Here is a 234,623-nt window from a genome sequence, read left to right on the forward strand (position 1 = left end):
AATGATATTAAAGGCAAAACTGAAATACTTTGGCCACATAATGAGAAGGCAGGACACCCTGGAGAAGATGCTGATGCTAGGGAGAGTGGAGGGCAAAAGGAGGAGGGGCCGACCAAGGGCAAGGTGGATGGATGATATTCTAGAGGTAACGGACTCGTCCCTGGGGGAGCTGGGGGTGTTGATGACCGACAGGAAGCTCTGGCGTGGGCTGGTCCATGAAGTCACGCAGTCGGAAGCAACTGAATGAATAAACAACAAAATGTGTTTACTCTACGAGATACATCTATAGTAGGTGAGATATATATGTGGGTGTATAGGCATGTGAGAGATATGAGCATGGATCAATAAATGTGCATATATATTTATATATATTCTGCACGTGTGTGTCTGAGAGGGAGGTGTGACGGGTGTGTGAATAAATACGGTGTGCTATCTCTATGGGCTTGCTGTACATGGGTGTGCGTGCCTATGCGCGTGTGACCTCTGTGCACCTGACTTGTAGTTGCGGATCCATCCTCTGTCTGCCTGACACAGTGTGGGCGGAGGATGGGGGAAAACGGGAGGGTGAGAACGAGACATCCCGGAGTGTGCGTGTGAGATGAAGGAGGTGGGTGTGTGGGTGGGAGTGAAGAAACGCGTGCGTAAGCTGCACCGACGCGGGGAGGTGGTCTGCGTGCGCGTGTCTGGGGGCAGACACGTGTGCGTCCCTGACACACCCGCCTGTTGGTTGACCCTCCGTGTGTATAACGCAACGCACTCCCCCTCCACCACACACAGACGTACAGACACACCTCGGCCGCTCAGTCCGGGCCTGGGGCTCCGCGGGCGAGGGGCAGATTGAAGCGAGGGCGCCGGGGCTTCTCTCCGGGCCGGCGGGAGGGGAGAGAGGGCGGGAGGGCGGACGAACGGGCGCGGGGCGGGCGGGCGAGCGCGAGCAGGGCGGCGCGAGCTGACGCGCCAGGCCGCTGCGCTGCTGCCGGCCCAGTCGCACAATTATGAGAAGGAGCCACCAGGCCGCTCCTGCCCTCGCCGCCGCCGCCGCCGCTCTGGAGCCCCAGCCGGAGCCTGCCGCGAGCCGTGCCCGCTGCCTCGGCGGCCGCCCCCTCCGCAGCTTTCCGCCGCGGCGGCGGCCTTCTGGCGAGGAGACGCCGCCCGCGCCCCCGGCCGTCTCGCCCGGCCGCCTCGGCCTCGCGCAGCTGCCCGGCTCAGCGCCGATAGATGGAGACAGGCCCCGCCACCGCCGAAGCCGAACCACGAGCGGGAGCCGCCCGGCGTGAGCAGAGCCAGAGCCGCCGGCGCCCAGAGACCCCCGCCGCCGCCGCCCGCCGCCCCTGAGGAGGATGGTGAGGCCCGGCCTGAGGCCCGGCCCTGAGCCGCAGCAGCAACCGGGGTGGGGTGGGGTGGCCGCCGCCTCGGGTTGGGCCGAATTGAGGAGACGCGGGTTCAGGGGAGCGTGGGAACAGGGCGTCGCGCGCACGCAGCTTTGGGCTGGCGCTGCCACCGCGGTTGCCCAACTTGCCCTCCCCCTTGGACTGCCCCTCCCGCAGATTGGGCCAGAGGGAACTATAGTCCGGCAGCTTCAGAAGGGGAGAGGTTGGCGATGGCTGACCAGCTATGTCGAATAGCTGGGGGAATGGGATGCCCCGGGGTCTATTAACGCTCCCATAATGAAAAAAATTATGTTCATACATAATACATTAATAAATTTATTAATGTTCCTCCTTACCTTAAAGATGTAGCTAAGGAGGAGCATGGGAAAAGAGGTCAGCAGCCCCCTTTCCCAGGCCATAAGGCTGCCCCTTCCGTTCTTACTGCCCACGTGCTTAAGTTGTGCTTCTGCATGCTGTGCCAACCCTGAAAATCGGGTTACCTGCATAAAATATGGTTTAGTTCGCTGTGTGCCAGCGCGTCCTGGGAACCCAGTGGATAGTTGTGGATGCCACCTACTACTCCGGTGGGGGGCAACATGGGGAACTCTTCAGAGGCAACTTCTTGTCTGTCATGTTAGATTAGGCAGCCATTTGGTCTAATCTATCCAGGTTTTTCTTATGTCAACAATTCAGAAGCCCCTTATTTTTTTAAACAGAACATTCCCCATATAACACACATCTTTCTTGATCTCTCCTGGTCCTTGTGTCACCTGAGCCCTGGGCTACACTAAGTTTTATTTTATGATAAGGACCACAAGGAATGCCTTTTAAGATAAACAAACCTGGGAAAGTCCTTCTGTTTCTGTAGGGTAGGATTGGCAGAAGTTTGACCCGTTGAAAGAGATTTCTGTATGGTTTTCTGACTCTCAGTGGAAACAAAGGAAGCTTTGGATGCCCAGCAGAAACCTTTTATGTTGCAAGACAGAGCTGAGTCTCAGCATGTGTTAGAGCATTGGTTGGGTTCACATATTATGCTCACCAAGGTTTGCTTATCCCATCATTTGTGGAGTACGTCACAGTAGGCTGGGTTCACACAATATTCTAAGATCAAATGGAACAAATCACATTGCTGTTTGGTGTGAAATGTTAATCCAGCTTCTATTTTTAATTTCCCCCCCCCATCTGACTGGGTCATGGGTTGGTTTAAAGAAATTATGACAAGCCTGAAGTCTTCTTACTTTTTGCCAGATGGGTACAATTCTCTCACTTATTTTTTTGCATACAGGTGATAATTTACAGTGCTTAAGAAATTAGAAAAAGTGCGGATAGTCATTCTTGTAATCCCCATAAATGAAAGCTTAATGATTTTCCCTCAAGGACTGTTCTCCCTTGGGGCAGGGGGCAGGGAAGAATCACAGGCTACATCCAAGAAAAGGTGCTAAATGGATTTTCTCCTTCCAAATTTTCCTTGACCACCTGTGGAGTAGCGTATTCAAAAACATGGGTCTTGTCAGGTGACAGGTAGCCTGATCCATGCCCTTAGGTTCTCACCTGAGGTGAGCATTGAAGAAGCAGATTAGGCTGGTTGATTATAGGCCCAATTAACTGACTTGCACTTTCTAATGTGTTCAACCTAAGGTCATTTTCTAGCTGACAGTGCTTTCAAAAGTGTCCCCTTTTCAACTTCCTATTTAAGGGAGCTCAGAGGTATGGTTTACCTGGCTGTTAGTGGGATGTGGCTGATAGAATCTGTTTGCCATAAGTATTCTTCCACTATTGTTATGACTGCCAACCCCTAAATCTACCCATTTTGATACCTCCAACTTCTCATAAGCAAACCTTCCCACGTGAAGTAAATAATTTACCATAGGAGTGGGAAAGATTATTTGAAGTAACTGTTAACACTGCCTTTAAGTATTCTGTTGACTTTATAGCAGGGAGATTCATAAAAAAGACTACTATAGAGTGTATCTCTTACAGTGTATTTCTTATCCCTGCAGAGTACCCTGAATGCTTTGTCCAGAAGAATTGAAAGATCATCAGACTTAATTAGTGTATCCCTTATACAGATTTCAAAGTAGCTACTTGTTCAGATCATAGGAATCCTTGGAGTCTCTCAGTTCTAACAGAAAATACCCAATGCTAGAATTCGCCTCAAAATGAGATCTCTGGCAGATCTGTAGCATCACAAAATTGTGCATTCCAAACACCATTTTAGGATCCTGTAGGAAAGGACTGTTGTAAAACTTCCAGAGCTGGTAGCATCCCAATAAAGTAAAATCTTCAAACACCCCCCACAAACCCATACCCTCAAAAGAGGTGCTGTAGAGAAAAAATTCACCAACTTCATTACTGTAGTTCTCTACTTCATGCAGCTTAATACATCCAATACAATAGTGGAGATATATTTATTTCAATTCCAGTAGCCATGCAGTTCTTTAAAAGGGATATTTAATTTTGAGAACTGTTTAGGAATTGTAGTTTTCTTAAAATATGTGAAGATTCCACATGCTAGCTAGACTCCCATGTCATGCTAAGTCATAATGAGGTTTAATTGTGTTTATCTTAGTGTTTCTGAGGAGTTAGCTGTTGTAATTTATAAACTGTGGTTTAAGGCTGATGGTGCAAAACCAACTAGTAATGGTTTATTCAATAAATCCTTGTTAAGCAACCCCTGGTTTGCAAAACAGGCAAGTGGAAAGTTTTTTCTCTAATAACTTAATCTGAACCAATTTTACTGGCAAATCATTAATTTTTTTCACTGGAGGTTTTTAAAATATACATGCTTGTAACTGACTCTATGATGATTGCAGATATGAGACTTTATATTTTAAGGGAAAGCAAAAATGTTTGAGCTGAACTTAAAATTAATTTTAGAAATATCACTTTTTGTTAATTTTAGATCTGTTTATATCTATCAGTGGCTTGTTTTCCACAGTTCAAAAGAGGTGGTTGTATTTTCTTAGGGTGTCAATGTAAAGAGTAATTCAGATAATGTCAATGTAAAGAATAATTCAGATACATTTCTGCCAAGTTATTCCAAGTTTCCTGTGTTTTTTCTGAAGCTTTAGTTCGCTTCTCAAATGAAATTGTACTGTAGTTTTCATGGGCACAAATCCTGGGATGAAACAGAAAAAAGAACCCACAATTTGGCCAGCTTCATCAAATCCCTTCATTCTCTTATTTAGATCTTCATTTGCTCTGTTATTTTTCTGCATGTGTGTAAAGATTTGCTGACAAGTAACATGATTCAGATTCCAGTTCTGAACAATACAGTTAATTTAGGGTTCCAGGATCAGTAAGTATATGTGCATAGGTCTCCTTCCAGTTGAGTTACATTCCTGATGATTTAACAGATTGATCCATGTATGTAGGGTTGTTGTTTTTTTTTACTTCCCAGTTTAGTCTACAGTCCTGGTACTCCATAGAGGTTTCCCATGCAAGTCTTAACCAGACTTAGCTTCTGAGTCCAAGCATGGTCAGCCAGGTGCTGTCACTTGAAATACAGTATGTGAACAAGTCCTCCAGCTATTACCTTTCTTAATTCAAATTGCTGCTTAAGTCCATTTGTTTCTCTGGTGTTGAGTCTATGAATACGTTCAACATAATTCTGTGTTATAAAACCTACCTTTGAGCTATATAAATATTATTTAGTGTCTTCATACTGCTGTTTAAGACATCAGCAATATTTTCAAATAGATATATCAACTTATATGCTATTTTTTATGTAGTCATTTTTTTTCCTGGTACTTCATCAATAAAATGTTTTGCCAATTGAAAGATTATGCCTAGAATGTAACTTGGGGGTTGGCTTAGAAAGATTCAGATATTAGGGTTATGTTAAGCTAAACACTATAGCTCTTATTACTGTGAACGATGAAATATTTAAAAGAAAAAAATACAGGAATTTTGTTTCTTGAATCGCATTAGAGAAAAATTAGGGTTTGCTAGTCAAGTATGATTAGATCTTGTTAGTAACTTCCATTCAGGGAACTGTTATTTTGTAACATCACTGCAGCTATTTCGTAAATGAAACTGTATTTATAGAACTATGTTTAAGGCATCAGCTGCACAGACGATCAAAACAACGTCAAAGTCACAGTACAAATACCAAGTAGTAGATCTTTTTCATTGTTTTTATAGCTATCCTTGTATATAGAATAGTTGCTTTTGGGCTTCAAACAGCCAACTGCTTTAGCTTCAGTTGACTGTACATCAGGGTTAGTGCTTTAAAGTTTCTATTTATTTATATTTCAAATTTTGGCTTAAATTTGGCAGTGGGTCAACACACGATCATGTGTAGAAAAAAGTAATTAAAAAGTATGCCGATTAAAAAAACAACAAGCAAAGAATTAACCAGATACAATCTGACATGTTACACTTTCCAGTTAATGATCATTAGTAGTTTCTTAATATTTGTACTAAAAGATGTCAGGAGACTTGGCAACTGCACTATAACTCAAAAGTGCTTTCTTTTTCTTTTGGGAATATAAGGCATTATTTTGTATAGCTGCAGTGCAGGCATTGCAGGATCTATATTTAACATTCCCAAACAACGTAACGCATGCATATTAGTTTCTTTGGGTGGTTATAAGTGTTTAATTGGATTCACTATGAGTGAGAATTGAAGCCACATTTTGCAACTAGTTTACAAGTAGTTATTTTTGGCAAGCCAAACAGAAGTGACTTGTTTCACTATTTCCTTAATGTCATTCTGTCAGCTGTCATGACTATTTGGATTCAGCAGTATATATATTCGATAGATAGATAGATAGACAGACAGACAGACAGACAGATAGATACATACATACATACATACATACATACAATTATAAGGGACAAGGTAAAAGGTAAAGGTAAAAAGTGTGTGTGTGGGGGAGAAACCTAATCAAATTGATCCAAGCAGAGGAAAACCTCTTTGCAGTAGGGAACTTTACATACAGCACTTTGAATCTTGGATGGTTCTAATAAACTTATTTTTATGTCATTCTGAATATTGTCCTGAAAGATCCGTATGGTTACCTGCTTTTCATTAGGAAGAGTTTAAATATTCACAGAGGTCTATTTCAAGAATATTTATAGGCAGTGACAGGAGGAGAAAACTATTTGGTTAGTTTTATGTTGAATTTATAGTTGGATTTCATCATATTGAGAATAAGTGAAAACTAAAATAATTCTTATCATTAAGTTCAAAATGATTTACAAAATTGTCCTTCAAAGCCAAATGTTTGTTGGTAGCGTAAAATTCATGTCTGTCTCTCTCTTCTCTGGTCCTGTGCTCTCCCCAGTAGGGGCAGAGATTATGAAGTATATGTCCATTCACACTTGGGTGGCTCTGATTGGACAGATAATTAGAACTGATCTCCTAATCTATATTTCTGTCCATTTTGTTTGCTGTCTAACTATCTTCCAAACCTAACAAATCTGTATATTTTGGATTTTTTTTATTTGTAATTACTTTGGCTGTTGTGTGACAACTTCATTTTTTCTTCATAATAACCTTTTATCTATTAGTCAGATACAAAGATTTAATAATGAAAGCTGGCAATGAAATTGAGTTGTTGCATATTTCCTAGGATTAGTTATTGTCTTTCAGATTAAATATCCATGTTGAGCAACTCCTTTTGCAAGAGGTTTGAGCAAAGGAGCGACATTTGATTAAAAGTATAAGAAACTCACTCTAGGCAGTACAATTTAAGAAGTTTCAGTTTGTAGAATAAGAAAAGGTCATAACTGCAGTGAACCATCCACCTTAGACTAGCAGTTTCTAATATGCAATATTAAGAAAACAAGCTCTGTGTGTGTTGCATATCTATACTCCAGGGAAAAAGTTTGCCCCAGTACAATTTTTTATGGGTGCAGTAACTAACATGAAACCATCCTTCTCTTGTAATTGCTGATTTCTTTTATTTTCTCCTTCCTTTCCAATTACTTAGGAAGGACTTGAGTAAAGTACGCTTGTTGAGGCAAGGACAGCTATCTTTGCTCATTTGCTTTGATCACCTAAGGCTGTTAATGCTTCCTGAATCAACTCTCAGAACTAAATGTTCTATTGATTTTTTTCTTCTATCCTCAGCTTAGGTTACCAAGTTTATTCTGATGTTTCTCCAAGCTTATTCAGAAGTTTTCAGTAATCTGATCAGCACCACACCCTTCGTAGGTAAAGCTATACCCCGAAGATCTCCCTTAGGTTCCTCCTACAGTGTTTTTCACACCTAGTAGAAATACTATAGTCCACGTTAAATTTTCTCCTAAAGTTTTTCTGCCAATCAAGACTTTTATGAGATAATTATGCATCAGCTCTTGATAATCAGCTTGCATCTGCCTTAACTCGTGGAAATCCTGTTGGTTGTAAGCACCTTCTCTTTCTTGTTGTTTAATTGTATTTGCCTTCTTGTAAGTTTAACTTGTCCATTAGAACAACTTCGGTCTTTCCCCATTATTTTTGACTATAGGTTATGTGTTGCATCTGTTTTAATTTTTGTTGGATCACATTTGTTGCTCTCTTAAGTCACAATACATTTTGTTAGGATGTATAAAAATTCTGGAAGGATTTATGAGGAGAACCTGTTAGGAGGAATTATTCTGGATATATCAGTTTCAATTAATCTTCATTCGGTCTTTTCTACACCATGAATTACACATATTTTGGAATAACACTGGAGAGAGACTAGAATTAAGAGTGAAGCTTGGTTATTTTAATGGGGGTATGTAAAGATTTTTTCTATTTTATGTATTGATTTTTTTTTTTGAGTAATACACAATGCCTCCTGCTGTATTTAAATATTTCTGGCTTTAGAAATATTTAAAGGACAAATCCAGAATGTGCTTTTTTCTGAGTTCATCTATGTTTTTTCATACCACTGTAGGATTGTCTTTTGCAGGCATAACGTGATCCGGCTCACTGTAGTTAAATATTTCCACTCTTTCCTTTTGTGCTTAGCTTTAACTATAGTCAACTTTTATTTTGTAGTGCTTGTCATCTTTACAAGGGTTTGCAATCAAGCCTTTAATTCTGTTTGAAAATCCTGTTGTGAAAGTAACACTGCACAGTACTTAATTCTAGTGGAAGAAATTTGCATGTTGAAGGGAGGAGACCTACAGCCTTCCTGGGCCAGACAGTTCACATCTACAGCAGGTCTGTTGCCTGAGCTTGTGCTGATATCGTGCCTATTGCGGCTTAGACAGACGCCCAAGTGGAGTCAGTGCAAACTGCGTTATTCAGATAATCCAAAATTCAAATTAGCAATCCAGTTCTACAGTGTAGCTTTATGGTTTTTTGAGTCTCTACATTTCTCATTTCTCGCTAGGCAGTGAAGAAACAGGAAGAGTTTCAGGCATGCACCCCCTCAGGCAAGTGAAAGATATGTATGAAGTAATTTGAGATGCATGCCTTCAGAGCTCTTAAAATATGCTCACTTGCTCTGCTCTGATAGTTCAGGCAAGGTAATAAAGGAAAAAACAACTTGGCAGTTAGACGGCCGTAAATTTGGTATCCACCGTATAACCTCTCTTTAACAGGTTCACCTTTTGCCTTCTATATAAAAGCTTCAGAATTCAAAACTCCCCCAGCTAAATTACTTGATCATAAATTTGTAATTCTGTTGCCTGTGAGCAGTTCCTTGAAGGAAATACGTCTTGGGACTTGCATAGTTTTTGAATATGAGTATGTAATTTACACACTCTTCATTCAAATAAGGTACTGGATTCTTTGGAAACATACAGTATTTTGTTAGTCATAGAAATATTTCCTTCCTTCCTTCCTTCCTTCCTTCCTTCCTTCCTTCCTTCCTTCCTTCCTTCCTTCCTTCCTTCCTTCCTTCCTTCCAATTTTGCTTCCGCCCATCTCCCCCAAAAGGGGGACTCTGGGCGGTTTACAATAAAATCAATAAAATCAAGACTATAATAATAACAATTAACATCTATAAAAAAAAATATAGAGCACCACCTGCATTTCTTAAGAAATAGTGGGAGGTGGTGGTTGAAAAACAGAAAGCTCAGCCAATCTGGCTGCTACTGACCAACGGCAAACAAACATACAGGCCAGCTGGCTTCTGCTGGGAATGTTAAGCCTTTGAAGAGATTGGAGTGTGCTTCCAGCTCTGCCTCAACCATGTAGGTGGCTGAGCTGTTATATTTGTCTTTGTGAGGGATGCTGAACCAGTTTAGATTGCTCTGAATTTGTTTCTTACTGTGTTCTGTATCCTGTTCTGGGCTATATTTCTTAATAAAGAAATAAATGTTGTTGTTTTTTCCCTTACGGGTTTTAAATACTGTATGTACAAACTGAGTCACTTCTAAGGTGTTTGTGGCTCATTTCCCTGATTTAAAATTGGGAAATATTTCAGAATATGGATTGATTTACCTAATAAGTAACTCAGTGACTCAACATTGGAGCCCCTATAAATGCCTTGGCTGAAAATTGTTTCTTTCGATAGGTCTTGATTCCAACACAACATTAATATATCTATTCAGCATACTGGACTTACTTTGTGTATCTTCGTAGTTTGGGATTACAGTTAAGCAAAATTTTATAACGTGATTATACCATCCATTTATACCATCCATTAACTGGTATTCTAAAAACCTGAATACTCTTCTCCCAAATAAACCTTTAGGTTGGATTATATATTTAATAGCTCATTACTTTTTGTGTTCACCTGGAGTTTTGTGCTGTCAATCCTTTGTACTATTCTTTGTAATATTGCCAAAATACCTCAAAGTTCAGATGTCTCATATCTGACTTTTACAGGAGAAGAAGCATGTCCGTCTATAGTAGCCAAACATCAGAAGGAGCCTGGCAGCACCTTTTCTGACAAACATTTTTTTTATTATTGTAAAAGGCTTTAGCTTTCATGAGCTACAACTCACAGGTCTCAGTGCATCTGAAGAAGGGAGATGTAGCTAATGAAAGCTAAGACCTTTCGATACCATTTATTAGTCAGAAAAGATGCTACTAGGTTCCTTCTGATATCTGATTATTGTAATTTTTTCTTTAGTTTATTATTTGTGGCCATGTATTCGCCCCCACCCTACTTTTGAGAATGTTTTTTTTAATTTGTTCAACATCAACAGTTTTTAAAATAAAAATCAAAGAGTGTTTATAGTGATTTGCCCCCTCAGTGCACAGAAAATGCTACGTTTTTGAGTCTTTTCCTTCAGGGTTTGGAAGTCATTTAGCTTTGCCAAGGACATGGTTCACACTTTCTATTTAGATCAGTAAGATAAAGATAAGCACAGCGGTGAAATGACTGAAAATTTATCTTGTTTGGCAACCTGTTTCATACAGTGACTAGTCAAATATTTCTCAGAGTGAAGCAAAGAAACAATATGAAGGGAAAAGTGGTCTCCACCTGTGCTTTGAAATTGCTGTTTTCTTGTGCTGGGAAATCAGTGATACAAAAGGAGGGAAGCCTTATTTTTCCCCTTCCCTTAAAATTGTTGATTTTTAGTGGTAAACCTCAGCCTTCAAGCAGGATTATTTGCCCTCTCTTGCAGTAACTTTGCTCCATATTACTTGGAGGATGGAGAAAAATTGTGGTGCCTATGTCTCTGTGTATGAGAACTCCAGGTCAGAAAGGTAGTTCACTTTTGTTCAGTAACTTTCAAATCAAACAATCCAGTATATTTATTTTGAAGGAATTTGACCTGCTCTGTGCCTAAACAATCTTGTATCACAATCCTAGGTCAACCCATTCAGTATTAAAGTCTGCTGAATTCTGTATGAGTAAATATATTTCAAATGGATGATTAGGTTTGGCATGTGTTCCAAGATGCTCTTTCCTGGAAGTAAATCCTGCTGAATTCAGATTAGAGATTATATAATAAGTACCTGGATGAACACTTTTCTTGGATTCTTGCAAATTTTTGATTTTTAAAAAAAACACTTCAATTGTTTACAATTGTTACGATTTTTACTCTCTATTCTGTCCATTTCTTTGGATTGTATATTCTGCTGGAAGCTAGTTTCTGACCATAAAGAAAGCTAAATGAAACTAAAGGCAGTTCCTTCAAATGGAAGTCTGGTTATTAGGTGTGAGCAAAGTATGGTAGCATAAAAACTCAGACTGTTCTCTTCCAACTTGTACTGTACAGTATGTTGTTGTTGTGTAGGGCTATTAAATTAACCAGAAGTAATTATTCTTGTTTCTCTAGTAAATTACAGGAGACAATAACATTAGATGTAGTTGTATGCTGTTTTCTTTACATTCATTATAGCTGAAGGAGAGTTTCATATTTGATTACCATCAGTTCCTATCTTTATTATATTTATAATAGTAATAAATAAGTATTAATTTTTATATTTTTATATAAAATATATAATTTATATAAATACATAATATTTATTTATTTATAAACTCAGAGTCTACAAAGCTGGCCATTGTGATGTCTTTTCATAAGGTAATCATACAAACCATACCACTTGCGCTGTGTTAATCTGGCATTGTTGTCAGTCTGGTTTTTGTCAAAGATGGAACGGTGAGCTGAGTCTTTTCATGACTGTTATGGGGGGTTGTAAAAACAGGAAGTATTTTTTAACATAAAAATGGATCAACCCTAATTAGCACTTTTATGCTGAAAATCATCACTCTGATTGTATTTGGTGACTTTGTGGCAATAAAAACTGAGTTAAACAATTATGTTAATACTTGTTCAATATATACTAATTTACTTGCTGTTTGCCTCCAGTAACACAGTCAGCAATTGTACGACTTTTATTGTAGCAATTTATGCATCTGGAAAGGTACACTTTAGTTTCTTATATTTAGTTTTTGTGTTTAATTAAAAATGCTGACTTCAGGGCAGTATATATAATCCTTGTATTTATTCTATCCTGATAAAAAGCTTATAAAAGGAGTTGGGTTAAGAGATAAGAGGTATCTCAGTGTCATCTGATGAGATGAGGATTTGAACTCACTGAACTTAGTTTGATTGTGTACTCCTTATTAAATGTTAGAATGTTTGACTAATAAAATGTAATGCTACCATTCAGGTAGTAATCGTGTCTAATTTGTTATAGGTGAGCGTTTAGCATGCAACAGTTCAGGCTAGCCAGGGAGACAGAAAAGCAATACATTTTATCTTTGCTGCCTTTGTTTCTTCCAAGCCGAGATCAGGTGTAGTGCTCTGTGGTAATTCGGAAGTATGTGGAACTATTTGAAGATTCCATTGCTGCTTGTTTTATCTTGGCACATATAACAGGTGCTTTTTACAGTTTTGATCAGAATCAAAATTCAGAGGAATTTACATATGGAGAATTCCTTGTTTTGTGCAAAGCTGCTAGACAAAAATGATTGAAAGGAGAGAAACGAAAAGAATGACCCAACTTTGAGGGTCATTTTATGAGTCAGGAGATTTCTAAATGTTGCTTCTGACTTGGAAAAACAATTTGTATTATTGGAGGTCATAAATCTTCCTATTAAGATTTTTACAGTTCTCATAGTAGTTGCAGGGGAAAAAAATCAAGCTTAAAAGTGGGCCCAATGGTGGTTATTCTATTTGAGAAGAAATTTCAGTTGGCGAAGTCTAGATTTAAACAAATGCTCAAAGGTCAAAACTGATTATCTTCTTTTAATTGTGCTTCCATATCTATCCCAAATGATGATCACCATTCTAACATAAACCAAAATTATTATTTATTAAATTTATACACCACCCATCTCACTATAAAAGTGACTCTGGCGGCAAAATATTTGTTAGGCAATGGATATGGTGAGATTTCTGGAAATTAGCAAAGTTGATATAGATACTGTATCTGTTTTTTAAAGTGTTAGAGTTCTTAATTGTTTTTTGTCTCCAAATGTTGCCTTCTAAAGGTGTGGAAAAGAGACAGAGCAAGACAGTTTATACTTTTTCAGTAATGTGCATCTTTGGCTGTTTGGCTGGAGGAGTGCTGATTCACGCAATTTGACAAACTTGTGCAGATAACAAGCTAGAACATGTACTAATATTTTAGAACATTTTCTAACATTTTAAAGTAATGCTGTTGGAGGAGATCAAATGTAATTACAATATCAAAGCAGCCTCCATATTAAAGTTCATATTTCTTGGCATACCGTTTACAGTACCAGGATCAGAATTTCTTGTTCTGGTGCCAGAAAAATGAGGAAAAGTGATACTATTTCCTCTCTTTTTATAGAGATTCATAGCAGAATGCAAAGACTCACTCTTCAATAGTTATAATCAAGATTGAATTCTAAAAAACGTGTTTTAAGTGTTTATGCTTGTACTTTTTAATGCATCATCATAATAAAAGATAAGGGGCTTCTGAGCAATAATAACATAGCTTTATGTCTAAGTGGCAAGCATGTTAAGGAGTGGCTGGATTTAAACACTTCCTTATTTAGGTTTTGAATTATAGAGATTTGCACACAGGGACACCTTTGGTACTTTAAAGTAAGCCTTTTCATTTTCTGTGTTTTGAAAATGTGGGTATTTTGGTTACTTACATACCTTAAAGGCTCATAGCAAATACAAGAATAGAGAAATTATATTCTAGACTAGAAGCAATCTGATTTTGCTTAATACAGGTAGTCCTCACTTAACGACCACAATTGGGACCGGAATTTTGGTTGCTAAGCAAAGTGGTCATTAAGCAAATCTGACCTGATTTTATGACCTTTTTGCAGTGGCCGTTAAGTGAATCACCACGGGAGTTAAGTGAACCATGTGGTTGCTAAGCGAATCACATGGGTCCCCATTGATTTTGCTTGCCAGAAGCCATCCAGGAAGGTCAAAAATGATGATCACGTGACTATGGGATACTGTGACAGTCGTAAATGCAAACCGGTTGCTAAGCGCCCATATCACAATCATGTGACTGTGTGGACGGTCGTAAGTGTGAAGACCAGTTGCAAGTTGGTTTTTTTCAGCACCGTTGTAAGTCTGAACTGTCACTAAACAAATAGTTGTTAAGTGAGGACTACCTGTAGTGCAAATACAAATTTGTAATATTGGTTCACAAAGAAATTGATGTTTAGCAAGTCTCCAGAATGAGAAAGTGTCCTAACAATGATGCAGCAGCCTCTAGAAATGGATTAGGCTATATTCATCATTTTGCACATGGGGAGCAAAGTATGGTTCTTCTTAGGCACCTCCATAAGCCCCGTACCAGAATTCTTTAGAATGAGCAAGTGTTTTGACATATTTAAGCAGTTGTTCTTGCTTGGCTTCTGTAGCCAGTTGGCTAATTAAGCAGACTAGGAAGACATTGTCCATAGTGTTTCATCCAAATTAGATTCCTGGCTGGTTCCTCTCCTGCTAATCCTGCCTTGTGAAGGCCTGTATATTTTTTAGAATTGGTAACAGAGGAACAAACCAAGGACCCTGATTTGGATGGAGTGCTCAGCAAACTGTGGATGAAAGTTCCTGATTTATTTCACTGCCCTTACCTCCAAAAGAAGCCAGGTTGGAGCAGTTGCTTCAGATTATGCTGGATCTAAATACATTTTTGTTTCCTAACTTCTGTGCCCCTCAGATTTCATTATGACTGAGAATTCTTGAAACCATGTACCTGGACAGTGCAAATCAGATTTTAGCAACTTCTTGGATCTTGCTGTTTGGAAGATAGCTTTAAATATAGCTTGCTACATGAGCTGGCTAGCTAGTGCTTCTTTGTCCTGCTTAAGACTTGGTAATTACAGGAACAGGTAACCTTGCATTTGCAATGACAGCAAGGGAGTGAGGCGTCTGTTGGGGTTTGTTGGAGCCGAGATGTTTAAACAACTCTAGGAAATACATAACTTAATGTTTATCCTTTCGCTATTTTCTATGTCCCCAAATGAAGTGAAATAGTTTTGGAAATACAAGTGATTCGGAATATGTGTATTTTTAAAAAGTTTGAGATGTTAGAGCATTTAAAAAATAATAAAATTGAGCCTTCTTAGATTATTTCTCAGTGCGCAAGCAACACAGGGTAGCTTCTAAATGCAGCTTTCCTTGAGATAGCATCTTAAACAAGTTTTCCTCGTTAAGGGGGATCTCAAAAGAGTAAGATTTTGCAATTGACTTTGTATCACAAAATAGTCAAACTTTCTGTTTCATTTGAACCATTGCACAGTAAATTCTCATGATAGAATTAGTAATTGCAAGGCAGCATTAAGTTTTATTACTCAAGCATTCTAATATCTTAATAAAAGTATAGTTTATATGGATGGAAGGTAAAGGTGCACTAAATAATTTGACTCTAAGATGTCCTGTTCTAGTATGGGAAGGGCTGTTCCAGCCTCCTCAGAAGCATTCCCACCTTACCCAAATTAGTCTGATCTTGAAATTGGCTGTTTTGATCTCCATTTTGCAAATATTATGGCCTGCTTCTAGGCCAGATGGCTTCTGACATGGCTGTTCCAACATGTGAACATTCTGATAAGATTGGAACAAGATGTTTTGGGGTCAGGACATTTCAACCTTGAAACTTTTTGTAAAGCACTTTGACTGCATGAAGGATAATATCTGACTTTGGGCAACTTCCTCCTCTTCCTACATTTCCTTGTAGGAAAAAAAAACCCCATGCTATTCTGGATAAGTACATAAATCTCTGTGTCTTTTTAGATAAGATGTGCAACAAAGTTAAATGATTCCATTCTGTTTATTAATAGGTATTTCAAGCCAATGAGATATGGTTACTTTAGCATAACACAAAAAATGTATAAAGATGACAACAGCCTTTTCAATTAAATACCATTGATGGTTGAGGGCACAATGTCTGGTAGGTACCACATTGCAAAAGGCTAGACCAATGATTGTTTAGAGTTTTTGTAAGCTGAATTAAGCTTGTGTGCATTGTGTCTGTGTGTAAACCCAGCATGAGACTATTTGAAGAACAGAAAAATAGATTTTGCTTTGCTTATTGATATAGTTTGAGTGTTCCTGAGAAAGGGTTTTTTTGAATTAGAGTAATTTATTATACGGAAAATATCTGATAGGAACAAAATGCATAATACTCTTCTGGGACATAAATTTCTGGATAAAGAGATTATAAAGTGTGACTCCCTAGATATTATACAGATATACTTGGGAAGAAATCTCTTGCAAAATATCTGGTATACGTTCTTTTAAAATGATGTGTAATGTCTGCTAAATTGTTCTGCTTGGACTGTTGAACAAGGAAGAAATGCTGCTAACAAACTACTTTATATGTGTGAACTCGCTGTGTTCAGTGAGGTCCAGGTGCTCAGTTTCTAAATGAGGTTCACGATGATGGGAAAATGAAGTCTGGAATGTTTGCCTTCCAGCTATTGCTCTGGAAGCATGTTGTTCAATGAGGTGTTGCAGTCAACTAGCTATGGGTCACAGCTCTGTCCCATGATCACCATGTGTTTGGTTAATCAAGTATTTCTGTTCAGTTGGGCTTTTTGCAAATTGGGGAAATTCATGATTTTGTAAATGTGTGCTTGTTTACTGCCTTAGTTGTGGCGATCTTTTTCAAGATAACTTCTGTAGTGTGCTTTTAAACCATTGCAACAAAATGCACGGTTTGCCATATAAATTTTCTTAATTGAAAAATTAATGTCAGGTTATGTCACATGGAAGAGTTTTGCAATAAAAATATATCCTTTTTTTTTTTTTTTTGCTAAAAGTTCCCTTAAAAGTAGTTCGAACAAAAATTTATGTGGATGTCAGAGGTGCGTACACATGTGTTTTTAACATAGACTGGGATAAATATTTTATATTGGAAAGTGTTTTTTGGTTTATCTAGTTAACAGTATTTGTAGACTGTCCCAGTCATAAGGTATAACCTTGGTGTACAACAAAGTAGAAAAGGAAAAAACGGTGATTGAAACAAGCAGTAATTAGCAATATGCATATCAAGATTAATGCCTGCAATGTAAATTAGGTCCCAAAGCTCCACAGAATGAAAAATTTTAAGGACCTTGCAGAATGCAAGGAAGGAGAGTATTACACAAATCTCCAAGGGAAGCTTACACATATAGGAGGCTGCCACCTTCAAATTGTGAAGGAAAGTTGGTGTGGAGACAGAACAATATTGTATGTGTCATAAGGTAAAGGTCCTTACCTTATATAAAGGTCCTGTTAGAGTTTTAAAGCAGTTGCTCATTCTGTATAGTTATGAAACTGTGCAGTTGTGTGAAAAAGAAAGTACACCCTCTCTGGGTTCTATGGTTTTACGTATCAGGACATAATAAACATCATCTGGTCCTTTGCAGGTCTTAAAATTAGGTAAATGCAACCTCAGATGAACAACAACACATGACATATTACACTGTATACAATACTCTCTGAAACCATACATCGAACAATTAATTTCATGAGATTGCAACAGGAGAAAGAGAATGTGAAAAAAATTGGTGCTGTGCCATAATAGCTAGACTCAAGGAGTAGTTACGTTCAGAGATTTTAATGTCATTGAATCTTACTGTGTTAGGGGTGTCGGTATTACAGAGCCGAGGAAGCTTATATTTACATACATGCGATATCTCTCTCAGCCCAACCCACCTCACAGGGTTGTTGTTGTGGGGAAAACAGGAGGAGGAAGGAGTATTAGGTATGTTCACCACCTTGAGTTATTTATAAAAATAATAAAGGCAGGATAGAAAATAAAATAAAATAAAAATAAATCTCCCAGTGAACTCATCTCTTTTTCTTCGGAGAAAGGTCAAGCAATGCAGAATATGGGAGTGTGATTTCGGCAGATACTAGTGAAGGTAGAGAACAGCATCTCACTTGACCCAGCTTTACATCAGTGGTGAGAACAGGGATCTTAGATCACATTGTGATTTCTTCGCAGTCTGTGGCTTTTTTCTCTCTGAAACGCACCAGTTCCATTAATATGTTAGAGACGCAGTCATTCCTACTTGGTTTGTATGTTCCTGTTGACACTGCAATTTCGTGCATGCTTTCTTAAGGACAGCCTCCAAGAAATGGTGACATTTTTGAGTGAACGTGCATACAATTCCATTCAATTCAGAGGGAGGGGATATTTTATCCAGTGCTGCCTTTTTGTTCTTTCTCCTGAACATTGTCTTTTTCTTTTACTTGGTTTGTGTTACTGCACTGACCTCTTCTTTTCTTGATAGATAAAATGATACAGTGATGCATGACAGAAATTTGTCATAGACATCTGACTTGACAATAGGTAGTACTTGCCATTACATACTCCATTGCACTTAAATGTAGGTTTGAATAACTGCCCAATACAAGGAAATCCTGTTTACTTCTTCATAAGGCAATTTACACCGTGTCAAATGCTACAGTAATTAATAAATAGCCATGTGAAGGATTTGTCTTTTGAATAGGCTCGGTCCTTGATAGAATAGTAACACATATCTGGATTTGCTGAGAACCATAAGCCAGAAGTCTAACTTACAGGTGAATGACTAGCATGCTGTCAAACCCTTTCCAATTGTTAATCTATGTTCTGCAATTGGGTGTGGCTGAACTTCAGACAACTCCATTTATGTCTTGTTTCTTGTGCCATATGAACCAGGAACCTAGATCTGTTACAGTTTCTGGATCTTGCGAACAGTGCACAGCCATCTTCCTAAACTTAGAGATGCTGCTTATTCCCGTATCAGTGGGAATTCCCACTTACTGTTCCATGTAAACAGTATTAATTGTTACAGAATATGGTTGGGTTATAAACACACACACACACAGAGTCATACATATTGTAGTCTCATCTCAGATGTCTGGATACATCTGTTATATTTCAGAGTTTATTTGCTTGGTACCCTACAGTATTGGTGGGCTCAAATTGGTTAGCTAGTGGTGGTGAATTTTTAGTTGTAGTTCTTGGGAGCCAACCATTGCTCAGTTATATTAATTAACCAAAGATTAAATGTTTGTGAATTTTAAAATGTTATTGTATAACAAAGGTTAAAGCATCAATCATCAAAACACAACCATAATGTAGTGTGGCAGAATTTGCGTGTTAATTTTAACACATCCTGATAAATCCCTTATCTTATACAACAGACTTTAATTTCTAGAGTTGCAGTTAAATAATAGAGGACTTATTAAAGAGAAAACCCGTCAAAATATTCACGCCATTCAAATGCAATAATAGAATGGTCCCGATAATGTAATGTTAAATTATTTTAAGGTCTGATCTCATCCTGCATTTTAGGCAGCGGTGTGTTGTTATAACCTGTCATCTCTAAAACCTTAAATTAGAGTAAACTTCGTGGTATAAGATTGATCCTCAAAGGAGACTTAGGAGTTGTTGACCATGGATTTCTGCAAAGAAAAAATAAGGTGGACCTTGTATCTTGATCAGGTATTTTTTAAAAATGCTTTTGTCAGTTTTATGGTTTTAACTATTTACTTTTAATATTATACAAATAACTAAGATGCCTAGAGCATCTGAAACCAAATATATGATACAGAGTTTTATAGGTTTTTAAACCTTCTTATGACGAATGTAACAAAAATCTTTTGTGTTGTTTGGTTTAAAAAAGTCTGAATTAAATTGCTAATTAAATTACCATCTCAAACTTAAGTGCTTTAAAGGGCTGTAATGAACATATCACCAGATTCTAAATTGCTAGCTTGCTAACTTATCTTTTATATTGGTTGTGTTGAAGAAACTGAATTAAATACCTAATATTTTTGTCTTCCATGTCAACATGCTTGTACGCAGCAGGATTCTATTGTTGCCTTATTGTTTTTACAATTATATGGATAGGTTGGAAAAGTCTTAAACTTTATAAATATACATTTACAAAAATATTTTTTTCTGGCCTTGTATGACACTGTTCACATTTTCTGTCATCTAACTCATGCTTTGGGAAAGATTGGGAGAATATAAATTCATATTTTGATTTGTATTATGGAGAAGTAGAGATTGAAGTCCATAAAATAAATCAGTGAGGTTTATCAACAGCTAAGAGCGTGGTGCAATTACCAATTGATATTTGCCATTTATAAAGAGCTCTGTAGTCTAGCTAGCATTACATTGTATTGCTTTGCTAGCTGATGGTATTATTGTGGGACTTTTATAAAACTACATGGAGTAGTTTTATAAAAGTTATGTTAACTTGGAAATAGCATAATAACTTTTGTTAATATTGAATATTGCTACAATGATATATTATTATATATTTGTTTTTCGTGCACTCTTTTTTTCAAATCTTATTTATCCCAGATCAGCAAATCCTTAATTTATAAGGATAAAATAAATTACAATTGTAGATAGCATTCACTTTTGACTTGCTGTTCCTCTCACAAGCCTAGATCTTGAAGCTAACTTCATTGTGACAACAATTCAGCTTGGCATTCCTTTCAGACATATTCCTGTGCTTTTCCACCAGAGAAAATTTCTGGTTAGTTTAGTTCCCTGTATTTTTGAACGAGCTGGGAATCTATTGGGCTTATGTGGGGGCCAAGGCATGTTTGTAAACAAAAAGCTTTCCCTTTGCTTTGCAACATGAAAGCTTCCCTTTTATATACACATACAAACATACACCTGCTGGTGAATAAGTTAGTGCTAAGAGAGGAATTTGTGGGCACTGATTTGCCTAGTGCCAGCTTTTGTCTTTTTTCCCCTAAGGAAATTTTTATTTATTTATGTTTGTTTGTTTGTTTTCTATCCCACCGTTATTATTTTTATAATAACTCAAGGTGGCAAACATACATAATACTCCTTCCTCCTCTTTTCCCCACAACAACAACCCTGTGAGGTGAGTTGGGCTGAGAGAGTAACTGGCCCAAAGCTAAGTAAATATAAACTTTTCATATGTTTCCACTTGAATGTTTGTAGTAAAATTTTTAATTTTGGGTTGATCAGTTTCTAGGGATTCATGTCAACACCTGGTGTCTTGCTTACAATCCTGCCTTAAACACTCACCCTATTTCTGTTTGTTATAATGGATTGTTCGTGTGATTTCAGCATATTTGCCCTTGTTCACAAATGAGCTATTGAAAAGAGGTGGTTAAATGCCCGAGTTAAAGAGATAATGTAACATGCATTTCGTAGAGCATTTGAAAGCAGACAAATATTTTCTTATCTGTTTAGTATAGTTGTATTAATGGCAAAATAAAAGTTTTTCATGGTAATGTTTCAGCTGAATTGTGAGCTGTTTACTGAATGGCTGTCTTGTTTACCTAATAAGCATGCTGTGAAAAGTTTATTTGAAAAGTCAGATGAAATTCAGATGGAATAATCTCAAGTATGTTTACAAAGTATATTTATTGGAAAATTACAGTTGGGTTTTCCACAATATCTAGGTGTGGAACATTTTGAAATTAATCTCCATCATGAATAAAACATTGTTCTTATTGAACCAAGTTTTCAAAATATCTGTAGCAAATTTAACATTGTAGGACAGCAGGAAATTAAAACCTCCTTAAACCTGCTTTCCAAAAACTCCAGTTTGTGTTGTTCCATAATAAATTAATGAATTAATCAGTTAATCATTAGTCAATTTTTACTTTAAGTAGCAGTTATTTTACACAAAAACTGATTTGGTGAGATTAATCTTAATCTACTTCAAGGTAATGAGGCATAAACAGTATACCTATGTGATGACCTGAGCTATATATTCTTGAACACTGATGGGTGATGAGTGAGGCACATAGTTAAACATTAAGTTACTGATAAATATGGATGATAGATCCCATGAGAAACAACTCTCTGCAAATCTGATATTGCCTTGGTATGATTTTTAAAATACTTTTTTTTACAGTCCCAGAAATCTTGGATAGAAAATACTTTCACCAAACGGGAATGTGTGTACATAATACCAAGTTCAAAGGATCCTCACAGGTAAATGAAAAGCAATGCACAAGTATTGCAGCCTTTGGTACCCTCCCCAAGCCTTGCCTGAAGGTTCAAGGATTCTCATGAGAGATCTGAGTGGTCTATTAATTTCTGTAGTAGTGCTTTGTGTTTAAGAAGTTTAAGGGGAAAGTTCTGTGATACGATACGGGGCGCTTTAAGAATTAAAAATGAATAGGAGTGTAAGAAGAGGCTTTTGGGGTTGGCCCAGGGATCTAAATGAGAAGAAGGAATTAGGATTTCTCCTCTTAATTTGTGCTGCATTGGATACATCCCATAGCTGGAGAAAATACCAGTTCTTTGTTTTGCTCATGCATATCATGAAATAGATTTGCTGTGTTTTACTCTTTTTCCTTTGTTCTGTAGTGAAGCTGTACACAAAAAATAAGCTTAATTTTTTTTAAAAAGTCATACAATGCCTGCCTATTAACGTAGCTTTTGCAAATAACAGTGACAGTTTTTACACTATCTTCTTATATTTTTAATCATAGATGCCTTCCAGGATGTCAAATTTGTCAGCAACTTGTCAGGTAAGTAGTTTTGCATTGAATAAAACCACCCCCCCCCGCTTTTTAAAAAAAATAAAAAATAAAAACGAGGTTAAATAATATGAGTAAAATATTAGTAAGCTCTATAATCTGTTTGAAAAGTCCCTGGAAGCAGAAACAAGTGAAAATACAGAGGAGGTTAAATGAAAAAGATGCTTACATGAAGAGCATAGAGAATGTGATCTGTTACACTGAACAGTAAACAAAACTGCCCCTCCCATCGTGGCATTCTAGCCCTTAGATATTATCTCTCTTATAAAGTATTATTATGAATCTTCATTATACTGCAGTTTGATTTCTTTAATGTGACCTTTGAAATGGGAACTTCCCAAAGCTTCTGAAAATATGGAATTGCAGTTTTTAAAGACAGTAACTGGTTTACATTTTGTGGAACTTAACAGATATTTTCCCTATAAAAACAGAGACTACGAAGTACAATGAAAGTGTACTGCAGCTCATGATCTTGCAATGTGTCTGTCCAATTTCCTGAATTGAGGTTATTGTCCTTAGGTGCTGCTGTGGTCGTTTGGTACGGCAACATGCTTGCTTTACTGCAAGCCTTGCCATGAAATATTCCGATGTGAAACTAGGTGAAAATTTTAATCAGGAACTAGAAGAATGGTCTGTAGAAAAACATACAGAACAGAGTTCAACAGATGCTTATGGTATCATTAATTTTCAAGGAGGCTCGCATTCCTACCGAGCTAAGGTTTGTACCAAATGTTCTATCTGTCATCTAATGGTGGAGTTGATGTGGAGTGCTTCTGGAATAATCTTCAAATGCAATATCCTAAGTGAAGATTAAAATAGCAGTATCAGTCTTTAAACATAGAGGTAATAGGATGGAAATAGATGGGAGTTAAGCCAAGCTCCGGGTCCCGTCAGCCAAGGAATGTCAGCTGGTGGGGACCAGGAGACATGCCTTTTCTGCTGTGGCACCTGCCCTCTGGAACGTCCTTCCTCCTGAGATTAGGATGGCCCCGACCCTTTTGGCTTTTTGGAAGGCCTTGAAGACCTGCCTTTGTGCCCAGGCCTGGGACCCCGAGTGTGCAAAGGGCCCTGTTTCTTGGTTGTGCTAACACCAATGGTTTTTAAGATCTCTTGGCTATATTTATATTTAATTTTTTGTTTCATTTTTATTGTTCGATTGTTTTTATTATTGTAAACCACCCAGAATCACTGGTCTGAGATGGTTGGCTATATAAATTGAATGAATGAATGAATGAATGAATGAATGAATGAATGATAAAGAAGTTCCCATATGACTGAATTGCCCTTTAGTTTATAATGTAACGGAGTTGTATGTTTTATTACCTAAACTCCTTTTGTGTTCTGATAAGCTTCCATGGATGGGGCTAACAACTATTTATACTTCACCTTTTGAACTGGATTTTATATCCATATCAATGGCTATTAATTTATCCATTAATATGGATATTAAATTTATTCATTTATTTAATTCAGCATTTCAGATTTTCTTTGTATTTTGTTGATACTGATAATTCATTGAAATGGAGGTGTAATTGAAGCAGTTTTATTTCACCTTATTCCATGTTGTTTATTCCTCAAACTCTCTTTTAGGCAGTATGTGTACATATACGTGCACACAAACTCTTAAATTAGTCATTGGGATGTGGACATTTGTTTCTTAGTCACCATGTTGAATTTCTTGAATTTTAACACATTTAAAACAATTCATGCAGAAACAATCTCACTGCTAATCCTGTTTTGCAGTATATTATTACTTTTCCGTAATAGACTTTCTGCTGAATTAGTTCGTTGTTTTCTGTTATGGAAGGAAAGGATTGGCTTATAATAGCCCATTACAATGTAATTATACTTTCATTAGTGCCATGTACATTTTTTCCCACTTCTAATAACCATAATTTTCCATAATACCTGAACTGATTAAACTCTGGCTACTATTAAAGTGGTTTATCTCCAATTTTGAACAAGAAACCAGCTTGTAATTCCTTTCTGATTATGTTTAGATAAATGATGTGTATTAATGAAAGATGGTGGAAGAGGGAGCAAGTCAGCCTATGGCCTCTGACTGGGCCTGTGTGGTGTTCTTTTTTGTGTGCTATAAATATGTGTCAATTGATTTACTAAAATATTTGTAACTCACACTGTATCTGTTGAGATTAAGATGGGGTATAAATAATAAAAACAAAACAAAAAACCCCCACAGAAAACAAATATAAAAATACAGCAACATAGAAAACATCAAACATTATACTCCAAAATCCAATATAAAGAAGTTGTGAGTTACTGGCTCAAACATTTGCATGAATGGGGCAGTTTTCATTTTGTGATAAAGGAAAACCTTGGTGTTAGTCTGGTGTCTAAACTGAAGGTTTTCGGTTAGTGCCACAACCAAGAAAATCCTTCCTTCCTTCTCCGTTTTCTATATTGCACCTGTTGATGGAACACAAAGACAAATCAGCTTAGCATATCAGTACAACATACAGAAAGTGGTGCTTCCTCAAATACAAGAATTTTGGCTGTTGAAAAGTCATGACTTATACTTTGAACTCACACCAAAAGTATTGTGGAAGCCAGAGCAATTCTGTTAAAACTGGTATCCTTAAATGATATTTAAGAGCCAGTTTGGTCTAGTAGTTAAAGCAATGGGCTAGAAACCAGAGTTCTAGTCCCACCTGAGGCATGAAAGCCAGCTGGGCTACCATGGGCCAGTCCCTCTCTTGCAGCCCAACTCACCGCACAGGGTTGTTGTTGTGGGGAAAATAGGAGGAGGAAGGAGTATTAGGTATGTTCACCGCCTTGAGTTATTTATAAAAAAATAATAAAGGTGGGATAGAAAGAAAATAAATAAATATTTCCAAGAGCAATTTAGCTTATCCTGATGCCTTAAGTCTTAAAGTAATTTGTGTGTCGTGCTGAGCTATACTTTATTTTAACCATGGTTTGCTAACTAAGCCTTTATGGCTAGATTTGCATTATTAAACTGTTAACCATGGGTTACAAATTAGAATGGCTGTATTTGCAGAGTATGCTAAACCAAACAAATCATTTTATGAATCCAAACACTGAGGCAGATATTTAATCTCTTAAAACACTCCTTAGAAACTATCCTGAATCTGGATGACCCTGTCAACTATATATTTGTGTCTATGCATGGATTGTATAGCTGGGTTTTATATTTTGCTAGTTTCATAATTAAAGATTGTTAACATTTTCCGTTGTTGTTGTTAGTATGTACGATTGTCATATGACACCAGACCCGAAGCCATCCTACAGCTTATGCTTAAAGAATGGCAGCTGGAACTGCCAAAGCTTGTTGTTTCTGTACATGGAGGGATGCAAAAATTTGAGCTTCATCCACGGATCAAACAGTTGCTTGGTAAAGGCCTTATTAAAGCTGCGGTGACAACAGGAGCCTGGATTATAACTGGAGGAGTGAACACAGGTGATGTGAAACATACTTTTGATTTACACGCACAAGGCAATTGGTTCTGTCTGTGTCTTATTACTGTTTTGATGTTAGAATGACATCTGTGGGGCTGGTTTCTGAAGGTCCATGGAGATAGCATATTTGGCATCCTGGGATGTCACTGGGCTTGGGAGGTAGTATATACGTTCTCAGAATCAGAAGGGGATGAAACCAATGAAGGGACTGTGGAAGAGGACGAAAGGGGCTAATGAAGGCACTATGGTGAAATGTGTCTGGCAGCGGTAACCTCTTGTGTTTTAATAGACAAGCATTGGTTGGGTGCGATGTTTGAACTGTGCCACTGAATTTTGTTGGTATTTATTATCAATGCATGTAATTTTGTTCTTGCACAGGAGTTGCAAAACATGTTGGTGATGCTCTGAAGGAGCATGCCTCTAGATCATCTCGAAAGATTTGCACTATTGGAATAGCTCCTTGGGGAGTGATTGAAAATAGAAATGATCTTGTTGGGAGAGATGTAAGTTCATAAAATTATCATATGTGCTCTTAACTGGGGGTGAAAATCCTTCATGATCATGTTAAGGCTTTGATCTGAATTCTTAAGGTCATCAAATGTTATTATGAAGTGTGGGAAATGAAAGGTGGATTCTTCTTGCAGAGTTTACACTTTGTGTCAGTTGTCAAACTAGCACAGTATATCAGAATAAAACAAGATATTTAAAAACTCTTGTTCTGGGCACATTGAAAGCCTTGATTTTGCAAGAGAATATTTTAAAATGTTAAACTGATTAAAATGTGTTAATTGACTGCATTGCAATTTAATTGTAATAATATTCCACTTTTGAATAAAGTCATGTGCAGTTTCTTCTTGTATTACCACTTTCTTTTCTATAGGAATAAAGCATTGATCCTTAACTAATGGATACAATGATCACTGGCAATTGTGGACTGCTTAATGTTTGAAAGAGTAACTTTGATTTATTACACAGGAACAGATTGATTTTGTTTTATGTTTAGGTTGTTGCTCCATATCAAACTCTGCTAAACCCATTAAGTAAATTAAATGTCCTGAATAATCTTCATTCCCATTTCATACTGGTGGATGACGGCACAGTTGGAAAATATGGAGCAGAAGTAAAATTGCGGCGAGAACTGGAAAAAACAATCAGTCTGCAACGAATTCATGCAAGTACGTCTGGTGCATGATAAAAATGATAATAGTGTTGAGTATTTTTTTAGTCTACACAAAATGAGATGAGTTTGCAGATAGACAATGGATGATAAAGTGGCACAGATTTTCTTGGATTTGTATAATTGGCAGGAGGCTAATTTTTATTTTTATTTTTGAAATACCCTTGTTTCAGTTATGGAAGGTCAATTCACCATGTAAATTTATTGGTAAAACGTGTTATACATCTGTTTCAGAATGTTTTACAAACATTCTACATGTTTTTCAAATAGCTTTTGGCAAATCTTTGATAATGCTATGTTTGTAACTATAAACCAGCTTTTCTCAACCTTTTCACCCTGGAGGAACCCTTGAAATATTTTTCAGGCCTTGGGGAACCCCTGCGCATTCAGGCTCAAATATAGGCCAGAGGTTACAAAATTACTATAGTCGTTTCATGGGTAGGCCTGTCTATATGCACTAACAGTGCTGTTAAACTAAAAATAAAGAATGAAGCTTACCTCTCTAATGCGAAGTTGCCTGAATTTGAAATAATTTTTAAAATAAATTGTGATCTCCCAGGGAACCCCTCATGACCTCTTGCAGAAACCCTGCTATAAACTAATTTTTGCTGTGAAAAATTATTATATGTTTACAGTTTACAGTGTTTAACTTGTGTTTGTGCTGACTTAGCTGACTGTAGTAAAACCACACTTTAGACCTTGTGTATGATTACCTGTACTTAAATCCTGTGCCGATCAGCTTTTTGACATGTTTGTGCAATAAAAAACCAATGTTGAGTCTAGCATATGTTATGGAAGTTAGTGTTCTGACTAGTACTTACAAGGATCCTGGGGATACTTAAAATATTCTGTGGATATTTGGATATATATTTTGAATTAAAGTTATTGAACTTGAATCTTGGAAAAGAATGGTATATTTAAGTGCATAGTACATATTAGTATTTCTATAATCATCTTAAAGTCCATTCTAAATCTACTTCTTTGGTGGCTGGCCAGATTTTAAGCAATTTTCTTGTCTGTCTGGTAAAAGCCTGTGTATTTTCTTGTGGTTCCTTGCTGTTTTCTGCAGGATTGATCTGATGAAGCTGATTTGAAATCATGAAAATTCACACTGTAATAAGAAATAGTTGTTGGCAGATGCTGGGAAAGCCTTTAGCCCAGGAGAGGTCAAAAAAGTCACACACCAAGCGTTTCTATAAAAATAATTTATTTACAGAAAGCAAAAACAAAAACAAAACATATTTAAAGGACTTAGCTCCCTTGGAGCAAGCCTTGCTTGCTACATATCGGCAGAGAGAAAAAAAAGGAAGTAAGAACAAGTCTGGGCAGGTTTTCTCCCCCCCCAGGTGATTTGCATGAAGCACGTGAGAGGAGACAATCACTTGCAACCTTTTCACCCGGCCAAAATGATTAGGCACATATAGCAGTCTTAATCTGTTAGTAGGAAAACCTCAACAATAGTGTGGTATAATGGTTAAAGAGTTGGACTGGGGCCGGGGTGGTCGAGGGTCAAGTTCTCAGTCAACTACAAAACTCACCGGGTGCATTTGGACCAGCCATTCTCTCTCATTCCAACCTGTATTAATGGCTGCTTGTTGTAGTGATGGTATTAGGGGAGATGCCCCATCTATATCAACTCAAAACCCCCAGAAAGGGTGGGATATAAAAGTTAATCAGTAACAAAAATATGTTAGTCTTTAAATTGCCCGAAGACCTTGTTTTGCTTTAAGTGCTTGTATGCTGCTGTTTAACACAAAATGTTCCCAATATAATATTTGCTTTAAAAAATAAAATCAAATGTACAACTTACAACTAACATTCAGGGCAAGCCACAGCAGTAAGATATGGTTTCAGTTAATTCTAGAGATCTGATGCAATAACAAAAGTGTATACCCATTCCTGACTGCAGAGTTCAAGGGAAGTATAGTCTGGCCTCTGCCATCACCCAGCCTCATTGTTTCAAGAGCTAATCAACCCAAAATAGGGCCTTTTTGATAATGGTACAGAGCTTTGGAAAATCCTCTATAATTATTTAAAATACTTATATACCACCATTTGATTGAATGATCTTCATTATGGGTTGTAACAGGTTTCCGTGTGTTTGGAGCAGAGAGAGAACTTGAGAACTGCTGATGCTAAAATCCATATAACCTGCATAGGTTGGTTTGTTCAGGGACTCTTCTTTCATCTTTGCAAGAAACCCAACTTTAATTTAACCAAAAGGCAGTGGTTTGTTGTGGTTATTTATTGCAAGTGTATTTCACCTTTCTGCCAGGTTGTTCAAGGCAGTCAATGCAAGCTTCCCACATGGTCTTTCATGTAGGCGTGAGCAGCAACTGGGCCTATTTAATTTCTGCAAGGTTTAGTGATTTTCAGGCTTTTAAAATGATATAATGTATTCAGTTATTCACAGCCAACTAATGATATTCTGGAAAATTATAACCTCTATGACTTTCGTAAATCTCTTGATTATTCATTTGTATTCTACCTTTTTATCCCTTTTCACTGTTCCTTTCTTTGCCTACTTATACACATTCTTTGAAATGTCTCATAAAATATGCATATATAAAAATAACTTCTGCGAGGTTGTTGCATCCTCCATATTTCAGTCTTTATCCTGGGTGTACATTGATCATTCAGGAGGAGTTGCTAAATACAGCTGTGAAATGTTCAGAGGAAAAGGCTCCGGTGCTCTGTATAAATAAATCACTGCCCATTGATTAATAGTAGTAAGATTAATTTTACCGACCAATAAAAATGGCAAAGTCAATTTAGCAAAGTAACAAAACTTGCTTAATGTATAGAGGGTGCACATCCAGCTTTTTATATTGTAAAGTTTGAGCTTTAAAACTTAATTTTTCAAAAATAAATCTGTTCCAAGTATATACATAAATAAAGCATTATGATATTTTCTTTAAAACCTCTTTGCTTAGGAATTGGTCAAGGTGTTCCTGTGGTGGCACTTATCTTTGAAGGTGGTCCCAATGTTGTCCTTACTGTTTTGGAATATCTTCAGGAAAGCCCTCCTGTGCCAGTGGTGGTCTGCGAGGGGACTGGCAGAGCTGCGGATATCTTGGCTTACGTTTATAAGCAAACAGAAGAGGGCGGGTAAGCTTTCTTAAGCATCAGCCACCTTCAGTGAAGCTGATTTCCACCAAATTGGGTCGTTTGTCCCTCTTGTTCAGTCTTTTTTAGATGTTGTCCAGAGCTGTGGACTGGAATCCATTCCAGCCTTGCTATCTGAGATCTGTTCAACTACAGGCTGACTTTCTCTGTGTAGAACTGTGTATGTTTGACCACTGAGCTATAGTATCTCCATGGGATGAGAGCAATTCTTGTACAGTTGGGTCTTTAACCTGAGTGCAGATGCCTTTTATTAGAAGCTGGCTCTCTAAAGGTCATGGCTTTCTCCTCCTGGGGCTTTGAACTTAAAAAACATCTCTCAAACTGTAATTATGATAATTATGCAGATTTTCTGATTCTTTATTTAACCTCAGAAGCATCCCTGATGGAGCTGAACCAGAAATCATTTCAACAATCAAAAAGACATTTAATTTTGGTCAGAGTGAAGCAGTTCATTTATTCCAGACACTGCTGGAATGCATGAAAAAAAGGGAACTGGTGAGTAAATCCCTACACTGTGCAAAGGGTCACAAGGATTTGTTTAATAAATATTTCAATCTGTGAATAATTAAAATATGAACTAATAAATCCAGATAAATTTGTCTACATGTAAATATTACTGAAGCTAGAATTCACATTTGAATTTATCATGATGGAGCCTGAGTACATGAGAGGGAGTATGCACAGCGGGAAAAGGAAAAGAGATATATTGGGCTTAATTTAAAGAAAGCTTAGCAAATGTTGTTATGTTTTCTACTGGGGGTAACATTCCATTTCCTGTATACTCCTTAGTTTGAATTTGCTTGTCTTTCAGTGGTAGTATTTGAATTATTTTTATAATATTGCATTATAAATTAATACTGGTTCACTTAATTTGTTCTGCAGTTGTGTGAATTTAGAATTCCATACACTGCAGTTGGTTGATGAGCAATTAATCTGTAAAGATAACTTGTTTTTTTCTTAATCTAATTTTCAAAATAGATCACAGTGTTCCACATTGGGTCTGATGAGCATCAGGATATTGATGTAGCAATCCTTACAGCTCTACTAAAAGGTACACTTTTATTTAAAGCGATATTGTATATTTTGGAACTTAAGATGGTTCCACACTACTTCTTGGTGGGACCAGGGAGGGGCATCCACCTCTTTTCTTGGCTGTCTTGTTTTCTGATTAGCAACTGTTTTGGGAATCCCCTTGAGGAAAAAAACCTGCATCTTTTTGCTATTTATTCGATTGACACATTGGGATCCTGATTACATCATCTCTTATAATGGTGTGACAATTATACAAAACTGTCTGAATGCTTGATAATTCTTGTCTTGATTTTAAATAAGCTTGCCCTTTCTTTTATGGTACCCTCCAGCATATTGATGGGGGTAGTCGTATGAAAAAAAATTCACTGATCTGTTAGTTTCAGGAGCACTTTGTTCTGTAGCTCTTTAAAATAAGAGCATATGCATTTAATACATCTCTCTCAGCTTCAACGACTTTCCTCCAATCCAGTGTTATTTCTCTTAAGCAAAATCTTAAAATCAGTTTGTTTTTAATATGCATTTGTATTGGATCTGGATACTTTTGGAATTGGGCTTTTGTGGCAAGCAGATTAAATTTCAAAACTGTTTTTTGTTTTCATTTGTTTTTAGGCACAAATGCTTCTGCATTTGACCAGCTTATCCTTACACTTGCTTGGGATCGAGTTGACATTGCCAAAAATCATGTTTTTGTTTATGGACAACAGTGGCTGGTGAGTAAAGTTTGCAGTTGGGATAGAGACAACATAAATAAGGTTGCTGACAATCAGGATAAGCAAACACAGTGCTGGGCTCCCTTGTCTCCAGAGTGCCCAGGGGGAATTAAACCTCATTAATTTTCACTTCAGCAGATTCTTGGTTTATCAGTATTTTGCAAAGTAGGAACTGTCACTTAAAATAAACTCATGTTTGCACAGTACTGTAATATTTGGGCAATATTGTATCAAGTTTTGTATTTCTAGAAATTACTTAATTTTAATTTAAGCATTGCCATCTTAAAATTTCTTCAGGTTGGCTCTTTAGAGCAGGCTATGTTGGATGCCCTTGTGATGGACAGAGTTGCCTTTGTGAAACTTCTTATTGAAAATGGAGTAAGCATGCACAAATTTCTGACAATTCCCAGACTGGAAGAACTTTACAACACTGTAAGTTGATGCCCATCCTTTGCAAAATGTCCATACTTTGTTTTTAAAATCTCTGCCATGGAACTGGATTTGTACACTTTTCATCTGGAAAACCAAACAAAACTTGCATTCAAGAGGAAATACTAATCTGGCCAATAATTATTTGTTAAGACAGTTTTAATAGAGGATTGTTTTCCTTTTGCTGTATTCCTTCTTCGATGGAATGGAATCCAACAGCAGAACAGAGGTTTTGCTCCTCTGTATCTATTTGTACATTTTTTGCCTTCTGCTGAGTAAAAACTGCTTGGGCAGAACTATTTTATAATGGCTTAAAGTGCTTCAGTTTTAGTTATGAATATGGCAACAATATAGTCATTTTGCTAGTTAAACAAAAATAAAAGAACCATCAGCATTTAGTCATTCTCCTGTTTTGTTGCTTGCCTGAAATCATCTAAAATTCTTCATTCTTCCTTTCTTCATCAAGAAACAAGGCCCAACAAATCCAGCATTGTTTCACCTTGTTCGAGATGTCAAACAGGTAAAGATTTCAAGTGATAAAATGACTTCAAGTTCTTTAGAATCTCATAAACCATATTAATCCCCCCTCTCCCAGTTTAGCGTAATTTTATTTCTAACAAGATTCTGGGAGTTGCAATTCCAAAATATCTGGGGGAAGGGGGTTAATCAAGGATAGGGAGGCTATTTTATTTAGCAGATCCTTTTTTTCAGATGGCTTGTTGTACAGGGATGGCAGAACGCTTTGAATCTTGGTTCCAAATTCCTGTTGCTTCGTCTATAGGGAAATCTTCCTCCAGGATACAAGCTCACCTTGATTGACGTTGGACTTGTTGTTGAATACTTAATGGGAGGAACCTATCGGTGCACGTACACAAGAAAACGCTTCCGAGTGATATACAATAGTCTCAGTGGCAGCAATCGGGTATATGACTTTTTGTTTTCAGTGTGAAAAATGAAAATGTGTTTTTGAATGTGTAAGTAGAGTTGGCTTCTTACAAATCAGCCTTCTCCCTTGTGCATCTGCCTGTCGGTTAAGATCTTGTGCAGATGCTCCAATTGTAGTCTTTAATCCTAGGCAAACGTGGCACCCTCAATTGGCCATCCCCATCAGATTTTAGTTGATGTGCAGGTACATCAGGGAGAAGGCACTCTTTCAGATATTCAAGGCTAAGCTGTATAAAGCTCTGCAGGACAATACCAGCCTCTGAGTAGAAAACTAGCAGCCAATGAAATGCTTTCAGAACAGAAGTGATATGTTCATGGTAAGTTGCCTCCCCCCGGATGCTTAGATTATGTCCTGAGCATTTGTGAAGGGAATCTTCAAATAGCCTTTTAAGGTAGACCAGTTTTATCCTGGCTTTGTAGACAGAGGCTGGATGAGAAGTTTCCTTCCAGTAAGTTCATAACTGACGTGCAATTAATATGTGTTTTCCACATTCTCTCACCTCTGTGGTATATCAGGCTGTGTCACCTGAGTCATTTAAAACCCATCTGGGTTTTATAATTTGGGTAATGGTTTCTATTATTTCATGCAAGTGTGGCAACGTATTTGAAGTAACCATCTTTTAAATTTGCTTTTAACTTTTTAAAAATATATATATGCAGCGCTCCGGGCGAAATACTTCAGGTAGCACCCCTCAGTTGCGTAAAAGCCACGAACCTTTTGGGAACAGGGTGGATAAGAAAGAAAAAATGCGGCACAATCACTTCATCAAAACTGCACAGCCTTACAAACCAAAGGTATGCAATAGCAGCTGATCCCTTGGCATGAATGTTAATGCTATGTAAATAATGTATTGTGCTTCTTGTAAACAATTTTATTTTTTTGTTTCAGTGTACGAAAAACTAAAAAAAAAGAGTATCGGAAAACACACAAAAACATCTTAAATATAATTCAGCCTGATTTATAAATAAATTATTAAACCTCGATAACACAAATTAATATTCATCAGTTTTTCCATTACTGTATGTTGGGAAAGAGCTCATAAACAGAAAGCAAACACATATCTCTAATCAAAGATTATAAATCTGGGATAGTTCTATCTTTTCGACGTTGAAGAGTGTCGTACTTTGGTACTTGAGAAATCTGTAAGATTTCACAATGATAAATTCCCAATTTGGGATATAAACATCCACATCCATAAATTGTAATTATCTTTGAATCACCATATCCGATATCTTGTGGATATCAAATTAAAACAGGACAAGTCTATATAATAGAAGTTAATGTCCCCTTATGTGGCTGACATAATGAGGTTAATAAATAGCTCATACTTTTAGGTGAGCTTCTCTAGGCTTCAGGAAAGCAGTGCTGAAGTAGGGATCACATTTTTTTGATGTTCTGTGCTGTGTTCCAACTACCATTATCCCAATAACCCTTTTAAAACATTATTTGAATGTCCAATAAGCATCATCATCGTCATCATTGAAATTGTGCAGTGAGTAACACAAGAGATAAAAGACAATTCAGAAAATAGCTATTCCTTTCGTGATATGGGCAAAGGATGAGAAATTTGATCTCAAAAACATAGCAGAAAACTCCGTATCTATCAGTTGAACTTCAGTTGTTTTTTTGTAGTTGTACTCTAGCCTCCAAGACAGTTTATCCCTTAAGGCACTTAGTAGTAGTAAGTTGTCAAATTGTGTTAGAAAATAAAATGATCTTGCTGCTTTTTTTCTCATTCTGGTATGTCTGCCTTGATTATTTATAGTTCCTTCCAGTGCTGTTTGTTTAAAGCAGCGGTCCCCAACCTTTTTGGCACCAGAGACCGGTTTTGTGGAAGACATATTTTCCACGGACCGGGGTGGTGGTGGTTTTGGGATGATTCAAGCCCTTCCTCTCTTTCCCGACCTTTTATTCCTTGACTTGGAATGTTACCAAGTGTTCCATTCTACCTCCCCATGCCCCCCACCACCACCTGCTGGTCCTCCCATGATCTGGAGATGAGATGTTATTAAGGGATTGGAAAGAATTCCAGAATCCATGCTATAATTGTCTTGTTACTTTTTCTCATTTTAAATTGTGTTGGATGCTGTCTTGGAAAGTTTGCCCTAGAATGCGACTAATAAATTTAAATAAATAAATAAATAAATAGTTCTTAAATTAGAGTTCTCGTTTTTTTCTTTTGAAAGGCCGATACTGCCACCGATGAAGGAAAAAAGAAAAAAACCAAAGATGACATTGTTGATATTGATGATCCAGAAACCAGGCGCTTTCCATATCCTCTTAATGAGTTGCTACTTTGGGCGGTGCTAATGAAGAGACAAAAAATGGCTCTCTTTTTCTGGCAGCATGGTGAAGAGTCCATGGCAAAAGCCTTAGTGGCCTGCAAGCTTTATCGTTCCATGGCCTATGAATCTAAACAAAATGACCTGGTTGATGATACCTCAGAAGAACTAAAACAATACTCCAAGTGAGCATTTCAACTTCTTTCATATATCATAATCTATTATTCAACAAAATTATACTTTGTAACACAACAGTCCCACAGTTAGAATCAATTGTACATTTCATTATGATGCTGTATATTTCCTTTATTTTCTTCACAATAGCCGGTACCATTTGTGTTAGCTTCTCTAATTTGGTTTGGTGAGATACTGTTTTCCGAAATTCAGCGACAGATCCAGAAGCGTTGTGAATAAATGAAGCATTTTTCTGAGTCAGATACTCATTTCTCCTTAGGAAGAAAAGTAGTTGGAATTAAGTTAAAAGATCCCAATGGGTTCCACCTTTTATTGTATTTTAGAAAAAACTTTCAGTTTCTTATCTTTCTCTCTCTTAAATGTATAGAATTTTAAAATAGGTACATCCTGTCAGTCTAGGCAAGTCACATTCATACCATATTACTGGTGAAGATGTTTGTGTACCTGTTGTTCGTATGCATCTTCAACTAGGTGTGTCTTGGTCTTTTTTCCCCTTCTTCAGTGAGTTTGGGGAGCTGGCAGTTGAATTATTAGAGCAGTCTTTTCGACAAGACGAAACAATGGCAATGAAGTTACTAACTTACGAGCTAAAAAACTGGAGTAATGCCACCTGCCTTAAACTAGCAGTGTCTTCACGCCTTCGTCCTTTTGTAGCACACACTTGTACCCAGATGTTATTATCTGATATGTGGATGGGAAGGCTGAACATGAGGAAGAATTCATGGTACAAGGTATACACATTTTTGTATTCATTTTCAGTGCGTTCCTTTAGTATTATTGTAATAGTGCTTAAATGAAAATGAAACAAGTTCAATCACGTCATCGTTCTATAGTCTTTGTCAGTGTTATCTTTATTTAGGGATGTGTAAAATCAAAGCTAGAGGTGGTGTTGGAATGCACAATAACTTTTTTTTGATGCTTTATCTTTTTTGAAAAAGGTACAGAAATGTAGAAGGCAGAATCCAGGCAAGTAGCCTTTAAACAGAGATGGATCTCTAGTTCATCATGAGAACTAATATACTACTAAAAATTTAGTGGTGACCCATTAACAGACTCAACCCCCGTGTAAAACTGAAATGTAATTAAGCTTCCTACAGGTAGTAAAGTAAAATGTGATGTAGAAAGTCTTCATGTTTATGTTTCATTTTAGTAGCATGAGCTGAGCAAGTGAGAGCTTCCTCAGAGTTCAGACAAATCATCAGGGTGCAAATGGAGTAAGTTTTCAGAATGGTACAAGACAAGTAAGCCATATAGACTAGATTAACAGCAGGTGCTCCATTTCTCTGAAAATACCATGCTGAAAATTTACCCCACCGTGTTAGAATGAAATAAGAAACTTCTGTAAAACTTGCAGTGCTTTTATAGAACATCCTGAAGTATCATTTTAAAACAGGATGTGCTATTGTCTGTCTTGGCTTTGGTTTGTGACCTCTCACTTGCTTTGCTCATCAGCAAAGAATCATTTTGCTAATTAGAGGTGTGGCTGTGCTTCATTTTTTAAATGGCCTTGGGAAGACCGAGTCAGTTAAACTTACATATTGGCTGTAGAATGCAATACTGTGGGAAAAAAAATATGAAGGATGGAAATTTGTACAAACCCATCTGGTTGGAAAATGATTTAGAAATTGTTAGTATTTCCCCCCTAGGAGTATTATGAAATTGTCTGTGTATATTGTAGCTGCTCAATATAAGCATTCTTCTACATCTTTTACTTGCTACCTGACCTATTTTGCCAGAATGAGGGTGGGGAGAGGAAGGAAGCATCTGTGTGCTGGGTGTTCTTTTTTTTCTGTTTTGCTTTTAAGTACTACTGTGTGGAAATAATGCTTTAAATTGTTCATTGTTACATCTTCCAGGTGATATTGAGCATCCTTCTTCCCCCTACTATATTAATGCTGGAATATAAAACCAAGGCAGAAATGTCTCATATTCCTCAGTCCCAAGATGCACATCAGATGACAATGGAAGATAGTGAAAACAATTTTCAGAACATAGCAGAAGACATACCAATGGTAACTCTTCACATCCATTAAATGGATCCAGACCTAGTTATACTTGAAGTCAATGAAACAAGTTAGGAGCTTGCTATAGACCAGGATGGACCATTGGTCTGTTTAGCTTAGTATTGCTGATACTGACTGATGGCAGCTTTCAGGAGCTTCAGTAGAAGTTTCTTCAGTCCTGCATAGAAATCCTGGGAACTGAATTGGGACCTTTACTCTGTGAGCGAACTGTGTTGCCACTATATCAGTGACTATGACTATGTCTGGATCCAGTCTGGTACTTCTAATAACAAAAAAAAAAGCGCATTTTCAAATGTAGGTCATTTAAATATATTGCTTTAATCTTAGGAAGTGTTTAAAGAAGTAAGAGTCTTGGATAATTCTGATGGAAAGCATGATATGGAGAGTATGATAAAACCTAAGAGGCTTCCCATTACACGAAAGTTTTACGCTTTTTATCATGCACCAATAGTGAAATTCTGGTTTAACACGGTGAGTTGGTTTTAGTTGTGGTAAAGGCACTACTTTTTTTCATGGAATCTTTTTACTTACCCAGATAGTTGTTTAACATTTGACTTGTTTTTGTAGTTGGCCTATATAGGATTCCTGATGCTTTATACCTTTGTGGTTCTTGTAAAAATGGAAGAGTTGCCTTCAGTTCAGGAATGGATTGTGATTGCTTACATTTTCACACTGGCAGTTGAGAAAATCCGTGAGGTATGTCTGCCTTAACATTAATTGTGCTCTTTGCTCTACTGAAGAGGGTTTCAAATATTTCATCAAAAAATCAGTGGATATAATTTGTTGTATGAAGAGGGTATGCGCAAGCTGTACTTTGCCAGCCCAGAATAAATTACTCAAAGCTGGACAGGCGTCTGGGCCTGTGCATAATGGTTGCATAGGGTCTGTGTAGCTAAAAAGCCTAAGTGTCTTTAAGCTGTACTTTCAGGGCTCGGTCATACAATTCAGCCATCATCTATGTGGTTTATCTACGCATATTGTTTATACATAGAAAGCCTAATGTAGAAGTTAGAAACATCTTATAGGTCCAGAAATGACCAAGCTACATTGCTGGACTGGGCAAGAAAGCATGCACTTGTTCCATTGTAATCTTTTGCCCCTTTATACTGCAAGTTTGTCTGAAGTGGCCTATTCATAAGATGCAAATAATGTATCTTATTTGTAATCCTGTAGTCAGTTCAGTGCTAATATTGGGGCAGTGGATTTTATTATTGTTTAGTTAGTTTTATTTATTACGGGATTTATATGCTGCCCACTTAGACAATTCAATGTTTTATATCTATCTTGTGCTGTTTATTAATGGCCTCCAACATGGCCAGGATTTAGGAAAACCGAAGCTCACAGCCCATCATATTTGGAAAACAGTTTGGTGAAAGCTGTCATTGCTGTTTCTCTTAAAAACCGTGATTGATCAATCCAGAGCCTACTGCAGATGCTCATACTTCCTGTGCCTCCTTCATTTTCTTTAAATGCTAGCCTCTCTTTTTCCCTTGTTAGCCATAACTATGGCTTCGTATTTATTTATTTATTTTTCAAATTTCTATCACCGCCCATCTCTCCCGAAAAGGGGACTCTATTACATGTGTGCCAACTGGAAGTAGGGCAAATACAAAGCTGTGTGCTTATAACAGTGTTTCTCAACCTTTTTTCATTCGTGGCCCCTTCTGACCTTGTTTTTCTCCTTTGGGGCCCCCCATCCATGTCCCATTACCAGATATGGACATGGGACAGTAACTGGTGTGTTTTCTGGTGTCAACAAGACAATAATTGCAGCATAATATAGTTTGCTACAAACAAACATCTGGAATAATAATAAAATTCTGGAGCACCACTTGAACACCATTGGCATTGACAAAATCACCATCAGTCAATACAAAAGGCAGCTTTACTTGGAACAGCTTCCATCCTGCAATGATACCTTTAACACCATCAAACAACAACATCTGCCTATCCCAGGTTCTTGGGAAGGACTCAAAGGTGCTTAAAAGTGCCAAATCCAGTCTAAACATCTGGCTGATTGTGTGACCAACCATAATAAGGCCCCCAGTTGGAAACCACTGCCTTATATCCTTGTTTGTAAAACCACTACAAGCCATGATTTTTGGTCTCTGCTTTTTGGCATTCAACAGGGATTGCTTTGGTGCCTATGTAAAGGCCATCTAATCAGGCCCTTAATGACCTTGATATAAACAAAGTTGACCATGCCCAATTTCTTGTTGTTTTTAATACAGATCTTTATGTCAGAGGCTGGGAAGATTAGTCAGAAGGTGAAAGTGTGGTTTAATGATTACTTCAACATCAGTGATACAATAGCCATTATCACTTTCTTCATTGGTTTTGTACTAAGATTTGGAGCAAAAGGGAACTTCAATGAAAATACTTACAAAGTAAATTATGTTTTTGTTGCTGGAAGACTAACTTACTGCCTGAATATAATCTTTTGGTATGTGAGATTACTGGATTTTCTGGCTGTAAATCAACATGCTGGACCTTACGTCATGATGATTGGGAAAATGGTAAGATTTTTTTTTTTTTAAATAACATTGTGGTATGTATTTTGTTCATTGAATTTTTAATGCAAATAAATACATAAAGATTGATAGCTAAATAAACTTTGGCAGCTAATTTTCTGTATTGGAGGGGTATTATGAATACATCTGTAGGTATGAGCAAATATACATACCATTTGTTTTATCTTATTATATGCAACATGATGTGGAATGAAAAAAGTCTGTGAACTTGATTCATCAAATTTTAATGTTTGCCCATTCCCCATATTGTATTTGCTGCATATGTGCAATTTACACAGGCTTTACATACATAAATTTAGTCCATACATGTGGCACATTCTGGTTTTCTGCATTTAAATCACATGGATTTGTACATAGAAGGGTAAGCATGTATCAGAACTGATATGCAGAAAAAACAGCTGCTACCAATTTTAGTCCAAGTATTCCCCATTAGTTGTAATAATTTTCAACCTGAAAAAGTAACATTAGCTTTATATAGCAAATGTGCATATGTGGCTTGAATAAACTCAATAAAACAAGTGTGGAGTTAGGGAATATATTTCCCTAAGATAGGGAAACACAAGAATGGCCATCAGACTGGAAAAAATCAACTTATATCCCCATACCAAAAACGGGAAACACTAAAGAATGTTCAAACTACAGAACAGTGGCACTCATTTCACATGCCAGTAAGGTAATGCTCAAGATCCTGCAAGGTAGACTTCAGCAATTCATGGAGCGAGAATTGCCAGATGTACAAGCTGGGTTTAGAAAAGGCAGAGGAACTAGGGACCAAATTGCCAATATCCGCTGGATAATGGAAAAAGCCAGGGAGTTTCAGAAAAAATCTATTTCTGTTTTATTGACTATTCTAAAGCCTTTGACTGTGTGGACCATAACAACTTGTGGCAAGTTCTTAGTGGTATAGGGATACCAAGTCATCTTGTCTGCCTCCTGAAGACTCTGTATAACGACCAAGTAGCAACAGTAAGAACAGACCACGGAACAACGGACTGATTTAAGATTGGGAAAGGAGTACGGCAGGGCTGTATACTCTCACCCTACCTATTCAACTTGTACGCAGAACACATCATGCGACATGCTGGGCTTGAGGAATCCAAGGCTGGAGTTAAAATAGCTGGAGGAAACATTAACAATCTCAGATATGCAGATGATACCACTTTGATGGCTGAAAGCGAAGAGGAACTGAGGAGCCTTCTGATGAAGGTGAAAGAAGAAAGTGCAAAAGCTGACTTGCAGCTAAACCTCAAAAAAACCAAGATTATGGCAACCAGCTTGATTGATAACTGGCAAATAGAGGGAGAAAACGTAGAAGCAGTGAAAGACTTTGTATTTCTAGGTGCGAAGATTACTGCAGATGCTGACTGCAGTCAGGAAATCAGAAGACGCTTAATCCTTGGGAGAAGAGCAATGACCAATCTCAATAAAATAGTTAAGAGCAGAGACATCACACTGACAACAGAGGTCCGCATAGTTAAAGCAATGGTGTTCCCCGTAGTAACATATGGCTGCGAGAGCTGGACCATAAGGAAGGCTGAGAGAAGGAAGATCGATGCTTTTGAACTGTGGTGTTGGAGGAAAATTCTGAGAGTGCCTTGGACTGCAAGAAGATCCAACCAGTCCATCCTCCAGGAAATTAAGCCAGACTGCTCACTTGAGGGAATGATATTAAAGGCCAAACTGAAATACTTTGGCCACATAATGAGAAGACAGGACACCCTGGAGAAGATGCTGATGCTAGGGAGAGTGGAAGGCAAAAGGCAGAGGGGCCGACCAAGGGCAAGGTGGATGGATGATATTCTAGAGGTGACAGACTCGTCCCTGGGGGAGCTGGGGGTGTTGACGACCAACAGGAAGCTCTGGCGTGGGCTAGTCCATGAAGTCACGAAGAGTCGGAAGCGACTAAATGAATAAACAACAAGATAGTCTTCCCCCAATCTTTGTATCCTCCAGATCTGTAGACTTCATGCTTAGAATTCCTGGCAATGTCTATACTAGCTGGGAATTGAAGTCCATATGTGAACATTCCCAGGTTGGGAATGGCTGTTGTAGCCTTCTTCTAATTCTTTCAATTTCCTTGACTCTTGCTCTGTTTTAACAGGTGGCGAACATGTTTTATATTGTAGTGATAATGGCACTGGTCCTGCTCAGTTTTGGAGTACCTAGGAAGGCAATACTTTATCCTGATGAAGAACCATCATGGGTTTTAGCAAAAGATATTGTATTTCAGCCTTACTGGATGATATTTGGTGAAGTATATGCCTATGAAATTGATGGTAGGTCATTATTTATTATTCAAACCCATCCAGAACTGAAAATGACAACTTCCCGGATACCGAGGAGCCATCAATCCACAGCCACTCCGTCTTACCAGGGTTCAACTGAAGCCTGTTGCTCCCCATCCAGGCCCCCACAGCCCCCAGGCACTGAGAAAGGGCACTGACCGCATCACTTACTTCACCCTTGATGGAGATATATATCTGAGTATCATCGGCATACTGATGGTACCTCATCCCGTGGTGATGGATGATCTCACCCAGCGGTTTCATGTAGATGTTAAATAGGAGAGGGGAGAGAACCGAACCCTGTGGCACCCCACAAAGCAGGGGTCAAGGGTCGTATCTCTCATCTCCTATCACCACCGACTGGGACCAGCCCTGGAGGAAGGAGGTGAACCAGCGCAGAACCATGCCACCCACCCCCAACTTTCTGAGTCGTCCCAGAAGAATACCATGGTCGATGGTATCGAAAGCCGCTGAGAGATCAAGGAGAGCGAGGATGGATGCACTGCCTCCATCCCACTCCCGCCAGAGATCATCCATAAGCGCGACCAACGTAGTCTCTGTCCCATATCCCAGCCTGAAACCTGACTGAAAGGGGTCTAGATAATCTGTTTCATCCAGAATCCTCTGAAGTTGTAATGCCACCACTTTCTCAACCACTTTCCCCAAAAAGGGGAGGTGGAAGACTGGACGAAAATTGTCCAGGACAGTAGGGTCCAGCGATGGCTTTTTGAGGAGGGGGTGTACCAGTGCCTCTTTAAAGGCAACCGGAACCACTCCCTCCCTCAAAGATGCATTAACCATTGCCTGGACCCAACCGCATGTCACCTCCCGGGGAAGGGCGTGGGTCTAGATGACACGTGGCGTTTACAATCTGGAGGATCCTGTCCACTTCCTCAGGCCCAACAGGATCAAACTGTTCCTAGATAACAGGGTAAGTACGTTCCCTCAGCATCTCCCCAGACTCTGCCCCACACTTAGAGTCCAACTTGGACCGAATCTAAGCGATTTTACCCTGCAGATGCTCAACACATTCCTCCGCACGGCCCTGTAGGTGGGAGACAGAGCCCCCCCTACCTAATAACGATCACGTAATTTTAAACAGGGCCGTTGGGCAGCATTCTGCGGATGCAATAAGAGCGGAGAAATATTGACGTTTCGCCGCTCTTACCGCCACAAGGTAGGCCTTAATAGCGGCTCTAGCTTGTGTTCGGTCAGATTCAGTCTTTGTCTTCCTCTAGCGGCGCTCTAGGCGTCTCTTCACCCTCTTCAAAACCCACAGTTCCTCTGTAAACCATGGGGAGTGCTGGGTTTGAGTGGGCAAGAGAGGCTGCACAGGCGTGATCCTGTCCAAGGCCCCGGCCGCTTCTCTATTCCAGGTCGCGGCCAGGACCTCCGCTGGACCGTGCAGCAGATCCCCGGGTATAACCCCCGGCTCCTTCTGAAACCTCACTGGGTCCATCAGTCGCCAGGGGCGGACCAATTGAATGGGTCCTGCCTCCCTGCGGAGGGGGGCAGCACAAGAGAATCTCAGGGCCACCAGGGTGTGGTCTGACCATGACAATGGGGACATATCTACCTCTCCGTTCAGATCACATTGCCACTGCTCCAACAAGAAAACCAAGTCCGGATTTCATTTGTTTATTTATAAGAAAAACAAGCTTTGATCTGACATTTGATTGTCATATTTTAAGAGACTGTATAAACCTTGAAATGTTTAACAGAGAATATTTTTAAATGAAATATTCCAAAATTTCTGATTATAAAGAACAGATTTATGTTGTAACAGGCTTTGTGTCACATTTGTATCTGCAATATCTTAACTTTTTTATTGCTTTTAATCTGCATAGTATGTGCAAATGCTTCTGAATTTACACAGCTCTGTGTGACAGGATCATGGCTAACACCATTTCTTCAGTCAGTATACCTTTTTGTGCAGTACATCATTATGGTCAACCTTCTCATCGCCTTTTTCAAGTATGTATGAACTTCACATGACAATTTATTATTAAGCTGATGTTTAGAAATTAACTTGGAGATTGTAGAAGCATAGTAGAAGTCTTGTAGATACAGGTTTTGAAGGACTCTTTCCAGTATCATATAGATTGGGAGCCAAGATAATAGTTAACTAGTTTGTAGGATATTTTTTGTACTAAAACACTTATCTCTTTTTGTTCTTGTTTTTTTTTTAGCAATGTGTATTTACAAGTGAAAGCTATTTCTAACATTGTGTGGAAATATCAGCGTTATCATTTTGTTATGGCATATCATGAGAAACCAATCCTGCCTCCTCCCCTTATTATTCTTAGTCATATGGCTTCTTTGTGCTACTGCATATGCAAACAAAGAAAGAAAGATAAAACTTCAGATGGGCCAAGTAAGTACCTACAGATCATACAGTGTTATTTTTTCTTTACATTAAAAATGTATCTGGATATCTTTAGAAGTTGCTTGAAAGCCTCACTCCAGTGAATGGGAATTGGAAGAGCAAGTGTTTCAGCTAGTTTGGGGAATTACTGTATATAAAATACTCAAGCCACTGCTTCCTTTGACTCAGATTAAGTGCTTTTGAGGTCTATCTTCAAACAGCATCCTAAATATTTTTTAAAAAAAAATATATCACTGCAAGTGACATTTGTAAAGAACTGAAAGGGGGTGGGTGGGTTTCCTCCTAATCCACTCAAAAAGTCAAAGCAGTTTACTTAAGTTCCTTAAAAATCATACCTTGTGTTTCAGTCTAGTCTCACTGACATATACAGATCTGACTTCTAATTAGTTTTAAGATAATTTGTCTTGCCTTGAATTATTTTTCAAATTTCAAGTAGCTAATCCCCAGAAGTGTATTTACCTATTCTATACTGTATATAGCTCATGAAACTTCTGTATGTTGGGAATTAGTTACTTGTCACTGATATGGTTGATGTGATATTTTTCTACGAAGAATAATCCATTAATGTAGAACACTAAAATGGCAAGGAGAAGATCCCTCAGCTAGCTCTTTTAGTGGCAGTTTTTATTAGAGGATGTTTATTAATTAAATCAGCATGAGCTTTATTTACAATCTAAAATAGTTTGTCCCCTTGGTGAGAATTGGGCCATTGAGAGCCACAGGCTGTTGATCTCAAAGAGGTATTGGGCCAGACACGTTTGTGCTGTCTGGCAGATAACAGATGTGACTTTTGATCTCTGGCCTAAAGGTTATTGTGGGGTACAATTCCCCAGTTGCTTACGCACTGGTGTTCCTGTATTACACAAGAACTCTGTGTCTTGTATTCCTCCCCCAGCCTCCTAATTCACACTTGGATATTGCCTTCAGCAGATCCCTTCAGTCTATACATGGGCAAGCTGGTAATCAATAAAGTTTAAACATGGGATTACCCCAAAGCTGCTTATTCTCACCATCTATTGTTTTTTTTTCCTTTGGGGATGGAGACTTTGTTAAAAATCACATACATACACACACACACAGAGTACTGTGCAAAAGTCTTAGGCCACCATTAGTTTTGTTGTTTTAGCAATGGGATAATGACCATCTATAATTATTTCCCAGAGCCCAATCCTATGCATGTCTACTCAGAAGTAAGTCCCATTATACTCAATGGGTAGAGGTGTTTGTTTCTGGTGAGTAGGATAGGATTACACCTACTTCCTGCTGAATACAATGGGCTTGCTTCTGAGTAAGGTAAATAACACCATTTTCAAATACTTCTAGCAATGGGGCTTACTCCCAGGTAAGTGTGGATAAGATGGAGATATATATGGATACTGATACAGATGAAAAAAGTGTTCTTGCTGACTGTAGAAAGTGGGAAGCAATATATTTGTGATGATCTTAAAGGAGAATCAAGAAACAAATTTGGTTTTGTAAGTAGCAGGGACGCGTGTAATGATTGCCTAATCCCAAATACTCAGTCTCACAAGCTCGGGCTTAAAGATAACTGATTTATTAAAAGGAATAGTATGCAAATACAGAGAAAGCTGAGAATGAGCAAAAGCGCGCCAAATACAAACTTAAAAGCCTTGCTTGCGATCAAGTCCCGCCCTATCGCCCGTCAGGACGCTCCCCCTCCCAGGTGCGAGAATCTGTTAGACGCGCCTGGGAAAGTAACCTTGAACAGGAGCGCAAACCCAAACATGCATTCCAAGCCCTGAAAACAATGGAGGGCAAAGGAATGGAAAAACCCCGGGTGAAGGGACACGGAACAGAAAAAGACATGTGAAACGTTACAATGTTAACCAAACATTGAAATGAGAACATGACATATTGCCCCCCCAAAAGAAACTAGGGAGCTGGTTTGTCAGGATAGGCAGAGTGGAATTGGGTTAGGAGACGAGGGGAATGGACGTCTGGAGCAGCAACCCATTCAGGATGAGGGAAATGTTTCCAGCGGACGAGGTACTGTAAAGCGGAGCGCTGGCGTCGGGAGTCGAGGATGGATGCCACCTCGAAATGTTGCTGGTTGTCAATCATGAGGGGAGGTGGAGGAATGGGTTGCGGATGCCAACGGTCCGACGACAGGCAGGGTTTGAGTAAACTACAATGGAAAACAGGATGTAAACGTTTAAGGTTGTGAGGCAAATCAAGTTTAAACGTAACAGGGTTGATTTGAGCAACAATTGAAAAAGGTCCGACAAATTTAGGGCCAAGTTTCTTAGAGGGTTGTGGGGACTTGATAAACTTAGTTGATAAGTAGACTTTATCCCCGACCGTAAAGGATGGTTCTGGGGAACGCTTTGCATCGGCATGGCGTTTATAGGTAGCCTGGGCATGGTGGAGAGCCAGTAGAATATTAGACCATGAGTCTTTGAGAGATTCTGCCCAGTCAGCAAGGGTGGCTGGTAGCGGTTGAGGATGAGGAAGTTCAGGAATAGGAACAAAGTCACGTCCAAAAACTGTTTTAAAGGGAACTTGACCAGTGGTTTGATGAACGGAATTGTTGTAAGCAACTTCAGCAAATGGGAGTAAATCGACCCAGTTGTCTTGTTGGTAGTTAACAAAAGCCCGGAGGTATTGTTCCAATGTAGAATTAACCGCCTCTGTAGATCCGTCCGTTTCCGGATGCCAGGCAGTGGAAAGCGACTGTTTTGTACCCAAAAGTTTTAAAAACGCCCGCCAAAATTGTGACGTAAATTGTGTGCCTCTGTCACTCACCAAACGGGCGGGGATACCGTGGAGGCGGTACACGTGGATGAGGAAGAGGCGTGCCAGCTGTTGGGCGGTGGGGATAGAAGCGCATGGGATAAAGTGGGCTTGTTTGGAAAAAAAATCTTTGACGACCCAAATGACAGTTTTGCGTTGACTAGGGGGTAGATCAACGATAAAGTCCATGGATATGTCCTGCCAAGGGACAGATGGAGTGGCAACAGGTTGAAGGAGCCCTTGGGGTTTGCCTGGTTTGCGCTTTATCGCCGCACATACCGGGCACGCAGTGACATACTCCTTCAAGTCTTTAAGCAAAGTCGGCCACCAGAATTGCCGGCGAACGAGGTGCAGAGTTTTAACGTAGCCAAAGTGTCCAGCTAGCTTGTCATCGTGGCAGCGCTGGAGTATGGTTTTTCGCATTGCCTCGGGGACATAGAGACGATCGTTGCGCCAGGCAAAATCATCGGTGAAAGTTAAAATGTGTCTATTGGCTTGTAACCAAGTATCTGTTTTAAGGTGGGAAAGCAACTGTTGTTGCAAATCGGAAGGAATTGACAAGTGCGGCGAGCGGCTGGAAGGTAGAGCGGCTGGAGGCTGAGTTGATTGCGCTCGGGTTTGGCTGCGAGTCACTGCTGCCAAACTTAATTGTTTGTCGGTCCAGACGGTACCTTGGACCGTTGGCCCTGGGCCAGCGTCTTGGGGTCTGCGCGAGAGCGCATCAGCTAAAAAGTTTTTCTTGCCTGGTATAAATTTAAGGGTGAAGTCGAAGCGGCTGAAGAACTCAGCCCAGCGGAGCTGTTTGGGACTGAGTTTTCGACTGGTGCTTAGAGCTTCCAGGTTTTTATGGTCAGTCCAGACTTCAAAAGGTTTTGAAGTGCCTTCCAATAGGTGTCGCCATGCTTCTAACGCGGTTTTTACAGCAAAAGCCTCTTTTTCCCAAACGTGCCATCTTCTCTCTGTTTCAGTGAATTTGCGAGAGAGGTAGGCACAGGGTTTTAAAGCGCCTGATTGGTCGGCTTGTAACAGAATTGCTCCTATGGAAAAATCAGAAGCATCCACTTGTACAACGAAGGGTTTAGAGGGGTTTGGATGCTGTAAAATTGGTTCTGTGGTAAAGATTTGTTTGAGCGCTTCGAACGCTTGCTGACAAGCAGGAGTCCATTTAAGGAGCGCGCCTGGGTTCTTTGAACGTCGCGTATCCCCCTGTCCTTTAGTTTTTAACAGTTCAGTAAGGGGGAGGGCGATTTCTGCAAAATTTTGGGCGAATGCCCGATAGAAATTAGAGAATCCCAGGAAACTTTGTAATTGTCGCCTGGTACGGGGAGGCTCCCATGCCACAATAGCTTCTACTTTTGCAGGGTCCATTTCAATGCCCTGAGCTGAAATTCGGTAGCCTAGGTAATCAATTTGCGACTGATGAAATGCACATTTTGACAATTTTGCGTACAACTCTGCTTTTTTCAACTTAGCCAGTACCTGACGCACCAAGTGGATATGTTCTGACATGGTTTCAGTATAAATCAATACATCATCCAAATATACTAGTACCCCCTTAAATAGGTGGTCATGCAAAACCTCATTGATTAGTTGCATAAAGACCCCAGGTGCCCCAGACAAACCGAATGGTAAGACTTTATATTGGAAAGCCCCAAGAGGACAGTTAAACGCTGTCTTCCACTCATCCCCTTTCCTTATTCGAATGCGAAAGTAAGCTTCTCTCAAATCCAGTTTGGAGAAAATTTTGCCTCTGGCCAGATGTGATAACATATCTTTGATCAGGGGCAAAGGATATTTATTTAATATTGAGACCGCATTGAGCCCGCGGAAATCGGTACAAAGCCTTAATGACCCATCCTTTTTTGGCCGGAATAGGACAGGAGCGCCTACCGGGGAATTTGCCGGCTCAATGAAACCCCTAGCCAGGTTTTTGTCAATGAACTCCCTAAGCGTGGTAAGCTCTTTGGGAGACATGGGGTATATTTTTGGGTGAGGCAATTTTACATTTGGTAAAAACTCAATGGCACAGTCCGTTTTTCGGTGGGGTGGCAAGCGATCCGCTTCCTTTTCCCCAAATACTTCAGCAAAATCCTGATACTGATTGGGTAGTCCCTCAAGAGGTTGAAGCGTTTGCACAGTAGTATACGCTACCCCTCCACCCTCCATGTCCTCCAGTAGGTCCTTTTCTGGTACTTTGTAAAATCCATCTGCAAACGTCACAGTTCTATGCAGCCAGTTGATAAAAGGGTTTTGTTGCACAAACCAAGGCATCCCCAAGATTACCAGAGGACCCCCCACTGGAGCTACCACAAATGGCAGCTTTTCCTGATGGGAGCCCATCTGCAAGGCGACCAGTTCCGTGGAAAGATTGACTGCTTTCCCTCCCGCCATAGTTCCATCCAATTGGGTGAAAATCATGGGTCTTGGCAACGGGAACGTGGGCAGTTCCAGAGCCGCTACGACATCAGGGTGCATTAGGGAACGGGAGCAACCCGAGTCTAGCATGGCCCACACTTCCACCGTTTTGGTTTTTGAACTCAGTTTAACTTTAACAGTCAGTGTGGGGAAGTTTCCACTCACCGAATCATGGTTACGCCCGGTTTCTTCCACCTGCCCTAGGGCGCCCTTCAGGGCAGGTGGTAGGCTTTTCCCGCCGGCTGCTCGAATTGCAACTCTTCCTCCTCATCTCCGAAGGGTAGGTCTGGGGGGTCCAGTTCCGCGAGGGCTGCCTTCAGTTTTCGCGGTGGAGCAGGAGCAGGCGACTTTACCGTGGGTTTCGTCTGTCGTTCCTCTGGACGGCGTCTCGGGCATGACGTGGCTCGATGCCCCTCTTTCCCACATCTGAGGCACTGACCCTTGGAGAACCGTCGCTCCCTCTCCTCTTCCCAGGTTTTCGGTTTGGGGCGGCTGGCAAGTCCAGATGTGCGCGCTCCTCTAGCAAGACGTGTTTGTCTAAGCTCTTTGGTATGGGCATAGGTTTGTAGGGCATTTTCTGCGCTTCCCGCCAACTGAATCCACCCATATAGCGTTTTGGGATCATCTCTGCCTAGTGCCCATCGAAGGATTTCGGGTTCTAGCCCCTGCTTGAACAATTCGATGATTGTTGGCTCAGACCAGTCTTCCACTTTGCCTGCCAAAGCTTTAAACTCCAACGCATATTTGGCCACTGAGAGGGACCCTTGGTAGAGTTTCCGCAGGTCATTTTTGGCCGTTTCTTGAGCTAGGGGGTCTTCAAAATGCTCCTTAAGTGCCCACAAAAAGTCATCGAAGTCCTCTAACTCATTTGCCTCCGCTTGGCATAGTTGCACATACCAATCCGCTGCCCTTCCTCTCAGCTTGTTGGCAATGAAATTGATCTTGCCATGTTCAGACCGAAAGTTTCGACCCCAATCTTCTATGTAATGTTTGGCATTAGTAATAAAGAAGGAGAGCGTTGTGGGATCCCCATCGAACTTCACTCCAAATGGTGGGAAGGTTCTTGCCGGCTCAGCTGGCTGTGGCGGTGCCGCGAATGTCAGCGTACGCCGAGCCCCCATGGGTGGTCGATCCCTAGGGGGTCTTGCCTCTCGCTCCCCCCCTTGACGTGCTGATCGAGTCTTGCTTCTCCCCCGGGTCGACATGGTACTGTGCCTGGGGTACTGTGACGGCTCTTCTTCCCAATCCTCCGGGGTGGGCTCTGCTTCTCTGGGTAGATCCTCTCTGGGTAGATCCTTGAGGATCGTCACTATTAAATCCATTTTATCTTCCAATGCCCTCATACGGGCCGGAGTGACCGGCTCCTCCTGGGGTTGGTTGGTTACCACCACCCTCGGTGACAAGGGGACTTCGTGCTCCCAGGACAATTGTGGAGACCCCCTCCCCGGTGCTCTTTCCATGACAGTTCTATGCTCACTCCTGAGACTCTCCTGCATGGATATCAGCAGCTCGTCCAATTGGATATCTCGCAACTCCCGACGTGCTGCTCTTTGCGCTCTCGATGTTAGCGCTGGCCGGCTCCCGCTCCTCTTCGCTTCCCTCACTTGCGCGAAGTTGGGGTTCTGTCATCGCTAGCGTTCCCTCTTATCCAAGGATTGGATGGGGCTAGCGGCAAATGGATAAAATGATTCTCAGCTTTATGTAATGATTGCCTAATCCCAAATACTCAGTCTCACAAGCTCGGGCTTAAAGATAACTGATTTATTAAAAGGAATAGTATGCAAATACAGAGAAAGCTGAGAATGAGCAAAAGCGCGCCAAATACAAACTTAAAAGCCTTGCTTGCGATCAAGTCCCGCCCTATCGCCCGTCAGGACGCTCCCCCTCCCAGGTGCGAGAATCTGTTAGACGCGCCTGGGAAAGTAACCTTGAACAGGAGCGCAAACCCAAACATGCATTCCAAGCCCTGAAAACAATGGAGGGCAAAGGAATGGAAAAACCCCGGGTGAAGGGACACGGAACAGAAAAAGACATGTGAAACATTACAATGTTAACCAAACATTGAAATGAGAACATGACAACGCGGCGCTGCAGGTTAAACCGCTGAGCTGCTGAGCTTGCTGATCGGAAGGTCGGCGGTTCGAATCTGCGTAACAGGGTGAGCTCCCGTTGCTAGTCCCAGCTCCTGCCAACCTAGCAGTTCGAAAACATGCAAATGTGAGTAGATTAATAGGTACCGCTTCGGCAGGCAGGTAATGGCGTTCCGTGTAGTCATGCTGGCCACATGACCACGGAAGTGTCTACGGACAAATGCCAGCTCTTTGGCTTTGAAACGGAGATGAGCACCGCCCCCTAGAGTCGGACACGACTGGACTTAATGTCAAGGGAAACCTTTACCATTAAGTAGCAGGGTGCCACTTGAATATCCAGTCTCCTGTTACATCTATTGAGAGAGGTTTCTCCTTTTCTTATTTTAATGCGCCTATATAAAGCTGGATTCATCTCATCTCATTTTGGAATCTGTAGACTTGGAGAGTCCTATAGAAGTTGAAAAATCCCCTTTTGCACTGATACTACATTTTTCCTTGTCATCTTTAGTATGATAGACTGTTGGTAGAACTTCTAAAACTGACAGTCTTTTTTGTTCTGTAGAACTGTTTCTAACAGAAGAAGATCAAAAGAAGCTTCATGATTTTGAAGAGTTGTGTGTTGAGATGTATTTCAATGAAAAAGATGACAAATTCCATTCTCGGAGTGAAGAGAGAATTAGAGTCACATCTGAACGGTAGGGACTAACAGGCAGATAATTCAACCTTTGTCTTGTGTTCCATTCAGGCATCTTTTAAAAGGAGACCATTGGTGGAGGAACTATTTAATTAAAAGTGTCTAAATTAACTCTTGCCCCATTTTCAGTTATTTGAATAGCAATGCATTTATTATTAAATACATTATTAGAGCCAGTTTGGTGTAGTGGTTAAGGTGCTGGGCTAGAAATCAGGAGTCTTTGAGTTCTAGTCCTGCCTTAGGCATGAAAGCCAGCTGGGCAACCTTGGGCCAGTCACTCTTTCTCAGCCCAAGAGCCAATCAGGCGTGGTAGGAGAGTTCTAGTCCAGCCTTAGGTATGAAAGCCAACTGGGTGACCTTGGGCCAGTCCCTCTCTCTCAGCCCAACCCATCTCACAGGGTTGTTGTGGGGAAAATATGAGGAAGAAGGAGTATTAGGTATGTTCGCTGCCTTGAGTTATTTATAAAAATAATAAAGATGGGATAAAAAAATTAGGTAAATAAAAATAAATAAAAATTATTATAGACAGTATTGGCCAGTAGTGCAGTTGCCTCAAATATTAAAGCTTTTAGTTTTCTAAATTCTCTAAATTTTTCAGATTTTCAGGTTCACAGCATTCATTTGTGGCTGTGAGGGGGTGAAAACTGAAATTGTTACAGAGGTGGAGGGCCTAAGTGTATTTTGGTGTATGGTGTGGACAAGAATCTGAGATCATAATTCAGATGGTGGAGATTTTGCTGAATTGAATGAGTCTTGGGCAAGCAGAGACTTGTGGGCAAGTGTTACCAGCATTTGGTAGCAATATTTTCTAATGAGTTGGTAATGCTTTTTAATTAATGCAGAAGGTACATTTTTCATCCACAAAATTCTTTTTTTTTAAAGTGCAAGAGTAAGCACTGCTCTTCCTAAGAGGAGCTTCCACCATTTTTTAAAAATTCTGAGCTTGCCTTTGATTATGAAAAACACCATGGCATGGGAAACTGATTTACTGGGCCATTTGTACACAACACAGCAGCAAAGTCCTCTTCAGAAGGAGTTAATTTAGAAGGAGACAAGTCCAGAGTAATGTTTCAAGTAGAAATGTATCGGGCGATTTCTCTGTGGAAAGCAGCTTTATGCTCATAGGTCTCTTACTTCTTTTATGGCAGAACTAAAGTCCTTTAGTTTACAGCTTGTGAATTTCTAGTGTATTACGAAAACATGCCTTAAGTCTTCTCTCTGTTAATTATCTTTCTCTAGTGTTGAGCAGATGTGCATCCAAATCAAGGAGGTTGGTGACAGAGTCAACTACATCAAACGATCATTGCAGTCTCTAGATACGCAAATTGGCCACTTGCAGGACCTTTCTGCCCTCACAGTGGATACTTTGAAAACGCTGACTGCGCAGAAAGCATCAGAAGCCAGCAAGGTCCACAATGAAATCACACGGGAACTGAGTATTTCGAAACACTTGGCCCAGAACCTTATTGATGATGTTCCCTTACGATCTTCCATGTGGAGGAAGCACAGTGTTGGCAATGTGTTTGGTTCTTCTTTCCCCCAAGGAGGCCTTGAAAGTAATAATGCTGTACTGTGCAACATATCTATGCAAGAAGAAAAAGATCCAGGACATAAGATGACTGGTTTCCCCAAGGGGGACGAATTCAACTTTCCCGAGGCAGGTTCCTCAGGTGGTGCCTTACTTCCAAAAGCCCTTTCTCCCACAGAACTTCGTCAAAGAGTACAGGGTATACAAGTATCCAAATGCAGTAATAAAGGTAAAAAGGGTGGCAGTTCTTTAAACAGTCTCCCATATCTAACATCTTTGTCAGCTAAATTTTTTGTGAGCACTCCCTCTCAACCCATTTGTAAAAACCAGTCAGAAAGCACCACAAAGGATGATGACATTCTAGTCCCGAAGGCTGCTGAAGGAGAAAATACTATTGAATTTGGTGCATTTGTGGGTAAGTATAACAAACCAAAAAGTGGGCTTCCAGAAGTTGCTGGGGGTTGCTGTGATGTTCCAGCTCCTGGCTTTGTTTGTCTTGCTTCCATCTCCCAAAATTGTGGAGGTTATGTTAATTCTGGATTCACTGATGACAAAAATTGTACCGCTGTTAAGAACGATTCAAACCAATGGAATTGCCAGACCTCTTCTAACTTTGTGAAGACTGTTGCCCAAAGTCAATTACAGTTGCCTTTTGCTAACAAGATCAGAAGTGTTCCTTGTAGTGGATTGAAAAAGACGCCAGAAGTTGAAAGGCCGAATAGAAGCTTTCCAGAAACTTCACCAAAGAGATCCAGTTTAAGTTCCAATATCACTGCACATCATCAGAAACTGTGGATCAAATCTAAGCTGCAAGGTTTGATTTATCAAGAATTGTATGGTACCTATATGGATTTTGTGGTACTTTGGGTGCACTCTGTTTTTAATATCTTGATTTCTTCAAGTTCTCCAAATGGCTCTTTCTTTGTGAACTCTTTAAAAATAACCAAATCTGAGACGTGGACAATATTTTTCAGACATAATGGTTATTCACAAGTAAGAGAGTGTAATTGTGTTTATCAGAGCTTGTAATTAGAAGAGTACTGCTCTGGCAAATGTTATATTTCTATTTTGATATAATAGTCTATATAAAAATATTGTCTGTTCCTTGAAGAGATGTAAAATTCCTTGTATAAAATTCTGCTTATGTAATTGGGCATCTGTTAACTTCCACTGCTATGACTATAACCTACCACTGTTTTGTTCACCTTTGAGGAACTGGCTACTACTACAAAGTTCTCTTACAAATCAAAATTTAGTATCCCACCTTTTCTCCTTAACAGCAAATTGTGTTACTTAACTTGCATCATGTTTTAACTAAAAACAAAAACAAAGACAAAACAGTGGCAGGGCGGTGTTTGTTCATATATTGGGAAAGAGGTGTACTAACAAACTGCTTAGAGTTTGGATAATATAGAGTTTCTGTAGTGAGTCATTTTGTTTCAGTGGCTCCTTGTAGCTATAGTAGGATGGTTTATTTTGTGTTGCAAAAAGAACTGTTAATGTAATATAACCTGGTCACATTTAATTTAAATGTCTCATTAACCAAGGATTTTCTGGAACCCTCTACAGACATAGCGATAGATGTGTTGGATGTCAGTTCCCATATACTGCTTTATGAAACATTATGAAAGCTCCAGATGGGGAAGGTTAACTTAAATGTCCTGATGGTGCATTTAAAATGTACCCATCGTAAAAGCTCTGCAGGGCAGCTCCCCTTCTTCCATCACTTCCATGTTTGCAGAGAGGCCAGGCCATGTGCCTGATCCTGAATTGCTCAATCTGTGCCTTTCAAAGGTGGCCTCCGTATTTGTGGGTGGGGAATACAGTGTACAGGTGGAAAATGGGAACAGAGCACGCCATCACTGTTCCCTATGTAGGAATTAGTATTTTTAAAGTCTGTGTGTCTCTGTGGCATGAGAGAAGGAAGAGGACACCTGCATGCCAAATAATTTTTATTGGGGATAATTTATATTTTGAAATTCTGATTATATCAAACTCTGCATTTTCTGCTAAATAGCATTTAGTAAAAATGTTAGTATCCTAGAAAAAAAGAAGATAAGTTGGTTCTGAATACAGTGAAGCATATGATCTTTTCCTGCTTAAGTGTTTTTCCTCGGTTGTCATAATGATGACAGTAGCATGATGATGACGATGACCTTATCCTGCCTTTTTGATATATGTAACTCAGGGCGGCAAGCATACCTAATTCTTCTGCCTCCTGTTTTCCCCACAGCAACCCTGTGAGGTGGGTTGGGCTGACAGAGAGTGACTGGCCCAAAGTCAGCCAGCCGGCTTTCATGCCTATGGGAGGCCTAGAACTTACATCTAGGCCAGCATCGTCACCGCTACATTAAACTGGCTACATAAAAGATACCGTTTCGTGGAGGAAGTTCAGCGAAGCTGAAATTTAGTGTTTCAAAAATATTCATGTATTTTCAGATCCCAGCAACATGTGAATAATAATAGCTGTACCTAAATCTGCATTTCTTATTTTTTTGCATGGTGGTGCTGCCAAAGGTCACAGGGACAGCATGGAATTGCAGCGGTTTAAGGAAACGGTGATAATGAGTAAAGAAAAAAGTGATAGCATTGAGGTAAGTGGGAGTCGTGGGAACAGTTCAGCAGTAGACCGTGTAGATCTTGGCTTATATTCGAGGAGGGATATATCCAGTAGGGATAGAATGTGCAAATGCTATTTTTGAAGCACCAACTGAATTAGTTTCAGAAAACAGATGTGTGTGTGTGTGTGTGTGTGTTTGCTTTCAAGTCATTCTTGATTCCTGGCAACTTCCTAGACAAATCCCTGCAGCTTTCTTGGCAAGATTTTCGGAAGTGTTTGCCATTGCCTCCTTCCTAGGGCTGAGAGAGAGTGACTGGCCCAAGGTCACCCAGCCGGCTTTCAGGCCTACGTTTGAGGGGAGAACTCACAGTCTCCTCGTTTCTATTATGGTGACTGAAACTACTGTATCAAATGGGCTGTTGTTGGTTTTTTAATCCCTGGATTTTAAATGCACAGGCAACTTTAAAAAAAAAAGGTTAAAGCCACATCAAAACTAATTTTAGAGGCCTTCATCATTCACTTTTACAGGAGCAACAGGAAGACTTCAAGAAAGCCATTCTGGAAGGCATGGAGAAAACAAAAGATAAGGTAAAATATTCCAACTATTCATTTCTGTATCAAATATAATGGGTGGCATTGTTCCTATTTCATTTCTCAGAGTAGGGGTGGAGGGTAATAGGAATTGTTGCAAAGTTTGAGGAAGCTGACATTGCTGTTAAAGAATAGAACCTTCCCAGAAGTGACACAACAGATTCTGGTAGAATAGTGATGATCAGTAGCATTGTTTTCTTTTTAATGTATAGGTCAGCAGTAATACAGAAGGCCATCTAAGACACGTTAGTTCATGTGGAGGCTTTAGTGACTATTCTAGAAACTCGTTAGCTGCACAATCAGAGCAAAGTAAGTATTCATTAACATTTTCATTTTTGACTGGCGAATTTTATAAATTACCGCAAATACAGAATTCTTCAAATACAATTCTTAAAATAAAAAACCTGAAGGATTGTTTTCTCAGATACTATACTACCCCTATGAATAGTTTGCTAAGAAAACCACAGACAACATTGTCTAGGGGTTGGATCAACTGAATATTTATTTAAATGTAATCAGTCAACAATAGATGATAAACCCATTAAAATTACTCAGTTGACTGGAAATCCTAATTGTAAGGTCCATTTTTTTAGCTCACAATAAGAGCAGAAGAGCATCTGTTGAAGAGATTCATCAGGTAGATTCCAAAGCAGCCTTACTCACAGTGAGTAAAACATAATGCAAATTGTTATGCTGTGTTTTTCTTGAGTGTTAAAGGGCAGATGCCAAGACTCCAACAGTGAAACTTTCCCTGATTCCTTCTAGTAACAAGAGAGCTAGAGAGTCAAAAATTCCCTGCACATTTTTAGAGGCATTCTGAGAGATGATATATCCACCATTTTGAAAACCACCAACACAGTGGGCGACAGCATGTACTATTACCAATGGTAATTGACAGAAAGTAGCATGTGACTTTGTGGAAGGCAAAAGGAAGAGGGGCTGACCAAGGACAAGATGGATGGATGACATTCTAGAGGTGACGGATTCAACCTTGGGGGAGCTGGGGCTGGCGACAACCGACAGGAAGCTCTGGCGTGGGCTGGCCCATGAAGTCACGAAGAGTCGGAAGCGACTGAACGAATAAACAACAACAACAGCATGTGACAGATTTCAGTATCCACTGCAAAATAGTACATGCTGTCACCCACTGTGTTGGTGATTTTCAAAATGGTGGATATTTCATCTCTCAAAATGCCTCTAAAAATGTGCAGGGGAAGAGCAAACTGAAACAGCTCATTGAGTAGAAAATCCACAGTCCACATTTGTATGGTGGTTGTTTACACTTTTACTTAAGTATCAGAGTGCTAATGGAAAGTTGCTGCCAGCATCCCATGGAGAAGCCATCTGTGCTGCCCTTGTATTAAGCTCATGCTTTAAGACTAGTATGAACTGCAGTCACAAGACAGTTCAGGAAGGAAATCTAACATCTGTTGTATTATGGAGATAACCTTGAAGAAGGAATACAGTTACTTAACAGTTTTTCTTATCTCTTTATTCCTTATCTCTTTATTCTTCTACACCTATGAAGGAACTTGGGAAAAAATAGACCATTGGGCTGTAGCCCAAATTGTTAAAATTGGTTTGCTCATTAAGTCACTTTGAGTAATTTAGGTAACTTTTCTTGGACCAGCAAAACAGCACTAGAGAAACATATTGAGGCTAAGAACGTGTTAACTCTATCTCTGGTGTGATCGTATGTATCACGCTTTGACATTAAACCCAGCAACTGACCTATGTTTCACGGACACATCTCTGGTTTTCCATTCCAGGATTGGTTGCAAGGCCGAACTTCCTATAGGAATGAAATGTAAGTAAAACCGTTGTCAGCATTAAAACTTCCTGTATTGAGGCTTATCTTTTATGCTTTTGGTTGCCTCCAGATCAGTAACTCTGTAATTGCTAATGCTATCTTGAGTATCAGAATTCATATAGAAAAGAGTACAAATAAGGAAGCTTGATAAAATATAGTTTTGACTGTAATATTCTACCAGGTTAGGTTGGTAGCAGACATGAAGGTAGCTATAATCATAAATTACATTTTTTATTTGAAACCCTATATTTATAATTGGTTGGTTGGGTTTATAGCCTGTATTGCATGGTGGAATACAGACATTCCCGCTTCTAAGGTATTCCTTCTGGGCAATTTTCTGTTCCTCCCACTTCAAAAAATGAGTGAGCATTTTGTACCTTTGAATCTGATCACTCCTCATGTGGGGGGAGGGGGAATCATTAAAGTGTTTAACTTTTTTTCTTAAGAGATCTGCCCTGAGAATTTTTCTAAAGAATTTTTTATTTTTTGGAAATTATGAGGTTCCCAGACCCTCTGTCAGCTCCCTCTTAGGCATATATGAATCTTCCCATAACATAGTGAAGAATAGGAATTGTAGTCCTACATATCTGAAGGCTACGCAGCTGATGAAGCTAGTACACAACATTATCTTTTCATAGCTCATTGAATATGCTTGTCAACGCAACACTTCCTACAGTATTCTAAAGCCAAGGCTTACTAAATTTCTCCATTAATATTTACAATGCTAGGTTGTAGATTTGAATTATTGTCTTTCTTGAGATACTTCCCATGCTTTGTAGCATCATGCCAGAAATTTGGCAAGCATGTTTCAGGGCTGATAAAACATCTCGGCTGCTGTCAACCCTAGTCTTCTGATCTTTTTTTTCTTGAACTGATCACTTCTGAAAGAAACACAACTGAAGTTTGTAGAGGGTTGGAGGTGATCTCCTAGAATTAGGTAATCTGAAGCTGCCTTTTAACCATACCAGTATTGCACAATACAAAAACAGTATAAAAGTATGGTTTAGGAAATGAAATAAAGGGGCAACAATTATTTTTATAATATTTGAATAACAGTATTATTTGAAATTTGTTTTACAATAACAGTACAGTATGTTGCCAAATAATGAGAGAATTAAACTCCAAGAAATGCAAACAGCAGTAAGTTTTAATGAAATCTCTGTTTCTTGCAGGTCTTCTGAGGAAGATGCACTTAATGGTAAGTTATTGGTAACATAGTACCATAGTTACAATCTCGATAATACCTTTCTTAAATTTAATATATAATATATTATTAAGGTTTACCTGGAGACAAAAATATCTCAATAGAAATGTTGGTGCACTTTTTAGTACCTCAGATCTTCAGAAAGAAATTTGCTTGTTGCAATTGTCCTCATCCAGGAGAGGCCAAGCCAAAGTTGTCTTTGTTACGTTGGGGCTTGAATTCTCTTCAGTGTTTTGAATATCACATTTTCTTATACTGTATACCATAAATTTGGGTGTTACTCACTTTTGTAACTTGTTCAGGTTTGATCAAGCTTTACTTGAGATGCTGAGATAGATAGATAGATAGATAGATAGATAGATAGATAGATAGATAGATAGATAGATAGATAGATAGATACATACATACATACATACATACATACATACATACATACCAATCGAAGATAATACTTGTAGCTCAGGGTTGAACTGTGGAGTCCTTCAGTCTTTTCACACTGAAGATGTTGCCTAGTCTGGCAATGAAATGTCTACAAGAAAACAACAAGGCTCAGAGAGCACCAAGGACTCCATAGATAGATAGATAGATTTGCATTTGCATTTGCATTACTGTGTTTCTAAAAATGTAATGCATTTTATTGATTTAATCATGAAGCAAATACATAAAAAACAATAGGACCTTGATTTATTTACTTATTTGCTTATTTTAGGTATAGCTTCCCCTTTCAAGCCCATTATGGATACCACCTACTACTATTCAGGTCAGTATCCTAACCGCCTGAAAATGGAATAAAAAGTTAAAACGCTGTAATCTTAGTCTACAGCAGATTGCTTTGTCTTTCTCTGCAGCTGTGGAAAGAAATAATTTGATGAGGTTATCGCAGAGCATACCATTCACCCCGGTGCCTCCAAGAGGTATGAGTTTTCATTTATTCATTTCAAGTATTCTAGATGACCTTTCATCAGGTCAAAAGAGACCTGGTGGGCATACAACAATTTAGATAATATATAATTTAAAACTTAAAAAAATAAATAAGACAATAAAATCAGGCAACCATGATATAGAAAAGCAAATAGAATGTCAGCAGATGAAAGGATTATGCAAACTAAAATGCTCAAGTAAGTAAAATTTGTCTTCACCAGGTACCAAAAAGATTCTAACATAGATGATCTTTTTTAGGGAGTGCATCCTAATACCAGGATGTTTCCTCTTTTATGATTATATAGTTCATTTCTAATGAAGAGAGCACTTTGAATAAGAAAATTTATTGTAGTTTACTGTGAAATTTGAACAAGATGGATGAGCACTGTGTCTTCTTCCCTTCCTTCCTTCCTCCTTTTTTTTTTTTTGGTTCTCTGTCTAATTTGTAACTAGGGTTTTGAGTGATAGGAAATGAAGATCTAAAAGCAAACTTTATAATGTAATGTTGAATTCATTATTTATATTGGTGATTACTGATCTGGTAAAGATTAATCAGATTTCCTTTCTCTGAGCCAGACTATCTTTGATAAGATAACCAGTGATATAAAAGATCATTGCATTAATATTCTCTTGTAGTTAGCTGCATTTTCAATTTTGTTCTTGTGACATTGTAGGAGAACCGGTCACTGTGTATCGTCTTGAAGAAAGCTCTCCCAACATTTTGAACAACAGCATGTCTTCCTGGTCTCAGTTGGGTCTTTGTGCCAAAATTGAATTCTTAAGCAAGGAGGAGATGGGAGGAGGTTTGCGACGAGCCCTCAAGGTGGCCTGCACTTGGTCTGAGTATGATATTCTGAAATCAGGTCACCTTTATATCATCAAATCTTTTCTCCCTGAAGTTGTCAATACTTGGTCAAGCATTTACAAAGAAGACACCGTATTACATCTTTGCTTGAGAGTAAGTTGTACTTTTGCTTGGGAAGGGCAAATGCTTACAATAGTAGAATACCATTGAGGCAAAACAAAATACTTACAATTTTCTTTTTGTTGTTTCTTTCTCCTACTTTGTTCTTTTGCCTTCCATTTTCTTTCCCACCAAAAGTGTCTACTTCCCCTCTGCTAAATATTGTATACATTTCAGTGGGGTCAGCATATATTCAAGATAGTGCTTTCAGTGTAATCTTACATGATAGTTCCAGAAATATTTTTTTTTTTCAAATTAACAAAGCCACTTGCAGTTGCTGTCTAGTAATAACAGGTTCCCAGTGACAAACATAGCTAAATTGTGTCATATTGCATACACGTTACATGAATATGTGATGTAGAAAATGTGCGTTAAGGATTTTAATATAGATGGGAGGGGGGTTTTTTTGTGCTTACAAAAGTGGATTTCTTATCCTGCCTAGGAAATTCAGCAGCAAAGGGCTGCGCAGAAGCTCACATTTGCCTTCAATCAGATGAAGCCCAAATCTATTCCATATTCTCCAAGGTAAATATTATGATGTCTTCTCAATGTTAAAATAGCCCTTCTACTTTCACTTCTAGACTAAATTATGCAAAGGAGTATATGGGTTTACTCAATCTGCATGACATAGGTCGTAAAATGAATGCTTGCTTTCTGGGTGTAGAAGACTGTTTACTTGGATAGAGAATATAGTTTTTATTTAATGGAAGACCCCCCCAGATTACACTGATCTACAATTACTGCTGCTGCCAGCTGTTGCTTGTGGGTTTGTTTTTGTGCACAAACAGAAGAACAGATTTCCATGGAGATATACCCAAAAACTATGTGAATTTTCCTGGATATTAAATAAATAATGTATTAAGAGGGATTTGGATATGTGACCCCCCACTTTTCGGGGGAAGAATGAGCTTCTCCCTCAAATACTTCTAATGTTTTCTCACAAGGTTCTTGGAAGTATTCCTCTTATATTGCCACTCAGCTGGTCAGTGGTTTGCTGTTGAAGAGTGCATGACCGGAGAATTCAGGAAGTACAACAACAACAATGGAGATGAGATCATTCCAACTAACATGCTAGAGGAGGTCATGCTAGCTTTCAGCCATTGGACATATGAATACACACGAGGAGAGCTGTTGGTCCTCGATTTGCAAGGTATATGGTGTGGCTAGCACCACAGATCTTTCCCACCGAATAAGAATGTTGCCCCTTGGGTTTGGTATTTATCTTATTATTTATTGGCTTATTTATTGTAATTTATATTTTATGATTTTAATTCTGGTTTTATTGTAAACTGCCCAGAGTCCCCTTTTTTGGGAGGAGATGGGTGGTAATAGAAGTTTGAAAAGTAAATAAATAAATATTGAGATTTGTTGCTTGTAGCTTTCAGTGCAGAAGGACCATAACATCCCAACAGTCATCAGCTCAGTTTAATTCATTCCCATTACATTAAATGTTCCAGAAGAACTTTTTTCCTTTATTTCCTCCTCTTTATTTTTATGGGGGGGGGGTTGTTGTTAAATCCCAAGCTTGTATCTAGAGCAGACAGATATAGGAGATGACTAATAGGATGGAACAATGGTTATGAGAACTTTATAATCATTAGACAAAAACCTGCTATTCAGCAGCTGAGAGAGACGGAGGCTTGAGTGGTGTATCTACTACCCTTCTTAATGTTAAATTTGGTACTTGGTTTCAAATGGGAAGGATATGTCCCTTACCTCTTTTGCTGGCCCTGAGGAATTGTCACATTGGTAACTTTTGCTGTTTCTTGTGAAGGTGTTGGAGAAAACCTGACTGATCCTTCTGTGATAAAAGCTGAAGAAAAAAGGTAAGTAATGTGAATCTTCTTCATACAGTGGAGGAAGGAGGGGTCCACATGTACCTATATGGAAGTTATCTGTTAGTTTTAGACCTAGGGCAGATGTGTGAATTAAACCTTTAGGTGACCTGCTCTCCTACCTTGAAAACAGTCAGAAGCTGGGATCAGCAGATTGTGTGCTGAGAACTATCCAAATAAAGTTTTGTGATGGTATTTCTTTGTGACTCTGTGTAAAGCTGAACTTCTTTTCTATCAGTGATTTAAAGGGAGGCAGAATCTCCTCCATATTATGCAAGACCAGGTAAGGTATTTTGAAAGAAAACATTTTGATGTGTGTTTCATTTCCAAGGTCAAGTGATATGGTATTTGGTCCCGCCAATCTGGGAGAAGATGCCATAAAGAATTTCAGAGCTAAGCATCACTGCAACTCCTGCTGCAGGAAACTTAAGCTTCCAGGTAAACAGTAGACTCTGTTTAAGAGTGAGAACTTCTCTCTTGTAGGGTTGGAAAAGAAACTTCACCCTGATACATTTTTAGATCAGGGTTTGGCCTCTGGTTGCATGCAGTCTCCAAGCAAGGGCAGGGCCAGTGGAACTCCTTTTGATCGCTGCGTCATGGTTTCCTATAGTATAATACGTAAAACTGAGGTTAAAAAAGAAAGCTCTCCAAACTCCCTCCAAAATCTCAAGGACCCCTCCCCCTTGGCATCTTTGTCTTCCCCATTATGGCCCTCAAGTCCCATGTCTTAGGTGTGGCTCCTGGCCACAGATAGGTTGACCACTCCTGCTTTAGACCAATAGGCTGAATTTTCTGGCTGGCAGATTCTGCCATGTCACAACAGGCACAAAATAGCCAAGTTTTATTAAACCAAAACTAGCAGCTGTGCCTGTAGTCTTATTTTGATGTCTTGCATCTCTTTTAAGATTGAGTGCCTGATAGGCAATCTAGCATGATAGACAATCAGGAAAGTGTAGCATTGCTGCTCTGGAAAAACGTCCAGAAAGCATTACTGGTGGCACACAGGTCCCTCCCCTCCCCTCCTTCCTGGTTTTGCAGGACTTGGGTCTTTGTTGTTATTGTTACTGTTTTGTAGATTTGAAAAGAAATGACTACACACCTGATAAAATCCTGCTGCCTCAAGAAGATTCTCCAGAACTGACCATTCAGCCTGGGAGCTGCACCAAAGAATCCAACTCAACAGGTTCCAGCCACTTGATGCTGTGACAATATGCCCTGGCTTTTCACCAAGCGCTCGCAGCAGTCACCCAGGTCCTGGTGCACAGCTTCTCCCTGCGCGGACTCTGGCCCTGGAAACTGACCCGTAGTTTGGGGGGGTGTTGTGAAATGGCATTGCCTACGGAGGAGGAGCTGGCAAGCTGGCAATTCATTCTTCAGTTTCTTTTCCCGAGGTGGAATTGAATTAAGTATTTATGAAGTAGCTTTTTAAAGAAGCATTTTAGCAGAAGGATAAACTTTACATTTTATCTTGGTCTGTGGAGGGGACCTGTCCCCTCTCAGCCCCTTCATGCTGTAGTGCAATATGTGTCCATGACCAAATGATGTTTTGGCTTTCAATGGTTCTAAGGCAGTGGGTGTTCCAGGTTTTTTGGCAGCTGGTTTCTGTCAATCTGACTAGAGAAATGGGAGAGAGCTGCCTCCCCCCCTCCATTGCCAAAGGGTTCTTTGACGCTTCTCAGGGGGTCCTGAACATGCTCTCTCGACACAGTGCCATGTATGTTTTATGTGGCTGAATGGAACAAGCTGCTCCTAGGAATATCTGTCTGTATTTTGTGCCAGTAAGCTTTGAGCTGCAAGGGGCGTGAACTTCTGGTTCCAACCCAGGCGTGCAATGGCCTTGTCTCCTGCATCAGGATTCGCCCACCGAAGTGTGGAGCCAGTTCACATGGGATGGATGGTGTGTAATGAATTCCCCTTTTTTAAAAATCAAACCAATATACATTTCAGTTTTATTAAGGCACTGTCTATGAGTAGTAAAGCTGTAAGGGATATTTGGAAGGAGGGCGGGGGTTAATCACAGTGGTAGAACAGAAATAGCATAGAATCTGGTTTGGGTAAGAAGTTGTCTTTTTTAAGTGAACAGGTATCCTTGAAACCTAGCGGCTGCTCCATTACTATTGCCTTCCAAAGATCTTCTAAACCTGTACATGGAACCTGAATGTACACAAGGATCTTAGGACTTTTTCCAATGTTACCCCTGCAGCGTGCCTTCCTGTGCTGCTTGGGAACTATCCAAAATCTCAGCTGATGCAGACAGAGTCTTCTTTGGGATCCTTGCTATATCAGTGGTGTCCCAGCTTGCACTGAGACCCAAACAAGCCTGGAGGTCTTGCAAGTGACCAGCAGCATCTGGCAGCCTTTGAGGTATTGGAAGAGAGGGAGAGTTCTGGTTCCCACGCAACCTAAGTTACATCCAAAAAAAGCCCCTCAGTTGTATTTAATATTGTGTGAGAACACCTTTTATGTTATCTATGGGACTTATTTAAGAGAGAAAAAAATAGGGTTGAATTTACATTATGTAATGTACGGGAGATTGCAATGCAACTTTATGCCAATAAAATGTAATTTACCTGTCGAAATTCGTTGAAAATTCAACAAGAACCTCTTTGTCCAACTAAAGTTTCATGCTGCAAGTTTTTTTTTTTTTTGTTAAATAGGTACTAATTGTAATTTTTAATTAAAAGGCATCATAACGCTTAGTAATTCTTTTTTTAAAAATTCTTGTAGTGTATCTTATAGATACAGACATCAAGGCACGAACACAATAGCTGTTTAAATGGTGGTTTATGTTGCTGGGGGAGGAAATATATAGTGTATTAAAGCTATAAAACTGTATACATTTTATATATCAATAAATCTTTAAACAATCCCAAATAAATTTATTCTTGTTTAGACTGCTGACCTCATTCCTTATTTGAATGATCTTAAGGGGGAATTGCATTGATTTGGGAATTGTTTGGGCTGTGTAATCAGTAGTGGCATACTAATAAGGGCATTCATGGAAGCGTAGATGAAAACTGCGGAACGTTTCAAGATACAAGGCATTGGTCACAGAAGCCACTGCTGCAACCAAGGACTCTTGACTATTTTTTGTTCTGTTTTATTGATAACTGTATTTCTACTGATCAAGGAACAAGAGTGGCTTAAAGCTGTCCATGTCTTTTGCTAAAGCTCTGCTCCCCTGTAAAGCACAAAACCAAGGAAGGAAATAACTGGCTAGGAGGAGACACTATGTTTAGAGGAAGTTGCAGGAAGGAGAAAACGGTATCAACGAAGCTGTTTGGGTCCATGGAATCCACCTCTCTCTAGTCCAGGTATGCTGTGTAAGAGAAAAGTCAGCTCTCGGAAAGCAATTGACTGGAATCTTGGATTAGGGTTCCGGAATTGCTTGGTGTAGTATTTTGTTAGAAATATCCTAATGGCATTGCCTAGCAACAAGGTAGAGTATATTTATGATGCCAGAAGAATCCATATTGAAACACCAGCAAGAAGTGCAAATAGTCATAGGGACAAACCCTTATATTTTGGGGGGGCCTCCTGAATTGCGAGTAAGATGAAAGCATGTGATTGCACCAGAAGGCCAAAAAAACAAGCATCAAAATGAAGAGGAGGTGGTAAACTAGCTCCCCTGAAACTTGAGTTGAAGCATTGCTTTGTCTCCTTGCAAGCTAGCTGATGGCTTCCAGGTCAACAAATATGCCAGATGAGTTCAATATATATTATCTTCTGTGAGTTTTTGTTTTTAATTAATTCCTACCTAATGACTGGGAGATGAAGAGAAGGGTGTGGAGAAATCTTACCTTCGGTTAATTTTTGGGAGATCTGGATGTGGTGAGGGTCAACATACCTGACTTAGGAGGATTTTTGGTTGTAAATCTTACTGATGGAGCCTGAAAAACACCAATAAATGATCTTTGGGGTCATGAGCAACCAAATCTCCCTGATACATTGTACCACTTCTTTGTTAAATGAGAAGCAGGTACCTTGAGCTTAGCTAGAAAAATGATAAGAGTAGTAGCATTCCTTACATAATTAAATCAGAGTCCAGTGGTTCAGCTGGTGCAATAAACAATGGTTTAATGGCACTTTGCTTTTGATTTCTTCCTTGAAAAATCCTTTGAATGACTTGCTAGATAATATCTAGCTGACTCAACTGACTCTGTCCAATTCTGGCAAGCCTTGATTTTCTAGGGTAAATTCTCATTGTGTGGCTGTGTAAGAAGCAATGGAAGAATTAAGATGTTTGAAGTTTGAACTATGGGGTTGCTTCTATTGCATTTCACTCATTTCACTATTAATTGCTTATGAATATTGTTTTTTTGTGAAAAGATGAGTTACAAATTACATTTTGAGTATTCTTAGTCTCTCCCATTTTACCAGGTTGATAATTTTGGACAAGGATTTTCCTAAGTGCTTGATGATGTGCTGTCAAGTCAGTGTTGACTCTTAGCGACCACATAGATAGATCACTCAGATTTTGTACTAGCTTCCCGTAAATTATGAAGCTGGACTGCAAATGTTTTAACTAGTCAGTGTGGTCGGAAAATGAAAATCCAGGCAGGCAAGCTAGCATTATTAGGCAATGTCTACTGTATGGTTTGTGGATTAATACGATCCAGGAAAAGCCTGTGTTAAAGCTGTTATCAAAATGTTTGGTTGTTTTTCTGTGTGGGTGAGAACTGGAAGGTTTCTTTCCCCCCCGTAAAGGATGAAAGTCCTAGATTGTCTTGAGCAGCTTTCAACACCAACACCAACATCAACACCAACTGGTTCATTTAATTCTAATGCACTTATTCTATCAACCGAACACCTTCCTCATCCTATTACTTCAGTTCCCCATTAATCTAGGAGCCTGATTAATTTATAGGAATTGGAAGCGAAGCTCTTGTAAAGATTTTGTTCATGTTGGGACTCAAGTCAAAAACAAAACTTGTTTGACAATTGTTTGGCTTTGGAAATACAGCAAGGGTGCCTTTCCCTGGCAGACTTCGGAGGAGTCTATGGATGAAACCAGAGATGACACAAACCCACAGTACCAAGGACTTACTGGCCTGCGTAATTTAGGCAACACATGTTATATGAACGCTGTAATACAGTGCCTTTGCAGTGTATCCCCACTGGTGGAATATTTTCTCTCTGGAAAATATATAGCATCACTAGACAGGTAAGTGGATCGCTTTGCTCTGCAAAAATGTTCTTTAGGAAATTTATTATTTTGCCTCTCTATTATTATTAAGCCAAGGATGCATTTTTTCCCCCATGAAGCCATGAAGTTCCAGAGGAACGTAAGGACTGATTCATAAGTCTTGGGGCTTCTGTTTTGGTTGTTGTTGTTTTTTTAGATGACTCCGGGTGACCTACAGTATGTCCCTTTTTTGAGATTGCTGTCTTTATTAAGATGTTTTAATCATGCTCTTCGATATGAATGTGTGGACCATAAATTTTTTGTTAAGCTAGATTTGGATTGTGGTTTCTAATCTTTCTCTGAAGGGATAGAGGAAAGTAGTCCACAGGAGAGGGGGGGACTTCAGTGAGAATTTAATTATAAATCAAATAAGATACTTCTTTTGACACATGAATTTAATACAAAGAAGCGGTTTTCCTAATTGTCACATTGGTTCACAACGTATAAAAATATTTAACATAGATGTTTTGAATAGAGACAGAGGGACCCTTCTCTGTTCCAGGAATTCTGAGGTAACGCTGATTAGATGTAGTATCATGACTGAGTTAATTGTTATTTTCTGCCATTTTGAAGTTTATACAGTGTAGGAAAGAAGTCTTCTGTCAACTTACAGGATATGTGGAAATTATAATATGATCTGTAAAGAGTTTTGAAAATAGACTAAACTGGTAATGCCAGTCAATCAAGATGTATTATTATTATTATTATTTAAAAAATGCGGGAAAGAAAATATAGAAGTTGAACAAAGCTGCTTGAGCAGCTGAGATGTGGCTTGATTTCCAGGGCCTGTGAATGCATATGTGTTCCAGTGCTCTTTCATTGGATTATTTGCTTCTTCAACATGGCTATTAGCCTTTATGACAGTGTAACTGCCTCTGAAGGCCACCTGCTGGGAGACACGTGCACTTCCTTGGGCAGTTGGTCGGCCACTGTGAGAACAGACGGCTGTATTAGATGGGCCAGGCGTCCAATCCAGCGGGGCACTGGTAGTGTTCTTATGTTCTTCTGTACGTTACCTCTTCTCTAAGGGAGAATGGAGAGATTGCAACTGCCTTTGCCTATCTGATGAATGATATGTGGCTTGGGGACTTCGACTGCGTCTCTCCAGAAGTCTTTAGATTGGTCATTGGTGAGCGATACCCTACTTTCATCAAGAAAACCCAGCAGGATGCTCAGGAGTTTCTGATATATGTCTTGAATGAACTACATGAAGCTCTCAAAAAGGTGAACACTGTTCATCATTTATGAAGTTTGGTGGCACCAAATGAAGGATTATGTAACATACCAGGCTTAGAACAAGCTGTAAATCTAGCTAAAGTTTATAAATCTAGCTGTAGAATGCTGATCAGTCAAATAAGGTATAATTAACATGGGATATCTTTTGGTTCTAGTACTATAACACCAAACCATGGGTTCTTGCTACTCTGCTATTTTAACTTGTTTCTCAGCAAGTCATGTTTTGCTGTTTCATGATTCATGAGTTGAGCAGATTACAGTATGGCTACAATACAAGCCATAGTTTGCTTATAATGCAGGATTGCAAAATCCCATTCAATTTTGGCTTCCAGCCATTGTTTGAGGATATAATAAACTATAGCCTGCCCAATTTTGTACATACATGCTGAAACTTCAGGGCTTATCCATGTAATATTGTGGTTTGGAATTATATCTGAAGAACCAAACAAAGGAAAGAAAAAAAAATGATACCAATGATACAGAAAAGATATACTTAACAGCTATTTGTTGTTAGTCTAAACTTTCTACTGAAGAATATGCCATACCATATTTTGAACCTGTTCCCACCATATTTCCAAATGGAGATTTTAATCCATCTGTGTAGGAAATGAAGGAATCCCTTTTTTCTTAATCTGTAGGGTATTTAACATATTTCAAGTTGTGGGTGTCAATATATAACTATTTAGGGCATTGGGTGGTTTTTATTTTGTTCTGAAGTCAGTTTTTGACTCCTGGTGGTTTTCTAGGAAGCATTTTTTGAAGGGTTTTTCCATTGCCTTCTTCCTAGGGCTGAGACTGAGTGACTGGCCCAGAGTCACCCAGTTGGCTTGCATGCCTAATGCAGGAGTAGAACTCAGGTTTCCCCATTCCTAGTCCACTGCTTTTAACTGTGAAGTCATTGTGAAATTATAATTGTGAATCTGAAATGTATTCTTACAATTTAAAAAACAAACTTTGGGGATGAAAGCATAAAATATTTAGCTTTGAATCGGTATAGTAACAAGTAAGAAATAGTCTGAGCTTCCTGTATATGGCCCTTTTTCTCTCCTGTAGACAAGTAAGAAGAAAAATCAAGGTAGCTCCTCGACTGCTTGGGAATCCAGGAGTTGCCTTGGCGAATCCTCCATTATCACCCGACTTTTTGAAGGACATCTTAGCTATGACATTATGTGTTTGGAATGTCAAACCACTACTTACAAAAATGAGATCTTCACTGTGCTCTCTCTACCAATACCTTATGAAACGGAATGCTCACTCGAGGTACGGGCTTTTCTCTCTGGATGAAAACTGTCCCTATTCAGTTTTTAAAAAATCCCTTATGGGGTAAATTGAGTGGATTAGTGTAGTGCAGGTGTTTTTATGTTACCTTATTGTTCTTACCTTATTAATTTCTAAAATTACTCTTTTAACCTAATCCATGGAGATCACATATGTATCCTGTTCAGAGTCAATAACGATTGGAGCAGCCAGGAAGGAAGGGAGGGAGGGAGGGAGGGATAATATATCTATCCTTCTGTCTGCAATCTGATCCTAAGGAGTGATGATGTTGAGAAGAAGTAAGAGGCCTAGCCAGCCTTCCTACTTTACATATCTGCTTATGTGCGATACTTTTTTTTTTATTCCTATGGGGAAAAAATGCACCCATCAACACCTGTGTGCTACTCATGATCACTATTTAAAAACAAACATTAAATGGAGAAAGTAGCATGCTGCACTGCAAACCCCAGACTCTAGCATTGTATTTATTTGCAAGACTGGTTCTAGGCTTTGTGGGGCATTTTTAGAAAATAAAAATGGTGGGCAAGGAGAACCAGAGCTTTGTTTTAAAACGTGCTTGCTTGCCTAGAACAGCAGGTGAATCTGGGGCATTTTGTGGGGGCAACGTCAGTAGTGAAGTTACCAACGGGGGTGTTTTCTGACAGGACAAGCTCATCATGGCAGCCATGGCAGTGGACCAGAGGGGCCGCGTTATCTGGAACCATGACATGCTTGCCAAACTTCAGCTATTGTCCACTGTCTAAAACAAGAAACAAGTTGCCTATCCTTGGTGTTAAATTTTGAATGTAGTGTAACGTTTCAAAAATAATCAGTGTAGGATTTAATTGCAAGCACGTAATCACTATAATTACTTATGCCTCTTTCCCAAACTCTCTTCCTCTCCAGGAATGTCTTGATTGCTTCTTTCAGCAGGACGTGCTGACTTGGAACAACCAGATTAACTGCTCCTGCTGTGGAACAAAGACAGATGCTGCAGTGAAAGCCAGCATAGCCAAATCACCCAAGATGATCATCTTTCACTTAAAGAGGTAGGCGTATTTTCCTTCATGGCCAGACTTACATGACAGATAAGAGTAAAGCAAATGGAATAATGTAACAGGTACCATCAAGAGACAGAGGAAGGAGAGACCCTCTCAAAAAAATCAACAACGAACCATTTGATTATGTGCCATCAAATTGGTGTCGACTCTTAGCAACCACATACTTTCTGTGGGAAGATCTGTCCTCAGCCTGGTCCTCCAGGTCTTCTAATGGTGCACCTGTTGCTGCTGTAATGGAGTCTGTCCACCTTGCTGCTAGTCGTCCTCCTCTTTCCTTCCGGAACCATTTGAGAGTCATAACAGATAAAGTCTGCTTTGAGTTCAATGCTTTGTGACTGCAGGGATATGTCTGTGTATTTTTCATTGCAACAGCCATTACCACCTTCTTGATTTTTAATTTTTTTCTAGCCCAGTCTGCAGCTGTGGTTATTTCCTGATGGTCTACCATCGAAGTACTAACCAGGTCTCTGCTCAGCTTTACAAGGATAGCTGAGGTCAGCTATGTGCTGCCCCACGCTGGACACCTAACTTACAGGGCCATACTCTAAACCAGTGTTTCTCAACCTCAGCAACTTTAAGATGTGTGGATTTCCCGGAACTGAAGTCCATACATCTTAAAAAGGTTGCTGAGGTTGAGAAACACTGCTCTAAACAAATACTAAAAACAGCCAGCCAGGAAATCAATTGGCTAATTATTGCAGGCAAATTGCATTGCAGAAAAAATTACTTGAAGGGTTCTAGTTAATGATAATGGACATGGAATTAATCTGGCAGCTCAGGAAAATATGTTGTAAGAGGGGGTATCTTAAATATCCTTTCTAAGGTGACTGAGGGCAAGATGTCAGTCCACAGGAACAACCAGTATCTGCAGTATTTAGGTACAATAAACTGCTGAAGGTACTTAGATGGTTTCCTTGATTTAACTTTCATGTAGATTCTACTATATTCATTTTGAGTCTGTCTATTCAGAATCCTTTGCCTAAGTGCCACATTGGCCTGTTTGTAGTCAAAATCAGCAGTGACAGACCAAATTCATACTGCTATAGTAAATTGCTTACAAATGCTTTGAGGGGGAAGGTATATTTCTGCCATAGTATTTGACCAGAGTTAGGGAGGTCTCCACTTACCTCTTGTTATTTCTCCCACTTCCATTTCTGACAAAGGAAATGCTTCAAACTCATGTTCATAAACTCAAATGGTTTTTTCCCCAGATTTTTTTTTTGCATTCAGAAATGAAATAAATTAAAACAAAACTAGATGCTATTATGCAAATGCATGCTGCTGTCTGGTCTGTTTATTTCTGCTCTCTTCTGTTATGATTCTAAACAGTATACCAAGATGACTCAAAAACTATACTGTGCTGTTTATAAAGATCGTACTTTATTTTCAGATTTGATTGTCAAGGCAGTTACAAAAAGAAACTTAAAACTGACATCTACTATCCATTAAATAACCTGGACTTGTCTCCTTATATATATCCACTTTTTCGGAAAAATCCAAAATACAACTTATTTGCTGTAGTGGTAAGTGACAATAGATGATTCTAGTATTCTTCCAGGATAACATTTCAGGTATCTGCATGCAAGAATGTTCACTTTATTTCTGAATCACTTCATAGATGTAGATATTAAGAAAACCAAGAAGGAATCGAGTAAAATAATTTTATTCTGTTCCGTAGCTGGAAAGGATGAATGTATTATGCTGCTATGGCTTGAGGAGACAAATCGTCATGCAGGCTTTGTTAGTTGACGCAACCAAGAGGAAACCTTTCTTTCTAAGTGGTGGATGTTATAAAACAAGAGGATCTATTAACAAAGTTATTGCGCTTCCCAAACTACAGCAGTAGGGTGCAAACAGGTGAACTAGACTCTCCAAGATGTTCAGAGTTTTTTGCTCAGGACATCCCTCTATCACTGGAGAAAGATGGGTGGATGGGAGTGTAGTGAGACTGCCTAAAGCAGACTCATTATTAGAGGGGACAGCGATGTTCAAATCCATACATCATACTGGATGGCTTTACCATACCCTTTTCAACGAAGAAAAAAAGACACTCCTAAAAAGTCACTTTGAGGTTTTCTGTACTGGTCACACAGTATTTACAATTCAGTGAACAGAAGTAAAATAAGGAATAAAATCCATCTCCACCAATTTGCATTTATGATAGACAGAGTTCATATGCAATGTGACTATGAATTAAAATGAAGGATAAAACCAGTGCAAAGTTCTTGACTCATACAAAGAGCTGAATGAAGTTTGTCCTCCATGATGGTGCAAGGTATAGTTAATCTCATTAAATTGGACTCTGAATTGTGCATCGCCGCACAACTAATAACAAATGTATGTTGGAGAGTGGTTAGTCTAGGACTGGGGAGTCAGAAACAAATCTCTACTTAGTTACTGATTCCTCAAAGAACCTCCCTACAGGAATTATAGTGATTATTCAGCTAAGATATGGGACCCGTGTGCTGCCTAACTTAGTTGCTTGAATGAAGTACTCTTTCTAGGTAAACTTGTAATTTGTTGCTATTCTTGCAGAACCATTTTGGAGATCTGGACGGTGGCCATTACACTGCATTCTGCAGACACACACTCACCCAAAACTGGTACAACTTTGATGATTCCCAGATCAACGAGATCCCAGAATCTTCTGTACAAACATCTGCTGCCTATCTTCTGTTTTACAGCAGTCAAGCATTTTCTGTGCCTGTAAAAAAACAAAATGTCTAGGAGAGCCATGTAGTAGGTTCCCATGGCCCAGTCAAAATTGGTCCACGCTTTCGTTGTCATTCAAAAACAGCTGCACTTTTCTCGTGTCTCTTTGGATTGTACTGATGGAGTGACTTAGAAGCTGGTCCTTCCATGCCACCTTCTTTCAGTGAAAAGAATGCTAATCGGTGAGCCTTACACAGAATGTGGCACAACACCTGCAGTTAAATAAATTCTTCTTGGGCAGCCAGAGTTGAGTGTTCATTATTGTTGCAGAATCCACTGAGAACTAGATGCTTCCTTCTGCTGATTACATTTTTGAATGGATTATATGCTGCTGACTGAAGGTTATAACAGTTTAGGAGTCTTTCAAATACAAAATTATGTATATTATTTAATAAATTGTAACCACAGCCTCTCAAACTGTTCCTGAAGTAAAGGTTAGTTATGAAATTTATCCCTGTGTTCCAAAATCCATGCTTCTTTAAACAAAATATTCAAACAATCCTGTATTAGCTCTCATCTTATTCTACCCTTCCTGAAATAATCTTAAGAGCCAAATTTATCTAATTGCAAAGCAAGAAATATCAATCGGGCCACTGCATTTTCAAACAATCATGTAAGATTTTTTTTTTTTTAAAAAGACACCAATACAGGACACTCTTACATTAAAAATTGTGTAATGTTTCAGTCTTCCAGAGTACATTGTAAAGTGCAGAGACAGACATAGAGAAACCTAGTTCAACAAAGCAACCATCTCTCCTTTAGGAGTTCTTGTCAAAGGATTGCATTTCTTTATTATATACATGTTGGATGTGCAATTCTGCAATCAGTATGTACACATACATTCCTATCTTACCTCATTCTAAGATATTCACAGTAGAATCAAGCTTAAGGTTAGTGTGAAAAGGCCATAAATGTGGGAAAGATATGCTTTGAGTTTTAGGACATCCTGAATACTTTTCAAATGACTAAGCAAGATTTATAATTTTCAAGCGTAGCTACAAATAAGTCGGTTTGAAACATATTCAATATGAAGCAGCAGAGTTAATAATTTAATTTTCAGCAATAGCACTAAAATACATTTTGGACAAGAAACTGCTGCAGCTCTCTTTACTCAGCTTTATATTTGTCACAGCTCAGTAACAGTTGGTGCATTTATAAAACAGCTAATGTATCTTCGGTCATTCCTTTAAGTGGCTATATCTGCAGCCCGCTGTTCATAAGATGTATAAAAGAGAATATAAGCCGCTGAAGATTTCACAGAGGATGAAGAGATGTCGGAGACTTCATGATCATCAAATTTGTACCATCGCTGTTTTGCCGCATTTTTGCAATAAGCTGTGTAGTGCCCACCATCCAGCCCTCCATAATGGTTCTGTGGAGGAAAAAAATTAAATGAGGATCAAGATCTTCAGGTTCTACATGTCTAGGAATAGAAAATATTAATATATATGTACACAAGGGAGTCTGTTTATTAGCTAAGTAGCCAATAGCGTTCAAAAGGCTGTTACTTACGGATACTGCAAACAGGTTATATTTCTTCAAAGTACTCCTTGGGCCAATGACATATTGTGACAGGTCAAGGTTCTCCAAAGGGAAATCAACAGATGTTTGAAGCTTTTGCTTCCACCGTCCATCATATGAAAATCTACGCATGAGCAACAGGAAATAAGAGTTATTGGTAAATCTTTAGAAAGGAAATGGAATTATTCTAGCACCACAGTCTGATCCCACTGCATTATTATTTCCCCAGGCCCCACTAGGGCAGAAACTAGCTGCTTACACAAATAGGTAGCAGCATGGTCTGGAAAGAATATATTTACAAACGCTTTCATCTTTAAGGGGCTTCCTGGGTGGAACTGAAATCTGTGTTAGAAGCTGGGGATTCCTATTAGCAAGAATTTGGGCTTGGAATACAAGGTCATAATCTCAGATGGAGACAGGAACTTGAGAAACATGGACTGTATTTCAAGACCTAAACCTAGAGAAGGGCTCCGTGCTATGAGGCCCGTGCTTGCATGAAAAAGAAAATTCCAGGGACAAAACTGAGCTAGAGCTGCTCTTGTGTCAAGTGAGATAGTTGGCCTGCACTCCTTTTAAAATAAAATAGAGCAGCCAGCACTTTGGCATCGTTCCGGTGTCTTGGACTGTGGCCATCCAGGCTGACAGTGTTCAAAAGAGATGGGCTGCACAGGCTGCCTTAGTGTTTTAGAAAAAAACTTATCCTGCTAGGAGCCGTGGCATTCCTCAATCTTACCTTTTCAAGTGTACTAAAAGGACAGGTGGCAACTTCCATATTTCTATTTTTTTCAAGGAATCTCTTCGAGTTTTGCAATGGCTGCAATAAAATCGATTGTTATCTGTCAATTTTTCTTCTTTGGAAAATAATCTAAGGCATTCCTGGAGGAAAAACAAAAGGGTACCAGGTGAATTCAAAGTGCAGAACAGAGAATTTGGACTCCTTCATTGGTATCTTTAAAGTTTGTGTGGTGGTGGTGGTCCCAGTAACTGATAGAAGACTTAACCTTCCATGAGCAGAGAGAATGCCATTTTTAAAGTAGCTTCTAACTTTCCTGACTTTAAGATAAATGTAAAAATTCAACAGCAAACCTAGTTTTTCAGGACTAGAAATAGCAAACTCACTCATTTTTCAATCAGTTCCATCTGATGCCACTCACTGATGGCCAGTGTAACTTTTTTACTATTCAATCTGTGGATCAACTTTTCAAGGTGCTACACAGACTTTAGCCACAAAAAAAAGCACCCTGTGACTCATTTTTCTCTATTGTTAAAAAGATTCTAGCCCTTAATGCTGTGATGATATATTTGATTAGTGTATGCACACTGAAATCTCAGGAACCAGAGAACCTTAACTTTAAATGGATAACTGTATAGAGTAAAACGAAGACTATAAAACAAAGATAAGCTCAGCCACTAAAAGCTTGTTTGGCAATTGACTTCCTGGTGGTGGGAAGAGAGATGGAAGATCAGAGATGGACTTCCTACCTTTACTATTTTTGCCATGACAGACAGAACTAAATGGGCATTGGTAGGTGAGAGGAGAAATTACATTAATAAAAAAGGCAGTCTCCTGACTGGTCATTTACTTTCCCCATCCTTGGGAGAACGCAAAGAATAGTGTTCCCTGTTTTTATCTTTAAAGAGAAAAAGAACAATTTGGAATGTTAAGAATTTTCAAACTGTGCACCCACCTGCAAGGTGCATTTACTAGTGGAGGCAAGTGGCAAAGATAAATACATGAAAGCCTCAAAGGTCCGTGACTTTTTGTGACACGTAAGACACTGCACTGTAGATTTGAACTGGCCTTGGAAGAGTGCTACAATAATAGATTCATTGAGCTGTTTGTGCTTGTGCCAGGCAAGATCAGCTGCTTTTAAGTCATCCAGGTGATCATTATTTTCTTCTTTATAGCGCTTTCGGTTGTCCGCCTAGAAAATTGGAAAACGAAAACATCAATGCCCACATGAAGCACCGAAAGACATGCGTTTATGTAGAAAGCAATGACAATCATCACATGCAGCTACAGAAAGACAGAAGGAGACTGAGAATGCCACACAGATACTGGGCTCTAAAGACACATTCCACAGACTTGAATGACAAAGAACTTTTCTAATATTTTCACTTTTCTTCTTCTTGACCATAATGTGACATTTCTTGACAAATCCCAAAAAGAGTGTCAGGCATGATGCAAGGCTTAGAAGGAAGGATGATTCAGAAGTCTACTGCAAAGACTTCTCCAGCAGAACATAAATTTGCCTCTGAATCTAGAAGTATGTTCTCAAACTAGATAACAACGGGATATCCAATTGGAATCTAGGAAAGATGATGCAAGGCTGAGTAAGCAGCATTCTCTGAGTCTCCTTTAGTCTATCTGCTCTGGGAAGTCCAACTCAAAGTCTGGGAAATGAGGTTCAAATGCCTGGCCTGCATTTCATAGAATTCATAGAATGGGAACTGCAGACTGGAGATTGCATTTTACAATGCTCCCCTATGAGTAACACCTTTCAGATAGTTAAAAAATACCAGTAACAAAGAGTAAGATGTATACTAGTAACAAAGAGTAAGATGTATTATCTCTTGATGTGCTAGCTTTTAATTTTATGGGGATTAAAGAAAATTTGAAGCATTCAAAAGTGACATTCCCCACCTGCAGTCTGAAAAAAACATCAATTCTACAATCTAATCCTGATGCTAATGGACTGCCTACCTAAAATATATGGCAGCTGGATCTGACACACAAAACAACACACATCAAAGTGCATGGCCCTTTATGCAAATGTTTGCTTTTAAGGTACATCACACTGAATTGTTACATTGCCATTTAGAAAAGAAGAACAGTTTTTTTCCACCACAGTCATGATATGATCAAATGCTTATACACATCAGAGACAGCATGAATAATTTTTACTTACTCTCTAAGAGAAGCCATAGTATTTGTAAAAACAAGAATGGAAAAAAAGATTCTGAAAAAGCAGATCTAAGGGATACACAAGTTATTTTTCACAGACCAATAAAGCAATTCAAGTTCAAAAGTAAGTATAGATATTCCTGCTAGACTGTGCCCAATGCCATGATTATTATGAAACTAGATACTGAATTCACAATGACTCAAAGTACCTCTAAGTGATTATCTGAAGGCACAATACATTTCTACCCCTACAGTCCCAGGGAGGGTGTCACAAGGACTTCACAAGGAGAAGGATGCTGTCTTCAACATTCCTCACAGCTTAGCTGGCTGAAAGTAATGGGAGTTGTAGCTCAATTCTTAGGGAAGCCCTACGTAAAGCAACCTATCAACTCGCCCCATAAGTACTATTCAGCCACCAGATAATATAAAGGGTTGGTTGGAAGAATGGCATGGAGAAAACTAGGGGACAAAGTGACTGGCTGGCAGGCCTAGAGTTGGAAGATTCCACGTTTCCCGCAACCCCTAAGAACTGGGAGGAAGACTCTTATAGTCCCTTTAAAAGTTGACTTTGAAATACTGACTTTTCAAATCAGAAATGAAAATAATTAAAGGGATGAGAGAAGATTGGATATGGTGGGTAAAACAGTACCCTCTCCTTTTCTTTTTCTTAATGCTATACTTCAATTAGAAATATTAAAAATGGAAACCTACTTTATTTAAGTCTTCATGAAGGCCATCCATTAAAAACAAGAGCAGCTCTTGAGAATCTTGTTGACTGTACCCGGCAAACTGCTCGTTAATCTTCCCAATGGTGATTTTGAAGTCTTTGGGGCTGATGTACCTGTACTGCCCAGTCCAGAGAGCTTTCATTATGATGCCAAACTCCTCAGCCACTTCACCTTTGTACCCCAAGAAGTTGGATCTGCAAATTGAATGATTGACATTTCTGAAAATGAGAATTGGGGGCCAGAGGGGTCTGCAAAGAGTCACCTACACACTTATTTTTAAGATGCTTACATATCATGGAGCCTGGGAGTGGTTGTGATTCAACGACAGGTCTGCTTTGCACAGATTTAGCTTCTGGCAACATAGGTGATTTGGAGCTAGGTGACCAATGTGAGTCTACAGAAGGTAGCTTCTGATTTATATAGTTCAAATGGATAGGAATCTATTTGGTCTATACTAGACAGGGAAAAGCAGCCAAACTTCTTTACCCCAATGCCCTTTGTACAACTGGTACCAGTAGTGATCCGGTTCCAGAGGGTTAGCTGTATTAGTCTCCTGAAGCAAAAACAAAGAATCTTGTAGGATCTTAAAGACTTTACACATTTAAAATCACATCAGCTTTTCATGAATCGTAGCCCGAGACAGCCGTATCAGCCATGAGAATCCCAGGAGGATCAGGGAATGTGGAGCTCTCTCATCGGTTGCCTTCTGATAACTGGCAACCCCAACTGGAGAGCATCAACACTGCAAGATTGTCTTTTCAATGCCACTTTCCTCTAACTTCCATATGGTGATTCTGCAGCCTTAAGTTCTTTAGATATATGACATTCAGCGAAGAAAGATATAAAAAATAAGCCGGGCTGAGGGGAGTGTTCCTTTATACCTTTCTTAAGCTCTGTGACTAAAGAGCCAAAGGTGCTATGTAAAAACATTATCATGCCCCTGAGAATACACTGCAACCAGGTTAGCACTCAAATGGGGGCTCAGGAAAGCCATCTGGTAAGTGGAAAAGCCAATTACCGGTTGATATCTTCTTGATAGTAGTTCCTGTTGAAATAATCAGCCAGGTGTGGGGCATTGCACAAGCACTGGAGCACAGAATTCATATAGCAAGTGTTTCCCAAATTGCGAAGGCCGGTCAGAGCCGGTCCCATCCCGCCAAACACCGGATTCAGATGGCGTATCTGTGATGCTGAAAGCCTGGAGATTTCCGTTTTTTGATAGCATAGAGGCCTGTGGAGGGGGGGAAAAAGGTACACTCAAATGTGTTTTCCTGTTACAGAACTCCAAAAGCAGCCTTTTGATTGTTGTCAGGTGGTGCCAAGTGGGGGCGTGATCAGTTGCAAAAAAGGTAAGGAAAGATCTTTAGGGGCAAAGGTTTTTAAATGACTGATTATTCTCTGGCAAGCGCTTCTGTTTAGAAGACACCCCCACCCCACCCCAGGACTCGTTCCTACATATCCCAGGCAGGTTTGGGCAGGAATATCCTTTATTCCTTCCCATATCCCACTAATGGCAGAATAATTTTCTGTCCTGCAAAAAACCCTTCGGGAGGTTGGTACGCAACGCACTTGTTCTCGCGATTCACAGTAGGAGTGGGGATTTTCCTCTTCTCTTCCTCTTGAACAGCCTGAGTTATGTCTGGTGAAGAGTAAGAGCGCTTCAGTTTGGAGTGTTCTCTGTCCCGCAGATCAGCAGAGGAGGGCTTTGGCTTATGCATTGGTGGGGTAGTGGGTGGCGTGGCGGATGGAGTCATTTCCGGCGGATACATGTGGACTGAATTGGTGGGCGAGTGGTAGTACCGAAATGTCCCGGTGACTGGGTCTAGAAACTTCAAATGACATACACAGAAGACAGCAGCACAAAAATGAAAGGGGGAAAATTAAGCCAGATTTCTAAGACTGCTTATTTGGATTAGCAAAACGCGTACTACATTTGGCTGCCTTGAACAAAGATCTAGAAACTGCAGCTTATCCGCTAACCACAAAATTTGTCCCTGTTAGAAACAGTAGCAAAAACAACTTGGTATGACAAAGCATTGGGTATCACCCCAATGCATTGTCATCTGAACTAGCTTTCGTTTTGGGTCCCAATTCTAGCATAAACAAATAAAGGATTAAATGGGTGTCATTAGGCACCAGAAGGAAACTGTCTAGGCTTCCATTTCATCTTTAAATGCTCTTTACCGCGAGGGTTATGGTGACAAAGGCCTTATGAGCAATGATTCTTCAGTTGTGGAATATGCCACCTCAAAGAAAACAACCTAAATAGGCTGGTAATAGAATTTGGCTTACAAAGTGATGATATGAGCATGCATTTTTCTTATCAACTTCAATCATTTAAATTCTTGGGTCAAATTATAGTCGCTATCTTACTTCCCATCCTTAACCCTAATGATTCAATCACTAATAAAGGAAAATATCCAGAAGATTAGAAGTTGCACTGACCTTGGCCCAACCATGGGGCAATCCTGGGATGATCCTTCCCATCTCTTCACTCCGAGCTCTTGTTAAGGGCTCCCGTTGGGACTAAAAATAAAATCCCCCCCTAACAGATTAAACCCTGACAAAATAATACACGATGTAGTTGCTCTGATTTTTGCTGGGATGTGGAAAGTTTTCCACATACTAAAAGTTCCACCTAACAGCAGACAAAATACGTTTGAGCTATCGTCTGCTTGAGCGCTGCTTGTTTTGGAGAAAGATGGATCTCTACGTGGGAACCTTTCCTCAGCTTTTTTGACCTGGGAGTGGGCTGTGATAGGAAACAATCCCTGGAAGGTAAGGTGAGAGCATGAAATCTGCTTTACTTATGGGAATACAGAGAACTAGGAAGTTGGATTTGCCGACTAACTTGATCTGGCTTGACCTGGAGACATAGATCTTATCTCCATTGATTTCAACAATTCATTTGGAGACTTATATAAGAAATGCAAGTGACCCTTTCATGGCAGTAACCAAGGGAGCAGCAGCTCTGATCGTACCACCTAGTCTTTAGTATGCTGAACTGAATGTTAGGCCTGGATATTCAGAATTCTAAAAAGCACTGATTCGTGAGAATCAGGATCTATGGCACTTTACAGCAAATAATCTGGATGATGTTAGTGTTTCTCCACTGAGATCCAAGGGACACAGTACTTGATTTTATAGAAGTTAAACAGATCTCTACAAAGTCACCCATGTTTTAATGTTAAAATGGAAATGTAACTAAGGGTTTCATTCTTGTGTTGCGATGGCTTAGTGGAACGATCTGGAACCAGTTTCCCTCTTTTATATGACAAATTATTTCTAATTATTTCTTCATTTCACAGGTAAAATAAACATTTCATCACATGGAAGGATGGGAGTACCATGGAATGAAACAGACACTTCCACTGAACTTGCTGGCAAATGCTGGTTTTTGAAATGTAACACAATGGTTTACGTGTATTTCCTAGATGGCAACAAAGATTGAATGAGGAAGTGTTATGACATCTGCTCTACATTTCAGCAGTGATGACAAACACCTCATCGTGCATTTACTTTATGATTTTCAGATTCCTGTTCGGGATCCTCTCTAACAGCTCCTGGGATATGAGATTCTCTCTCTGGTACTCCTTTAACCCCAGCCTGCTGTAAAACATTTTGAAAGAAACACTTTAAACTGTTGTATCTTAACATATCATGGCCTAGCAGCTCATTAAAAATTTAAAAAAGCGCATAGCTGGATCAGAGAAAAGAACATTTTAGCTTGAAAATTTCAATTACCACTGTGGATAAACATACCCAAAACAATGACCTGCAGTCAAAAGTGCCAACTGGCAAATAAAAAGAGTCTCAGAGCTTCTGGCAAGTTCTAGCCTGTAACTCTTTTCAAAACTGAACATGCACAGCGTAATTCCATGTATTTTACATGAGGGGAATGCTGTTAACTCTTTCTAGCCATTGAGGGAATGGCTACTTTCCCTAAGGTCCCTTCCTTTCCAGATGGGACGTGTACACAGGGGTGGTGGGTGGGAGGGAGAGGGGTAGTTTTTCTCCTGCCCCCCATGAGCCGCCCCTGGAGCTGGCCTCATCCTGAATCGTACCCCAGCTGAGATCAGCCTCCCTCCACTGTTCCCAGCCCAGGTGGGAAAAAAGGCTGTCAGGGCCTGCTGCCACCCTCGGGTGCCAGCTGGGCTGCTCACCTTGCTCAGGCCAGAATCCCCCCTCAAAGGCCTCTGGGATTCCTCTGCAAATCTGCGCCTCTGCATTTCCGGGGTCCAGATAACTTTTTCCTTTTCGCTGGCAGTACTTTTGTCAACATCAGTTTTCCTCACTTCAAGGGTTTCATTCACAGCTGTACTTTTCTTTTTCACGTCGGCTAACTCTCTGGGAACTTCCTCCACATCTTGTTTTCTATCAACCCCTTTACTGGGCTGCTCTTCTTTCTCCTTCCTCTCTTGATCTTCTTTGTACCTCTGGAGATTTTCTCTGCCTTCCCAGTCTCCACGATCCTCCCTGGCTTTCTGTTCCACCCTTTCCTGTCTCTGGACCTCTCTCTGCTCTTCTTGCACTTCTTTTTCTTGTTCGTTTTTTTCTAACAGGGCAGCCTTTCTCAAGGGCCCCGGGCTTCTCTCTTCATCTGTCAGGTTGGGCTTTGCATCCAGCAATGGCTTAGTGGAACGATCTGGAACCAGTTTCCCATTGGAATTTGGCTGCGTATCAACCCCTGGGCTTTCAGCCTTTGCCTTGTGGTCATCCGGGACTTTTGTGGGAGGTTTTTTTGTACGGTCAACCTGGACCCAAAGAAAAAGAATTAAAGGACTGGTTTGCTTGCTACGTTTTCTCACTTCTACTTCTTAGCTTTTTAAAAAACAGTTTGGCCTGAGTTAAAAAAAAAAAAAAAGCTAAACCCAAGATATAAGCTCATTAGGATATAGAATTAAGAACTTCATACATTCAGGACCTGTTTGGCCACCATCCCCACCATCTTTTCTACCTTCCCCATGACAAATGCTACCGCTGCATGATCATTTTACCATGCCTCTAACTGACCTATGATACAGGATCATTTCCTCCCTTATTATTTTTTTAAAAACACAACAAATTCACACCCATTCAGCCTATGAGAATGATACACAAAAATTCTGTGAGAATGATACACATCAGTGCTATTATGATACAGTCTAAACAGAGGATTATTGCTTGCAAAAAAAGAGATCACTCACCTGAGGAATAATCTTCATGGCAGACACTGGCTGGCTGAGAATACCTGTAGGAGCAGCAGCAATTGTTCCACTAGGAATTAGTGATCTAAGTACCTCTGTTTTTTTCTCATGCTCATTTGCAGTATCTGGTTTTTCAATCACTTCTACAAAAGATGGTTTGACATAGACAACAGGTGGGGGAGCTGGAACTGGCTCTTCTAATGATGGATAAGTAAAGTCCACTGAAAGAAACATACAAATGGAAGATGCTAAACGTTACGAGGCATATGCTATATAATACTTATATGCAATATATAGAGCCAGTTTGGTGTACTGGTTAAGGCACCAGGCTAGAAATGTGTCCCGCCTTAGGCACAAAGCCAGCTGGGTGACCTTGGACCAGTCACTTTCTCTCAGCCCTTGGAAGGAGGCAATGGCAAACCACTTCCAAAATCTTGCTGAGAAAACTTCAGGGACTAGTCCAGGCAGTCGCCAAGAGTCAACATTGACTCAAAGGCACACACACAGAGACAAAAAAGTAAAAGAGCAATATTTATTTTCTATCCTGCCTTTATTATTTTTATAAATAACTCAAGGTGGCGAACGTACCTTATACTTCTTCCGCCTCCTATTTTCCCCACAACAACCACCCTGTGAGGTGGTTGGGCTGAGAGAGTGACTGGCCCAAGGTCACCCAGCCGGCTTTCATGCCTAAGGCGGGACTAGAACTCTGACTCCTGGTTTCTAGTCCGTTGCCTTAACCACTAGACCAAACTATACATGCTATAGATCTGTCTGCATGAACCTGTCCATCATTTAAAAGACAAGATCTACATATAGTGCTAAACCGTATTTTGGTTTAATCATCATTTGTTGCATAAGCCAAATAGGTTCACACAACGGAGAACCCTAAATTGCACCTTACAAACTTCAATAGCTAAGTTCCCACAACATACGAAACCCGATGCTGAACTACATCCCCAGCATCCCTCACTACTGGTCATGCTGTCTGGGGCTGCTAAGAACCGGATTGGCAAGGTCTGGAGGGCTACAACTTGTTCACCCAATCCAAAAACTCCAGAATTCTGGGAAATGGCTTTAACTGTTGATTAGTGATTTTGGTTGCTGGGAATCTTCTTGGATTTGTTCTTCCCAAAAAAGGAGCGCCATTTAATTCAACCAAACCACAGATGCTTAGGAATGCAACCATGTGTAGTTTAGATTGACCCCAACATAATTGTCCTTGGGATTGCAGAACTGAAAAAAAACCAACCCAAAAACCCCTAGATTAGAAAAGAGCCTCTTCTACTTACAAGAGACAGAAATGGTTTCCTTCTGGCTACGTTGGGGCAAAGTCACTTTGGCATTGGTTGTATACTGAGGATAGTAAAGCAGCCAGTTTTCGTAACCTCCATCTAAGACCAAAGGCTCATTCTGTAGCACAGCTCTACTTTCCCACTGGAAGCAAAAGCCAAAAAAGATTTGATGAGAAGCAAGACGATGTCCAAACAAAGGGCTTAACAGCAGAGCATGTGAATGTGGAAAACCTTTCCCCAGTTAAATTTCTCATGTCAAATATTTGTTGAACAAGTTCATATGAAAGTGGTGGACAATGCAAAATTACAATTATTCTGAAGTCCTTAGGGAGCAGTTTGATTAAATACTTATTCTTTAGAACAAATACATTAAAATATCAGTTCAGCCTTGCAACAATCTTGCCATAGGTTTATAAAGTGAAAGCAGCATAATAAGGCATTTTTTGCTGGATTTTTACTCATCTATTTTTTTCCCCCTGTATTAAGATAACAAAATAGGGTTTCTTCTCTAATTCATTCATACAATCTACTCAAAGGCTTGCTTACACATATGAGGATGCTAAGTGCCACGATCTTTTCATGCAATGGCCCAAGGAGATGCCACACCCAGGTTCATAAACCCTAGAAATCGATCAATCAATCTCTTAGCCTCTCCACTACATGATCATGACTGGCTTCCCACTATATCAAGGTAAGTAACCAACCATAAATTTGAACTTGCCCACCTTGAAAAGTGCATCTTTGAGGCTCCGTAAAGTTGTTCCTAACTGTAAGTCCTTTGCTGAACTGAACCAGTCAAGCAAAACAACATAATCAACTTGGCCCCTCTCTTTCCATGGCTCTTTGGAAGCATCTGGCAGTTTAGCTTCAATCCAGTTAGCGGTGACTCTGATGTTTGATGCAGTCCCGAAAGAAGAAAAGGAGAAAGCAGGCTCATTGTCCAAGGTGCAGTTTGCCAGTCATCAGAGGAAGGCAAGGAGCAATCAACTGCCCTCCAAAATGAAAAGTGGACTAAAATGGCAACCATGTTACTCATGCAGAGCAGGGTCTTATCTTCAGGTCTCACTGCACCCCTCTTCAAAACCTAGAGACAATATCAAGCTGCCCCCAGGTCCAGCTTCTTGGTGAACATGCCCAGAGCATAAAATGCATCCAGAAACATCCACCAGGCTGTGAAAACCAGTTGCCTGGTTCTTGCTCACTCCCATAGATCAGATCAGCTGACACAGCTCAAGACACTCTGCAAATGTGTGCAGAAGGAAGAGCGAAGGGGGGAAACCAAGAAGCACACAGTGCATTCTTCTTTCACTCCTTTTGATGGACGTATTGCTTAGCTGGCACCATCAACTTTCTGCTTCTAATTGTGCCCAGAACCCTATATTGAAGAGAGAGCATATCATTCCCCCTCTTTACTCCTAAGGGCCAAGGTGGCAAGACTAAACCAGAGCTCTGCATGCCATCATCTATATGAATGCAGTTCAGGCATGTCCTTGGCATTCTGAATATATGCACTGACCACTAGTTGACCATCACCACAATCGCATGGCCATTAGTTCTACAGGCTAATTAAGCATTCTTTAAAAAAGAAAACATTTAAAACTACTATTGTACTTTAAACCTTTTATTGTGGTCAAGCAAACAAATGATCCGTATTTACATTTCCTTCACTTAATGCTTGATCACTGGTAAACCATTTAGCGCTCTGCAGTCTTAGGTTTATATCAGAAAAGTTTATTCCATACCCAGCACTGATAGCTTCTTCTGGAACACAAACAGAATTTATAATGCAGGATTCCTGGTAATCCTTTAAGCACCGGGCATCCATGATCATAACCTTGATGCTTTTATCCATCATCATTGTAAACAGCTTCTCAGCTGTGACTGCTCCTTTGAGAGACAGAAGGTTATTTACCAAAACTAATCAAACAAAGCAGACATTTTCAATAGAGGTGTTTTGAAAACTGCTAGATCTAAGTTTTTGCAATGAACTGCCTCCATGAAATAAACATATACTTTTATTTATAATATGACTCAGCATTAATTTTGGTAACAGTCACTAGTTTTCCATTGGAGAAAATAACTATTAAAACTGTCTACACATTTACATAGTGATTGCCAAGGACAAATAATTAATTAAGCACTGTGAATCGAACATGAAGTTGGAACTGAAGAAGAGTTCTGACAAATTATTATACAATATTTGTTTTGCATCTCAAAGTTTCCCAGCCTGAAGTTTCAAACATCAGCAGCATGGCGTCAAACAAGGGATTGATAAGGAAATGATGCTTACCATTTTGAGAAGAATCCTTTTTGTCTGCCAAATTTTTCTTGTCTCCATTGATCTGTATTATTTCAGCATTAAAAGTAGGTTTAGTATTTAAGAAAAAAGGTTTAGCATTTAAGAATTTTTTTCCCCACACTTATTATTATGAATCCTGATAGAGTCTCCACCAACTGGGTCTTTACACTCCGTGGAAGCTGAGATTTGCACGAGGAGCCAAAGGAGACTGATACAAGGCAACTACTAAGAAAATAAGGAGGTGGAACTGGAGCAGGTTCTTCCTCCTGGCTAACCCCAGAATTGCTGTTTGCAGAGGACTACATTTTGCTTCTGTCTTTTTCCCTACCTGCCTAGTAAACACCCTGTTCCTTCAACAAACTGAGAAGACATCATGAATTAACTCCACGTTCATCAAGGTAATCCTAGTGTAGTGCAACTAATGTAACTAATGCCACATTTGAACTCTGCTGGAAAAAGTTCCTGTCCAGACTGGATATTTAGGCTTTCCCTTCCCTGAATTTGTTCTTCTAAAGTGTCTACCAGACTGGTGTCAAACTCTTTGCAAACATCTGTATGTACAGTAACAGAATTCATGGTCTGACTTCCAATAGTAAATAGAGTTGACATGAAGGCTTTAATTAGGGCAGGATTTAATCATCATGTGGCATTTTCCAACTTAATGATTTTCTGGCTACATAACATGGAGAATGTATTCAATAAAAGGAATTCAACAGTAATCTCAATAGCATTTTCACACGTTCAAGGGGAATCAACCGAATGTGTATGTCTGTGTGTATTCATGATGAACTAAGAGCACCAGAGCAGATTGCTAAACTTAGCAGTTATAAGCTAGGTCACTGATGACATTTTGGGGAGTAGATGAGGGATTTGAAAAGGCCTTCAGAGCTTTTCCAGACCATTAACCACCTGGCTCTAGCGTTGATCATGCAGGTTTAGATAGTCAAAACAGGATTTTCTTAAATTCAGAATTTCTGAATATGACACTCTCCAGCTGGATTGGTGTTCAACTTCCATAATATGGGAAGGCCAAATTTAAGCCAATTATCAGTTAAATTCTGTTTTCAACCTTGCAAGACATATTTGTAATTGCAATCAATCTGACAAACCATATTTTTTAAATAGCTTCCTTTTCTACAAAAAGTGTTCTTAATTGTACAGAGCAGAAATACCCAAAGGATAAATAGTGGCTGAATTACCAGCTGATTTTTTCCTTTGGGATCTGATGAAATTTCTGAAGAGGTTTTAGCATCGTCTTTCAATTCTTGCTTTTTCAGCAGCTGTTCCTCCTGCCTGTCTTTCTCCTCCAGTTTTTTACGCACTTCTGCTTCTTCATATCTAATTGAAGAAGACATTTTTGGTTTTTTCCAAGCAATATACAGTGTGGCAAGTATAGCTTTTTAAACACAGACTCTGTTTAAATTGACTCACTTTCTTAAATTACTGGTTATAATAAATTCACATTAAGACTAATACATTTCATAATAATAAAACAATGTTAACAAGACTAGGCAAAATAAATATCATTAGCAGCAGCAGCAGCTCAAATGAAAATTGAATTAAAGAGGGCTGGCAGTTGGTCAAATAAAGCCTTTCATATTACCTTTTTTGTCATAATGCACAAATAAAGGAAAATGTATCAACATTGTTTAAAAGATATGGCTCATAACTATGAACTTGTATCTGTAGAAAGAGATAGTTCCAGCAATGGAAAATATAGTTAGTTCACGGATGAGTTGTTAGGTTCTTGGTATCCTGCAGGGAAACCATCGATCTCAGAGAACACCAAGAACCCAAAAAAGAGAGCTATTTCTGGAGGGAAAAAAAAAGATTTGACACATTTGTTATACTCTTCTGCAGTCTGCCACATGCGACTGAAGCCCATTGCTCTGTGCAGTCAAGAGGCCTTGCTCTGCACCCTCCCCCTTCCTGCGTGTGACACAGAGATGATACCCATCAGGTAAGTTCACTAGTATTCTGAAAAGTCTGCAAATTCTTGTTTAATGGAAAATGAGTTGCTATAGGAAGAATACCCTCGCTGTGACTAACAAATAGAAATACAGCAGATGGTCTAAACTTGTAGAGCACACGTATTAACATTTAACACTTTTTAAAGCTTACCTGAGCTTAAGACTGTCTGAAAGTCGTTCAGCTTCTTCAACAGCCTTTTTGATATTGGTTGGTCCAAGTAATGAAAGAAAGTAATCCTGAAATTAGAAGAGGCATCAACTATGTCATCTCTGGTACCACAGCCTCTATCTATCTATCTATCTATCTATCTATCTATCTATCTATCTATCTATCTATCTATCTATCTATCAAATGTTAATTAGCTGGGAGTGCTTAACACTGTGCCCTCATAGATGAAACAACTTGCAACTTCAGTCTGAAACAAGCACTCGCTGTCATGAGTTGTTTTTGAGGTTATAAGCAGTGAATATCTATCTCATTTCTGATAGGAGTTCTTGATTTTGTTTTAGTCTTCTTTGTAAGGAGTAGAAATTGGATCTTCATTGTCATCACTGCCATGAGAAAGGTTGTTTAGTGTCAGTGATGGCTCTAGATAAACTTGCATCTGGTTTACCAAGGAAGAGAACTAGTTCCCATCAGAAAATCCTCTACTTTGTGACCCTCAGCCACGGCAACTGGTTTAAACTGGAGTTGCTTCCACTGTTGATTGGCTCGTAAGAAGCCTAATTGCTGTTACCAAAACTATCAAGAGATACATACTGCCTTCATAAGACAGACAGGTGCCCTCACCTTTGCAATGAAAATAACCAGGGTTTTGCTATCTTACATGGCCTATATATCGGCTTCTCATTTGAAAGTCGAGCACTTGCTCGAATTCTAGGGTTGTAGCTTTAACCTATGAAGAGCTCTGAAACAGTTGTTCTGTGACTCAAGATAAACACTACAATTATGAACAAATGGGACCAAAATATAGGGACTATGATGCTCATCTGTGCATTTGCACATGTATATTTACAGAGACAATAGGGTACAAGAGGAGTAAAAGATGAAAAAATTATTAGTATATGCACCTTTTTATCTACCAAAATACATATGCCAATCAGATAATCAAAGTGGGACTTTCAAGGAATCACCATTGAAGGAAAGACATTGTCAGTGATGGTGATTTCTTAAGCAATGGTATTAAGTGCTTTTGCATCCTTCATTTAATTCTTTTAAAACTTCAGCACAATACTTAAGATCTCAAAATACATAAAGGCATTTGTAATTGAATACATACTTGCTGCTGTTTGAAGTCAGGCCTCTTTTTAATAAGATTGTATACAGTTACATATTTCATGTAAAGTACATAGGCCTTCTCTTCATCTCTGTCCAACCGGCATTCCTCAGCTGCCTTGAAGATCTTAACAGCGCTCTGCACATAACTTGAAATTGAAGCAAAGAATGGAAGTCACAAAAGCTCATATTACCTTCTGCAAATATTGTATAGACGGTAAAAACAACAACAGAACCCTTGTCTACAGAAACAAGTAAGAAAACTGTTTTCAAGCATGAACAAGATTAAAAATTATTCTCCACAAAAGCCATCCATTTGGCTTTTCTGATCTTCTTGTTCCATTATCTTTGGACACTGCTGCCAAACATGCTGGGACACTATGCTGATACTTTAAATATATACCATTAATCATTTATAACACAATCCACTGCAAGTTTAGTCAGAAGTAAATCCCAGTGAATTCCATTGCATTTACTCCCTGGTAAAATGTTTGGCTTTCTCCTAAGGAGTAGCACATACAAATAAGAGTAAAATGATTACATTATATGTGATATGGCATGTGCTGCAAACAGCTCTTCCTTTCAAGGAAGGATGAAGCAGCTTCTAGAAAATGAATCAGCATTGTGGTTCAATTAGGATGGAGAGTTTATTTCATATGGGAAGGGATGCACATGCTTAAGTTAGTCTAGCAGTTCCTAGCAATGCTGTAAAAAGACTCAAATGGTATTTGTGGAAAAGTCCATTATGATCCACAGAACACTGTTGCTGGAACTCATTCACTAGAAAGTTCAGTGACAAAGGCCTTCTAAACAGTGAAAATAATTTAAATGATCTGTGAAGAGGAATATCCCCTTCCATCCCTATCATCAAAGTAATATTAGGAAAAAATATAGAGTGGCTGGGTTAAACTTTCATACTTCTTAGTACTTGTTTTCTCCGGCTTTATTTCTGTCTTTTTGTTCAGATCTTTCAACGAAGTGCAGAGATAGAGATCTTTAGGTACAGAAGCCACGGTAGGCATGTTAATATACTACGATGTCTCCTCAAAAGGATGCTACAAGTTCAGTCGTCGTTTTCTGAAAAAGAAAGATTCCGAATAAATCTTAATGATAAAGTCCAATCTCTGATCAGATATAATAGTAATACTTTATTGATTAGTTATTAGGCCATATCAGAATACAAAATATAAAACAGTATAGAGAACAGTAATAAGACCATCTGTTAAAAAGAGTAAAAGAAGTAAGTAAAAGAAAATGCAAATCATATTTCTGTGTCACCCCTACAATTTACCCCAATCAGATCCACATACGCAGTTCTCAACTGTACTGTTTTGTTCAAATAAAGGGTTGATCAGTTATGTTAAGACCATAATAGAAGCACAATACTAGAAACGTCTTAGAAGGATGTCCTTTTCAGCCAGATGTATTGTTTAGTTTATAAGTATGGATATTCTGTAGGTTGCAATAATTAGTATTTTTGTTGAATTAAGAAAAGACTATATTTCTAAAAGTATCAGTGAAAGCTTTTTTCTACAACCCTCTATTTGAGAAATATTGTACCTTCTACTAACACACATAGACACACACGTTTCTTGTTTAATTTGTTTAGAGGCAAGACGTTTCACTGGAGTTTTCCGGCTCATAACGTGGATTATGAACGAAAAGGCTCTGTATCCTAGAAACCTTAAGCCTTCGCTAAATGTATCTTCAAGGTTCACTGTGTTATGTAATGCTTTTTTTTTTTTTTTTTACTAAGTAGCATATTGTAATCAGATTTTACTGACATTAATGCAGTATTCTATAAAAGGGGTTATTATGTATACTAGATACATAAAATGAAAATGTTTAAGAGCTATCTACAACTACCTGTATGTATTAGTAAATGCATATGGCCAACTCACAGTGATCAAAGAACTGAGGTTAAGAACATTTGACTCATGACTACGATGCAATCTGTAGCTATGGGAAGAGGCATTACAAATGTGATTAAAAAAAAAACACTGAAAGAAGAAAGAAATAGTAAATGTGCCCTCCCTCACATTTCATACCCAGAAGAATATGCATATATTTGTACAAGATAATGCAAGCTGATCATCTGTTTTGAGAAAGTATAAAAATTACTGTGAAACAATTCATGGAATGTTTGTTTGGCATCCCCTGCAGCTTCTCCCAGAAGCCAAGATGGCCTCCAATTATGGTCTTCTGAAAGCTTGTAAACACTGGCTTATTGTTCCAGAAGGCCTTCAGAGACTGGCTGTCACTGGCACCAATTAGGTTGTGCTGATGTTAACGTTTTATTTTAAGAGGTTTTTTTATTGGTTACACTGGTCTGATGCTCCTATGTAGATTAGTTTTACACACATTTATACACATTTGATAAAGAAACAGACATTGGCAAACAGTTATAAGCCTATGGAAATAATCACATAATTCACCAGCTCATGTAATAAGCACAATTTAAAATGAAGTTATCAGAATGCAAAATGGAAATCAATGAATATTTACTTAAAGAACAGAGATTTCCACCATCTGCTGTCCTCTCATGTGAAAGCCAACAGTTTAAAAGGAAAAAAAGTTACAGGAACCGTTGCCATTTCCCCAAATCACATATAAGATTGCAAAGTAATACAGTAGCTCCCTGGAAAGTTGGCCACTGTTTTTTTTTTTTAAATCTTCATCTTACAACATGAATTATATCTTCCTTTAATTTACAAGAAATAAATAACAATAAATACATTTTTATTTATCCCTGAACTGACAAGCAGAACACATTTTTAAAAGAATAATCGAACTGCTGTACATCTCTCACAAAAATCGAGCTTTCAGTTGTTCACCATCTCTTCCAAAAAACATCCACTATTGAGGATCTATTCTTATGGATCAATATAAGACTAAGAAAAGTCTTTCTTTTCTTGACACAATTATAATTTTTTTGGCATGTTGTGTTAGGGTTATTACAAAATGTAACATTATTATAAACTGGCTGACACTGCACCAGTTGAAACTAATGATTTCTTCTACTTCGTAATGATAGGTTTCTGTCTTTACTAAGGATATGAGTAATGTTTGGACTGATTCTATTGCTGTATTTCTGACAGCTATATTGTGAAATGCTAAATACGGTGTGCTGACAGTTTAGTCAGCAGAGAAATAGTGAACATGTATTCCAGGTATTCTGCTGCTTCTGCTAAGTCTTTTGTTGGTACTACTTAGGTTTTTTTCTAGTTACAAGATTGTTTGCACAAACATTCCTGCTGCAGACATCAGAGATGCAACTATCTTAAGTGGCTATTTGACCTTCTCTACTCCTCCCTGATCCACCAGAGAAAAAAGTTATACAAAAGCATCAGAGCCTCTCTAAATAGGCATCTGACAATTTCAAAGAAAAGAAACAACTTACTATTATATATTTTTTCTCCAGACTGATTTCAGTTACAGAAGCTTTTCTCCCAATTTATTAACAGCAGTCACAGCTTCATGATTAGAATAATAACTATTTTCCTTTCCAAAAGAATATTTTTCAAAGATGCTATGAATAAGCTACTGTTATTACAGGGTTGAATAGTTTTTTAAAAAAAAATACAGCCGTACACACTATTCAGGACAGGACAAATTTACCCAGGCTATGTAACAATTTTTTGAAAAGACAAATATAAAGCCAGATCCCAAATCAATAAAGATTTTGTGATGGCTGTTGATGTAACATTGACTTCCTCACCTTAGATACACATGTGGCTGGATTAATGTAAAGCTCTTATTTACCGTACTTGCTGACAGCTTTTAAAATCTTTGTAATGGATGGCAGCACTGCATATAGCCATAAAATACTGGCCTGAAAACTCCCAACAAGCTCATGTGATATTTTAAACACACAGTTCTCTTGATCCACATATTTATTTCTATGGCATATACTTTATATGCCTTCACAAGCATAGCACATGCATCTTGATATATTTTTCATTTAGCTACAGTAGATAGCAGACATTTACAAGGGATGCCTTATGGTTGACTACATTATTATTGGAAGGAGAGCTATTAAATCTTTTCCAACACAGGTACAGAAATGGGCCTTAAAATACTAAGCAGGAGCATAACACTATTGCTATTTTCTATAGCTTTCTCCATTAGGCCCCTTCCAGCTGCCCTAAAACTATAATTCCCCCATAGCATCGCCAATAAAGGGATAAGTTGGGGAAGGGCAGCTGGCTAGGGAATTCTGGGAGTTGAAGTCCACACATCTTAAAGTTGCCAAGGTTGAGAAACACTGACCTATACCCATTGCAATGAAAACAGGCTGACTGCATTCACACATGCCTAACCCAAGCAGCTAAAATTAACCCAGCTGCATGTGTACAATGTGCTAAGCTTGGTTAATTTTAACCTTGGTTAGCTTTGGGGCCTTTGCTTGTACAACCCCAGCCTGGTTGGTTAGAATATGATTTGGTGTCCAGTGAGAACCCAGAAAATGGGTTTATTCAGTAACTACTACAACACACCTAATTTTCCTCTAGCTATTTTAATCCAGCATTTTACCATAATTTCACCCACCACAGATCTCCTAAGTAAAAACAGCACTGCATATTCCTACTTTTATAGAAAACAGATGAAGAGTCCCAAGTGACTGGGGTCTGGTTACACGCATTTAAAGTTCATTCATACCATGCTTACAAAATAGGGAGGCAAAATTATTATAAATGCATAATTTAAATGTGTGAGTAAGCATCCTCTCTGCTTGTTTCCCTGAACCACTTCCACACAACCCTCCACTACTCTCCCACACAGAGTAAATCACAAATTAAAAATGTGTACATAGCACAGCAAATACACCTGACAGGAAGTTGTAATTGCCCCTTGCACCTGTCAGGGACAGGAAACCTGTGAGCCCAAGCAGGTGTTCCTGAACTACAATTTCCAGGAAGCTCAGCCACCTACAAGCCATGATGAGGGCTGCTGTAGTTCAGCAAGAACTGGAGAGCCACAGGTTTCCCCCCTCCATGGAAAGAGGTCTTGCCACATTACAGTAATGTTTTAACAGCTGGACTTTGGTACAGTTCTAGGACACAGTTTGCTCAGTTTACAGACCAGGTTCAATTTAAAAAAAAAAAAGGATAAACCAACCACCTTTGGGCTCAGTGGGTTATGTGAAATTAGTGTCCAGATCAACCCAGTGAGCTGTAAAACAACCGCATGGGCCGGATTGCCAGCATATACACGCGCAGCGCTACAGAGACACAAGCACAGACATGAAAGGGACGCCTAGCGGAGGCTTCAAACTTAGGGCTCTCGATGGCCCGGAGAGTGACTCCCCCGCCGCGTGAAAACTCCTAGTTCCGTAACGTGTGAAAAAGCTCTCCGTGACTCATCAAGGTCATCCTCCGTGGCTGCCGAAGAGGAGAAGGAAAGACCCCGCCGCCGCCTCTTCGGCCTCTGCCGCCTCCCCAGCCCCGGAGACCCCTCGGCGTCCCCCCGCCAAGGCGGGCCCGGCGCGGAGCCCCCTAGCCACCAAGCTCCCCGAGCCCCGCCGCTCCGCCCGGGCCCCGCCGCCGCTTCTCCTGCTCCTGCTCCTCCCTCTCCTCCGGATCGCCCCGCCGCCTCTGGGCGCTCACCGCCTGGGGTCCTCGCAGCCGCCGTCGCCTCTTTCCCAGCTGGGCCAGGCCCATGTCCCAGCGACGGGGAAGGCGTCGCGCTAGGCAGCCATCGCCGGGCAGGCGGAACTGAGCCGGGGCGGAGAGGCGGCCCGGGGCGGGGATAATCCCCTCCCCTCCGCGGCTCGGGCCGGCCTTCCGCGGAAAGGGGCTGGGCGAGCGGCCGGGACCAGGGCGAGAATGCCTGACGGGCGCTTCTCCCGAGCTGCCCCCCCGCCCCCAGTGCAACCTCCCCTTCGTATTTGCGTTTCAAGGAAAACGCACCCTGCCTTGGTCTTGCGCTATTACGCATCCGGGAAGGGTGGGATGGGGGAGCCGGCCTTTCCACTGCCCGTCGGCGCAGAAGAAAAGCCGGCATCTTTCGGGGACGGGTCGCTAGCCGTCCCCGGGACACCCCCACGCGCCGAACCCGACTTCTGGGGACTTCGATGCCTCTTGCTCGGCCTCGGCGCCGAAGCGCTTTGGCATCGCCTTCTTCCGGGTTGGTTTTTCCAGCCGCTTCCCGGGGATGTCCCAGGGTTCTCGCAGCCAACTATAGAGGTTGCCCTGAGCTGCACCTGCTAAGGTTTAGTGCCAGGCGTTTTTGGATGGCAACTGGCAATCCTTGCGTGTTTTCATTTCTACGGCTTTCTTTTAGAAGCTCGAGGCACCACGGAGGGTCTCCCCTGCAGCCTCCGGAACTACCCTTGGCGGTAGGCGAGCAGGAATGACCAGCTCCAAATCATCCAGCAAGTGACATGACAAGCGGAGACTTAACGGTAGTGTCTTCTCGTTTTATGCCAACTGTGGCGGGAGTTTACAAGCTCACTCTTGCTGATGGTATCATGACGTATAATTGGGCAATGAAAGAACTCTAGACCCTGACCTTCCTCTGTCGGGCAAATATGCATAACCCAATTAAGCGTAGATCAGCTTTTGAAGGATTTATTCCAAAGGAATACTTCAGTGCTTTGCATTTCATTGCATTTCACTGCATTTTCTAATTGTCTTTTTTTGCAGCTCATTTTTATATTTGGTGTTTTATTTTACCAAAACTTAAGCAACCCCCCCCACCCCTTTGGCTACAGAATGTAATGGAGGTGGCTCTCCCAGATCTTTCTACAAGCTTGAATGGGGAAGGGAGAGGTAAGTAACATTCTGTGTCTTAAACCCCAGTTCACCTCTTGGGAACAATAGGTGGGAAGTCTTCCCACTGGATCAGGACATCTACATATACCTGAAAGAGCTCAGGACTCACCCTTCTAGCCCACAGAAGCCAATATGACTTGGAAGGCACCAGTGTTAATCTGGCGCTTCACAACAACTGTGGCGATTTAATTACAGTACATATATGAAGATACTTTGTGCTTTAATACATGATGAATTAACTTGGAAGTGCACCCTGAAAACGATGTATAAATACTGAAAAGAATGATCTCAAAGTGTCAATTATGAAGACGTTGGCAGTCATACAAATCAAAAGTGAGAATTTTTTGGAATGCCATATTGAGTGTACCCCGTACACAATAGCCTTGAATTGCAAAATCAATGACTTAGAGGACTAGATCACTTAGTGAGCTCTAACAGAATTTAAACTGGATGCAGGGGTCTATTTTGCTTATCTTATGGACAGCAGTGCAATGGAAGGCTGGGTGTCCTCATTAACCAGTTTTCTATTTCTTCAGTACAAGGCCATGCAAGTAAAAACTATAATCTAACTCCCAACAAACATAACAGGGCAATGTTAGAAACGGGATTCTGGAATGGAGAAGCCCTTCATTATTACTCTAAATTTTAGCAAATCAGTGGTCAAGACTCTGTTCTTAATAGTTTTTTTAATTTAAGAAATTAATATCCCATAACCTTGACAGAGAAGCCTATCTCTTCTAGAGTTTGTCAGGTATAGTACTCCTTATAAGAATTCTTTATTACAGAACGTGACTAATCTTGCTTGCTATAAACAGTGATAAATAACATCTAAAAGCCCCAATATAATATACACAGGCTGTGTTTGTACATGTTATCAATAATTTATTGAATCCATTTTCTGAACCTAAGTGTCTGGATTTACACAATACATTGAATCACAAACTAGCCAACCGTATTTTAACTTAGTGTGCTATGTGAATCCACCTCAGTGCGATTAAAATAACTGACACTCCGCTGTACAATGCTAAGAACTAGGGGGCAAAACTAGATTTCACAAATCACATCACAAATTAGGAAAAAAATTAAATGTCTTGAATTTATAAATATTCTACAGAAATAAGCAAGTGGAATGTAATGATTACAGAAATCAAGTGACTTAAAAATCAGTTTCATCCAAATCTGCAAGCATCTGAGAATATGGTTTTATTAAAGACAGAAAACAGTGAACAATGGATGGTAAAGTAGATTCTAAGGGGGAGAAGACTTATTATTCAAGAATATTCTCACATTCTGCAGTGGCATAGACTATTTATAGCCTACATATTATCATTACTGATAGCACTTATGTTCTGTCTTTTCTGCAGGAGCTCAAAGTGGTATAAACTACAGTAGTTGCAAATCCATCTCTGGATTCTGACTTCCAGCCTGCTAATAGAACTTAGTGTTTTTGAGTCCAAATGACTTTTTGATATCACAACATGGTAGTTTGCCATTGTGTGTTCCATACAAATGCATCAGCCTAACAATCAACTTTTCGGAAATAAAATTTGTTTCAAAAATATCTTTTTGGAAGTTTTCATCATTTATCTCACCCCCTTTTTCCTGTTAACATCTGCAAATTTATTGTAGAAAGATAGCCAGCAATGGACCTCTGCCATAGCAATGTCCCAACTGGAAAATGGATTCTCTCTCTCTTTTTTAAATACATGAGTCTATAGTCTTAGTAACTCATTTGTACAGCCAAATTGCTTGTCAGATTTTCTCTGATCACAGAAAATGTAAATGCATTCATAAACTTGATTTCTCCCTTCTACATAGCCTTTTAAAATAGTAATGCTGCTTCCAGACTCATGACTGTATTTTCTTTTAGTCTGCCTAACAAACTTCTCCTACCAAATATTGCTCTACAAATGATAGTGGTTAAAGAAGGTTTGAAAATTCTTTAGAACTATAATTCTGCAGTACTGTGATCTGCAATGTGATCTGAATTTCATCTAAGTTCTGTTACCAAATAAAAATATTTTAGTTAAACAATAACACACAAAATAATATACTGTGTTATCTCTGCAATGGATTCTGGAGCATATCAGGAATTTGTACAGAATGTCAGGATATCTGCCTGGAAACTGAAGGTTAAATGAGCATGGACCATGTAGCATAACATTCCTAAACACACAATAAATTTACAACAGATGGCTTAAACGAGAAGAAATTTCCATTTTTGAATGAGGCACTACCTGACTTTAACCCAACTGAAATATGGCATGACTTGAAGCAAGCAGTTCATGCAATACAGCGCAAAAATATCAATGAGCTGTTGTGTGAAGAGGAATGGCCTAAAATATCTCCAAGTCCCTATCTAGAATTTATTAACAGGTACTGAAAAGAGCCAGTTTGTGTAGTGGTTAAGGCGTCAGGCTAGAAACTGGGAGACCATGAATTCTAGTTCTGCCTTAGGCACAGAGCCAGCTGGGTGACCTTGGGCCTGTCACTCTCTCTCAGCCCTAGGAAGGAGGCAATGGCAAACCACTTCTGAAAAACCTTGCCAAGAAGATTGCAGGGACTTGTCCAGGCAGTTCCGAGAATTAGACACAACTGAACAGATTAAAAAAAAACCACTGAAAATATTTGTTTGAATCACTGCTACTATATGCTTGAGCAAGGATGGATAAAGGCCAGTGTCTTTGGCAATGATTTTTCAGCCCTTTCCAGCCTCATAAACATCAACAATCCTTTTTCTTCTGATTGGGACATATTTACTTCCACAAATCTATAGCACAAAAAGCAGGCTCTGATAGCAACTAGTAACTGTGGGGTTTATTAATAAGACGGCCCCTCACCCACATCTGATTGTAATTTTATTGACTGGAACATATAACTTAACTTACTCATGCTTCACATACTTCTGCCAACGAAGACTGAATACTAGTTCAATGTGTTCAATACTGTAAAGACACCACAGTATACTGTTTCATGTGTTGTTTAACCAGAATCTCTTTATCTATTGATAGGACTTAGATGAAGCTCAGATCACACCGTAGGTCACAGAACTTCTGTATATAATTCAATATGGCAACTCTAAGTTATTTTCTTATATCAAGTAATGGGATATGTTTTCTTACTTGAGTATCTTCATGGTAAGTTAGCCATTGCTCTACTAATTGGATGGCCTTTGGAGTTTATCCATAATGATCCATCAGTAAACACAGGATCCTCCTATAGAGAGAGATGAACGTCCTTTCATCTTCAATTTGTTTCACGGTTTTGTCACAAATAATAAGTTGCCTGAAACAAAAAAAATAAAAACTAGTTAGCATCACAGTATCTGATAAATACGGAGCAATTTTCTAGGTTATATATAATAGTACAGTATACATTAGAATACAGTTATAATAATTTTGTGCTTTCAAGTCAGTATTGACTCCTGGTGACTACCTGGACAAATCCCTAGAGTTTTTTAGGGAACCTTTTTTAGGAGGGACCAGCCATTTCCTTCTTTCTAGGGCTCAGAAATATAGTAAGTGCCCCAAAGTGACCCAGTGGGCTTTGAGCCTAAGCCAGGGCTAGAACTCACAGTCTCCCAGTTCATGGGGGATATCCTTTTCTCCTCAGAATGTCACCTTCACATATATGGACATTCTGAAAAGGCTTCCAGTCTGAAACCTTGTATTGACACAACAGCATGCTAAACCTGCCTGTAATATTTTGTTTATTTATAATGTATTGATATATAATATAAACATATTCTATTGCTGTACAACCGAAACCTAACAATAAATCTAGCATTATTTCTACTAAGACAAGTCTCTACAACAGAAGACACTTTAACACAAACAACATATTTAACCACAACAACTTGTGCTGATAGAAGTACTGCAAGTTTTCAGACCTCACAGCATCTATTGCCAAGTAGGAATGACGGATTGCAAATAGAAATGTAGGTAGGAGAGGAATAAAGGATTGGAACAGGGATATGATAAAAACAACTTACACGGGAATGAGATGCAAAAGTAAATACAAGGCTCACTTCTACCACTTAAATACAGCAAAACAAAGTGGATAAACAATGAAATAAGTTTTGCCTTAAAAATGCAAGACATTTACATATGCAGACATCTCTTAGCCTGGAATGACGATAATAGCTGAGATAGCCTATCCCATTTGTCCGAAATTGGCTTACAGCCTGCAACGATTTCCATACAGATTAAAGATTGTGAGAATTATAGCCCATTGCAAATAAAGGTTCCAGCTTGGTGTTGTGGTGAAGGTGCTGGCCTGGAAACCAGGAGGCTTTGGGGTCTAGGCCACCCTTAGGCCTTAAAGCCAGCGGGGTGACTTTGGGACAGGACCTCTCTCAGCCCAACCCACCTCACAGGGTTGTCCCACCTCACAGGGTTGTTGTGGTGGGGAAAACAGGCAGGAACATTAGGCATGTTCGCTGCCTTGAGTTGCATATAAAAAAAGGCAGGATAAAAATCTAATAGTAATGATAATACCAGGCTGATTGTTAGGTTTAAGTGACACGGCTACCCACCACAGGCCTCCAGGAGACTGGAGACCTTTCTACATGCACTCTCTTAGCTCCCACCTCTCCCTTTTGGCACAATCAAGATACATTAAGCTCATGGGCTGGCTTCCTAGGTCCACAAGCCCCAGACTGCAGCCCAAAGTGGTTGACAGACACAAGGGAGGACGAAGAGCTCCCGCAACCAGGACTTCATCAGGTTTTCTGCAGTCTGTGGAAATTTCAAATGTCAAGAGTAGGCAAGGCTAATTTGGACGGGAGTGTGTGTGCGTGTGCGTGCAGGGACTTTAAGGGGTGTTGCAAGATTTAAACCCTGCACTTCACCCCGTCACCCCCCACTGGGCCCTAAAAGGGACGGCGGGGGTCGCACCAAGTCCACACTTTCGGGCACTCCCGCTGCAACAGAGGCGCGAACCCTGCCAGCAATTTCGGACTTCAGGAGCCTCGCGCGCGCCCCGCAACGCGCAGGCGCACCGACCCCGCTTCACTGCTCCCCTCCCCCTTTCGAGCGGGAAAAAAAAAGCGTCGGCAGAACATGGCGGCTCCCTCTTTCGCCTCGGCTCTCCCCCTCTTCCCCGGATCTGCGCCTGCGCAGTGCGACTCTCAGGTAGCCGTATCCCTCCGCCGAATCTTCCTTTCCCCCCCACCCCCGTTTTTCTTTTGTCAGCGCCCGTTTGGGCGACCCAATAATCCCCGCGACCCAATGAGGGGAGCAGCGCCCCTCAGGTCGGGGTGCTCCGAGACGACTGCGGCGCACAAGTCGCGCCGCCCCAGCGCCGTCTCAGTCCCCCCGCGCTCCTCCTCCCCCGCGGGCCTCTCCTTCCTTCCTTGCCTCACCGCCCGCGAGCGCGGCCGCCCGTGTCCCTCCGCCGAGCGCGAGCCGGGGACTCTTTCGCGGGGCTTTTGGGCGCCTATGAGAAGCGGCGGCGGGCTGCGGCGGCCCTGCTCGTCGTTCGGTCGGGCGGCGGCCGGGCGCTGGCGACACGGTAAGGGGAGGCCTCCTTCCTTTCTTCCTTTTCCTCCCCCTCACCTCCGATGGCCGGGCCGGCCAAGCTTTTCCAGGTCAGTCTGCGCCTTTTTTGTAGAGGGGCCCTTGTTACCGGATGTGGAAGTTGATCTCTTCTTCGCTGGTAAAAAATAATTCCACTTCCCCCGGAACCCGGCGCTTACCGCGGCTCCCTCCGCTCCTTCCAGCGCCCAACCCAGCCAGGATTTCCTGTCGGGGAAAAGCGGGGACGGGAGAGGCCTTCCGGGGATCCGGCGCTCGGGGGCCTCCGCTTGGGGAAGGAGCGGCGGGGCCGCCGCGGGAGGGGGAAAGGCCGCCCGCCCGACGGGGAGGAGGCGGGGGGGTTGGGAGGGGGCGCGCGCGGGGGGCTGGCGACCCCCTTCCTGGTCTCCAGGCGTTCACACGTGCCCTCCGACGCGGGTCGTGTCTGTCCCCTCCCCCTCCCGGAGCATGCGCTGCCTGCCTCAAGCTCGCCAACCCTGCGCTCCCGGGCAGCCTGGCTTGGGACGCCCTTTTTCCCTCCTCCGGTTACGGGGTTGATCGCCTCCCGAAAGAGCCACTCGGCCGTGCGCTCGCATGTGGGAGCTTTTTTCTTGCATAACAAAAAAACAGAAGTTGCGTGGGGGGGGTTAAGTCAGGGGTTTTAGGCCGTGGGGAGGTGTACAAGGAAGCGGGTGGGGAAGAGCGCAGGGAAAACGGGGGATCCACCTCCGTGGCTGGGATGGGGCTGCTCCCTTTGCCAGGAATAACCCAGCCTCTGCAGGAAGCGGGTCCCCCGCTGTGGGATTGGCAGCATCTTGAAGACACCTTGATTGTACCTGCTCCCTGTTCATCCTTTGGGGGAGAGCAGGGGGGCAAAATGGGAAGTGCTGCTCCCAAGCATGGTTGGTGTGAGCTGCAGTGAGGGGTAACCTCTGGCCTCTTTGGAGTTCTCTTCACACTCCTCCCATTCCAGGAAGCCCATGGAAGTGATTCCCACCAGACGTGCTCTGGGTGCCATGACTCCATACACAGAATCCTTCCTTTCTTTCCCCTCTGTCACCCATCTCTGTAGCTCATGGATTTCTATCCATGATCTCTTCACTGTAATTAAGAGATCATTCTCTCTTCTTTCCGAAGGGGATTCACCTAACTGAATTAAGCCCTGGTTTGTTGAGCTGTGGTTTAGGGATCACAGAGGCTAGGTTCACATATGGTGCTGAGCTAAGCACACTGCCTTTTTGTTTAGCATGGTGAGCGATCACAGCTGCTGAAGGTAATTTAAGTGGGCAGAAAGTCTGACCTATCTTATTTGGAACCGTAATAACACTTAATGGTAAATGCGCCCTTGTGGCGTGCTTATGAAATAGAACGTCAGTCCCCTTTCTATCATGTATTCAGAACAGAAGTCCTCTTTCATAATGTTCACTTTTTGAGTAATTTCTGGAGTCCCTAAATTTATATATGATACTCAGGGTTTAGAATAGTGCAAATCCCATTTTAGTGTATTATTATTACTGCATGCAATTGGTTTATTTTGGTTTGGATATATAGCTCAGGTCTTTGATAAGTTTCTTGAACAGTAATGTTGAGACATTCTCTGTAGCCTCACTGTTTTTAACAAAGCTATTCCTCTGATAAAAATTTGAGGCTAGTTTTTCAACCATCAGCTAATTGAATTTAAGAGACATTTTTATTTTTGTGTATAGAAGTTGGCTTTTTGAATTGTGTCTACGCGTACGTATAATTACCTTTCTTCAGACTTTTTTTCCTAATTCATACAATTCGCTCAAAGATGATCTCATCTATTCACTTTAAAGAGGCTGTTAAAATACTGAAATTCAGCACATGTTTATTCAAAGTAAACCCAATTGAAATCAGTGGAGTTGGCTCCTCAATATGAATGCAGTTAAATTCTGTTAAAACCAGTAGCATTAACAAGAAAACAAGCAAACAGCTCTTCATTGATTACATTACTGTGTAAATACGTTAATATTACTAAGAGTAAAATTTGAAAAAAAATGATGAAATTTTTTTTCCATAAGGTTACCAATTTCAAGGTGACATATTCATGTCCATCCCTATAGAGCAGCCTTTCTCAACTTTTGGCCCTGGAGGAATCCTTGAAATATTTTTTCAGGCCTCGGGAACCCCTGCACATTCAGGCTCAAATATAGGCCAGAAGTTACAAAAGTATTATACTAGTTTCATGTGTAGGCCTGTCTATATGCATTAACAGTGTTCTTAAACTAAAAATAAAGAATGACACTTACCTCTTTAATGTGAAGGTGCCCAAATTTGAAATAATTTTTTTAATAAATCATGATCTCCCTGGGAACCTCTAGTGACTTCTTGCAGAGCCCTAGGGTTCCATAGAACCCTGGTTGAGAAACCCTGATGTAGAGTGTGTATTTATGTCATATTAAAGTGTCATTCTCCCTGCTCCCTCCACCCCCATTAAGTATGCCACTGTGCTGTGTTTGGCAAGTGCCCTTGGTTTCCCTTCCCTGATCTGGCCAGTACTCCTCCAGCTGGTTAACAGGAAGATGCTTTTAAGATGGTAGTTAGCTGGCATCCTGCTCCTTCCTCATTCTTCCTTTTCTGCATTTGCTACTGTGCTGCTATGCAAAACCATCCCTTACAGTAGGCAGAAAATAGGAAGAGCAGCAGTAAGGCACCACTTCATTTCAAGAGGTGCAGGGTAACCATGGGAGACAGGAGAAGGGGTGAGTACCAACCAAAGGAAAACTTCCTGCCCTGCAGCTCCAGAGGAAATGCTGCAGAATTGCAGCTTTTTTTTCCTTTTCTTTCCTGAAACAGGAGCTGAGCCAATTGATTTCAGAAATGAATTGGCCCAGCATGTGAAGTCTGCCAGAACGCCCAAGGTGTCAAGGAGTAATGCAGACATCAGTGGAGGGTATACTTACAGAATCTACAGTACTTTGCATTTTATTGAACTCCCTGATCCAACAAGAGGACTTAGGGCAAATGATAGACATTTACAATACAGTGAAGTATGTAGCCCTTTCACATAAAAATCAATCTTTTTTAGCACTATAATTTGAATGCCTCCAGACAAAAAGCAGAGGGTGTTACATAATGTTATATTAATAACGTAACATAGTGATGGGGGTGGGAGTGGGAATATTTGTTGCATTTCTGAAATTGTTTAAGGGGAAGAAATCCATCCGTGTCTATTCAAATATTCAAGATATATTTATTTATATTTTAAATTTTGTCACAGTGAGCAGCTCTATATATAGCAATAAACCCAGTTCTCCCTTTTATATATTCCTGCACTAGGTGAGCCCTGGAGTTGCATTGCTCCCCACTTTCTCTGGCACATCAGAAGAAGAATATAATGTCAGTTGATGTTTCAAAGCAACTAATAAATAGCTTAATAATTAGGGCTAAAAATTATCTTGACAAATCCATAGTCAATATTGACTTTATTCCCACATAACACTTCATTTTAAAATGATGGATTTTTGAGCAAGTCATAATTCATGCACGTTAGTGAATTAGTGTGAAGTCTACAGCCAATAATTAAGTTAATTTCAAATAATAGTTGATTATGAATCTTGATTTGGAAGAAACAGCCAATTTGGTTAAATAAAAGACCAAAGATCTTTCTTATGGCCCCCAAGGAGGAAAGTAGAGCTTGTGAACTTAAGATAGTAAGTAGTTCATTGTCGGCTCAGTACCTACAGTTCTTAAAGTTATTAACTTAAATTTAAGATGCACTATTTAGTTTTCTGTTGTGACATAAAGAAACTAAATTGTGCACCTACTCTATACTGATTTCTGACATGTGCCAAGCACAATATCAGGAATGAATGGTTCCCGTGATTTCCAGCAGTAAGTGCCATCTTACAAGATATTGAAATACAGGTAGTCCTCATTTAGCGACTGCCTTGTACAGTGACCACAGTTCGACGGTGATAGGAAAGTAACTTTGCAATCAGTCCTCACATTTACAAACTTCGCAGGTCTGTAAAGCAAAGGAAAGCTGAAGTAAGATCATAAGCACACTCGTGTTTCACTTAGCGACCCTTTCGCTTAACAACTTGAATTGCTGGTCCGAATTGTGGTTGCTAAATGAGGACTACCTGTATGTAGCCATTATGCAAAAGCTTAAAAATATGTGACTGAGATGGCATTTAAACAACTCTATAAATTGATTAAAGGAGAAGTATAATTTTTAAAAAGTGCTGGGATCCAGAGTTTTAATCAAATTCATATTGAATACATCTACTTTTCTATTAGGTTTATTTTGACAGAATTCCCAATCTACTCTGGAGATTATTTCCTTGTATGTGTGTTTAGGATCCAGTGTAATTCTATGTCAGGAAAATAAGTTATTTAAGAACATGTTCATATTCTGCCACATACAGAACAGAAAATACAAAATTCATCAATTTCTACATACTTTATAGTGCTTTCCTGTCCCCTAGTGGATAAGGCTATGATGGGGGCCAGCTAGCGTGGTATTTTTGCCAGCTAAATAGTATTTTTGCCATTTGATGGGGAATACTAGTTAAAGGTTCCATTTCCATTCATGTTCTTGCCAGATTCTCTAGACACCTGAAAAGGCTACAAAATAAAACAAGTTAATAAACAAGTTATATAAATACATTCTAAATCAGGCAATTATCATGGGAAAAAAAATATTTACAGTTGGTTGCTATGGTGTTAATACTGCATTGCTGTAACATAATTTGGCAAAGTAATTCTCCACTAGATGGCCCCCCAAAATGTTACTTTTGATAGCCTTCAAGAAAGCCTAATTTTAATAAATAAGAAATTAGCTATTAGTCACTTTAGGAAGAGGAACTAGGGCCAAAGTGGATTTTGAAGCATGCAAAATATTTTAGTTTTTGCTTGTTCTCTGGAGTTTGGCACTCTTGGAGTAGGGGGAAGAATATTTAAGTAGCTCTAAAGTGTCGGACACGACTAAACGGGAACCTTTACCTAATAAACATTTCGGAATTTCAATATGTAAATGAGTACGCCAGTACCCACAAGTTTTTACAATTGGTACTTGAGTTACCAGAAACCAGTCCAAACAAAAACACCTTAGATTCTTGAAAGCTGTTAAGGGGGATATGCAAAGGAATGACATTCCATAATCTTTCACCAGTTTTTAGGAATATTGTAGTATGTTTCAAGATATCAGAACAGATTTTTTTTGCAGCAAGCGATTGCAGTAGGATCAGGGAGGGTGGTAGAGATTCTGAAACTTCACATGTGTATGGCCTATGCCGTTCAAACATTTTTACAATATTCCCCATTGTTAAGTTTTGCTCCATTCTAAATTTCCAGACTCATTATAATCTAGCCATGAATTTACAGGATGAAGCACAGTGGTCACAGGATTTGAACTAGAGCAGAAGGCCTTTGAAGGCAAAGGAATATGTGGAAAGTGCTCCTACTAACAGCAACAATCACAGTATTCAGGAGCATTCTAGAGATGTGAATCTGACACTTGGAGTTTCTAAATCTTTATGCCACTGAAAGTATCATTCAAAGCTTTACTGTAACTCAGTACACCGTAAGCTTTGAGAGTTTGGAGCTGTCTGAAAAGAAAAAATGAGATCTGAGTATTGCCGGTGAGCTAAGGTGGTTGTAGGTGTTTAGTGGAATCTACTAGCATGTTATGAATGATGTAGGGCAGTTTTCTGTGTTAAGTGTACAGTCTAAGTAATTTAGACTTGGGAATGCAAAAGTTTTGAATACATACTATTGTGTGCTTGCACAGCACTTATGCAGCTGAAGCCTATGCTGAACTATGTGAGTTCAGCGGGGCTTAATCCTAAACCCTTAGTCCTAAATTTGCTTTACCTTGGCATCCTAATGAGTAAGCTAGTTTTTCATTTTCTCCATTGATTTTTGTAAATGGTATTTGTTGCTCATAATTTTACACATGGAAAGCTCAAGTTACGTGATTTTACTCACAGGACGTCAGTCATTGGCTGGGTAGATGGCAACTGAACTTTCCATTAGTCATGCAGAAATTTTGCCCTGTCTTCATATCTAAGCTGATCTGGGGGTGACAAGAACAGAAAGAAAGCCATGCAAATACAGACTGTTAACTCAAACTGATCAAATCTATTTTATAATAACCACATATAAGGAAGAGTTATTTGTAGTACATAACTTTGTATAACATTTAAGATACATTTCTGAAAATAAAGATATTTAATTAATTAAATAGCCAGTTTGGTGTTGTGGTTAAGGCACCAGGCTAGAAATTGGGAGACCATGAGTTCTAGTCCCGCCTTAGGCACAAAGCCGGCTGGGTGAGCTTGGGCCAGTCCCCCTCTCTCAGCCTTAGGAAGGAGGCAATGGCAAACCACTTCTGAAAAACCTTGCCAAGAAAACTGCAGGGACTTGTCCAAACAGGACTCAGCACTGAGTCAAAGGCGCGCGCGCGCACACACACACACACACACACACACTACTATACGCATAGACATTCTAAAACAGTGAACAAAAATAGCAACCATTCTCCCTTACTGCAAAGCATTCCAGTAATGAAGGGACTGTAGTGATTAAGGTGCTGGTCTTCAATAGTGTTGTGTTGATGGACCACAAAACTCCTGTCTACTTGCCTGTCTCCTACCAAGAGGTGTTCTAGGATTGTTCAGACATTTGATCACTGTTTTGCCCTGTTAGGACATAGTCTATTGGGGAAGAAGTTGTTATATAATCACCTCTCTGAGTTGTTTGTAGTGGTGAAGGTGTTGAACTAGGAGTGGGCCAAGGTTCAGCCTCACCCTCAACCATGGAACCTTGTTGGGTGGATAGAGAAATTGGAGGAAGGAGTGCATGTGTTTCCTTGAGCTTTTAGAAGAAAATTGGGTTATAAATCTGAGAAATAAACATAATTTTAATTGAATAGAAGTAATTCAGCATTGTACTGGTCATCATAATAAATTGTTAGGTCAATATAAATCAGGGAGTCTGCATGAAAAAGTTTAAAGCAAGCAAAACTAGTACCTGTTCTGGTCTCAGATTGCTGGCACACTTTGGCTACAGTATGTTTTGTTTCATGTAGAAAATGTATTTATTAAATTCTAGTGTACCTCTTTTTTTTTTTAGCTGCTGCAGAAAACTAAATTTTGCTGTGGGAAGAATGTAGTATTCACTTCTTTCACAACTTACCTACATTCAACAGACCTAATTATTAATTACTAACCTAAAATATTTTTCTAGATGTCCCTGGTAGATTTGGGAAAGAAGCTTTTAGAAGCTGCTCGAGCGGGACAAGATGATGAAGTTCGCATTTTGATGGCCAATGGAGCACCTTTTACTACAGATTGGGTAAAAACACCTTTAAAAAAATGAAATTGCATGTTTGGTGGTTTGTGTTTGCACTGTTTATTTTGTGGAGCTTTCCATATTGCTATCAAGAAAGCTACATGCGTGTTTGCATATTGTCCTTAGGAGGCAGGTGTGATTCAAGGGAATTTTCATCTTTTTTTCTTGAGAAAATTGTATAAATTTGGATGTTTAATAATAGTTGTGAGGTACAGTGTATGATTTGTGAGGTGAACAGGTCCCGATCAATCTGGACTTCTTAGATTTTGTGGAATTGACCACTTGTTTTAAGTTTATCATTGTAGGCTATAATTTAAAATATGAAATTCTGATTCTGATTTGTGCCCTTCATTACTATTTGTCTGTATAGTTTGTGTGTGTATATAGTTTGAATCTTTAATGACTTGATAACATTTTTGGAATTGGTTTGCCATTTCCTTCTTGCTAGGGCTGAGGGAGAGTGTCGGATTAAAGCCACCTGGCTGGTTTCGTGCCTAAAGTAGGACTAGAGCTCACGGTTTCCTGGTTTCTAACCTCCTTTCTTTAAACCACTGCATCAAACTGGCTCTCCTTTATAGTATATTAATGTAAAATTTTCTGATACAGAATTTTTTTGAAAGCTCTAGATGTGTATTATCCTGTTACTGTTTTTACAACATAACTTTAAAGTAAATTAGTTTGTTATTTGTTGTATTGCAGATGAGAATGGGTACAGGCTTGCCAAAGTGCATGGCTCTTTCATTCAGAGATCAGGCTCTTAGCCAGCAGGCTGCACCATCTCCCTGCAACTCATTTCATATCTGCATAACATGACCATGGAGATATAAAATACAGCCTGAGTCTTATGTCAAATGTTAGTTTAAGTGCCTCTTGCTTTCATTAATTGTTCATCCAGACTAACCTGATGCCCAATAAGTTTATTCACTGTTGAAATATTGACGACATTCCACTTCTCAGTTGATCGTTTTTTTAAAGATAGGCATGCACTGTATGGGTGGAAATCACTGGTCATTGGCTGTGATCACAAGAAGCCAGATTTACTGCTCATGAACAAAGTTGCTGAAATGCATTACCCAACTGCTCTCATTCAGTTTTTGCTAAGAAAAAGCTTAGTATTACATAGGAACTCCTGGCATATTGCTTCCAAACTTCAAACCTTGGCTTCAGACTGGGACGTCAGAACCTTTTTCGGGATAACTGGACATAACTACTCAACTTTTTCTGCCTATATTTCCTGTTTTGTGGAATCAAACTGAGTAGAAGGAAAACCAAAAAGGATAACGTAGGACGCAGCAGCTCACAATTATTTTTCAAAATGTTGGCTTTTGGCTTTGGTGAGCAAGGAAAAATTCCTGGGCTGGAATGTAAGATCACTACCACGGCTGTAAGATTTTGGCCATCAGATCGTGATGATTGTACTGCTTGCCTGATGACTGCAACACTATGTTTAATTAAAAGAAAATGCAACTTTCCTTTAAATCAGGTTATTCATGAACGTTGAGATTGGGCTAAAACTTTATTATGAGGAAGAGTTAGCGATTCCTTTCTAACTTATGATGAAAGGAAAGATTATAGGAAAGGATTGGAGGATTATGTAGAGGAAAGATTAGTGACTTCAAAGCCAAAAGTTAGGAAAATAATAAAGTTAAAAGCAGCCCAATACAGCAGAATTTCCATAAGATTGTTTTTTTAAAAAAAGAATGGTATTCAAAAATAAATGTGGCATTTTTAGTGTTGTTAAATAAGAGAATAATTATGTGCAAATATTCTATCCTATTTCACATCTCATGTTGAAGCTGGGAACATCTCCACTTCATCTAGCGGCACAATATGGGCACTATTCAACCACGGAAGTGTTATTACGAGCAGGTGTAAGTCGGGATGCTAGGACCAAAGTGGATAGAACACCACTTCATATGGCAGCTTCAGAAGGCCATGCAACCATAGTGGAAGTTTTGCTTAAGGTAAAAAAAGGTCTCCATTTATCATTAACTGTACCAGAGTTGAAATAGGACATAGTTGCTAATGGACTGAAGACTTTTTCCTCCATTATCAATGGCATCTAAAGGAATTTCTCAGAACATTGCCTGGCACCAAAGAGCCACATGAGAGGGGTTTTTTTTTAATGCCCACTGAGTCTTTTTTGGCCCTCCTTCAGACCTTCTCTAGAAATGAAGGATGTGACGCTGTGCAGTAGGAGAATCAGTGGCACCGTCTTATGCATGCACAAAGTGGTTTCTGTTTGTGAGTAGGCCAGTTGAAATCAGACCATAGGAACAACATGCTCATTTAAGTCATATATGGCATGTTAAAACATCTTTACATATTTAAATCGTTACATTTAAAAGCAATGATCAACAATTTGTTCATTGAAATTTGGCAGTATGCTCAAATAATTTGTCCATAATGGGAAAAAAGCAAGCATAAAGAATATTATCTGTCAAAGCAGTCTAAGAAAGGACAGCTTAATTTCCCTAAGTTATGGTTTTACAGCTGTGCTTTTTAACCAAAACAATTTTTCATGAAACTGCCAACTGATATTCTTGTTTCAAGACCTTCCTTCTATTTCTCTGTCTAAAAATACTATAGCAACAATCCTTTAAACAAATTACTTGGAATGAAAATTATAGACTTTCCTTTATCAGACTAATAGCACATGACTTCTTATCGACAATATTTTTGTATGAAGATGATTAGTTTTGAAGGGAAAAAAAATAACTGTAGCCGTGCTGAGAGGCACAAGAGCCATTGGACACTAGATTTTATCTTCTGCTGTTTATTTTATAAGATTAGCTATTTTGAAAATGTGTCTGCCCAACAGTAAAGGATATAGCATTAATCATGTACAGTATATTAACTGGGGGGTGGGGAGAAACGACAGCATGAACAGTTTAAAAGGCAGGACACAAATTTAAGAATAAATATTCAAAATAATGCTGACTCTAAAATTAACTTTGACTGCATCTTTCCATTTTGAAAGAAATTTAATTGAGTGTGGGGGATTTGTTTTGTAGCATGGTGCTGATGTAAATGCAAAGGACATGCTGAAAATGACTGCTCTGCATTGGGCCACAGAACACAATCATCAAGAAGTAGTGGAACTCTTAATAAAGTATGGAGCAGATGTCCATACACAAAGCAAATTTTGCAAGACAGCATTAGACATTGCCATAGACAATGGATATGAAGACTTGGCAGAAATTCTACAGGTAACTCAAAACTCACTCCTGTAAGGCTTTTCTAGGACCTTGTAGCTCTAGGCAGTTGCCTCATATATCAGTGACTCCCTGGCCCTCTGTCATTCTTCCTTTATCGTACTCTGTTCCCTCTTTCCCTACGCCTTGAAACTGATGCATTTATTCTGAACAGTATCTGCCAGATTTTTTTCCATGTTGAATATATCTTGATGAATAACAAAATACTGCATGAGCTGTAGGTTATCTGAAGCTGTTGATGATTATTCTGTCTGAGATTAGCTATCTGTCTAATTTCTGCTATGAACTATATCTGTTGTAATATAATTCATTTCCCTCAAAAAAATGTTTTTAAAAACACTTATTTTTTGGTCATAGATTGCAATGCAGAACCAAATCAACACAAATCCAGAAAGCCCTGATACCGTGACGATTCATGCAGCAACGCCACAGTTCATCATTGGACCTGGTGGTGTTGTGAATCTAACAGGTGGAGTATTCTCTGCAATTCACATTAAATGCAGCAGATATTCACCCGCACGGGGGATTGTAAATTGCTTGTTTACTCTATTTGTGAATAAGATTGTGCCAAAATTGCATCAAGATCTCACTTCTTTTGCTGCTGCTGTCATCTCCTGAATCTCTCATTCTTCATATAGACTCAAACTGCACTGGATGATTTTGCCACTGTCTAAAGTTTGGTTGTGGGCCCACAGTTTGATATCAAAACCTTTTCCCTATTTTTTTTTATTTTTGCAGAATTCTTCTGATGCCACTCCATTTATTTTGGTTCAGACTACTTTTGCCTCATGAAGAGAAATAAATCTGTGCTTGCTACTGAACTGAATGGGGTCTGTTTGATCAAGAGTTTTAAGGATTATATCAGTCTGATTTTGGAGGAAAAATGATTTCTTTTCAAATGTAATATGCAAGTAGATTTATGCGACTTTCTTACGTGATTTTATGGATTGTGTATTTGCAGATGACAGCGGAGTGTCTGCTGTCCAGTTTGGTAATTCCTCAACATCCGTTCTGGCAACTTTGGCTGCCTTAGCAGAAGCTTCAGCTCCACTGTCCAACTCATCAGAAACGCCAGGTGAAGAAAAATAACATTGTTCCAAAAATACAAATATGGATTCACATAAAAAAAAATCACATTTGGTTTACAGTTCAGTTTTCAGCATTGATGTAATGCCATATTTCATTGCAAATTAGATTTTTACGCTTGGCATTTTTTTCTCCCCTGGCATGCTTATACTGAAAAACAGACTTAAAAGGGTCACATCTCTTTATCCCAGGAAGAAAGAGAACAAAATTAAATGAAAAAAAAATTTTTTTTCCTTTCCATGAAGAATATTAGTGGGTTATCAGTCAACTTCCTTTTAAGACAAATAAGCGCTGATGCTGCTGTGACTTCGGAATTCCTCAAGCAGGGTTGCCTTCTTCTGCAGTCTAATCTGTAGAGGGGGATCAGACTTCTACGCAGAGCAAGAATGCCAATTGCCTTGGCTTGGGTCCATAGTTGCTACTAAGAAATATATCAACAATTGACCATATTCTCTTTCACTGGAAGCTTTGGGAGGAGGCCAAAGCACTGGCAGTAAATATTTAGTACCTAATTACTTTTTTTAAAAAGAGGAGGCTTAGAAAGATGAGAAAAACAAGTGCATATATCGAATGATTGGCTAGAATGGAAACAGTCCGTAGGAGTCAAAGGAACCGATACTTCAGCAGAGCCTGCTATGTTTCCTGTATGTCCCTTTGTTGCATCCTGATGCAGAAGCTGCTGCCAGGTGACAATTGAAGGAGAAGGCAGACAGAGCTAATGAAACGATCCTGCAAACACATAATTCTCTCTAGTAATTATGGTGCTACTGGGAATACTTCTCTGTGGATCATTTACTATTCAGATTTTGATAGAAATCTGAAGGGACTAGTTGATTCTGTTGGTCATGTTAATTCAAAGAAGTAATAGTGATCTCAAAGGTACTGGGAACAAGCCATGGCAAGCACATTTATATATATAAAAAAATTCCCTTCTCACCCCTATGGGTGGTGTGTGTCTTCCTCAACCTCAGGTCCTCTACCAGAGGCCTGGGAGTTTGAGAGTTCTGCGCAGGATCTCAGCTGTTCTTAGCACTGCACTCTTCTGGACAGAGAGCTCTGATGTTGCTCCTGGGATCTGTTGGAACCCCTCTCCCAGCTTGGTAGTCACAGCCCCAAGTGCCCCTACCACCACTGGGACCACTTTGGCCTTCACTTTCCACATCCCCTCTAGTTCCTCCTTCAGGCCCTTGTACTCCAGGTTCTCTTGTATTCCATGACATAACCTTGTTTTTCATACAATCCTGAGGGATTTCACCATTATTCTTTCAATAATGGCAGAAATACACAGAAAGCAAGAATTGCAGACCTTGATTGAGTAATAACATCACTGTAAAAAAGGAAGCAATCATAGCAAAGATGAAAGCTTCCAAGTTTTATCTGATGACTGACATTTCTGGCCTAAATAGTACACCATAGCTTTTGAGAGAAAGCTTTTTTATTGTCCATCTGATTGTTAATAAATTTCAAAGGCTTGCTTTTAAGATAATACTGCATACACATAGATGTAGCTCTTGAACTGATGTTGGTAATGAAAAGAAGAAACAAAGATGAACTCAACGAATTAGAATATAAATTCCCAGGGACCAGGAAAAAAATTAATAATGAGCGTTAACATGGTATCTGAAGGTCAAATAACATCAGTTGCTCTTCTGTTAACTCTTACGAATTTGTGCAACTTGTATTTTGTTTGTGAGGAAGTTGCTGGATTTGAAGGAACTTAATTTCTGGAAATTCTAGGTACACCATTTTCTCTATTACTGTTTGGGCTACTTAGGCAAAGTAGTAAACTCCAGTATCCACAGAAGTACAAAATAATTTAGCAGAGGAAACGGGGGGAGGAGATTCCCCCCAAAACCCAGTGGGAATGGGCATGCTTAGTTGCAGAGAAGATGGACTGACTTTGTGTGTGATATTGCTGGTGGGGGAGGAAAATGGAATGGAATGGAGTCTCTTAGAAGAGAGATTTCAGCTGGCTCCAATGGAATAACAAACAGGAGCAGTCCATACTGCCACATTTTCATGAGGTCCCACCTCTAATTTTTAAAAGCAAGCTTTTGATCAACCTTGATTGCTTTTATATATATCAGGGGACTCTGGGTGGTTTACAATATAATAATATAATTTATTTGTGTGTGTGTGTGTTTGTTTGAAAGTTGTGGCAACAGAAGAAGTTGTGACTGCCGAATCTGTGGATGGTGCAATTCAGCAAGTAGTTAGTTCCGGAGGTCAGCAGGTTATTACCATAGTAACTGATGGGATTCAGCTTGGAAATCTTCATTCCATTCCCACCAGTGGAATGGGTCAACCCATTATAGTGACCATGCCAGATGGGCAGCAAGGTAAGTAGAAAACCAGAAATAGAACTTTAAGGCCTTTTTCTGAAAACTATATTAGTTAGTTAGTTAGTCCCTGTCCATCTCCTCCCATCGGGAGACTCTGGGTGGTGTACAATATAATAATCGATTAAAACAGCAAACATACAATAAGAATACAATATATAAATATAACATTACTCTTAATAAATATAAAAATAATAAGAATAAGAATAAAGTTGTTATATTGAAGTTGTTGGTTAATATTCATGAAAGCTCTTTACAGAAAACAGATAGTAAAGAACAGGATTGGGATGGAACGTAAAGCACTGTGGAGGACAATCAGCAAACATCTTAGACTCAGTTTCCAGAATAGGGGAAAAGAGCTCCACAATCACATTTTTGCCCATGGAATCGTGACATAACAAAACTAGTTATAAGGACTATGCACACCTTAAAAATTATTCTAAAGAATTGCTTCAGGACTTCCTGAAGCATAACCCTCTCTGCTATTCATTGAAGTAGCCACATCTTTTAATGGCTTCTACATGAGCCTGAAAAAAGATGTGGTTGTTTAAATGAACTGACTTATTAAAACTTGTTGTTGTTAATGCAACTCTTAAAAATGGTGAAGGATGCTGGGAGTTGTCTTTAGCAAGAGAGTTAGGTTAGATGACAAATCTCTTCCAACTCTCATATTCAATAAACATCTGTAATTACCTATCACAATCTATCCCAGCATCCAGATGCAACCACTGTAACTTGTATAGTTTTTGATACAAACTTATTTCAATTCAAGTACTTACAGTACCAGCCACAGACATTGCAGAGGAAACAGTAATCAGCGAAGAGCCTCCAATCAAGAGACCATGTATTGAGATAGTTGAAAATCGGGTGGAATCGGCAGAAATAGAAGTAAGGAATCTGTTAGCTGACATGTTTTATTCTGATTTTCTAGACTGAATGTTTCTTGTTGTCTTGCTTTATAATTGTGTTTTTTGTACTTGAAGAAAATAAGGAATTTATTACTGTATCTTACTTTTTTTAAGATACTGTACTTGGTTTAAGTGTGTCCAGTGAAATATGGCTCATCATACGCCATTTAATTGATAGAAGTATAATCTCAAAGTTCTGCAGTAAGAATTATCTGTTTTATTTTGGATAAAATTATCATGTGCTTTGTTAGATCTGAAGTAAAATATTTTTAATTCACTTTATTTAATTATGACACTTATTTTCCTTTTCGTCTTGGTCAAATCTATCCCACAGCTGTGATGGAAACATTACATGAATGTATTTTCAGACTTTTGTATCACACTTACTGATTTGTACCTTATACTCAGTCTGTAAAGACTACATTATCCTCATTCAGTAATTAAGTTCAGGTAGTGTCGTTATTCCATTATTTCTCCTCTTAAAAGTGTTTTCAGATAAAACACCTAAATTCTTCTGAGAGAAAAGCTGTGGCTCTTTTTTTTTAATGTATAGGGCATGTGTTAATGAACAAACTGAAAATTTTCTTTTTATTATGACAGTATCAGTCTGCGTTTTTCACATTTTTCACAGCAACGTTAGAATTAGGTGGATATTTTATAAATAGTTATCCGTTTACATTTCTTCCAAAATATCTGTGAAGTACTGTTAGATTCCAAGGCGGGAGGAGGGCAGGGGGCAGGGCTACTTCTCTGGACTATGGCAGTGTCATTGGGATGACATCTACCTTAGAAGTCCTGTTCCTTCTTGTTTCCTGACCTTGATCACATAGATACATGGGTGATGTCAGCTCTTTGAGGTAATCCAGACAAGAAGCACCAATTATGAATATAAACACTACCTTTATTGTAAGGTTGCAGTATCAGAATCTTGCAAGTCTGAAAGCACTTGCAAGTACTGAAAATTTGAGAGTGTCCTTTCTGAGACGCTTTCTCCACTCCCACCCCTCCTTTGGGCTCAGATTTGATTTATCAGGCCATTGTCTAGGCTGCGGCTCTTCCTCTTGTCTCCCTGTCGGGCCCAACCCAAGAACTTCAGAGAATCAATCCAGCCAAACTTAGTTCTTTATTTGCTCACATCATACAGACAGAATCTTGCCAGACTGAAGCTACTCTACCTAACCTAAGGGGAAATAACCTGGGAGGCTCTAGGGTGGGGCTATCCTGAACCTCTTTTTTTTGCCACCATCACTCTCCGGACTGTGTGTCCGCTTATCTCCTTGGAATCTGCTCCCTCCTTCCTGAGAACCAGTGGCAGCACTGAAATCCACAACACTCCCAAGGTCATTCCCACAGACCATTACAAGTGCTTTAGGTATATTTTAATGTTCCTGTATGAGAGTTATGATCTACCACATTGTACATAGTACTTTCCAGAGAAAGGTCAGCAAGGGAGTAAATCCCTGCACTGAAGGTTTGCAGTCTTTAAGTTTAGGAGGGGAGAAGCAAGGAATGGTTGTGAACTATGATTGATTGATTGATTGATAGATAGATAGATAGATAGATAGATAGATAGATAGGCAGGCTTTGCTTCAGTGAGGAATAAGGATTTAAGCCAAAACCTGTCAGAGATTGTGGGCTTGGATGGATTTAAACAGTGAGAAGAGGTGGCGCACTCTGTTGGACCATGGTAAGTTGTTGGAAAATTGGATGATTTTGAAGGAATCAAAGTGTAGTATGAGCAGGACTTACTAAGTTCCGAAAAGTTTTATCATTGTGTTAGTGCACAGTTCAACTGGGATGATTTGAAAATCAATAGGTACAGAAGAATTGGAATAAGGGGGCTAAAAAAGAGAGCCTTGTCAAGGGCTGTAACAAGATATTTAGGTAGATGGAAATCCTGTTAAACTCAGGCTTGGAACAGTAAGGCTTGGTATTGTGCATTAAGAGAAAGTAAAGAGAAGAGGAAGGGAGAGGTTGAATTTTTTCCTCCCCATTTCATTGCAGTGAAGCAGTAGACAATGGCTTTTATTTTAGTACTGTGTGGTGATTACAATGGAAGAACTGACATTCATTGACTAGTGAAAGCGTGGAGGTTAAAAGAAAGCTTTTGCTGTGTAAAGGTCAGAACAAAGTGATTTCTGAGGTAATTATTTTCACAAAATAGGTATGCTGCTTTTTGCATCGGTTGTGTTTACTCTAAAATGTTTTGGAAGAGGGAAAAAAACCACTCTTGCTTTGAACTCAAGCCGTTTTTCTTTTTTTTAACCACAAAGTTGTTGTTTCATCAAATAAAAATAAGGACACTAGTTGATGATTTTGCATTTTTAAAAAAATCAACAAAGTTCCAGCAGCATCCTTTGAAAATATAGTGTGTAGTCAGCAGTGATAAATTCTATCAGTAGGTCTCTCTTCTCTCAGAAGTTTTACTGATAATATATCATGTTTCAAGAAGCAGAATGTGTATACATTATTCAAGTTTCCTTATTAGGCTTGAAATTTAACGTTTACCTTTCTCTCCATTTCTCAATGGTTTTCGCCAATTTAGTGGTAGGTGCCACATTTTTTCAGATTGTGCAAAAAGACTACCAGCGCTAATATGAATCTTATAATATGTATGACACCTACAAGTACCACTGATTACATAAAATCAGTTGGTAGACTGATGAATTCTCATTGGTAGACGGTTTTCAATTCTGTAGGTTTGGCTAACACTAAGCTACTCACCGCCCACCTCAAACAGGGAGGAGTCTACAATGAACCGCACAAGATGTGAGAGTTAGAAGAGAATCTACCCTTTCAACTCATGCATTTGGCTTGATTGGGAGCTGCTAACCTTATTTTCCTAGTTTGGATGTAGTGAGACTGTACCTGCCGGAAGATTTCTTGCTGTGTATATTTGTTTATCGGAAGAAAGATACAGTAAAGAAGTTGAATACTTGGACATAAAATCTATTCAACTAGTGTGTGTATGTATACACCCACATCTTTATTTAACTGAAACACAGGGAAAAAAAGCAAAACAAGGGTTTCTCATATACATATATAGGCACAGAAAACCTTACAACAGAGCTTCAATAAAGTATAACCATATTTCTTTGTAGTTGTCCAAATATTATCTACATTTCAAAGTCAAAATAATATATGTAATTATTTCTTCCAAGAATATAACAACCTAAGGACATCTTAAAATGTTTTAATGAGGCATTAGACAAACAGTATATGATTTTTGAATGCAGAAACTATGTTTTTATATGGAACATTAAGTTTCAAACTTCGTTTCTAAGTAACGGCTCCAAGAGCCTCTGGTTTGCTCTGTTCCAAGTTCTTTCACTTTATTTCTCCAACTATTGAGGGGGGAAAAGTTTTTTTTTAAAAATTATAATCCGATAATCCACTTTTAGATGGTACACATTAACAAGATGGTTGTTTTGTTTGTTTTTAATTTTAATAGGAAAGAGAGACGTTACAAAAACAGCTGGATGAGGCCAATCGAGAAGCACAGAAGTATCGCCAGCAGCTTCTGAAGAAAGAGCAAGAGGCAGAAGCGTATAGGCAGAAATTGGAGGCAATGACCCGCCTCCAGACTAACAAAGAAGCTGTTTGAATGGATGAAGCGAGCATTCTATTATACAGGTTAAGAAAACTGCAGTACAATCTGGGTCTGCCTAACAAATAGGTGCAGAACTGAGATTCTTTGTCAAAGAAGATGCTACTGGACTTAAGCCATGAGCTCTGGTGATTTTCTTGTATCATAAAAAAAAAAAAAAAACTCAGAATTTAGACATTTTGTGCAAAAATATTTAAAAAAGAAATACTGTAAATAGTTTTTTTTTTTTACAGTTCCAAAATTAGTTGTTTAATCTTTTTGGAAGGGATCCACAAACCTGCAATGCCAATGTTTTTGTGACTTTTTGATTTTACTACAAATCTGCTAAGATACAGAACAGTTTTAAGGGTGATAACTTGATTTAAACTGCGCTGTGTAAATGAATTATGTGACAGAACCAATCTTGAAAGCTACAAATTAGATCTCTGACTAAATTCATTTCCTGGTTATTATCCTTTGTACAGCTTTAAGGAGTTGGCCAGGGCCTCTGAACAATGCCCCCTTTTTTAGGAAAAAAAAGTGTAATTTTTTATATTTAATTCCTGATATATTCAAGTAGATTGACATGTATATGAAGCTGATATTTTTAAAAATTTTCAGTTTGTACATATGCTGCATGTTTTTTTATAATTTCTATATACATCTTACATAAATATTTTTCAGGAAAGAGGATGGAAAATTATGAGAAAAAAAATATTTAACCTTTAGGTCATAGGGGGTAGGGGATGGGGGAAGAAGCCGGTGAGTAACTGTGGGTCGATTGTTTTCTTTTATATTGGGAGTTACATTTCTTAGAGGAATGTAACTTGGGAGAAGAAAAAGAAAACAAAAACCAATATTTATGTAATATATTAATTATATGAAAATATTCCCGTTAGTGCAGCCAATCATATTTCCAGGGTGACTAACCAAGCTGGGCTGGGATAATTCTGCAGCTGAAGATTAAGTTTCGAGAGTGTCTCCCCAAAGCTCTTGAGCTTAACCTCTCCCCTGCTATGCTACCACCTGCTGGACAGGATGTTAACATTCACATTACAGCACCCAAAAAAAAAACAAAACCCACGCAAATGCAAGAAGCTGTAAGGGTAATAGCCTGATATTTGAAATTAGGGTGGAGGCTGTCCTTCAAGAAATCTATAGGTAAACAGCACACAAGTGTCCATCACTCACAATACCTTTAATCTGATGACCAACAGCAGGCGCAGATGAGCGGAGCTCCTAAAACAGTTCACAGCGCATGCCCAGCAAAGGTTTTATCATGTGCTACAGATTGTTAAAGGGGGTAGAAGGAAGTGACTTGAAGACATAGGTCTGAAAATGGCGTCTCACGGCACCTCTCCAAGGGAACATCCCTCAAGAGTGAAGGTGGCAGCATCTTGCTGACATTGGAGAGATGAATTTAGGCAGCAAGCTTTTTAAGTGACTCCTCACACGGTCCTCCTTTTCAGGATCGTGGCTGTTGTATGCCAATAATATAAAATGTAAGAAGGTTCGGCACAATTGCTGGGATCCTCTCTTTTACAATGTTCCCCACTCCGGCCACAAAGTAAACAGGAGTAACCAAAACGTCTGAACTTGCATGCGGTTTATATAGGAGCCACATAAGTGACATTCGCGTGCTCTTGCATTCCTGTTCTTCTACCACACCTGTGATCTTAGATCTTTCTTCCAGTGAAGCTTACAGAGGAAAAGTTCCTTGTTCATATTTGTGCCCATCATCTCAATCTAACAGTACAACTAATAGACATATGCATACATTTTCATTGTTTTATCTGCACAACAAACCAAAATTAAGATTGCCCTAATCATGACTGACCTCTAGGGGCAGATTTGTGCACAGTTCGGCTGTCACCTTCTGTTATTTCTGGCAGCTCTGATTACGTTTTGATGGTGTGGTTTTCAGGGATATAGTTCTTAGCATTTCCAGCATATTGTGGTTTAAATCAGTCTTCCTCAATTTAGTGTCTCTCTCCTCCCACCCCACCCAGGTTTATTGGTATTTAGTGTCTGCATTTGCTAACAAGTACAATCAGTGGTCATACCTACTGGGGACTATGTGGGGTTGAAATATATTAATTTGTGAAAGACTGATTTAGGTCTGTAAAGTATTGTGATATTATACCAATAAATAGGGCAACCCTAAATGCTCTTACAGATGAAAAGGTCACAGTTAAAAGAAATAAGGGTGTTTTAGGATCAGGGCCCTAAACTTTAGCATGTCTTCAAAAAATAGGTAAGTAAGCACTTAGTCTCCTGCTGGACTTAAGGCAAGAACAAATGTGATGCGACCTGTTAAAAGCCTCACAGCTCAGGCATGCTCTGCAGATGCAGAAGAATGAAAGGTAGGTAGAACTGTAGATGGGATTTGAATACAAGGAGAAAAGAAATGGGTTTTCCCTTACCTTGTCCCTGTGCTAGCTTTCTACTTGCACTCAGGCATATACAAGGGAATACTTATAAAAATGTTATTTCCTCACTGGTCAGTCACAGTTGATACAGCTGGGTCTATCTTGCCTTGCTGCAAACGTTGACCTGCACAGAGCCCAGAGCGTTCAGACATTTGTGGCTTTCAGACATTCACAGACCATGCTGCCTTAAAGATTACCAAGTGCTACAACGCTTTACACTTTGTTCAAACTACTGTGCAGCTCCTTTATTTCCAAGTATACCTTGTATTTGATTTGTGCTTTGCTGTGTTTTATCTTTCAGTGCTTTTATGAAACGTATAACTTTATAAACCATCTAGATTACCTATACAAAAGAATTGCCCTTAAAACTGTCTTTGGCCTACCTTTTCTATTTACAATTAAATATCTTTTCCACAGATGCAGGGTTGATTCACTTATTTTGTAAAAAAAATGTTATCACCTTGGTGATTTCTTTTATAGCATGGATTTTTATAAAAGGAATTTGTGAGATTGCTAGATGGCCTCTTGAATGTTTAAGAACTGCAATAGAAAGATGTAGAGAAATACATGGGCTGGGAGATAGCTGCGTTTGCATCATCATTAGAAGTTTCGAAAGTCATTGCATCTAGAGAGTCCCTTGGCTTGGCCAGAAGGTACATGAGCTCAGCTGAAATACGCACTGCCACAAACTTCAATATTTGCCTAGTCTACAGTTGGAGATTTCCACTCTAATTGTCAAAGCACAAAATGATTCTTCCACTAAGTCATTACAATTTGCTATTTTATAATAGCATTATTTTAAACTAAAAAATCAGTTGCTGAATTTGGCATGGAGTTGAGAAAATGTGAAAAGCTTGGGAATGGATTGAAAAGGCCCATGTTCCAGTCCCCCACAACCTAGTCAATCCAAATCTTTGGATTTCAACAGAAGGTTTTGTTGATTCTAACAATAGTTTAGTGGTTGCACATTTTGCCATTCCAAGTCCATCACTTAAATGTGTGAACAATAGCCATTATAAGAATGCACAAAATGAAAGATGTGCATATGAAATCATTAGAACTTAAAGTAATTTGGTGTTGCCATCAACAGTATCGCTCACAGGAAAGATCTTGAAACCGTTGATCATCTTGATGCTGTGTCACGTACAACTGTTGAAGCGGCCAAAATTTGAGGAGATAAGGCCCCAGAAAAAGGAAGTGTTACCATATTTAGCAACAGGGTACCAGTACAATTGATTTATTACTTATATATTACTCCATTTCTGAAGACACTTGACCAGGTTATGAGTAACAACAAAAGACAATGCACAGCTGAAATACTGCTTTCCAGTCCTCACAAAGGAACCTTTTGAAGGAAAAATAGTACTTTAAGTGTTCAGTAGGAAATTCTCATAATCTCCAGCTGAAAATTGGAACATGAGTGATCCTCCAGATGTTGCTAAACTATAATTTTCAATCTCCCTCACTGGCCATGGCTGCTGGAAGCTGTAGTTCAGCAAAACTTTGCTACATTTCAGGAAGAGCTCAAGATGGCAGATGTCCTACAGTGCTGGATAACAAGGTTCATTGCTTGAGGCTGTTGATTTAAGACAGTTAAACCTGATATGGGAAGCTGAACATCTCTCGTGATGAATCACCTTTCTCAACAGAAAAATAATCACAGATCTCTTCCAGAGATGTAAGAAACAAAAGATATTCCCCCCCTCCTGAGCTGTGAATGTATGTCTATAATAGTCCGGCTATGGTAAAATACAATTTTCCAAATACAAGCCTGAAGTTTCATAAGTTATTTATAGTGCTTGATGGATTTCACATTTGACTAACATATTTCAAGAAAGCAGAAACATCGGCTAAGTTAAGTAGCGTGATGAAAGTCAAATACTTGCCCAAGGATAACCAAAATCCATCTTCTCTCCTGAAAATGGTTTTCTCCTATGAAAATGTCATCTGTTTTTCTATCCTTCTTGGGGTGCATTGCAATTTAAGATTTCTTTTGGTGGTATTTGCTACCACCCATCTCTCCATCACTCAGCAGCTTTCTGGATACCTGGGCTTCCTGTTCTGAACAAAATCCATGGGAGGAACAACCGGATCGCTTTGCTTGCAGTATAATAGAAGCCGCACGACTCCTGTAAAACCACGTTTTTCCTCTCCTTTGTCAGAAGATGTTCAAAACCTTTGATACCAAATTGAAGTAGTGGGGTTGAAAAGAAGTCAGATATGTTTAGTTTGGCATACATAGCAACTAAGCCTACACCCTTTTCTCGCTGCAGCTGTGGAAAGCTCATTAGGTTTAAATAGCGGGTCTATGTGGCTGAAAGAGAACCTCCCTTTGCATTTCTAGCCTTCTACTAAAATAAGGCTAAGCCGCATAAGCATTACAAAAAGCCACAATTTCGACAAATAGGTGGGGGAGTCAGAACAAGTTTAACCAGCCTGCCAACCCATTAGGTATGGTTTTGGAATGTCCATATCTGTTAACTCAAGAGTAGCTTATTATTTGTGAGGTCAGCTTTTGAGGTTCATACACCTTACCCAATCAAAGCTTGATCTGCCCAACCAATTATGTCCTCCAAGTTCAGCATTACAACCATTTCTGAGACAGACAGAAAATACATCAAATGCATCAGAAACGAGAGGTCTGGTTCGGTGATGATTTAGACCAACAAATACCTATTCTGAAGACAGGTTGAGCCACTTGTGACACATGGTGCTTTTCCCAAGGTTTTGACGACATGGCTTTTCTTAGCACTTAACCAACATACTATTTCTATTCATTCAGTTGCCTATGAGTAAATATTCTTCTACCTTGGCTTGCTGCTGAGTCCAAGTGGAAGGTAACTATAACAAAGTAGTCATTTGCATCAAATCATATTTGCTCACTGTGCCATTTGAACTTCTCTCCGTCCTTTGTTTCCTGTCTGAATACAATTTGAGTGTATTTGCTCACCTCTTCAATTAGTGTGCCATTTTAGTGTGAGGTAAGATAAATAGTAAATCTGTGATGTATGGCTTTCATCTAAAATATTTTTGAAAGAGCAAAGAGGAAGCAAGTTTATAACATTTTCCTTACCCTTCTGTTCTCAAGATCACCATATCATCACAAGATCACCATCACCATCACATGATATGATTCACTGCCTAAGTGGCTTATCGGATCTCACTTGCTGGGTATCTAGAGAAAACAGAAGTTTGCAATGATAGATACATGTGCTATCTCTTTCTCTGTCTCTGTCTCTCTGTGTCAAGAACTTTCTTGCCTCTATTTGAACACTTTCTTATACCAGAGTGCATGTATCTGTGTTCACAAGACTTGCTCAGACACCAGAGAACATACAATGAATGTATGTGCTGCCAACTTACCCTCTATTATATGTGAGCTCAAGGCTTAGCTTCTTACCTACGCCTAAAGAAGCTCATTATTTTTCATTTGCAGATGTCAGAATAGAAATCTACAACACACCTTGGTGTCTAATTCCTATGGACATAAATCCAAAATGGTGAGCACTCTAGATCTGGATAACTAGTTAGTCAGAAGGGTAGTGCTTGGGCTCAAGACTTCTGTCTCAGGCTGAGTTGACACCTCAAGCTAAGTCATTGCTTGACTGAGATTATTGAATTGGTTGGCTTCAGACAACACATTGAGAAAAAACCAAATAAGCACATCATGATTGTGTGAAGCAGTGTGTAACTATACATATTGAATAGCCTAAAAATAAATAAATATGCAAAATCCATTCCATTGGAGGAAATAAAAGATTCCCTTTCCTTTCCCAGAATGTAGTTTTTAGTGTGTAATGTTACACACTAAAATCTTTGTATGCATTTAGTACAAGACCACAAGTCTGTGCATTAGCTAACATTGTCTAGGTGGACAGTATCTACTTTCAGAAACTTAATTAGGCTCTTTCACTGCATTTAGCTAATGCAGCAATTTGCTTCTGTTGGAAAAAGGATGTTTTATTATAAGAATCTAGATTCTTTCAAAATCTGCCTTGTTTGTCACCAGAAATCTGAGTCTGCCTAATGTGAAAGAAGGAAGCGAAAATCTCTCAGAATAATGCCAGGAATTTAAGTTGCAAGTTGCAGTATCTTACTCATGTTCATAAGTAAGATTCTTGTGGGAATGAATTTCATAAGCTTCGTTTATGGAATTCACCATTACAGCATATGATACATTTGCCTGCTTGATTTATATCCTATCTTTCCTCCAACATAGGCTCCTCAGGTAGATAACAAATGTTGATGGCTAGTCACTTGGGTAGATTAAGAAATTAAGCAAAAATTTGAAGGATACAATTATGAAGGGATAAATCAGAGGTGGGCACCTCATTTAAAAATGAAAAGATTGGGCTATGATTTCACAGCAAAGGGTAAACCCAACACCTTCAGCTCTTTTTTGGAACAGAACTTCAATGGACTTCTCTAAAGGCATGTGAGTGTGTGCATGTGTGTGTACATTTAAAGCAAAAAATTATGCTGATGACAGTTGGCATGTGAAGTGTCATCCAGCTCATGGGCTGTGGGTTGCCCTGCCTGAAGATAAATAGAGCCTCCAGGATCAAAGACAGTTACCCCCTGCATGCCAAGGAAGCAGTAGGAAGAGAGCTGGGACTGCCATCTGTTTCTGGAAGAAATTTAAGATATATTTGGTTGGTCACTATGTGAGAAGCAAAGCTATACTTTGGGTCTCTGATCCTGCAAATTTTTCTTACTTTCTGATACTGTAACAAGGAAACACGTGTCCTGCTGCCACCAGAATACATGTGTTGAGGACCAAGATGCTATATGTGGAAAGAGCCAATATGTGGTAAGATGTTGGAATAATAAATGTGGTCATATATCACAACTTGCTTTTAGCACTGTATCCAGGTTACATTATTAAGATAATAGAAAACTGTTCAGCTCCTGAAAGACAATGACAGTTTATTGACTTGTGGGATAAGCTTATCTAGATTGCTTTTCCCTCATGTGTGATGGATCATTTTAGACTTGGGTTTAGTGGGCTCATAGGACACCCTCCTTTATCTGGCCACATGTATTTCACAACTTTGGGGACCCTCCTGACTCCGTTTTGAATGATCTTTGGTGCATCTTCCTTGGTACTTTGCTTTGTCCCTGTCTCTAGCAAACATGGTGTAAGCTAAACTCAACTGAATGTTGTCTTCTGCGGTTTAATTATGAAGCATTTCATTTATTCATTTACTTATTATCCTGCCTTTATTATTTTTATGAATAGCTCAAGGCAGGGAACATACCAAATACTCCTTCCTCTTCTTCTTTTACCCACAACAACAACCCTGTGAGGTGGGTTGGGCTGAGAAAGAGGGACTGGCCCAAGGTCGCCCAGCCGGCTTTCATGCCTAAGGCAGGACTAGAACTCTCCTACCACGCCTGATTGGCTCTTGGGCTGAGAGAGAGGGACTGGCCCAAGGTCGCCCAGCTGGCTTTCATGCCTAAGGCGGGACTAGAACTCTCCTACCACGCCTGATTGGCTCTTGGGCTGAGAGAGAGGGACTGGCCCAAGGTTGCCCAGCTGGCTTTCAAGCCTAAGGCGGGACTAGAACTCTCCTACCACGCCTGATTGGCTCTTGGGCTGAGAGAGAGGGACTGGCCCAAGGTTGCCCAGCTGGCTTTCAAGCCTAAGGCGGGACTAGAACTCTCCTACCATGTCTGATTGGCTCTTGGGCTGAGAGAGAGGGACTGGCCCAAGGTTGCCCAGCCGGCTTTCATGCCTAAGGCGGGACTAGAACTCTCCTACCATGTCTGATTGGCTCTTGGGCTGAGAGAGAGGGACTGGCCCAAGGTTGCCCAGCCGGCTTTCATGCCTAAGGCGGGACTAGAACTCTCCTACCATGTCTGATTGGCTCTTGGGCTGAGAGAGAGGGACTGGCCCAAGGTTGCCCAGCTGGCTTTCAAGCCTAAGGCGGGACTAGAACTCTCCTACCATGTCTGATTGGCTCTTGGGCTGAGAGAGAGGGACTGGCCCAAGGTTGCCCAGCCGGCTTTCAAGCCTAAGGCGGGACTAGAACTCTCCTACCATGTCTGATTGGCTCTTGGGCTGAGAGAGAGGGACTGGCCCAAGGTTGCCCAGCCGGCTTTCAAGCCTAAGGCAGGACTAAAACTCTCCTACCACGCCTGATTGGCTCTTGGGCTGAGAGAGAGGGACTGGCCCAAGGTTGCCCAGCTGGCTTTCAAGCCTAAGGCGGGACTAGAACTCTCCTACCACGCCTGATTGGCTCTTGGGCTGAGAGAGAGGGACTGGCCCAAGGTTGCCCAGCCGGCTTTCATGCCTAAGGCGGGACTAGAACTCACCGACTCCTGATTTCTAGCCCAGAACCACTAGACCAAACTGGTTCTCTTCTGAGAAGACAATCATTTATTTATTTATTTATTATTTAAATTTATATCACCGCCCATCTCCCCCAACGGGGGACTCATTTAATTTAATTTAAACACCCAAGCATTTGGGCTCCTACAGCTTAATTACCTTCTGTGCTGCATGTGTGTGTGGAGTAACTAACTTCACCATTATTGATACTATCTGTTATTGGCCAGGCGTAATGTTGTTTCCTGCTGTAGTGACATGATGAATGGGGCTCCAATTTGCCGAACATCAAAGACCTCTGAACAAGCTCCAAAAAGAGGAGTAAATCTGGGAGGCGCCATCAGAGGCTTATTTCCTAATAATTGGCTGACGTAGATTTTCATAGGCCTGGCAGATAGAAGATATAAAAGGCTGCAGGATGAAGGCAACTCAGCTGAGCAAACAGCTATCTGTGGTCCAGGGACAACCATTTGGGAAGCAGCCATTCTCTGAAAGAGACAGCATGGACCACGAGGAATACAGATGGAGAGGTGAGTCCGGGAAGGGGCACAGTAGGAGATTTGAATGATGGAATTCCTGTTCGTTCCAGGGATTTTCTCAGCTCACTTTTGTTTTTTTGAATGGGATCAGGGAAATCCACTCAGCTATTGGCAGCTGCAGAAATGAAGGGTATCTGTCTATACCAGGTACAAATGGAGTCTAAGACAAAGAGGCTGCTGCTTCTACAGTTTACCTGCAAGTTTCTTGGGAGCATCTTATGATATCCCAGCCTTCACCCAAAGCAGGGTTTCTCAACCTTGGCCGCTTTAAAATGCTTGGACTTCCACTCCCAGAATTTCCCAGCCAGCACCTTAAGGTTGCCAAGGTTGAGAAACCCTGCTCTCGAGAAATTCTATCTGTGCTGATAGTGCCTATTTGTGCAAGTTGTCCCCAAACTCTGGCAGTGATCACATGGATGTGTAGAATGTCCCCAGTGGGCAGGCATGGTGTTTGTGAGTTACCCTTGCTACTTCTTCCTAGGGAAAGAGATGGTGGACTATATTTGCCAGTACCTAACCAACATACGGGAAAGGCGGGTATATCCTGATGTGCAGCCAGGTTACATGAGAGATCAACTACCCAATGGAGCCCCTTTGGAGCCGGAAAGCTGGGATAATATCTTCAGAGACATAGAGAATATCATTATGCCTGGGGTAAGGACAGGTGTGCATGATATGAAAAAAGGGATACATGTAGAGTAACTGTCTCCCACCTAGTATTCTCCAGATCTGTTGGGACTTCAGCTCTTAGAACCCTCACCAGCAGGCCAATGGGCAGAATGGAGAGGATGGAGAACTTAGAGAACCTTTACTGTATGTGTGTGTGTGTATAAATAAATCAAAACTCAACAAGGAGAAACCAGTGGTGTGTTTAGCCAAACAGAACTGGTGGATCCCCAGACACTGGATCCCAATTCCCATCAATTTGAAAGTATGGCCAATGATCAGGGAAGACAGAAGTCCCATTGCAAATTTGAAGGGTGACCCATTTCCCATTCCTAATCCAGCCAGTTGCTGTTCTGTTGTTCCACAGATGTTTACTGGCAATGTATATCCCAGAAATCTGAGTAAGAAGAGGAATTCCAACAAAAATGAAGGACCTAGTTGCAGATGGCTATTCTGTTGGTTTCCAAGTAGGAACTATAGGTTTATGCCTTGGCAGTTCACCTTTAAGATTAATGCTTGACTTGAGGATGACAGTCTGATTCCTCAGTGTTCTTTTAAAATGGAGAAGAAAAATTTTGGTGATTTTCTTGAGCTGGTCCTTCCATCTGTGAAAGTGAGAGAGCATCTTCATACAGTAGATTGGAATGCCATGAAAGAACGGTTAATTGTTAATTAATTCATTGCTCTTGTGTAAGGAGAATTAGCTAAGGGAACTTCTGTTCCAGATGCCCAAGTATCTGTCCTATAAGGAGCAACATTTCTTGGGCCAGCTTTAGTAGCTGACCACCCATAGTCCAAATCTACCACCAACATGTACACACAGAATGTTTTTTCAATGTAATGTTGAAAAGGATGAGCTAAGGATATGTCAATGTCTCCCCATTCAGCTGGAGGTCTTAAATAAATATTCTCTGCTACCTAGACACCTAACTATGTTAAGAATATATTGAGTATCTGAAATGTTGCTGAGCCCATGCTTTTTTCTTAATCTTTTTTTAAGTAGTGGCAACCTAGACAAAGTAATGTTACTTTTTTTTCCAGAAAAGGACAGATTTATAGGTCAAATGCCAATTCAGCACTGCACACAGCACTAGATACATTTTGATAACGGTGACAAATAACGGACTCTTTCCTGAGCAACACTAAATGCTCTCCCTCATTAGATACAACAAATAAGAATGGACTGCTATTTCCTCTTTACAACAGAGGGCCATCAGTGTGTTTGACTGAGATAAATTTCATGCTTAAACAAGAGTATTTTTTATTTTATTTTATTTTCATTTTTATCCAAACTTTGTTATTTTTTATAAATAACTCAAGGTGGTGAACATACCTAATACCCCTTCCTCCTCCTATTTTCCCCACAACAACAACCCTGAGAGAGAGTGACTCACTTATTTACAGTACATTCAATTAGCTATCCTTTACTGGTGATTTAAAGTTATCCTTCCCAACTAGATGTCCTCTATATGTCATGGGGTTCAACTCCCAGCCATCTATATACACATCTGGAGAGGACCAGGTTAGAGAAGGCTGCCCCAAACATAAAGATGTTCTTACTGGATGATAGATCCTGCTCACACCACGGGTAAAGACTTGAGGTATCATTGGCTACTAGACTTGATAGTTGTACATTACCTGCCATATCATAACTCATCTTCTTGATTAAAGACATCTCCTTCAAGTTGACCTTAAGTCCTGAGGTCTTTATGGATATATCTATGTAGTTTTCTTGGCAGCAGTATGGAAGTGGTTTGCTATTGTCTTCTTTCAGGATGTGTTCTGACTTCCCAGTTTAGTCTATGGCCTTGGCATTCCTATGAGTTCTGACATGGCTTAGTTTCCAAAGTAGGGCATGGTTAGCCAAGGACTGCCAACTATTGAAACACTTTTTCATTACCAGGGGGCAAAGGAAGATAGGAATCCTGAGAAACTTTCCTTCCCTTTGCTTGGACAACTTATTTACATTGTCCTGTCTTTCTTTCCATCTTCTTCATTTAATGATGGACCAGCTGAAAGTATTTTTCTGTGTTCTTCTCTTAACTTAGGTGGTCCACTGGCAAAGTCCACAAATGCATGCCTATTTCCCAGCTCTGACTTCCTGGCCTTCACTCCTTGGAGATATGTTAGCAGATGCTATTAACTGTTTGGGATTTACTTGGGTAAGTAACTCCAATTTTTAAGATCTCTCAGTGCTAGTGCTTTTCTTCTACTCAAAATCCCAGATTCTTAATTGATCAAAGAATTTGTACTTGATCAGTTGCCAGTCTAAAAAAGATACAACAAGCTCCAGAACAAATCACAAGTCATACACTGCATATAAAACAGAGTATTGTTGTATAGTATCAGTGCAGTAGGTAGTATAATGTAATAGTTAAGGTGTTGGGCATGGATTGGGAAGACTAGGTTGAAGTCCCCATTCAACCAGGGGCCATTAACTTTCTCTCAGTCCAACCTATCAGAATTTTTCTTCCCTACCCAAGGCAGTATGTGGTTCCTAGAGAAAAGGCAAGATATGACTGTAATAAATAAAATATATTTATTTTATATATATGGACACATACATAATACACATGTAATATACACATAAAAACAAGCTCTGTCAAGAATTAAATTCAGGGTACAGTTTTGATTTTGGAGACGACATGCTCTATAGATGGAATTTTAAGAGTAGAGTTGGATGATTTCACCCCAGATTTCTTGAGAAAAGTTTGGTTTTCTGGGAGTTGAAGTCAACATATCTTAAAGTTGTCAAGGTTGAAAAACACTGAGCTGGTCAGTAGCTAGGTGTAGAGAATGCCAGGTGTTCTGCCCTTGCTTTCTGCTTCAGGTTGGCCAGTTGCTGAATGCACAGCTGTAGAACCTTGGGTGCTCCTTCAGAAACCCCTCTCTTTACAAACAGAGAAGCAATATCTGGGTTATTCATCCTATATTTGGGAATATTTGTCCATTGGTTACAAGTCATCCTTCCTAATAAGCTATTATGAGATGTTTATACCAGAAGAATGATTTCGGCTTATGAAGTCATCAGGGGTCCAGCAAGGCCAGTGAACTGGGTTGTGTGGCTGCATGACAGGAAAGCTTGTGAAAATAGCGAGAAGCAAAATTTAAGGGCTTATTCATTAGCCAAGCAGAAGGAAATGCTAGCTAGGAATGGAGGACGGTAGGGACAGCAAACATGATGTGCCAAGCAAGTCTTTTCCACGGAAGGACAATGCCCACAAATGGGGAAGCACATTGGGTTGTGAGCTGTTTCTCTCTCTTGTGATGGTAAAAGTACCCCCCCCAAGACACATATAAGCTGCATTCACTACCAAGCTGCTGAGATGCCCCCTGCCCACATGCAGATGAACTCTTTAAAGTGCCCTTGTAAGAAAATGTTCACAGCAAGCTGAATTGACCCTGAGTGGCAGCAGGGAGAAGACCCAGTCAGGAACCAGTAAACCAAATTGTTTCTGTTCACCAACCAAATCTCAGAGACAGCATGGCTTGCATGCTGACCTAGTCAGAAGGGATAAATAAGAAGAAGGTCACACGGATGGGTTTATCTAAAATATTCCAATGTCACACATCCACCCTTTTCTTTGTCTGGCCTTTGTAATGTAGTGGGCCAAAGGTGTATAAGCTCTGGTTCTGCTTTTACTCACGGCTGTTCAGCAAAGAGCAAAGCTTTGCTGGGGGCCCAGTCTATATACTGTGTTATTGCTTTTATGCATGCAAATAAAATTACGTTGCATCTTCAAAGTGATCTGGTAGCTTTAGGTGCGCCAGGTTTTGGCCACAATACTGTGAAGCAAGGAAGGGGAAATGCCAAGTAGTGTTTCAAGGGTGGCAGAGTTCTTTAAAAAAAAAAAAAAAAACCTTGCATGATATCTGCACTATATTCGCAGATAGTGACATGAGATCAGAGGAGAAACAAGCCAGCCAAGGGAATCAGGAAGTGCTTATTTATATATTAACATTTGGCTATTTCATGCACATCCCTGTCCTCCTGTATAGGGTGGTGTGCTTGTTAAAATGGGCATTGTGTAAGCAGTCACACTACTGCAACTTTAAAAACCCTTTACAGTAGTAACAAGACATGATTAGACAGGACAAAGCTTGGTAGTCTATCCTGCCTTGCTTATCAATTTAAAACCTCAAATGGCTTCTATGTTTAATCACAGAAGGGGACCCTTCAGGATCATTTCAAAGGGCTATATCCTGCTTCTTTCTGTAATAATGTAGAAGCCCTTGAGAAGCCTAGAAATGGGACATGAGTGAGTTGCATGTTGCTCTTCATGTCCTCCTGTCATTGAGAAAGCATAGATATTCTTACATCCCCATGCAATTTGTGGAAAAAAAATAGGCATTCCTACATCTATGCCCCCCCCTGCCATCCCATGGGATGCTGTTACCCACTGTGTTTTCTTCCCCTACTCTCAGGCATCCAGTCCAGCTTGCACAGAACTGGAAATGAACGTGATGGATTGGTTGGCTCAAATGATGGGTCTTCCAGAAACATTCTTACATTATCATCCAGGTAGCAAGGGTGGCGGCATCTTGCAGGTAAATGATTTGATCGATTGATTTAATTGACATGGCCATCCATTTACCATGTGACTGATGCTGGAGGGTTCTTTGTTTTAATCTGAGCATGCTTAGATCAGGTAGCTGTGTCTGGTACACCTTTGTCCAATCTGGTGCCCTCCAAATGTGTTGGGGCTACAAATTCCAGAACTCCCAGGAAGGTTGGGAATCATAGCATCATGCAATTGGAGGGGACCTTTGAGGTCATCTAGTCCCTAGAGCATCTCTGACAAATGACCATCCAGCCTGTGTTTAAAGATCTCCAGCAGAAAAAGAGTAGCTACTTCATGCAGCAGCTTGTTTCTCTGGTTGACATCTCATCCAGTCAGGAATTCGGAGAGTTGTGTCCTAAAACATTTGGAATGCGTTCAGTTGGGGAAAGCTGATCTAGTATCTCGCTTGGACATTCACGAAACTTATTGATACGCTACAACAGGGGGTTACAATGTAAGTCCTGCCAGCTGCATGGAACTCTGGAAGTCTTGGCCCCCAGACCATTCCGAAGTTTTTGTTTTTTTAATATAATTTTATTGAAAGTTTTCAGAACAGGAGTAAAAATTAAATCAAAGTAAAATACTGTAGAATAAAAAAGTAAGAGGAAAAAATAAAAGAGAAAGCTAAAGTGCAAAAAGAAAAGAAAAGAGGTGAAAGAAAAAAGATATGAAGAAGTGGTTTCTGATCTAGACAGTCCCACGTTCACCTTGGCATTTGGAGTTAAAAAGGGACTACTGTAGGATGTTTCTCTTATCAAGTATAAATCATTGTTGGAGTTTTTTTTCTCTTTCCCCCTACAGAGCACAGTTAGTGAATCAACCCTGATTGCTCTGCTAGCAGCCAGAAAAAATAAAATTCTTGAAATGAAAACATCCGAGCCAAATATAGACGATTCCATTCTGAATTCTCGTCTAATTGCATATGCTTCAGATCAGGTGAGTTACTCCTTCATATATCTGTGTGTGAACTTTTCAGTTATTACTACCTATAAAACCTGATCTGGAAAAAAAAACATGGCCCACAGGGGTATTTGCAGTGAGTAGAAGTTAGAAAACTCAAGATGGTGGGGCCATAACCATGCAATTAAAGCCCTACTTCCTTTTGATATCTGTCACATGCATATCTCCACCTCCACAGATGCCTTAGAGCCAATATATTAATGCTTGGAATTGAGTGCCTGATGGCAGCATTCAATGTTAAAGAGCAGAGATAAGAGATGCCCTGGTTTAATTCCTGGGAGCGGTCTGTAGCCAGCTTTGGGATAGGGGAAACCAAAGAACACAGTTCTGGTCTATCTTGCAAGATGGCTGTAAGAATGACCAGACTCATGCAGGTACAGTATGGAATACAATTTTAGCATCATTTAAATTACAATATATTGTATATTGATGTTCAGTGGGGCCTGCAACACTGTGTTGTAGTTTAGCATGCTCTTGTTCACAATGTTAGCCAGCCTAAAATGTTAATTTCTGGAAGATTCCATACCATTCCCCAATCTTTTCCATTCTTTTTCCTCTTTCAAGACCAAGGACAGACTTCACTTTTCCAGGTTTCCCAGAATTTTTTCCCCCCAGAATTTTGTTTCAGAAGTAATTGGAACATTTCTACAAACCTTGGGGTTACCCCAAGTCTGCTTCTATGCCTCTATCTTGAATATTAATCTCAGTGTTTTGCTTCTTAAGGATGAGCATACTGAAAGGAAATTTGCTTCTCATCGCAAAGTTAAGCAAACTCAAGGCCTTTGGAAGTTTTTGAAAACAATGCCCATGAATGTCAGCCTGGGCAGTCCATGGGCAGGGATAGTGAGACTTGTAATATTAATAATCCATGTTATATACCTCTGGCATATATCATAAGCCCTACTATTACTGTGCAATATATATATTCCACTGTCATAAAATATTTATAATAGAATACACCTTCTGCTACATCATTAAATGCATTATAACAGTTTGGTGTAGTGGTTAAAGCATCAGGCTAGAAACTGGGAGACCGTGAACTTGAGTCCCATCTTAGGCATGAAGCCAGCTGGGTGACCTTGGGCCAGTCCCTCTCTCAGCCCTAGGAAGGAGGCAGTGGCAAACCACTTCCAAAAAACCTTGCCAAGAAAACTGCAGGGACTTGTCCAGGCAGGCAGTCTCCGAGAATCGGACATGACTGAACTGATTTAAAAAGAACAAAACAGTAAATCCACAAGTCAGGATTAGTTTTGCTAGCAGGCTTCAACATAGCCTTTTCATGCAGCTTTTCTCCTGGGATGGCAACAGGACAAACAACAGGTTTAGCTAACCAACTTGAAATCCTTGCCCATTTATTATTGGGCATTTCCCTCCCTATATACTTTTTGAACAGCAGGGGGCAGCCTTGCCTAGGAATGGTGGCTTTGGGGCACCTGAGATGCAGACTGAAAAGATGCAGTTTTACCCTGGCACTCATTTGGAATATGCATGTGGTCACCCACTGCTTCCATTTACCTACCTCTGGTACATGCATCCTGCCTTTAACTGGACAGCCAACATATCTGCTCATAAGGTGTCTCCTTGACAGTCATCCACAACTGTCTCCAATCTGTGTCTTGTTTTTGCAGGCTCACTCCTCCGTTGAAAAGGCGGGTTTGATTTCCCTTGTGAAAATGCGGTTTCTGCCGGTGGATGAGAATTTTTCCTTGAGAGGTGAAACCCTGAGCAAAGCTGTGCAGGAGGACCGAAGCCGTGGCTTGATACCTATCTTTGTAAGTATTGTTATTTCTGTCTGGGTGATGTGACACTGTTCCATCACAACTGAGAAACAGAGCTATCAACCCTATTGCTGAGTTAAAGGGAGACCTGCCTTGTTCTAAAGCAGTGTTTCTCAACCTTGGCAACATTAAGAAGTATGGACTTCAACTCCCAGAATTCCCCAGCCAGCATGCTGGCTGGGGAATTCTGGGAGTTGAGGTCCACACTTCTTAAAGTTGCCAAGGTTGAGAAACACAGGATTAGCTTATACTGAGAAAGAATTGGATGAAGGTACATTTTGGGCGCTCCAGACTTGACCCATTAGTAGACTGAAGAGGCAAGAGCCTTCCCACCACTGTGAGGTGCATTTCTGCTTCAACGATAGCGATTATTTGGCACCTAGTTGGATCTGTCACATTGCCACTTCCATTTGCTAAAGATTCCCAATGCATTTTACAACCAACCTGCAATTTCTGTACTTTGTGCTCACCATCTGCAGATCTTAAGATACTTTCAGTGTAGGGTTATCTATATGCGTTCAAGTCTGGAGCACCCAGAACACACCTTCATTCAATTCTTGCTCAATATTGGCTAGTCCAGTGTTTTTCAACCTTGGCAACTTTAAGATGTGTGGGCTTCAACTCCCAGAATTCCCCAGACAGCATGCTGTCTGGGGAATTCTGGGAGTTGAAGCCCACACATCTTAAAGTTGTCAAGGTTGAGAAACACTGCTCTAAAGAGAGCAATTTACAAGATTTTTGTACGTTTCAAAGATGGAATTCAAAGCAGATGACTGCTCCTTAAAACTAAAGTCCTCAAATAAGAATGCTAAATTTCAGACTCTTTAGCAAGATGGATACTGCATAGTCTCACCTTTCTTTCACAAAATTTAACCCATCATAACCACAGAAAGGCCTGATTTTCTCTGTCTTGCTGTATTTTTTCCACTAGGCAAAGATGTTTTCATTCAGACACAGTTCTGGATTTGCAAATTGACTCCTGTGGCTGTTTTCTACTTCTGAACTGATACTTTAGTATTTTAGCTTGCATTTTATTGTGCTTTGTCAGCACAGTCTGGGAGAAAGATGGGTTGGTACCTTTAACAAATAAATACCATGATTTTTATTATGTTTAATTCTAAAAAAAGCCTTCCCTTTCTGTTTCAAACTGCAATACCATGGACAGCTGGCATGAAGAAATATGTGTATCAGCCAACAAAAAACAAAACTACAAAATCACATCAAGACAGGTTATAATTGAAAGGTTTTTAAAGATTGTGAAATATGAGTCTGTATAGAGAATTAGACTTTATGGACCAGAGAGCCTGATGCATCAACAAAAAAGACACACTTTTTACCAGCTCCCCCTCCCCACTTTATTTAAATTTCTAATTTACTTGTTTAAAACATTTTAATACATCTCTGGTTTTGTCTAGGTTTGTGCAACTCTCGGCACAACCGGCGTGTGTGCTTTTGACTGCCTTTCAGAGCTAGGTCTGATATGTAAGTAGTTACACACCACTTATCTAAAAGGTCCTTCCTGGAAAATCTAGCTGGTGACCAAGTCTGCTTCTCCTCCAAGTAATCTCAGATCCCTGATCTCCCAGGGCAGAACAGGGATGTGGAGGATGATGCTCTCAGGATTGTTCAGAGAAATTGCTCAGTACAGCTACTTCCTTCAGGACAATCCTGACAGAAGGAACTTCTTGCTCAGGTACTGTAGAGCAGTGTTTCCCAACCTTGGCAACTTGAAGATGTGTGGACTTCAACTCCCAGAATTCCCAGATGAGCATGCTGGCTGGGGAATTCTGGGAGCTGAAGTCCACACATCTTCAAGTTGCCAAGGTTGAGAAACACTGCTGTAGAGAGTACAGAAGATGACTTTGACAGAAATATGCAAGAACCATGGGGTCCATGGTGCTCTCTGAGCTTGGTTGTTTGATTGTAGGCGTTTCATTATCTGACTAGGTAACATCATCATGATGTTACATAGCTGGGTAATGAAATGTCTACAATCAAACCACCAGGCTCAGAGAGCACCATGGATTCCACAGTTCAACCCTGAGTTGCATATATTCTCTCTGCATATATTCCCTTTGGAACACCCTTCCTCCGGAAGTGAGGTCGGCCTCCTCACTTCTGGACTTCAGGAAACTGCTGAAGACCTGGCTTTGTCACCATGCCTGGAGTGGGCAGAGGAAGAGCCACTCTTGGGGCTGGTTGGTTCCCTAGTCCTGCCAGGACCAGTCCCAGTCCCCTTTGGGGGGAATTAGATCTGCCATCACTTGGATTTTATTGTATTTTATATGTATATTTATTGATATTATTCTGATTTTATCGTATTTTATACTGTTTTATTGTGAACTGCCCAGGGTCCCCCGAGTGGGGGAAATGGGCAGTAATAAAAATATGATGAATAAAGAAATACATTCTCTTCTACTGGTATATGCAAGAACCTGTACCTAGGCAAAAGGGGCTGAAACATATTTTATGTCCAAAGCAATGAGATAACATTCAGAAGTGGCTCAGGCCAGATTCACTGAGAGGAGGTACAGCACAATCAGACTTGCAAAAGTCTGATATTACAGCCAGTCTCAATAAATGTAGCTTTAGCCTTCCTATGGAGTTGATTTCTTGCTGTGGTCTACTGGTAGGGCTGACCGATGCTCAGGAAAGGTCCTCAAAGTGACCATATTAAATTTTTCAGAAACACATTGCTTTGATATTCCAAATAGCACATTCATGAAGTGCCCACTTGAATGCATGGCTCAGCCCTAATGAACTGAGGAAGCTAATTCTGAACGAGCCTTCCCCATATCTCAAATTATGGATGCAGGATGGGATGTGGAACAAGACACTGTAATAAGGGGAAGGAAACTTTTGGCCAAATCAAACAACAAATCCATTAAATGGTGCTTTGCTGTAATTGTAGTTTTGGGCCTGCTTCGTTTAACTTTCATGAACACCCTCCATGATTTCTCTTCTTTCTTCTTTTTTATTCAACCAACATCATGTCAATGCTTTAAAAGGCCCCCTAGTTCCCAAGCAGTGATCAGAAAGCTCACTAACAGTGTTATTTGAAGCTTGTTCATACATCAAATTATTGTTGACCTTTGTTTGGGGCATATAATTTGCTTTGGGGTTTTATATACGATCAGCAGCTCAAATAATGGGACTTTTGATACTGATTTCTCTTCAGGTGCTAAAGAGGAACTTTGGCTTCATGTTGATGCTGCATATGCTGGAACAGCCTTTTTGTGTCCAGAATTCAGATCCTTTCTTAACGGAGTTGAATATGCCGATTCTTTTACCTTCAACCCCTCCAAATGGATGATGGTTCACTTTGATTGCACAGCATTCTGGTGGGTGCCAAAATGCTCTCCTCTCCTTATCTGTATGAAATTCTCAATCTGTGGAATTCTTCCCAATCAGCTTGCTTTCTTTTAATCTTTTAAAAGGGTTAAAGATAAATACAAGCTCCAGCAGACCTTTAGTGTCAACCCCGTCTACCTCAGACATCCCAATTCTGGGTCAGCAACTGATTTTATGGTGAGAACATTTGGCTTATGCTTAAGCAAGAATAGGTAGCAGAAATCCTTTCCTTTTTCTTTTCTTTGCAAAAAAACAGTGGTGAAGGAAATCAGAATGGGATTCAGAAGAGAACAGAAAATTCGAAGTAGCCTTGTAACTTTTTCCTATCTCATCTCCCACTTGAAAAATGGCCCGCTAGCTATTTTACTAGTAGAAGCAATACAGTATATGGATGTATTATTGCATGAGGCTCAAAGGTGAAGGGGCATACAAAATACACAAAGAGTCCAGCTGTCAAGTTGGAAAGGATATAGCAGTAATCTAGCAGATGCCTGGTACAAGTCAAGTTTAGCTTTTGTTTAACATTTTCAGTAATATGTGATATTTAAAAAAATCCTAACCAACTTTGTGAAGAATTTAACCAACTTTGCTGTCATTTCATGCCAGCTGGTTCATAACTTTGGCTAAGGGATAAGATAGTTTACTTGTTTTTGAGCTAGTTTGTTGAGTGAACCCTGCAATTGCGATTTATTAAATAAACTATGGTTGAACAAACCATGACTGTGGTCAGCCTGTAAACCTTGCCAGACAGTCCTTAAATTCAGCAGTAAATTGCAGAAGGTTGCCCACCTCTTCCCTTTTACCTGACTCATTCATTATGTTTTCCTTTACAGCACTGGCAAATCCCGCTGAGCCGAAGGTTTCGCTCTCTGAAACTCTGGTTTGTGATTCGCTCATTTGGTGTGAAAAAGCTTCAGGAGCATGTCAGACACGTAGGTGAATTAGAAGTATAAATGTAAATAAGATACCTTTCTGTTCCTCTCAGTGATTAACTGTGCTATACTGCACAATAGGAGAGTTGGGTAAATAATGTCTGAGGATCAACCTTGATCAGAGCAGTTGTTGGACTAGCCTTTGATATTGTCTATGCTGCTGAATTTTGAGGGTGGAATTGGCGAAAGTTACAGGTAATCCTTGCTGAACAACAATTCATTTAGTGATGGTTCAGACTTACAATAGTGCTGAAAAAAACGGCTTATGACTGGTCTTCACACTTATGACCCCATGGTCACATGATCACAATTTGGGTGCTTGGCGACTGGTTCACATTTATGACCATCACAGCATCATGTGGTTACATGATCGCCATTTTCAACCTTCCCAACCAGCTTCAGGCAAGCAAAATCAATGGGGAACTACGTGATTCACTTAACAACCACATGGTTCGCTTAATGCCCACAGTAATTCACTTAACAGCCACTGGAAAATTGGGTCAGATTCACTTAATGATCACTTCACTTAGCAATTGAAATTCCAGTCCCAATTGTGGTTGTTAAGCGAGGACTACCTGTATCTTTAGATGGGAGATACTCCAGCTGTAAGATAAGCTCTAAAAAGAAACTCTCTTAAATCCCACAAAAAATGGAATGATCTGCTCAACTCTGCCTGCTCTGCCCACAAATTAGATGCAGCCCTAGATTGCTCAAAGGTTTCTCACCATAGCTGTTGTATTGAAAATAATTATTGGTTTTGTTTTTGGAACCACCAGGGTACTGAGATGGCCAAGTATTTTGAGTCATTGCTCAGAAGTGACCCCTTGTTTGAAATCCCTGCTAAGAGGCATCTTGGACTGGTTGTTTTTCGTGTAAAGGTAAAATTTTCCTGTAATATTTACAAAAATGTATACCATTCTCTTCTAATTTGCTGCCCTTTAGTTGCATGGACTTCAATCTCTATCATTCTCCTCCAGCATGCTGGTGGGGATTGATGGGCACTGAATTCCAGCTCATCAGAATGGTGTCAAGTTGAGAGTTGGTTTATGTGCTTGAAAGCTGGGAAGAATAGGTGCAGACCAGAATGTAATGATGCTGCCTGAAATCTGCAGTGCACGACTATTGCACCCAGCTGGAGGCTGAAATGGGAGGAAAACTAACAAGTTTAGTAAACTATGGGCAGATGCAATGAAACACATAACTACTTCAACATGGGACACCACCTTGATGGGAAGTCACATAGATGGTTCAGGTACAGTAAAAGGAAGCATCACAGAACAGGTATAATTACTAAGTCGAAATGGGCCAATCTCAGTTTCTCAGTGTTTTTTTTCAACTTTCATATTTGCAAATAGGTCAATATTGGTTCATCAAACTTGAGGGTTTTTTTTTAAGCATTAAAATTAGTATGACTTTTGGTTCACAATGTTTTGCAAATTATTTTCTCCAGTATAATGCCCTTTTCGATATGATTTTCAGGCTAGATTTTGTTGTTCCTTGTTCCTTGGAGGAGACTGCTGTTTTCAGATCCTTTCCTCTACCACGCAGAGTCATCTGACTGGGGTGGTACATCAGTGCTGGCAATTAAGAGCTAAATAATTTTTTGTGCAATTTCCTAATATATCTTTTTAAAAAGGTATTATTGACAAACTGAATGGCAAACTTCAGAGAACTGGGGATTTTGAAAGATTTGTTGAGATGTTGGGTCTAAAAAGGCAAAATTATATCAGTTTGCACTGAAGTGTGAGCAAACCCATTTTGACCTTGATGCTTAACTAGACTGTTGGAGGGCATTTTGATCTTAGGAAGGAAAAAAAAAAACCTCCCAGAACCATCTGTAGTTGGTGGAATGGTAGTGAAATGACAAAAAGGCAAAGCAGGATGAGTAATGTCTTTCATGTCTTGGGTTTGTCCCTTTGCAAGTTCCTTTCTCATTGACTATCATGAAAAACTCCATCTGTTACCAACAGGGTCCCAACTGGATGACTGAAAAGGTCTTAACAGATCTGAACAAATCAGGAAAGCTGTTTGTCATCCCAGCAACAATTCAGGAGAAGCTGATTATTCGCTTCTCTGTAACGTCCCAGTTCACCACTCAAGAGGATATCGAACGAGACTGGGCCCTCATCCAACAGGCTGCAGTGAACGTCTCCAACCTGCATCATGTGCCTAAACCTCTCATCATCTCAGAGGAGAAGTCCCAAATCCCCAATCAATTAACTAGTCCCAGTCTAAAGCCAGCAGGTGTCACTTCCCATACTTTCACAGAGAAAGAAGAAGGCAAAGTTTTACCTTTGAGTAGAATAATTACACAGCCTCGGAGAAGATCTCTCAACTCTTCTTTGTCACTGTTGAAAGAATACATCCCAATGGCCAATGAGCCTTATTTGGATGAGTGTTTCACAGAAAACAATCCATGTGTGACCAACCGTGACTTGCCTTCTGTCTTATCAGCTCAAAACAAGAAAAAAACAGTCCGTTCCTTCAGCTTGGACAGCCCTATGGAGAATGGACCTTGTGCCAGCAGGAATTTCCTTTCCAAGTTGCCCAAAGAAATACTGATGATCAAGAAAGAAGACCTGAAGAAACAAGCACAGTTTTACCACCTGCCCAGTTTTCCTGAATGCACCATTCAGTGTGGTCTCCAGTTGCCGTGTTGTCCTCTTCAAGCGATTATCTAGCTCTTGAGCCTTCCTTCATAAAATGAAAACCAAATTCTGCTTATTCTTATGCAATATAATAATCTATGGCCCCAAAATATTGTAACTGCAGAAGATCTTGTTATTATCTTTTTAAAGAGCCTATACACTGAATAAGTTCATAGGGTACAGTAAATAAACAATTTAGTCTTGGCATCTGGAGTTTCAGTTTTCATTTCTGACTGTCACTTTCATGTATTGATTGGGTCCACACAATGTGTTGAGACATGGTTTTATTGAATAAACTACTCCTGGTTGAATGCAAACTAAGCCATAAATCACAGCAAATATAAACATTCAATAGATAGTACTCATTGCATTCCTTTGAGTCAGGCATCTGATCAATTTGGAATAAGTGTTAGCCATTACCCTCAACAGGGGTGTCCAAAGGGTGTGCTTTTAAAAAAAATGAAGATGGCAGCCACGATAGTGCAAATGAAAAACATAAAAAACAGGCACTTTGACTGCACCACCGTCACCATCTTAACCTTTGACCATACTCCACAGACATCCCAAGCCTATTCTGCAAAAAGGGATGGAAAGAACAAGAGACATTCAAGCATAACAGATGTTGCAAAGATTTATATGATGGAAGAATGGGTGTTATGTTGATTAAACCACTTCCTGACTCATATGGTCTCACTGGCATGATGAAAATTGGCAGAATATTTTTATAGGAACTTCTCTGAGGAAGTTAGGGTGGGAGATATATCCAGAGTTACCCTTTCCTTGACTAATATACAAAGTTCATCTTCTTTCTGACACATTCACAGAGTTTCAGCTTACATCAAGGAAACAGTCACTCTGTCATGGTAGAGGTTGCGTGGATGTGGTGAGTTAAGAAATTGGCAAACATGATGTGTTTCACAAGTAAATGCAGACTTAACATTGAAAAAGCCCCCCCACACCCAAGATGATCAGATGAAGGAATATTTGAGGATTCCTCACAGTATTTACTACAATACTTACATTACATGGTTGGTCCAATCAGCCATTACTCTGGGGGGCAAGTATTCTCATCTTTCAGCTGCACATGATCAGAGATGGGAGGAACCACTCTGATGGCCTCCCAACCACCAGTCCCTTCTTGCTTGTTTTTTGTTTTGATTTTTGGAAAGACGTAATGGCACTGGAGACACTCTCCTACCAGTTTCTTATGTCGCACAGTGTCCCCCTGTGGCCCCAACCTTAGCAACTTCCAGTGGACTTCAACTCCCAGAATCCTCATCCAATGCCATGCTGGCTATGGAATTCTGGGTTTTGAAGTCTACACACCTGGAAATCACCAGGGTTGGGGAAATGCTGCTCTAGGATACGCCTCTGTGTTGGCAGCAGAAAGAAACGGGTTAGCCCTCTGTTAACCCACTTGTTCCTTTTTATACAATGCAACTGATCTGTGGAGGCTAGTTTAACCCCCCCCAAAAAACCAGGACTGTTTTGGCGTAGACCTAATCCCATCTAATCCAATGCTGACTGGGTTTAGCTATTTGCACAACTTGCTAACTAATCCTCATTTGATTGGGTTAAGTGTGTTGTGGAAACAGGGCCTGAGTGCAATAGTTGTGGCATGGCAGATCACTGGTGGTCCATAATGGCAGCTGACACTATTGGAATGGCATTATATGCTGAAATCCATCTTTTACTATGGTGAAAATGTGATGGAGGTTCTAGCACCCCCTTCCCAAACTGTTGTTCTAATAGACTGGATGAGGCAGTGAATTGGAACTTTTATTCTCTCTGGGCACTAGATGGGATGAAATTTCCCATTCTTCAGTATGGGAAGATATTTCCCATTCTGTATTCTGACATTTCCTCCTGCACAGACTAACAGAGAGAAATGAGAAGTGCTTGTACAAGGGAGACTCAACTAGCACATCGGCCTCACTGGAGTGTCCGCCAAGTCTATGGTTATGCAAGCTATTAACTTCTAAAGATGACGATCCCAATACATGTAGAGTACCTCCATATTGGCAGATCAGTCTGGAGGTGGTGCAACTATTTTGTTCCAAAGGCCATCAACAGTACCACTAAAATATTGATAAAACAAATAAGACATTGGCATTTCAAAATCTAGGCATAAATATATAATTAGGCTGCAAATCAATTTTCCATAACTTTCTAAAATTATGTAACGACAGACTTAAAAAAAAACTTCAGAAGCTCTATATTTTCCATTGGTTGCTACATATTGAGTTATAGATGTCCTCTGTCAGGGGTACGTATGTCTTCTGTTTATCATCCAAAAAATATAAGGTGTCTTTGACAACTGCCGGATTGAATCCTTCCTGTGCTAACTGCACCTTCCGGTATTTAAATGTTCCTGTGATCTCAATAGCATCCTATTAGAATAAGAAGAAACAGCATGGCAATGCTAAGTTGCAATATACCCAGGTCTCTAAAAATAATTATTCTTCCTTCCTAAACATAATGATTTTTGTTTCTTCATTATGCAAATAATTAATAGTAACCCACAGTTATAGTGTCAAAGGGCCATAGTTCGATGAAAGGCTATTCTTAACATCTCTAGACAGATCTGAAAAGGGCTTGTCGCATGAACCTTCAGAAGTCTCCCTGAACATGGCGTCCTTCAGATGTGCTGGGAGTTAAACTATCTAGTGTATGTGCTGGGAATTCAGAGAGCTGGTCCCAGAACATTTGGAGGACACTTGGGGAACACAGCCTTGGGTAATCGTTGGCCATCAGTGATTATAATGCTGAGAGAGGGATCAGTGTTTGAACTCAAGATCAGGTAGTTTCATATGTTCTTACAAAGGCCCTGTTCCTACAACATGCTTAGCCCGGTCAGTCATTAATCCAGTCAAATCTCTTTATTGGTTGTTACGGCAGCAACCAGACACACCAATTGGGTCAAAGTTGTCATTTTGAGAACAAAGTCTTCATGCACTGATATCCCCTAAGAACTTATGGCACAAAGTACTGGCAAGATGCCATTATATTATTAATCCTTTGGACAGGCAGGAAATAGCAGATGTGGCTTGGCTGCAGCAGCTGATTAATAATAGAGAGGCCTACATTGTTTTTTAGCCACTCTTTCTTTCCAGCTCTTGCTCTTGGAGGACTAGGTAGGCAAAATGGTTTAATGGACTAGGCATAGGTGTTCCCTCAATATGCTTGACTGATTGAGTCATACTCTATGTATGACTAGTCTTTTTTTTTTAATCCATTCAATCGTGTCTGATCTCAGAGACTGCCTGGACAAGTCCCTGCAGTTTTCTTGGCAAGTTTTTCAGAAGTGGTTTGCCATTGCCTCCTTCCTAGGGCTGAGAGGGAGTGACTGGCCCAAGGTCACCCAGCTGGCTTTGTGCCTAAGGCGGGGCTAGAACTCACGGTCTCCTGGTTTCTAGCCTGATGCCTTAACCACTACACCAAACTGGCTGTCATGACTAGTCTATTTGGGGCTAAATTTAATCCCCTGAGCCAATTGACCCCTTTTTGCTGTTCTACGACACCTCCCTCGTTGATCTACTTGTGTCTTGTGAGAATAGGACCTGAGACATATAATATTCACGTGGCTTAATTTTAAATAAACCAGCAATTAGTATTGCAACTTTAAATTTCTGGCTTCCATATAAGATTTCAGATGTTATGCTAGCTAATACAATCAACTATCCACAGCACAGTGGGAAATATGCATATTACGAGATCTTTCAAACAATGCAATACAGCAACATCCATGAACATTATGTTTCTCATTCTCTAATGCAAAGACGCTGTCACTTTCTACCCAATTGTGAGAGGAGTATGGATGGAAGATGACCTACCTGAATCCTCACAAAATACGGTCTTGCATAAAGTGGTAAGTAATCTGCCACATGCTTGTAGAGAATTTCCCCATGAAATTCACAACCATCTGCTAGTCGGATGGATGCCATGCCTATTCGGCCTTCATGATCTGCAGGAGAATTGCCATTAATATTTGCTTCTCTCAACTGTTTCCTACCAAGTCTGTGAAATACCTTATTGTATTTGTATTAACGATTATGATTACTGGCCAGAATTCAACAACTTAACATTAAAAGACCTGATCATAATGATGGATCAAACTAAAAAATCCACCTGAAGTGTTCAAATCATTTTTATGCTTTACGTAAAAGACAAACACCAATGCACTAAGTAGTTCTTCAATTTAGAGCATTTGGTACATTTACATCTCTGTTAGTATGTAGCCTATGTACACTTATATCTCCCTTAAGATTAGAAATTAATTATTTCAAAATCAAAGATGAAAATTTAGGCAAATGAATCAGAAGCCTCCTAGTGGCACAAGAATCTTCCCAGGGGAATCCATAGCATATGGTTAAAAAAAAAAGCCAAGATGGCATCTGTGATGGTGCAATTGAAGTTCTGCCTGGTGGAGCTTTGATCACACTGTTATTGCCACCATTTTTAGTTTTCTTTATTATACCCCATGGACACCCCTGAATTGTCCACAGCTAGGACCTTGCATGGTGTTGCAGTACAGATCGTGCTTGCCCTGCTGCCTGGGGGCTCTCAGGAGAAAAAGTGGTGGGAGCAACTTGTGACTTTCCCTGCCAGCTTCCCACAAGCAAAGTCGGGGAAGCTGGCAGGGAAGGTCGCAAATGGCGATCATGTTGTAACTGCAAGCCAGTTGCCAAGCACCTGAATGGCAATCACGTGACCACGGGGACACTGCATCAGCTGCATCTTTGAGGACTGGTTGTAAGTCTTCTTTTTCAGCACCGTCATAACTTCGAACGGTTGCTGAAGGAGTGGTCGCTAAGTGAGAACTACCTGTAGTTACAGGCAACGTTACCATGAGAACTCGGTAGCATTCTTGGTTAGGAACCAACCTTTTGTAATTTTTACAGGCTGCAAAGAGACACCATGGGATATATTTATTCAAAGGATTTATGGTCTCACTGAATCTTTGGCCACCCCTTTTTAATAGGTGTTAAATAAATCTTTTAAAATACATGTGTAGTATACCCATAGCAACAAATACTGAATATTATATATAATTCATGCAAGAGAAAACAAGCCTTTAAATGATTTCTGGGGGAAAAATGAAGGGCTAGCATCAAGGACTAATGTTCCCTTTCAGCCACAAAAGATCAGTTTGCAATTAATTAACTCTTCTACTAGACTCTGCCCATCCAGTGGAAGGTCTGCCTAGTCTGTGACATAATCTGAGTCAAGACTGGGGAAAACAAAGAATAAAGGTTTAGATATCCAACATTAGATAGTTTAGTTGTTGAATAAAGAACCCAGCAATAGACTGGGTTTATTTCCAGTTCTAAAGAATTCAATTTGCTTAAGCACTTTCATTTACTTAAAAAGTGCCTGTTCAAGAATGTCATGCCAGCTATTTCCTGGCATCACCTCTACCACTATATTGACAGCTTCAGGTGTCACATCAGGAAAGAGTGAAGGAAATATTTGCTTTCTCTGTGCAGTGCTGGTGAACATTCTGGGAAGAATGGCACCGAAGTTTTTGGAAAATATCCTTGGTGAAGAGAAGAGAAACAGGAAGGCTTGAGTGGGGCGTGAGTTCTAAAGGAACTGAGGCTGCTTAATTACTTGCCATATTTTTAGCTGCTTTTAACATCAGTACCGTGTTCTTCCAGGGCTCCACTTATTCTCTTTAGAATAACACATTTTGGGATCCAGATTAAAAAAAAATTCAAAACGGTCACCTTAAAATCTCCCTCCCCCACTCTATTGCACCGCAAGAATCTCTGTCTTTATCCCATACCTGGCACAGATACACCATACACATTCACCTCCTGAATAAAGTTGATCAGTCCTAAAATATCAGCAACTTCTGTTGTGGCCACGTTTTCTCCTTTCCATCTGAGGGAATGCAATTCATTTTAAAAAGCATAGAATAAAGCAACACTATTCTTGTGTTAACAAGGGGACGCGGTGGCGCTGCGGGTTAAACCGCTGAGCTGTCGATCGGAAGGTCGGCGGTTCGAAACCGCGCGGCGGGGTGAGCTCCCGTTGCTCGTCCCAGCTCCTGCACACCAAGCAGTTCGAAAACATGCAAATGTGAGTAGATTAATTGGTACCGCTTCGGCGGGAAGGTAACGGCGTTCCGTGAGTCATGCTGGCCACATGACCCGGAAGTGTCCTATGGACAACGCCGGCTCCAAGGCTTTGAAACGGAGATGAGCACCGCCCCCTAGAGTCGGACACGACTGGACTTTACGTCAAGGGAAACCTTTACCTTTTTATTCTTGTGTTACCTGCCTTACAAATGTAACTCAGAAAAAGTTCCCAGCCTGTAAATATTTCTGCTACCCAAGCTTGATGATGATGATGATGATAATTACAACAATAACAACTATTATTGTCATTAAATATAATACTTCCATGGAATGGATGAAGGACCACAAAGAAAAATTGCCTTTCTGAAAGACTGGGAAGAAACTCTTACTTGCTACTGTGCCCATGGGTTGGGGGTCAAAAAGTCAAAATGGTGCTGAACAATCAAAGAGCTACCTCTTTTTTTACCATCACAACCTGCCATGTTGACTTTTTTCATGCCCATCCCTAGTTGCCACCATCAGTACAACAGATAGCACATACAGCATTCCATGCCTTACAAAGCTCAACGGGTGACTTTAACAAGATACAATAAAGCAAGACCAATCCAACCACCTTATGATTTAGGGATTAGGCAAAGCCATTCAGATGGTCCTGTTCTCATAAATGAGCCCCAGGCATCTGCTAGAGGGGGAAACTCAAACTCAAATCCTGCCTTGGACAGCAGTGTCAGAGGATGCTATGGCATAAGAAGGATAGTCCAAACTACAGTTCTGGGGTGCCATCACATGGGGCTGCCACATGCAAGACCAAAGTTTACCAAAAGTAGCCTCCAACATAATACCTCAGACCATTTGACTGCAAATTCATAGTACTGTTTCAGCATGCTGGAATTGACCGATGGGGAAATTAAACTCTAGACTCCTTGAACATTAAACTGTGACTTCAATGCTGAATCATAGCTGCCACATTTCAGACAAGTAAAGATCTACCTATACTTATTTTCTGCTGACACACACAAAAAAAGAGAAAGAGAGAGAGAGAGAGAGAGAAAGTGAGAGTAACAAACCGGAAGGTATCTCCAACTCGATCATGGAAATAAATAAAGTTGTCACGATCAATCATTAAAAGATCTCCACTGTTGAAGTACACATCGTCTTTCTGGAAAACGTCTTGTAGCTTTTTCTTTTCCGTCAGGCTCTTTGATCCTGCATAACCACTAAATGGAGCTAACTGGGTGATTTTGCAAACCAACAGCCCCACTTCACCTAGGAGGAACACAAAACGCAAACAAAATGAAAAAGGAAGACTGCAGAGTCATAGGGTTGAATGCCTGGATGCATTGTAGGGTTCCCTGCAAAAGTTCTATAACTAACAAAAATGCAGCAGCAATAATGAAAATCTCATATATAAGTCCATTTTAATATCAAAGTGCACTCCCCCCACCAAAGTTAACATACCCCACATGGTATTTGCAGTACCCCAGAACTTAAATTAATATTTTCAGGTGAAATTCTGGTGCAAGCTTTTGAGCAGGTTCACTGAAATCCTAGGACTGATTTAAAGATCTTGCACACTTACTGGATATACATATAACACACATCTACTTGGGAGTAAAAGTCTACTTGGGAATCGGCTATTACTCCCAAGTAGTCCAGTTTTTGCTTTTAGCTCTGATCTGTACCAACTTAAATTAGGGAGAGGTCAGGAACTCCCAATATTTAAGCATCTGCTTGAGCACAACTAGATGTTGAATTTGCTTTTTGATGCCATCTTGAATTTGCTTTTTGATGCCAAGACTTGTACAAGACTGTAGAAGCCTTGACCTGTGGTGACACCGGTGATGCTTTGCTACTGATCTTACACCTGAGTAAGCTCTTACCTGCTGTAAGTATTCTTGGCTGCTTTTGGCATGGATAGTTTTGCCTCAAACTCTGATACAGGAGATGATGGGAGGGTTTCTGGGCCATTATATAAGATTGTAAAGGTGATGCCTAGTGCCTGGATAGATTGTTGAGCCCTGAACTAATGGACTCATTCTGCTGCATATTCCTAAAGATGTGGTTGACTTTTAAAGTCTGGATATTTAAGCAATAATCTCTATTTTACTTGGTCTTTCAAACAGACTATAGAGCATTGTTTTTTTTCTTAAAAACATAAAGACAATTCAAAGCATGTTATCTGGTGCTGAATTTCAGTGGGAAATAAAGATGTCAAATCAGAGGTACCTTTAGGAACTTTTATACAGTAGCCATTTTCATCTCTGACAGGCTCATCTTTTTCCACATCATATTTAATGAGGTTGTAGTGTATTACTTTCTAAGGAAAGCAGAAGACGATTGGTATATTATGTGTTTAAAACAGAGACTCAGATGCTTTTGGGGTTTGTTTCTGAAAGAACATACTTATAGTCCCCCCTGATATGATTAAGTGCTGCGATCTTAGAACATTTTAAAAAATGCTGCCATTTAAGAGATAGGGCAGCATCAATAAATGAGATTCCATTTTCATTTTATATAGACAGGATATATACAGCTGCAGCCTGATGTTGAGAAAACTTCCTTACCTCTTTAAGTATTATCCCCAATTTTGCTTGCTATTGGCATAAGGAACTGAAGATCTTACTGAGTTGACATGTTGTCTGAGATATGATATTGTTTGCTTTAGTTTGATATACAAATGAAATCAATGAATAAACCAAACTTTGTTTTCAGGACACATATAAACTAGTTTAAGACCAGTGTACTGTTGTCTTACTGCAGGGATGCATGGTTTGATTGTGGTTTCCAGGATTATCCTTTGTTATTGCCCAATCCTCTAGCCAATCCAGCGGTGTCAGCCATGGGCTTCTAAAATGCGCTAGAAAGTGTCCAACAGGTTATGATTACTTTGCTTTGGCTTGTTAATCCATAACAGGTAGGGAACTGGGTTTTGGCTTACCATAATCGTGGAGAAATATGATACAGGGTCAACCCAAGCTGCTTTTGAAGTGTGGCAGGGCATAAAAAACTTGAGTATTCATTACATTTATTAACTACTGCTTGAAATTTTGCACAGATGAAAAATTGGGAATGAAAAACTAGCTTTGGCCTCAGTGTTCAGCTGGGGCTGTGATCCTCAAGCAACATAGATCTCTTTTTTTCTTCAATTTAGCAAAGAGATGGAATTTCACCTGTCTAGGTCCCTGCACACTTCTTTGACACATAAGATTTCATAGGATTGCACATAGAACTGAGGGAAACATGTAGGTCCTTCAATCCAGTTCTATGTTCCAAATCCAAATGCCCCCAAATGTCTACCCTTTGTTTGAAATATTCTATGAAGAGGAGTCCACCCCCTCCTTCAATTTTTGATTTAATTGTGGATGGAGCCTCTGGAAATCAGGATTACAGACTGAAATGTAAAGCATGTCAGTTCTCATATGTAATACTTACGTTTTTAGGAAAGCACCATACAAATTATCTTTCAAAGGACGTTCATGGTTGACCACTGATGGATGCTAGAAAAAAACTAATTGGTAAATACAAATTAAAGGAACATATGTCTTTACTTTTTCATACCTTATGGAAGTAGTTCAATCTTCCCACAGCTCCGATTTTTCCAGTATAATTAACAAATCCAACATTGGCTTCAGTGGCTGCATAAAACTCAAAAATACGCATGTCTCCAAACCTTCTAATGAATTCCCTCCAAACATCAGCCCGTAAGCCATTACCCACAGCAAGTCTTACTGTATGGTTCTGATCATTGTCTTTCTAGAAAAAAACAAATCACAATTCCAGAAGAGCATAAAGGAATACTTGGGAGAGAACCAACAAATTAGACAGCTTTCTATTTCATAGTTGCAAAAGCATTCTATACTGATTTACCAGAGGGAGTGGACCTTTCTTCAGAAACAGAAGATGTTGTCCTATATCAAGCCAGTCCAATATTTCTCAAGCTGTGCGACTTCCAGATGTCTTGAGTTCAACTCACACAATTCTCAGCAGTGGCCAAGGTGGGGATAGTTAGGAATTCTGCTAGTTGAGCTTAACACATCTAAAAGTTGCCAAAGTAGGGAAACAATGAACTCACCCAAGAAGGGTAACTTGCTAATCTTATACAGCCAGTGGTATAGACCGTATAGAACATTATCTTTACATTGATGAGGCTGAGTAGTGGGGCACTGGGTTTGTATGCAAAAGGTTACAGGTTTAGCTTCTGACATATCCATAGAGTTTCTTGAGAACTGCTGCCAATCAGTGCAAGCAATGTTGAGCTAGGTAGATGAGGCATCCGATTCAGTATAAGCCATCGTCTGATAACCTTGATGTATGCGTGTAAAAAAGTTTAATTATAAGCGACTCTTCTTTCCATGCCATCAGGAAAAAGCTTCGGCTCAATCTGTGCTGCCACTAAAGGTGGGGTTAGGCACACTTTGCTAAATGTGTGTTCATGTGTTGAGCATGAGCTACTGGGGAGCCTTGTGTTCACGTGTCCCATGACACTACCTTACACACCACTGAGAGTTAAAAGCTTTGCATTATGTTAGTTAACCATATCTTCCTGTGTTACCCAAACTGGTAAAGTGGTTAATTCTGAACAATCTGGTATATTTAAGAGATCAAACATTCTGTTCACTTGCCATTTTTTTCCTTCTTAGCTTTCTTTTGCCCCCTTTTGTTCTTTGATTGTGGACCTCTGAGATTTATTTTTCCACCTAGTAAAGTTCCTCTAGGGGAAGCAGACTATTATTACCCTCCAGTCCTGCTGTTTGTCCTTTTGTTTCTCATTAATCCTTTTGTGAGTTAAGGAGATAAAAAAGAATAAAAGCAGCTGCAGTTAAAACTGGCCTGTAAATAACCACAAAAGAAATGCACCATAAAAATATGCCAGGGAGAAAGAAAGTGTGGGACAAAACGGCTTAGATCTGTTGCTGCAAATAAACTCAAACATCTGAACACTTTTGAGTCTAATGGCAATACAAGGAAGCTGCAAGTACATCAACTATTATGGACCCATTAAAGGACAGGATAGTTCTCTGGACAGCCACAATGAAAAATATTTAAAATTGGATGGATGGATAGATAGGGATGGATGGATGGACATAAATCATATAAAAACAGAATAATTAGAGATCCTGTATTTGTTGGTGTGTTTTAACCCTAGCAACACAGAACTTAGCTACAGTTCTTGTAATGCTGGTGTTGGAATTGGAAAGTAGGAGCCTTCATAACATTCTGTTCATCCTGGACACTGTTACAGAAGAGGCAAATTGAGAGATTTCCATCTGTCCCTATAGAGCTTGCAATACACAGGCATTTTCTATCACTCCTCCAAACCCCGAGGATCAACTTGTTCAAATAAAGCAGTTGTGGAATATTTGCCCGGGAGATGTGCTGATGTAACACACTATTCTGTGCCCAAAAGGAGTCCTTCTTCCTGTATTCAGTGTTTAAAACTGATCCTGGAGATTTGGCTACCTGAAGCAGAAGAGATGATGGCTCAACATCCATGTTCCACATAGAGTTGACCAGAAGGGCAGATAAATCTCCTAATAAAGAGGGATTGACTAATTCCTCCTTTTTACTAGAGATAATACATAAGTATAGAAAGGAAGAGAAGGTTGTGTAGCATATACAGCTGTATGCTGCAACATTTTGCCATTGCTCTCTCCCCACCAACTAAGGCCACCTGCAGTGTGGGGGGACTGCTCAGAAACAAGCTTGGGAATCAGAAAATTAATATTTAGAACTGTAGGAAGTCCACTTCTAAAGGATGCAATAAATCGTCTCAAAACCCACCACAGGGTTTGTTCAGTTTTTGCTTAGCCAAGCATGCGAATCTAACTATATGATTAATGAATCAGGGAAGAAAGTGTAGCATTATGCATGAAACCATTACAGTTTATTCAACAAAACATAGTTTAGTTGAATAATAGTTTTAGCAACAAAACATAGTTTTAGCAAACTTTAGCTTGGCATGCCTTTGGTAACAAAGTGTGTTTCCAATCTGTTTGAGACAATTCAAATTATGTGTGTGAGATTCGTTTTGCCTATAGCCCAGTGCTTTCCCTCCCTCTGCCTACTTGCTTACTTTTGCTGTTGGATCCATCCAAAACTAAATTAAAAGTGGCCTACAAGGGAAGAATCAGTGAACAGATCAGTCTAAAGTAGCTCTTCACAGTTGTGCTTTGACTGTGCCCTGGTATATCTCATGCTTAGAGAAACACAGAGCTGGAAAACATATATTGTTCATTATGTGTAACTCTGCCCTGAGAAAGTCATACCTATTTATTCAGATGTGGTAGCAAACAACCGATATGTTGCATACAATGAGTGTGTATGCATGAATACTTCTGAAGGTGCCAATTTTCATATTTACATGAAAAAAATTCCTGTTTTTCCTGTTATTATAATAGAAATTAAGCAACACGCCTCCCAGTTTAATTACCAGATAACAAAATCTTTAGTGGTATGGATTTATAACACCTGGAGGCTAAGCAGCTTCCACCATTAAATGTCTCCTTGGGTCATATTATCCCATCATTATCACAAGTTCATGTTCTTCAGTCTTGAGGGCACTTCCTTGGTTTATATAACTAACATGCTTTGAACAATATGCTGAGCTACTGTTCAAAGCCTCATTAAATCTTCAGGATTGAGGACCAGTTGGCCTAGAATGCAGTCTATTTATCCTTTATTGAGGGGCTTTTTTTTGTACTAGCATTTTTCTCCGTGCACATAATCTACTTAAACATAACTTTCATTGGTTTGCCTAGGACAAATCATACAACAAAAAGGTATTCTCCAAGAATGCTTTAACGGTGTGTGGGAACGAATCACCCAGAGTTGTTATAAGGTTGGGCAGCCTTACCATCCTAATTAATTAAAATCTAAAATTAAATGTATTTAATTAAATAAAATCCAGTGTTAGCTTTGTAGCACCCTTAGGAAGTCTACCCTAAAATCTACATTCAACCCATGTATTCTAAGCAATTGCTCTTAAAACTTTCTCTCTGTTACACATGTGCATTTTCAAATACTATTTCCCCCACTTCATCTTGTCCTACAGTTAGTATGCATGGTGAAAAGAGACATGGTCCCAGGGTGACCCTTGAAGACTTGGACTTCTCCAAGCCCAATTTCAAGCCCTTCTCTGAAATGGACTTTTTAAAAGAAATCATGGGCCACATAGATGGTCTCTTTCTTAATAAAAGCTGATGTCTGGGTTGATATAAAGAACACCTACATCCAATATTTCACCCGTTTGCTCAGGAGTAAGCATATTGGTTTCTGCCTTCCAATACTTGGTTGCATCTAATGTAGTAGAATTCTCATCCATGAGAGCTTAAAACAGAATAACTTTATTACGCATTTAAGATGCCTGAAAAATTTGGCACTTCTGCCACAGCAGACTAATGTTTTTTGAAAAGTATAGACAACAGGTAACGTTTTTGTGCCCGATGGCCAAGCAGGCTAGTAAAACATTTGTATGGGGTACTGGTTTTGTGGATTAATCTGTAGGGTCAGATTCCTTCCAGGCAACCTCCATGATGTTTCATATGACTACATTTACAAAGCATGCTCAGCTGGTTCATTGTTATTTTGGTCAATTTTCTGGTAGTCTAACCTGTTGTGCAATCCCAGAAAATGGGATTATTTCATCACCAAGTTAAGTCTGTTATGTGAATCCAGTAAACTGACCTTACTGGTCTACCATGCAAAATGCAGCTGACAATTTAAAAATATCCCTACAGTACCAAGTTCAGGTTGGAGGACCTAATGTGTAACTTCCATATGCTTACATGTTAGCGGTTTAGGTTGATTATTTACAAGAACCAAGCACAGAGAATGTTACAGTTCATGTTGTTCTAACCTGTCATTCAAAATGCAGCTGATCAATCCTGGGATCATATTGTGCCAGAGATACTCTTCCAGGCCGTGTGAAACTGCATGTGTATGAATGATTGAAAAGATCAGTCATGCTGCTAATAGCCTCCTGTCAAAAGTCAGGCCTTAAAAAGGCAGTTTAACAATGTTGTTGGAAAATTACTGTGGATAATTCCCAGTTCAGCTTGCATACAGCCCAGCACACTCCAACTCAGTCCCTTATCCAGATAGCGCAAGCACACACCCCTTTCATTCCAGAAAGCAAAAAAAATGTGGCTTGATGCTGATTTATTAAACATCAGCAAACAGCAAAAACAGCAAACTGGCCAAAAGCAGGGAAAGAGGCATGAACAACGGGCAAGAGTTTAAAAGGGCAGTGGACTCAGTCACCCTTAACCCTTTTATGTATATAATAATAGCAGAAGAGAGGGAAAGCAGGACACCAGGGACCTTCCTCTGTTCTGCGTGTTGAAGTAATCCGTTTGGTGGATGGGGATGATGCATCCAACAGGGATAAGAGGAAAGAGCTCAGAAGATTACCTTGGGCACATGGCATAAATAACGAAGCACCTCTCCAATGTATTGTATGACGGTCACCTTGTACTTTCTACAGTCATCCCAAAACTGAGAAGCAGAGAATTTGGAGCGTAAAACTAGGGTAGCACCTGGGCATAAAGGGAAAATGGGAAACAGGTTAGATATCTATCCATGCGTGAACATTTTCCCAAGCCTACTGCTGAAGAAAGGTGGTCTATCTATGATCCTCCTCATTGTTCTCTTTGTGTTGATGGCTCCAAGTATGAGCCGCTTACTGGCAATACCAACTGTGCAAAATGTGGCTACCTTCTTTCACAAAACACATCAGCCAAAGGAAAGCAATTTTTCTCATCAAACCAGCCCAACCAGTTTGACAACAGGACAATTGTTAGGTCTACATGCCAAGCTGTATAAAAAGGGTAGCACAATAAAACAGCTAATAGACAGTGCAGTCGATCTTAGATTAAGATATGCTTGTGACCCTTCTGATAGTATGGAAAGTAGGGAGCTAAATTTTGCTCAGAAGAAAACTCTTCAGGGTGAGGAGAATGTTGGTGTACTGGTACAAAAGGTTTTCCATTCAGACTGTTCACATTATGTGTTTAGAAGGGAAGAGTACTGTGCTCCCTAGGCCCTTGTGAAGTCACTGAACTGAGAAGTTATGTTGTCCAAGACTGAGGTCCACTGCCTTTTTTCCAAATGAACTAAAAGCCATCCAGAAGAGTCAAAGAAGAAAACAGCCTTTTGTGAAAATCAGTGGAGCACAGAATCTAAGATGGCAAAGCCTTATGAGCCCTTAGACCAGTGTTTCTCAACCTTGGCAAGTTTAAGATGGGTGGACTTCAACTCCCAGAATTCCCCAACCAGCCTTGCTGGGGAAACACTGCTCTAGACAAACGAGGACCAGCTCTAAACATTGGGTATGTTCTGGGGCACTCAGAGAATGGATCTCAAAAGTTTTGACAGAATTGTTTCAATGAGATGGTGATCTACATAATAGATAGATAATAGCTATGGGCACACAGCTAAAGATAGACAGATAATAGCTATGGGCCCACAGAGAGAGATAATAGAGATAGATAATAGCTATTGGTAGTGACAGCTTTCATTTGTTTTCCCCACATGGTGGACTGAAAGATTATTCGTAGATATTTAAAGGTAATTTTTTTTTAATACTCGTGCTGTTTACTTTCCAACAGTGAGCATGGTTGGCAAAGTTTTGTTGGTGAACACCTCTATCTTTGTCTTGGTCAATTACTCTAATTGATGACAATTCTCTCCTCTTCACAATAAGCCTTGACGACTTGCCGTGGGGTGGTGAGAATATGAACACATCATCTGCATAAAGGAGAACTAAGATTTCTTAGCCACTTTGAATGAATTAAATTCAGTATTTCCTAGATCTTGGCTTGTAGAGTTTAATAGGGAGGAAAATCGAAGAGCAGGTAGACAACTTTGCTTCATTCCTTTCTGAGTAGAAATTGGTGCCAAGAGGCAAGTTGGAGAACATCTGACTTACAATGAAATATTTTCATAGATTTCATACAGAGTCTTCACAGAAGAGGATGCTAGATTCATCCAATGCTTGTTCCTGGAATTAAACTGATAAAGGTGGCATACAGGTCCCTTATGAACAATTGGTATGTTTTTCCACTAAGTGTTTAAGATTATGTAGTAGTCAAGATGGATGCTGGTCTAAAACATGCTTTTCAATTTTATTTAGGCATCTTACCTTGCACGATGCAACCATGTAATCCAAGCAAGAGGGCAGAGCTGTGATATAATGGCAGAGTAGTATAAACAATGTCCTCCGAAGTGACACCACTGATTATAATCAAACCACAAGCTAATAATATACGTTGATGAGTAATCACTGCAGCTTTGGGGAGGCCTATGTGAAAAAAAGGTTGGTTGACTTTTCAGGCACATGAACAGACTGCTTTCCTTTATAAGACAATGACATCTATGCACTGCAATATTTATCATTTAATTTTGGGATAGTTTGATTCATCTGTTGTATGATGTCCTCTTTAATTTTTTTTTTAAAAAACCTTTGTACAAGAAAAGCACTTACCATGTTAAGGGGAATGATTCTAATTTTAAAAGCTAGCATGTCATGGAGAAATCCTATCCATCCATCCATCCATCCCCCAGTATTTCTATACTTTCCCAATTATACTTTTCCAGTTGTTCATAAATTAAACAATAAAAACCATAAACCTAATCACTCTCCTAAAACAATAGTAAAATTTAAAATAGCCCACTGCTGATTAGATAAGAAGTAAAGTATAGAAGTTAGCCTTTTAAAGAAAAGCCACGTTTTCACCACTTTCTGAAAGATGATTAAAATGGGAACTAGTCGAATTGCTTGGGACAGGGATCATATTGAGGAGACCAGGACCACAACAGAGAAGTACAGAGGTTGGAATTCCTCTACCAAATTTCCTCCCTCCCTCTGTATGAGATTCTCTTCAATCACATCACTGAATCATTTCAACCAGAAGATCCAAGTGCAGCATTTGAGATTCAGTTTTTATCGTCAATAAACCTAAACATTGTGAATACTTTCTCTTGAAAATAATACACTCTCCCATTTCTTACTGAACCTTTACCTCACTTTGTTTTCAAACTTCAAAGTACCAGCACATGAAGAGAAATTCCCTTTGCTCAGGCTCTTTGTAAAATGTCAATTTAATTTCCTTTGAAATTACTTTCAAACCAAACAGTTTTAAACTAAGGCTGTAATCCAACATGAATTTACCTGGGAATATTTAACTTACTGAATTCAATGTCCAATTGAACTTCTGAGTAAAATACATTAGGTGTTGCCTTGCAAATCCTGCTTCTAAGCTAGCTTTCCCCAAAGTGATATTCTCCCAAATATGTTGGACTTCATCTTCCATCATTCCCTGATCACCATGTCCAATTCTTAACAAAACAGGAGCCAATTTAGTGACTTTTTAAAAAACTCTACCTGTAGTTCCAGAGGTATAAATGTACAAGGCAGGACTTTTGGAAGTGATATTTGATCTCCAAGACTCTGGAACAGCCTCATCTGAAGCCGCTTCCATCTTGTCAAGGAAACTGGCAACCCCTTCAGTGTCAGATGTCCTACTTAAGAAATAAACGAGCACGTTTTCTTGCTTCAGGGTTGGCAATATGTCTTCAATGGCTGCTTTTAAGTCTTTGGAGAGAAGTTAACATATTAAGAAGGAAATATGGAGCTGATTCATCAGTACTTGTGCTTTTTTACTTTAGACTGTCCTGTCATCAAAAACACTGCCTGGATTGACACATCATGGGAAAGCATTTTGCTTTGGAGAGATTTAGCTTTGCATTGTGTGAAGTCACCTATTTGGCTGAAAATATGGTTTATGGCTTAGCACCAAATTGTGAGCCTAGCCAACTGGGGTTTATCACTGATGCATGATTAGATTAAGTATGGCTTAGTAAGGTATGAACTTCAGAAGGATGATTACTTTTTAAGGCTAGTTACTGTTGCTCATGAATTATTTGGTCAGACAACAACCACAACACGTTCTTCAGTTTCTCCTTAGAGACATAGGATTGATGGAGTTTGCCCTGCGTACTCAGTGGTGATAAAGTGCAGGCAGGCAATAAACAGAATAAAACAAAAGTTGAAGATTGACTTTTGAAGATATCATCCCGCTTAAAGCTGGTTGGTTTCCTAGCAATGCTACCCTACCATAAAGTGATATGCTATGATGCAGGGGAATAATGCTTATTCTGATGATACATGTGGAGCAATATTAGCCATTGGGCTGGCTAGTGGTTGAAGTTGCAAAAGCCTTGATGACTTCCTACTGAAATGGCCCCTGTGAGCTGGTTCCTTATGGAGAGCAAGGGCTCCCCAGTTCCCCGCCCTACGCATCTCTAAGTGAGCTAAGCTATTTCCAAGGTGAGGGTGATTCAATATCCTAGGGAATTTCCTTGTTCTTTCATGCCCTGTTTTTTAAAGACTCAGATAATGAAATGAAAAATATTTCTGAGGATTATCTGTGTGCTTCTGTTCTGAAAGATTGCCAAAAGGGCCACAGTGGCATTGTTCTCTCTTTGGAAAGCATTTCCAAGAGAATGGGTCATTAATAATATATTGCGGCTTGTGCAATCAGTCAGGGCAACCAGTTGTCAAGCCAAGCCCATCACTACTTAAATACTGCAGATCCTGATCTGATACAATAAGCAGAGAATTCCAAGTTTCATCCTGAGTACCATCATGGGCTAGATCAGGGATAATCTGTTGCCCTCCAGGTTTTGGAACCACAAGTGCTATAAGCCCAAACATGATGTGACCAATGGCATGGGTGTTGTCATAATAATGCATCTGGAGAGTATATGGTAACTTACAAAACAGTTGGTTCTATGTTTATTCACTGCAGTCCGAGTTACCATGGGCTTTGGACCCAGATAACCAAAATAAATCTGGGGTTAATCCTTCTTTCTAACCTGTAGACATAGAGATAGGAAGCTAAAGTAGGGGCAAAATGGAGCTGCCCTAGGCAGCATCTCTTTTCCCCATATAACAGGAGAATGGGAATGCACAAAGGCATGATCTTACAACAGGAATCGAATTTCTTTTTCTTTCTTTCCACATAAAGAACAATTACAAAACAAGCTACTGTATAAACAAATAAAATCTCTGAATCAAATTATAGTCCTCCAAATTGGCCAAGTTGATATGAACCACTGAATAACACGGGATGCCTCCAAATGCATGCTGATGGATTCAAATACTTCTGCACATGGTCTTTCTTTCCAAAGTGATCTGACATCTGAATCAGATCGATTTTCTGAACCAGAAGTCTGAATTCAGTTGTACTGCAAATTCAGATTGAAAACCTATATCAGATTTTGCCTGATGTACATATCCTCCTAAGAGAGTCCATAATGGCTCTGTTCCCATGAACAGCTATCACTCTATAGTTTGTCTGATAGAACTTTGGGCATTCACATCCTTCCCTGAAAGTTACAAATGATGCAGAAGGCCAGGCAGCCACATCTTCTATGCATTTTTCTTTCCTAACCTTCTGGCTTGCAGGTGAGAAGGTTGAATACATTTCTACTTGCTTTATGTTTACCTTTCTTGGAAACTTTAAAGGCAAGATGCAAACCTCTCAAGTTTGGAAACTTCAATTCAACCAGCACTTCAAGGTGCTGTTATCACCTTTAAAGCCCCAAATGGCATGGGACCAGGTTATTTGTGGGACGCCTCTCCCTGAGGGTATCTGCCTATCCCACCAGGTCAGATAGAGTGGATGTGCTCCAGGTCCCTTCCTTTAAATGTGATCTAGTGGGACCTGGGAAGCGTGCCTTCTCTGTAGCAGCCCCTGCCCTGTGAAGTGCCCTCCCCCTGAGATCTGGCACCCCCCCCCCAAGCATTTTGGATGTTCTTGAAGAGGAGGCTCTTCCCACAAGCATTGGGGTAGAGTGAGTCTGGAGCCCAGTAAAGTGGAATGCTGATGTGTATGGAAATGTTTCTTTTGGGGAGCTGGGAGGTTTTGTGATGGTTTTATAGTTTTTCAATGTTTTTATTGCTGTTTTGTAAGCCGCCCCAACCCCCGCCTCCAGGTCATGGTACATAAGATAAGCAGCCATATAAGTCTTTTAAATAAATAACATAAATAAATACACGTTATCCCATGTGTGCCTAATGGATGGTACTGTGTTTGTTTCCAGTCCAAAGTAAGCCTGGTCTTTCTGCATAGCTGTTCCCGATGCAGAAAGGGGGGGGGGAACGGTCTGTCAAGTAGTGAGAAAGGAAAATGTTCAGAGACATATATCCAGGTGTGGTCTTGTATCTTTCAGTACAGTTTCACACTTAATCTGAGCTATTTGTAGGGAGAATGAAGCCCCACAGATTTAAAATCAGTTACAATCCAAGCTGAGGGTGTAGGCTTGTTAAGTTCTCCCTGTGATAGTTTCCCTTTCTTTCCGTCCTTGATCCTGGGACCATGGATAGCAAAGCTGGGAATAGGTCTCATGAAGTTCCTTTGCCTCTGATTCAGGAGGGTTGAAAAGTCCCTGAGAGCTGCGGGCTCTTCGAGCAGGGACCTGACGCACCTCCCCAACCCTCAGAATTGGGGACTTGGCGGCCCTTCGGCTGGGAACCCGAGGAGATGCCCCTCCATCGCGGCGTCCTCGCCCAGCCTTTCCCAGGGCTCAACCCCACCGCCCGCCACCCCTACCTAGCTGGGCTTGCGGGTGGCCACCCAGCCCCGGGGCGGGGGAAGGGGCGCCTCTCCTCACCTGGGTCGGCCAGCAGGACCGTGGCCCCGCTGGCTTGGAAGCTGTGAACCAGCGACGGCCCTCGGATCTGGCAGTTGAGGCAGGCCAAGGAGCAGCCCAGCTTGGCGCAGCCCAGCCAGACCCAGAGGTAGGCGGGCTGGTTGCCCAGGTAAAGGGCCACTCTGTCGCCCTGCCGGAGGCCGGCGTGCTCCCGCAGAGCCCGCGCCACCTGGTTGCTGCGCCGCTCCACCTGCTGATAGGTGTAGACCTCGTCCTGAAAGAGCAGCAGCGGCTTCTGGGGCGCCCGGCGCGCCCGCCGCCCGAACACCTCCAGCAAGGTGCGCGGAGGGCGCCGCGCCGCGCCGCGCCTGCTCCACCGCGCCACGGCCACCAGCTGCAAGAAGAAGCGCAAGTCCTGGAAGAAGTAGGGGCACGCCAGCCTCACCAGCAGCGGCAGGAGCAGCAGCCCCGCCAGCGCCGTCCAGAGGCCCGAGAGCATGACCGGCGGGCGCCGCTCGACCGCTGTCCGAGCTGGCAGCAGGCGCGCTGGAGGAGCCACCCGCCGCCCGGGACCAAGTGGCGCCGAAGGAGAGGCGTGCCTGGCTCCTGTGCGCGCGCACTCCCTCACCCCCCCCTCGCTTGCCCCCTCGCCTCGACGCACGGAAAGAGGCGCAAAGTGCGCGCAGCCCGATCTCTGCGTTGGCCGGCTCTGTTCTCTGACTCCCGAGCCAGTTTTCCACCGCAAGAAGAAGCTTCTCTACCTTACTCTGCCTCCCAACTTCCCCGATTGCCTTTGCCTTTAAAAAGACAGGCAGAAGTCTGGTGGCACCTCTGAGATGAATGACTGGAGAGAAGGTATTGTCTTCAAGGCCCTGCACCGCTGTAGCTGTGACCCCAGACTTGGTGGACGGGTGATGTTGGCCAAGGAGATGGCTTCACAGTGTAATGGCGCACTGCTAAGATTACCTGAAGGTGGCTCTCCGGCGTGGAATGATGTTTCCTGTGTTCTGTTGACACCAGACGTTCCATGTGGACCATCTAGGACAGGTGGAGGAAGTGGCTTTGGCTGTTAGGGTTGGCGGACGTCTTGGCTCCAGTGGTTGCAGCTGTTGTGGGACCACTCTGGGCCTGTTCTGCAGGATGGTTGGGCTGCAAGGGATCCTGGAAGCCCAGCATCCACAGCCACTGTCCTGGTGGGTGGTTGTTACAGGGAGCTTGACTGGTTGACCTGAAAGGGGTTACTGCCAGGGATATCTGCAGGAGAGTGTAAAAAAAAGTCAGGATGGTCTGGACCATATGATTCAAGCATTCTGTGTGTGTCGCAGCTGCTGTTTTGACTTTTTGCCTGTGTGTTGCAGCTGCCATCTTAACCTTGTTAAGATGTTTGTTTAACCCTACCAACACCCCAGATTGCTGCCTTGACTGAGAACTCATGCAGCTAATAGCACCTGACAACTGAATCCTCTGCACTCACCATTCCAATTACATTCGTGCCATGCTGTGATGATGGGAGGGGGGTGTTTCAGGACATGTTGCGGGTAGAGGCTGGACATGGGCCTTCTGCATTCACACAACATGCTAAGCCTTGCTTTGGCGAAACCATAAGTGGCTAGATGTGCACACCAGCTGAACTACAGCTAACACACTCGAATGGGTTCATCTGAAATGTGACTATCGAAAAGTAAATCTGGCACAGAATTTAATTCTTGAAAGCTAGGCTTGTATTATATATTGGCTTGTACCATGTCTGAAATTGGCATTTCTCTTAACCTAGTCTTGATATTCTAACTTTCAGTGATCTGTTAAATAAGGATCGATTTTTCACTGTCTGGACAGAAATTACACTAATTCTTTATTTTATGATTTATACTGTGCTGCTTATTGCTGTTCATATGTATATATTACTTGTATTTTGAAATGTCTTGCTATTTTAAAAGCAATATAAAGTTCCAGTTATATAAAACTAACTGATGGAATACTGAAAATTCTTACCTAACAAATTTAGTCCTTTTTAATTCTATAATGCTTGTAAATTCCCTGTTTTTCTCTTTTTTACTTCTTGTTTGCCTTTTCCTGTATGTATTTTTTCTTTTACTTTTCTTTGTCAAAATGTTTAATAAAACTATAATAATAAAAAAGGAAGGATAGAAAACATGCCCTAGAGATGGATGCTTTTGAGACTATTGGATGACCACTAGAGGGTATATTATACTGGGATATCTCAGTTCTTTTTAAACAAATATCAGCAGCTCTCTTGAAGCTAGAATTAAGCTGGAAGATTTATTTCACATAGAGAAAAAGGTCACTGAAATTGCATCCCATTCCTTACAAAATCTTCAGGGTTTTTTTTTTTTCAAAAAAAGCACCAAAATGAAATTGTAAAGCTACGAACAGGTCTATGCATTGACTGGAGAGAACAAGTCCCATTGAACTCAATGAGGTTTACTTTTATTTATATCTCTGTGGGATTGCTCATTAGTATTCCTTTCACAGCAGGAGTATAGAGACTTGGTTCACACATTGTGCTGAAAAGCCATAGTCTGTTTCATCATGGTTTGTTGCCTGGATTCAAACAATGTGCTAAAGCAATAAACGGTGGTAGATAAACCAGAAAGACTAAAATTTGTGCAATGCCCTAAACCCCAAACAAGCAGGTTATATTACGGTTTCAGCCAAGGTTGTTTGTCCCAGAAGTATCCATCAACCTCATGAAGTCACATTTGGATCTCTCCATTTGGCTTCTTCCAAGCTGATTCTCTTGAGATGTGTTGATTTTCAACACTTCTGCACTAAGCTGACCAGAGGACAGGTTCCAGAGTGGTGGCTGGCAATCATTTGAATTAAGAGAAATGCACAGAGAAAAGTGTGAAACACTGTCTTCCTTGTGATTGCCTGAAATGTGAAACGAAAACAGAAGATTTGAATCTGAGAGCTACCTCCTGTCTGTTTCCCCCCAAGGGAGCCAATTGACTCAATTGGCGTGCAAAGTGTGCATTAGCAAACAGGGCTGTGGATAAGACTACGCCGCCCTTCAGCTTCATGCAACCCGATCCGAGATCCTCACGAAGCCAAGCTCAGAAACGTTGCCCATTCAGAACATCGATCCTCTCTGACGTGCAGAAGCTGCCAAATTGTGCTCTGTGACAGTCCAGCCAGAAGCAAGTTTGTCGACAGCCTAAAATAAATTTCACGGTCATTCAAAGATTTCCCAGCTGTTTTTTTTTCCTGCCTTTAAACACGCACAGTCTTGAAAAGGCGGAAACAAAGAAGCAATGTGGGTAAACAACCCCTGATAATGATTACAAGAATAGTAGTAACATATATTGTGTCTTAAAACAGCAACCAGCATGAATACAAGCTAACCGATTCAGCTGCACTGAAAGCAGTATAAAATAAACATTTAACGCCATCCCTCTAGGCTGGATAGGCACAACAGTTAGGATTTTATATATTACTTGATGGTTTTCTTCCAAGATGCACATTGCTCTTTTCTTCTTATTTTGATTTCTGCTGTTTTTAATATTGTACACCACCCTGGGTCCTCTTATAATGGTCTGTGAGAATGTCCTCGAGAGACGGGAGGTGAAGGAAGAAGAGCCACAGCCAAGGGAACAGTCAGATAAGGGGCGGCTGAGCCTGCAGAAGGAATGTGGGTGGGGCAAACATCTCAGAAGGGACCCTCCCGAGTTTCTTGGGCTGTAAAGGTGAGTGGGGGAGAGATATACATTCAGACTTGCAAGGTTCTGTTAGTGTAAGCTTACTATAAAGGTAGTGCTAATACTCATGGTCTGTGCTTCTTGTCTAGATTATTTGTTTATTTATTTATTTATCATATTTCTCCACTGCCCATCTCGTATTGCAACGACTCTGGGATTACCTCTAAGCTGACACCTATGGAGTTGGGTGGTTCTCTAAACTTGATTAACAACAACCACACACTTAAATGTGACTGTCTAGTCTGTGGCTCTCTTACTGAGCGAAACTTAGGTTAATTCAGCTATGCTGGAGGTAACCACGGTTGATCTGATGTGCAACTGCAGCCAAGCATTAAGGGATTGTAGTGTGCCGGCAAGCTTTTATCAATAATATTATCAGATATGCTCAGCTGACTGTATGCAAGCAAGCGTTTGTGGCAGGTCTTCCTTCATTCTCTCTATTTTTGGCCTCAACAGGAATGATACTCTACTGCATGCCATTTTTTTTATAGTAGGTCAAGAATCATGATACCCTGCATGCCATAGCCTGCAGCTAGCACACAAAAGGGGATAATATTTAACAACAGTCAAGTTTCTATTTCGTGTACTTGATTTGTGGCTGATCAGAAGGTTTTTGCTTTCAGAGGAACACCACCAATGAAAATGTCTATAACCCAGTCTTGTGCATAATTATTCAGAAGAAGTTCCACCAACGTCCCTGAGATTTGCCATGTATAATAGTATTGTAAACCTAATAACCTATCCAGGATGTGTGTGCCTGAGTATGTGAGAGAGATTATGTAGACCAGGGTTTTTAAAAACATGGTTTGAGGAATACACCAAAATGGCCTGGTTCATTTATAAAATCAAGCCATCAGAAATGAGTTTGCACAGTACTTAAAGGCAGGCAAGTTGGAAAACAGGTGGAGTGAGGCTTCTGGAATTCTTTCCAACCACTTAACCAGCGGTGGTGATAGGTCTCCAGGGGAAAGGCTGCATATAATGCCCCCCCCCAATCATGTGATCAGGAGGGAAGGGGGAGGGGGCTTAAGAATGGAACAATCCCCAACGTTCTGAATCCCTGCCCAGCTACCTATCCCATAGGGCTGCATTGGGGGACCTGTTTTATTTTATTTTTCCCTCTGCAGCCCCCAGCCGGATCTGTCCCATTTCCAAACCAAATCTTTCTTTTACTGGCTTCTCTTCCCCACCACCAAATTTATTTATAAACCACAGTCTTTAGATTGGCATAACATGCCAGACTAAACCAAGCATGCTATCTTATGGCTTACAGTAAAGAAGGACATGCATGTCCTTGTTTAATGTGCCCCACATTTTTATAGCTCAGTACAATGGGTTAGAGCAAAAAAGAGGGTTCAGATGGCTAAGCAAAAGAGAAAAGAGAAAAAGCGATCAAGCCCTTTGGAGTTGGAAAGTTGCGCATACATCTGAGTTTTTGCAGTTTGCTGTGAGAAGGAAGTTTGGGGTCAGTGCTCAGGGTTCAGCTCAGTGCTCTTTGACCTGCAGGAAAGAATCTTCCCTTACCAACTAATCTTCCATATTCCGGTTTATGTATTGTTAAACATCCAAACTGGACAACGGTTCAAAAAAGAAATAGCCTGTGTTAAGCAATGATTTACTTAACCCTAATTGATTAAATGAGAGTGAGTTTGGAGTAGCTTAAGGCACTGGGTTAGAAACCAGGAGACCCTGAGTTCTAGTCCTGTCTTAGGCACAAAGCCAGTGGGATGACCTTGGGCCAGTCCCTCTCTCAGCCCTACGAAGAAGAAGGCAAAAGCAAAACAGTTCAGTTGGAAAACCTGTATGGGGTAGCCTGGCCTTTCTCAACCTTTTGACCCTGGAAGAACCCTTGAAATATTTTTCAGGCCTCAGGGAACCCCTGCACATTCAGGCTCAAATCTAGGCCAGAAGTTACCAAATTACTATATTTGTTTCATGTGTAGGCCTATATATATGCATTAAGAGCATTTTAAAACTAAAAAAATGGAATGAAACTTACCCCTTTAATGTGAAGTTGCCCAAATTCGAAACAATGTTTTAAATAAATCGTGATCTCCCAGGGAATCCCTAGTGACTTCTTGCAGAACCCTAGGGTGACACGGAACCCTGGTTGAGAAACCCTGATGAAGCAGTTGAAGGCACTAGGCTAAAAACTGGGGGAACATGAACTGTGATCCTGCCTTGGGTGCAAAACCTGCTGAGGGACTTTGGGCCAATAACTCTCTCTCAGCCCTAGGAAGAAGAAGGCAAGGGCAAAAAACTTCTAAATCATTGCTAAGAAAACTGCAGGGACTTGTCCAGGCAGCTGCCAGGAGTCAAGACTGACTTGAAGACACACAAACACATGATTGATTAAATAAATCACAATTGGCTGGACTTCTCATACTACACACTAACCATGATTTAATGGCTGGGTTCAGGTCCACTCTAAGCTAGAACCAAAGAAACCTCTTTATGGCTGTACCTCATATGTGAACCCAGGTAAAAATCCTATCATGCTGTCTTGGAATTCTCATTAGGACCTAAAATGTGTGATATGATAACTCTATCACATTATATGTTATACTGGAAAGGTTCACCTAACTGTGGAATGCTGAAAATGCAACATGGGTTCACACCATGGTTGGGTGCTATAAAAGGTGTTCTTTTGGAGAGGAATTATTTCATATCTCAGTTTTGTAAGGGAAGACTTACTGATTTGGGTAGCTGGTCTTTTGAATTACCATATACAACAGTGGTTTGGAAACAGGCAAAACAATGGAAATGGATAGTGTACAGTTTTATGAGCGTGAAAGAACTGATACTAGTTCTACAGGGTGGAAAAACATCCTTTATCAGCTATGTAGTGGTCTCACTTCAGCAAAGGATCGTTACCTTGTTGCGGTGCTGGAGCTTGAGCACCTCAATGATGCCATGAGCTAAACCGTGAAGGGCCACCCAAGACGGGAAGGTCATGACAGAGAGGTCAGACTAAATGCAATCCCTGGGGAAGGTAATGGCAACCCACCCCAGTATTCTTGCCGTGAAAACTAAATGGATCAGTACAACCAGAGATATGTCGATATACGATCGGAAGATGAGACCCCCAGGTTGGAAGATGGTCAAAATGCTACTGGGGAGGAACAGAAGATGAGTTCAACTAGCCCCAGACGTGATGACGCAGCTAGCTCAAAGCCGAAAGGACGGCTAGCAGCTGACGGTGCTGGTGGTGAACGGCAAATCCGATGTTCTAAGGATCAACACACCATTGGAACCTGGAATGTAAGATCTATGAGGCAGGGCAAATTGGATGTGGTTATTGGTGAGATGTCAAGATTAAAGATAGACATTTTGGGCGTCAGTGAACTGAAATGGACTGGAATGGGCCACTTCACATCAAATGACCACCAGATCTACTACTGTGGACAAGAGGACCACAGAAGAAATGGAGTAGCCTTCATAATTAATAGTAAAGTGGCTAAAGCAGTGCTTGGATACAATCCAAAAAACGAGAGAATGATCTCAATTCAAATTCAGGGCAAGCCATCTAACATCACAGTGATCCAAATATACGCCCCAACCACAAATGCTGAAGAAGCTGAAGTAGAGCAGTTCTGTGAGGATCTGCAGCACCTACTGGACAACACACCTAAAAGAGATGTTATTTTCATCACAGGAGACTGGAATGCTAAGGTGGGCAGTCAAATGACACCTGGAATTACAGGTAAGTATGGCCTGGGAGAACAAAACGAAGCAGGACATAGGTTGATAGAATTTTGCCAAGACAATTCACTCTGCATAACAAACACTCTCTTCCAACAACCTAAGAGACGGCTTTATACATGGACTTCACCAGATGGACAACACCGAAATCAGATTGATTACATCCTTTGCAGCCAAAGGTGGTGGACATCTGTACAGTCGGTAAAAACAAGACCTGGAGCTGACTGTAGTTCAGGTCACAACTGCTTCTTGCACAATTTAGGATCAGACTAAAGAGATTAGGGAAGACCCACAGATCAGCTAGATATGAGCTCACTAATATTCCTAAGGAATATGCAGTGGAGGTGAAGAATAGATTTAAGGGACTGGACTTAGTAGATAGGGTCCCGGAAGACCTATGGACGGAAGTTCGCAACATTGTTCAGGAGGCGGCAACAAAATACATCCCAAAGAAAGAGAAAACCAAGAAGGCAAAATGGCTGTCTGCTGAGACACTAGAAGTAGCCCAAGAAAGAAGGAAAGCAAAAGGCAACAGTGATAGGGGGGGATATGCCCAATTAAATGCAAAATTCCAGAGGTTAGCCAGAAGAGATAAGGAATTATTTTTAAACAAGCAATGCGCGGAAGTGGAAGAAGACAATAGAATAGGAAGGACAAGAGACCTCTTCCAGAAATTTAGAAACATTGGAGGTAAATTCCAGGCAAAAATGGGTATGATCAAAAACAAAGATGGCAAGGACCTAACAGAAGAAGAAGAGATCAAGAAAAGGTGGCAAGAATATACAGAAGACCTGTATAGGAAGGATAACAATATCGGGGATAGCTTTGACGGTGTGGTCAGTGAGCTAGAGCCAGACATCCTGAAGAGTGAGGTTGAGTGGGCCTTAAGAAGCATTGCTAATAAGAAGGCAGCAGGAGATGATGGCATCCCAGCTGAACTGTTCAAAATCTTGCAAGATGATGCTGTCAAGGTAATGCATGCTTTATGCCAGCAAATTTGGAAAACACAAGAATGGCCATCAGATTGGAAAAAATTAACTTATATCCCCATACCAAAAAAGGGAAACACTAAAGAATGTTCAAACTATCGAACAGTGGCACTCATTTCACATGCCAGTAAGGTAATGCTCAAGATCCTTCAAGGTAGACTGCAGCAGTTCATGGAGCGAGAATTGCCAGATGTACAAGCTGGGTTTAGAAAAGGCAGAGGAACTAGGGACCAAATTGCCAATATCCGCTGGATAATGGAAAAAGCCAGGGAGTTTCAGAAAAACATCTATTTCTGTTTTATTGACTATTCTAAAGCCTTTGACTGTGTGGACCATAACAAACTGTGGCAAGTTCTTAGTGGTATGGGGATACCAAGTCATCTTGTATGCCTCCTGAAGAATCTGTATAACGACCAAGTAGCAACAGTAAGAACAGACCACGGAACAACGGACTGGTTTAAGATTGGGAAAGGAGTACGGCAGGGCTGTATACTCTCACCCTACCTATTCAACTTGTATGCAGAACACATCATGCGACAAGCTGGGCTTGAGGAATCCAAGGCTGGAGTTAAAAGCTCTGGAAGAAACATTAACAATCTCAGATATGCAGATGATACCACTTTGATGGCTGAAAGTGAAGAGGAACTGAGGAGCCTTATGATGAAGGTGAAAGAAAAAAGTGCAAAAGCTGGTTTGCAGCTAAACCTCAAAAAAACCAAGATTATGGCAACCAGCTTGATTGATAACTGGCAAATAGAGGGAGAAAATGTAGAAGCAGTGAAAGACTTTGTATTTCTAGGTGCGAAGATTACTGCAGATGCTGACTGCAGTCAGGAAATCAGAAGACGCTTAATCCTTGGGAGAAGAGCAATGACAAATCTCGATAAAATAGTGAAGAGCAGAGACATCACACTGACAACAAAGGCCCGCATAGTTAAAGCAATGGTGTTCCCTGTAGTAACATATGGCTGCGAGAGCTGGACCATAAGGAAGGCTGAGAGAAGGAAGATCGATGCTTTTGAACTGTGGTGTTGGAGGAAAATTCTGAGAGTGCCTTGGACTGCAAGAAGATCAAACCAGTCCATCCTCCAGGAAATAAAGCCAGACTGCTCACTGGAGGGGATGATATTCAAGGCAAAACTGAAATACTTTGGCCACATAATGAGAAGACAGGACACCCTGGAGAAGATGCTGGAGAAGAGTGGAAGGCAAAAGGAAGAGGGGCCGACCAAGGGCAAGATGGATGGATGATATTCTAGAGGTGACGGACTTGTCCCTGGGGGAGCTGGGGTGTCGACGACCGACAGGAAGTTCTGGCGTGGGCTGGTCCATGAAGTCACGAAGAGTCGGAAGCGACTAAACGAATAAACAACAGTGGTCTCAATAATGTATCTCCCTTTCTATATTTCAGCTAATATTTTATGGCCAGGAAAGTCTGTATGGAGGAATGTTTAGAAATGTGGACTGTATGTTTAATTTCCCATCTTCCTCTATTATTATCTAATCTCATTTAACTGGTAGTAATTCAGTTATGTAATACAATATAAACATGTATCTAAGACCAATATTAATTAGTTTATAAGGGGGTAATGTTCTCATATGCTTTTTCATCTTTTCTCTCGGTTTTTCTTGTTTGTATATCACATTTTTAAAAAGCCAATATAGTCTGTCCTGTTCAACTAAAACTCTACGGCTTGTTATTCTCTGACATTTCTCTTCCATTTTCTTTCTTTTGTCCCTTAATTGGCTTGACTGGATGTCCTGGAGACCCCAGAAAGCTAAGAATTCTCCATGGTTATTTATTAACATGCAATTGAGAGAGAAGTTTTGGTAATGCATAGCCACTGAGAGTAGAAGAAAAACGGTCAACCTGTAGCCTTTCTGTTGCAGAAAGAGACTGTACTAATAACTGTCTGACATCATTAAGACATTTCTTGGTTGCCATGTGATGCTTATGAGCTTTGCATGTGGCATGCAGTTGGACTGGATTCCTGGTGAGGGGCCCACTCCCTCCTTTCCTGGGGAGACTGCAAGGCTTCTCTGCTTTTCTTGAGAAGATCCTTCAACACCCAGCAGTGATTCCCATTGATTAATGTATCAAACATATTGATAGTAGACAGAAAGGACTTTAACCTGGTTTCCTAGAACTTCCAGGACAGAATATGTATTTCAACAGCCACAGGAGAGAAAAGAGGAAGGGAAAGGAAGATAGAAAGGTTTGGGTTTTGTTTTTAAATGGAGGGGCAGGATTTTGTGGGGAGGGGAATGCCAGAATGCCGGGCTCTTCAGCAAGGGTACTTTACTGATATGTTTGAAAAAAACAGCTCTTTATTGTTATATCCCATGGTGTGCAATTGAGTCATTCAAAGCGTTAGCCCAAAACAAAATCACCACATACAGTAAAGGTTTAGTAACAAGTAAGCTACAATGAATAATGGAATTTAAGTCAAGTTGATGGATAAGCCCATGTAGTTGTCTTGGCAACAGCCATGTGCCACCTACTCAGATATTCTATGTGTGTGGGGGTGGGTGGGGGGAATGTGCGTCAAAATCTGCAAGCTGGAGGGGTGCAATGTCATGACTGAAGCCCCTCCCATTATAGATATGCAGCAACATCACACACATATCTGAAAGGGGTGCAATGCCACACCCACCATCTTGTAGGTGTTGACTCCACCTGCAGGTGCCCATATCAAAAAGTTCAAAGCTTTTCTGGCGGTTTCCCATCCAACTAACCAGGTCTAACCCTGCTTAACTTTGGGGTCTCTGCACCCATCCCCCAGTCCTGTTGGTGTCTCAGGCAAATACTAACCCAGCTCGATCCTGCTTAGCTTCCAGCAGGATAACATCAGCTGAGTGCTTCCTTATACTAAGAACATCTGAAGCCACCAAAGTCTGTCTGGATTTTTTGTTGTATTACATTATAATGTTGGTCCTTGACACGGTATTTTTATTTAAGGAGAGATTGATCATAATGCACAAAACACCAAGCAACCTTTTAAAGCTCTAAAAAAACTACTCCAAGTTGTCCTTCTGCATTTAGACCCAGAATTATTTTGCTCAGCATAGGCATTTCTCAAGGGACAAAATTTTTCCTGCAAAATGAGCTGCTGGAAGTCACTGTTGGCCTGTTCTTCACCTTTCTAGGCTGCCTGCATCAGGCTTGTTGGAGAATGTTGGTGTGAATGAAATCTACCCCCCAAGATGGCTTCCTCAACTGCCCGTGCTATTCAGGGGTCACTGCTGCCTTTAGGAATAGCAGGGTGTAAGATGTCAGTCCTGTATTCACTGCCCAAAGCACATCCACTCAGCAATGAATATGAGCCATTTGGAGGACAGGAGGAGAACATCTTCTGGGCGTGCAGAATGTGCCCTCATCAATCTACAGCATCTCTAAATAGGATGAAGAAAGGGCCCCTTAGGCTGAAAGAGATGTTGCTGGTGCCAAAACCTGCACTTAGATGGGTTTGTAGTCTCACTCACTCTGTTTGCCTCTTTAAAAGAGGAGACCTGGTTGGTTTGCAGAAACCCTAAATGTGATTTGTAACACACAGGACAGGAGCTGAAGCTTAACTGCATTCTAAAAATTGAGCAGAGGAGACTGGTCAATGGTCCAGCAGTCAAGAAGAAGGCCCAACAGGCGTTGTGGAATGCTAAGAGCATGCCAAGACACTTAGATGTCCTGGTCATCCACTGCAGCAGAAGAGGTCTCCAGCCATAACGGTTCTCTGTGCCACTGGATGAAGGTCTCTTATGCCGAGAGAGTGGGACTTTCCCTGTGCAACGGCTGTTCCACTTAACTCCATCACGCGCAGGTTTCTGTTGTGCAATTTTGCCCAAGAGTGTGCCTTCTTTGAACCCAAAGGACTGCTATGCAAAAGATCCCTGGATCTGCCCAAGAAGGATGAGAAAAAATTTTTTTTTAACCCTCTGAAGACCCTCTGCCAGTCTTTCATCCTGCTGAGCCATTACCTATTTTAACCAGGGCTTGCTAAATAAAGCCAAAGCTGGTTCATTTATATCTAATTTGGGGAGATGGTCCGGCACCTCTTCAATGCCATTCTTCTGCTGTCCCTTGAATTCAGTTATGCTTGAAGGCGCACAAAATAGCCAACTAACTTTCTGCAGCAGCCTAACCACAGGGCCAGCCCTTAAGGTCACCAGAGCACAAAGCATTCTAGATACAGCACAGTGCAGATGGACACCATTAGGAGCTGTTATAAAAGGCGGTATCAGAGGGAAGGGTCAGAATTCTAACTTGAGAAGTGAAGGAAAGAGCGTGAGGTCAGTCTTAGCTCTGAAGGGGAGACTTCAGAGCTCTTTCCCCCTGGCCTTGGAAACAGGTTGCTGATCATAGCAGTGTCCCTGGAAGCATCTGCATCAGCATCTCCAGCAGAGCTTAATAATCAGAGACGATTCCTAACAAAGAGGGATTCCCTTTCGCTGCAAACATTACAGAAGGAAAGGTGGGCTAGTTTACGGTGGCAAAAAATCTGGAATCTGGTCGCACCATTTCCAACGAGCAAATGTTAGTAAAAGGCAGAAGCTTTTAATAACTTTAATAAATATTTTTTTAAAGTAGCATGGGACAAAATGAGATGAACTGGAGGGCTGGCTTGCAAGTATTCTGGGAAGGGACAATTTATCCGTCAGCAGCTTGGTCTGTATTGCAGAAAGAAGACCAAAAGGATAATGAGGTGGGTGCAAGAGAAAGAGAATCGATCACTTCTGACTAAAGAGAGGGAAGTCAGGTTTCTCCCACTTCTTGTGTCTGCTCCTTCAAGATTAACCCCACAGATGGAAAGCTTGCATTTGGATCAAGTCAGAAATGTTCTCCCTGGTGAGCTACAGTACTTTGCTAACAGCAAGGAGCCTTTTTAATAAGAGCCAGTTTGGTGTGGTGGTTAAGGCATCAGGCTAGACACCAGAGACCCTGAGTTCTAGTCCCACCTGAAGCCAGCCAGGTGACCTTGGGCCGGTCACTCTCTCAGCTCTAGGAAGGAGGCAATGGCAGCCCACTTCTGAAAAACCCTGCCAAGAAAACTGCAGGGACTTGTCCAGGCAGTCTCCAAGAATCGGACACGATTGAACAGATTAAAAAAAAGTAATGAAACGTTTTCCAGGAACTGTGCCATCCACTTAGTTGCTGAACTGTGGCTTGCCCACCCAGAAGCCTCTATCCCTGGCGCAGGATGGTGCACCAAGTCTGTTCCAATCCTGGTGTCTACATCTGCACAGCACAGTTTTACCCCTCGGCGGGGCTCTGGTTTGTTTTGGGTGATGCAGTCTGGTGGGATATGATACAGCCAATGGCTAGATCTATCCCTTGGCCCTGCTGAGAGCTGGGAACTAGAGCCACCGCGTGCCTTTTTCTAAGTCAGCGGCCGGGATCTTTCCCCATTCATTCGGCTATAAAAACCACCCAAGAAGGCCAGAAGCCGCTGCTGGCTAAGCTAGGGCTCGAGCTCGCCTGGTCCCTCTCTCGCCCCCCCCCCGCCCCTCCGTCCCGGCCGAGCCAGCCAATGGGCGCCGCGCAAGGGGCGTGCGCAAAGCTGCGCTCAAAAGCGCCCAGCCCGGAGGTCTTCCTCGGCTTTCGCCGTTCCTGCGGGTAGGGCTCGAGTGCGCTCCTGCGCGCTTGCTCCGGAGGGGACCCGAGCCAGGCCGGGAAGAGCGAGGATGCTGCGCGTGCGGTGCCTGCGCGGAGGCAGCCGGGGGGCCGAAGCCGTGCACTACATTGGGTCGAGGGTAAGCGGCCCTGCAGCTGGAGGCGAGCGCAAGCGGCGGAGGCGCGGGGCTGGGGAAGCGCTCTGGCTCCGTTCGCACAACCCGCTGAACCTGATGGCCGAAGGAAGCCGCCGCTTTCTGAATTCGCACAGCTCCTTGAACTCGGTGGGGATTCGCGCGACGGAAGAAGCCCCCGGAAAGCTAACCGAGGCTGCAGCTAAGCCAGCCGAGCGTGTGATGCGAATGCAGTTGTCGCTGAGGCTTGACCTGGCCTGATTCAGCGCGTTGTGTGCAAACAAGCCGGGTTTAAGATAGTCTGAGCCGAGTGGAAGCGGCGCATTGAGGATCGGAACCAAGAGCACTTATTTCTGGGGCGGGAGTGATCCTAGAAAGCCAAGCCAGCCATTGCGCTGGCGGTGCGCCGCGCAAACACGCTCCATTAAAGAAGGGTGCATCTGGGCGTGTGCAAAGTGAGATGGGCATAGGGAATTGTGTTAGTGTGACTTTGAGGAGGTCCGGGCTGGAAGGCGAGATCCGGCTCCAAGGGGAGGCCGTGGGTTCTCCAGGCGCCTTGGACAGCTGCGCTGTGCTGGGGGTGTGCCTGCGAAGTAAAGCTGGGATTTCAAAAAACCCAAAGCAAACTTTCGAAGTTTGCCTTTCAGGGTTTCTTTCCGTTGATCAAATCAATTCGCAAAGTTTAATTTAAAAAAAAAAATGCCGGGATGCATTTTCTGAACATACGAAGGAAAAATTCAGATAGGAACTTTATTTTTGTTTGCAAAAGTGTGACACTTTTTGGCAGCTAAATTTAAATAAATTTTCACAAAGAAGGTTGTGAAAATTAACTATCACGAATCCCTGCTCTTGAGCTCGGAACCGTTCACTGGTATCGAATCAGGCCTGTTCCATGGGCTCTCTGGCCTAAAGGCTGTAATAAAGGTTCACTTTTGATTTGTCCCATGGGAGGAAGGGTCCTGCAAGGCAACTGAGCTCACCTCTCCCCCCAAACCCTGAAGTCCAGAGTCTAAATTTACATATGTAACTTAGCTGCCTGGTCTGTCTGCTATCCTGGGCAAGTCTGGGGGCAGTAAGTGTTACTGTGCCAAAGTTTAATCTCAAGGATGGAAGTGTCAGCAGAGTTGTTCTTTACATGCTCTGGAAACAAAAGGAGAGCCAGTATGGTGTAGTGGTTAAGGCACCAGGCTAGAAACTGGGAGACGGTGAGTTCTAGTCCTGTCCTAAGCCAGCTGGGTGACCTTGGACCAGTCCCTCTCTCTCAGCCCCAGGAAGCAGGCAATGGCAAACCACTTCTGAAATCTTGCCAAGAAAACTGCAGGGGCTAGTCTAGGCAGTCACCAGGAGTCAACACTGACATGGAGGCACCCCCCACCCCAAAAAGAACCCACCTCAGAAGAAAGGAGCTGCTGGGCATCTTAAAGGCCCTCTGCTTGAACTGGCATTTAAATTAATCTGCTTTTTCAGAATCAGGCGGGGCGAATCTATTCCATCATCATCTCTTCCATTCTGCAAACTCAGGAGTGGGAGGATAAAAAAGGACAAGCAAACATCTGCTTTGCAAAGAGCCCTTCGAGGTGATTCCCTGGGGAAAATCGAGTTCATGGCCTGGCAGGGGAAGGGCAGAGGAAAGGGAGGAAAAACCGCATCCTTTGGTCTCCCGCTTCCTTCCTTGTCCGTTGGCATGCAACTCTTCATCTCTAGTGAGGGCCAGGCTAGGACTTCAGTGCAGGATTGTGAAAAAGAGAAAGGGGCTGTCGTTGATAACATTTGGCCTTATGACTGGGCTGAATTTGCAGAGGTGGTGCTTGCTGCTGTACTAAGCCACTGCATCCTGGTGCCTTGCAGGTGAAGGGGAATGGGAAGTTCAAGAATCCCCAGCCAGGCTGAGACATCTGGGCTAGATCAATGACAACCTCTGGAAAGGGGGATCTTGTCTACATTTCAGTCTAAGTTTTGCATTAGGAGGGTTGGAGGAAGATAAAATGTGCCTTGGTCCATTGCAAACCATCAGCTTTTTTCTCTTAATTGGTTTTTTTTATATACGCAGTGTAGTAATTTTTATTAAAAGTTTTTCCATAGCGAAGAGAGAAATACAGAAATATAGAAAGAAAAAGAGAAAAGGCGTAGAAAAGAATACAGTTAAAGAAGGGGGAAAAGATAGTTAAAGCAGCAACTTCCGCCCTTTTTTACAGCAGTTACAAAAAACTCATCATCCCTCCTTAACATTACAATAATCCCTTCAGCCTTTTTATTATAATTTATTATAATAATTCAGTCTTCTTTCAATCATCAAATCCAGAAATCACCATTTCACTTTTTTCCATTTTCAGCAAAAAAGTCCATACTGTAAAAGGTCTTTCACTTTTCTTAAACTGGTTGCAGCAAAGGTCTGTAATGCAGGTGATTAAGTACGTCAAAGAACAGTGAGGTTCGATTTGCAACTTCTGATCTGGTTGTGAGTGCCCATTGGATTACAGGAGTTATTCTTCTTAGTGGCAGGTAAATAAAGGAGATTTCTTTACCCACAGCACTTAATTGCCAGCTCTGCTGCAAAACAGGGATTTGGACTGGATTCCCACTGCACTCCAAACCCTGATTTGTTTAAACCCCCAAATAAACTGCATGGCCCAATTCATGATACACTAAGCATAAGGGACCATTTCTAAACCATGCATTGCAGGATTCACAGTATGTGCTAAGCCAAGAACAGACTAAATACACATTTTGACTTTGCGTGATAGGTTAACTCAGCCACAGAACATTTAGAAGCATGTGAGAGGTTGATACGGCTGTTGTTGATCAATAAAGCTGGCCCCTGTGTAGCTTCCGGAGTTTCTGAGCTGGATGATGTGTTTTGAACTTTGATAGACTGTGACCTGTACTCCAAACAGTGACAGTCTATGGTAGACAAAAATCAGGAAGAGTCTGGAAGCACCTTTTCTGACTCACAGTTTTTATTAAAAGGCAGAAGCTTTCCTGAGATGTAGCTCCAATGTAGGATTTCAGTCGGGATGTGGGGAGGAAGGTGGGGAAGACAGGTTGGTTCCGTAGATGACGTGTGAGACGCATGAGCGACATGGGAATTACACATAACTGCAGCCGTAGAGCCAGAACAATACCCGCTGCATCTGTAAGGAGCTTTCTGTCCAGGGTGTTGGCAGAAGACCACTGGCTACATCTCAAGAATTGTTCCACTTCTTTTTATTAACATAGGTGTCAGGATGGTGGGGAGTGACAAAATGTGTACAGGTAGGCCTCACTTAATGACCATTCGTTTAGTGATGGTTCAGACTTACAACAGTGCTAAAAAAACCAACTTACAACCAGTGCTCACACTTACGACCATCAGCGTCCCTGCGGACATGTGATCATGATTTGGGCACTTGGCAACCGGTTTGCATTTATGACCGTCACAGTGTCCTGTAGTCACATGATCGCCATTTTTGACCTCCTTGCCAGCTTCTGGCAAGCAAAATCAATGGGGAACTGCAGGATTCACTTAATGACTGCAGTGACTTGCTTAATGACCAGCACAAAAAGGTGGTAAAATTGGGTCAGATTCGCTTAATGACCACTTTGCTTAGCAACTGATATTCTGGTCGCAATTGTGGTAATTAAGTGAGGACTACCTGTATCATGATATCACCATAGGAAATGCATGATTAAGGTACTTTCACCTCTGTATTGGGACACGAATGCAAAGGGTGGGATTATCATGACATCATGATGCATGTCATGTTTTCATCAGTGCAGTTTGCACTGGATTCCTGTGCCTGTTAAGACTGTCTCCCTCCTCACCCTGATGTTTCAGCCATGCTCTGGATCACTGTAGGTCTAGCTGTCCCTGGCCTTCAAGTTAGACCCAGCCTGGCAGGGGATCCTGAGATGGGCTAACTCTAAAAATGAGTTTGAGTCCTTCTGAGTCTTCTATTTCCTTACTCCAGTATGCCTTCTCTGGAGGGCCTCTTTTTCCCCCCCTCTTCTGCTGACCCAGCACGTATGCATACCCTCCCATTTTGGGCTGGGAATGCTGATCATTTACACTCTGCAAGAAGAGAGGACTTACTTGCTTCCTTGGCAGCTTGGCTGTCTAGCCTTTCCCGACAGCTGGTGTGGAACAACCACAGTGTCTTCTGTAAGGGGCTCGGAGTGAGTGGAGGAACTTAGCTAAAAGCTGAATCTACTCTTCCCATTACAGTGGAATGTTTGAAGGGAAGCCAATGACATCCCAACATGGCTGTGTCCTGGGTTGATGTAGAAGCTTATGCTTGCTGATTCAACACTGTGCTTTCAGTGGTCCTTTGTCACCTAGTTCTCAGACTGTACTAAGCTATGGTTTGTTTAAGTATGGTTGGCTAAATATAATGCAAAAGGATAGGTATGTGTAGCACACTAAGTATAAACCATAATATACAAAGCATAACAGCTGTGCTCAAAACAAGCATAGACATTTCCTTATGTATTACAGCAGGTCTCAATTACCCTAATTTCTCCTGTCTCTGGGTAGTTTGCAAAGAAAATAAACATAAAAATTAGCAACCTGGGTCTTCTGTCTGTACCCAAAGCAATCCAAATCCCAAATTGGATAGCTTTCCCTGCTTCTTGGGGGCAAGGTGTTCCATAATGGGTCTGCCATTGAGAAGGTTTCCTCCAGGCCCACACCCCCTAACCCAACATGGGGTGAGGACCAAGCCAGGCTTTGGTGGTTAAAATTAAATTTGGTCTAGAAGCCTATTGGTAACCAACACATCAACCTCAACTTAGGTATCACATGCTTCAACCTATCTCCACCTGTAAGCAGTTTAGCTGGTATATATTGGATTAGCTGCAGCTTCTATGTATTCAAGGGCAGCCCCATGGAAAGCCTAGTGCAGTAGTCTAACTCATAAGCTATGTTATGGCTTAGTGTGGTGAGATGCAAACCCAGTCTTGTAGCAAGAAGCTTTCTTTTGTATTAGCAATGAGTAGGGTGCAAAAGCAGGGCAAAGCCCTCTTCAAATCAAAGCTGGGTGTTATTTATCAGTAGCAGCAGGAGAAAGATGTGGCTGATGGGATGCACAGGGCTAATTAATAAAACCCAGAATCCATAATGATCTTTTACAACCCAAGGGTTCTCTAAATGAAAGTGCTTCATTCCCAGACTTCTCAGCAATAGCTCTGCTGGCTGGGGAATTCTGGGAGTTGAAGTTCACACTATTTTTGACCTCTTCCTGTTCTGGTTGAGTCAGAATAATCACAGGAACAATTAAAAAAAAAATCAAGACAGTGGTTGTGACATGTGATTGAAGAACTAATCTAACACATCCATTATGTGACAAATATAAAAAGGGGGAAGGACATCTTGACTTTTTTGAGTCCCCTCCCCTGGATAACTCTGCCAATAGGCATGTGGCCAAGCTTCAGTTTAACAATGATTGCCGTGGTTCAAGAGGAGATATTTATGAAGTGTCTGGGAATCTCCTTGGTCACCAGACAGCTTAGCTTCCTACAGCAATTCAGTTTGCCTTCCGTTTTTGTGTTTGTCAAGTTGAAGCAGTGATGGGTTCACGTTGTTGAAGATGTTTTGGTTGTGAAGCAGGTATTTTAGAGCAGACATTTTTAACTTTGTTTTTGATTGAACACCAGGGGTGCGAGGTTCTGAGTATTACCCTCCATTTCACAAAAGTTCTGGCCTGGAAGCCAAGCCAGGAAATGCTACAGGTAGTCCTCACTTAACAACCACAATTGGGAATTTTGGTTGCTAAGCAAAGCAGTCATTAAGCAAATCTGACCCAATTTTATGACCTTTTTTGTCATGGTGGTTAGGTGAATCATCACAGGCATTAAGTGAACCATGTGGTCGTTAAGCAAATCACACAGTTCCCCACTGATTTTGCTTGCCAGAAGCTGGCCGGAAAGGTTGAAAATGGTGATCACAGGATGCTATGACGGCCATAAATGCAAACTAGTTGCCAAGCACCCAAATCATGATCACGTGACTGCAGGGATGCTTTGATGGTTGTAAGTGTGAGGACCGGTCGCAAGTCATTTTTTCCAGCACTGTTGTAAGTCCAAACTGTCACTGGTTGTTAAGTGAGGACTATCTGGGGATCGAAGACAGTTGGCACAGTTTTGCCCCTAGTGTCAGTGCTTCCCTCTGTCTCCCTGCACAAGCAGCCCTTCATGTCTTGACTGCAAAGGGAAGTGAGCTTTGCATTAGCTGATGGTGACCGGGGTTTGACGCTGAGCCCAGCCCTGTCTGTTGAGTTCAAACATCCTCCTGCACTGTCCTAACCTATAAAGTGTTTTGCTTGCCTCTGGCTGAGTGTGTTGTGCAAACCCAAGCCTTGTGATTTGTATTCCATGGTTTTTGGTTTCATTCCTAGTCTCATTGTAGCTAATTGCGCTTTACTCAGCAAAATAAGGTTAGGCAAGTTATGATTTAATGTAATGTATGATTGAATCAAACTGGGCCAACATGATGGCTTACAATGTCTTAGTTCAAATGCTGCTTGATTTAAAGAGATCTGCACTACTGAAAGAAATGCTCCTTACCTTGCTTATGTTACAAATAAAAGGGAAAAAAAATCAAGATTGTCTTCTGGTTCCTGAGCACCTGATTGTTTCCCAAGAACCCCAAACCTTATGACTGGCACCATCTAGTCACACTGCTATGATTTTCCTCCTCTGATTGTTGTTTTTGCTTTTAAATTAAAGTTTGGGAGAGTCGTCACAGGATGGGTGCAGCAAACTTTTCAGAGCACCCAAGCTGCAGCGGCCTCCGATTCTCCCTGTGCCGTTGCTGATGAAACTTCCAAAGCCCCTGATCCTAGTCCTGATAGTTGCCCTGTCTGCTCCTACAATGAATGGGACCCACTGGAAGAAGTCATTGTGGGGAGAGCTGAAAATGCCTGTGTTCCTCCTTTTTCAGTTGAGGTCAAGGTGAGTATTCACCATCTGTATTCCAAGAAGTGTTGAATGTAATGATGCAGCTTTCTATTTTTCCAGACACTGAGACAGAGCATCCTTATAGAATGTTGGCTCTCCTCCTCCAGACGGTGGACTACAACCTGGGTCTCCCCGCTCCTAGTCCAACACTTTCACCACTACACCACACCTGCCCTCAAATAGTGGCCCGTAGTTATCCAACTTTAATAATGCTTGCAGGTTTTCTCTTCCTGGACAGCAGTCTCTGGGTTGTATGTTTATGAAGACAGAGTCTCTAACTAATATATAGCAGTAAGAGAACATTTGCAAATTGGCTTAGTACTGTATGCAAACATGTCACTTGTATAGAATTCTATTATAAGCAAAGGTAGTGTGGTTTGTCATAAGAACAGTGCCAAAATCTGTATTGGAGCAATGCCTTTGCTAGTTGAACCCAAAGGATAATAAGATAGCATGTAAGATGACATGTAAGCATTTGGGTTCCCCAGGTTTCTTCTTCTGACTTAATGGAAGGAAGTAGAAGAGGAGAGAAAAACTGGGGCTTTCTGCCTTTGAGTTATTCGTAAGATAGAACATAAGGGAAGGTTTAGACAGTCATCTTAGGAGTTTCTAGCGAGGAAATCATACCAGTTTTTTGCAGCAAAAGCAATAGTGGTTTGTTGTACCTTAAAACAACAGGGTGACGACTGTCTGAGCTTTCATGGATCCAAGTCCACAGATGACATGGACTGTGGAAGCTGAAGTCATCATATTGGTTAGCGTGGCCAACATAGACTCAGCTGGATGCAGTGATGGTCTCAGATGATGTGTAGAGCAGCCAAAAACAAATGGCTCAAAACACAACCTGTAAACTGCTGAGCTGGCTGTCTGGGTCCAGTCCACATGACACCCTCTTATCTCTGAAGCTTTAGGACTATCACTTGTTGGTAGAAAATCTGTCCTGGCCCTTGAACCATACACATGACTGAAACTGCTACTGTGGTAATAACAGCTGCTGAAGACCTCAAATGTTACAGCCTGAGTGTCAACAACAGTTGGGGACATAGAATTGAGACCCATGGGAGGAGTGTTCAGGAGCAGGAACTGCTTGTTCTCCAGCCTTTACAACTGCCAGTTGTAGCAGTTTCTGGGAAAGGCTAACTCCTGGCCCCACTGCTCTGTAGATGCATATTCTGGGGACAGGTATACTAGGCTCGGAAGCTCAATGTCCCATATGTACTCTGTCAGGGCATTATGCAACTTAGAATGGTGGCCTGCTTGTACCATGGGCCCACAGTCCCAAAATGGGGACACGGGAAGAGATCCCTCCAGTGTGGAATTTTAAAACTGGAAGGCGTTCCTTAAATTAAATCCCCTGGTGATGGATCCTGCCTAGAGAAGCATGTATAGACTCATAGCTCAAGTGTGCAAAGTGGTTCTTCCACTCTCTTGATGCCTCCTCCTGTCATCCTAACTTATTCAGTGACATGTTTCAGACCTTTAAAATGCACAACATAGAGATGGATTTGTCCAGCATTAGTTTGGGTTCTGCAGGATATCTTTGCGTGCATGTTCTATTAAAGCCCCCTCTTCCCTCACTGCAGGGAGGAAGTGTAGAAGAACAGTACCCATCGCTCCAGCCAATATGGTGGTGATGGGTTTTGTGCTGTGATGCAACAACAGCATCAACTTGGGAAGGCTGCATGAGCTTATAGATTTGTTTTCAATGTATTTTCTTCTTCTTTCTTCTCATGTTTAAGCCTTCAACCTAATCTGACACCTGGTTTACACACAAGGTGAGCCCCCAGTGTAATGTGCTAATTGTGGCTTAACATGTTGGATGACCCTCATGATTGTGGTATCTAAACCATAGCTGTCAGTTTAATGTTTGTAAACTCAGTAGTGATTTATTCAACAAACCATGACATAGTGTGATGTGGAATTTCCCCTGCTTGGCAGGAGTCAAACGATTCCTCTCTGAAAGAACAGTTGGTATGAAATGCATTTTTCATCTATTAGCACATGACTAGAAAACCATTCTGTGCAATTGTCTGTAAATTATTTTGGCCTTTTTTTTTCTTTTTTGTTGATTCCCCAGGCTAATACCTATGAGAAGTACTGGGAGTTTTATCAGAAGTATGGAGGCCAGAGTTTTCCTGAAGATCATGTCAAGAAAGCCATCGCTGAGATTGAAGAAATGTGCAATATTTTGAAAATGGAAGGGGTGACTGTGAAGAGGCCCGAAGCTCTCAACTGGTCAACCAAATATAAAACACCTGACTTTGAATCCACTGGTACTTCTTACTGAATAGCTTTCCATTAATTTTAGTACTTTCCATCTGCACACTTTCTGTAATCTACCTACTTATTGATTATATTGGCACCTTATCCCCTTTTTAAAATGCTGGGCCCCGAAGCCACGCAAAATATTCATGAAACACAATTTTTCCTATTTAAAAAGTCATTGTTTTTTAAAAACAGAAACAGGAAGGGAAGTGTAGCATGTAAGGAAAAATATTGGCAATGAGGAATGTTAGAGTACTACAGGCAAGAAAACGGGAAGGCCAAGCGGCATTAAATTTTAAAATAAATGAAAAAATAAACTATCTTATGGTTTATTTACAATTATTATGGAGTTAATGAAAAACAGCTTCAGCAAAGGATCGTTACCTTGTCGTGGTGCTGGAGCTTGAGCACCTCAATGATGCCATGAGCTAAACCGTGAAGGGCCACCCGAGACGGGAAGGTCATGACAGAGAGGTCAGACTAAATGCGATCCCTGGGGAAGGTAATGGCAACCCACCCCAGTATTCTTGCTGTGAAAACTAAATGGATCAGTCCAACCAGAGATATGTCAGTATACCATCGGAAGATGAGACCCCCAGGTCAGAAGATGGTCAAAATGCTACTGGGGAGGAACAGAGGATGAGTTCAACTAGCCCCAGACGTGATGACGCAGCTAGCTCAAAGCCGAAAGGACAGCTAGTGGCCGACGGTGCTGGTGGTGAATGGTGAATCCGATGTTCTAAGGATCAACACGCCATTGGAACCTGGAATGTAAGATCTATCAGCCAGGGCAAATTGGATGTGGTTATTGGTGAGATGTCAAGATTAAAGATAGACATTTTGGGCATCAGTGAACTGAAATGGACTGGAATGGGCCACTTCACATCAGATGACCACCAGATCTACTACTGTGGACAAGAGGACCACAGAAGAAATGGAGTAGCCTTCATAATTAATAGTAAAGTGGCTAAAGCAGTGCTTGGATACAATCCAAAAAATGATAGAATGACCTCAGTTCGAATTCAGGGCAAGCCATCTAACATCACAGTGATCCAAATATACGCCCCAACCACAGATGCTGAAGAAGCTGAAGTAGAGCAGTTCTATGAGGATCTGCAGCACCTACTGGACAACACGCCTAAAAGAGATGTTATTTTCATCACAGGAGACTGGAATGCTAAGGTGGGCAGTCAAATGACACCTGGAATTACAGGTAAGCATGGCCTGGGAGAACAAAATGAAGCAGGACATAGGCTGATAGAATTTTCCAAGACAACTCACTCTGCATAACGAACACTCTCTTCCAGCAACCTAAGAGACGGCTTTATACATGGACTTCACCAGATGGACAACACCGAAATCAGATTGACTACATCCTTTGCAGCCAAAGGTGGCAGACATCTATACAGTCGGTAAAAACAAGACCTGGAGCTGACTGTAGTTCAGGTCACAAACTGCTTATTGCACAATTTAGGATCAGACTAAAGAGATTAGGGAAGACCCACAAATCAGCTAGATATGAGCTCACTAATATCCCTAAGGAATATGCAGTGGAGGTGAAGAATAGATTTAAGGGACTGGACTTAGTAGATAGGGTCCCGGAAGAACTACGGACAGAAGTTCGCAACATTGTTCAGGAGGCGGCAACAAAATACATCCCAAAGAAAGAGAAAACCAAGAAGGCAAAATGGCTGTCTGCTGAGACACTAGAAGTAGCCCAAGAAAGAAGGAAAGCAAAAGGCAACAGTGATAGGGGGAAATATGCCCAATTAAATGCAAAATTCCAGAAGTTAGCCAGAAGAGATAAGGAATTATTTTTAAACTAGCAATGTGTGGAAGTGGAAGAAGACAATGGAATAGGAAGGACAAGAGACCTCTTCCAGAAAATTAGAAACATTGGAGGTAAATTCCAGGCAAAAATGGGTATGATCAAAAACAAAGATGGCAAGGACCTAACAGAAGAAGAAGAGATCAAGAAAAGGTGGCAAGAATATACGGAAGACCTGTATAGGAAGGATAACAATATCGGGGAGAGCTTTGACGGTGTGGTCAATGAGCTAGAGCCAGACATCCTGAAGAGTGAGGTTGAATGGGCCTTAAGAAGCATTGCTAATAACAAGGCAGCAGGAGATGACGGCATCCAGCTGAACTGTTCAAAATCTTGCAAGATGATGCTGTCAAGGTAATGCATGCTATATGCCAGCAAATTTGGAAAACACAGGAATGGCCGTCAGATTGGAAAAAATCAACTTATATCCCCATACCAAAAAAGGGAAACACTAAAGACTGTTCAAACTATCGAACAGTGGCACTCATTTCACATGCCAGTAAGGTAATGCTCAAGATCCTGCAAGGTAGACTTCAGCAATTCATGGAGTGAGAATTGCCAGATGTACAGGCTGGGTTTAGAAAAGGCAGAGGAACTAGGGACCAAATTCCCAATATCTGCTGGATAATGGAAAAAGCCAGGGAATTTCAGAAAAACGTCTATTTCTGTTTTATTGACTATTCTAAAGCCTTTGACTGTGTGGACCATAACAAATTGTGGCAAGTTCTTAGCGGTATGGGGATACCAAGTCATCTTGTCTGCCTCCTGAAGAATCTGTATAACGACCAAGTAGCAACAGTAAGAACAGACCACGGAACAACGGACTGGTTTAAGATTGGGAAAGGAGTACGGCAGGGCTGTATACTCTCACCCTACCTATTCAACTTGTACGCAGAACACATCATGCGACATGCTGGGCTCGAGGAATCCAAGGCTGGGGTTAAAATTGCTGGAAGAAACATTAACAATCTCAGATATGCAGATGATACCACTTTGATGGCTGAAAGCGAAGAGGAACTGAGGAGCCTTATGATGAAGGTGAAAGAAGAAAGTGCAAAAGCTGGTTTGCAGCTAAACCTCAAAAAAACCAAGATTATGGCAACCAGCTTGATTGATAACTGGCAAATAGAGGGAGAAAATGTAGAAGCAGTGAAAGACTTTGTATTCCTAGGTGCAAAGATTACTGCAGATGCTGACTGCAGTCAGGAAATCAGAAGACGCTTAATCCTTGGAAGAAGAGCAATGACCAATCTCAATAAAATAGTTAAGAGCAGAGACATCACACTGACAACAAAGGTCTGCATAGTTAAAGCAATGGTGTTCCTCGTAGTAACATATGGCTGTGAGGGCTGGACCATAAGGAAGGCTGAGAGAAGGAAGATCGATGCTTTTGAACTGTGGTGTTGGAGGAAAATTCTGAGAGTGCCTTGGACTGCAAGAAGATCAAACCAGTCCATCCTCCAGGAAATAAAGCCAGACTGCTCACTTGAGGGAATGATATTCAAGGCAAAACTGAAATACTTTGGCCACATAATGAGAAGACAGGACACCCTGGAGAAGGTGCTGATGCTAGGGAGAGTGGAGGGCAAAAGGAAGAGGGGCCGACCAAGGGCAAGGTGGATGGATGATTTTCTAGAGGTGACGGACTCGTCCCTGGGGGAGCTGGGGGTGTTGACGACTGACAGGAAGTTCTGGCGTGGGCTGGTCCATGAAGTCATGAAGAGTCGGAAGCGACTGAATGAATAAACAACAACAATGAAAAACAGACATACATTTTGGAAATATTAGAGAACAATGAAGGGATCTGAAAACAGAGCTCTATCAGACTTCTCACATAGTTCTTCGGGGACCAAGTTACTTGCTAAATTAATGGTTTCTCTAGTAGATTAATTTAATGCACATACCTGTGTGGGTGAGCATGCAAACTGTTGCACTTTCTATTCTAAAGCACACACTGTATGTGGATAGCTGATGGTGATCTGTTTTGTTTTATAACTGAAAAAATAATTTATTGGGTTTTTAATTCTCCTTGCTATATTTTAATTTAATTTGCATCATAAAAAGAGCAGTCGTGCTGGAAACTTTGAATTTTGCAGCTGCATATCAGCTATGTACATTATGCACAACCAAGCTAAGGCACAGTGAGTGGAATTCACAGGTGTGTGTGTGTTGATTTCCCTGGCAGGCATGTATGCAGCAATGCCGAGAGACATTTTACTTGTAATTGGGAATGAAATCATTGAAGCTCCAATGGCGTGGCGAGCCCGTTTCTTTGAGTACCGAGCATATCGCCCAGTCATTAAAGAGTATTTTCGCCAGGGGGCCAAATGGACCACAGCGCCAAAGCCCACAATGTCGGATGAACTTTATGACCAGGTAGCGTTCTTTTGGTTCCCCAAAATGAAGAGCTTGACCAGCATCTCTCCTGGACTGATAAAGTCCCCCTCTAGTCATACCTGAAGTTCACAAATGCTACTGCCTGTGTGTCAGCAGTAACTGGGGATGTGGAACTGAGAGACATGGGGGGAGTGTTGAGGAATAGGAATCGTTGGGGCCTCAAATGATCAGTTGTAGCAGTTTAGGAGCAGTGTAGGAGAAAGTGGTCTCCTGGGTCCACTGCTCTTTCCCTGGATGATACAGGTAGTTCCCAGGTTAAGAACAACTTCCATTCCCAAGGTCTGTCCTTACGTCAAATGTGTTTGTAAGCCAGAACAGTATTATTGTATAATACTGTATAAGTAGTAGTGCATAATAAACTTGAACCATTGTGTATTTAACTTGAATCATTGTGTATTTAACTCAAATTTTGCTACAGTAGGCTCCATTCTTAACTAGGGGTCATCCTTAACCCAGGGCGTTCTTAAACCCGGGACTACCTGTATTCTGAAGGAAGACAGTACTATACCAAGCTTGGATGATCTTCCTAGGCCTCCATATATTCAATATCAGGGGCACTATGCAAACTTAGACTGGTGGCCTGCTTGAACCATGGTCCCACAGTGCTGAAAGGGGAAGACGAGAAGAGTTGCCTTCGATGTGGAACTTTCAAACTGGAAGGCAACATCTCAAGTAAATCCCACTGTCTTCATCCTTGACATATAGGCACTTACAGCACAAGTGTGTAAGTGGTTCCTCTGCTATTGCTCTGGAAAAGCAGTATTCATAACACTAATGATGGGTCATGGTTCTACTTCTGAGGTTTTTTTCCCCCAGCCGATGGTCCTGGGTTAGCCTTTTTTATAGTAAAAATCCTAAAGCAGTGCTAGTAATTGGTAGGACAAGCTTGAAATATTACGAAGCAGTAAGCATGCTTTTGAGTTACTCAGGGTTTTCTGGGTGGATGCTGAGGGCAAAACTCAAGTGGGGGGGGGACTATGAGTTCTGGGTGTCTATTATTAATTACCAAGAAATGAATGGAGGAATTGCTTTGCAAACTTAGGCTGCCAGTTGAGCCTGCAGCCCCACTTAACTTAGTGGGATTTAATCTCTGCATAAATATATCTAGAATTGCTCTCTTGTGTCCAAAAGTCTTGTGCTGCCCAGCAAAACATTTGGGGGTGCAGGCACAGTTCTCCTTTTGAAAAAAACAAGTGCTTTCTGCTTCTGGCTCAGTGTGGAAAGGAGGAAAGTTATTCTCCACAAATGGGACCTGATGTTCCCATTTTAGAGATGGGGGGAGCAAAGTTGAGGTCTGCCACTGGTGTCTAGCAGTAGGAAGGTCGTGACTGAATTATGATTTCTAGAAGCCAAGGACCAGTTCACTTCTCTTCATGAGAATATCGGGACAAAAATCCCTCTCATTTTTCCTCTGTGCACTTCAGTTTCCTTGTTAAGTCCCTAAGGCTGTATTTTTTTGCCTCCGCTGGATCCAAGGGATTATGTGCTGTATCTGTCTTAATTAGGATTACCCCATCCGCACAGTGGAAGACCGGCATAAGTTGGCTGCCCAGGGGAAATTCGTCACCACTGAATTTGAACCGTGTTTTGACGCTGCTGACTTCATAAGAGCTGGAAGAGATATCTTTGTGCAAAGAAGCCAGGTGAGTCAATTGAGATTCCCCCTTGGTTTTCCTTTATATATCTATTAGCGTAGTGGCTTTTCTACAGTTACTTTTTCTTTTCTTTTTTTTTAAAGTGTGTTAACAAGTTCGTCAAAAAGAAAGGTGTGAAAACACAAGTATAAATAAAAACAAAATCTCTATAAAACCTCCCTCTGCTTTAGTTAAAGTACTTATAGTTCTGATTTCTCCATTTTAATTTGCATCACCTACAAATTAAAGTTGTGTTGGTGGTAGAACTTGGCAGTCTGTCTCTCTCTTTCCTGCACCTAAAAGGAGAATAAGTCTCAAAAACCATGTCAGCTTGTTATTGGTTACATTTTCTCTGGTTCTTCCTTGAATGAGATCAGGATCACGGACAAGGACTTTTCCCTGGACAACTGACCTGTGGGCTAGGCTAGGGTTGTCAGTGGGCCAATATGGATAGACAAGAATTATTTACTTATTTATTACACATGCTTTTATGCCCCTTCAACCACCTGACTTGAAGGAGCTTGCAAGCAACAAATGTTTCACAATATAATAACCCACCAAATATGAAAAATTATCAAGATATCAAAAATTATAAATACAATCAATAATTGGGGCCAGGTTATTTACAGGACCACCTTTTCCCAGTTATATCTACCTGGCTCACCAGAGTAGGGAGGCAGGGTACGTTGCCAGTCCCTTCAGTTAGGGAGGTCCATTTAGTGGGACCAAGGAAAAGGGCCTTCTCCGTGGTAGCTTCCTCCCTTTGGAACATCATTCCCCCAGAGATAAGACTGCCCCCCTCCTTGGTCCGTTTCCAGAAGGCCCTGAAGACGAGGTTCTGTCAGCGGGCCTGGGGACCCCAGGCCAATATGGAGCCAATCGAGTGGCTGGTATGAATGTGTTTGCTGCCACTGGGGGTTGTCTATTGTATTTTTATGGTTTTTCTGTAAACTGCCCAGAGTCACTGTGTGTGAGTTGGGCGGCCTTATACATTTGTTTAATAAATAAATAAATAAAACAAACAAACAAACAAACACTGTAGTAATTTGGTCTAGTGGTTAAGGCAATGGGCTAGAAACCAGCAGACTGAGAGTTCTAGTTCCGCCTTAGGCGTGAAAGCCGGCTGGGCGACCTTGGGCCAGCCACTCTCTTCCAGCCCAACCCACCTCACAGGGTTGTTGTTGTGGGGAAAATAGGAGGAGGAAGGAGTATTAGGTATGTTTGCCGCCTTGAGTTATTTGTAAAAAAAAATAAAGGCAGGACAGAAGATAGATAGATAGATAGATAGATAGATAGATAGATAGATAGATAGATAAATATTGTAATGATAAAATCATTGAGTCCTATATCATCAAACAATAACATTTCATCTGTCTTCAGGAGTTTCTCTGAGCTCTCTCCTGGGCCCCTACAGTAAATGCATGGGTTTAAAGCTTGCTGCACATTCGATGTAAGGGTGAATGTCTTAGGTCTGGTGAGAGGATGGACCACTAGAGGGAAACTTCTGCAGCGAATGCTTGCCTCTAAGTCTCTTTTCATCACACCTCACAATTACATTAATTTGGTTTAAAGGTTTGTGTGTTTACAGGTGTAGAAGCAGGAATTGCCTCCTACTCCAGGGCTAGTCCTAAATAAATTTCTCTTATCTTTTTTTCTTTTGATATAAATTTTATTAAAAGTTTTAAAGACAATATAAAAACTAACACAAACGAATACAGAATAAAGAAAAAAAGAAAAGGAGGAAGAACAGAAAGAGACAAATGTGCAGAAAGAAAAGATAAAAAGAAATAGAAGAAGCTTCCAATTTCCTTTTGCACAAACAGAAATAAATTACGAAGTTATCTCTTACTCTGTGATGACGAAAAAGTTCACTTCGTTCCATTTTTTTTTCTGATCGCCAAACCCACAAGTCATCAGTGTGTTTTTTTTTTCTGTTTCATGCAAAAATCTGTAAGGGGTTTCCAGTTTCTTTTTTTTCTGAAATATTGGCTAGTCACTGCTACCCAGAAAAATGAAGCAGGACACTGAACTGGGAGTGCCATTATAGCAGGACTGAACTTGCAAAATTTGGGAAAGTTGGCATACCACTGCATTCCAGTTTAATTTAGTTCATGAAGGGAAATTAGATTAAGTTTGTGCTAAAATATAAACCAAACTCATTTTGCTATCCTTTCTCCATTGTCACAGGTTACAAATTACTTGGGCATTGAGTGGATGAGGAGACATCTTGCTCCAGAGTATAGAGTCCATACTCTTTCATTCAAAGACCCCAACCCGATGCACATCGATGCCACTTTTAATATCATTGGACCTGGCATCGTGCTTTCTAATCCAGATCGCCCATGTAATGAGGTAAGGCAGCTTCACAGAGGAATGGGGAACTATGCACTAGCACTGAAATGTTCCCCTCAAAAGCAAAAGAAGCTCCTGATATTCAGCAGTTCTTCTGCAATATGGTGCCTTCTAGACGTGATAAACATTACTGCCTTAATCGCATAAATATGGCAATTGGATGGGTTCTCGGTTGTTATGGGGAAAAAATAGGAGGAAGAAGTGTACAGGTAGTCTTCGCTTAATGACCACAATTGAGACTGAAATTTCAGTTGCTAAGCAAAGCAGTCATGAAGTGAATCTGACCTGACTTCACAACCTTTTTTGCGGTGGTCATTAAGTGAACCATGTGGTCATTAAGTGAACCATGCGGTTCCCCATTGATTTTGCTTGCCAGAAGCTGTCTGGGAAGGTCAAAAATGGCAATCACATGACCACAGGATGCTGCGATGGTCATAAATGCGAACTGGTTGCCAAGCACCCAAATCGTGATCATGTGACTTGTGGGGCTGCTGCGACGGTCGTAAGTGTAAGCACCGGTTGTAAGTTGGTTTTTTCAACACCGTCGTAAGTCTGAACCATCATTAAATAAATAGTCATTAAGTGAGGACCACCTGTAGTGTGGAACACCTTGGGGCTTGAAGGAAAGCAGGGATAGAAATCAAATAAAAACACTTCTGGAAAACAGCTGAGCCATAAATCGCCTTCTTAGAGATGCCAACTATCTCTGTGTAGAGAGTTTGGGTGTGGGAGTGCTTTCCAACATGTTTGAGGAGCTGAGAAGTATAGAAGGACTATTATCCCAGATGCTGCTGTTCCACATTTGAGGAATAAGTTGGTGTATGTTGTTTTTTGTGCTGGACAACCTTGGCTGTGTTCCCACGACACACCAAATGATAGGAATATAGATTAAAAACCACAGCAGCTAAGCCAATTTTTTAAAAAAATCTTTCTGGCATGATGTGTGAAATTATTCCAATGGAATAATTTGTGGTGGGTTTTTTTTTTTTTTGGCATAGCATGTCTTGCTAGCCATAATTTATGGGTTCGCATGTTGTGCAAATCCAACCCTTTTTTCCAGCCTTCTTATCTCTACTTAAATGCAAGTAAAAGGCTGACTGTAGCTACTACTTCAACAATTTCCCACGCTTGTTGCAGCTTAAAAAAAAGTGTCAACAGATGTAGATGAAAGCTAAACACAGCAGTTCCCCTTAAAATATGAATGAAAAAGGAATATAAGAACATTTAAAAACACACATGCACACACCAAATCAGACTTTGCTGCAAAGAAGAACGTAGAGCCCAACGAGATGCAAAGGTGAAATTGGCACTGGAAGAAAATCTTCTTCCATTTTGGTCCCATTCTTGGTTGCTGGGCAGATTAAACAGATGATACATCAATCATTTTATATAATGACGGAGAAGCTAACAGACTTAGTGGAAGTGCACAGCTGGAGAACACACAGAAAACAATGATTTCCAAGGTGAAATTCTCTGTTTTTCTTTCTCTCTTAGATTGATCTCTTCAAGAAGGCAGGCTGGACAATCATTCACCCACCGCTTCCTCTCATCCCTGATAGTAGGTTTGGCTTTGTTTCCATATGGAAGGCATGACTTGGGAAGCAAATGTCCTATTGTGGTGTTTGCATGGTGGGGCATCCATGAGTGCTAATGTTTTTATCTCTAGACCATCCACTGTGGATGTCCTCTAAATGGCTTTCCATGAATGTCCTGATGCTGGATGAGAAACGTGTCATGGTAGATGCCAATGAAACCCCGATCCAGCAGCTCTTCGAACGCCTAGGTAAGACCAATTTATGTACGTGGGCCAAAATTTCATGGGACAGTTATTTTCAGAGTTTGTGTATAGCCTGTAGAGCACACGTTCTCCTAAGGATAATCTAATCCAGGTTTCTCCAACTCAGTGACCCACAGAAGTGTGAGTCTCCCATAGATCCAGAGAGCAGGTTGGAATAATGGGACTTGGATGTTCAACATCTCTGAAGGCCAAGTCAGGAAAAGCTGCTGTAGGCACAAGATGTTGAGCTTCTGGGCCTGATTGGGCCATTGGAGGTCTTGAGATATGCCTGGCCTCCTAACCTTGAAGATCTCTGCCTCCACCTTGAACTGTCTTCAGGACTAAGTGAAGGCCAGTTGTCATTCATGTTTTAAAGATATGTGAGACCTCCCCAAAGGAGATGCCAGTTCATCTTTCTTTCTGTTTAGCCCTTCAAGAAAGAAGAGGCTGTAAGGTTCCTCTTCCTGGTTGGACAGACGTTTGAGCCATGGTATTTGAGACCTTCATAGAGCCTTCTAACTAAGGCTTAGATGCAATATTATATATAGAAAGCCTATTGCTTTGGCAGTGGATACCTACATGTGACTCCTCATTAATCCCATATGGAAGAAAATGCCTTCAAGAAACCTTCTCTCTTTTTGCTGGCAGGCATTTCAACAATCAAAGTGAATATCCGCCATGCCAATTCCTTGGGAGGAGGCTTCCACTGCTGGACCTGTGACATACGTCGTCGTGGCACCTTGAAGTCTTATTTCGATTAGGAGGAGGCCTGTCGGAAGCACAGGCCACCATTCAATGTGAATGCATGAAACATAAGATGAAGAGGTTAGTTTCCTCTGGCTCCTTAAAAAATCGAAGTAGATGCATGAGTTGCTGTGCCTTGAACCAGACCCTTCCTCCCCACTTGCCCCCCCCCCCATCCTCATGGCAGGACAGGAGATAGTTCACCCTAAGGGTTTATTCCCACATTATGCACAGGCAACTAGGGCTATATGGTCTGCATTTGAGAGACTGCTTCCCTTGTTTTGCCAGATACTCTTTGATATACATATCCAGGTGGATACTGTGAATATTTATACAGAAGCAAGCCTCATATGTTTGAGTTTATTAGACAATGATAAGGTTGCAGCCTTATTTACAAAATTAACCTGTCTTTACATTGTCTTATTACATGCCCACACAGAAGAATGCCATCAGTGAAGGCAGGGGAGGAAGGACCTTTTCCTGTCACACCCACATTGAATAGCCTTGTTCCATCATGGCTTTAGTCATCTAGGCCCATGACAGCTCAAGCAAGAAGAAGTACAGGACATCCAGGCCCTTAATAGCTGTTATGGGTGTCAGTATGCCCAACAGGCTCAACTTTTCAGGACCAAGGAGAGCAACTCTATATACAAGTTATCCCAGGAATGAACAAGGTACACGGATAGCAATAAGACAGGCTTCTTTTATTATGTTCGAATATGCTACAGTTGGTGGGCTCATGCCATGCTAAGTCATAAATCATAGTTTACAAACCACAATGACTGGATTTTAACAATATACTAAGTCATACATTAAACCATATTATTGCTTAGGACTGTGTTGCAAACATGGATGCAACCTGGAGAGTCTTTCCAGTAGTTGCATCCCATCAGGTTCTATGTTAGTTACATTAAATAACCAGTCCTCTCTGTTGTCTCTTGCTCCTTTGGGCAATTAGTGAAAATGTTCTTCAAGGTCTTTGGGCCATTGGACAAATCCAAAATCCATCCTCCTCCCCAGAGTTGAAAGACGACAGCATCTCCCTGGGATGAGCAGTAAGATAGCCAGTGGAGATGCTAAGGGATTGATTCTGCCTTCTTTTCCTCCTCTGAGCTATAGCTGTTTGTTTCAGAGAGTTCTTGAACCTTGCCTTGGGTAGTAGCAATTGGTACTGCCTTACCTGGTTCCCACTGAAGATAAGTGGAGTCTGTAGATGGTGTGTAGTGTGACATAGCATGATAACTTTGTCATCTATCTTAAGCCAGGACACTGAAGTCACTGGTGGGCAGTGCATCATGTTTTCTCTGCAGGATCCTCCATCAGTGAGTACCACTGTGCCTATGTTAGCAGCTCTGGCACTGAGAATGTACTTCTGGTCAAGTCCAAAGTATAGCAACTGCATTTAGATCCCACAGAAAGCAAAGGTTATACAGGTTCGTATAAATGTAAATCCCACTGAAGGCAGTATTAAAGCCCTGCAGTCTTTGAATATGTTAGGTGCTTCCTGAAATAATGTGTGTCAATTGGCCCTTAGCCCACATAGATGACTTCTGTTTTCTCATCAGTGAAACGGGTCTTCCAGCTGGCTTTTTGAACAACATCTGGACTCTCTCCCTGATTTTTATCTTCACTCCAAGAATATACAAAGCTTCATGATACTTACCAGATTCTTGAGTTCCATGGTTGACATTACATATCTACCTCTGTTTGAAAGTATTACAGAAAGGCAGCTAGAAAGATTAGACCTAAGTTGAATGTGAGTCTTTCCGTTCCAGTTTGATAGCATTTATGGTTAGGTCTGAATACTACACACTGTGAAATTTAAGGCGAGACTTAGAAAAACCAGAGATGGGCCCAGGTTTGTACTAATTTTATATTTTAAACTATTTAGGTTAGGTTAACTTTTTCTTACAAAATTATCAATGAAACCTTATGCAGATGGAACCTATACTACACCAGGCTTGGGAACTGGTGACCTTTGTAAACATTGTCAGACCCATTGATTGTATTAGACTACAGTCCCCATTGTTCCCAACCAAAAACTTCCAGTTGCCTTATCTTAATGAGAAGTTATATATAGTTGGGAAAGATCACATATGGGCTTGTTGGCAGGAAAGTAAAAATTATTCATGTTCTGGATGTCATGTGCATAGACCTTTCTTTCCCAAGAATGGGTGGCTATTAGATGGATCAAGAGAGAGATCTGCATTGCTAGGACAAGGAAAATGCTTCTCCTAGCAATGTATGACTTGTCTGAGTTTGTCCCCCAACTTAAGTAATCACATCACCTCAGAAGAATTATATCCACTGCTATATATTAAGTCTCTAAATGTCTCCTTTTAATTTCCTTCTTCCCAAATCTTTGATTAGATACCTCTGGTCTGGGAAAAAAAAACTTTTTTCAGTGTACCTCCACAGTTCGAATATTTTGTACGCTTTTTGTTTTTGCTTTGCTTTGTTTCAGTCTTTCATTGATGGGTGCCAACCCAGCGCAGGTTGTTTGGTGGAATCTATTTACATAAATCAAACATATTTAATAATCCTTAGCAGAAATGCACATGATTTAATCTAATGCTACCCAGAAGGGTTTATTCTTTGTATTTATGCCAATAAAACACATTTGCATTTGTGCAGTTTTGGTATTGCTTCTTTGTGTGCTATGAGGTTGTATAATAGGCAGATTTACTTCTGCTTCCTGAGCAAAATATTTTGACCATGTTTCACTGGAGCTCAGTAGCTGAGCATCTCCTTTGCTCTGTCTTAGCATGCAGTGGATCTCAAGTTCAACATCTGGCATCAGAGTAAGGCAGGAAAAGACCTTTCCAGGTAGTCCTCGTTTAGCGACAAATGGGGCCGGGAACTTTGTTGCTAAGTGGGAAATCACATGATTGCAACTGGGCTTTCTGGCTCGAAAGTGATTAGAATAATCGGTTTCACACCTTCAGATTTTGTTTGCCTCCTGACCACTCCCCCACCCTTTGGAATACTCACCCTGGCACTGGGATAATTAGTAAAAAGGGAATTAATGTTTGTATTTACATTCATTGGAGAGGAAGGGATTCCAAGAGAGTAAGCAGGCACACAATGGGGAACAAACATTGAAAGCAATGCATTGGTGCCAGCAGACCTGAGCACATTATGCAAACAGCCCGGGGTATTCCCCATTGTGTGCCTGCTTATTCTCTTGCAATCCCTTCCTCTCCAATCTCTCCGCTCTGTGGGGGGCAGGGGGAGAAAAAAAAGCTATTACTGTAGGCAATCTCTCCTGTGCCTGATCTGTCCCCCCCCCCCCCCCGATGGCCTGCCATCTTGTAAGTCTGCCTCTATCACGCAACACTTAAGGGCTTTTTAAACATCCTTGAAAAGAATGCTTGTGAAAAATCTAACTGTTCTCTCCCTACCTTGTTTTAAAACCCTTTTTCTAGGTATAGGGTGGAATTGCTCGGAGGTAAAAGCTTGGATTCCCCCTGGAGACACCCTTGCTAGTGGGTGTTTGCTTTCCTTTTCAATAATGTTTCGATTCCTTTTGCAAAGTTGCACACTGGGGAAAAGAAATGGAGGTGGAAGTTGCACTAGAGGGCAGTGTGGTCGCGTCAGCCGTTAGAGAAACGGCCAGTCATCTTTGTTGTTCCAACTGCCTTTTGATTTACTGTACTTCACATTCTTCCCAAAGAAACCTTGTCTAGTCGCATTACAAATTAGAAGATGAAGAAGATAAACTACAACAAAGAGCGCAGGAAAAATGTGCCAATGCAGAACAATTGCTTGTTGTTAATTAGTTAATTAATTAGCCACATTTCTATACTGGCCCACTCTAACAACATGGGGTGATAGTACTGAGAACTTGGCTGAGCAGTCCTGAAATATGAAGAAGCAATGCAATGCATCCAAAATAGGAAGACGGCCATCCATCCTGCTCTTTACCCACTAGGCATCACAATCCTCAAAGGCCCATTTGAAAAGGAAGATTTAGGTCAGGGTGGAGGGAGACCCCGCTGGAGGGGTTTGGGTCTCTGTTTCTGTTTCAAGCAACTGGATCCCACCTTGTTTTGTTCTGGGTGGTGTTTTTATTGCTTATTACATTGAGAGTTGCCCAGAGTTTGTTTGGAGCTGAGCGGCATCTACACTGAAACAAAGAAGCAAATAATAAATATGATTTCAAAAACCCTTGCAGAAGCTTGAAGGGGGCCAAGTAGATCTCCAGGGACACCATTTCAATTCACATTATTGATTAAACTGTTAAAATATAAAGTACTGGAAGCAAAGGCTTAGCTTCATCTATAGTTTAAAAAACACACACACAAGTGCCAGATAAGCCTACTTAGGGAGGGGCAGTCTATAAGCAGGGGTCTCATTTACTACGGTTGCTGTTCTCTGTAGCCATTCAGTCAACTTCATCCTATAGGTAGGGGCTTTGTTGCCTACATAGCTACCTAGGAAAGGAGGTCTGTTGTTTATTAATGCATTTTCATACTGACTTTCTTCTACAAGGGTAATCTTCACAACCGTCCTGTGGGGATGACAGGATTGGGAGAAAGTGACTGGCCCCAAATTATCCAGGAAGCTCCATTGTCAATAGAGGATTTCAACCAGGGTCTCCCCAGACTTAACCCAACACCTTAGCCACCATGTAACATTGCTCTCCAAGCTATTCAGGTCTTTTGAGCTTTGTACTAATTTTTTGGATTGGGTGACATGAATTAGATCTTCTATGACATCTCTGCAAAAGTGTGGTATTTGCCGCACTCTCTCAAAAAGTTTGCAGAAATATTCTCTATTTCTGTGGGTCCATCCCATATTTAAGACCAAGAACACCATCCTCACTCTTGAGAATTTCATCCAGGTTCCCTTCTCCTTTGAAGGAAATGTCCGAAGTAAATACTCTTTCATTTCAAATGGGATGAGAATGGGTAGGTAAAAATACCAAAGAATTTCTCTGCCTGGGTAGTAATTTAAAGAGGTCCTTTAACTGTCCTGATACAGCTTATCCAGGGTGATCCGGATTCTTGCATTATGCGGAAGAAAATTCCCTTTCAGCTCACCATGAATAATTTTATGCACCCCTATTGAGCCTTCCTTTGCTCTTTCAAACAAAAATGGTCATGCTTTCCCTCTTTCGTAGCTCTTGATAGGTTATAGTTCAAAGCATAGAACTAATTATTATACAGACAAGCCTACCTTGATTTCCCCCTCCTCCATGAAATTATGACAATTATGTTAATTTATTATGATAAATAGATAAACAAATAAAAGGTCTTAGAAATGAAAAGGGAGGGGGGCTTGTATGTACTGAAAGCAATCCAAGTTTCTATGTGGAATGATGCTTTAAAATTACCAGCAGCTTCTAAAGCTCCTAAACCCTCACTAACTAGCATTAGGAACATCCATCAGCTATTTTCTAAACTGTTAACAGTCTCTTGGTTCCTCACTGAACAGCAAGCCAGGGCCCACTCTCACCCCTCCTGTAGAAAATCAGCATAACAGGAAGATGGTGACGCTTGAAACTGTTGACTTTGATATGCTAATTTTCAACCTAGAAGGAGTATTTTGGATGAAAGACAGTTCAGTCACCAGAACTCCAACCTGCTAATGCAGCTTTGTCTTGCAATGAGAACTAGGCTTTGAAGGGTGAATAAACTTTTAGCCTGAAATCAACACAAGGAATAAAAAGTGGCATCGAAGGGTAGAAAGGTAAGAGCCACTGGACTCTTACTACTTTGCAGAGGAGAAAGATTGTCAATTGATTCATAAAGCAAGCCCTGAACACCACCGCTGACCTTGAAAAAGAACCAAAATAAACCAGTTATCAACAACACAAAGCAATTCGAAATTTCAGGTTGGCTGGCTGCCTCCTTCCTTCCCAGAATGAATGAACCCAGTAGGGAATTGGTGAGCAAGTTAAAAATGTGGATCCAAAGCTCTTTATAAGGAGTGGAAGAAAACAGTGCTCATATATTGGAGATTTGGCTAAGACCAGTGTAGGCTGATCAGAAAATAGAACTTGTCTTTTCTCAGGGGAGAAAAACATGCAAATTTGTTTTATTTAAGGACCCGTCTTACTAAGCACAGCATCCTTGTTTTCTTGCAATGGACAGAGGCAGCCTTCATCCAGCTCAAGTGCTACTGACCCCATTGACCAAAAGCTGTGTTTACATCCCAATCACTCTGCTTATTTTTCTCATTTGGGATCCCTTGGTAGAACTATATGAATTCCCAGAATAATGATGCTTTCAGATCTCTCTCTTCCTAAGTCTCTAGAAACTTAATCCCCAAACAGAGGCATCTTGTCTCAGTTGTGTGTGCATATAAATGCAGGCATGCAGATGTGGCCATGTAGGCATCTCCAACAACAGCAACAACAACAACCCAATAGAAGGGAAAGGAATAGTCCTGTTGTGGGAACTAGCAATGAAAGAGATTGGATTCACCCTGCCCCATTGTGGAATAAGGCTCATACCCACAACATAGGCTCGATTGTTAAGCCAGAGAAAAGTTCATCTGGCATATCTAACCTTGCTACCTCTCTCCTATGATCCTAAATGTATCAACGGCCCTATTTATTTATTTATTTATATTTCAAATTTAGTCACTGCCCATCTCACAGATTGACTCTGGGTGGTTTGCAATAAAAACAAGAATAAATACTAGTTAAAAACACAATAAAACCATTCTTAAATAAGTAACATAGTCCAAGGCATAGATGTTAAAAAGTTCTTAATCTACGGGAGCATCTTCAGGGTACTAACCACCCCCAGGGTTGGTTACCCCTCCTCACCCCCTATGTGAGATGGCAGAGCCAGGTCTTCACCCCTTTCTCGAAGGCTGGGAGAGTGGGGGCCTCACCTCTTCCATAGAACGGGGGCCATGGCAGAGAAGGCCCTCTTCCTGGGCCCCGCCAATTGACATTCTTTCATGGATGGGGTCTGCACCATGCCTTCTCTGCCTGACCGCAGATGTGCCTACATATCTGGCAAGAAGCCATACTGAATTAACAGTTACCTGTGGAGCAGTTCAGCAATTTATGGTGTAATATAATGCATTAGATTTTAAAATTATAGTCCTGCTCTATTCCCAAAGGACCCATAACAGTTAGTTCCCCTCTTCTTTACTGTCCTCTCATTCCATTCTTTCTGGCTTTTTTCAGTCTGATAATGCCAAGACAAGAGTTATGAACTTGCAGAGAACAAATGAATAAACCACAAGCATATTACTTAATTTTTAAAAACCTGTATAGTTTTGTCACATCCCAAAATACAATGGAATTACTTTTTGTGAATGTCAATTCTTTTTTTTTAAATAGTTTATTGCCTTCCTTATGGTTAAAGTAATGGAAAATCTGAAGTAGGGTTGAGCTAAGCATCCAGGCAGGCATTGGGGGGAACACATTTCTTAGGATTCTTTGATTAAAATACACATAAGTCTTGCCTGAGGCTTTACTGCTGGATGGCGGCCATCAACCATCATCTGATTTTCCCAGAAGCCTCCAGAGCAGTGTGATAGCTTGTGGACTGTGGGAAATTAAAATGGTGGCTGGATGCAATTGAACTCACAGTTGTCACTTCTCTGCCTACCTGGACCCTCTGTTGGAGTAGCTCTCAAAAGCATTTTGTCTAGACCAGTGTTACTTTTTCCAACATCCCTGAATTCATGATTATTTTTAAACAACTGCCATGCCTGGAGATGATCATTCATTAATATTAAACATGTATGAGACTGTTCTACAACATAATGATGCTTAAGTCCAAGTCAGTGTTAACGGAGGGGTTTTTTTTCTTCTTAAATCACAATCATGTTCTGATTGAAGTGTTTGAAAATATCAGCTGCACAGGAGGAGAGGTTGGCAAACCTTTTGCTTTGTTTTGCTGTAATAATGACGTATGTAGAAGCAATCGTAAAATGTGGAATGTATGTGTGTGTGTGTGTGAGAGAGAGAGAGAGAGACTGAAGGACAGAGAGGAAGGGAAAATGGTGAGGTGGGAGACATAAGTTAGTTGCACATTTTACAGCTGAAGTCATACACAAGGCTCTCAAAAGAAGCCCCCCCCAAGAGATAATTAATTCCAGGGTCTAAAATCATTTAGTTGCACCACCAGTGGGGTTATAGGAAGGCCTTCTGAAATGTCTGGCTGCTTCTGGGGGGATAAAAGGTAGAAAAAGGAGTTTGGAAAGCACTTCAGAGTTTGTCTCTCTTGCCTCAGTTGTTCTATTCTGATGTTTGATAGCCAGCTGCTGGAACACGACATGCTTCATTCCTTCTGCAGCAAGAGGCAATTGAGCAAGATTCCACTCCCCCCAGCATTACCTGCTTCTGAGCAGTAAACGAACTCTTGCAGGAAGGTCACATTTGCTGACTGAAGATGGTAGCTCTGATTGGAAAGGGGAAAGTGAGCAAAGCAAGACTACTCCGATTCTTGGCCTGCAAATGGGGGTAAAGGGAGTCTCCCACTCCCCAGTTCCACTAGGACTTCAGACCTTCCTACTGTGGAAGACAGCCCTCCCCCCACTCCAGAGCAGCTGCAGAGATAAGAGGGAACAACTCACAATATTGCACTGGGGGAGGGAGGATGGGACATTGTGTTACCAGTGTGATTCCTTGCCCGCCAAAATAGCCTCCCCCAACTTGAGACAAGAAGCTGATAGCGGCTCAGGAGGAAGAGTTTATTATGGGATGAGGGTTAGCAGGCTGAAGCTTTTGGCCAGCTTTCTTCATCTCGTGCCCTCCTCCAGGTCTGATGAACTCCAGCTTCCAGAGCAGCGAGCCAGCAAGACCTGGCCTTGAATTGAGGCAACCAGTGATGTCCACAGAGTTTGTAATGATGGTTGAGCAGAGCCAGGGCGTCGTGCAGAGGCATTTCTATGGGAGCTTCATGGGAGGGCTTTACTGATTTATTCCTCATTTATATTCCACTGTGTCCTACCTTGGGCTCGAAGGCTAAGGCAGGACTGGTGTTGGGCTTCAAAAGTCCCATGCCATAAGCCTCTTTGTACTATTGCTACCTTTCCTCATTTATTTTTATTGATAGTATTTGCTTGTTTGTTAGGCTTATATCCCACCTTTACTCCAGAAACCTGAGGAGGCTTAAAGTGAAGTAGGATTGGCTGGGGAAGGGGACCAGCCCAGTCTATTCCCACAAATGCAGGTGGTCTTGAACCTGGCTCTCCCTAGTCCTGATCCAGCACCTTAACACTACACACATTGACTCTGCATCTTTGGGAGATGTGGGGACCTGAACAGCATTCTAAAATACTTAAAATAAATACAATATTGTCTTGGGAGTCAGCCAAGGTTGTGGTTACAATATGGGCATCTATATAAGTCAAATAAATAAAATGATTTTGCTTCTGGCAGCCCATTCTAGGATATTGGTATTGAACACTGAGTATTGAACACTGAGAAACCACCATGGTAATTACTCACAATGCCCTCCAGAACATTACTGGAAGGTACTGAAGGTAATTATAGTAGTGACCACTTACCAAAACATTAAAAAACCAGGTCTGGGTTAGCCACACTAGATCTTCAACACCTGCCTAAGATTTCCACTTAGTGATTCTAAATTGATTCCCTGTGTTAAGAAAGGAATCACTGAGGCTGCAACCTGCTGGTTTCAGATGTTTCTGGATTACTGTCCCTGCAATCCTAGGCTGTTGGCTCTGCTGGCTGAGGCTGGAAGGAGTTAGAATCCAAAATATCTGGAGGGCCCCAGGTAGCATATACCTGATGCATAGGATGAGGATCGAGCCCTGCACCTTTAAGTGTTGCTGGAAGACTTTTTATAATTTGCAGCTTGTCATGGGACAAAGGAGAAAATCTGCATGGCTGCCAAATTCTCTTGGCTCTTATGTTAATATGATAGGTGCTTAATTTTGCTTTGCTTCTGCTAGGTTTAGATTCAACCCTAGATTTAGAAGGTTAATCTAAATGAGACCCTCTGCTCCCTATGAATTTTCACTTCATTCAGGTGATTTGAAGCACATACTTCGTAAGAGCTGATGCGGCTCTCGGATCATTCTATTAGTCCTGAAAGCAGTCCAGAGTTCAAAGACAGCTGTTCAGTGAAAAAGCCTGACTTTCTCTTGGAGGATAGGGGACAGGAGGGGATTGATCTGTAGTCTCTTTGCAACCAAGGAAATTATGTCTGCCACTTTGGAGAGACCGGATGGATAAACAGATAGACAGACACTGAACTAACTGACAGTCTGATATGGTAACTCCTGGTTGTATGAGAGGTATTGCTTCTCAAATAAAATAGATGCTGATCAGGCTATAAAAATCAGCAGACATTAGCAGATGCAAGAAGGCTAAAATGGAAGAATACTGATGATAAATAATGACTGGCCTTTATATGTTCATAGCTGCTTGTTTAGCTCTGTAATTTGGGAGGTAGCTCTATTTTTTGAAACCAGATAGTGTTAACACAGCCTTCCCTAACTAGGATCTCAAGACTGAAGCTCCCAGAATTACCACCTAATTGTGTGTATTTATATATAACATACCAAATTTATTCATATATTTTTAATCCATTCAGTTGTGTCTGATTGATTCCTGGAGAAGTCCTTGCAGTTTTCTTAGCAAGGTTTTTCAGAAGTGGTTTGCCATTGCCTCCTTCCTAGGGCTGAGAGAGTGACTGGTCCAAGGTCACCCAGCTGGCTTTGTGCCTAAGGCGGGACTAGAACTCATGGCCTCCCGGTTTCTAGCCTGGGGCCTTCACTACTACACCAAACTGGCTCTCATATTCATATTACTCTATATGTTTTCATTTTTATTCAGTGCAATACCAAAAGAAGTCTGCTGCTCCAAATTCTCCCTTCTCTACAAATATCACACCCTCTCCTAATTGCATCATATATTAAAAATACAGATAATGTGTTATTACATATATGCCTGTTTAAATAACAAAGAAGAAAAAGTGCAGGAAAGAGTTGAGAAAGGAGTTGCTAATTTATTTATTGACTACTGGTATTATTTATGATTTTATTGAATTTTAAATTGTTTTTATTGTGAACCACCCGGGGTCCCCCGTGTGGGGGAGATGGGTGGTCATAAAAATATGATAAATAAATAAATAATTCTTGGAGGGCCCACATGAGTCTTGTCATAGCCACCATGTGGTATTTTTGTTGGGCACCATACTTGGATTCAGAAGACGAGGTTTAGAAATGAATTATCTTCCATTCTGAGGTTCTTCTCACCCTGACAACAATATTTACTCATTCAGATCCCTAGCATGGATGTAAGTTGACTTTATTACCTGCAGTGACGTGAACGGATTGGTTGCTAAGCAACCGTGCATCTGATAGATAGACACACATATAGTATCTGAAAACAGGACTGGCTAACCTACTGAATTACCTTTGTTTTGGGAACTTGCATTCATCACATGTCTGCTGTGACACAGGCTAAGCAAGAAACAAGCAACTTGATTTATTTTTAAAAATAGAGCTGATGTGGAAAATAAGATCCGAAACAAGCAGCTTCTGTTAGGACTGAGGACGGCCCAAAAGCACCTCCAGCTGTTCTGTGCACCTTAAGAACTATATAAGGCATGATGTGAAAATTAAGGATTAGACCAAGAGGACTTTAGAAACAACAGCAGCTGCTCTCTCTGGGGTCTTTAGCAGAAGCAGTGCAGTTCTACAAATCTTGTGCCCCCGGAAAAGGTTTTTTCAGTGTTTTGCTTCCCTTTATGAGGACCCTTTGATGCTTACTGGGGAAAGCCGAAAGTCAGCAAAGCATGGAAAGAAATGAAAGTGTAGAAACTCTGGAAAAGAGAAGCATTCTCATCAACGGCCCTTGGTACAAGGTGGGATTTGAAAAATCTGTATGTTTCTCTGGATTTTGCAACAAGAAAGTTGCCTGCTAGAATTTTGTAAAGATCCAGAAGATAAGGAACAAAAAGGAAAATTGGTAATATTTAAGAACTGATCTTTGAGAGACTTGGTTAAGAGGGAGTTGATGTGTTTGTTAATGTGTTGGTTCTGTTTTAAAGGGTTGTGTTACTTCGGGAATGAAGAAAACAGAGGGCATCTGGTAGCACCTTTTCATATTTACATATTTTATTAAAAGGCATATGTTTTTGTGAGCTTCACTTCTCTTAGCTTCCTGCAATCAGTATGTGTGGGCAAGCCTGAACCCCTAGAATTTACATTAGCTTAGTTTGCGATGACTGATGGAGCGTTAAGACTAGACAACTCAATTACACTTTTGAATTGAACCTTGAGATTTCTAGAACATGAAATGATGCTGAAGCTTCTAATGCAAAGCAGCACTATTCAATTATTACTTGGGACATTAACTGAGATTAGGCAAGTTTGTGTGGCCTTTTTGGAAGGAAGAACTGCCCAACATTTGCAGTTGTCTTCAAACAAACAGTATAGAAAAAAATTAAAGTAAAACCAGTAGTTTCACTCAGCCAGTCCAGGGATTAGCAATCTCTTGGCCAGGAAAAATACTTAAAATGAATCCACCTATTTTACTTATGTCGACAGGATTTAGTTTCCCAATTGGAGCAGAGAGGAGATTGAAGGTTCTCTCTCTCCTCTCTCTCATTCTTTCCTCCTGGGTTCAGATGATTTTCAGGCATTGTGATACAATTTTGGTGTGTTTTCTGCCATAGTTTGGTGAGGAACTGTGTCATTAGTTTTGGCAGTTGTAATTGTGGGGGGGGGCAAGAAAAGGAGTGTGGGGGCCACATGGCAGGATGGCAGATGATTTTGATCTCGGGAGAGTGGTTTTGGTTTCTAGCTCTTAAAAACTAGTATTTTGAATCCCTGGATATTCCATCATCTTGGGGGTGTTGTACTCAGTGGTCACTTCATCTTATACATCTGGATCACAGAACATCTGTTGTAGGTAGGAATGGCCAAAGGTATTGAATTTGGCTGATGCAGGTGGGCATGAATTTTGTTTGCTTTTATAAACATAAGATGTTATCAACGTGTGTAAATCAAGAACTTGGGAAAAGTGAAGTCGGTAACCAAATCTGTCCTCAGCATTGAAGAGGCTAAAGCAGCCTTTCTCAACCTTTTGACCCTGGAGGAACCTTTGAAATATTTTTCAGGCTTTGGGGAACCCCTGCACATTCAGGCTCAAATGCAGGCCAGAAGTTAAAAAAGTTTTGTATTCTTTTCATGGGCGGGCCTGTATATATGCATTAACAGTGTTCTTAAATTAATTAATTAATTTATTTATTTATCAAATTTGTCACCACCCATCTCCTCCCACCGGAGGGACTTAAATAAAGATTGAAACTTACCTCTGTAGTGTGAAGTTGCCCAAATTTGAAATACTTTTTTTAAATAAATCATGATCTCCCAGGGAACCCCTGGTGACCTTTTGTGGAACTCTAGGGTGCCATGGAACCATGGTTGAGAAACCCTGGGCTAAAGGGTCAGTTGCTTATGCATTAAACCTATGACACCTGAGTAGGACTTTTCTTCTGATGGGAATCTCCATTATGTCAGCAAGAGGCCTCCAAACTCTGCAGCTTGGACATGAACATGTCTGGCTATACCCTTGAGGAGCATATAATGTGTCCTTGTTCTTTCTTCATGATCTTTCTTCTGTGTCATGATGCTGGAGCAGTTAAAAATGCTAGTTTGCAACATTGCTAGGTAAGGGATGATTTTAAATCAGCATGATTTGACTTTGTGACACTTCTTTACGAGAAACAGCATTCCTCCCTCTCCCCTACCCCCCGCCTCTTTCTTTAGGCGAAGTAGCAAATTGTGTGGGTTACTGCCAAATCTTTCTTCACTCTTTGGATGTGCTTCTAATCTAACATGACTGCTTATGGTGACCTTGTCCTCAGTTCACATATCAGTACAGTGGCCATTTGGACATCTAGTTTAAAAAAAGAAACAAACTCAGGGTGGGGAGGAGGAAAAGAACCTCTCCCCCTATTATTTCCTATGGGTGAGAAAAGTGATACAATGCCAATTTGGACAGGTTCAAGTGTTTATATTAATCTCATCCTGTTCCCTGAGTTAAAAAGGTTAAGCTTTCAAGAGCAAGGCACGTGGTTCTGAGCTGGTTTCCAAAAATTATGATGATAGTGAGGACAACTGCAACAGATTTATTGCTTATGCAGCAACAAAATCCTGACATGATAATTTCCAAATACATCAGATTGAAAAAACTGTGTGTGTGAGAGAGAATGAGAGACAGAGAAAATCAATTTTAAGAAAACCAATTTCCTAAAAAAGCTTCTAGAAACACCATTTTTTCCCCACTTGGGTAGGAAGCTCTGCCTTGCTTTAGCATGTAATCCAGTCTGTATATATATTAAGTTTATTGCTGTAACAACAGATCATAAAACAGTATATCCAAAATAATCATAATATATAAAATACATTATATTGCTTATAAATACCAATCTGTAGTTATAGCTTAATCAAGTCTATAAATAGTATAAGGCCAGTCCAAAGTTACAGCTTAACCAAATTTCCAAGTTTTTTTCCCACCATTTTGGCACCAAACTCTCCCTTGCTTGAGCAATGTAGTTCAGAAGGTTAATGCAGTAGCTAAGTATGAATTTGATTCAAATGGTGCCTTAGATAAAACTGTATTCGGATGAAAATTTAATTGGGAAGAGTTCCCATGCAAGCATTTGATCTCTCGTGCAAACAAGCCTCAAGTCAGACTTCATGTGGACATTGGCCAACCACTCTTTATTTATTTAAAAATTTTATATGCTACCCTTCCAAAGAATGTTTTTCTGGAGTAGCTTTTAATATAACTGATAATAATGTTTAAACGACAAACAGTAAGTAACAATAAACAGTGATACATCAGGAATAAAATGAATTTTTGAAAAATCTACTGCAGCATAAAACTCAATCTTAAAATAAGTGATTGAAAAGAAAGGGGAGGAAAAAATGCTATTTGCTTGAAAGTGGAAAGAGAACGAAGTAAATGGCAAGCATGTTTCGCTGGGGAGGGAATCCCAGACCGAGTGATGATTGCAGGAAAACCACCTTCCAGAGAATCACCCACCTTTATATTATATTGTGTGATATAGTTCTATACCACCAACTACCATAAGACTCATTGCAGTTTACAGTGTATATTATAAACAGCAGAATGTAACACACGAATAAAATAAAAGAATCATAACAAAAATTAGAGTTTCCCCTTGTAACCTTCATCTCAGCCATTAAAAGCTTTGTGAAACAGTAGGTTTCACTACTTTCCCGAATGTCAGAAGAGAGGGTGCCATATAAATCTCCAGAAGAGTTTGGGCCCATAAAGATGGTGCCTTTATTGAGAAGAATTGGCTCCTCCCCCACATCTCCCTGGTGGGGGATCCCCAACATAGCTACTTGGGACACATGGACTGGACAAGCAAGTTGTACTGGGGCAGATGGTTCCTGGGCATCTTGGGCTTTATAGGTCAACACCATACTTTGAACTGAACTTGGAAGCCTATTTGGAACACAAGTGTTGTATGTGAGAAGGGGACCTCTCCTGCTAAAAAGCAGGCTGTACATTTTGTAGCCACTGCAGTTTCTGGGTAGCCTTCAAAGGCAGCCCCATGATGGTGTTCTGGTCCTCTTGCTGCAAAAGGATCTGATGGTAAACCCTGTGGTAAACGTGGTGCACCACAGAACAGCATTTAAGTACTTGAGGAACTTACTGATTCTGCTTAGATAAGAAGTTTAGTGATTAACCTACTGAAATATCTGATCTTGAGGAATAATAAAGACTATTCTGTTTCTGCCATTTACTGGAGATTGAGTGACTTAAAGGCCTAACTGTCAGGTTTTGCTGTGGCTTTTGCCATGCTTTCTTCTGTTCTACTTCCAGAGTAGAAGAATGCAATGAGGGCCTAGACCAACTTTTCCAACCTGGCACTTCCCAGATTTAGCGGGTTTGAAACTCCCAGAATTCCTAAGTACCAAGGTGGTTATGCTGGTCTATGACCGTAATAAAGATTTGATTTGATTTGAGGTGGGAAGAATTCTGGGAGTTGAAACCAACAGGTTGGAGAAGAATGTTCTACAGCCTCATGGGCGTTCTGAGATCTAAGCCAACATTTCTTTGCAAAGCCCCATTTTAGAGTCTTTCTCTTGGTTGCTCTGTATTCAACATTAGATAAAGAAAATGCAATATTGACAACTGGCTTTATATCCCAGGCAGCCAAGTGGACTTTCTACCTGGAGATTTGCCAGGACTATTTTTTAAAAATTCATGAGTTTCAAATTTAGTTCTTTGGTCAACAGGTTTAATTGTCCTCCTTTTCTTAATGTTTTTCTGCCAATATTTCAAAGGGTTTTCCCTCTGGGGTAATGTCTGACTTGTTCTTTGTGGCTGTTATCAAGGTTTAAAATCTTTTTGGTTGGTTTGATGTTTAATTTGATTATGTAAATGTATTCCAATGAACACAGCTTCATAAAACAGCCTGTTCATAACCTGCTGAGGTGACTAAGGGTGTTTCTGATATGACAGCTAATGTGTGCCAACACATTTCACATATCTCACTAACCCATAATAATGTGGTTTGTTTGATTAAGCCTCCTAGGTAAGCCAACTATTATAGTTTATTCAATAATCCATGACATAGGTCATTGTACAAATAGGTCTGTGGGTCATATACTTCACTAAACCTTCATTGCTGTGAAACTCTTGCACATGAAATATTATATTCCCTGGCCCAACCTTCTCCTCTGAAGTACTGTCACAGAAGTTTTTTAAAGGCAGAAAAATCCAAGTTCACATTTACGGTCATGTGTGTTTGCATATGGCTGCTGTTCAAATCAAAGGGGTGAAAATCCAGTAGCTGATCTGATCCTCTGTGAACCAACCCATTGAGCATACAGGATGAGCTAATTTATCCCAGTGCCTTGGAAGATATCCAAAAAGTTAAGATCAACAGAACTTTGGGTTAGTGGGAAGGAAGTTTACACATGATTAGTTTGACAGGTGGAGAACCAGAATAGGAACTCAGGGGACTAAAGGGGTTTTCCCACCATTCTGTGTATTAATGCACAACATTTTATCTATTTTATGTATTAAGGCAGGGTTTCTCAACTTCAGCAATTTGAAGACAGGTGGACTTCAACTTCATGCAGGCTGGGGAATTCTGGGAGTTGAAGTCCACCCATCTGCAAGTTGCTAAGGTTGAGAAACACTGTATTAAAGGAAGGACAGCAGTTGTTGATGAGTGAGGTGCTGCTGTTCTAATAACTCAGCTGGAAGATCAATTCAGAGGGCCACTGTATTTGGCCTCCCTACTTTTCCAAGTGGACAAGGCCACCCATCAGTCTTCTGCAGATCCAAGAATCCTGAGGGGGAAAAGAAAAGGAATCTGTGATTCTTGGATGGGGTTGCTAACTGCATTTCCCAGCTGCCTTCACTGTTGGCCATGAAGATGGGAGCTGCTGGGAGTTGTACAGGAACAGCTGGGGGATGCACAGAGCCCCTGACTTACAGCAGTCATGTTCTGCAGAACTCATCAACAGCAGCTATTGATCTGGTCCAGGACATCTACAGTGTGGTCAAAAAACGTGGTGATGGTCTTTCTGAGGGCGATGGGCGGTGATAGAAATTTGAAAAACAAACAAACAAACAAACTGCAACCACATGACTAAAACCATGTTCCTTTTTTTAAATTATTTTTTTATCAAATTTGTCACCACCCATCTCCTCCCACCAGAGGGACTCTGGGCAGTTTACAGCAAAATACTAAAACAGTAAATATATAAAATACCTTATAAAATTACGTATCATTAATAATATAAATAAGAGTAAAGTCCAGATGGCTGTGATCTTGTTCAGTCTTTGCGTGGAAGGGGTACTTCAAGGCACCAGGCAACCCCAGGCATGACTGTTCTCCTCCCCGCTCCAGGCCAGGTGGCAGAGCCAGGTCTTCAAGTTTCCCCGAAAGGCCAGGAGCAATGGGGCTAGCCTCACCTCTGGGGGCAAGATGTTCCAAAGGGCAGGCACTACTGCAGAGAAGGCCCGCTTCCTGGACCCCACCAGACGGAATTCTCTTACTGACGGGGTCCTCAGCATGCCCTCTCTGCAAGATCAGGTGGGGCAGGTTGATGTAATGGGGAAGAGGTGGTCCCTCAGGTAGCCTGGCCCCATGCCATGTAGGGCTTTAAAGGTGATAACCAACACCTTGAATTGGACCCAGAAGCAAACTGGTACCCAATGCAGCTCGCATAGCAAAGGTGTTTTATGCGCCCTTCTGGGGGTGTCACAAATAGCCCGCGTGGCTGCATTCTAGACCAGCTGAAGCTTCTGGATACTCTTCAAGGGTAGCCCCATGTAGAGCACGTTGCAGTAGTCAACCACTACTTTTATGTGGGTCGCAGATGCCCCTGGACTGTTCCATAGGAAAAATCCCCATATCCTCCTCTGAGCAGTAACAGTAAGAAAGTTGTTATTGCTTTGGACTATATCTGTCTGTGAATATGTAGGGTTTGTGAATTCCCAGATGTTCAGTTTGATTTCATGGTTTATTTATTTACATTTGTTGCATTTGGAATCTATATCAATAATTGGAGTTCTCTGCACAGATGAAAAATAATTAAAATCAGTCAAACTGTCAAAGCTGCAGTGATACAGGGATAAGTAACATAGGAGAAAGACATGAGCGCTGAAATAAATATACAGACTAAATTACTTTAGTTAGGGTTAGTGTGTCTTCATCCTAGAGTCATGGAACTTTGTTTTTATAGAGTACATGATAACTTCAGTGAGATTATTGTATGCACAGAGATGGAAAGATTTGGCATTACCTACAATGGAGGAATGCTTGGTGAAGATGATGGAACTTGCTGAGATGGCCAAATTGACTTCTTTGATCAGAGAAAAGATAATATCTACATACTGTCTACCCCTTACAGACTTTTTGCATGAAACAGAAAACAATGAACTTATGATTTATGGTTTTGATGATCAAACAGAATAGACTATAGAAAGAAGAGAGGTATGTTGTAACCACTGAGCAAGAAGTAAACTTGTAATTGTACTTATAACTGCTGTAAAGAAAATAGGAAGCTACTTTTTTGTATCTTTTTTCTTTCTTTCCTATTCTTTCTTTACTTTGTTTTTCTTTTCTTGCACTTTGATTTCTTTCTCTTTCTCTTTCTCTTCTTTTTCTTACTTTACATTAGTTTGTGTTAGTTTTTATATTCTTTTTAAAATCTTTAATAACAATTGTAAAAAGTTCCCTTCTCACCCCTATGGGTGGTATGTGTCTTCCTCAACCTCGGGTCCTTTACCAGAGGCCTGGGAGTTTGAGGGTCCTGCGCATTATCTTAGCTGTTCCAAGCACTGCATCTTCTGGACAGAGAGTTCTGATGTTGCTCCTGGGATCTGTTAGAGCCCCTCTCCCAGCTTGGGAGTCACAGCCTTGAGTGCTCCTACTACCACGGGGACCACTTTGGCCTTCATTTTCCACATCCTCTCTAGTTCCTCCTTCAGGCCCTGGTACTTCTCCAGCTTCTCATACTCCTTCTCCCTTATGTTGCTGTTACCTGACACTGCTACATCTATCACCACTGCTGTCTACTGGTCCTTGTTTACCATCACGATGTCTGGTTGATTGGCCAATACCTGCCTGTGTGTCTGGATCTGGAAGTCCCACAGGATCTTAGCCCTGTTATTCTTTATGACCTTCTGTGGAGTCTCCCATCTGGACTTGGGGCAGTCTAGTCCATACACTGTACAGATGTTCCTGTATACAATGCCAGCTACTTGGCATATATATAAAAAGTTGCATCTTCCTCCAGTTGTTGGATGTTCACCAAGACTTGTCTATTGCAGATGTGATTGTATTAGAAAGTTGGACTTGGACAGGTGGGAGAAGGCCCAGATTCAAGGTAACCCTCAGCTGTGGAAGATGATTGGATGGCTTTGGGGCAAGTCACTCTCCTTTTCGCTTAGCTAATACACCTTTCAGATCTGTTGCATGAAATCAGAGGAGAGGGCATAGGGTATAGCTTGAGAAAAGGCAATATATACAGCTAATGAATAAAACAACGTCTTCTGTAGTCTGCACAATATGCAAATTTACTGCTGGGATTGCTGAGGCACAAGCATTAGCTGTAGATATTTTTCTGTTCCATGATATGACACTTCCTAGTTGGAAGTCTTCTTTTTTTTTTTTAAATGGAACACTTGTTGACTTGTTTCTTGAAATGCTACTGATAATGGCCAGAGAAGCAAAGAGCTCTATCATCAAGGCTTTGAAGTGAGCTGAGAGTACCCCTTCTTTGGTGGTGGTAGTTGTTAAATATGCTTCTCTTCACCTAGTTGAGCTTGACCGGGAAAAAAAAAAAAGACAGTGAACTGGCTGGCAAACCTTTATCATCAGATGATTGTCTTAGCTGCAAGCTGCTGGAAACAATTGCAGGAAGCAATTGCTGTGTTTGCTCTATTGTCCTGATGTAATTGAGTGGTTCTATTTTTTTTTTAAGAGTGTAAGTAATGTAAACACTCTTTTGGCAGCTCCTGAAAGGGGAAGTTGAGATGACTTAGTCTGGGCAAGTTGGGAGAGAGAGACAGCCAAAGAATATGGGTCTTTTTTGAGTTTGTACGGGAGATGCAAGGGACGATAGCATCTTAGTCTTCTCCAAGCCATCCATTGCAGCAGGGGTTGCTATGGCAAGAGGTATGGTCCCTGGGAGATCACAATTTATTTAAAAAATTATTTCCAATTCAGGCAACTTCACATTAAAGAGGTAAGTTTCATTCTTCATTTTCAGTTTAAGAACACTGTTAATGCATATAGACAGGCCTATCCAGGAAACAAATGTAATAATTTTGTAACTTCTGGCCTCTGAGCCTGAAAGTTCAGGGGTTCCCTGAGGCCTGAAAAATATTTCAAGGGTTCCTCCAGGGCCAAAAGGTTGAGAAAGGCTGCCTTAGACACACTTTTTTTTTTTTTAAATCGTATGGCATAGCAGTTCGGTGTTCATGGTGCTTTTTCTTGCTGGGAAATCCTTGTGAGGTCCAGCAGCCAGATGTGTAGACTATTTGGCCATGACAAGTCATGTTGCCTGGGGTGCACCACGAGGAGGCTGGTCTACATTGCACTGAGTTGGGCTGAGAGAGAGGGACTGGCCCAAGGTCACCCAGCTGGCTTTCATGCCCAAGGCAGGACTAGAACTCACAGACTCCTGGTTTCTAGCCCAGCACCTTAACCACTAGACCAAACTGGCTCTCTATGCAATGCAGTGCTACTACCTGTTAAAATGACACATGAGTTTGTGCAATCCTTGCATGAATAACATGAAGCAAACAATAAATGAATTCCATGCCCGGGTGCACCACGAGGCGGCTAGTCTACATTGCACTTAGACACTGACTTTGGGCCAGTCAGTGTCTCTCAGTCATAGACTGGAGAGTCAAAAAAAGCCATGTACCAATTATACACTGGACTAGATTATGGTCCATAACCTTCCAGGTAAAGGCCTTCATCTTACAGGGCTTTGATTTGGGCTGGTGATAATAATATTGTGTGGCAATGTCCTTCCAAAAAATAAAATACAAGAAAAATAGAAGTATCATTTGTGTAAGGTTCATCTCACACAAAGGTGCTTTTCTGATGGGATTTTCTTGTATCTTATTTCCAGTAAACTTGTTGGTAATGCATGTACCATGTACAATGTCATTCTCCTACATTTTGACATTAATTTTTTTAGTTGTCTTGGAATTAATTGACTGCTGAGATGAATCCCTCTAGACAGACAAGGTTGTATCAAAGGCTCTGTCATGGCTCTTTCTTGTTCTGATCATAGCAAAGAGTTAATAGGATTTCTTGTAAGATCCTGTGTTGGTTCCAATTTTACAGAAAATTCCCCAGCTGATTTGCACCTCCACTGCTTTATTTATTTATTTGATTTATATCACCATCCATCTCACAGTTGTGATTCAGACACCTGTGGAATTTGGGGGAAAAAAACAGCCAAAAGTAAATTATTTAATAAATTCAGTTTCACCAGCTTGACCACCTCATTATTCAAATGAGAATGTGAAAAGAATCTACTAGAACAATATCTTGGTTGTAGGTCATTTCTTAGATGAATGTCAAAGTATTTTAAAAAAAAATAAATTTGCAACATTTATTGCAAAGTCTGACTCTGGTACATTATTAGTTACATAACTGTTGTTCCAATTTGCTAATGTGTTCTCTAAAGCTTGAGTAATTACGGAATTGGTTGTGTTACACATGCCGTACAAGGCTACCATTGAATATGAGATATCCGTTATTGCTGAAATTCAGCAGCACAGTTTCCCAAGCATATGAATAATTAATCGTGAGACCTAAAACAAGTTTAACTTTGTTTTTAATACAATGCCTTCCCACTTCCCTCAATAAATATTTTTTAAAGCCTGGCTCTGCCCACTTTGTAATTGCCCAGCCCACTATCGCCCTTGACCTCTCAAAAACATTAAATGTAGCCTCTAACTACCTAACCCCAGGAGTGGGTGGACTTCAGTGATTTGACAGATCTGTAAAAACAGTTTAATTTTTGTCCCTTCTCACTGATTAAGATTTCAGCGTGGAACAAATCCTGCCCATCAGATCTTAAGTATGGGCAGACAGTAATTGTCATAATAAACATCTGCAAGTATTCTTGCCTATTACACTAATGCTGATTTCAGTGGGTAGTTTGCATTGGGGATAAAGATCCTCATAAAAGCACTGCCTGGTTAGGAGGGAAAGTAACAGGATAGAAAAACAAATCTTGCTGAATCCTCACCGCACTGGGGGAAATTTAAGATTGCAACTCAAGTCTCTACTGTAGATGGTTATCTGGGAATTATCCTGGGAAGAAAAGATGGTGGCAACTTCCAGGGTCTTGTGATGCAAAATACCAAATATGGCCCTGGTCATCCAAAAGCCAAAAAATTGCCTTTTAAAGTTTTCAGTGTAATGGCCAGAAAACCACTATATTTGTTCTAGGTTGTTGGAGAAACCAACAAGGGCAGCTTGTTGAAGGATCTTTCTGTTTTGGAGAGGAGAAGCTTTGGAGCTATTCAAAGACATTTGTTGTTGGGAGCAGCTCTCAACTGATGCACATTCAAAGTACTCAGGGAACATCTGGTATAGTACCTTGTGAAAAGCACTTCTTAGCTGTCCACAAAACCTGAGTTTTGACAACTGGGAATTCCTTGTTTTGCTTTGCTTTGTGTTGTTACCTCCCTGGCATATTGATGTAGGAGAGCTTTATCAGATATGGGTAAAACCAGACTGCTTAGGTTTCTGTGAGCTTTGTTGTTTATTCGTTTAGTCGCTTCCGACTCTTCGTGACTTCATGGACCAGCCCACGCCAGAGCTTCCTGTCGGTCGTCGACATCCCCAGCTCCCCCAGGGACAAGTCTGTCACCTCTAGAATATCATCCATCCATCTTGCCTTTGGTCGGCCCCTCTTCCTTTTGCCTTCCACTCTCCCTAGCATCAGCATCTTCTCCAGGGTGTCCTGTGTTTTTCAAACCTGGTGAATTTATGATGTGTGCACTTCAACTCCCAGAATTTCCCAGCCAGCCAGCTGGCTGGGGAATTCTGGGAGTTGAAGTCCACACATCTTAAAATCACCAAGTTTGAAAAACACTGCTTTTGAAGAGTCCCAATGATAGGGAGAGGGGTATTAAATGACCTGATCCTTTTGTCTTCAACTACAGAAGTATCTTGAAGTATGGAAGAAAATCAACAGCCTCGAGCCTCGCATTGTTTCCTCGGGAATAGATGATCTGGAATTCTTTTGGCAAGCCTGCTGTGTGGGAGTTATAACTTCCTTGGATTTAGATGGCATAACCCACACTGCCTGTTTCCTTTTGCTGATAAAATAAGGCTGCTGTTTTGCAAGGCCTTGTTCTAAATACAAGGGAAAGAAAGATGGCAGTATAGTGTATGGTGTATAAAGCCAGTGTATGAAGATGTAATGTATGAGGATGTATCTATAGGGCACATTCCCTGTTTCCTGGTATCCATCCCAGCCATTTTAAAGGGACCAGGCCAGAAGCTGGGAGACTGTGAGTTCTACCTGCCTTGGACATAAAGCCAGCTGGGTGACTTTGGGCTAGTCTTTCTCTCTCAGCTCTAGGAAGAATAAGGCAAAGGCAAACCACTTCAGTTGGAAAGCCTGTATGGTAGCACTAGGCTAAAAACCGGGAGACCATGAGTTGTGATCCTGCCTTGGGTGCAAGGTCTGCTAAGGGATTTTGGGCCAGTCCCTCTCTCTCAGCCCTAGGAAGAAGCAGCCAAGGGCAAACCACTTCCAGAAAATCTTACCAGGAAAACTGCAGGGACTTGCTACTGTTGTCACCAGCGGTCAAGACTGACTTGAAGGCATAAAATTATAAAATCATCTCAATGTTGGCAAACTTCCAGGATCCCTCTACCTCACCAGAGACTGCTGGTCCCTTTCTTCCATGGAATGATAAATATTTTCCACACTTCTTCATTTTGCTCATTTCAAGTCTTTAAGAGACCTTCTCTCTCCAGCAGGCTTTGTGGCCACTGTAGCTGTATTTTTAATAATGAAATAAAAAATTGGCGAGGATTATACGTGACTCCCAAGTCTTACCTAGCTTGGCCCTCAGGAATCCGCCAGTACTATTTTATTTTACTTCCTTTTATTTGTACACTTGAGCAGAAATTGGGAAGAATGCTCAGCCCTCAACTTTCCTTCTCTTGACCAGTTGATTGCAACTTTTCTCCACAGTCACCTAGGTCCTGTCAAACCTTGCTAGATATAGATGTCACAAACTGGTCTACAAAATTACAAGATTTTTAAAGCCACCCTTCTCTTTATCTTCTCATGTTCTGAGAGTGGCAGCATTTATAACCATGGGTCTATCCTGAAAACAGATTGCTTCTTCTGTGGAATAAGGACTGGAGGCCTTTCTCCTAAATGCAACTGGCAGCTTTGAAGAGACTGATATTTGGACACCTACAGATAGGGAGGAAAGCTTTCTGGTCAAGGGAACCCTTCCCTTGGCAGGAATAGGTGGCGAGCTGCACACTTCCCAAAATCACACTCACTATTCTATTAACTTACATCACTTCACACTATAGTGCTTGTGATGACCAGCTTGTTTGGCTCCAACGCAGGTTTGACCACTAAAACTTAAAAGAAATTAAGGACAGCTTTCCTGTTTATTGGCCGTATTAACACAGCATGGTAACTTACATCTTGACTGTAGCTTATTGAACAAACCACAGTTGTCTAGGTTCACCCAATCCATTAAGCTATAAAGTTTGAATTACAATCCACAATTCACTAAACCAACACAGGTAAACTATCCTAAGTTTAGGACATTTTGTGAACTCAGCTGTTGTAAATGAGATGTTACATTTAAGAAATTTCTCCCTCCCTTAGACAGAAGTACTACCTTCCTTCCCCCCCGCCCCCTCTGCTTTCAGGGCCGTATCCCAAGCAAGCATTAAACAGGTGCAGCTTTTTCTGCCTCTGGATAGGAAGCTATCCAACTTACTGAGGTCATATTGTGACATATGTAACTGTTTTGTCGTGGTGTGTATTTTCGGTTCTCCATTTCCCCATCAATTATGTGTCACTAAAAGTGCCTGTGAGGTTAGGGGAGTGAGGAAAACTTATGCTGGGTTTTGCATGTGCATATTTCATGTTTTCTTTTTCTTTTTCTGTGAAATAATATCGCCAAACATGGTCATTCTCCAGTGTTCCTTGAAATGTAAACATGCTAAGCGCATGGATCGTGTAAGTGGTACAGTTAAAAACCATAGAAGTTTAGTTTAGTTTAGTTTTTTCTGAATAGAAACACAAGCTTGGCTAACTTGTAATTCCCCATGGAGGAACATAATCCTTTCAGAATAAAAGGCCTGCCTTGTGAAAATTCAAAGGGGAAGGCTTCAGTTGTCTGCTGCAGCCACCGTTTTGCCTTTTTTGAACCTCCCTGGGGATACTAGCTCCTGAAGTTCACTCCCTTTCACCATCTGGTTAGCAAGCTGAATGTCACATACTTGATGCTGTTAGCTGCCCTGAGTCTTGCCAGCAATGGGTACCATACAAGCAAAAACCAATCAATCAGTCAAGCAGATATTTCCACCAAGTTTGTGTTAAGTTCATTGCATGTTATTTAAATGCTACTGACCATTTCTCAGTTTGCACCTAAACATTCATATAGGTCAGGAGTCCTGAAACTCTGCAGCTCATCAACCCCTTCATGAAGTTTCAGATTTCCCCAAACATTTATTATACGAAAATAATTTAATAAATACTGTTTTAACTAATGAGAGCCAGTTTGGTATAGTGGTTAAGGCACCAGACTAGAAATCAGGAGACCGTGAGTTCTAGTCCCACCTTAGGCACAAAGCCAGCTGGGTGTCTATGGGCCAGTCACTCTCTCAGCCCTAGGAAGGAGGCAATGGCAAACCACTTCCGAAAATCCTTGCTAAGAAAATTGCAGGGACTTGTCCAGGCAGTCTCTGAGAATCGGACATGATTGAATGGATTTAAAAAAAAATCAGCTAATAGCTAGCCACCTCACCTTCAGGACTAGGGACTGGCGTGGAGCTCTACAGAGGCCCCCAGAGATTAATTGACTCCAATCAACCTTCCATCATTTATCTATCACCTATTGACCTCCAGCCATTTATTGACCCCTTGGATAGTCCCATCGACCCTTAGGGGTTGATACTGACCACTTTGCTATTGAGCTATCTATTATCTATCACCTATATCTGTCTGTCTGTCTCATCTAGGTGTACACATTAGCATATGCAGATTTGAGATAAAGTTGTTTTTTGTAGGGATGGGTGACTTGGGATAAATGGCCACCCTATTTATGGAAACTTTGGGTTGGAAAGGTAATAGAGAAACCAGCTTCATAAGTTGAAATATCCTGGTGAAGCTACTCATCCCCTGGTTCCTGCAGATGCATTGCATTACAATCCTTCTAATCCCACAGCATGTAATTGGTTGGAGAAGGCTGAGATCCAGCTACTAAAGTCTGGCATTTTCTTTCAGTAGTTAATATATATCGTTTTCAAGTTTAAATATACAGAGAGTTCAGATGTAAATGTCTTGAGCCTCCATTCTGTTTCCAAAGCTTATTTGTTCAGTATTGATTGCTTTTTATGCCGTTTTCTCCTCTCCTCCTTTGCTGTTTTCTTGCATACCTGTACTTTGTCCCCAGAGAAAGCTGACTAAACATCTCTGGACTTCTTAACCTTACAGGAAAAACAACCTTTTTTTTTTGTACTGCCCTCAGGCGAAAGGTCTATAAATGATATTAATTTTCTGGAATCACTTGAAACACCTTATTTATTTATTTATTTATTTATGATAGGGAGGGGGAAAGAGATACACTTTTAAGATTGCTGGTTTTCTGTTCGTCAGTTCAACTACCATTATGTTGAAAAATTCAGGGCATTACAGCTCAGCAAATATATCATAGGAAATTATCAGTGTGTCTCTATTTCTCTTCTTACAGACGAAAGGGGAGTAAATACCCCCATTGTTTAATACCAGGAGACAAGAAACATATATTTAATAAAATATTAGGATGCACTGAATCCTAACATTGCAATCCTAAATATATGAAGAATAATCCCACTGAACGTAGCTCAGTTCACACATTTTGCGAAGACACGGTTTGCTTAACATCCCAAACTGGCTTCTTCACGTAGTACATTAAGCAGCAAACCATGGTTCACAACTAACAGTCATGTATTTCATGTATCTGGGAACTCTGCCATCTTGAGTACCAGAGAAGAAATTATAAGTGATGGGTAATCATTGCACTGAGAGCCAGCGTGGTTTAGTGGTGAAGGCCTCAAGCTAGAAACCGGGAGACCGTGAGTTCTAGTCCTGCCTTAGGCACAAAGCCAGCTGGGTGACCTTGGGCCAGTCCCCCTCTCTCAGCCCTAGGAAGCAGGCAATGGCAAACCACTTCTGAAAAACATTGCCAAGAAAACTGCAGGGACTAGTCCAGGCGCTCTCCGAGAATCGGACACGATTGAACGGATTAAAAAAAAAAAATTGCATTAGGAGAGGGAAATGTGGCACATATCAAATTTCTTCCAAAGTTCAGTTGAAGATGTGCATTTAATCAAGGTTATCCAATCAACTTTTCTTTTCTCAGCAGGCATTTCAAACTTGGGCCTAAGCTGTTCCAGCCCAAGTGCTTTAGGATATTTATTTTTAAATATCCCACCTATCATTCAGGAACCCAAGGCAGCATACTTTGTGCTCCTGCTTTATTTTTCCCCACAACCACAACCCCATGGGATAGGTGGCACTGAAAGAATGGCCATACACATATCTGGGTGTCTCAGTCCTAGCCCAACACCTTAATCACTACGACACAGTTTGTGCCAAAGGCATAACTTGTTTGGTTTAGGTTTGGCTTAGTGCAATATATGAATCTTATGGCTTGTAAACCATGGTTTATGGCTTAGCATGTTGCATAAAGTCATAAACTGTGGTTTGTTCCTATCCTTACTTAGTTTGAATAGGGCGAGAGTCAGAACAGATAAAAAATTAAACTATGGAAGTTGTTAGCAGAAGCTCCATTGGTAGTTGTTAAATTAGATGGCTTTACAAGGAAACCAGAAACAGAGTTTTTGGAAAGCTGCATATTGTTCTCTTAATTTTGCTGCATTTGTTCTTTTGCTAAGAACCAAGGCTGAATTTTGCACAGCTGCTTAGCTATAGTTAACTGAATCCTGCTTGATTCAATCCATTTTTCTCCATTTGCACAACATACTAGGAAAATATACCATTGACTTTATACATCATGCCATTGGCTGCTTCACAAATCAAAACCAAACATCGTTGTTCAATGCTATTTAATCAGGGGGGAAAAAAAGCCCTTGCAAGGAATATTATTCATGTATGGTTCTTTTGACGTTGTTTACATCATTTTTATTTCTTTTAAGTGCATGCCACTGTTGCTATTAACCGGTTGTCCCGCTCACCCAACACGCACCTTCGTCAATGCTTTTCTAGGATGTATCTATACGGGTCTTCCCAGGAAACCACCAGCACCTATCGCTGATCAAAACACAAAAGGAGGGAGCAATGATTCCCAGTTAAGTGCTGTAAACTCTGAAAGGTTAGAGTTGGAGGACATTTCTAAGATAAGGGATAACTTAACAGTTTAATAATGTATTAAATTTGTATGCCACCTGACGCTCAACAATTCTGGGTGGCTTCATTAAACTTCATTAAACATCAAGGCTCCTGTGCCTAGAATAGATGTGCAGCTAAAAATCCAGCTTCCAGAATGCCCATGTTGGTGGCACTTTGCCAAACACAACGTCCTAAACTAGACTCAAGAGCATTAAAAGAAACCAAGGAAAGGGCCAGGGTACAACCACCCTTCTGCGTAGCATCCCAAATCTCTCCATGTCATTTTCCAGCCATTGCAGCCAAGTTGGGGAATCCACGCCTCCCCCAAATTGGTGAGTCCACGTCCAGGGATGGATGGAAAAAAGCCCTGCCAGACATTCTTAATGGCTGTGGACCAGATTTGACTTGGCAGATGGCAGTTTCCTAAGTTCCTGAAATTTCTTCTGCACAGCTTTTTATTAAAAGCCCAGTGTTTCATGCTCTGCAATTCTGAAATTTACTGTCTGTTGTCACAGCCACTGTTGGCACCAAGCATGTCTTTTTAGGAACGCTGCTGGTGAAATAGCCACCACCTCTCCCCTTGCTTTTCTAATTTAGTAATGCAGCTTCTGGCAGAAGATGCAGCAACAGGGACCAAAGGGGGCAGGGCATTGATCTCACGGCCACCATCTTGACTTCTTTGACCCCCTGTGGACACCCTCTATCCCTTCAACAAATATTTTTGTCTTGATGTTCTATTTATGGGAATGGCCAGGACATCTCTTTTCCTCCTTTTTTTTGATGAAAAACCACAAAAGAAAACAAAACTGAAAGTGGGACTGAATTTTGGAAGAATTCAGAGAGACAGCTTTCCTTGTATTAACAAACAGAAATGGGCTGCCTAATCTGGGCAACTAGTCCAGGTTTTTTGCAGTCCTGTTCTAATCACCTAAAATGAATCTTGTGATGTGAGAGGTGAAAGGTCCCCTGCGCAAGCACTGAGTCATGTCTGACCCTTTGGGGGGACGCTGCATTCACGACGTTTTCTTGGCAGACTCTAGTGGGGTGGTTTGCCATTGCCTTCCCCAGTCATCACCTTCTCCAGAAAGCTGGGTGCCCATTTTACCGATCTCGGAAGGATGGAAGGCTGAGTCAACCTGAGCCAGCTACCCGAGAATCCAGTTTCCACTGGGACTGAACTCTGGTCATGGGGAGAGTTTCGGTTGCAATACTGCTGCCTACCACTCTGCGCCACACGAGGCTTCAAAAAATGAATCTTAGGGCACTTTAAAGCCTAACTAGTTCATTACCGCATGTCCTTCACAATCCCTTGTTCCATGTTCAGACTTGAGACTCTAGTTCAGTGTTTCTCAACCTCAGCAACTTGAAGCTGTATGGACTTCAACTCCCAGAATTCCTCAGCCAGCATGGCTGGTTGGGGAATTCTGGGAGTTGAAGTCCACAAATACAGTAACCTGTATTATAATAATCACAATTTAGCTTTATAAGACCCCCCAAATCAGAGAGATTCAAGGCAGCTTAGAATTAAAAGTTGAGGTAGACAACTTTTGAGGGGTTTACTCATATTAACAATCATGTTTTGAAAACATTTTCTTTTGTTTTGACCCTGCATAAAAGGTGACTTAATGTTATTAAGTTTACTGTGTGTGACTGACACTTGAATTTTTATTAGGCAGACCTACTATGCATTACAAGCTGGTTCTCTGATATTTATTAGCTGTTGCTAATGCACTACCCCTTTAATTTGTTATTCCATTCTTATAGTAGGGCTGGGAATCAGTTTGGTGTAAGGATTAAGGCACTGGGTGGAAACCGGGAGATCAGGAGTTCTAGTCCCACCTAAGGCCTGAAGCCAGCTGGGTGACCTTGGGCCAGTCACTCTCTCTCAGCCCTAGGAAGCAGGCAATGGCAAACCACTTCTGAAAAACCTTGCCAAGAAAACCGCAGGGACTAATCCAGGCAGTCTCCAAGAATCGGACATGGAATAAATGGATTAAATTAAAATGGATTAAATACATGCGTGCACACACACAGATAAATAGAAGTGAAGAATTCTTTGGGATTGGGGCAGGTTATCAATACTGTAGAGTCAGTCTGGTGTAGTGGTTAAGGCATCAGTCTAGAAACCAGGAGCTGGGTGACCTTGGGCCAGTCCCTCTCTCTCAGCCCCAGGAAGGAGGCAATGTCAAACCACTTCTGAAATCTTGCCAAGAAAACTGCAGGGACTAATCCAGGCAGTCGCCAGGAGTCAAAAAATGGACTCCAAGGCACCATAAAATAAAATAATAAAATAGAGATACTCGAATACCTTTTATCTTTAATCCCAAAGATCGCTGTCTATGCAGAATACAATTAACAGGAGCAACAGCTTCCCTGCTGCTGAGCAAAATCTGTTTAAAACTCTTCTGCAAGAGTTGAAGCCTCTAGATGCACGTCCCAGGGTTCTGCTGTGGAAGTGGCTTCCGAGGTGTCCCAAGGAGACCAGGTTGCGGGGGCAGGTTAGGGGAGCCGCCCACCAGCTGAGCTTGGCTTCCGCACCCATCCGTGAGCGGATCCGCCTGGCCCTTGCATTTTCCAGAACGTTAAAGACTTTCCACCCAGCCTGGAACACAAGCATTTG

General features: G+C 40.7%; 7 protein-coding genes across 14 annotated transcripts; 5 read left to right on the forward strand and 2 right to left on the reverse strand.

Moving 5' to 3' along the window:
- The first annotated feature begins 1,210 nt into the window (after positions 1-1,210).
- Positions 1,211-67,461, forward strand: TRPM7 (transient receptor potential cation channel subfamily M member 7). Of its 2 annotated transcripts, none has more exons than XM_063314395.1 (40): positions 1,211-1,343; positions 22,013-22,092; positions 22,596-22,634; positions 23,163-23,361; positions 25,869-26,082; positions 26,460-26,584; positions 27,085-27,256; positions 30,192-30,366; positions 30,756-30,879; positions 31,363-31,435; positions 32,026-32,126; positions 32,424-32,558; positions 33,022-33,075; positions 33,337-33,477; positions 34,161-34,295; positions 35,688-35,968; positions 36,481-36,709; positions 37,835-37,990; positions 38,330-38,473; positions 38,570-38,698; positions 40,234-40,518; positions 42,635-42,809; positions 44,666-44,792; positions 45,008-45,192; positions 53,023-53,155; positions 54,394-55,097; positions 57,200-57,276; positions 57,771-57,830; positions 58,046-58,142; positions 58,427-58,497; positions 59,603-59,640; positions 60,816-60,841; positions 61,557-61,607; positions 61,696-61,761; positions 62,443-62,726; positions 63,175-63,257; positions 63,677-63,882; positions 64,507-64,558; positions 64,899-65,005; positions 65,643-67,461. In XM_063314395.1, the coding sequence occupies exons 1-40, from the start codon at positions 1,341-1,343 to the stop codon at positions 65,771-65,773; spliced, it is 5,667 nt and encodes a 1,888-aa protein (XP_063170465.1). In that variant the 5' UTR covers positions 1,211-1,340; the 3' UTR covers positions 65,774-67,461. The 2 variants fall into 2 exon arrangements, with proteins under 2 accessions (XP_063170465.1, XP_063170466.1); XM_063314396.1 differs by having other exon boundaries at positions 54,394-54,911.
- A 234-nt stretch (positions 67,462-67,695) lies between these two features.
- Positions 67,696-76,264, forward strand: USP50 (ubiquitin specific peptidase 50). Of its 2 annotated transcripts, XM_063314484.1 has the most exons (7): positions 67,696-67,881; positions 69,531-69,731; positions 70,781-70,976; positions 72,042-72,248; positions 73,152-73,294; positions 74,697-74,829; positions 75,842-76,264. In XM_063314484.1, exons 2-7 carry the CDS (start codon positions 69,568-69,570, stop codon positions 76,031-76,033), a joined length of 1,035 nt encoding a protein of 344 aa, XP_063170554.1. In that variant the 5' UTR covers positions 67,696-67,881; positions 69,531-69,567; the 3' UTR covers positions 76,034-76,264. The 2 variants fall into 2 exon arrangements, with proteins under 2 accessions (XP_063170554.1, XP_063170553.1); XM_063314483.1 differs by lacking the exon at positions 67,696-67,881 and having other exon boundaries at positions 69,327-69,731.
- Positions 76,265-76,783: 519 nt separating this feature from the next.
- USP8 (ubiquitin specific peptidase 8) lies at positions 76,784-105,663 on the reverse strand. 4 transcript variants are annotated; one of them, XM_063314472.1, is made up of 21 exons: positions 105,527-105,663; positions 103,094-103,256; positions 94,117-94,275; positions 93,203-93,347; positions 92,074-92,159; positions 91,152-91,290; positions 89,944-89,995; positions 89,396-89,540; positions 88,379-88,541; positions 87,651-87,795; positions 86,359-86,579; positions 85,336-85,926; positions 84,692-84,781; positions 83,618-83,698; positions 82,742-83,001; positions 82,191-82,403; positions 81,156-81,366; positions 79,228-79,464; positions 78,273-78,415; positions 77,531-77,663; positions 76,784-77,390 (listed from the first exon to the last, which is right to left on the reverse strand). In XM_063314472.1, the coding sequence occupies exons 3-21, from the start codon at positions 94,218-94,220 to the stop codon at positions 77,205-77,207; spliced, it is 3,345 nt and encodes a 1,114-aa protein (XP_063170542.1). In that variant the 5' UTR covers positions 94,221-94,275; positions 103,094-103,256; positions 105,527-105,663; the 3' UTR covers positions 76,784-77,204. The 4 variants fall into 4 exon arrangements, with proteins under 4 accessions (XP_063170542.1, XP_063170544.1, XP_063170545.1 ...); XM_063314474.1 differs by lacking the exon at positions 105,527-105,663 and adding an exon at positions 105,334-105,455; XM_063314475.1 differs by lacking the exon at positions 84,692-84,781.
- On the forward strand, positions 105,085-126,780 carry GABPB1 (GA binding protein transcription factor subunit beta 1). Of its 3 annotated transcripts, none has more exons than XM_063314480.1 (9): positions 105,085-105,103; positions 112,697-112,804; positions 114,598-114,765; positions 115,816-116,010; positions 116,374-116,485; positions 116,978-117,091; positions 119,256-119,441; positions 120,214-120,329; positions 123,801-126,780. In XM_063314480.1, the coding sequence occupies exons 2-9, from the start codon at positions 112,697-112,699 to the stop codon at positions 123,951-123,953; spliced, it is 1,152 nt and encodes a 383-aa protein (XP_063170550.1). In that variant the 5' UTR covers positions 105,085-105,103; the 3' UTR covers positions 123,954-126,780. The 3 variants fall into 3 exon arrangements, with proteins under 3 accessions (XP_063170550.1, XP_063170552.1, XP_063170551.1); XM_063314482.1 differs by lacking the exon at positions 105,085-105,103 and adding an exon at positions 105,361-105,482; XM_063314481.1 differs by lacking the exon at positions 105,085-105,103 and adding an exon at positions 105,453-105,558.
- Positions 126,781-133,194: 6,414 nt separating this feature from the next.
- HDC (histidine decarboxylase) lies at positions 133,195-148,338 on the forward strand. The gene is made up of 12 exons (XM_063313877.1): positions 133,195-133,222; positions 133,713-133,885; positions 135,946-136,059; positions 138,323-138,445; positions 139,261-139,395; positions 141,048-141,191; positions 142,613-142,679; positions 144,376-144,538; positions 144,635-144,725; positions 145,382-145,480; positions 146,257-146,358; positions 147,451-148,338. The coding sequence occupies exons 1-12, from the start codon at positions 133,195-133,197 to the stop codon at positions 148,159-148,161; spliced, it is 1,950 nt and encodes a 649-aa protein (XP_063169947.1). The 3' UTR covers positions 148,162-148,338.
- Positions 148,339-150,319: 1,981 nt separating this feature from the next.
- SLC27A2 (solute carrier family 27 member 2) lies at positions 150,320-169,393 on the reverse strand. Its single transcript, XM_063314140.1, has 10 exons — positions 168,882-169,393; positions 165,589-165,798; positions 164,347-164,505; positions 162,618-162,742; positions 157,767-157,961; positions 156,435-156,525; positions 155,276-155,474; positions 153,914-154,011; positions 151,962-152,092; positions 150,320-150,518 (listed from the first exon to the last, which is right to left on the reverse strand). Exons 1-10 carry the CDS (start codon positions 169,357-169,359, stop codon positions 150,342-150,344), a joined length of 1,863 nt encoding a protein of 620 aa, XP_063170210.1. The 5' UTR covers positions 169,360-169,393; the 3' UTR covers positions 150,320-150,341.
- A 13,485-nt stretch (positions 169,394-182,878) lies between these two features.
- GATM (glycine amidinotransferase) lies at positions 182,879-203,801 on the forward strand. Its single transcript, XM_063314479.1, has 9 exons — positions 182,879-183,012; positions 189,706-189,930; positions 192,014-192,209; positions 196,215-196,405; positions 197,932-198,069; positions 200,248-200,412; positions 201,907-201,970; positions 202,079-202,195; positions 202,838-203,801. Exons 1-9 carry the CDS (start codon positions 182,944-182,946, stop codon positions 202,948-202,950), a joined length of 1,278 nt encoding a protein of 425 aa, XP_063170549.1. The 5' UTR covers positions 182,879-182,943; the 3' UTR covers positions 202,951-203,801.
- The last annotated feature ends 30,822 nt before the right edge of the window (positions 203,802-234,623 follow it).

The sequence above is a fragment of the Candoia aspera genome, chromosome 13 (genome assembly GCF_035149785.1).
Source record: "Candoia aspera isolate rCanAsp1 chromosome 13, rCanAsp1.hap2, whole genome shotgun sequence".
Lineage (NCBI taxonomy): Eukaryota > Metazoa > Chordata > Lepidosauria > Squamata > Boidae > Candoia > Candoia aspera.

Coding starts and splice junctions, on each gene's coding strand:
- TRPM7 (XM_063314395.1), top strand. Junction 35,969..36,480: donor GAACTAAAACAATACTCCAA/GTGAGCATTTCA, acceptor CCCCTTCTTCAG/TGAGTTTGGGGAGCTGGCAG. Junction 64,559..64,898: donor ATAAAAGCTGAAGAAAAAAG/GTAAGTAATGTG, acceptor TTCATTTCCAAG/GTCAAGTGATATGGTATTTG.
- USP50 (XM_063314484.1), top strand. CDS start 69,568: ATGGATGAAACCAGAGATGACACAAACCCACAGTACCAAGGACTTACT. Junction 73,295..74,696: donor ATCATCTTTCACTTAAAGAG/GTAGGCGTATTT, acceptor CTTTATTTTCAG/ATTTGATTGTCAAGGCAGTT. Junction 74,830..75,841: donor ACAACTTATTTGCTGTAGTG/GTAAGTGACAAT, acceptor CTATTCTTGCAG/AACCATTTTGGAGATCTGGA.
- USP8 (XM_063314472.1), bottom strand. CDS start 94,220: ATGCCTACCGTGGCTTCTGTACCTAAAGATCTCTATCTCTGCACTTCG. Junction 87,796..88,378: donor TCAAAGATGCACTTTTCAAG/GTGGGCAAGTTC, acceptor TTTTGCTTCCAG/TGGGAAAGTAGAGCTGTGCT. Junction 84,782..85,335: donor GGGATTCTGGCCTGAGCAAG/GTGAGCAGCCCA, acceptor AATGTTTTACAG/CAGGCTGGGGTTAAAGGAGT.
- GABPB1 (XM_063314481.1), top strand. CDS start 105,532: ATGGCCGGGCCGGCCAAGCTTTTCCAG. Junction 116,486..116,977: donor TGGTGTTGTGAATCTAACAG/GTGGAGTATTCT, acceptor GTGTATTTGCAG/ATGACAGCGGAGTGTCTGCT. Junction 117,092..119,255: donor CAACTCATCAGAAACGCCAG/GTGAAGAAAAAT, acceptor TTTGTTTGAAAG/TTGTGGCAACAGAAGAAGTT.
- HDC (XM_063313877.1), top strand. CDS start 133,195: ATGGACCACGAGGAATACAGATGGAGAG. Junction 141,192..142,612: donor GTGGCTTGATACCTATCTTT/GTAAGTATTGTT, acceptor GGTTTTGTCTAG/GTTTGTGCAACTCTCGGCAC. Junction 145,481..146,256: donor TTCAGGAGCATGTCAGACAC/GTAGGTGAATTA, acceptor TGGAACCACCAG/GGTACTGAGATGGCCAAGTA.
- SLC27A2 (XM_063314140.1), bottom strand. CDS start 169,359: ATGCTCTCGGGCCTCTGGACGGCGCTGGCGGGGCTGCTGCTCCTGCCG. Junction 157,962..162,617: donor ATTTATGCCATGTGCCCAAG/GTAATCTTCTGA, acceptor GTTTTTTTCTAG/AAAGACAATGATCAGAACCA. Junction 152,093..153,913: donor GTATGGTGTATCTGTGCCAG/GTATGGGATAAA, acceptor ATTCTCCTGCAG/ATCATGAAGGCCGAATAGGC.
- GATM (XM_063314479.1), top strand. CDS start 182,944: ATGCTGCGCGTGCGGTGCCTGCGCGGAGGCAGCCGGGGGGCCGAAGCC. Junction 189,931..192,013: donor CTTTTTCAGTTGAGGTCAAG/GTGAGTATTCAC, acceptor TTGATTCCCCAG/GCTAATACCTATGAGAAGTA. Junction 192,210..196,214: donor ACCTGACTTTGAATCCACTG/GTACTTCTTACT, acceptor TTTCCCTGGCAG/GCATGTATGCAGCAATGCCG.